This window comes from Engystomops pustulosus, chromosome 10 (genome assembly GCF_040894005.1).
Source record: "Engystomops pustulosus chromosome 10, aEngPut4.maternal, whole genome shotgun sequence".
Taxonomy (NCBI): domain Eukaryota; kingdom Metazoa; phylum Chordata; class Amphibia; order Anura; family Leptodactylidae; genus Engystomops; species Engystomops pustulosus.
This window is the reverse complement of record NC_092420.1, coordinates 63,042,510-63,330,867: the sequence shown is the minus strand read 5'-3', so window position 1 is coordinate 63,330,867 and position 288,358 is coordinate 63,042,510. Positions and strand designations below refer to the sequence as shown.

General features: G+C 43.5%; 4 protein-coding genes and 1 long non-coding RNA gene across 7 annotated transcripts; 1 reads left to right on the top strand and 4 right to left on the bottom strand.

The window, feature by feature from the left end:
* Nucleotides 1-50,113: 50,113 nt before the first annotated feature.
* Nucleotides 50,114-130,069, bottom strand: HS2ST1 (heparan sulfate 2-O-sulfotransferase 1). The gene is made up of 7 exons (XM_072127813.1): nt 129,670-130,069; nt 72,138-72,376; nt 63,320-63,405; nt 62,309-62,447; nt 59,586-59,683; nt 52,026-52,183; nt 50,114-50,957 (listed from the first exon to the last, which is right to left on the bottom strand). The coding sequence occupies exons 1-7, from the start codon at nt 129,791-129,793 to the stop codon at nt 50,731-50,733; spliced, it is 1,071 nt and encodes a 356-aa protein (XP_071983914.1). The 5' UTR covers nt 129,794-130,069; the 3' UTR covers nt 50,114-50,730.
* An 82-nt stretch (nt 130,070-130,151) lies between these two features.
* Nucleotides 130,152-144,880, top strand: SELENOF (selenoprotein F). Its single transcript, XM_072127814.1, has 6 exons — nt 130,152-130,272; nt 130,427-130,521; nt 134,370-134,537; nt 141,031-141,094; nt 142,658-142,707; nt 143,685-144,880. The coding sequence occupies exons 2-6, from the start codon at nt 130,474-130,476 to the stop codon at nt 143,814-143,816; spliced, it is 462 nt and encodes a 153-aa protein (XP_071983915.1). The 5' UTR covers nt 130,152-130,272; nt 130,427-130,473; the 3' UTR covers nt 143,817-144,880.
* Nucleotides 144,632-166,646, bottom strand: LOC140104318 (uncharacterized). The gene is made up of 2 exons (XR_011850290.1): nt 166,540-166,646; nt 144,632-145,714 (listed from the first exon to the last, which is right to left on the bottom strand). It is a non-coding gene; the product is annotated as an uncharacterized lncRNA (long non-coding RNA).
* A 322-nt stretch (nt 166,647-166,968) lies between these two features.
* On the bottom strand, nt 166,969-195,986 carry SH3GLB1 (SH3 domain containing GRB2 like, endophilin B1). 3 transcript variants are annotated; one of them, XM_072128131.1, is made up of 11 exons: nt 195,796-195,986; nt 192,366-192,507; nt 188,086-188,214; nt 186,014-186,147; nt 184,890-184,982; nt 182,458-182,547; nt 179,708-179,731; nt 178,421-178,510; nt 175,438-175,538; nt 171,776-172,001; nt 166,969-168,497 (listed from the first exon to the last, which is right to left on the bottom strand). In XM_072128131.1, exons 1-11 carry the CDS (start codon nt 195,856-195,858, stop codon nt 168,390-168,392), a joined length of 1,200 nt encoding a protein of 399 aa, XP_071984232.1. In that variant the 5' UTR covers nt 195,859-195,986; the 3' UTR covers nt 166,969-168,389. The 3 variants fall into 3 exon arrangements, with proteins under 3 accessions (XP_071984232.1, XP_071984233.1, XP_071984234.1); XM_072128132.1 differs by having other exon boundaries at nt 182,506-182,547; nt 195,796-195,985; XM_072128133.1 differs by lacking the exons at nt 179,708-179,731; nt 182,458-182,547 and having other exon boundaries at nt 195,796-195,983.
* A 36,921-nt stretch (nt 195,987-232,907) lies between these two features.
* LOC140104859 (calcium-activated chloride channel regulator 1-like) lies at nt 232,908-255,635 on the bottom strand. Its single transcript, XM_072128608.1, has 15 exons — nt 255,516-255,635; nt 250,675-250,934; nt 250,402-250,542; nt 249,058-249,205; nt 247,036-247,144; nt 245,458-245,635; nt 243,426-243,650; nt 240,934-241,158; nt 240,481-240,658; nt 239,386-239,492; nt 238,820-239,041; nt 238,166-238,436; nt 237,332-237,496; nt 237,014-237,244; nt 232,908-235,532 (listed from the first exon to the last, which is right to left on the bottom strand). Exons 2-15 carry the CDS (start codon nt 250,831-250,833, stop codon nt 235,165-235,167), a joined length of 2,727 nt encoding a protein of 908 aa, XP_071984709.1. The 5' UTR covers nt 250,834-250,934; nt 255,516-255,635; the 3' UTR covers nt 232,908-235,164.
* Nucleotides 255,636-288,358: the final 32,723 nt, after the last annotated feature.

Here is a 288,358-nt window from a genome sequence, read left to right as displayed (position 1 = left end):
TTGTTCACAAGTTCTCTCTTGCAGTAGTACACCATGAGAGTTTGCCAGCACAAAACCAACATCTGAGGCAGAGAGAGTAATGCCTAAAGCCTTCTCCTATGAAAGTGTATGTGAAATCTGGTTTATCACCCTGGGATGGAATAAAGAGAAGGTTATACACCTGGGTAGTAATAAGAGGTTTCTTTTTTGGGCATTGGAAGTGGAAAAGAAAAAGTAGATATGATGTAGGTGGGAATGGTGAAGAATGTTTGGTGTAGTGGCCACATCGTCCCAAGCTTTAGTGTGAGGAAGGCATATATATATATATATATATATATATATATATATATATATATATAGGGGTCCAGAGACCATGACTATCACTAAAATTCTGATCCATATACAGGTGGTCCCCTACTTAAAAACACCTGACTTACGGACGACCCCGAGTTACACATGGACTATTGGTAATTGGTAATCTACTGTAATTTAGTCCTAGTCAACAATAAACAGCTATAACAGTTATCACAGGTGTCTGCAATTAAACTGTATTGTTAATCCTGGTTCTGATGACAATCCAACATTTTTAAAATCCGATTGTCATAGAGACCGGAAAAAAAAAAATTGTCTGGAGTTACAATGATAAAATATACAGCTCCGCCTTACATACAAATTCAATTTAAAAACAAACCTACAGAACCTATCTTGTACGTAACCCGGGGACTACCTGTAGTAAGGGATTGTGCTAATGGGAGCTGTCACGAACCCGACTCACCGGCGTTCACACACTGGGATAACTACTCTATGGAGTCCCAGAATTTAGCCCTTAAGCTCCGCCCACTTCCACAAAAGGGCGTCCTTACGCTAAATTTACTCCACAGAATTTCCGCCCCAGCCAGTCCACTGCCACCACCCACGAGTTACTTATGCAAAGAAGGCCGTAGGCACCTCAACCACACAGACAATGCACCCTGATGATAACTCAGCACATGCACTCACTACTTACACGATATTACAATTATAAATTCACACAGAACATGCAATCGCTTACTACATGGACTATGCTAATAATGACCTCTGGTAACGGGATTCCCTTTAGAGACTCGGATTCTTTAAGGCTACAAGCAGAGGCTTATTAAAAAGTTTTAATTTACATAAAATGCAGTACACTCAAAGAATTAAATTGTCAGATAAAATGAAAAAAGGATTAAAAACAATACACATACAATACTTACAAACAGTTATGGAAGAAGAGACAAAAAAGTTCTTGCTAGTGGAATAGGAAGAAATTCTTTGGCCCGAGGACAGGGCATAAGCATCGATCCAGCCTCCTATTGTCATAGAGTCACCCAGACTGAACACTACTATGTGGCTGCTTCATTAATTTAAGCCCAGGTGATTTTTTGACCCCCACCCTTGGCTGTGATGTCACTGTGAGGGGGATTTTTCTATCCCCCTCCCATCAGTGAGCTACTTTTTGGGTCTGGGTTTTTATCAGAACCCCATAACTTTTGATTGGGAGATGGCACAATTGTGCCATGGCTTCCAACCAAACGGGCATGTTATTCCCATTAACCCCATACCAAACTCGGGGTGTCTTAGCCTAATATCAGGGGTGTTCTGCTATTGGCTGCCTTCCATTGCAGCTAATGTTCTGATTTTCGGTCCAGAAGTGTGTCTAGACCCCATAACTGTCCTGTGTAACTTGGGACCTATAATTATGAATTATGTCCCAGTTATGGACAGCTATGATATTCCCCTTTGTCTGAATTTGGAGGGGAAAACATGCAGTCTGTGGCTTCTTTTCATCCCCCACTAGCTAGACTACTCTGGCCGAAAGGTGTTAATTTTACCACTTAGAAGACCATGCTTCTCTGATCAAACATAGACACCCTGGGGTTTTATAACCACCCTGCCAGGCTCATCTTCTGGCTGGTCTTAAACAAATGGAGCCTAATGATTTATAACAGGCAGAATGAAACACAAAGAAAGAAAAAAATATATATATATATAACAAACTGTGGAGGAGTAATATTATTATCACACCTCCCTCCAGAGATATGGCATGGGATTTGGATATTCTAATCAATATCCCAAGGCATTGTCCGCCGGCTCTCCCTGACTTGACAACCCGTCCGCATTCCCATGTTCACTGCCCTTCTTGTGTTGAATGGTAAAGTCATATTGCTGTAGGCCTAGACTCCATCTCAGCAGCTTTCCGTTATCCCCAGATACCCGGTGAAGCCAACTGAGAGGGTTGTGGTCCGTTACCACGGTGAACTTTCGGCCATATAAGTAGGGCTGTAGTTTCTGTAGGGCCCACACAATGGCAAGGCATTCTTTTTCTATGGTGGCATAGGCCACCTCCCTGGGTAAGAGTTTCCTGCTTAGGTATAGGATGGGGTGCTCATCTCCCTCTGGGTTGACCTGGCTGAGTACCGCACCCAAGCCATAGGCGCTGGCGTCAGTCTGGACTACGAACTTGCGGCTGAAATCTGGACTCTGTAAGACTGGAGAGCTAGTCAGAGCCAATTTCAGAGCCGCCATGGACCGCTCACAATCGGCAGTCCAGCTGACTACCTGTGGTAGTTTCTTCTTTGTGAGGTCTGTGAGGGGCTTGGCCAGGGTACTGTAGTTAGGGACGAACTTACGGTAGTACCCAGCTGTTCCTAGAAATGACATCACCTGTTTCTTCGTTTTGGGGGTAGGCCAATTTGCACTGGCCTCTACTTTCCCTGGCTCAGGCTTAAGTGTCCCCCCACCTACCAGGTGTCCTAGGTATTGCACCTCAGACATGCCTATCTGACACTTCCCAGGCTTGATGGTGAGACCGGCTTCCCGGAGGCGCTTGAGCACCTGTGACAGGTGTGTCAAGTGCTCCTCCCAAGTCTGGCTAAACACTGCAATATCATCCAGGTATGCCACAGCAAACCCTTCAGACTTACTTAGCAGTTTGTTCAGCAAGCGCTGGAATGTGGCATGGGCATTCTTCATGCCAAAGGGCATGACTTTAAACTCATATAGTCCAAAGGGGTTGATGAAGGCGGACTTTTCCTGCGCCTCCACTGTCATGGGAATCTGCCAATACCCCCTACTTAAATCCATGATGGTGATATACTGGGCGCTGGCGAGTTGATCCAAAAGCTCATCTATGCGGGGCATTGGGTAAGCGTCAAAAACTGTGATGCTGTTCAGCTTCCTGTAGTCCACACAGAAGCATGTGGTCTTGTCCTTTTTGGGGACAAGCACCACAGGTGATGCCCACGCACTTTGAGACTCTTGGATCACCCCCAGTCCCAGCATTTCCTCCACCTGCCTCTTAATGTCAGCCCTTACTTCTGTAGAAACCCGATAGGCACCCTGTCTGACTGGTGGGTGTTCCTCCGTGTCTACATGATGAGAGGCTAGTGGGGTTTTTCCTGGTTTACCGGTGAAAATGTCAAGGTATGGGTTGAGACACCTTCTGGCCCACCTCATACACTCTCTCCCTGGTGTTCCTGTCATACCACTGTTTCTGGTCGGCCTGGGCTTGAGTCAGGTTCTCCTGCACCATCCCTGTCAATGCCTGCAGTCTGTCCCTGAACTTCAGAACATAGTCAACTACAGAGACCTCTGGTGACCCTAATTCTCCCTCCCATGACTCCTTCATGAGATCTAGTGGGCCCCGTACCTTCCTGCCATAGAGAAGCTCAAAGGGAGAGAATCCAGTCGATGCCTGCGGTACCTCTCTGTAAGCGAATAGCAGGTGTGGTAGATAACGATCCCAGTCCTTCCCATGGGTATCCGCAAACGTCCGGAGCATCTGTTTGAGGGTCCCATTAAACCACTCGCAGAGTCCATTGGTCTGCGGGTGATAAGGACTGGCTACCAAGTGCTGCACCTGTATTTTCTTACAGAGGCACTGCATAAGGTGAGACATAAACTGGGTCCCCTGATCTGTGAGCATCTCTCTGGGGAACCCTACACGAGAGAATATAGTGAGGAGCGCATCTGCCACCTTGTCAGCCCGGATGGATGACAATGCCACGGCCTCTGGGTAACGTGTGGCATAATCCACAACCATCAGGATGAAGCGTTTACCTGAGCTGCTGGTGACATTCACAGGGCCTACAATGTCAACAGCAATTCTCTGGAAAGGCTCCTCAATTATGGGTAAAGGGATGAGGGGTGCTCGCTGGACCTGGCCGGCCTTCCCCACCCTTTGACATACTATACAGGAACGGCAATATTCCACCACATCATTCCCCATATTGGGCCAATAGAAATTCAGCTTCAGTCGACTTTTGGTTTTACTTATCCCCAGATGGCCTGCTAGTGGTATCTCGTGGGCAACTCTCAAAAGCTGCTCCCGGAAAGGGTGAGGTACCACCAGTTGCCTATCAAGGGATACATCCTGCTGGGGGTCAGTGTGAAGGCTCTGTCTATATAGCCTACCCTGGTCCCATGTAATACATTCCTTGTCCCCCTCCTCAGGGGTCTGACCAGCCCTCTCACGTAGCTTGTGTAGACTCTCATCTGAGTGCAGGGCGTCCAGAAACTGGCGACGCTCTGACTCTGTACTGGTTAATAGTTTAACCCCTTGACTGGTCTCAGCCACTGGTGACAGGCTGTCAGTCTGCTCCTGTTCCTCTGTAACCCGGACAGCAGGAGGTTCAGGACTCAGGCAACGGTGAGCTTCCTGAAGACTCCGACTGCGAGTTACAGCGGACACACCACACTCCAGCTTTTGGCGCAGAGCTGTGGGTGTTAACATACTACCACTCTTAGCCACATTATTAACACAGTTAAACTCTACATCATTACTATGTTCACATTCATGGTCTATGGCATTAAAAGCTAGGTTAGAAACAGGTAAATGGTTACTACACATTTCAACAATATCACCGGATGCATCATCGTCACAGTCTACAGTAGGCATAGTCCCAACAACATCAGATGTTAACTCACGTGGGGCACCAGGGATGCCTGTGTCCTCATCGGCATCCTGGATTACATATCTAGAGACCAGACACCCCAGGTCGGTCCCCAGCAACACATTGGTGGGAATTTTATCCGTTACACCCACGTCTGTCATCCCTCTCCCCGCCCCCCAATCCAGGTACACCCGGGCCATGGGCAATGCAGGGGTGAGGCCTCCAACTCCAGCAACTGTAAGAGTCCGTCCTGGGATGAGATCCTCCGGCTTGACAAGTGCGGGGTGCACAAGGGTCATCTCTGCACCAGTGTCCCTCAACCCCATTGTGACATTGTCACCCACAGTAACCTCCTGTAGGTTGTCACCAACCCCCCGCTTACTCCCCCCACAAACAAAACAGATGGTGAAGACGATGTTGGTTTGGGCAAAGGGGTGGTCTTCCTCTTCTCTGGGCATGTAATGCTGATGTGCCCCGGTCGGTTGCAAACAAAACACCTGCGTTGGTCTCCCGCTGGCTTAAATGACGAAGAAGGGGATGCCCCAGAAGCTTTGTGGGAAACTGTAGAAGAGTTAACAGGGGGCTTACCCCCCTTCCATCCTGCAGCTGCAGGTTTCCGTGCCTCGGGCACTCTGCTGGCAGCAAACACATCTGCCAGCTGGGCAGCCTTTTCCAACGATTTTGGCTCCCGTACTCGGATGAACTGTCGCACCTCCGCTGTACAGGTGTGAATAAATTGGTCCATGGCGATCAGGTCATCCATCTCCTATAGAGTGGTCACACCCCATCCTCTGGACCATTGTTTCACCAGGTTTAGCAGTTTCCTTGCAAACTCGGCATAGCTATCCGTATCTGTCCGCCTGACAGTACGGAAACGCTCCCTGTATACCTCTGGAGTGAGGTTAAAAGGCTGTATCAGAGCCCTTTTGATAGCCTCATAATCGTGCTCCACAGATGCAGGTAAGGCTACAAACGCCTCCAGTGCTTTGCCTTTAAGTCCAGGGGTAAGGTATCGGGCCCATTCAGCAGGCGGCAGTTGAAATTGCCTGCAGACCCTCTCAAATCCTTGCAAAAAGACATCCAGGTCCCCATCATTCTCCAGGACAGGAAAACGATCCAGGCGGGGCCTAAAAGAAACACTGTCCATGGACTCACTCTGTGATGATGGTGAAGTTCTTTGCTGTTGTTGGAGCTGTATCTGGGCCATCTGCAGCTCATGCTCCCGCTCTGCTTGGCGTTCAGCAAACTCACGTCTACGTTCCTCAGCCGCCCTCTCTGCTCGGGCAGCTTCCAGCGCTGTTTGACGTTCAGCAAATTCACGCTCTGCTTGTCTCTCCCGTTCTTGCATCAACAGCTGTATCCTAAGGCTAGGATCACAGTCACCGATCTGCTGGAGAATTAGAGAAAAAGAAGTGTCCATGCCCAGCCGGTTGCGAGACCTCTCCTATCGGTTCCTCTGAGGCTGGAGGTCCCTGGTCCGGTTCCGCAGAAGGATGGGACTGCACATCAAACGCCACCAGCGTTTGAATTACCTCCGCCTTGTTCTGGCCCGTTGTTATTAGCCCTCTCTCCGCAGAGAGTCAGCAGATCAGCCTTGGATCTGTTTCTGTATACCTCTGCCATCGTAGCAGTGGTCTCACTAAGCAAACAAAAGATAGAAAAGAAAAGAGGGGGAGGGGAACTGTTTTGCACGTATGTATATTGACTGACAAGTTTTGAGTGCACTGAGTCTCTTGCTTGTGGACTGTAGTTTTAGGAATACTTCAGCCCTTAAGTGAAAGGGTTAATTGCCTAAACCAAACACTTAAAGCCTTAACAGTGTAATAAAAAATTATACACTATCCCACCAATGCCACCAATCTGTCATGAACCCGACTCACCGGCGTTCACACACTGGGATAACTACTCTATGGAGTCCCAGAATTTTGCCCTTAAGCTCCGCCCACTTCCACAAAATGGCATCCTTACGCTAAATTTACTCCACAGAATTTCCGCCCCAGCCAGTCCACTGCCACCACCCACGAGTTACTTATGCAAAGAAGGCCGTAGGCACCTCAACCACACAGACAATGCACCCTGATGATAACTCAGCACATGCACTCACTACTTACACGATATTACAATTATAAATTCACACAGAACATGCAATCGCTTACTACATGGACTATGCTAATAATGACCTCTGGTAACGGGATTCCCTTTAGAGACTCGGATTCTTTAAGGCTACAAGCAGAGGCTTATTAAAAAGTTTTAATTTACATAAAATGCAGTACACTCAAAGAATTAAATTGTCAGATAAAATGAAAAAAGGATTAAAAACAATACACATACAATACTTACAAACAGTTATGGAAGAAGAGACAAAAAAGTTCTTGCTAGTGGAATAGGAAGAAATTCTTTGGCCCGAGGACAGGGCATAAGCATCGATCCAGCCTCCTATTGTCATAGAGTCACCCAGACTGAACACTACTATGTGGCTGCTTCATTAATTTAAGCCCAGGTGATTTTTTGACCCCCACCCCTGGCTGTGATGTCACTGTGAGGGGGATTTTTCTATCCCCCTCCCATCAGTGAGCTACTTTTTGGGTCTGGGTTTTTATCAGAACCCCATAACTTTTGATTGGGAGATGGCACAATTGTGCCATGGCTTCCAACCAAACGGGCATGTTATTCCCATTAACCCCATACCAAACTCGGGGTGTCTTAGCCTAATATCTGCTATTGGCTGCCTTCCATTGCAGCTAATGTTCTGATTTTCGGTCCAGAAGTGTGTCTAGACCCCATAACTGTCCTGTGTAACTTGGGACCTATAATTATGAATTATGTCCCAGTTATGGACAGCTATGATATTCCCCTTTGTCTGAATTTGGAGGGGAAAACATGCAGTCTGTGGCTTCTTTTCATCCCCCACTAGCTAGACTACTCTGGCCGAAAGGTGTTAATTTTACCACTTAGAAGACCATGCTTCTCTGATCAAACATAGACTCCCTGGGGTTTTATAACCACCCTGCCAGGCTCATCTTCTGGCTGGTCTTAAACAAATGGAGCCTAATGATTTATAACAGGCAGAATGAAACACAAAGAAAGAAAAAAAAAATATATATATAACAAACTGTGGAGGAGTAATATTATTATCACAGGAGCCAAGGGAAAAGGGGAGACAACAAGAGTGTGTTGTACATTTAGTCATAAAATTATTGTAAAAATGAGTTTGCTAGTTAATGTTGACATTTGAGATTGGGTAGGACGGGCCTATATCTAATGTGCTTTGTCTTTGCCAAGAAGAAGGAACTCAAGCTCCTCAGTATGTTTCAGTTAGGATAGATGAACCAGTCTTATCCATCTTCTTAAGTGGATCACCTTATAGTATCTCCTGAGATCCGGAAGGCCTCATCCTCCCAGCCACCTGAAGCTGAGTTAGTTGAGCGTTGGCTAATTGGGGTGTCTGCACCTTCATATGCACTTAAAAAAAGTTTCACCAAAAAATAATCTAGGTACCATGTTGACAAGATCTATAATTAGAGGGAGGATGTAGTTTTCTTTGAATATTTACTCATCCCATCCAGGTGATTCAGTAGAGAAGTGTAATTTGGATCCCTATGTACTTTATAGCAAAGACAGACCATTGATTTTGTCTCATTAATTGAGCAGTCGGGGGTTCTGATCCTCTGCACATAGGTGGAAGCTGACCTCCTTTTCTATAAGGTCCTCATCAACTTTGCTGCCTTTATTCCTATGGACATGGAATTTTTGCCTACTTCTCTGGTATATCTTTGCTGAGTATGCATTGAGTAAATCTTTAAGTTTATTCCTCACTTTAGCCAGGCCTACACCAATAATGGTCTGAATCATATATGTATGTGTGCATATGTGGCAATGTGGTATAGGAAGGGTAACATTTTTTATTTTTCAGTCTGTGAGAGCCTAATGCTATTATAGTTTGATTCTTATGAAAGTCTTATGGGCTTCACAAACTATGGGGAATGAGGGGTGTTTTCAGAGAAAAATGTCTCAGGTTGACGGGTATAGGCTGGTAAAGTGGATTGGTTGTCAATAAGAGTTTTTCTTTCAGTCTACAAGCGGGGGTGAGGCATAGGTGGGATTATATCTCAATCTCCAGGAACAGCGGGGCATGGTCGGATAGGGTGATGGGACTGGTGGATTGAAGTAGAGGGAGAGACAGATTTTGTATGAAAAGGTAATCCAGTCTGTGGTAAGAGTTGTACACAGATGATTAAAAAGTAGTCTTTTTGGGATGAGTGGTTTAAGCATGTTGGAGTTGTAGGGCTTTTAATACAGCTTTAATCTTGCTCTTAGATCTAAAGAAATAATCAAGGTGGTTTAGTGTCACATTTATGTATCCACCTATTATGTGAAGCCCTTTGGAAAAAAAGCTTTCTAACGGATAGTGGGGCTTATTAGGGTCCCGCAGATAGCACTTTTGTCTGCTTTTAGAAATTTTAGGGATTTGCACCACTGGGACAGGTATTTAGAAGGGGATTGTGTCGCACGTGATCAGATTTTGGCACAATCGCGCTGACTTTCATGCAACAGAAATGGGGGGGGGGGCGGGCCAGCAGACGATCCGACGGATTCGGACTGAGGGCGGGATTTAACTTTAAAATTGTGTCGCAAGACAATGCACTTAAATGCATCGGCGAAGAAGAAGATGAACTCCGGGGGACCTGATCGGGCGCACGATCTTTGTGAATCGCAGCATAGAGTATTGTAACTAACAACCCACACCCCAGTGTAACACCCGCGATTAACACATTAAACGCCTCAGTCAGCTCGACCACTGAATTTAAACTGACTTTGGGGGGGTTTTTCCCCTACAATCGCCCCCTCCCGCACTGTCTCCGGAGGGCACAGATCGTTACTATTTTTATCCTTTGTAAATGTGTAAATTTTAAGGCTAAATGAACGTACAAACGGCAAAATTTGACCATTCTAAATTTCACCTCCATTTTGATTTAGTTACTATGAAGATCTCAAGGGGTTAACAATCTTCCTAAAAACTGTTTCTGATAGTTTGAGGGGTTCAAGTATGGGTTGATTATATAGGGGGGTTTTAATGCTAAATATTTAAAATTTCATTCAAAATGGTAATTATCCCCAAAATAGTCAATTCTGAAAATGATAAAGTGATAATCTATTTGTAAGCCGCATGACATCTAAATAAATTATCCAGACATTAAAAAAAATGATGAAAATGTAAAGTAGTCATATGGGAAATGTTATTCAGCAACTTATTTAGGTGGTAAATCTATCTGCCTAGAAACGCAATGACTTCGAATTTAGAAAATGGCAAATTTTTCAAAAAATTCTTTTTTTCTTTTTTTTGTAAATAAATGCAAAACTTATCAGAAAAACAATCTCAGAATCGCTTTGATAAGTAACAGTGTTCAAAAGTTATAACCATATAAAGCGATGCATGTCAGAATCCAAAAAATGGGACTGAGCCTTAAAGGACACCTGTCATCAGGTCTGTGTCACTTGTCCTGTCACTACTACCTGTTGGAGCAGCTCACAAGGATCCCATCCCAGCCTTTATCTAGTTATTTCATACATTATTCATTGTAAAATAATCTATTCTTTATTATGTAATGAGGCTGGTCACATGGTCAGAGGCAGTGATGTCACCCCTGTTCCCCCTCCCCTCTCCTCCCCCTGCTCATGTCTGCCTGTAATGTATAGTAAAGCATTGCTAGTGTGTGTGCTGCATCTGCTGACATGCTGCATCCTCCTAATATACAGGTGAGAGACACAGACATCAGCTACACAAGTACCTGACATGTTCTGCTATAACATGGCTGCATCCTGGAGCTGTTGTATCCTTCACATACACACACAGGCTGCAGGAGGCGTGGCCACCAGCAAGCACATGGAGCAGCCATTGCATGGAGCAGCTGTAAGTCATGCACTGGGGGTGTGGCTGTACCTCCCACTCATGAATAAGCTAGACAGCTTGAATATGCTAATGACTCATTGGACATCTCACAGGTCATTTGCATACAGCTTTAGGACCTCATTGCCTAGGTTTACAGCCATGTAGAGGCACTATGAAGGGATACAGGCAATGCTTTCTAATGGCAGTTTATGAAAATATATTTAGTTTAGGGGGTTATTTTGCATGCCGGGTTTTCTTTAAGCTACAAAAAAGCAACACATTAAGCCATAGCATTAATATATAATTTTTTTGGGTTTAAACATTTTGTAAAAAAACATGGCTTTGGCTCCAAATACAGAAAATCTAGATTGTAAAAAAAACATACTGTAATAAAAAACACAAGGAAGCCCCACACTGCCACAAAAATGTGCCAAATAGAAGCTACAAAGCAAACAATGTTAAAACGGCACCTGAATCCATTTCTTTCTCCTCCTCCTTTTGTTTCCAGAATTAGTCCACATTCTCTGTTGCTTGTAGGATTTGGGTTCACTTTAGTATTTGTTTATTGTAGCTGAAAATGTTGCTAGTCATGTATAGTCTTGGTACCTGATCCATCACACTTGCAGTGCAATATAATAATTGTGTGTTTGTCTTGCATCCTCACTAAATCCTGGGGTATTCACAGGGGCTGGGCCTTGGTTTGGATGCATTTCAAAAAACAACATGTATTACTCACTCCTCATCTCTTAGCCCCCACCTTTGTGCTCCTGCACAGCTCATCCTTCCCCCACTGATGTCAGTTCACCAGGCTGTGACCTCTGTGAAGGAGCAGGAGGGAGGAGCACAAAGGTGGGGACTAAGAGCTGAGGAGTGAGAAACACACAACTACACAAGTAAGTCACATGTTGATTTTTGAAATGCTTACAAACCAAAGCCCAGCCCCTGTGACTACTCCTGGATTTTTTCACAGTGCAAGGTAAGTATAACACACAATTATATTGTAATGCAAATGCTTAGAAAAGGCAGAGAGGCATATTTGCACTGCGGGTGTGATGGGCTTGACCTGTCTTTAGTGAAAATGAGGTCCCTGGTGACAGGTTTCCTTTAATATGGCAAAGCAGATGCCAACTCTCCTGATTGCCCCTCTTCGCTGTCTTCTCTAAACCCTTTGAATTGGTTGAAGGCAACTGGAGAGGTGGATTTTAGGTATTGTTAGGAAACTCATTGTTAGTAAACAGTTAGTTATTATATTAATCATACTATGGTTATTTGCTATGAGAAAAGTTACTGCTTTCTAAAAATCTTTTCTTCTCAGATTTCAGCTCTCAGAAGAGAAGATTCAAGCACGGAAAAGTCTGCGCTGAACAATTCATTCCCAGCATGGCACCATGTGCCTCCATTGTTACTAGACTCAGTAACAATGGAGGCACACATGTTTTGCTGCCTGATGCAAAAATTGAAATGAAGGGGTCATTATACGATGATGGGGTCACATGCTATCTCCCTCTTTCATAGGCTTCAAAGCTTGGAGGTATATTTTTATGAAGAACCTAAATAGGGCCAACAACACTTGACTGGTCAGGGCAACACCTGCTCAGTCTGACATAAACATTGAACATGGAGACAGGAGAACTTTACGGGAAGTTGTAAGAAGAGCTGTGGCTTCTGTTCACTTCTAGGCATCTATTGAGCAGGATGAGATGGATCTACCACCAATAGGGATAGCGCTAGGGACAGTGTCAGGAGATTAGGTAAGGTACAGTACATGGTGCAGGATGTTCCACCTTTTAGAAGCCACAGCTCTACTCACAACTTCCCGTGACATTCTCCTGCCTCCATGGTCAATGTTTTTGTCAAACTGACTAGCTGTTGGCCCGACCAGTCAGATGTTGTTGGTCTATTTAAGTCCAGCAGTATCAGGTATGCGCAACACTTCAGAAATATTGGGCAGTGTGAAAGTAGGGACATCAATCACAATGGAGGAGGTGCGCTAACATTGACTCATGAGTTCAGCTCATGTTTCCCTGACTTCCTATACCACATGGATTAAAAGTTTCTTTTTTCACTTGGCAGTAAGAAATGAGAGGGGATAGGATACTCCTTGCTGACAGGTTCACCCAATTATTTTATTTTTGTATACTGTTGCCTTTTTATTCTGGACCCCCCTTACATTTTTCATATTGAGCCCCCTGAATTTTGCAATCTCCTTCTTCCCTGCAATTATTTTATATACTAGCCCCCAAATGAAGTTTATATACTGGGCCCCCACCCATGAATTATTTTATATACTGGCCCTCACCATCTTTTTCTGCTGCTAGTTAGTTGGACTGATAATCTGGCTCTGTCTGCTGCAGTGAGATTATATCAGGCGGAGGGATGGAAAAGTGCTGACGGAAGGGAGGGAGAGACAGTGAACCCTTCAGTCTCATTAGCATAACTTTAAAAGCAAGGAGGCCATGGATATCAAATATGAGAATACTAGCTGTAGCCCCGGCATTGCACGGGATAGTAAATGACTGCTCTTAGCTATAATAAAATAGAATGGGTTAACAACATTTTTTTTAGATCTACGAGCGTATATATCTCTATAGCTGTCTATCTTCTTATCTACTCCACAAAATACAGCAGTACTTCAAGTAAGAAGCAGGGTGTTCCTTATTCCAGGATGCCACGTTTCAGTGGTTTACCACCTTTGTCAAGCAATCTTACACTTACAATATAATGGAGCTTGTTCCTAATATATATTATCCTCACAACACAACTGAACACACTATTCCCCACATAAAGCATCCTTTATATTCCACTGAATAATTTATAGTATCTACAGCTCCCACAATTTATTATGTATATTTATTTATAACAGCCCCCATATACATACTTCCAAATGAAAATATATACAGTCATCCATCTAAGACCACCAAGGTAAAATAAAATCCAGCCCCTATATACAGATTCCTCCATAGACAGTATAAACAGCTTCACCAACCCCAGTAGCAAACAGCCTCCCCCAGTATACACAGCCTGCCCCCCTAGTATACACTGCCTGCCCCCAAGTATATAAAACCTCCCCTACCCAGTATACACAGCCTCTCCTACCCAGTATACACAGCCTCTCCTACCCAATATACACAGCCTCCCCTACCCAGTATACACAGCCTCTCCTACCATGTATACACAGCCTCTCCTACCCAGTATGCACAACCTCCCCTACCCAGTATACACAGCCTCTCCTACCCAGTATACACAGCCTCCCCTACCCAGTATACACAGCCTCTCCTACCCAGTATACACAGCCTCTCCTACCCAGTATACACAGCCTGCCCCCCAGTATATACAGCCTCTCCCACCCAGTGTGCACAACCTCCCCTACCCAGTATACACAGCCTCTCCTACCCAGTATACACAGCCTCTCCTACCCAGTATACACAGCCTCTCCTACCCAGTATACACAGCCTCTCCTACCCAGTATACATAACCTCCCCTACCCAGTATACACAGCCTCTCCTACCCAGTATACACAGCCTCTCCTACCCAGTATACACAGCCTCTGCTACCCAGTATACACAGCTTCTCCTACCCAGTATACACAACCTCCCCTACCCAGTATACACAGCCTCTCCTACCCAGTATACACAGCCTCTCCTACCCAGTATACACAACCTTTCCTACCCAGTATACACAGCCTCTCCTACCCAGTATACACAACCTCTCCTACCCAGTATACACAGCCTCTCCTACCCAGTATACACAGCCTCTCCTACCCAGTATACACAGCCTCTCCTACCCAGTATACACAGCCTGCCCCCCAGTATATACAGCCTCTCCCACCCAGTGTACACAACCTCCCCTACCCAGTATACACAGCCTCTCCTACCCAGTATACACAGCCTCTCCTACCCAGTGTACACAACCTCCCCTACCCAGTATACACAGCCTCTCCTACCCAGTGTACACAGCCTTTCCCACCCAGTGTACGCAACCTCCCCTACCCAGTATACACAGCCTCTCCTACCCAGTATACACAGCCTCTCCTACCCAGTATACATAACCTCCCCTACCCAGTATACACAGCCTCTCCTACCCAGTATACACAGCCTCTCCTACCCAGTATACACAGCCTCTCCTACCCAGTATACATAACCTCCCCTACCCAGTATACACAGCCTCTCCTACCCAGTATACACAGCCTCTCCTACCCAGTATACACAACCTCTCCTACCCAGTATACACAGCCTCTCCTACCCAGTATACACAGCCTCTCCTACCCAGTATACACAGCCTCTCCTACCCAGTATACACAGCCTCTCCTACCCAGTATACACAGCCTGCCCCCCAGTATATACAGCCTCTCCTACCCAGTATACACAGCCTCTCCTACCCAGTATACACAGCCTCTCCTACCCAGTATACACAGCCTGCCCCCCAGTATATACAGCCTCTCCTACCCAGTATACACAGCCTCTCCTACCCAGTATACACAACCTCTCCTACCCAGTATACACAGCCTCTCCTACCCAGTATACACAGCCTCTCCTACCCAGTATACACAGCCTCCCCTACCCAGTATACACAGCCTCTCCTACCCAGTATACACAGCCTGCCCCCCAGTATATACAGCCTCTCCCACCCAGTGTACACAACCTCCCCTACCCAGTATACACAGCCTCTCCTACCCAGTATACACAGCCTCTCCTACCCAGTGTACACAACCTCCCCTACCCAGTATACACAGCCTCTCCTACCCAGTATACACAGCCTCTCCCACCCAGTGTACGCAACCTCCCCTACCCAGTATACACAGCCTCTCCTACCCAGTATACACAGCCTCTCCTACCCAGTATACATAACCTCCCCTACCCAGTATACACAGCCTCTCCTACCCAGTATACACAGCCTCTCCTACCCAGTATACACAGCTTCTCCTACCCAGTATACACAACCTCCCCTACCCAGTATAAACAGCCTCTCCTACCCAGTATACACAGCCTCTCCTACCCAGTATACACAACCTCTCCTACCCAGTATACACAGCCTCTCCTACCCAGTATACACAGCCTCTCCTACCCAGTATACACAACCTCTCCTACCCAGTATACACAGCCTCTCCTACCCAGTATACACAACCTCTCCTACCCAGTATACACAGCCTCTCCTACCCAGTATACACAGCCTCTCCTACCCAGTATACACAACCTCTCCTACCCAGTATACACAGCCTCTCCTACCCAGTATACACAGCCTCTCCTACCCAGTATACACAACCTCTCCTACCCAGTATACACAGCCTCTCCTACCCAGTATACACAGCCTCTCCCCCCCAATATATACAAGCCTCTCCACCCTCAGTACAAACAGCCTGCCCCCCCCCCACTATTATTATATACAGCTGACACCTTAAAGGCGCCAGTGTAGTTGATTTTTTAGGTTGTACAGACTTGCCAACATTTGGGCAACCCCCGGGTGGAAATTTAGATTCAAAACCTCATCTATGATGTTCCCTGAGTCACAGAGAGCGGCCGTGCAAAATTTAATGATTGTAAACGTGACGGTGCAGATTCCTTTAGCGGACATACACTCACCGGCCACTTTATTAGGTACACCTGTCCAACTGCTCGTTAACACTTCATTTCTAATCAGCTAATCACATGGCGGCAACTCAATGCATTTAGGCATGTAGACATGGTCAAGACAATCTCCTGCAGTTCAAACCGAGCATCAGTATGGGGAAGAAAGGTGATTTAAGTGCCTTTGAACGTGGCAGAAACTGCTGATCTACTGGGATTTTCACGCACAACCATCTCTAGGGTTTACAGAGAATGGTCCGAAAAAGAAAAAACATCCAGTGAGCGGCCGTTCTGTGGGCCGAAATGCCTTGTTGATGCCAGAGGTCAGAGGAGAATGGGCAGACTGGTTCGAGCATCTCTGAACGCACAGTACGTCGAACTTTGAGGCAGATGGGCTACAGCAGCAGAAGACCACACCGAGTGCCACTCCTTTCAGCTAAGAACAGGAAACTGAGGCTACAATTTGCACAAGCTCATCGAAATTGGACAGTAGAAGATTAGAAAAACGTTGCCTGGTCTGATGAGTCTCGATTTCTGCTGCGACATTCGGATGGTAGGGTCAGAATTTGGCGTCAACAACATGAAAGCATGGATCCATCCTGCCTTGTATGAACGGTTCAGGCTGGTGGTGGTGGAGTCATGGTGTGGGGAATATTTTCTTGGCACTCTTTGGGCCCCTTGGTACCAATTGAGCATTGTTGCAATGCCACAGCCTACCTGAGTATTGTTGCTGACCATGTCCATCCCTTTATGACCACAATGTACCCAACATCTGATGGCTACTTTCAGCAGGATAATGCGCCATGTCATAAAGCTGGAATCATCTCAGACTGGTTTCTTGAACATGACAATGAGGTCACTGGACACAAATCGCCTCCACAGTCACCAGATCTCAATCCAATAGAGCATCTTTGGGATGTGGTGGAACGGGAGATTCGCATCATGGATGTGCAGCCGACAAATCTGCGGCAACTGTGTGATGCCATCATGTCAATATGGACCAAAATCTCTGAGGAATGCTTACAGCACCTTGTTGAATCTATGCCACAAAGAATTGAGGCAGTTCTGAAGGCAAAAGGGGGTCCAACCCGTTACTAGCATGGTGTACCTAATAAAGTGGCCCGTGAGTGTACATACAAACAAATACACTCAGATGACCACAGTCACGGTGCCTGGATCTTTGAGTAAGTGTCCTTGGTTTCTCAAGGACAGCTTTGTATATCATTATAATTTTAGTTTTTTCATTTTCAGTTTTTTTATGACATAAACCCTGGCTACATAGCTGTACCTTCAAAATATGCACAGTGAACTTGAGGCTGTACTACATCGGCTTCATGGCATCACTGCACAGAGGCCAAGAGCTCCAGACAGAGGTAAATATATACATTTGGTTTTTTTGATGCAAGCCTGGAGGGAAAAGCTAATGTGACACTAGGCCACCGGTCCATAAAGAACTGTGGGTGGTTTATTGTTCCAAATTACCCTGACAGGTTCCCTTTAAACATGATTCATAAAACCAGAAATAGAAATATTCTCATTTAGCATGCGATGATTAGAGGGCAATGCTCTCACCTTGCAGAACTCTGCAGAAGGTACAACCTCATATGAAGCCCATTGGACTTCAGCTATGCCAGGGTGCCATCTGGGATCCTCAGCGCACCAGTAAGCGGTTGATAGCAAGGTACCCAGAGGTGCAATGGAGCTGATCGATTTCATCGATGGACCACAAAGAACAGTGCAATGAACAATAAGTTATTGGTGCAACACTTTTTGGATTTGTACCTAAGCTGATGATATGAAGTTCCAGTACTTTTATATCAATATAAAATTGATCTGTTGTATAAAATGTAGGGATTCATGGGTCACATTGCAGGTAACGAGCATATTCTAGGTAGCAGAAATACACAAGTTTTCCACTAGATGTCGCCCCAGCATTGCATCCATAGGTGAGCTGCTCCTATACCATACTAGATGTCATGTCTGTATTGTACATGGTAGGTTCCTTCCTGTAAGTGGCCTTTATCTGTGGTGTCGGCTGTTATAACATGTTTCACTATTGAACTTCATGGCTTCTTCATTGGTCCTTTAAAGATCAAGGTTCTCTATCAAATTGAAAGCTGGAGAACTTAGCATCAAGTCATCACCAAGAAATCTGTGTCATGTTCCTCAAAGCATTCCTGTGCCAACATCTTGTTTTTAGGATACACAGTGTATATGTTGGGAAAGCTCCCGATGTATGCACTGAGCGTTCCCATTGACATATACTAGCATAGTTAATGCCTCCGTCTGCTCATACGGTGTATCCTGTTTTCAGGATGGAAAGCCATAGCAAGATACATCTTTCCATCCTGCAGAATACGCTCAGCGAAGGTAATAAATGCCTATGTGGAGCGGATGCAACATATTGCACCCTCCTCCAGCCCCTGCTGAGCAGATATGTTGCTCAGCGTAATGCAGGATAGAGGTGATGTCACTGTCCATATGACATCACATCAGCAGCAGCCAATCACCAGTTGCTGCCAATATTTATTCCTCACGCCGCATTCAGGGGGAGGAAGAGTCCCCGGGCGATGTATCCCACAGTATAAGCATACACTGGTATACTTCTGTGCCATACAATGAAAGGACATGTCATCTGCTGGACATGTCCTTATAGCGTATAGCAAAATCGGGATGTGAACCAGCCTAACAGAAACACACCTAGCTGTCTATGTGATGTAGATGCAAACGTATCATTATATAATTTCTTCTGCTCCCTAAACTTCTATGGAAGTAATAGAAGCCTTGGCAGAGCTACCCATACTCAGTTCTTCTTTGACATTTGTTACTACCTCATTCATTAACAAAAATAAGGACAACTGTATTTTAGAGATATAAAAGGGAATCCTTCAGCACTTTTAACATACAGATTTGCAAACGGTGTTGGGTATTGACCCTGGAGATCAGTGTAATAATACCTTTGTGTGTGTGTTTGCAGCAGCAGGATTACAAAAAAAAAATACATTTGCATTCCAGGATTGTAGCTGGACTCTGAATATTCTGGTGCACTAATTTGTGAGATGTCTTCACTGAATACAGCACAGCCTCTCCACCCTGTGTAACTGCTGTAGCAGGTTCATTGTTTAAATACTACAGCAGTTGCTCAGGTGGAGACTGTGCTGTGTTCAATGAAAGGATCACACACACCACTGCACCAAACTGTTCCAAATCCAGCTACAATCCTGGAATATAAATGTATATTTTACAGTCCTACTGAAAATGACAACATATATAATGTATGGTCAAAATTAATGACAGATTCCATTTAAAACCAGTTTGTTGCAGCATTTAAAGTAAATTCACCACCAAAATCAAGAATGTTAAATCAGGGGCAGTGTGACTGTGATAAATCCGGGTACTGTGACTGTGGCAATCTTCTTATATTCGTTATCCATTACCTCATCTCTTGTAAAATGAAGCTTTAAAATTTTGCTAATGATGCAGAAAGGTTCTGGGGGGCTGTTACCAAAGCCTCTCCATGCTGCAGCTTTACCGGCTGTTACACTGTCACACTCTCCTCCTCTTCTATTCAGGCACTTCTCCCTCCCTCTGTCTGATGTAATCTCACAGCAGCAGCAGAAGTTTCAGTGAGCACTCAGTGAGAGGGTGAAGTGCTCCTGCACCGTGTAACAGCCTGTGAATCTTCAGCACGCAGGGGCTTTGGTAATGCTTCCAGAGCCCTTCTGATTTAGAGTCCTTCTAATAAGCATAATTTTAAAAGCTTTTTTTTTTTAGAAGGAAGGAGTCTATGGATAACAAATATAAGATGATTATAACAGTCACAGTGCCTGGATCCATGAGTAAGGACTCTTTCACATTGGCGTTGCTGCCGAGTTTCAGTTGTACATCAGTTGATTTTTGTCTCTGTTGTGTCTCCGTTTTTCTTCCATTTTTTACTGTCTCTGTTGTGTCTCCGTTTTTCTTCCATATTTTTCTGTTTCTGTTTTGTCTCCTTGCCTGCAAAAAAAAACTGAAGGTGTAACATTGCTTTGCAAACATCACACCATGTTTGTCAGCAGCATTGGTGAAAAAAATAGGACATCTTTAATCATTTTTTTCATGGACAACGGATCCAAGCCAATGAGAAAACTCCCCTAGAAATCAATGGCTTTGTAAGGCATCTGTGGAAATCACTGAGCCACGGATGTGAAAGACGCCAGTGTGAAAGAGACCTTAGTGTCCCTGGTTTATCCATATTTGATTTTGATATAAAGAGGACCTGTCACCCCGAAAATGACCCCCACCAAATGTGCCCCCCCCCCATGTGCTCCTCTCCCAGCCCCTTTCTCCCCATCCAGTTTTATTTTTAAATTTATGTGTGGTATGTTGATTTAAACCGATCCGATCTCTTACTAAATAAGAGGTCGGATTCTCGTATATTGTGTCTGGGCGGTTGGCCTTATTCATGAGGGGGGCCGGCCAACACACCCCCAGCACGCCCCTGTCAGCAGGTACTTGTAGGAGAAGCCGGCAGCATCGCATGTATTGCGTAATAGCTGCCGGCTCTCCACGATGCGGCCGCAGATTTTCTTCTTCACATTGCCGGCCAGCCGCGCTGCCCTAATCGCGGAGGGCCAGCAGAGATTACGCAATACATGCGATGCTGCCGGCTTCTCCTACAGGTCCCCGCCGCTGTCAGGGGCATGGTGGGGGGGTGTCGGCCGGCCCCCTTATGAATAAGGCCGACCACCCGGACACAAGATATGAGAATCCAACTTATTTAGTAAGAGGTCAGATCGGTTTAAATCAACTTACCACTCATAAATCTTTTAAAAAACTGGCTGGGGAGAAAGGGGCTGGGGAGAGGATTATGGGGGGGGGGGGCAGATTTGGTGGGGGTCATTTTCAGGGTGACAGGTCCTCTTTAATTGGTGCAGATATAATGCTGTGCCCACTGACATAGATTGATACAATTAGCAATCTTTGTATTTGCCAACATTCCTGGTCCATGAACCAGAACCCACCATCTACACAAGCTTGTACAACCCACACCCACATCCCTAGGGGATAAAATGCCCTTATTGTGCTAAAACTAAGCACCAGCCAAGATACCACATGACAAGACGCCTTCCAGCAGACACATCTGGGAGACCACATTGTGCAGTGAGTGTGTGAGGTGGAGGATGTGAATGGCGTACCACTTACATTGTATCAATTATGTTCTAATCAGAAGGTAATGAAGTAATCAGATGTAATCAGAAAATTAGTTCTGGCACAAGTGAAGGAAAATTCATTATGCAAACTCAGCGGCTGTAAATTTTTTTGTGCATATATATGATGCGGTAACAAGTTGGTAACTTATTTTGGAGTATAATAAATTAGATGATAATTATGTATATCAAATAAGAATAAGTTACCTTGTGACAAATTTACCGCTTGCAGAAATGAGCATTTCAGACATGGAAGAATGAGCGTCTTTATTATGGTTGACTGTAGGGAGGAATCCAAAATATTCTAGAACTTAGACCCTTAATAAGTACCGGCCAACAGCTTTCACTTCTGCTCCTATACCTATATATATATATATATTTATATATATATATATGCAGACACACATTTGGTTAAGAAGGATTATGTTGGTCTGGTATCGGATGGGCCGCTGAATTTTAACATCCTTCTCCCTCCTACATCATCTGTCATACACACAAGATTGGAAGATAGTTAACCACAAAAATATAGAAGTTCCAGACAACTCTGTTTTAATCTTTTCAGGAATTATATATTTCATGAAAATCTATTGCTCCAAATAGATACAAAGATTCATAGACTTCTGAGATTTGAGATGAACACTATGGGGCACATTAATCATAGGCTGGTGCTAAGGGCGTCATCGTTGGATGGTACCCCTGCCCCCCAGCACGCGCAAGATCTTACAGGAGGTTCCGGTCTCCAGACAAAATCCCAGAGTTGGGCTGCACCACCAGATATATCATTATGGGGCAGATTTACTTACCCGGTCCGTTCGCGATCCAGCGGCGCGTTCTCTGCACTGGATTCGGGTCCGGCCGGGATTCATCAAAGCAGTTCCTCCGCCCTCCACCAGGTGGCGCTGCTGCGCTGAAGTCCGCTGGAATGCCTCGAAATACACCGGCCTATCCAGGATGAAGGTGAGTGAAATTTTCGCGACACAATTTTTTTTTAAAATGCGGCGGTTTTTCCGAATCCGTCGGGTTTTCGTTCGGCCACGCCCCCCGATTTCCGTCGCGTGCATGCCGGCGCCGATGCGCCAAATTCCGATCGCGTGCGCCAAAAACCCGGGGCAATTCAGGTACAATCGGCGCAAATCGGAAATATTCGGGTAGCACGTCGGGAAAACGCGAATCGGGCCCTTAGTAAATGACCCCCTATGTCTGTGTCTGTCTTATCTTACACTTTGGGGCAGATTTATCAAGCTGTCTGAAAGTCAGAATATTTCTAGTTGCCCATGGCAACCAATCACAGCTCTCCTTTAAAATATTCATGAGCACTGGTAAAATGAAAGCTGAGCTGCAATTGGTTGCCATGGGCGACTAGAAATATTCTGACTTTCAGACACTTGATAAATCTGCCCCTTTGTGTAACACTTTAGAAAACTGTGTAGCAGTGCTTAATCAGAGTTTGTGACACATTTATCACCGTGCCGCGCCAACATTCTGTCACAACTGCATAAAGCAATGTGCTCCAAGCAAAAAAGGTGCAATTGTTTCACATCCTGAAAACAGACCGGATTTACTAAGAGCGTGGGACACTATCGGATTATCTGGCGCAAAGTGCACATTATTAAGCAAAATTGTACAAAGGCAGATTACACCAGTTTTCATACATGATGAGCAGCTCAGTGGCTCAGTGGTTAGCAGTTCTGCCTTGCAGTGCTGGGTTTTGGATTCAAGTCCCAACCAGGTCAACATCTGCAAAGAGTTTGTCTGTTCTCTCCGTATTTGTGTGGGTTTCCTCCAATTTCCTCCCACACTCCAAAAACATACTGGTAAATTGGTTAGATTGTGAGCCCCATGGGGACAGGTACCAATTTGGCAAGATCTGTGTGCCCTATATAAATAAAAAAGGAAGGAAGGAATACATCTCAGCCACTATCTTTTTTGACTCATCATCAGAAACCTATCATCTATTCATTTCAATGTGTAGGCAGCAATAATCTTAATAAAAAAGAATCAGTATCTGAAATCTTATGACCTTATTATTACCCCCGATAACAAGTGACTGGTTCCAAACTTTCTTCGAAGGGTCTTGTGTTTGATCTTTGGGGTGTCAGAACCTGGGGCCTAACTATGTCCTAAACACGGTCCATATATTCCTATAAAAAATCGGCATCATACGAGGTGTGAAATTCATACAGTACAGTACAACACAAAGCCAGCTCCAGTAACTGCAGGGAATGTGTTACATTTATCATTGTGACTCTATTCTCAACACCGAGGCTGACAATTCCCGCTGGCAGCTAATAAGAAAATCAATAACGCTCTCATTTAAGCTGCTACAATTCTTATAAAATTAAATGACACAGTTAATAACTAAGTAATTGTCCTTTCAATGCGAGAAGCTTCAAAGAGATCAACTTCACTTCCTGATTAAGTTAGGAGAGAACACGCAGACGCCGCAACCACATGGTCGTGGCATGTCACTGTACATTGTCATGAATGGGTCATTTATTGCTTGTTTGTTGTTAGTAGCCATGTCATAATTGGGTATAGTGCCCATCGAAGGTACTGCAGCTTTTAAAGAGAACCCGTCATGCAAAATAACCCCCCTAAACTAAATATATTTTCATAAACTGCCATTAGAGAGCATTGCCTCTATCCCTTCACTGTCCCTCTACATGCCTGTAAACCTAAGCAATGAGGTCCTAAAGCTGTATGCAAATGACCTGTGAAATGTCCAATGAAGCATTAGCATATTCAAGCTGTCCAGCTTATTCATAAGTGGGAGGCACAGCCACACCCCCAGTGCATGACTGACAGCCTGTATAATGATGTGAGGCTGTATAATGATGTGCTTCCTGGTGCTGGTGGCCACACCCCCTGCAGCCTGTGTGTGCATGTGTGTGTGTTTAGGAGAGATACAGCAGCTCCAGGCAGCCATGTTACAGCAGAACATGTCAGATTCATGTGTCTCTCACCTGTATATTAGGAGGATGCAGCATGTCAGCAGATGCAGCACACACTAGCAATGCTTTACTATGCATTACACACAGACATGAGCCGGGGGAGGAGAGGGGAGGGGGAACAGGGGTGACATCACTGCCTCTGACCATGTGACCAGCCTCATTTACATGATAAAAAATAAATGATTTTACAATGAATAATGTATGAAATAACTAGATAAAGGCTGGGATGGGATCCTTGTGAGCTTCTTCAACAGGTAGTAGTGACAAGACTAGTTACACAGACCTGATGACAGGTGTCCTTTAAAGGAAACTTACCATGAGGAATATACTATTAGAAGTACATCTGATGCTACATTCCTCTTGTCTGTCTCTGTCCTCAGAGCCGGACCCTCATTGGCGCTCTTGGAGCGCCAGCGCCGGGCCCCCGGATCCAGATTTATTGCTTAGGGGCCCCCGGCCTGGCACTCCAATAGCGCCAATGATTAAGCTCCTGCTGGGGCCCCCGCCGGACACATCGGCAGTCGGGCATGGGCCTCCGTCCGTCCGGACCGGAAGCTCCTGCCCGTCACTGTATAGTGCTCGATGCGGCCGTTTCCGGCCGCTCGAGCACTATAACTGGAGCAATGTGGCCGGAAGACAACCCCGGCGCACATTGCTCCATGCACTTGGATGCGCGGCCGCGTGATGACGTCATCACGCAGCCGCGCACCCTTTTCTGCCCAGACGCGGCAAGAAGAAACAAGATGCGGGACCTGAGGTGAGTATGAGGTTTTATTTTTTTAATAGAACAGCAGTAAAAGATGGTGGGGGCCCTAAATATATAAAATAATTAATTGGGGGTGGGGCTGAATATTAAATAGTTAATTGTGGGGCGGGCAGCAACATATCAACTAATTAAGGGCGGCATCAGCATATTAACCAATCAATTGGGGGGGTGGGGGCATCAGCATATAAACCAATCAATTGGAGGGGGGGCAGCAACATATTAATTAATGAATTAAGGGGGCAGCAGCATATTAACTATTTATTTGGGGGGGCAGCAGCATATTAACTATTTATTTGAGGGGCAGCCGCATATTAAATAAATAATTCTGGGAGGGACAGCATTAGAGATGAGCGAACATACTCGTCCGAGCTTGATGCTCGTTCGAGCATTAGCGTACTCGAAACTGCTCGTTGCTCGGACGAATACTTCGCCCGCTCGAGAAAATGGCAGCTCCCGCCGTTTTGCTTTTTGGCGGCCAGAAACAGAGCCAATCACAAGCCAGGAGACTCTGCACTCCACCCAGCATGACGTGGTACCCTTACACGTCGATAGCAGTGGTTGGCTGGCCAGATCAGGGACCCTGGGATAGACTAGCCGCTGCCCGCGCTGCTCGGATCATTCTGTGTCTGGATGCCGCTAGGGAGAGAGCTGCTGCTGGTCAGGGAAAGCGTTAGGGTGTTCTATTAGAATAGTGTTAGGCAGGAGTGATTCAACAAGAACCCAACAGCCCTTCTTAGGGCTACAATAACGTTATACTTTTTTTTTTTTTTGTTTGCTTGTGGCTGGGCTTGCTGGCACTAGTAGTGCAGCTAGTACCATATTGTGAGGAATTTGCAGGGGGACTTGCTACCGTTGTGTTTAGCTCTTAGTGACACACATATCCACCTCAAACACCAAAGTGGGAAAATTTATTAGGGGTTTGATTTCAATTAGGCACAGTCTGCCAGTTTCTTTTTATTTTACGTTTATTTTTTCATAACTCAGCGTCATCTCATCAGTGTGCTTTCATACTTGGCTAGAAAATAGCCAAAGGAGAATCCAAACGGCTTACTTACGCCTACAATAGCGTTATATATATTTTATTTCTGGTTGATCTGCTGGTGGCTGTCCTTGCTGCAGTGCATATACTAGCCAATTGTGAGGAATTTGGAATGAGAGTTGCGACCGCTGTGTTTAGCGCTTAGTGACGCACATATCCATCGCAAAGACCGAAGTGGGAAAATTTATTAGGGGTTGGATTTCAATTAGGCACAGTCTGCCATTTCCTTTTTATTTTACGTTTATTTTTTCATAACTCAGCGTCATCTCATCAGTGTGCTTTCATACTTGGCTAGAAAATAGCCAAAGGAGAATCCAAACAGCTTACTTACGCCTACAATAGCGTTATATATATTTTATTTCTGGTAGATCTGCTGGTGGCTGTCCTTGCTGCAGTGCATATACTAGCCAATTGTGAGGAATTTGGAGTGAGACTTGCGACCGCTGTGTTTAGCGCTTAGTGACGCACATATCCATCGCAAAGACCGAAGTGGGATAATTTATTAGGGGTTGGATTTCAATTAGGCACAGTCTGGCATTTTCTTTTTATTTTACGTTTATTTTTTCATAACTCAGCGTCATCTCATCAGTGTGCTTTCATACTTGGTTAGAAAATAGCCAAAGGAGAATCCAAACGGCTTACTTACGCCTACAATAGCGTTATATATATTTTATTTCTGGTTGATCTGCTGGTGGCTGTCCTTGCTGCAGTGCATATACTAGCCAATTGTGAGGAATTTGGAGTGAGACTTGCGACCGCTGTGTTTAGTGCTTAGTGACGCACATATCCATCGCAATGACCGAAGTGGGATAATTTATTAGGGGTTGGATTTCAATTAGGCACAGTCTGCCATTTCCTTTTTATTTGACGTTTATTTTTTCATAACTCAGCGTCATCTCATCAGTGTGCTTTCATACTTGGTTAGAAAATAGCCAAAGGAGAATCCAAACGGCTTACTTACGCCTACAATAGCGTTATATATATTTTATTTCTGGTTGATCTGCTGGTGGCTGTCCTTGCTGCAGTGCATATACTAGCCAATTGTGAGGAATTTGGAGTGAGACTTGCGACCGCTGTGTTTAGCGCTTAGTGACGCACATATCCATCGCAAAGACCGAAGTGGGATAATTTATTAGGGGTTGGATTTCAATTAGGCACAGTCTGCCATTTCCTTTTTATTTTACGTTTATTTTTTCATAACTCAGCGTCATCTCATCTGGCATAGCAGTGTGCTTTCATAATTGGCTAGAAAATAGCCATAGCAATAGGATAGCATTGTTTGGTTTTAAAAACTAAAAAACACAAAAAAAAACTAAAAAACACAAAAAAACACAAAAAGAAAAGTTAAAAAAAAAATTAAAGTTATATAACTTTCATTTTCAAAATGTTTAACCCGAGGGCTAGGGGTAGAGGACGAGGACGAGGGCGGGGACGTGGGCGTCCATCTACTGCAGGGGTCAGAGGCCGTGGTCCTGGGTGGGGTGAGACACCACCTGCTGATGAGGGAGCAGGGGAACGCCGCAGAGCTACACTCCCTAGGTTCATCATGTCTCAAGTTACTGGGACTCGTGGTAGAGCACTGTTGAGGCCAGAACAGTGCGAACAGGTGATGTCGTGGATTGCCGACAATGCTTCGAGCAATTTGTCCACCAGTCAGTCTTCCACGCAGTCCACCCATGTCACTGAAATCGGCACTCCTCCAGCTCCTGCACCTCAGCCTCCTCCCCCCCAGTCTGCCCCCTCCCAGGAAAATTTGGCATTTGAACCGGCATACTCTGAGGAACTGTTTTCTGGACCCTTCCCACAGTCACAAACCACTTGTCCGGTTGCTGCTGAGCAATTTTTTTCCGATGCCCAGGTTTTCCACCAGTCGCAGTCTGTGGGTGATGATGACCTTCTTGACGTAGTGGAAGAAGTGTGTAAAGAGGTGTCCGACGATGAGGAGACACGGTTATCAGACAGTGGTGAAGTTGTTGTCAGGGCAGGAAGTCCGAGGGGGGAGCAGACTGAGGGATCGGAGGATGATGAGGTGACAGACCCAAGCTGGGTTGAGAGGCCGGGTGAACACAGTGCTTCTGAGACGGAGGCGAGTCCTATAGCAGAACAGGTGGGAAGAGGCAGTGGTGGGGCCAGACGGAGAGGCAGGGCCAGAGCTGGTGCATCAGCGCCAAATGTGTCACGTAGTGAAGCTCCCGTGGCGAGGGCTCCCGCGGCGAGGGATAGATTTTCAGAAGTCTGGAGGTTCTTTAAGGAAACACCGGATGACCGACGGACTGTGGTGTGCAACCTTTGCCAAACCAGGATCAGCAGGGGTTCCACCACTACTAGCTTAACTACCACCAGTATGCGCAGGCATATGAATGCTAAACACCCGAATCAGTGGCACCAAGCCCGTTCACCTCCGGCCGTGCACACCACTGCTCCTTCCCCTGTGTCAGCTGATAGTCAGCCCCCTGCCCAGGACCCTGGCACAAAAACCCCATCGTCGCCTCCACGATCCTCCACAGCATCCACCAGCGTTCAGCTCTCCATACCCCAGACGCTGGAGCGGAAAAGAAAATATAGTGCAACCCACCCGCACGCCCAAGCCCTTAATGTACACATCTCCAGATTGCTTAGCCTGGAGATGCTGCCCTATAGGCTAGTAGAGACCGAGGCCTTTCGCAACCTCATGGCGGCGGCCGCCCCTCGGTATTCGGTCCCCAGCCGCCACTACTTTTCCCGATGTGCCGTCCCAGCCCTGCACCAGCACGTGTCAGACAACATCATCCGTGCCCTGACCAACGCCGTTTCTGACAAGGTCCACCTGACCACGGACACGTGGACGAGTGCTGCCGGGCAGGGCCACTATATATCGCTGACGGCACATTGGGTTAACTTGATGGAGGCTGGGACCGAGTCTGACCCTGGGGCTGGTCATATACTGCCGACGCCGAGGATTGCGGGGCCTACCTCGGTCCAGGTCTCAAAGGCCTACTATGCCTCCTCCTCCTCCCACCCCTCCTCCACCTCCTCCGAACTACCATCCGTGGGCATGGCGCCATCAGTCGCTAGCTCTAGGCACAGCAGCAGTGCCGTCGCTAAGCGACAGCAGGCGGTGCTCAAACTGCTGAGCCTAGGCGATAAAAGGCACACCGCCCAAGAACTATTACAGGGCATCACGGCGCAGACTGATCTGTGGCTGGCACCGCTGAACCTGAAGCCAGGCATGGTTGTGTGTGACAACGGCCGTAACCTGGTGGCGGCTCTGCAACTCGGCAGACTGACACATGTGCCATGCCTGGCCCATGTGTTAAATCTGATAGTTCAGCGTTTCCTCAAGACATACCCCAATCTGTCAGATTTGCTCACGAAGGTGCGCCGCATCTGTGCGCATTTCAGGAAGTCCAGCACAGATGCTGCCACTCTCAGGGCAGCGCAGCGCCGCCTCCAACTGCCCGCTCACCGACTGTTGTGTGACGTGCCCACGAGGTGGAATTCAACATTAACCATGTTATCCAGAGTTTACCAGCAGCGCAGAGCGATTGTAGACTGCCAGATGTCAACTTCCACCAGAACTGGTAGTCAGGTCAGTCAGCTTCCTCAAGTCTACAATGAGGAGTGGACGTGGATGTCTGATATCTGTCAGGTGCTGAGTAACTTTGAGGAGTCAACACAGATGGTCAGTGGCGATGCCGCCATCATCAGCCTCACCATCCCGCTGCTTGGCCTGTTGAAAAACTCTCTGATCAGCATGAAGTCGGAAGCTTTGCGCTCGTCACAAGAGACGGGGGAAGAAGATTCCCTTGTTGATACCCTCAGGTCTGTTTCTCAGCGCATATCGGAGCAGGTGGAGGAGGATGAGGAGGAAGAGGAGGAGAATGTTGGCGAGACACAAGAGGGGAGCATTGCTCAGACCTTCACTGTTCAGCGTGTATGGGCAGAAGAAGAGGAGTTGGAGGAGTTGGAGGAGGAGGAAATGGACAGTCAGGCCAGTAAGGGGAGTGAATTCTTGCGCGTTGGGACTCTGGCGCATATGGCAGATTTCATGCTAGGCTGCCTATCCCGTGACCCTCGCGTTCAAAGAATTTATTCCAGCACCGATTACTGGGTATTCACTCTCCTGGACCCACGGTACAAGCAAAATCTTTCCACTCTCATCCCTGGAGAGGAAAGGAGTGTGAGAATGCATGAATACCAGCAGGCCCTGGTGCACAAGCTGAAACAGTATTTCCCTTCTGACAGCGCTAGCGGCAGAGTGCGTAGTTCTGCGGGACAAGTAGCGAGGGAGAGTAGGCGAGCAGGCAGCTTGTCCAGCACTGGCAAGGGTACGCTTTACAAGGCTTTTGCCAGCTTTATGTCACCCCAGCAAGACACTGTCACCTGTCCCCAGTCTCGGCAGAGTAGGGCTGATCTTTACAGAAAGATGGTGAGGGAGTACGTAGCTGACCATACCATCGTCCTAAATGATCACACAGCTCCCTACAACTACTGGGTTTCAAAGCTGGACATGTGGCACGAACTGGCGCTGTACGCCTTGGAGGTTCTTGCCTGCCCTGCCGCTAGCGTCTTGTCCGAGCGGGTTTTCAGTGCAGCTGGTGGCATCATCACCGATAAGCGTACCCGCCTGTCGACTGACAGCGCTGACAGGCTGACGCTTATTAAGATGAATAAAGCCTGGATTTCTCATAATTTCCAATCTCCACCAGGTGAAGGAAGCTCAACCTGAATAATTTATGCACTCCTCCTCCTCCTCATTTTCCTCCTTCTCCTCCTCTTTGTACACTAAAGCAGAGGAAACTGGCTATTTTTTGACAGGGCCCACTGGCTCTAGCTATAGTACTTTATGCATTTAATTTTTCTGGAGGGCCACCTACCCGGTCCTCTGTTTTAAACAATTTTTGGGAGTGCCACATACAGGCACTCAATCTATTCAATTTTTCTGGAGGGCCACCTACCTGCTCCTCTGGTTTGAAAACTTTTTTGGACTGCCACATACAGGCACTCAATCTATTTCATTTTTCTGGAGGGCCACCTACCTGCTCCTCTGGTTTGAAAACTTTTTTGGACTGCCACATACAGGCACTCAATCTATTTCATTTTTCTGGAGGGCCACCTACCTGCTCCTCTGGTTTGAAAACTTTTTTGGACTGCCACATACAGGCACTCAATCTATTCCATTTTTCTGGAGGGCCACCTACCTGCTCCTCTGGTTTGAAAACTTTTTTGGACTGCCACATTCAGGCACTATCCAAATTAAATTGTCTCCATAGCAGCCTCCACACGTTGTCTCCATTGCTATCTCCAAAAGTCGTCCATATAGCTGCCTCCATACATCGTCCCCTTATCAAACGAGGTGTGTCAGGCACAAATTTGGGTTGTTTTCATGGATTCCACATCAAAGTTGTTAACTTTGTCGCCACCCTGCTGTGTTATCCACAAAATATACTGGCAAACTTTTACCATTTAGGGATATTATTTCAGCGCTTCTTGCGCATCTGTTTACATTCCCCTCATCCGCCATATCCCAAACTTATAAGAACACTACTACACTTAACTTGGTGCAGGCTGGGACCGAGTCTGACCCTGGGGCTGGTCATATACTGCCGATGCTGAGAATTGCGGGGCCTACCTCGGTCCAGGTCTCAAAGGCCTCCTCCTCCCACCCCTCCTCCACCTCCTCCTCCTCCGAAATACCATCCGTGGCCATGGCGCCATCAGTCGGTAGCTCTAGGCACAGCAGCAGTGCCGTCGCTAAGCGACAGCAGGCGGTGCTCAAACTGCTGAGCCTAGGCGATAAAAGGCACACCGCCCAAGAGCTATTACAGGGCATTTGTCGCCACCCTGCTGTGTAATCCCCAAAATATACTGGCAAACTTTTATCATTTACCGATATTATTTCAGCGCTTCTTGCGCATCTGTTTACATTCCCCTCACCCGCCATATCCCAAACTTATAAGAACGCTACTACACTTGATCTTATACAAAAGGTTCTTAGAAGTGCTGTTTGGGGAGTAGCCTAGAGACAGGGGCTTGGATTGGCGAAAGCTCGCCTGGCAGCGGAGCGCCAGCTCCATGCCAAGATCCAACTAACATAGTTTTAACTGCAGCACCTTTAATCTACTACTAGTTCACTGCCTCCATACATGGTCCCCTTATCAAACAAGCTGTGTCAGGCAGAATTTTGGGTTGTTTTCATGGCTTCCATGTTAACTTTGTCGCCACCCTGCTGTGTAATCCACTAAATATACTGGCAAACTTTTATCATGTACTGATATTATTTGAGCGCTTCTTGCTCACCTCCTTTGGTTCCTCTCTGCCACCCATTGGTTTGAAGCCTGAGTCCATTTAGGGTATGTCGCCATGACACTCTCTAGCCTGCTGCCGCTGCCTCTGCATGCCGTCCCCTATAGTGTCAGGGTCAATTATTGGATGTTTTAGATGCTATCTAGCTTCATTCTGTCACTCTGTCATGGCCATGCTGTTGCCCATAATTTTGGCATAATGGTGCGATTAAGCAGCCTCAGAGGCATCCATGCATGCTGCCCCTGCTGTTTCCTGTCCATTTCCGTGGTGTTTCCATCCTTTTCTGAGGTTCCCAGGTGTTTGGCCAAGCTTCCCTGTGCAGATCCTTGGTCCCCTTGAAAAATGCTCGAGTCTCCCATTGACTTCAATGGGGCTCGTTATTCGAGATGAGCACTCGAGCATCGGGAAAAGTTTGTCTCGAATAACGAGTACCCGAGCATTTTAGTGCTCGCTCATCTCTAGACAGCATATTAAATAATTAATTGTGTGTGGGGGGTTAGAATATTAACTATTAACTCCCTCACCCTCTTCAGCATACGTGTACGGCGTAGCGGTACGGGGGCTGTATGAAGAGGGCTCACGGGCTGAGCCCTCTTCAAACAGAGGTATGGTTTTCTGCATATTGCAGCAAAGACCCACTGCTAATAACCGTGATTGGTACTAGCACCAACCGCGGGTATTAACCGGTCTGATGCCGCCGCCAACATTTAAAGGATGGTGGCACGTTAGTGCAATCATCTTACAACGTCACCGTACGACGTCATCGGGGCAGCGATCGGTTGCCATGATAGCCTTGGGTCTTTGTCAGACCCAAGGCTGCATGGTTTCTGCAGATTCGTTACAATGTGCCAGTGGCATATACTGCAATACAGTTGTATTGCAGTAGTATTGCAGTATATGGTAGAAACGGGTCTAAAAAATAGTAAAAAAAAAAAGTTTCAAAAAATAAACCCCCCCCCCCCACTTTTCCCTAGAACTGATATTAAATTTATTAAACAGTAAAAATCACAAACACGTTAGGTATCGCCGTGTCTCAAAATGTCTGGTCTTTCAAAATATAAAAACGGTTATTGCTGATGTTGAACCACGTTGCTGAAAATAGCGCCCAAATGTCCGAGATGTGACTTTTACACCATTTTACATAACATAAATAATGTAACAAAAACTGATAAAAAGGTCTTGCAGTCCTCAAAATGGTAGCAAAGAAAACTTCAGCTCATCCCGGCAAAAAAATGACTCCTCATACATCTCAGTACCTTATATACTAAAGTATAAGCCAACCTTTATATAGCCAGCACCTGCCCCTGATATAGCTCTCCTCCTGCACCTGTATATAGCCTCCCTCCAGCCCCTATATAGCCAGCCAGTACCCATATACACCCAGGTCCTGCCCCTGATGTAGCCTGCCCCCCTATATAGCCAGCTTCTGCTGTGCTATAAAGCTTGCACCTGCCCCTGATATAGCTCTCCACCTGCCCCATATATAGCCAGCCGGTCCCCATATATACACAGCACCTGCTCCTGATATAGTCAGCCCCTGCCCCCGTATACAGCCAGCTCCTGCCCTGGTATATAGCTTGCACCTGCCCCTGATATAGCCAGCTCCTTCCCCTGATATAGCCAGCTCCTGCCCCCGTATATAGCCAGCTCCTGTCCTGGTATATAGCTTGCACCTGCCCCATATATAGCCAGCTCCTGCCCCTGATATAGCCAGCTCCTGCCCCTGTATATAGCCAGCTCCTGCCCTGGTATATAGCTTGCATCTGCCCACGATATAGCCAGCTCCTGCCCTGGTATAAAGCTTGCACCTGCCCCCGATATAGCCAAGCTCCTGCCCCTGTATATAGCCAGCTCCTGCCTTGGAATATTGCCTGCACTTGACCCCATATATAGCCAGCTCCTGCCCTCGGTAGCACTTAAAAAAAGAAAGTCAAAACTCACCTTTCCGACGCCACCTTTCCATCAGCAGCGGCAGGTCTGTATACGCTGCCGACGGAACAAGAGAAGACCTGCTCAAGTCGGAAAGGTGAGTTTTGACTTTCTTTTTTTTTTTCTTGACTCGAGTATAAGACGAAAAGTTTGGCTTATACTCAAGTACATATGGATGAAAAAGTTATTAGCGTCAGAAGATGACAAAACCCCCTTTTTTCGTGATGAGGTTTTAATTTAACTCAATAAAACCTGCATAAATTTAGTATCCCTCTGATCTTACTGACCCAAAGAGTGAAGTGTACAAAATTCATTTGGGTGCCCAGTATATTACATAATTAATGGAGGGAGCAGAATATAAAATAATTTACAGAGGAGCCCAGTGTATGAAATGTATTGGGGGTGAGGCCCAGTATGTAAAATAGTTCAAAGGGTGGGGGAGGCAGTATATTAAATAACTAAATGGGGGGGGGGGGCAGTATATTAAATAATTACTTGAGGGGGCCAGCCTCTAAAATTCATGTGGCACCACAGTATATTAGAAAGGGCCATAAATAGGGAAATTAATTCATTAAAGGGATCAATGTATAAATTAAGTCATGGGGGAACCATTTATTGTGTAATTGGGAGGTGACATATAATTAGGGGTGCAGTATTACTCCGGGTCTGTAGTATAGTAATATATGCAGGGAACACAGGTTTTATTATGGGCTATATTTGGGAGTGCATATTTCTGTTATCCAGGTGGCATTGTACTGTGAGTAACTGTGGTATTTTTAGGTGCACAGTGTGGGGCATGTGCTGTCGGGAGCTGGAGACATCTGGTGGAAGATTCTTCAGCCATAAGTTGCGCCGATTCTGGCCCTGAAGGAGAAGACATGTCACCTGTGAGGTACTAGATCCTACTTCTGCCTGTGTCAGATCAGTATTGTACTCACTGACTAACCTTCTAGTGTGAGACAGCTCTCAGCCTGTACTGTATATGTACTGTTATATTCATAGTGTCTATAGTGAGCCAGCATTGGGGTGTGGGGTTATTGTCATCAGTTATTGTTATGGTTTTATCTTATTGATAATGTTGGTGCTGTGACTTCACTGTAATACCCCCTGTTCTGTGACATCTGTGTGTGTGTATTAACCCTCTGTCCTGTGACATTACTGTGTGTGTATTAACACTGGTCAGGGGTACAGTGTGGGGGGTATATGTGTGGGTACAGTGTGAACAGTTGTGGTGTGAGGGGTATATATGATATATGTGGGTGAGCAGAATATATGTGGGGAGTACAGTGTGAACAGTTGTGGTGTTAGGAGTATATATGATATATATTGGGGTACAGTGTGAACAGTTGTGGTATGAGTATATATATATATATATATGGGAGGGACAGTGTGGTCAGTTGTGGTGTGAGGGGTATATATGATATATGTGGGCTACAGTGTGGTCAGTTGTGGTGTGAGGGGTATATATGATATATGTGGGCTAAAGTGTGGTCAGTTGTGGTGTGAGGGGTATATATGATATATGTGGAGCACAGTGTGGTCAGTTGTGGTGTGAGGGGTATATATGATATATGTGGGGCACAGTGTGAACAGTTGTGGTGTGAGTATATATATATATATATATATACATATATATATATATATATATATATATATATATATATATATATATATATGGGAGGGACAGTGCGGTCAGTTGTGGTGTGAGGGGTATATATGATATATGTGGGGTATACTGTGGTCAGTTGTGGTGTGAGGGGTATATATGATATATGTGGGCTACAGTGTGGTCAGTTGTGGTGTGAGGGGTATATATGATATATGTGGGCTACAGTGTGGTCAGTTGTGGTGTGAGGGGTATATATGATATATGTGTGGGTACAGTGTGAACAGTTTTGGTGTGAGGGGTATACATGATAAATGTGAGGAGCACAGTGTGGTCAGTTGTGGTGTGAGGGGTATATATGATATATGTGGGCTAAAGTGTGGTCAGTTGTGGTGAGAGGGGTATATATGATATATGTGTGGGTACAGTGTGAACAGTTGTGGTGTGAGGGGTATATATGATATATGTGGATGAGCAGAATATATGTGGGGAGTACAGTGTGAACAGTTGTGGTGTTAGGAGTATATATGATATATATATGGGAGGGACAGTGTGGTCAGTTGTGGTGTGAGGGGTATATATGATATATGTGGGCTACAGTGTGGTCAGTTGTGGTGTGAGGGGTATATATGATATATGTGGGCTACAGTGTGGTCAGTTGTGGTGTGAGGGGTATATATGATATATGTGGGGGGTACAGTGTGAACAGTTGTGGTATGACTATATATATATATATATATATATATATATATGGGAGGGACAGTGTGGTCAGTTGTGGTGTGAGGGGTATATATGATATATGTGGGCTACAGTGTGGTCAGTTGTGGTGTGAGGGGTATATATGATATATGTGGGCTACAGTGTGGTCAGTTGTGGTGTAAGGGGTATATATGATATATGTGGGCTAAAGTGTGGTCAGTTGTGGTGTGAGGGGTATATATGATATATGTGGGCTAAAGTGTGGTCAGTTGTGGTGTGAGGGGTATATATGATATATGTGTGGGTACAGTGTGAACAGTTTTGGTGTGAGGGGTATACATGATAAATGTGAGGAGCACAGTGTGGTCAGTTGTGGTGTGAGGGGTATATATGATATATGTGGGCTAAAGTGTGGTCAGTTGTGGTGAGAGGGGTATATATGATATATGTGTGGGTACAGTGTGAACAGTTGTGGTGTGAGGGGTATATATGATATATGTGGATGAGCAGAATATATGTGGGGAGTACAGTGTGAACAGTTGTGGTGTTAGGAGTATATATGATATATATATGGGAGGGACAGTGTGGTCAGTTGTGGTGTGAGGGGTATATATGATATATGTGGGCTACAGTGTGGTCAGTTGTGGTGTGAGGGGTATATATGATATATGTGGGCTACAGTGTGGTCAGTTGTGGTGTGAGGGGTATATATGATATATGTGGGGGGTACAGTGTGGTCAGTTGTGGTGTGAGGGGTATATATGATATATGTGGGCTACAGTGTGGTCAGTTGTGGTGTGAGGGGTATATATGATATATGTGGGCTACAGTGTGGTCAGTTGTGGTGTGAAGGGTATACATGTGGGGGCACAGTGTGGTTGTTGTGTATGTGAGGGTCAGGTGTGAGGAGAATAAAGGATGATGTCAACCATGTCTGTTTTATAAACCAGTAGAGATGAGTCATGGCTGGAAGAAGTCTCCTGGAAGATCAGAGAGAAGGGAAGAGACAGCATCAGGGACGTCACCTGTAAGTCATTGGATCACACTGCAGCCTCTGTGCAGGACTGGTATATGCTACTATATGGTCACTATATGGTGGTACATACTGGTCTGTGTGTGTAGATTATCATTTAGTATTGTAGTCATTTTGTAGTGGTGATAATCATGATGTAATGCTATTATTTGGGCCCTGTACAGCGGTATCATTAGTGATATTGTACTTTGCTCGGTGGTGTTTGTATTATAACAATACAGATCATCAGTAAATGGAGTTTATATGTAGTAAATTATTGGTAATACCGGTCATGTTGTGGTAATCCTGTGGGTCAGTTTCAAGGGATCACTTGCAAATTGTAGCGCTATTGTTTGGAATATTGGAATTATGTTAGTTCTTTTGGTAACAGTATTGTGGTATCATTATTCAGTAATAATATGTTGGTAGTATTTTTTAGTTCGGTCATGGACCAAAATTGGAAATCTTTTAGTAAAAGTAGGAATTTATCTAAAACTAAAGATATCTTTGTTTCTAATATCTCTAGAGCTTTGAAACTGTGTAACTATGTGATATCTTTTACATATATTGTTATGGGAGGGGGCCCCACATTGGCTGCTCAGCTGGGGGGGCCCCATCCTAAATGAGGTGCTCCATAACGCTGGGACACTTAATCTGGCCCTGTCTGTCCTAATCTGTAATTTAGTAATCCTGGAACCTAACATAATTTGTTAAAAACAACTTGTTCAGTAATATATGTGAATTACCTGCAGAGGCTCCTGGGGCGTGGAGTAGCCTTAGCTCCCAGTGCCTGGCCAGGCTAGTACACGCCCCAGTAGCCTCTGCGGTTAATTTACATATTACTAAAATAAAGTTTTTAACACGTTAGGTTAGGTTCCCTTATTATTATATTACAGATTAGGGCAGAGGCATACAAGAGGTAGGTGTCCTTTAAAAGCTGCAGTTCCCTTGTTGGGCACTATACCCAATTATAATATGGCTACTTACAACAAATTAACCCCTTAACGACTTGGCCTTTTTAAGTTTTTTCACTTCCATTTTTCACTCACCAACTTCAAAAATCTATAACTTTTTTATTTTTCCACATAAAGAGCTGTGTTATGGCTTATTTTCTGCGTAACAAATTGCACTTCATAGTGACAGTATTTAATATTCTATGGCGTATACTGGGAAGCGGGAAAAAAATTCCAAATGCAGTGAAAATGGTGAAAAACCACATTTGTGACGTTTTCTTGTGGGCTTGGATTTTACAGCTTTCACTCTGCGTCCCAAATGACATGTCTACTTTATTCTTTGGGTCGGTACGATCATGTGGATACCAAATTTGTATAGGTTTTATAATGTTTTCATACATTTAAAAAAATTAAAACCTCCTGTACAAAATATTTTTTTTTTATTTTGCCATCTTCTGGGGCCAATAACTTTTTCATACTTTGGTGTACGGAGCTGTGGATTTTTTGCGAATTTTGATGGCGTTTTCATTACTATAATTTTTGGGACTGTGCGACCTTTTGATCACTTTTTATAAATTTTTTTATATTTTTCAAAATGGCAAAAAAATGCCATTTTCGACTTTGGACGCTATTTTCCGTTACGGGGTTAAACGTAGTGAAAAAACATTATCATATTTTGATAGATCGGGCATTTTCAGGCGCGGCGATACCTAATGTGTTTATGATTTTTACTGTTTATTTATTTTTATATCAGTTCTAGGGAAAGGGGGGTGATTTGAATTTTTAGGTTTTTTTATTATAATTTTTTTTTTTTTTAACTTTTTTTTATTTTTACTTTTACTATTTTTCAGACTCCCTAGGGTTCTCTAACCCTAGGTAGTCTGATCGATCCTATCATATACTGCCATACTACAGTAAGGCAGTATATGGGGATTTTACTCCCCATGCATTACAATGTGCAATTAGCACATTGTAACGCATGGGTTAAAACGAAGTAGCCTCAGGTATTCGGAACACCCGAGGTTACCATGGCGACGGATCGCCGCTCCCCGTGACGTCATCGGGGAGCAGCGATCCACGACAAGATGGCGGCGCCCATGCGGCGCCATCTCTTTGAAGCCGCCGGCAGCATTGCCGGCAGCGATCGAGGTGAAAACACCCGCGATCGGTGCTAGCACCGATCGCGGGTGTTACCGGTAAGCCTTTGCTGCAATATACAGCAAAGACTTACCGGCTATGGAGAGGGCTCGGCCCGCGAGCCCTCTCCATGCGCCGGGAAGGGGTTAATAAATGACCCATTCATGACTCAAGATTCTGGCGGTAGATTCCTCATGGTAGGTTTCCTTCAACAATTTTTACAGCTAGTATAGGTAGTGACATAAAAATAATAGTAAAAACCACTAAAATATTGTTAAATGGTAACTAATGTAAAAAAAAAATTGCATATATCACTACTACACGAGAATACATGAAACTTTGTAAAATATCTTAGTGCAAAGTGCTTCCTCCTGCACTTACTTTAGCTCCTAACATCCTCCTCCTAATGTACTTTTCACACTGCTGAAGTCTATGTTGTTAGCAAAATAGACAAAACGGGGGACATTTATCATACATCGTGGTATGATAAAATTTCACGTCCTTTCAGCGGAGCTGAATACATCAGTAGGCTCCAGCATCCTGATTTGGCAGAGGGGGGGGACAGGGTTGCACCAGCGCACAATTCCTGCCTGACTCGTGAAAGTTTGCGGGCTATAGCAAGTGGGTAGGCATGGGACGAGGAAGCCCTCTACTGGCCACGCCCACTTGGCTTGGAGGGTGGGTAAAGGGAAAAATAATCTCAAAGCCCTGACAAATTTCTCTCTATAAGTTCATTTTGACGACAGATTACATATAAGGGAGTATAGTCAATATAAGTGGCTCCACCCACCTACAAAAAAAGACTGCAAATTACAGGCACAGACTGCAGAAATGAGGGAAATCAGAGTCAGATGTAGATGATGGGTCACACAATTGATCAGACATAGTTGGGCACATTTACTTCCCCGATCCATAATGTCTGACGATGATGCACTGTGCCGCGATCCACGTAGATCGTGCGCCGGATATCCTGCATGTGTCGCTCCCCGCTCAGGTCCGCCTGTGTTCACCTTCTTCTTCCTGCATGTAAGTGCTTGGCTTGCGACACAATTTTGAAGTTAAATCCTGCGCTCAGTCTGAATCAGTCAGATCGTCCGACGGCAAGCCCTCTGGAAATCGTTGGAATACCCGTCGAAGGGCGGTCCGCGGACCCTTAGTAAAAGAGCCCCAGTGTTCTCCTCCTGTACACACATTGGGCTATTAATTTTAAGAATATACAGTGATATAAAATGTTCAGAAAATATGTCTTACATTTTATAACCTAGGATTTTTTATTCCTTACAAAATTCTCATATTCAGCTGAAAACAAATCTGAAACTCTTCACAAAGACATGTTTTCTCATCTTCTGCAGTGTTCAAATTTTGTTCTGCTTCCCCGTCAGTAATTTCATGTTGTTGCCTGATTGCTATTGAGGACAATCGCTTGCGCTGTGATATTGATTAAAGGTGAAGTCTGGAGTTGTATGAGATATTGGCCTGTGCAGTACAGAAGCATGGCGGAAGGTAATTGCACATTTCAGCACAAGCTAATATTTTTCATCAATCAATATGAAGAACACAGATAACCTCAGCTTGTGGAGTTACCCATAAACTATAAGCAGAGCACAAGAACATTTTCTAAGGATTGGGTCTATAGAGACGTTCTGTATAGTCCAGCAGGAAACTTGTACTTTTTGTTCCCGTCTGGTCAACCACTCAGACCACAACCGCCCTTCACCTACTTTGTTCCAACAACCTGCTTTGACCACATCCGAAGATCATCCCCTCAACTCATTTTACTATTTCTAGGTTTGGTTTGGTTATTTGTGCATTAAGTGAGTTTGTTGAAAGAAAGCAGATTGTTGCAATGGGGGTCACTGACCCAAGGAACATTATGTGGACAAAATCTTAATTGATCTGGATACCATTGCATTTATCATCATTTTTGGGATATAGTGAGATTAAGAATATAGGGTTAAAGGGCACATGTAGCTGTGCCTTTAACCCCTTAAAGGAAATCTACCATTTGTTTTTATTGTTATTTCAGGGTTCAGTGTGGGGGCCTCTTCCAAAAAATGTACAGTGAAGTGAGAGCTAAATTAGTTGTATAAAACAAAGTTAAAGGGACTGTCCACTTTCAGCAAATAATTGCTATGGTTTGTGTAAAGAAAAGTTATTCAATTCTCCACTATACTTTCTGTATCAATTACTAAAGGTTTTCTAGAGCTCTGCTTGTTGTCCTGCTACAGAAAGCCTCTATGTTTACTTCCAGTGGATAGAGATTTGTCCATGGTGATGTGATGGATATGCATCACAAGACCATGGACAGATTTCTATCATCTGGAGTAAATATAGAAAATTTCTATTGGAGGACAGCAAGCAGAGATCTAGAGGAAATTATACAAAAAGTATAATGGGAAATTTTATAACGTTTCATTATACAAACAATATTAAATATTTGCTGAAAGTGGACAGTCCCTTTAAGCTCTCTTCTCCTTAGAATGCTCCCTTTAGTTTTTATTTGCTGCCCTGACATAAATAACCTGCTCCTCAGGATTCTGCAGGATGGTGAGGAGAGCTTTACTTAAACTTTCACCTTGACTTTATACAAACATGTTACACCTCACTTCAAAGTTGATTTTCTGTTGGATACTACTACTCTGGTGATGGTAGCATCAGACCTGAAAGGTGTTATTCTGCTCGACAAACCTAGTGGTTTATTAACCCCTTAAGGACGGAGGGTTTTTCGGCTCATTTCTCGCTCTCCAACTTCAAAAATCCATAACTTTTTCATTTTTCCGTGTACAGAGCTGTGTGAGGGCTTATTTTGTGTGTAACAAATTTTACTTTCCCGTAATGTTATTTATTTTAACACGCCATGTACTGCGAAGCTGAAAAAAAATTCCAAATGTGGAGAAATTGAAAAAAAAACGCACGTGCGTCACGTTCTTGTGGGCTCAGTTTTTACGACTTTCACTCTTCGCTCCAAATAACACGCCTACTTTATTCTTTGGTTCGGTGCGATCACGGTGATACCAAATTTATAGGTATATAGGTTTTATTGTGTTTTAATACATTTTCAAAAATTAAACGAATGTGTACAAAAAAGAAAAAAAAAATTTTGCCATCGTCTGACGCTAATAATTTTTTCATACTTTGGCGCACGGAGATGTGTGAGGGGTCATTTTTTGCAAAATGAAGCGACGTTTTCATTGCTACCATTTTGAGGTCTGTGCGACATTTTGATCATTTTTTATTTCATTTTTTATGTTATGTAAAAAGGTGTAAAAGTCGCATTTCGGACATTTGGGCGCCATTTCCCGCCTCGGAGGTCACCGCCGCCCGTAACCGTTTTTATATTTTGATAGATCGGGCATTTTGGGACGCGGCGATACCTAATATGTTTGTGATTTTTACTGTTTATTATGTTTTATATCAGTTCTAGGGAAAGGGGGGTGATTTGAATTTTTAATATTTTATAAATTTTTTTTATTTTTTAAACTTTTTTTTTTCACTATCTTTTAGACCATCTAGACCACCACTGGCTCATTGTAACGAATCTGCAGCTGCCAGATAGCCTCATGTCAAAAGAAGACACGAGGCTACCATGGCAACCGATCGCCGCCCCCCGATGACATTCGGGGGCGTGGCGATCGAAAAAAAGATGGCGGCGCACGCGCGCCGCCGTCTTTTGAATGCCGCCGGCGGCTTTGCCGGCGGCAACGGGGGGGTTAATAGCCGCGATTGGTGCTAGCACCGACCGCGGTTATTAGCGGTGGGGGTTTTATGCATTATGCCCGTGAGCCCTCTTCATACATCCCTTATACCTCTGCGGCGTAGAGCTACGGCGCAGAGCGTTAAGGGGTTAAAGGGAACCTACCACCACGATTCTACCTATAAAGGTAGATCGGGTGGTAAGTGGATGTAAGGGACGTGAGGATAGCTCTTTTTAGAGCTAATCCTCACGTCCCCGCTAACCTTTGGTACACTTTATTCCCCTGATATGTAAATTTCGTTATGCGGCTACTGGGGCGTGGAGTAGCCGGCACGAGGCTACACAGCGCGGCTACTCCATGCCCCAGTAGCCACATTACTCCTCCTACCCTGTTGCGTGCGGCGCGCAGCTCCTCGTAGCTGCGCACCCTCGTCCGTCGGCTGAGCAGTCCCAGCTCCGAGGCCGGAGCTACTGCGCATGCGCAGTAGCCGGCTTGTCAGACGAGAGCGCGCAGCTACGAGGAGCTGCGCGCCGCACGCAACAACAGAATAGGAGGAGTAATGTGGCTACTGGGGCATGGAGTAGCCGCGCTGTGTAGCCTCGTGTCGGCTACTCCACGCCCCAGTAGCCGCATAACGAAATTTACATATTAGGTCAAGAGATGAGCGAGTATACTCGTCCGAGTATACTGCTCGGTCGAGTATTAGCATACTCGGACCGGCTCGTTACTCGGACGAGTATCTCGCCGGCTCGAGATCGAGCAGTAAATTAATAAAATAAATTGAATAAAAGTACTTTTATTGTAAAAAAAAAAATATTACACATGTTTGCAGATGTTTTACTTGTAAGAACACATTGAAATAACACTATTCTTCACTTTCCAGGTGTTCGCGCGTGTCTCCCGCTAGGTTCGGAGATGTTCGGAACATCTGGAATGTGAAGAATATTGTTCTTTCAATGTGTTCTGCACTTAAATGCTCCTGTGTTCACTGTTTTTAATGTTTTAATTCTATTCTTCACTTTGCAGGTGTGCGCGCGTATCTCCGAACCTATCGGGAGACACGCGCGCACACCTGCAATGTGAAGAATAGAATTAAAACATTAAAAACAGTGAACACAGGACCATTTAAGTGCAGAACACATTGAAAGAACAATATTCTTCACATTCCAGATGTTCGTGCACATCTCCTAACTTAGCGGGAGACACGCGCGAACACCTGCAAAGTGAAGAATAGTGTTATTTCAATGTGTTCTTACAAGTAAAACATCTGCAAACATCTGGATTTTTTTTTTTTTGCACTGTTCTTTTACTGTTCAGTTTTATTAAAAAAATGCTCGGGTCTCCCATTGACTTCAATGGGGCTCGTTATTCGAGACGAGCACTCGAGCATCTGGAAAAGTTCGTCTCGAATAACGAGCACCCGAGCATTTTAGTGCTCGCTCATCTCTAATAGCGACTCAATGGGGCAGATTTAATTACTCGGTCCATTCGAGATCCAGTGGCGGGTTCTACGACGCTGATTCGTGTCTTCTGGTGATTCACTATGGTAGTGCGCCCGATGTCCACCAGGTGTCGCTGCTGTGCTGAAGTCCGCCGAGGTCCGCCGGAGTTCACCAAGCTAGGCTGGGTGCAGGTAAGTGTGTGTCAATCAATTTTTTTAAAAAAATACGGCGGTTTTTCCGAATCCGTCGGGTTTTCCAACGGCCACGCCCCCCCCAATTTCCGTACAGTGCATGCCAGCGCCGACGCGACACAATCCGATCGAGTGCGCCAATAACCGGGGCCAATTCAGGGAAAACCGGTAATATTCGGGAAACACGTCAGGCCCTTAGTAAATGACCCCTAATATGCTCCCAACTGCAGTAAATATACAAATTAGGTGTCTCCAGAATTGTACTAACCCAGAGAATACAGTTTTCATGTTATTTATACCCTATGGTAAGCACCATTACTTAAAAAGCAGAAAAGTGCTGGAGATGTGGGGTAGAAGAGGGGTTGATGCTACATATATGGTGGGCATGCCCTGTAGTTAAAGATCTATGGGAGGCGTCTTCTTCCTCCTCCACATGAAGCCCGGCCGTAGCCCTTCTCTCCATGTACACTGGCACATATAAGAAAGTCAGATCCGTGCTTCTGAGGCATTTCACTATGGCAATGAGACGTGTCATTCCCAGACTATGGAAGTCGACTACACCCCCCTCCAGGGCTGGTCTGGGGAAATGGCATTCATTTTGAGGATGGAGGAGTTGGTAGTGGTGGACGGTTTCCGGGCTGATGTAGCATACCAATTTCCCCTACGATGGTTACCGTGGGTCTCGTTCAGAGAGTCCCCACAGTTTGCTCTTTGGATTAGAGGTCTGTAATCTGCAGTTATTTGATGGGATGCTTCCCCCCTCTTCTGTCCTCCTCAGTTTGTGAGTGTTATCTTGTGTGTCAGTATGGATGTTTGGGCTGGATGTATCATGTCTCTGTATGGGTTCTTATCTAGTTTAGTTACGTGTTGTCTTTTATGGGTTTGTACATACTTCGGAGGAAGGCGGGATGAATGATTATATCTTGCTATATATTGCGGTCACCATATTATGAGATTTATCTCATACACTTCATTTGCACCGGAGTAATGTGTGATCTGGATTGTTCTCTTTTGCAGTACTCATTCAATGTATTTGTCTCATTGTGCTTGCAGTACTTAAACCCGATGTTAATAAACATTTTGTTTCAAGATTTCTTCCCCCAATTTCTCCCCCAGTTAAGGTTGAATAAAAGCTATGTATCTATTGTGGTGCCCTTAAAAAATTCAACTCCTCCTGCAAAAAACAAGCTCTGATGCAGCTATGGGGGATGGAAAGTTTAACCACTTAACGCCGAGGCCCATTTTCTATTTTTTTTATTTTTCCATGTAAAGAGCTGTGTGAGGGATTGATTCTTCATAACAAATTGCACTTCATAGTGGTGGTATTTAATATTCCATGCCATGTACTAGGAAGTGGGAAAAAATTCCAAATACAGTGAGGGTGGAAAAAAAGCAAACAAGCAAAAGTGATTGGGAATGCTGGCCAAAAACAGGCTGGTCATTAAGTGCTTGTCAGAGTTCGAATGTCCTTGCACCCATGTGCGCTCTATTAAAATGAGTCTACCACCTGCACCGAGAATTATAATCTGCTGGCAGCATGTTGTAGAGAAATGCAAATACCTTTATTTTTTTCTGTCCATGCCATTTCCAAGTTATTCCCATTTTAATCTGTATGCTAATGATGCAGTTGGTGCACCAAAAACGTGTCGTCAGTACCTGTAGCAACACTATCCCTGCCTAAATCACTTGTCTTCCAGTGTCTCCCCATGGACTGAGAGGGTAGGGTAGTGGCCCAGGTAGGGATGGCAGTCCTCTATGTGCGAAGAACATGACCTTGAGTGCACCAACTGCCTCATTAGTATACAAAATATAAAATTTTTAATATTTTGGAAGTTCACAGTTCATTTCCCTAAAACATGCTAAAAGCAGAGTAGACCCCTGTTTAGAGCTTTAATGTCTTTCCTTTATATGCTGTGGTTACACCTGTTTTTGGGTTTCCTTGCCTGTAGCTGATTTCCAAGTCCCCCCGAATACATTGTGATCAGCCCCAAGGGTTGCTTTTTTTCCACCATTTACACTGCTAGAATATAACAAAAGCCCCAAAATGAATAGGGAACAGTAGCTCTTCCCCTACAGCAATTAACAAACGTGATGCCGTTTCTAAATATTTCATATGCTCCTTTAACCCATCACATTCATGTCCATTCAATTTTCAATTGCAGATAAAATGACACTTCCCATCAGCGTCCTCAGAGTTCTGATCATGGCATTAATTCAATTAGAAGTAGTAATGAAATTGACAGTGTCAATTACAGATGAAGCTTGTCCTTGGAAGGGCTCCAGAAGAGATCAGCCGAATGTTAGTTATTAATACCCACAGGAGACAAGCCTAGATGTCAGTGTAGTCCCTGGATTATGGCTGCAGGGTTAGCACCGTGTTCACCAGTCCTTCTAGCATCACAATCCTCATAAGGCTACTCTAAAATCATAACAGTAAAAACTTACTGGACTGTGTAAATGGCGACATCTGGTTGTGTTCATGAAGTGACTACCAGCCCGTCATCGAGTGAAGCTCAAACCAGATGGAGAACCAGGAAGCAGTGAATTATGGGTCACATTCTGCACCTTCCCAGCTCTCATCCGGAAAGTAAGTGCACCTGTGATAGCATAATAAACTTTTACTGTGACCAAGGAAGACCACACAATTTAACCTAATTTGGGTGTGGAGAACTACGTGCCGCATGATGTAAGGATGGGGGAGCACTCTGACAATCGTGTAAGAGCAAATATATATTACACAAAGCTAAAAATATTCACTTTTTCATTAGATATTTTTGCTCCTTTTTTTCCAGTTTTGACTTTTGCAGCGCACAGGGGCACATGATTTGACCGAGGCAGAAGGGTCTTTTTGACTCCTTGGACACTATCGAGGCTCTGCCCAGCTGTTTGGAGGGGTTGGCAAGAGCGGTTACTCATAGGGTAAGTACATACATGGCCATTAGGCTCCGAATTTCTCAGACCATCACTGGCACAAGTTTCCCGTTTCACTGCCTCATTACATGCCAGACAATTCTCAGAAACTTAGCAGAAGGAAACATAGGGTGGAGGGGTGAATGAGTATGTGGACAGCGAGGACTGGAACCCTATAGATATTAGTGATGAAACAAGGTTTCGTTTGGGATCAACCTTGTGGAGACTTCTTGGATTCTGCCTTTGATGTGGAGAGACGCTGCACCCAGTGCTGGTGTCATGATGTGGGGGACTACTGCATATGAAAGTCGGCCACCTCTAGTAGAGATGCTAAGGAGGGTTTTTGACCATTACGGCAATGATACCAAACAAATGAACGGGAATCTCCTAGAGAGCAAGGACCAGAACATCTCCATGTTGGGCTTACCCTCCTCGTAAGCTAGAGCCAACATACACACATGACCATGGACTCTGATACAACAACTGTGCAGATACAAGACTGGTGACATAACATGCACTACATAACCCAAAATGGTCATCTGCCCTACTATAGGGCAAGGCAGGGCACAAGATGGCACCATTTATGTAGTTTCTTTGTACAGAGCATATGGAACCACCATGCCTGCATACTTTGTTACAGTAATAACCAGGTCCGTTTTTTTTTTTTTATCAACTATGTTATGAAGCTTCCTATTGAATGACTGCATAGATCCTGAAGTGGGGAGCAATGGAGGGCGAAATCACAAACTACAATATTCTAAAAAGCTTTAAAATGATAAACTGGAATCCCCCTTTAAAAGAAGTCTCTGGGGGCATTTATGAACTACCCGTGGGATAGTTTATCGATATCAGTGGTGGGAGGCTGCCGGATTGTTAGCGGACCATCACCTTGCGGTGACATGGTACAGGCACAGAAACTGCTCCCAAATAAGTGAATTGCACTGCAGCATTGCCTCCATACAAGGTAACACCCTAGCACTAGATACTGTGGTGGAAGGTGCTGTTCAGAAATTGGTGCCCTCTCACAGGGGTAGTTCAACAACATGATAGATTTTCCAGGTCACAAACATGACATTGATGATGTCCAACATCTAGCACCAACAAGATAGTGGAGTCACAGGACTGTAAGCCAAAGACCCATAGAAGTGAATAGAGAACTTGTCGCGCACTTGCACCCGTGCTTCATTCGGTTTGGTGAACTTTGTTAAATGGAAATTGAACATCAAAATCCATCATGATAAACCAGACTTATAAATCTTACTTATAGATCAAGGCACCGTGACTTGCTAATCTTCTTTTATATGTTATTCATGAGCTACTTTCTTCTAAAATCAGCTTTTAAAATGATCTGAAGGTCCCTCTGTGTTGTAGCTTCACAGGCTGTTACACTGTGCAGAAGCACTTCCTCCCTTCCACTATGAGCTGAAACTTCTTCTGCAGTAGGATTACATCAGGTGGGGGGAAGGCGAGGGAGATTTGTTCCTGCATAGTGCAACAGCCTGTGAAACTTGCAAATAAAAAGAGTTGGAACCACCACAACACGAAAGGACATCCACGGGTATTATTTGTCAAAAAAAGCGCATATCCTTTATTGTATAAAAAGCATCTTTGAACACGAGGAAACAATTTGGTTAACGTGTTTCGACGCAAAGTGTCTTAATCATAACCTGTGAAGCTACAACACAGAGGTGCCCTGGTAACACCCCAGGATCCCCCTGGCTTATTAGCAAAGTTGATTTTCAGAAGGAAGCCATTGAAAACATATACAAGATGATTAGCGCAGTCACTGTGCCTGGATCTATGAGTGTCCCTGGTTTATCATGATGGATATTGATGATATATTTCCACGGCTGAAGGATAGTGCATTAGCTTGTTAACTTTAGAATGAAAGTAAAAAAAAATTCAGCAGTTATGTTTTCCAATTCTCCAAAAAAGTATGATATCATTTATAATACTACCTGAATACAGTATCTAACAGCTTTTATTTTTCTCAATTTAACAAGAGCCATACAATACATATATTCATAAAAAATGTCCAATTCTTTAATGAAATGAATAGGGAGGGGCATAAATGACAAAACCGGAAAAAAAAAAAACAACAAAAACCTCCAATAAATACTGCCTTTTTTGAGTCGTTGCCAGTGACATGGCAGGAGCCTAATTGAGCACCAGTGTAAGGATGGACGAGGTACACGGCCGCGTGTCAGATACAGCTCTCAGATGTGTTTAAATATTCACAGGTGAAAAGTACAGAATCGATAGCAACTAGTTTAGACTGAACACAAAAACAAAGAAAATTAAGAGAAAAACTTTGTTAACACTTGAATTAAAAACCAAAAGATTCTGTCTGTACAGTGTCTATCGCAGACTGTCCATGTAGATAGTGTTAAACGCTGCGCTCCTGATGGAGGGGCAGCCGGGGATCACCTCCGGGTCTTGTTGTCTTAGTGGTGAACATTTGATGTGGCTCATTTGAGGCCAACCATACAAGTTCCCAATGAAATGTCTCCAGGGTATCATTTCGTCTGTAAGTCTTATGAACAAAGGTGTAGTCCGTGAAAGTAACAGAGCGCTTTGTCCTTAGTTTGACTTTGGGTAAATTTTTTCATAGAAAAAGTTCTGTGACAGAATGTAAAGTTCTCCGTCTTTTTCCCGTACTGCGTGCGCCCGGACAAACTGGAACTGCTCGAGCGCAAACTCGTAAAATTCATTCTCCATTTTCCAGATGTCTGACTGCTGAAGTTTAGCCGTGGTTTCCTTGGAAGGTGCCTTCTTCTCGGTTGTTTTTCTTAAGTGAGACTTTTTACCTGTGATAATGAAGAGGAAAGCTATATTACAGAATATACAATATAATATATTACAGAATATACAATATAACATATTACAGAATATACAATATAATATATATCAGAATCAGGAACACTGGGGGAGGGTTTATCAAGCTAAATGTGGCAAAAAGCCGGCTTCATTTACACTAAAAAAGTTTTATGGACTAAATATACAACCCTTACTTTTTACTGATGCTCCCATGCTGGGCCATGGAAGGTTGAAGTCGGCTTTGCAACCTACTGCTAGTGGTCATTAGATCAACTCCTAATAACAGGTCCCTTTCATTAGACTAAATCAAACCTTATGAAATCGGTGTCACACTCTGCACCTGCTTTGCACCCTCATGTAATATCTGGTCTTATAATTATTTTTTTTTTTATAGCATTTCTGAAAAATGAAGTTTTTAAAAATATGCAATTTAGCTGCAAGGGGTGTACTAATTACATTCCCTCTCTGCTGCAACCACTCAGCCTCCTGCATCACCACTAGCCTGTATTCAATTCTCACGTCCGCGTATTCAGCTCTGAGACTCCGTTGGCTTCAGGGGTGCAGCTCTGGTGACAGCTCTTGGTGCACATGTAAATGAGTTTGTGGAGGCACGGAGCTCAGAGATGAAGTCAAGTTCTCCCCGCTTCAGAATGCCATCTCCATTAGGCTTTCAATTTATGCACGCTCTCGCTGAAAGCCTCCTCCTGCTACTAGCCGGGGAACCTGGAGAGAGCACACTCCCCGGGCTCTGACATCACCGGCCGGGGAAACCAAGAGGCGCTTGGGCGCTGGCAGCCGTAGCGCCTCTGGCTGTTTTACATAGTTATTATTTCATTAATAAAGATGCCAGAAAACGCGTTAAAACAGTGTTAAAATGGTCCCCCATCCCCTGGACTAAACAAGTCTAATGAGGACACTCTACCCCCATCAAACTGGTGGTACATGTCCTTTAAGCCGCTTGATAAGATATTAGTGGTGGTTTGTTAGGTTCATTTCTGCTGACCGGTTCCCTTGAAGGGTCTGTTCATATAGCAATGACTGGATGAGTAGGTTTGTACCTGAGCGGTATAGCTCTGTGGCACCTCTAAAGAAACGAGGCAGTGCTGCTTCCAGCAACATGATAAAATCTTCCAGCTCCTCCGTCACCCCCACCAGAAAGTATTCATTGATCAGGTTGTACTTGGCTTGGTCCAGGGCCCATCTGCTTCCCACATTCCTGCAATGACAGGTCAGATATAGGCATAAGCAGCCAAAAAAACACACAGTCCAAGTAAAATATCAAAAATACAGAGAAAGCAGATACTGAAAAGTAGACTTTTTTTAATCATATTTGCATCTTCTGATTTGTTACCATAGCAACTGATGAGGACTAGGCCATTTTTTTTGTAAAATCTGAATTGCTGATCACAACTTGTAACACAAGCGGTAATATTGTGGAGCCTTGTATGGCGGTATTACCAATGAAGGCGACGAGGAACAGTTATGAGAAATACAATTATCTCTAGACACATAAGGAAAGGTGAAAGGGGTTATTATAGGTCGTTCATATCACACTGTTTGGGGACTGTCAATTATATACTGACATCTGTCCAATTGGTCAAATGGGCTTCTGGGGTTCAGTTACATTAAAATGAATAGGAAATGAAAGGACTATAATACCAAGCACAACTGCTATAGGGTACATGGTGTCAGCAGGGAACATTGAATATGCAGGACTCGCTCACTACAATTGGACTCACATCAGGTAAGTTACATATAAGTTTACAGACAGGAAAGGAACCTTTAAGAGATAAAACTATGATTAAAAAACACTGACTTTAATGAAGTATTTTATTAGAGAGGGGAGGTTCCCTTTAGGTGGTAAACCACTAGCCATAGCCGATGAAAAAAGCTGATTAGTGGCCCCAATGATAGATAATCAAGAAGGAAACCTCGAAATGATAGTGTAGTCTAATAGGCCATCACTTACTTAATGGGCACCTGATTTCTAGCACATTGATGGGACACAGTAACTCATTGTCAGCAGAGGAGGCACCTGGTGTCACAGTGACCATGGACTGTATGGATGCTATTACGTTGATTGTCCTGGAGGTAGGACGCCAACCTGCCGAAATCAGAGTCACGAATCTTGGGCACAGCCTGCTCTGCTTCCCTGTATAATGCGCACACAGTGTATGGAGCCCGTCCCTCTAATGAGACATCTACTCAGAAACTTCTCTCTCCAAAATGTATGAGGTTCAGTCTCAATGGGAGTGATTAAAATATTCCCCCATCCACAGCTGCAAGACGTCAACATTAGAATATTTTTAGCTTCACCTCTCACCATAATAAGACTTTACAGCTTTTTTCCTGAACAAATAATTTGTGAAGCGTCAACGGATACACAGAGGAGACACAAAATCTAAGCGACTCTCAGTGTATGTATGGAAAGCACTTGATAGCATTTTATCTAAAAAATTGCCCAGGAACCAAATAAATGGGAGTTAAAGGGAACGTGCCACCCCTCTACCAGCCCCCCCCCTCCCAACATTGTAAGGAGTGTTCTTTCAAGAATTTCCCTCTTGTCATGTGACAATAAGCAGAGGAGAGCCATATTTTAACTGAAAGGAGTCACTTTTAGAGGCAGCCACTATCTTGAGCTTTATAGTAGCTAGATTTCAATTTCGGCCTTGTGGTTATGGGAACTATAGACAGTTAAAGTTTGGATCTTTATCTACAGCTCATATTTCCAGCTATATTTTTAACTTCCTGCATATCTGGTTCTGTAGATCGTAAAACCACAAGCATGATGTAATCTGAAAGAGGAGACTCATTTGTTTAAAGCATAAAAAAGTGACATACCAAGTGACATTTCCCCTGTAGCTTCTATACAAGCGATAACTGAAAAAGTGACTGTTCTCTGCTTATTTTCACATGAATTTGGAGGAATTATTTTAAATAGGTAAACAAGTCAGATTTTGCATAAAAGAGGAAATGTTACAAAAGACATTCCATACCCTACCCGAGAGGGGGTTAGTAAGAGAAAAAGGTGTCTAAAGACTAAAAGTCTCCACAGCTGTAGACGGCCCTCCCACAGAATCTTACATATAAGACAGAAAAGTCTTTCAGACTTCCTGATGCTCTCCTAGTTGCTGGGGGTCTCACTCTCATCCCCTACCGAAGGCTCTTCTGTCTGTATGTAACAATTCTAAATCAAGTGGATGATTACAAGTTACGAATACTCTAGTCATGGGGTATGAACCCTATACATGTGTTGTCACTTATTGGATAGTTCTGTTTGTTAGTAAAGACCCAACAAGCAACTAGTTCAGCATTTATACATTTAATTTCTAGAACAAATAATTGACAGCTGGGCGTCACCATGGGATGTGGGTGGTGAAACACTAAGTCTGAATTCACACTGAGGTGTGCCCGCTGTACCGCAGCATGGTGGGCGCAGGTCCGCGCCGGGGAGAGGAGGGGGCGAGTGCTGCTCACCCCCAACCCTCTCCATAGAGGAACATGGTGCACGGCGCCAAATGCCGAGAAAAAAATAGGACATGTCCTATCTTTTCACAGCTACGGAACCATACGCTGCGGCACTGTACTGCGCTATACGGCACAGCGCGCCCATTGCCCGCCAATGGGGGACGTATATCCGATGTATATATGTCCCCCAACGAGGCCTAACAATGTGCAATCTGTACAGATAGTAGAGAGAAATGGAAACATATCGATTTAATCATAAATTCACATGAGGAATAACAGAGGGACACTCGGTTGTTAATTTATAAGGAATACAAATGCATATTACAAGAGATGTGGCAGGAGAAGTGACACTCAGACAGTGTGATAAAAAATGTACAGGAATGAGAAAGAATATCCCTACATATATACATATCGGGGGCAGTATAACAATGCTAGTAACCGGTGACATTATATCATACAGTATAGACAGGTTACTGGATACAAGGTGCGCCCTGCACCTCGTACTTGTCTAATGAGACCTTGATCTGCTCATAAATATTTAATGACACTTAACACTTTGACTCAATATCCCGCTGTCTGTTTACGCTGAGTTTCAGCTAATTAGTAAATTCCCAGTTTGGAAAAAAAAAAAGAAAAAATAGGAGCCGATTTCTGCAGCCGCATGCTGATTAATTGAAGTGTTATATCCAACTCTGATGTAATGATGTATCGATCCAAAGGGAATTAAAGGCTTTGACATTAGGCTCTCACTCCAGTACATGAGGCTTTATAAGGGACGTTGCGTGATTAACCCACTGATTATAATAATAATTCTTTATATGGCGCCTACAGATTGCGCAGCGCTGCAGAGCTTGCCACATAGTTTCCACTTATCTGCATTCCACCAAATATTTTTTTCGTTTTTACACACACATTCGGTTTATTAGCAGCCAATTTTTTTTTTGTACCGTTGACATTTGACTCTGGTTAAGTCCGCAGTGTCATTATGGCGACAAAAGGGACCACTACATACTGTGATATGTTTTACATTAGGTTTTAAAGGAGACGGTCTACACTCCTGCTTCCACGCAATCTGCCATGTAATATTATTTTCACCCGCCCCATCCCGGCCACCCAAGGTTTTTTTTTATACCCTCGGACAACCCCTTTTAATGACAAAGGACATAGGTACACATATCCAACATACAAGAAAATAGATTACCAAACCTTACAGAAAACAAAATTCTGCAGAATGTGGAAATGGGGCCTGTGAAGCAGGTACCGTACAGTAAATGCCAGCCTGAGCCCACACAGAGAAGCCTTTGTCCTTGTGTGAGAATAATCGTTCTCTTTTAACAACCCATTAAAATAAGCGGCATAGAGGATATTGTGCCGGCACAGCTGTGTGTACTCTCTGCAGACAATGCCGCACAAATTACCCTGATAATAGGGCGGCTTATCCGTCTCCTCATTCATCGCAGCCACTCGCCGGTACATAAAAGCGCAAAATACTGGTGTGATTTTTAGTCATTTTAACAGTGTTTTAACATTACACAAGTGGGGTTGCTTAGCAACACACAAACATTCTGTTAATCTTATTTTATTCAAATTTTGAATTTATATTTACTTTAACCAAAGTCGGAACATGACCAATAAAAATTTAGACTGGACATGTTAATACAGGGTCATGCCATGCTGTGCAACTCAAGAGATCATTATTTTAAGTGGTTTTCCACTTTGTGATACGAATAGTCTCCGCTGGAGAACCGGTTACTAAATTTTTCCCCATTAACGACTGTCACACGGCTATATACATCTTATTTGCATATGTCCCATGCGGAAAGGATGCTTATAAACGCCAACTTCAAATGGCTTCATCTCCTGAACCCTGGCACCTAGAAACACTATCTCCTCTCTCTCCTTTAATATGATGTATGGATTATGTATGCATGCTTCACAGAACCAGAGATATCCCTCCACCTATTTGATTTTTATGTACAGCTTTCTATTCAAGGATTGTAACTTTAAGAGTGGATATCTCCGGTTCTGTTGAGCATCCATACACAATCTATATCATATAAATCATATGATAAGGGTAGACTCTCCTGTTTAATATGACACCAGAACATTTTTAGGTGCAAGGGTTTCACCTGTGCCCCCCTCTAGGCTGTCAGCTGACAGCACAATATAGACAAAGCTGCAGGAAAGTCTTTCACTTTGCAGAAGTACATGCACCCTCTGCATCTGTATCTGGACCTATGAAAGGTTGATGGAATGATTCTGTACATTTATAATATATTTTGTTAAAAATATATTCAGTTTTACTACTTATGGAAAAAAAACTAATTGGAAAAATGACAAAAAAAAGCTAATTTTTTAACATTTGTGGTCGGCAATTATCGTCAAATTTGAAAAACATGTTATTAATAAAACAATTCTATCAACTTAAAGTCTCACATGGCATGAAAACAAACAAAGTAAAGTAACAAGCTAAATTGTTATGATATAAACAATTTAGCTTTTCCAAAGATAAGCGCATAGCAGATCGTCAAAAATTGACCTGAACATTCAGGCACCTATGAATCTGTCATTAAGGGGTTAAACTACTGGCCCCCTCAGACAGAATATATAATGTCCTTTCTAGAATTCCCTCTAAATCTCCCTTTTACCCATCAGAAAAAAAAAAAAAATCACCTCCAAAGTTATATGCAAATGAGTCGAGATTCATATTTTTGCCGAGGTGAGTCAAGCTTAAAGGCTGCAGTTCAGACATCCCCATCTAAAGTTCTATGGTACCAAGAAAGATGAGAATCTAACTTTACAGATCCATTGAGGTTATGTGATCTACAGAACGAGGAATACAATGTAACCTGCAGATAACATTCCAGTTCTGCTGATGGCAGAAGAAAGATTAGATTCTTATCTTTAAGATGACACCAAAGGTCTGATTCTAAGTGCTACAGAAGATGGGGGCGTTAAGTCTGAGGCCTCAGACTTAACTCGGGCTATATACGAGTCTCCCCCGCATATTTTACTTTTTTTTTTTTCTTAAGTGAAAATGGGTTAAGGAACCCTAGTTCTCCTGATCGTTCTTTTACCTGAGACGGGAGGAGATTGCAGATTCCAGCACTAAACTATCCCCAAAAGCCAAAATGCAGCATACTCAACGCCCACAGCAACCTACCAACAAGCCACAAGCTTTACCCCATCTACCCGTAGATAATGTAATATGTAACCAGAAAATTGTGGCCAAACCCCTTTACCTTCCACTGCTTATTTCTGTGCATTACCCTTCATCAAATAGAAATGCATGAGTATTATTTCAGCGAGGCGGCTATAAACCTCAGACTGTACATCACCAGCTCATGTGTCGATATACACATTACAGCGTAGTGGGGTGAACTATGGGATTTGGGGATTTAATTAAGACAGGCTGTTAATAGGAGGGCGCCCCTGGTAATGGTAGCTGTAAATTACTGCCATCTGTTCGTATTGTCTGGGCTTTTATAAATGGAGTAAATGAAAAGAGAAATTAACATAGGAAATAAATGCATAGAAGCCAAATACAGCGAAAGATTCATGAGGCTCCAGATAAAAGTTTCAATTGGAGAGAATTATACTGAGACTTCCAGCTACGAGCAAGTGCCGTGTCATTTCAAAGGGTCTTTAGCATTACAATTCCATGTTAGGATATGAGGAGAAAATTACTACTAATTGTTACTCTCAGTATTACAGGTGGTCCCCTACTTAAGGACACCAGACTTACAGATGATCCCTAGTTACAGACTGATCTCTCTGCCCCCTGTGACCTCTGGTGAAGCTCTCTGGAAGCTTTACATTAGTCCCAGGCTGTAATGATTAGTTGTAAAGTGTCTGTAATTAAGTTTTATTGATAATTCTTGTTCCCATTACAGCACAAAAATGTTTCAAAATGTTGTTTGGAGGTACAATTATAAAATATACAGGTGTGACTTACATACATATGTAAAAATACTAGCAAACGGGATGTGTATATTAAAGGCAATTCATATCCAAAAAGCTAACTTTTTGGATATAAATTTCCTTCAATATTCACATCCTATCTGCTAGAATTTTTAATTTGTTCTGTTTGGGATATGTGGCATGTTAAGTCTTGTATCAGATTTACTACACTTACATACATATTTAACTTGAGAACAAACCCGGGGACTGACTGTATTAGGAAATAAGGATTATATTTGTATGTGCTGGTTTTTGAGGAGCTTTTCTAATACAGAGAAGATATATGTAGCATTTTTGAAGAATGATGGTTCTCTAGTTTCATTCTGACTAACAAAAGAAAGATTAAAAGAAAGCTACTTAAAGAAGTATAGACCTATTAAAGAAGGCTTAAAGGAGTCTACCAAATAAGGATATAGACAGTGTTACGTATTGATGGTGGAGATCTGGGTAACCTCTGAGTGCGTTAGTACAAGAAGGCCTACAAAAACACCCATTTATATTCCAGGATTGTAGCTGGACATGGAGTGCTGTGGTTCAATGATGTGTGAGATCTCGCAGCACAACCCTTTCATCCCTCTGTTCCGAGTCACTGTTGTAGCAATCTCCTGGTCACACATTAAAGCAGAAGGGTGGGCTCAGGAAGCAGAAGGAGACACTTCCAGTGCTCAAAGTCCAGCTACAAACCAGGAATATTAATCCATTGTTTACGGTCCTGTTGCTATTAACACACAAAAAGGTTTGATTAGACAGATCTCCAGGGCCAATAGCTACACTGTATTCATGTTTACATGATTGTTAGACTCCCTTTTTACTAGTCCATCTCCCTTAGAAGAGTAACATTTTCTATACTGTGGGTACTGAACTTAAATTGTTTAACTCCAGAGGTCCACAATGCAATTTAAAGGGGAATTAGCTGATGAGAATAAACACTTATGGCATATCCAAGGAATAGACATTTTATAGGTACAGTTTTTTCTCCAGGACCCCAACCTACTGCCATAAAGTAGAGACCCTTTAGCCCATGAACACACATAGCCCTCTCCATCGGATGTTGCAGATTCTGTATGAACAGAGGTAAATAAATTTGGACAGCACCAGGCTGGCCCTGTAATGCTAATTTAGATTTGTTAACTACAGATCACAGTGCTAGGGGTCGGAATTAAGAAGTCGAGCCAGTCTTGTGTCCTTACCAGCATTCAGAGCTGTGGCCGCAGAAGAACGGGATCTGAAGCCAAAGTTTTTCTGGAGCGCAGTCAGATCCTCCAGCTGCTACACATTCATCAAAGGTCTGAAGATAGATAAAGATGTAATGTGAGATGGAAATTACAGCCAAATGCATTACATACACGTTATCCATAAATTCAGAGAGGTCATACACGTAAATATCAATTCATCAAGCGGGGGAAAAAAAAGAAAATCCTGAGAAGATCATATAATGTTGTTGTCACTTTGAGGCCAAATAACTCGAATAAAAACTTCCATTAGAATATAAGTATAGGTATGGAACGCGCTGCCTGATAGGGTGTTCTCATGCAGGAGTGTAAGGAGTATACAAAAAACTGTGAGAAAGCACTTAAGACGAAAGTCAATGCTATAGATTGTAAACAACTGGTTAACAAAAAGTCGCAAAACGGCCCTGATGCACGATCAAGCGCACCCAAATACATCTTAGGGTGCCGTCACACGGTGAATTCTTGGACCAATTTTAAACGGACTGAAAATGTACGCTTTTTGCTATGTTTACCATCCGTTACACAGATGCCTACAATTCGAGAAATGAAGATAAACCGATTCAAAACAGCCAAACACATCGCAAACATCCAAAAGCGCACGCAATTTCAGTCCGTTTTAAAACGGTCCAAGAAGGCTCCGTGTGACAGCACCCTTACTGTTTTCTCAGCACAGACTAATAACAATAGTGATTAAACAATTTGCCAAAAAATTAGATCTAAGGCCGGCGCCACACAGGGCGCTTTGTCTGCGCTTGCAAACGCAAACAAAGTCACGCCCACCGGGGCGGGCCTCGGCCCGATCGCATCGGCGTTTCTATGGAAACGCCTGCGATCGGGAACGAGCCGCCGGTGTTTCGCGTTAAATTAACGCAAAACACCGGCGGCTCGTTCCCGATCGCAGGCGTTTCCATAGAAACGCCGATGCGATCGGGCCGAGGCCCGCCCCGGTGGGCGTGACTTTGTTTGCGTTTGCAAGCGCAGACAAAGCGCCCTGTGTGGCGCCGGCCTAAGAGAAATGGAAAGGCAATGCCGGGCATGAACTGAAGAACTCTTCCTGTCAGGAATTAACAAAGTGGATTTTAGGGTATGAATGGATGATCGCACAAATTTGCAGAAGTTCTGAAAGCCAAAGGGGATCGAAAAAGCTACTGGATTGGTGCATCTAACAAAGACACCATTTGGTTAATGTAAGGGACAGTTCATTTCTCTCAGGGTGCGGTCACACGTTGCAGTTATAACTGCATTGCAACCAGTTTTGAGGTGGTTTTAGGTGCAGTTTTGTCAATTTCACCGGTGAAAGACATGAACTGAATGGCTGAATTTGATTTTGAAGGAGAAAGCTGTTCCACAAATGTCATTCACCTGTTGATGTGAGGTCTTTCACTTGTTAAAAAGGTAATACCACCTAAAACCAACCCAAAACTAATTGCGATGCAGTTTTAACTGCAACGTGTGACCGCACCCTCATTCTCATCAGGTTTTATTAACATCAGCTAGGCCGCTTGCACACGGACACGGAGAGCCTTATGTATTCCGGTAGGTCCATGGTTTCCAGCAGGTGTGTGAGGGAACTGAACAGCTCCTATTCCTGCACATGTCTGTGACCTGGGTGGTGTGGCCGATGACACACGAGACGCAAATAACCTACCTCAGGCCCATTTGTGGTCCATGAATACATAAGTTCGTTTGTATGAGGAATTACTGTGAGAAATTCTTCCATTTTCCCTCAGCTCTTATCTGTGTGTAGTCTCCACACCTGGTTTGAGCTCAAAATAACATCTGCTGGAAAACAGAGTCGTGAACTCACTTGCTATTAGATGATATGAGAAGGGGAAGACTAGAGAGCAAAAATAGGATCAAGGAGACATGAAAAGGCAACGCCTGGCAAAAGAGCACGAATTGTGGATCTTCCCATTTTCCCCTCACCTCATATCTCTGTGTAGTCTTGGCACCTGGTGTGAGGTGAAAATAACAGCTGCTAATAAACGTGAAGATAAAACGTAAGAGTTGTGAAATCACTTGATAATTTCCCTCTGCCTCGGTAGGCCTCCGCAATGCCTTCTTTATGTGTACCAGGTGTGAATATGGAGGACGTTAGATGTTATGCATAGCTTTATACACTATGTTCTCCCCCTTTTAGGTTGATGCCACACATGGGTGATGTCACACATGGCGTTTTGAACCCTTTTTTTTTTTTTTAAAACGCATCCGTTTTTGACAGGTTTTACCAATTATCTTAATTAAAACTGGTCAAAAACTGATGCATTTTCAAAAAAATGCATGCATTTTTTCAAAAACACGTGCGTTTCTTTAACGCATGCGTTTTTGGACGGACTGCTTAAAAACGGACCAAAAACGGGTTCAAAACGCCATGTGTGGCATCACCCTTAGGAGTCAAATGTGCTTTGGGATCAAACTCTTCACCAGACAAAAAAAATCCCTTAAGATCAGTCGACAAACAAGCCGGACGATTTTCAGATCACGTTTCATCCATTTTCCTGGATTAGTTCCGTGTATGTACGTCTAAGTTATTAATAAGGTCTCGTAAATGTTTTCCAATGTTTCCTGACATACGCTGGGGTACGGAAGCACAAACTGCAATACATAGCATCCATAATAATCTGACTACATCCAAAAATCCTCTACTCAGTTACTATCCGTGTCTCAATCACATCTTATACCTTCTTATCTCCCTGCTTCCTCCGGCGGAGGCCTGGCCTGTAGTCATCGCCAAATCGAAGGAAGTAGTAATAGGAGACCAGTCTCTCTATAGGATCCCTGATGACATTTATATAAATGGGCTTCTTCTTTACTCCAAATCTGAAATGAAAAACATTGAGATGAAAAAATATAATTTGCAGTTATCACCAAACTTTCCATAGACTCTGAACGGCACATTGTTACAAATAGATCCAGTCTATCCACAAATACTCCCTCCTTTGCATGGCTCAGGGCTTGTGTCAGTCTTTACTGTAGTTTGGCATTAAATTCACTATAAATTGACTCAATTGTGTTGTGACAAAAGACCATTGAAATGTGTTAAACACATACATACACATAATATAACACACAGGCAGTCTCCGGGTTATGTACAAGAAAGTTCTGTTGAATTTGTATGCAAGTCGGAACTGTATACTTTATAATTGTAACCCCAACGAAAATTTTTTTGATCTCTGTGACAATTTGATTTTAAAACTTTTGGGTTGTCATCAGAACCAGAATTAACAATAAAGCTTAATTGTAGACATCTTTGAGAACTTTTACAGCAGATCGTTGTAACCTGGAACTAAAGTAGAGTAAATTACCAACATCCAGAGGTCCGTTTGTAACTAGGGGTCGTCTGTAAGTCGGGTGTTCTTAAGAAGGGGACTGCCTGTACTGTATCTAGATATTCATCAATAATGTCAACCTTATAAAATATAACAAGTGCAAACTTTTGTAGAAAAATGTTGTCATGCAGTGTGGTTTCATTTTGGCTGTAACCTTCCTTCACCTATGTGCACACTAGAGGGCACTGCTCCATAACGTCACGGAGCGGCCATCATGAATTAGCCTGCAATGCGTTGCAGCCCCCATGAAGTAACAAAAGATTAGCTTACGACTGCACAATTGTAATTCTCCGATGTGGTAGGAATCCACCATGCTGGGATAAGAAGGGTGAGAAAAAAGGAGAAGGAAAATCAAACACCTACTTTGCAAAATCCAAATAGGAAATATGGCCGTGGTAGAAGCCGGGCTTCATTTCTCTCCATGAACTCACATTTCTGACAAAACGCATCTAGGAAAATAAAAGTATACAGAATATTAATACAGCAATCTGTGGTGTACAAGGGATTGTAACCTCTGAGGAACACGCGAACAACAATCAGCCGAGGAAGAGCCAAAACGCGTGACACGCTTCTTCCCAACACCCAGCTGGAGGCAAAGATATGGCGCGTCAACCATCACCGCTCTGGTGGACAACAGCTGAGGACGGAGACACACTCCTCGTATATTGGAAATACAAATCCTACACCTAAAGCATGAAAAATAATGTGTAATATGGGTGTGTAACGTTATTGTAACATAGGAGAGGGCACCGATGTCCCCACGGACCAGGAAATGTCACTTCCCCTGGATAACATCTTTGATTTCTGTTTGATAAAGTTTACTCTGAATCGATTTGTTCATTTTACATACAATTCACAAATCTAAAATATGTGTGTGTTATAAGTAGCCGTAGGACTGTGAAAAATGAAAATACTGTATTTTCCAAGGATTGTAGCTAGACTTGGAGCACTCAGATGCACTGGTGTTTAAGAGCTCTTCACGGTGGTACTCTACGGATGTAATTTATAACCACTGACTCATAGAAGGGATCTTACACATTAAGGAGATCAAAGTCCAGCTACAATCCTGGAATATGAAACACATTTTTCACAGTCCTGCTGCTTCGAACAACAACACACAGAAAAGTATTTTTCCCCAGATCTCCAGGACCAATTCCGATTACTGTGTACAACTAGATATGGTCAAAAACTGCTGACAGATACTCTTTAAAATCTAGTTATGTCCCCCAATGGTAAGGCTAGTGGTTTATTTTTTTTCCCCCAGTTAATGTGTTACGCTTCATCATAACATAAGGATATCCAGTGATTTAAGGTAAACATACAAATATGGCACTTTTGGATGTTTACAAGTTGTGCAGCAAACAACGTATAATGTGAATTGGGTATGAAGGACTGCTGGGTGTGGAGGCCCCTGGCAGTGGTGGATTATAATACAGGCGGTAGCCCATGGCCACCCAATCCACCAAATTTCATAAGGAGAAGGACCTGCACCCATGAAATGAAATCCTCATACATCTTTTCTTGCTCTCATTACACTTGTACACAAGAGCCATTTCAGGACCTTTCATGCCTGATGAAGGTCATTTACTGAGCTGAAACAGGTTGTTTTTTTACTATTTTTTATTTTTACAATAAACTCCATGAGTTGGACACCCCTTTGTTTCCCTGAACATTCTTCCGAGTGTCAGAAGTCCTCTGTATCTCCATTTCATTACCTTTGAAGGTCCTCCAAAGATTCCGAAACTGCAGATTGACAATAGGCAGAAGGGACACATCCTCTATTCCCCAACCAGCTTTATTCCAGTAGCATGTTTGTGGGAAGTGATTCCAAACTTGTAGGGACTATAACATTCGTACAGCCCAGAGTCCATGCCAGTTTTAATCAGACCCAGGCCTTTGGCCAGACTTCTACACCGCCCGCCGCCTCCCCTCAGTGCTCCACCCATCAGTGCAACATTCCGGAAAGATAAAATTACTACCAAATATTTTCTGCCGCAAATACATTGTTACCAAAGGTGAAAAAAACCTGCAAAATCATGTCCAGCACAATCTCTACTCCCTCAGTACAGAACATAGAAAAACAAAAATCTTTGCTGCTACTGTATTAAGCTGCAGTGTGAACACATCCCAGCCTCTGCCCGTCTTGATCCATATGGTACAAGTTCTAACGGGTGTAGTTTTGCATAAAGAGAGATTTTTAAAAAGTATGCAGGCACAAGGCAGGATCGTTGAGTGCCTGCACAGTCCACTGGTGGCCACGCCCCCTCTATGTCCCCTCCACACCCACAAAGCGTGGAGGTGTCGCCCTTATAGCTGCAAATTTTTGAAGTGTGCAACGATTTCCGATGAGATCAGCACAAGAAATCTCCCCCTACTATACCGAACCATAAAAATTTTCAATTTTCTGTGTATGAGATTTTTCCATCAAAAGTTGTTGCTCAAAAATAGGAGCCTCCCGATTCAATTACATTTTTTCCCAGAAGAATATAAAATTGCAACTATTAATTAAAATAAATATTTTATGTTTGCAGGGAAATGATTGTGTGAAGCGTTAAAGCACCTTCTTTATGGTTGTTAGTAAACTCGGTTTTCATCAAATTTCTTTTCTCTGCAGTTTCTTTTAGTTTTTTTGGTAGGTGTTAATGAGATTACCATGAAAGGATGACAGACATCTTACAGCACAGGGCTACCATGTCATATCTGCTGCAAATATACACAGAGAACCCCCACTAAACTTACTAGCCCCCTCAAGTAGGGAATGAAACATCCTTTCTACCTTTCCCATCATATGTGAAATGTCACCCGTCTACCTATAAAACCTCTCTCCAAAAATCAGGAAATTTGACTCTTCTCACCTCATGTTCACATGAAAAAAAGACAAGTTTAGTGGTTGCAGGGGGAGTATATCTTGAAAAGCCGCATGTTTGCTTCTGATGTCTTATTAAAGATAAGGATTTTATCTTTCAGATGACAGGAGGCATATGGCTTTGTGACCTACAGAACCAGAGATATAGGCAGTTATTATCCTTGGCTTAGTGGTTAGCATTACAGCCTTGCAGCGCTGGAGTCTTGGGTTCAAGTACCAGGGTCAACATGTGCAAAGAGTTTGTATGCTCTCTCTGTGTTTGTGTGGGTTTCCTCAGGGTCCTCCAGTTTCCTCCCACACTTAAATCAACCTACCAGTATGTTTTTGGATTGTGAGCACCATTGGGGACAGGGACCGATTTGGAAAGCTCTGTGCAGCGCCGCAGAATCTGTGTGTGCTATACAAGTATTATCATCATCCTTTTTCGTTTTTGCGGTTTCATTTTTCACTCCCCACCTTCAAAAGTCTAACTTATTTTTCCATGAAAAGTGCTTTATGACGGCTTGTTTTCTGCATAACAAATTGGACTTCATAGTGACGGCATTTAATATTCCATGCCATGTACTGGGAAGAGGGAAAAAGAATTCAAAATGCAGTGAAATTGGTGGTGGTGGTGGGGGGGATTTGCGCCATTTTCTTGAGGGCTTGTTTTTTTATGGCCTTTACTGTGCACCCAAAATGACCTGTTTATTCTTTGTGTCGGTAAGAAAAAAAACCTCATGTACAAAAACAAAAATCTACATTCTGTCATCTCCTGGCACTAATAACTTTTTCATACTTCAGTGTGTGGAATGAGTGTGGTCATTTTTTGTGACTTTTGATGCATTCTCATCGCTACCATTTTAAGCACCTTTACCTTTTTAAGTACGACCTTCTGATCACTTTTTATTGCATTTTTATATTTTGGAAAATGACAAAAAATTTTTGACTTTGTCGCCATTTTCCATTACAGGGTTAAATGCCAGAAATAACCATTATTATATTTTGATAGATCAGATGTTTTGGGACGCGGCGATACCTTTACACGTTTAGGATTCTTCGGTTTATTTATATCATTTCTAGGGAAAGGATTTAAATTTTTAAGTTTAATAATTTTTATAATTTATTTTTTACCATTTCTCAGATTCCCTAGGGTATTTTAAACCTAGATTGTCGGATTGATACTGCCATACCACCCCACACCCACAATCCTGTAATATAAATGCATTTGTCACCATAGAAATGCACTCCTCAAAAGAACTGAGTAATGTTACCTTCAAACAGCACAACTCTTGAGTACATATTTACCTTTAGAAATTTATATTCCAGTATTGTAACTGGACTTGGTGCATTGTAGCAGGAAATCTTTTCACTGTACTGCTTCACAGCCCCTTCATTTTAGTGAGTAGAAAAAACGTGTCCAGTATATGTGCAGGGAGCACTTCCCAATTAACTCACCGGACTACTAAATGTGATAAGAGCACAGAATTCCTTGAATTCCTTGCTACAATTCCAGCTACAATCCTGGTATAATTACAGTCCTGCTGCTTCTAAGAACACACACAAAGATAGGTATAGTTCCTGGAGAGCTATGTAGCCCCATCACGGTCTGTGGCTTTATAGGGCTAAACTACTAACAGCATTCTTTTAATATCCAAATATAAACCACCCACTGTCTGTATTTTTTAGGGGTCCTGATCTTAGCATTGTATTTTTTTTCTAGAATGCCTTACCACTGCCTTTTATATTTTTTTGGGAGGGCTTGGTATTGGCTCTCCATTTATTTGGGGGCCTGGCCTCGTAGGTGTGTGGTATAGAGTTTGCATAAATAGATGGGGGGGGGGGCTAGGCTCAGTCTGATTTCTGCCTGTATTTGGCGCAGGCGCCTACTTTGTTTGTGGGGGGTCAATGTTTTGTTTAGGGAGTGTGTACTTAGTAGATCTAGTATGGGGTCAGTGTCTTTTGGCCTGGTCTGGGGTCAGTATTAATATTTTTAAGGTCTATTTTTTTTATTCAAGCAATCCATAGTCTGGTGCCGGATGTTAAGGCGTTAGGTCCGCATTAGCTGTGACCTGGGCCATCCGTACCATACAGGATGCTACAAGAGAAGGATTAGAGGAGTTGCCATGTAAGCAATTCTCCACAGCAGTCGCAATAGTATTCCAGAGCAAAATGTAAAAAATGAACAAGTCCTACTCACAGCTAGAAATACCCATGTAATAATATACATCCAGTAAGAGTGTTACACAAGCAATTACTTCCAGATTCTAAATCCTATCTGGATTAGGCCGCATATTAAAATCTGCAGCAGATCAGACGGCCCCTATGGAGACTGAAACGTGGAAAATATCTTCTTTTATACATTGTGCCCACATAATACAGCAATATCCGCTCCCCTGTCTATTTGTCACATGAAATGATGAGGTACAAGGCACAGTGTGTGCGCTACAGGAAAATATACTTCTCACAATATTCCCTACCACAAGGATGAAAAACAATACAGAAAGGAATAAATGGGAATCAAAACAAATGACTCCGTCTGTGGAGCCAGAATTTTTATGAGAGAAAATTTCTAGCACAAAAATAATTGTGGCCCAGACATCAGACTTGGAACGTACTATACAAAGTAACATATTATATGCAGTGTGGAAGGGGAACAATAAGGTTCAGACTCCATATAATACAGGGCCACGCAGAGAACAAATATGTCCTTAAAAGGAAACTAGCAAAATACATCATAATAAAGAGTCGTACACAAAGGGATATTACAGTATAACTGCTAGACTGGAGGCGCCAGCCGTACCCCGCCAACACATCCACCGTGCCCAGGGAATATGCATCTACTCCATACAGGGCTATGAGAAGGATGGAAAAAGGGTTAAATCTCCCCGACAATCTCCACCTGGTCAGAAGAGCCACAGGGCATGTGTCCTGCTTCAGCCAATCAACGGCCAATACAACCCACCGGAGGTCATAGCACTTCCAGCCAGGCGTAGGTACCAAACAATAGAAGTAATGTAGCATTTTTTTGAGAATTCCTAGGAAATCAAGCATGGTAAACAAACGAGACTTTGACTGTGATAATCTTCTTATATTTGTTATACATGGCCTCTTTCCTTTAAAATCAACATAAAATTATGCCAATGAGTCTGAAGGGATCCTGGAGTGTTACCAGAACCACTCTGTGCTGTACCTTCACAGGCTGTTAGGCTGTGCAAGAGCACTTCCCCCTCAGACTGCTTCTGAAATTTCCTCCACTGCAGTGAGGAATACAGTGTAGCAGTATGTGAAGCTACAGCACACAGGGGCTCTGGTAACACCCCCCAGAAGCGTGTCAGGCTCATTAGCATAATAGTAAAAGTTGATTTTAGAGGATAGGAGATCATGGATAACAAAGAAGATTAACACAGTCACGCGTTTGGTTTATCCATGCTGGATTTTGATGGTAGATTTCCTTTAAAGCTGGGGAAAATCATATGTAACAAGTGTTGCATTTATATACAGGATTTTTTTTTTTTTACTTTAAACCCTTTATTGTAAAGCTTTCCCTTCCTTAAAAACATGTTCTAGCATTCAGTAGCCTTTGCTCCGACTGAAGTTGGACTGGAAGTAACTTCCCCAGACAAAAATTAAGAAAAAAAAAGGAATATTTTATGTAATCTTTATAGCAAATCCTCATGTACAGGCTGCATCTACTCATGTGTATATATATTCGGTTCCCCCTTCCCCCTGTCAACTAACTAACTGGACCTGATGGGGTAGAGAAAAAAAACCACCCACCTCTCCCCGGTGCTCGGGTCCAGTGCTGTGCAGCCAGTCTCCGCCGGCTACTTGTATACAGGGCTTCGGCTGTGACCGGACTATGCTTGACGCATTTTGCGGCTTTTAAATCACCATAACGTAGCTGCTGCCATTCTGCACTGCTTAACCCGGAGTGATTAAGCCCATAAAAATAAAAAAATATTGGCGAGTACATTACTGTCCACAGCTGTGGGGAAGAGCCCCCTATCAGGAGATATTAGATATCAGTTATGAATACACATCTCCTCTAGCAATCATCCGAGAGAAAAACAGGAAGAGAATATCTGTAAGTGGGGCCCGATGTGCTGCGGACCCGCTGGTACCGACGCACTACCTGACACAATGATGTATTGCGATTGTGTTCTACGCATAAACCACTGACAGTTTGATTCATTTTATAATAATAAGATTGCATATTTTGGCATATCAATTGTGGAGATATTGAGAATAACCGCAGCCAGGAGAAATGTGCAGAGAATCCGACACCTTTCCATTCCAGCCGCTACAATTAACAATTAATATCCTGCTGCTCCCAGAATCCTAACAAAAAGTGTTAATTAACCAATTCCACCAGAGGGTCTTCATTCCTCCGTCACAATGCGGAATAGAGGCGATTGATATAGACGGCGGGATAGAAGTGGTGTTCAGGTAATGTATTTTACCTCCGGATTCAGTCTCCTGATTACAGAGGGACAGAGTTACACATAATCCTGCACAATGACACACGCCGCTTCATGTTCTAGCCGCTGCTGATTGCTCCGAAAGCTCCTGGAGAGGTTTGATAACAATCTGATTGGATGATGTATTCGCATTCAAGTGATCATGAGTCTCAGGAGTCACAGCGCTCCCGGGGTACTGACAATTTATTTTTATAGACAGTATAGCTAGGTTATGGCTGCAGGAGGCGGAGGTATTTACAGTACTTAAAGGGAACCAATCACATTAATAATGTGATCCCATCTTCAGGTAGCATGTTATAGAGCAGGAGGAGCGGTGCATATTATGTTAAAGACCAAGGGGAGATGTGCACATTATACAGTGTCCCATTTGCAGGAAGCATGTCATAGAGCAGGAGGAGCTGAACACATTCACAATGTCCTCTCAGACGGCAGCATATTGAAGCACAAAACGTGCTGAACAGATTGATCTCTGGGTCTTGTCTGCAGGCATCATGTTATAGAGCAGGAGGAGGTTTGAAGATTGACATATAATTTGTGGAATAAGGTTCAATATAACAGGTAATTTATTCATGTAGGTCTCTGCTCATTGAGCCCTTAAAAAGGACCATGCATCAGTTATGCAATCCCATCGGCAGGCAGCATGTGTTAGACCATGAAAAGCTGAGTAGATTGTACATAGTGTCTCAAAAAAAGACAGCATACAATAGAGCATAATCAGCTGAGAGGATTAAACAGCGTCATATCTGTAGGCAGCATGTTATAGAGCAGGAGGAACTGGGGAGATTGTACATGAGGCCTATCTGCAGGCAGAATGTTTGAGAGCAGGCCTGGGTCTGTAGAGCGATTGTCATTCTTTTCTACGAGAATATAGTTAGATAGTCCTCTCTACTATCTGTAAACCGCATATGGGAGCATCTAGTTGCCTTGAGCTCTCCGGAGGAAAAATAATTGATAAAAAGTCATAACACCCACAAATACAGTTATTCCTCGTGTACATAAACTTTACTTTTGTAGCATGTAAAAATGCTCGGCATGTTTTAGAAGAATAAAGGCCGTCATTATGCATCCCCTTTATCTCCATACATACATAGCAAACAATTGGTAGAAGCAGAACCTAACTATTCCCACCAAGCAAGTCTGCTCTTGTCCTCTCGTATGTAGCGGTTTATACTGCTTTACGTATTCCCCCGGGTACTAAATATTATTTCTGTACGCCGTTTGCCCGGTTTCTGTACAGAGAGGACGGTGACATTCTTACAACTTGCTTTTAATTTGTAAATGTACTGAAAATGACAAGCAGAAGCTGGTTGCTCTGGCAATACCTACATATAACAGCTATATATAGAGCAGTGTTCTCAAATGTCCCCTGTAGTGGAGAACGAAAAACAAAAATTCTCCAAAATGGTTTTACACGGCGAAGGATATTGTGATGCTGCTGTGTGCAGAGCAGCAATGCTGAGCACCAGCAATGATCACCGTAATCAATGGTACGAGGACATCATCATGAAGTGAGAGCGATGGGGGAAAAAGAGCAAGACAGCGCCCTCTAAGGTAGACACTTACCACTTTTCACCCCCAAGCTGACATCCGCTTCCCCAATAGGATCTGATGAAGGGGCAGTCCACCTCCAACACAGTCACTTGTATAAATTATGTTAATTTTACTTGGATTACGGGTTTCGTCCTTTTTAACGACATCTACTATCCCCTGGCGCTCTCCCCGTCTATACTCACTGGCATTTCCAATAGCGCTGGGGTTAGTCTTTCCAAGGTTACACACAATCCCAACAACACAACAAACATGCACAAAAAGTTCAGACAAAACCTTCAATGTCATGGCCAGAGAATAAGCGTACCTGGTCTTGCAGTGACATCACAGGGTTATTTTTGGTGGTGTTGATGTGAAGCACGTGATATTTGTTCTTTGCGCACAAGTCGTAGGCAATGTTTGTGAAGGATGTGCTGGCAGTCTTCGGAACTCTATTATAAATAATCAAAATGTCCTCATCTTCATCAAGCGGGATGTCTTGTCGGGTACCGTCCAGAGAATGGCGTTGTTCAATTTCCCGGACTTCATGACGTGCAATCGCCCTCTCTGAAAGATTAACAGATGGTGGAAAATCATTAACATTGCATAGATGTACAAGTAGACAATCCTCCTAATAAAAGCAGCTACTTTCTCATTTGTAGTAGTCTGCCCACCTATGTGCCACCATATTGGGGGAACGCCTTTGGATCTTTACAAAGCAGCAAGGGTGCCAATGCTGAGCTTTAACTTCTAAACTTCTACAATACTCATAGATTACAGGTGCCCACAAGCCTCACACTGTTCTCATGCCTCCTGCTGGTAAGAGCAGGACCAGAAGAAACCTATCGCTAGTAGAAGGAAGAGGAAACAGGCTGATGTGGCATCAAACATGACCCATAGAGATTGCAGTGTAATCTATGGGATGCAGCCTCAGCCTGGTCTCCTCTGCCTCCTGCTTGTAATGGGTTACGCTACCCAGCTCTTACCAGCAGGAGGCTGCATCCCAAAAGCAATATGAGATGCTGACACAGGGAAAAATGATGCATATGGTAAAGTATAAGGACAATCCTCCTTGTCATAAGGATATAAAATACAGAGGAGAGGAGAAGTTGCTTACAGAGGTCTGACTCTTGTTATCGATGCCATTCTTAGCTGAAATGAATGGCCTCTTATAATGCCTTCTAATTACACCATATACCCAGGCACATAACAAGGTTTACCGTTAACAAGAGATCAACAAAGCTATTACCCCGCCACTATCCAGAACGTCTAACGAAATTCCCCTCCAGGGATTCAACGCCACACTTCAACAAGTGAAAAACTATCCACTGGGAGATGCTGAGTGTGTGCTACTCATAGACAAGTATCTTTACCAATGTGCAATAGCCATCTAGATAACAGATATTGTGTTGTCCCTCCCGGACCCTCAGTCTTTTTAGGAAGATATGCATGCGATTGTGAAGGATCCATAGAACCTCATGATGCTTCATCTATCAGTATAGATAGAGGGACCCCCAGCCCTTAAATCATCATGCATGTATTCCAGCTCTTGCCACACATTTATAGAAATCATTAAAAGGACCTTTACAATGTCCTCCAAATGGTCCTCAAACTGCAGAACTGAAAGCCAGTAGGCCAGAACACTCCTTTCCCAGCTTGGTTCTGGTACCACTTGTAAACAGTAAATGCCAATCCATTAAACATAGAGACTAGCTGCACACAATGCAAATTTTTGTGTGATAAATCAATGTTATAAGGCCTCACGGACAATAATGTGTGCTTTGGCCTAGAGCTAGTGATGCAAACTGCAGCTAACCTGTGGCCCCATTTCATTGTACTGGGCAGGTTCATGACCCTGGGAACGTGCCGGCACCACAAAATCTAGGGCAGGTCCTCTTCCTGCCAGTCTTTGTGGTGGGCACATCTGTGGGGCGAGCAGTGCTCACCTGCCGAATCATAAACAGAATTGGGATTTGTGCTTATTAATTATACCCAATATAGGGCTACACACATGCAAACAAATCTGTACAAGAAGGACAAAAAAAGCATGTGTAGAGTAGCAAAATGCAAAATCACTTTATTAAACGAGATGGACAGAAGACAACATCAGCAAGACAATACAAAAATAAAACCATTTAAAAAGGAATGCACCCCAGTGCACCCATCAAATACATGATCAAACGGAGCCCGACACCTGATAATGTCGGGTGATCCGAACCCGAATCTCACAACACCAACTCACAGCTCAAATGAAATGAAATAATCATGTAATAATCATGTAATAACTCCAATAGGGCGTAGGTACGCGGGAGATAGCTGAAAAACTCAGCCTGCATGTAATCCAGCCATGAAATGAGTGGGATAAAGCACGATTGTGCAGAATGATCCCCTAATGCTGGATAAGCAAAATGTGAAAAACAAGTACCCACGAGGCGCTGCGCCCAACAAATAATTACCGTGAGGTGTGAGATGGGAGTGAGAACTCGGGACTGGTGCCCCCCACCTGCCGAATCATACGCGCCACAAGCAGCAGCACACATCCCATTACTTATGGCTTTCAAAGTGCACACAATTATAGCATTTCTGGTCCTGCTGGTTTGCACTCCTAATTTTGGGCTTTTCAGCTCCCTAAAATCTCCATCAAGTCTTGAAGTGAAAGACTACCAATGCATATTATCAGTTTAGTCTAAATATAGAAATATTTTTCACAGTATCTATTATCGAGGATTTCAAGTGTCATCTCTAATCGTTGGAACAAATTTTTTATTACCCAATAATCAAAACATTCCATATTTAATTAACACCATGTGTCATAACAAACGATTTTAATGTAAAAATGCATTAATAAAATGTCAGATTGGGAAAGATGAAGAAAAACGTAAACAACGTCTTGAACTTTACAAAGCCCTTTTTCACCAGGCAAGTACATTGTGACATTTCACTCAGTAATTTCTAACCCACAGGAGAGCAGATTGTCGTTTATTATGTACAGCTTGGCGCCCAATTACAAATCCGCTTGGCATATATTTTCTTTTCATTATGTTCTGTAGCCTTTACATTATGAACATCACCAAAACGGGGGAAACATTAAAAATAGATTCTACGTAAGAACTACAAAAGTCACTTATAAGCGTCAACCTAGATTCATGTCATCTTTAACTATTATGAGGCAAGTTGAGTCTTTTGCCTTAGACAGCACCACCTGCAGCTACATGGGGGGCAGAATCAGTCACCTGCTACAAAAGGTTTCTGCACATGTCAGCAGGGGAGACACTGTAGGGAGAACCCCATACTAAAAAAGTAACATGATATATTACTACTGGATGGGATGGAGGGGGTGCCGTTCTGTAGCTTGCTTCAGGTTCAGGTACACCTGTGCTTGATATTTTCCCAATTTTATAACAAATCTGAAAAAAAAAAAAATACTAGGAAAAAAAAAAAAAAAAAAGTTGAAAAAGTTCTTCACCCAATCAAGATGCCAGTGTTGGAGTAACTTTAGTTTGAAATTTCTCTCCTTTGACATCCAACAATTGACCATGGATGGTGTTATTGTAAAGTGGAAATATATTGAGGAACTATTCAACTCACTGAGGTACATGGTGCTCAGGATGAGGATGAAAGGGAATGGAGATTGCATTGAGGCACTCTTGTCCTATAACTCAAAAATTATCTTCTGGATAAATGGGCAAAACTTCTCCAAAAAACCCCACACTTCAAAATCTCTAGTGGATGAAAACAATGGTGATCAGTCCTCTTTACAGTGGACCGATCCTTGGTTCCAGCTCAATACACAGAGGTCATGATATGGTGTCAGACCTTTAATGATGAGTATGGACCTTTAATGATCAGTAGGAAAAACAAGACCAGACAATTCCGTTTAAGCAAATTAAAAAGAGCTCTGTCAATCAAGGCTGAGTGGGAGGAGCTGAGTGTGGTGGTTAAACTGTTGATGTAGGATATATTCCCAGGGAACATAGTTTTCGTTTGTGTGGCCATTTTTGTTGATGGTACATGGACACATTGGGGGAACTCATCATGCCATGTACAACAGCTTTCTGGCTTCAAGGCACGAAAAAGTTACAAATCTGGAATGACTAAGGCTTGATGCAAATAGCGTTTTTTGGCAGCCATTGACTTCCATTATATATGGTGACCGTGTGATGAGTAGACTGAGAGTCACTGCACCATGACTGACCAAGACGAGGCAGATCCCATTCCTGCCTGTATTGCACGTGGCCGCTCAGCTCCCTATGGAGATGGGAGGGGTGAGAATTTCCCCTGGTTTGCGGCACATTTTAAACAAGCGCCCCTATCCTTAGTAAATCCAGCATGTTGTGCACCATTGATTTCAACAGACCCAGGTACATGAACATGTTTTTCACAGATCTGTGAGGAAACTCAGATCAGATCATATTCCTGTCCGTATTTGCGGTTCATGCCTTGCACACAGGTGTTGTCAACACGCCGTCCGTATTTGTGGATCAGTTGCCATTAAAATACAATCCCGTGACCCTTCAGGGCGTTGGGACAAGCTAGTGACATTTTTTGAGGATCCGCAAGAACAGATAACACGTGGATCCGTTATTGCAAACACGAGGCTAAGTAACAGATTATATTCTGATGATAAACGGACCACAAAGAATAACCACAGGTCCGTTGTTTGTGGCTTGAGAACAGCTCATGTGCAGGGAGCCAAATAGTTATGCACATGGTGCTCCGAAACTTGAACATTACAAATGAGATTTCTCTGCATTCAGACCACAGGTTTCTTAAGATTCAGGGCATTTCACAGACAAGAGGAGCCATCAAGATTAAGATTCACAGACCCATTCGTATCCCTCTCTCGGCTTCATAGCGAGACTGTTGTTATTTTCACCTTAGAGGAATAAGGGCTTGGACGGTACGTGCAGGGCCATTACTTCTAGGCCTCATTAGATTATACATAGGGTGATTAATACACAGTATTTCCTCTGCATCATAATGTCTAAGGTTTTTCTTTTTCCAAGCTCACATTAATCAATAGCAACTTCACCGGAAAATAAAAATAGTCGCACTCCAGGGCCCATCTCCGGCTAATTAGCCACCTCCTGGTGCTGAAAGGTTAAGCCATAAAGCAGGACATAAACATTATTTTTAGTCAGCCATGTCCTGAAGATCAGCTTATTTCGCACTATAAATAGGTGATAAGAGCACAAAGAAACATATTGGTGGTTATAAATGTCAACATATACAAATGGATAGAACAATTATGGTAATAATCTCATCCTCTAATATCATAAATATGTGCACAAGCCAACAATAGGTGTATAAAGTATATGCATCCACCATCTCTCCTGTGCTACGAAAGATACTTCTAGCCTAATACTGGCCATTTACTTTATATAGTTATCCAATCCCAATGCCCCAATACACACGTATGTTTGAAATTTATGCCCAATTCCTTATTATTGCCAGGAGGAAGCAGGAAAGAGCAGTCACAGAAGCTATGTTTTCTTTCCGCAGCTCTAAGTGGACAGCACACATACTAACTATACAGTAGGCAAGGAAAAAGCACAGTCACAGCAGCTAGATAAGTGGGGAAGGCCCAAGTCACGGCAGCTAGATAAGTGGGGAAGGCCCGAGTCAAGGCAGCTAGATAAGTGGGGAAGGCCCGAGTCAAGGCAGCTAGATAAGTGGGGAAGGCCCGAGTCAAGGCAGCTAGATAAGTGGGGAAGGCCCGAGTCAAGGCAGCTAGATAAGTGGGGAAGGCCCGAGTCACGGCAGCTAGATAAGTGGGGAAAGGCCCGAGTCACATGAGCTAGGTCTCCTTCCATCATATCTAAGGGGGCAACAATGTTAGGCCTTATGGACACACATGTCCTCGCTTGTGGCTTGCATCATCGCTGTGTGAGCACTTTGAAAACAGAAAAAAAGACTGCCACAGCTGCAAAAACTGGCACAAATAGGACCTGCTCCATGTTTTGCAGGCTGGGCTGTCATATCACGTAGGGAGAGATTAAATCCAACCAAACAAATTAATGGGGATATGCGCTCACCACCAAAAAAACATCCAGCACACTGCCCTGAAACAGGTTTGGGTGCATGAGGTCTAAATCCTCAAATACACACTAGAAGATTCCTGGAAGGCGAGGGACACTTTTCATCCAACAGCCAATCATACAATGGCATTGGCAGACACACTGAATATCAGCTAGTCCTGCAGCATGAATCATTGTTTTGGCCCTAAACTATACCACCAATACTACTAGGTTCTAAGATATTACATGCATACATAGGTCACGTCTGCAAGTTTGGCTGCTATGGGAACGCAACAAGAAGTCTTCTCAATTACGTAAATTTGGCAGAATATCCCTAGCAACAAGACCCCAAAATTTCTCAGGCTTTCATTTATACAACAATTATTCATATTACTGAGAAGGTACAGCAATGGGAAGACTTGCTGACAATAAAAGATGTAGTAATGTGTCAGTCTTTAGATTAGTGCAGAGTAGAACTAGACAGATCTCTGCTGCTCCAGATTAATCCGTGCCGGATGCTGGATGATTAATCTGGTGCAGTACAAGACTGGGGAGTTGTACTCTGCACCTCCTATTAGTTGGTAAAACGGAGTGGTGGCCTTGGTAAAACAGAGTGGTGGCCAAAAAAATCAATATTGTGGTGCTGCAAACTAGACCAAGGCCACCGCTCCTTTTCGGACAAGTCTGAAAACCGTCTAAAACCCTCAAATGTGGAGCAGAGTATTTCAGGTGCAATTTACTCCAGAATTCTGGCGTAGACAGACAAACCCCTTTACGGGTGCCATAAGGTGCCAACAAAAGGTGTCCAAAGCCACCTGTTCGGCTTTATTGAGCCCAGGCAGTGCCAGTCCATGGAACCGATAGAGAAAGTTGTATACATTGCATGGTGGTTGTCCTTCACATGCAGGGGTAGGGTGCAAGCTTGATTGCCGCTCCATTGAAAAGTCAGTAACAAAAGAGTAGACTTAAAGGACACCGGTCATCAGGTCTGTGTCACTTGTCCTGTCGCCTCTACCTGTTGGAGCAGCTCACAAGGATCCATCACAGCCTTTATCTAGTCAATTCATACAGTAATCATTGTAAAATCATCTTTTCTTTATTATGTAAATGAGGCTGGTCACATGGTCAGAGGCAGTGATGTCACACCTGTTCCCCCTCCCCTCTCCCTGCTCATGTCTGTGTGTAATGTATAGTAAAGCTTTGCTAGTGTGTGTGCTGTATCTGCTGACATGCTGCATCCTCCTAATACACAGAGACACAGACATCAGCTACACAAGTACCTGACATGCTCTGCTATAACATGGCTGCCTGGAGCGGTTGTATCTCTCATTGCTTAGGTTTACAAGCATGTAGAGGGACAATGCAGGGATAGAGGCAATGCTCTCTTATGGCAGTTTATGAAAATATATTTAGTTTAGGGGGGTTATTTTGCCTGACGGGTTCTCTTTAAAACCCTACACATAAAATATACATTCAATCTGCTGACTATTAAACCAATGATCAACATCAAGAACATAACTAAGGATCTGATCCCATTAGCAAACAGGCAGCAGTGTCAGGACGAGGAGGTAGTGAAGTGATGAGCGGGACGTCTTCAGGATTCAGTTCAATGTCAATGATCTAATGGAGCAATTGTTTACCCGGTGAATGAGTTTCTCTAATGTCCTGAGTCCTGTAGACTAGTAACATAAAATCAATCACAACAACGATGGAAACACAATTTCCACTAGAGCAATAACAGACGACTATAGATGAGCCACCCAGGTACACTGCGACCGGGCACAAAAAGTAAACAGGAAAACTAAATTGTGCCACAGCAGTAACATATTACCCTCATGACTAATAGTCACCAAGAACAGGGCTAAAGCAGTCCCAGCCGCTCCCTAGTAACCGGCCATCCAAAGTGGAAGAGGAGAGTTGGTGGATAATTTGCATCGTTTTTGAGATTATTCTTCCTTTTATAAATCCTTAGTATCCATAACAATTTAATACGTCTACCAAGACAAGTTGTAGGACAAGTAATATTATGTAATGGCACCATTAATCTAAAGAATGTATTGCAGCCATGAAAACACAAGTGGCTTTTTTGTTGTTGTTTTTATCAAACCTATTTTTTTTAAGACATAACTTTTCAGATTTTTTTTCTTATAGTTCTGTCTATGGAGCTTTTTTGAGGGGCTCCATTTGTGCGGGACAAGCAGTTTTTATTGAGAATACCTTTGTGGCCAGGTTGTCACACAGAGTGCTCAGGGATATGGCGTCACATATTCTGACTTGCAAAGGTGTACTTGTAACATAGCTCACCCTCCGAGGCATTGCTGATAACTTCCCGCAGATATAAAAACATCCAAAAAAATACACAATGCTGCCAGTCTCTCTGTGCTGCAGGATTAAGACAAGATGTGTGGATCAGGTCTGTAGAAATCTCATACACAATGCTATAAATTGCAATGGGTTAGCTGCGTACAGTTTTGAAGCGGCTATCCTGCATGCAATTACTGCCCGCATGACTCTGGCCCAGCCAGTCCCCTAGTTAAGAACACTTGACTTACAGACGACCACTAGTTACATATGCATCTCTAGATGTTGGTAATGTATTGTACTTTAGCCCTAGGCTTAAATAATCAGCTGTAGGAGTTATAAAAGGCGTCTGCAAATAAGCTTTATTGTTAATCCTGGTACGGAACCCGGGGACCTCCTGTATAGGCCAAAAAATCCAAATCCACTTTCCAATAGGACAGACCTCTGCAGATCGGTCTTCGATGCTTCATAAGCTTGGAACCAGGCTACGTATGTGACGGCCTCCGGACAGAAAGCTGCGGCTGTTAGCAGTAACAAGTGTAACGCGGAGTGTCAAACACCGATTAGATTACTTTTGAAGTAACTACCTGAGGTTTAAGGAGGAATCAATATTTCCCCTGCCACGCTCTTCTGAAAAATAAACCGGCTAAATAAAACAAATCTGACAACATTCTCCGGCCTCACGCTCACGTCATGATTTAATGCCAATTACTCAGGCCCCCTACAGAATGACTGGGAGCTCGCCGAAACGACCAGCCGCACCACATGTCCCGCGCACAATCAGAAGCCGCTGCCGCAGAATGAATGGTGACAGAAAGTCAAAACATGCCAGGCGGTTGCAGGACAATGAATGATGTTCAGGTGAAGCAGCCCCTCAGGACCCATAAATTATACTGCGCCCGGCATGAGAAGTTTGGCATTGGAAAGGTCTTGGCAATATCTGCTGTGGGTGTTATGCCCAAAGTGCGCTCTATTTTTATATCCCGTATTAACAAATGTCAAATCCAACTAGAGATCAGGTTATTCACAGCAGGGGAAGGACAGATGCACAATATCCGACTGATAATCTGTTAAAGATATTAGAATACTGTTACATCCGACATACTATGGTGACATCCATCTACCCCCCGTCTGCCAAATAACCTTCTAATGTTATAGCACCAACATACACCGCAGCAAAGTACATCACATGAGTGTCTTTTCCTTCCTAATGCGTCTATAATGGATGCTAGGATTTCAAGCAATTTTTAGAATAAACTTGGCCAGATTGGTCACCTGACTGCAGCGGATCGAGTTGTAGAGGCCTGTGGGAAAAGTAAGATATTTAAGAGACTGTCCCAACCAAGGGTAGAGTCTTAAATCGGTGAAGGTACCCATCGATCAAGAGAACCGAACTCAGACAGAAATTGGGAGAACAGGGAACCAGAACTCACTCATTGGGTGGAGAGGTAGGCCGAGCATGCGTCCAGCAACTCCATTCAAGTCTATGGAATTGACCAAAGCAAGTTGTGTGTTGTACTTGACAATCTTTGGCCACCCTCATACAACTGATGCTCCGATCTGCTCATTTTTGGTGGTCCCAGTTGTCAGACAATCACTTTTTCACTTTTAATTGTCCTGATAGGTTCCCCTTAAAGGAAATCTGTCATCAGCAATTGGCCTGATAAACCACTACCACTATATTGTCAAACAGCGTAATCCCTTCTAGTTTTTGTTTCTTTCATGGACCAGGTTGGTGCCATCATCAAGAAAATCAACTTTGAAGTGACCTGTAAATTGGTTGTATAAAGTCAAGGAGGCGGAGAGTTTAACACTGAAGTCAAGGTCGGGAGCTCTGAATGCCTCCTCCTCCGTGATTGACACAATGCAGGTTGCCTTAAGTCCTCAAAATTGCCACCAACCTGTTATCCCGGAAGGTAACCAGTTGACATGTGCTGTATCATACAGATTACACATGCGCATCAACAACTCCTCCAGCATTAGACACCAGGAGATGGGTTGGATGTGTTTTTATGCAGCAATTTTGCTGCAACAGGAGGCCGAGCGTCACCTCTACATTGCATAGGTTGAATGCTGCACAGCCAATAACATACTGCGGATCATAAAACCACAGCAGAAAGATGTTTACTCTGCAGGTATAATCTGCAATGTGTGAAGGGGATTTGGATGAATCCTATACACTACACTAATACCATAGGAAAATCCACATGCTATACACTACAAGTGGGGGGGTGGGCGCTCAAAGTAAAATAAATGTCATGTGACCAGGGCGATGTCATCTATGTCGATGTCAGAATCGATTACATACATGGGGTAGACTGTGCAAATGTATCTGATCACATAAAATCACAGAAGCCTTGAAGGGGCGTATTTAATGCGCATGATGTTGGGGTGCCGGAAACTGGGTGCTTATTGGAAGCAAGTTTTAGCTCTGGTTCTTAAGATACAAGGTGTAAACCTATGGCTTCTCAAATAGTGTTCTAGAGGATTTGATGGATGCAGTCTCTTGAAGCATAGGTAAAATGTTTGGGTTTGGGAAGGGGAGGGGGGTGTTTATATGTTTGTAAAATTAAAAAATTAAAAAATTTTTAGAAAAAATACAGTATCCGCCATGGAGGCATGGGGACATGCAGAAGGCCATGTTGGCATGGGGATATGCAGAAGTCTATGGAGGCATGGGGATATGCAGTAGTCTATGGAGGCATGGGGATATGCAGAAGGCCATGGAGGCATGATGTGATCATTCCATAATGCCTTAGATGGCATCTACCGGGTCACATGACGTGCTGAGAATAGGCATGAGACATGGGGAGGTGTAGATGGGAGGGGCTAGCAGAGCACGCCCCCTTGGATGACAGGTAATAAAAGATAAAAGTTGATTTATGGGTATGTAAGGGAAACCATTTTTAGCTAAATGAAGGCTGTCAGTTAATAGGTCATTATGGGAACCTGTCACTGGCTGTGTTTGTGAAATTGTGGTGACAGGTTCCCTTTAAATTACTGGCAAAAAACTTAGTACCAAAAAATAATACTAAGCAAATATGTTACAGAGAAAACAGAAGCTTAAGTAACATCAAGCAGCAAACGTTAAACAATCTTCACACACCGTAGGACGCACCTGGTGCTCTGTGTTACTGGTGTGCGAGCGGAAAAAAACGGAGAGTGGTCAGGATTGAATTCCAGCCGGACCTCGAGATCATTAACCAAAATCTAGTGCAGCAGCTGTCTGGAATATATACCCTCTGGTGCTGAGAAGTCGCTACCGTTTCATATTCCGGCTGTAATTGGAGATCTGCTAAACCAAGTGCAATGTGCAGCTCCCCAAACCGCAGAACAGCAGGTGCCCGAGAGAGTCCTCAGCTCCACTAGTCGCCACTAAGCAGGCAAGGAAAATAGGGATTATATTTACACCTTCACAATAAGCTGCAAAAAGATCCAGACCTGCTGACCAGTGACCAGTGAATGTGCCCATCAATCCCACCTCCTAGAAAAAGGCCAAAACAGAAAATGCCAACAATTCACACTTAGATATATGCTATATACATTTACAGGCGGTCCCCTACTTAAAAATACTCGACTTACATACGACCCCTAGTTACAAACGGACCTCTGTATATTGGTAATTTACTGTACTTTAGCCCTAGGCTACAATAATCAGCTGTAACAGTTATCACAGGCGTCTGCAATGAAGCTTTAGTGTTAATCCTGATTCTTATGACAACCCAACATTTTTAAAATCCAATTGTCACAGAGACCAAAAAAGTTCTGGCTGGGATTACAATGATAAAATATACAGTTCCGACTTACATACAAATTCAACTTAGGTTCTTTAGGTTTGTTCTTATCTTGTACGTAACCCGGGGACTGTCTGTATTTTTGCAAACGGTAATTATGTTTGTAAAGGTGTGTGAGACAAGACACTTGTATATATGATGTATATATAGATGTATATTGGTAAATTACCTAATATCCTGACCCCCATACTTACACAAACGTTACAAAACACATGAGGTAAAGTGGCCAACCCCTTTAATATGCCGGTAATATTCATATATGTACATGATTTCATTGCTAGCCATACATATTAGGTATCAATTTATTTTAGCGGAACCAAATTTAAGCTTCAGGGTGGTATATGGTGCACTCTGGTTTACATATCAAGTTATACAGTTTGACATGTACCACAAAAAAAAAAAAAATATTTAAAGGGACAGTAGCCCTCTCCTTAAAGTAATCAAGCACAATAAACCTGATATTCTTACTCAGATACAGGTAAGGATACTGTGAATCTTCTTATACTTCAAATTATGCTAATGAGCGATAAGGGCTCTGGGGGGCATTACCAGAGTCCTTCTGAGCTGCAACGTCAGCAACTTCCCTGGTTTAGCATCTTTGATTTTCATGGTCGCTCTCCTAGCATCAGTGCAGAAGTAGGGGGATTGGATCTATATTTTCGTATAACGGCTACACTACAGGATTGCATTGCAATTGGCAATTTTTCCAAGATTTCTTGAAATCCTCTCATCTTAAAACTTACTTATTTGGGATCAACACAAGCGGGTGATATAGCTAACCAAGATTAAAAACATGTACTCAACTAAATACACTCTTTATTACAGTAAAAGCTACCACAGCTGAAGCAACTCAATTTCTATCCATGTCAAGAGCACCAGTGGGTGCGGACTGGAGCTACGCCAGCGGGACAGTGGAAATGTTAGTTTTGTCCATACATTTATTTGAATTATTTTGATGTATTGGCCCACCTCCTATATCCACTTCAAGCAATATTCATAAGGTTGTTTAACAAGAATTTCTAAGGTAACCATCCCCCTCCCCCAGTCTGGTGACAGCATAGATGTATTACACCCTCCCTCCATCTATTTTCTATCCATGTCTATCAAATTCACATGAGATGTAACTGGCAACCAGGATAGACTCCAGGAAAGGAAGAATAATATATTAGAATAATCAGACACAAATTAAAGCAACAAATAGCAGCAATTGGTATAAGACTTTCATCTGGAAAATCTCTACAAAGAAACCAAAGAAGCAAATGGACTTAACCAAGACAATCTGCTTTTTAACTAGGCTTTTAGTAGAGCATCAAGTCGGGTTATTGTAGACACATATGTGCTTAGAAACAAAAAGCCTGTCATTTGTATCCAAGAAGAAAAGGCAAGCAGATCAATACCGCGTCTCCTGCCTCCCATTTATACAGTGTAGACAGTGCGGCACTTTATATCTAAAGACACTGTATATGGTCTTCAAGCAAGTCTCCCTGCCAAGAAGCAAGTGACCCACAAAGACCATTAATAAATAATACTGTACGTGACATCTGACGGCACCAATTCAAGGAATTACCGGATCTAAGCAATGAAACGCCCCTAACCCCTTCCTCATTCATATTATAAATTGTATTGGGGATAAGCAGTCTGCATTAAAATTCAGGCTCTGCAGCAAATATATAATGTATTAAAATAAGGACAACCTAATCTTACCATATAATAATAATAAAAATAGTCTTTATTTATACAGCGCCATCAAATTTTTGCATCAGATAATTTGCCAATTACTACCAAATCTCATTTTATAACTAGAAATGTTATAGCAAATTTACTTTCTGTGCAATATTAATCCCATGATGCCTCAACTGTCAGGCTCCAGGGGTAGTGGACCCACTGGACCACCTCAAACGATGACGTAAGCCGACACCTGGGACCGGAATGTAAGTGTCACCCGGGTTTTCACAAGAGCCCAAAGTAAAGTGGGTTGGACTTGCAGTGGCGTGGTACCACCAGGTCGTTTCATAGGTGCGATTTTGTCTGCGGTGGCAGCCAAGGCGAGGTACACAGACGTTAGACATAATCAGAGTTGGGAACAGGCAGGTGGCCAGGACGGGCAGCACCGGATCAGAGTCAGGAATGGGGCAACAGGTCAGGGCAGGCAGAACAGGACCAGAGTAAAATACAGAACCGGGGTCACAACAGGAAATCACACTAAGAACACAGGGCATCAGGAAACAAGCTTTTTCAATGGCACGGAGATCCGGCAGGGTGTGGGGGGAGGGCTGGGTTAAATAGGATTCTGGGTAAGGCCAGCACCAATTAACAGCGTGCAGGCTTGTTAAATCTTCTGAAGCCGGGACCCAGGAGACCGGGACACGCGTGCAAAGTCGTGTACCCGAAAGCAGGAGCGAGGACGGGTGAGTAGCTGTCGTGGGAGGACTCGTGACATCAGCAAAGCATTTTTTTTTTTCGCTCTTTTTTTTTAACCATGTTAAATAATATTAAAATGCAGTCCAATCCACAGGCAGTGTATTACCGTGCTGGAGGAGCTAAACAAATTAATATATGGAATGGTTTTACAAATTTAGGAAAAAAAAAAAAAAATATTAAAAATGTATTCCTCCGATTATTCAGGGAATATTAGTCATATAATTAGAATATATATTAGAATATAATCCTCTGCATGACTTTGAGTGAAGAAAATAATTAAGATATCCATTAGGTGGTCTCACTAGATTTTAGTTATCTAAACCCAGAATGAGCCTTCTTACTAGTTATAGTCTTAAAAGGGTTGACCACTTGTAGCAAACATCTGATTGATTGTGTAATTAAAAGTTGTACAATTTTACATTATACTGTCAGAATCCATTCCTCACCCTTTTCTCTGGTTGCACAATGAGGCTTCCATTGAATGTCAGCAAGCAGAGATCTAGTAAACAGTGAGGATGTGATAGAGAAAATATATTGGAAAATTGTATAACCTTTAAGAGAACAAATAATTGGTATTTGCAGAAAGTGAACAATATCTTTACATAGGTAATATTGTTGAGAAAAGATATATTTCCATCAAGTTCAAACAAGGTAGGGAAGGGATAGGATGAGGAAGGGATTTAAGGGAAACAATTCTATATTATAACATAACTAATATTATTTTGATGTAAAAAGGTCCCTGTCGTGGGAAGAGCCTGAGACAGGCTATTCCACAATTTAACAGTTCTTACAGTAAAGAAGCCCCTTCGCCTCTGGTGATTAAAGATCGTTTTCTCCAGATTTGATTTAACATGAAACCACTTTCCACCATATTTTTTGTATAGACCATTCATAAATTTATATAAATTAACCATGTCCCCCTTAGTTGTCTCTTTACCAGAATAAATTACTGTATTTTTCGGACTATAAAGGTGCTCAAAAAATCCTTTGATTTTCTCATTAATCAAAAGGTGCGCCTTATAGTCCAGTGTGCCTTAAATATGAACTGTACTTATAGACAACAGCTGCCTTAAACTGTGCACAGGTCTGCCACCTGCTGGTCATCCTTATAATCAGGAGCGCCTTATAATCCGGTGCGCCTTATATATGAACCTAGACGTTTTAGCAGACATTTATTGATGGTGCTCCTTATAATCCGGTGCACTTTATAGTCCCAAAAATACGGTAATCTAATGTTTTTAATCTTTCCTCATAACTGAGACCCTCCATACCACTTATTTCTGCAGCTCTTCGTAGTACCCTCTTCAGCTCCAGGACATCCTTTTTATGGACTCGTGCTCAGAACTGGACAGCATATTTCAGGTGAAGCTTTTTCCCCCAAAATCTACTCTGCCTCCTCTGCCTGGAAGTCAGAGTAGATTTTTATGGAGGAGGCTCCTGCTCCATATGAGAGAATGGCAGTGTATGTCATCCCCCATCAGTCATGGACCAGGATGACCAAAGCTGAACTTACACTTAAAATTCATAGGTAGAGATTGATCTGGCCGAATAAGTCCACTTTAATATTTAGCAGAGAGGTGTATAATCCAATAACCTTGCATTGCTTACTTTGTTTAACTGCAATCTAATTAATGGCTCTTTCCCCCCGGGGAGTCCTTTTTTATGGTTAACAGCGGGAAATGATTTGAGGCAATCCATATCGGCTGACAGGTATTGATAAAGTAAGTCTGTTGGATTTTCCGCTCACATGGAAAAAAAACATCATAAAGAATTTACTACATGTTTGTCTCATGCTCGACAGGGGACATTACTAATGTTCAGGAATTCTTATTCTTTGCCCTGCTGCAGAATTTTGGCATGAAAAAAAGGGGCCGAGCCGGTTGAATCCCTTATGGAATTTATGTGCGAGGCCATTGATGTCTGGTGGTTTATGGAGACTGGGTATTAGGAGCTACATTTATCACAGTTACTGTAACTGAGAATTAATAATGCAGCAGTACTATGGCAGTGTGATAGTAATCCAGGAAATGAAAGGAATACGTAATCCGCTTTATCACCATGGCGGAACAATACCAGCGCCACTGCAATATATGGGAAGAAGGCTTTTATTTCCCATACACGCCTACAGAATGGCCATGTAGATGGCTTTCATATACGGTTCCATAATAAGCCATATATTCCTACACATCATTCATGGTGGCCTATAGTAGGATGACCACAATCCTCTACGACAATAGGCACAATTCATCTCTTGCCCGAAAAGTGATCAGACAGATAGACAACCCGTTATCTATTGTTCTTGGACCTTCTGGCTACAATAGAGCAAGTAAAGACTGGCCGCAAGTGGCGGGGTCCTGACTGATGGAGGGTCGGAGAATTTAGACTGCTTGGTCATGTTCAGACAGATGTATAGCCTTAGGTAACATGCACGTAGTTAAAGAAATATAGCAACAAAGCAGTACTCCATAAAAAGTATCTTTCTACTATTCTAGCAGGACAAAAAGCGACGTGTCGCCCTCTCTATAAAGGCATTATCAAGCTTGCACAATAAGGGCGCTGAGTATCTTTGGTGGGACAGAAGCTTACCCCCAAGATCAGATAGAGAATAAATGATGCAATGCGTATATTAAAATGAAAAAAATTAAATAAAAAGGAGGGGGCTCATAGAAGCAATTCTTAATCTTGCAGGACCTTTCAAAACACACGTATGCTACACCCCTGGCATAGCAATAGTTTGGGAAGAGGAGGGATAAGCACTGTCCTCCCCTCTCCATAGGGAGCCGTGCCGTAGGTACAGCGAAAGATAGAGCGCGCTCAATGCACTTCTGTGGCGTACGTATGCTGGCTGCGTCCATACAACTAAGCATGAAACCGCCATATACGTTTGTGCAAAAGGGACTATAGTGTTTGCCCATATAATAAGCAGTATATCAGTGAACACAAAGGATCACAAAAAATAGATGAAGGCGTAGCAGTACAGAAATGCTTAACTCTTTCTCTTAATTTAAAAACATCGCATGGAGGATGAACGCACTTCAGGATCTGCATTACCAGAGGCCTCGCTTCCAGAAATGAAATATTAAAAAGCTGTAAATTGTCCCCCGGTGACATCGCTCACAAGTGGCTGGAAGGTTTTATATGTCCAATCAGATTTTTATAATGCATATGTAGTGCACTTGAGAAATCACAGTTATAACACTTCTCCACAGGGCGGTATTACAGCAGGTACAACGATTTAGACTTCTAACACCAACTTAAACCATCCCTTGTATTGTGAACCTTAAAATGGGTCTTAATGCAAACTACAAACTGCTAAAATAGGAAAAACCCCCATGTCTGTCTTTAGGCTCCTACAAATGGCTGTAGTTCCCATGGCCTCATGCATGAGCTGACTGCCCGAGCATCAAATCTATAAATCTGGTCCTATTTGTGCTGTATCTGCAGCTCGGTCGCCTTTTTCTCATCATCGGGTGTGAATGGACCTCACATGTAGATTACACAGGCGATGCTACAGACCACAGGCGGTATGCAGGGTATCCAGACAAGGATGATCATCTTCTGGGCTTGGGCCGGACACAGCTTTTGGGTTTGCTCCAACAATGGTTCACCAGCTTAGCGCCTTCGTCACCCAACTTTCTCTCATGTCCATGCCAGGGGCTGTGATAAATAAAGAGCATCCGCTTAGATGTGGTTGGGAGGCGAATCCGTTCTAACGTAATCCAAATTTCGTTGCAGGAACTGGCCTGGAAGTTGTGGTCCTCTTGCTCCTATTAATCTTCTTGCAGAAGTTCCTTTAAAGAATTTGTGTAGGATCTACCATATCATCTTTGAGATTTCTTATGGTCCACAGCAGATATACAAGGCAGTGCCTGGGTTACAGATTATTTTGTAATGGTAGCTCCAGACAAAAGTATTTTTTGTCTGTGTGACTATTGGATTGTCAAAATTTTGTGCTGTAATGGAACCAAGGATTATCAATAAAACTTCATTACAGACACCTTATAGCTGAGCATTGCAGTCTGGGGCTAAAGCAACATCCAGAGAGCTTCCCCAGTGACGACAGTGGGCAGAGGGGTCCGTCTGTAACTAGGGGTTGTCTGTAAATCAGGTGTCCTTAAAGGGCATCTACCACCAGGATGATGGCTTATATGCAAATGAGCCCAAGGGGCTCCATAGGTGTTTATGGAGCCTGGAGCACCTCAGGCTCATTTGAATATAGCCCATCATCCTGGTGGTAGATGGCCTTTAAGTCAGGGACTGCCTGTATAGATTCTCCACCGTAGATAATGAACAGTGGTACCGTCCATATAATGTGTTCATTTTCTAACCATCTAGGGTAGGGAAGACTGTGCAGAAGGATGTGAACATGCCCCATCTTGGTTGAGCGCAAAGCTGAAAAGCAGCTATCGGGGAGGTGTATTTTACTCATCAGGATTTGTACCATAAACTTCTAGGGATGAAACGTTATTTGCACATCTATTATTGGAAGCATCTCCATAGAAGGAATCTTGGGTAAGAAACCTCCTGCACTTGGCGGCCATTGCACCAGCAGCAATTGTCTGTATGATCATAGAATCACTCTCTCTTGACAAATCTATCTTCCTACTATATACATTTAAGGCAAAAGCAAAGCTTTAAAAAATACACATTCAATTTGTCCAAAATTGTGATTACCTGAAAAAAAAAAATCGCATTTGATAAATACAATAAAAACCAAATTAAATGGAATAAATTGTGTAAGGACATTTCACAAGATAAAACCTTTGAGGGCTCACGGCTCCAATTGAGGAACGAAGAAAAAAAAAATTTATCTTTCCCGTTCGCCGATTTGCTGTGTGACCATTTTCCATTTCACAGAGGAGGTAATAAGAATTGGCTGAAATTGAAATGACATCATTCTTTAAATGAAGATTGCTTCTTACTGATGGAGGAAAAACTGCAAACATAGATGACACACTTAACAGGATGACAAATCGCTCCGCTGCTATGTTAAATGAATGAGCCGGCCGACTTGATGGGACCGGCACACGTATGCTTCAGAAAAAAAAAAAATTTCATAGCTTCTGTCTAAAAAGAGAAAATAATTGACTGAAATATTGGTCAGATTGTGAAGAGAGGGAACAATACGTCTCCGAACATGGCGAAAAGAAGAAAACAAAAAGGATAAAAGACTGCAAAAAATAATGGTCACATTGTCACAATGCTGTAGGGCCGGTAAAAAAAATTTTTTTTAAATAAAAAGTATTAAATCAATATTTGTATATGTACTTTTCCTCCTTTGAGAGCTTTAGCCTTTCCCTGTTCTCACCATTTACACAATGTCCCATTCTCACTCCTGCAGTCCAACCTAATGGCGTCACCCACCGTGTCCCTCTCTCACAGTCCCATCTCACTGACACAGGAAGAGGGGAGGGGAGAAAGCAGGATGAGTCAATCTCCTGCTGCAGCCACTCCTATTCATCAGGGCTCAAACATGTAATCAGAGAATCAGAGATTGCAGACAGCACAAATGTAAGTATCAGGAACGTGGAATCACTTGAAGAACATTCAGGAATTATTATTAAAGCAGTAAAGGCACATGGGTAACTTATGTAAAAGACTGGCCGACTCCTGGTCAATAACACATTACATTCATAAGATTAAAAGGCACTAGTACTAGGCCCGAGGGGGTGGTGTATAGCAGGCAGATTCAAAGAGCAAAGAGCTGAACACAAATCAAAAGCAAAGTGGAAGATTCTACAAATCGCCAATGCATTTAGACCTAAACCCTTGTGATGGGAAACAATCACTATTTATTTAATCAGGCATACAACATACAATGCAGAACATCTGGTGCTCGTTCCCAATCACAAGAATTTAGGTCGAAATACACCCGCAATTGGAAGAAACTCCACTCTGTGGTGCCTGAATTACGTTTCTAAACACAATTCAACCATAGCATGTGTATGCGGCATGAAGGTTTAAAACATTTTTTTTACATGTTGCTTCTACTCCAAATAACGCTACATACAGGCGGTCCCCTACTTAAGAAGACCCGACTTACATACGACCCCTAGTTACAAACGGACAACTGGATATTAGTAATTTACTATACTTTAGCCCTAGGCTACAATAAACAGCTATAACAGTTATCAAAGGTGTCTGTATTTAAGCTTTATTGTTCATTCTGGTTCTTATGACAACCCAACATTTTTAAAATCCAATTGTCAGAGACCAAAAAAATTCTGGCTGGGATTACAATTATCAAATATACAGTTCCGACTTACATACAAATTCAAATATACATACACGCACATATTACACACACACACACACACACATACATGTAACTGAATGGCTGCCGAGTTCACCCCAATGGTAGTTCTGAAGCCATTCAGCGAGCATCAGAAACCTTGTAAAAATTGTGTGGTTTCTGATGAGTCTTTAGCACCCAATTTTGCTGTGGTGGGGTAAGAAGTCAAAGCATTGGGGCCCGCTGAAGCAGTTTCCAGTGAAGATTTGTTTTTGTTTTTTTTTTTTAAACAGTGAATTTATGGGATTTGGATGAATTTCCCTACACTACTACTGTAGGAAAATTTGCATGTAATATGCAACATGCATAGACGCCCTAAGTTGTGCTGTAAGAATGTCCATGGAAGAGACAAACCAAGAGGAGCTCTGGTCTAGGAACAGCTTATTTTTCTTCGGTACACTTACACTTATCAATTGACAAGAATCAGCTGTGTCCGTATGCATTGATCATTTACAGGCGAAACCAGGGAAGACTACACAGAGATAAGATAGAATAGACAGAGCCGCACCTGTCCTGTGAATACAACCTTCAGAGCCGCACACTGATGTGTGAATGAAGCCCTAATAAGCGCACACAGTCCTGCAGCACTGAGCATCTCCTCACACAGCAAACAGCTGCTTCTTCTTCACGTCATCTCCAAGACTGACAACATGTACTTATTTCCAGACTGTTCCTAATAGCGAGTCGTGCACATTCCTCTAATTAATGCAATTAAGACACCACAAGTGCGGAACGTAATATTTCCTGTGCTGGGGCCAATATAAGAGAACAGACCGTGCATGTCAACATTGCTAGATTACATATTACCCCAGAACATCCTAGATCCAGCGTCCCTTTAGCTGCTCACAAGCAGTTACCACCATCGTAGAAGAAAGAAGCAAATAAACTGGATACTAATAGTAATAAATAGTACTAGGCGATAGTAGTAGGAGTATGAACGAGGCATAATGGTATTATATCAAGGGTTAATACCATATACAGCGTGTGTATATAATGCAAGTATATACACGTCCAGGGCAAATTTAAAAGGAAAAACGCCATCAAAATCCATCATGATAAACCAGGGACCCTTACTGATAGATCCAGGGGCAGGTGATGGACAGTGTAACAGCCCGTAAAGCCAGATCACAGAGCGGCTATGGCTCATGAGTATAATTTTAAAAGTTGATTTTAGAAGAAAGGAGGGCATGGATAACATATATAAAAGAAGATCACAGTCACAGTGCCGAGATCTATGAGAAGGTTTGTCATGATGGATTTTGATGGTAGATTTTCTTTAAAATGACACATAGAACTCTCAGCACATTGCATAAGGAGGACATTTCTAGGAATAAACCACAGGAGAACGAATTAAAAAGATAACTTTCATGTCTGCGGAATTATAAATTCAGATGTGGACTGTAATAGGACTGTAAATAAAATATTAAAACTTAATTTTATTTAAAAACAGGAGATGAAAGGATCAGGATAACATTTTGATTTTTAATTTCCTTTTGAGGGGTTTAGCAGAAAAAATGGGGGGGGGGGGCACAGGAGGAGCCCAAAATCCCCCTTTAAAGAATTTGCAACTCATATTTTTGAAGTCTGTAAGTACCATATTAAAATCCATGCTCAGCTTCTTTTCTAGTGCGCTCCCATCAACACAAACAATGGAGTAACACATCAGTACAAACTCATTAGTACAAGTAACTACAAAAACTTAATATCTTCTACAAGGAAAATGCTTCCTGCTCCACTTACATGGGCTTGTATTTATCTTCCTCCTTAAATCGCTGTTTACTCTGAAATTCCCCCTGCATTTCCTCTTGCCAGCAACAAGACAGAAGTTCTCCTCATATACACTGGTCTACAGATTTCTGCAAAGTTTGTTGAAAGGTTTGATACCCTTTAATGTGGTCGACCACTTTCAGTAACTAATTGATATTGTTTGTGTAATAAAAAGTTATACATGTATTTTATCAATTGCTCAATGTTTTTTTTTTTTTTTTTTAATTTAGATCTCTGCTTGCTGACAACAGAAAGCTACATTGTCATGAGCATGTGAGGACACACGGCTTGTTCTATCACATACGGTAACAAGACGTGTTTTATAACGAGCCGTGCACCACTGTGACATCACATGATCAGGGACAGGAAGTGAAACAATGAAGCTTCCTGTTGACTTACAGCAAGCAGAGATCTAGAAAACCAGGAGGAATTTTTTCCATAGAAAGTATATTGGAACACTGTAGAACTTCCGATTACTCAAACAATGTCAATTATTTTCTAAAAAGGACAACCCCCTACAAGACTAAGATCAGACGCCGTTATAGTCATGTGACCAATGATTGTGTTATTTGCTCCTATAATAGGAGAGATTTGTGAATGGGAGCAATGGGACTATACGACTGTCAATCCTCCATACATCTTATATAAATTAGTATTCCAGTATTAGAAATTTCCAACAAAAATGCATGGGGAAAACTGCACTGTGCGTATAAAGGTCTATATAGTGTGCCATAAAAATTTTTCTTTAATGCCTCTGCACCAATTTCACCAACCAGTTGCATAATTTTTCACTTTGTATACATGGACACGGATGCGCACAATGTAAACTCCACCATTACGCATCATTTCCCTTAATGATCCGGGGCAGTAATGGCGCAGTAAATCACAACACACTATACCTTTCAATGCTGTTGTAGTTGCATATTTTTACACCAGAGAGCTTTTTAGCGAGCAGTAAAAGTGCTAAAATCTTCACATTATTCCCGACATTCCCTAGAGATGCCGAATGTTATGACTAAACCGCCGCTACAAGCGTACGAGTAATAGATGTTGGAGAATGCAAGTAGTAACACATCAAACCTTATTTAGAAATTAGGGCACCTGTCATAACTTAATTACCGGCGCCATCACGCAGGCCGCGCTCCTCCCGTCAATCCGCACCGTGATGGAGATCTACATATAAAATACTCGGCCCACACAGATCACACTTCAGGTGGTTTCCAGGCCCGGAGGCAAAACTCCGTTATTAGCGATGGCGGTCATGCACATATTGCACTTTTTCATCTTGCTGTTTTTTCTTTCTTATTATTGTAACAAGTCTTGTTCCAAGAATGAATTCAGATAATGAGGTCAGTGTAATTCTATTTTACCCGAGATGGAACGTGCACATTTATAGGGAACAAGCAACTCGCAATATAGTTTCTCGCAGCAATTGCGGCTGCGGCGCTGGTGCCTGATAGCTGCGAATTACCGATGCTACATCTACATAAATTATTACTGTCAGGATAAAATCGAAACTGTGAATGAATGGCCCCATACAGGTTATTTTACAGCCAGCAAAATATCTGACAGTTTTTGCGGTTATTCTCAGGTAGCCTTATTTTCTGATTATTATCAGAGAGTTGTGTATGGTCACGAGTTGCCATTTCCTAGCAAATTCTGCAGGTTTGACAGATTTTTAACTTGCTTTATTATTTCTTCTGTTGAATAAGAGGAAAATTACGAAAATTGTCAAATTTATGATCAGAGGAAATAGCTTCTTTCTCCACTTAAGCTTTTTTTTCTTATCCTCACTACTTCCCTTTGCATCTGCTTTTCAATGGACTAAATACCATCTTGCTAGCAGCAAGACAAAAATGCATTGGAGGTAACAAAAGGGAAAAGCAGCAGTGAATCAATGCAGCTAGGTCTCCACCGCACAGCAGAGAGGACAGATTCTCTGCGGGGAAAAAAAAAAAAATTATCAAGTCACATAATGCCCAGAAAAAGTATTATTTAAACATTTGTTGGATAAAATTTGCCTAAGCATTAATGACTTACCAGTATTTGTAACGCAAAACCAGAAGAAGAAATTACATCTTCTGCGTTTTGGATCCAGTCACAGTTTTGTCTTCTAAATAGTGACTAAAATATCCATAATTATATATAAAACACACACTTAAAAGAAAACTCGTCACCGTGTACAAAATTATAATTGGTGCAAATCATAGGAAGTCTCGCCATTTTAACCCCTTAACAATTGTGCCTTTCTATGGCGCAGCATTAGAAGATGATTTCAGGACTATAGTCCTGCTGATGTCGCGCTGGGACTGGGATGTGGGAGAAAAAAAAAAAAAAAAAAAAAAGAGAAAAAAGTCCCTAATATACCACATTTACATACAAAAATCAAATACAGGGAGTCCCTGGGTTACGTACAAGATAGGTTCTGCAGGTTTGTTCTTAAGTTCAATTTGTATGTAAGTCGGAACTGTATACTTTATAATTGTAACCCCATACAAATTTTTTTGCCTCCATGACTACTGGGTTTTAAAAATGTTGGGTTGCCATAAGAACCAGGATTAACAATGAAGCTTAATTGCAGGGACCTGTGATAAATGTTATAGCTGATTATTTTAACCTGGGACTAAAAGTACAGTAAATTACCAACATCCAGAGGTCCGTTTGTAACTAGGGGTCATCTGCAAGTCGGGTGTTCTTAATTAGGGGACCGTCTGCAAAGTTGTGGGCTTTAAAAAAAAAAGAAAAAAAAACCTACATATTTGGTATCACCGCATCCGTAACCTGCACAATAAATCTAAACCGATCAGCAATTTTTTTGTGTAAGGCGATAGAATAGGGCACCTCAAATTTGAACATGTCTGACCGATTTTCCTCATGAGAGATATCTGGCAGAGTTTTACACCCCTCACCACATAAATGGGAGAAAAAAAAAAAAAAAAAAAAAGAATTCTTAGCCACTTAACATGTAAATTTATAGAAGTTTATATTCAGACAACTGATCTGAAGCTGAATGGACATATATACAGGCTGGAACCGGTGTTACATAACAACATTCCGCTATAGAGAGCGCATACACCCCAGCATGCGGAGATCGAGATAAAAAACGTTATGTAATATTTACAGCACAAACATACTCCACGCTGTGCTGCAGCAGCCAAAATCTGCAAGATCCCCTTGAAGTTCATCTAGGGCAAAATATTTCACTCTACTATATGGCTCCATTAGAAAAAAGTTGATATGAATAGACTTCCATCCAAACCGAGACACTAATTATTGTGACAGGGGATACAATACCCCTCCCCCACTCCGGGACATAATAATGCCCCTCGGAAGACATTTATTTTTATATTTCTTGTGCCGCTACGGTTTGAAGCTCATAAAAGGAAAAGCCTTAAGGTCTGTGGCGTTGGATTACCTAAAATCACTCTGTTCAATCAGCTCCTTTGTACTTTGCATCTCATAATAGCGAGTAGAAAGCACAATAAAGATCCCCTTCCAGTGATACATACATTAAATACACGGCTCGCTTGGGTTTATTCAATAATAGTTAGTAGCCCACATATATCAGTAGTCACGAGCAGCGAGTGCTCAGCAGGTCAATGCCTTTTCTATTGAGCCATTCCCGAGATCCTCTATAAAAGTACCTTCACAAAGACTCTTGTCCGAGCCAATATGTCCGCCACCGAGGAAGGAGAAGTAAAGAACAGCTTTGTAACGGGGCCAGCCGTTTGTTTTCAACAAGGTTTACACAATTTCTTTTCATGTTCTGATCCGGTTTACCACCGCATCTGGATTCTACTCAACTACAAAGGATTTACCCTTGAAGTAGAGACAATCGCCGGCTCTCAGTGTTCTGTCCACCATGTCGAATACAACTTTTGCTTTCTAAGAGATAAGTACGTCTGGCTGCTTTTCCACGGTTCTTTTTCCATCCTGTAATTAGCAGTGATTAACCTCTTCTAATTTTGCTTTTGTACTCTTGTTTGGCAGACTCACTATAGACTACACAATTTAGGTCTTCTGTGCAACCGTTCCTGCCACCCTCTAGTATGAGAAGAGGGTGGCAGGAAAGGCTGCCCAGAAGACCTACATTGTGTAGTCTATTGCGAGTCTTGAAGACCTAGAAAAAGTGCTCCAAACTCATGGCTAATAAGTTGAAACATAGACTTCTAGTGTAAAGGTCCGTCTCAACTTGTACCAAACTGCTGGGGTGAAGATTAAGCTCAACATACACTGAACTTCTAGCACAAAGGACCAGCTCAACGGGTACCATATCTTTATGGAGAGGTCCAGCTCCAAACTCATGGCCAATAAGTTGCAACATGCATCTCATGACTCAACATGTACCAGACGCCTAGTGTAAGGTTCTAACTCGACATGTACCAGACGCCCAATGCAAGGGTGCGCCTCGACATGTACCAAACACCTAGTGCAAGGGTGCGCCTCAACATGTACCAGTGTGAAAGTCAGACTCAACATGTACTGAACCTCTAGAACAGTGGTTCTCAACCTTTGTAATGCTGTGACCCCGCAATACAGTTACTCATGTTGCGGTGACCCCAAACCATGCGATTTGCAGTAAAAACACAATAAAATCATGGCTCCAAAGGCTTTAGGCGACCCCTGTGTTTTGGTCGTTCGACCCCTACTGGGGTCACGACCCACAGGTTGAGAACCACTGCTCTAGAATGATGGCCCAGCACAATGTGTAGCAAATCTCTATGTTCAAGGTCGCGCTCAACATGTACAGAACCTCTGATGTGAAGGTCTGGCTCTACCATTATGGTCTCAGAGCAAACCTTCTGTCAGGATATTACACATTTATTGCTTATATACTCTCCATGTCCACTAATAACCCTTCATAATTTATATCTATCCGGGACTGAGGATTTAGTTTTGTTTTACTCGCCCTCTGGAGAGGAGTTTACTATTTTTTTCACTTTGAGTTATGTTTTAAATGTTCAAAAGCAGTCTCCTACAGCATTAGCACATGAATGAAAAAGAATAGGAAAAGCTTCAGAATGTGCAAACACGACATACACAGCTTTCCTTTGTTGTAGCCTCCACAACTTTGGAATTCTCTTCTGCAGGCTATATATACTTTCCTACCCTTAGAGTCATTAAACAAGCCCCTTCATGTCATTTTTGTAAAGTAAATCATACACGTGGGTGAAAGACATCAGGTCTCTGAATGGGCTATCAACGGGTCTACTAGTTAAAGGGTTTGTCGGATCAATTTTTTTCCTGCTAATTGCTCCAGGTAGTAAAAAAATTATAATAATAAAAGTTATATACTTACCTTATCGTCTTCAAATTTGAAGCTGCACCTCCCCTCATCAAAACCTCTGTAACCCCCATTCACATTATTTTTACCTTCACTGGGGAAACTATGGAGAAAAGTTTATAGACTACTACTGGTTACTACTTTTCGGCTTCTTCTCGATACACAGGAATTGTCAGCAGCGTAAGGCCCCATGCACGTGCCCGTCCTCCATAGACCGCTATGGAGCATGGGCTTGGTAAGGTGAGCGCTCACCAAGCCGTAGCCGTGAAAAGATAGAGCATGCTCCATCTTTGGCCGTATCTAAAGCCGTGCGGCTAGTATTTTCTATGGAGAGGGGCCGGGGCAAGCAAAACTTACCCCCTCCTCCTCTCCCGTGCGTTGATGTGTGCCCGCCAGGCACTAGTTTGTGTGCATTAATCTTAAGAATGGGAGCCAGAAAACTTTAGGGTTTTTTTTAAATATATGTCACCCAACTTACAGATGGACCTCTCTGCCCATTGTGGCCTCTTTAGTCCCAGGCTGCAATGATTAGCTGTAAAGTGTCTGTAATGAAGCTTTATTGATAATCCTTGGTCCAATTACAGCAAAAAAAAAAATTGAAAATCCAATTGTCACTGGGACAAAAAAAAAAAAAATTATAAAATATATAGTTCCAACTTACATACAAATTCGACTTGGGTCCCTTGGGTTTGTACTTATCTTGCTTGTAATATACGTATATATACACACACACACACACACACACACACACTCACTCATGTACACATGCATACATCAAAAGTCAAAAAATATCAAAAAAAATGTATGCAGCCTTATATGACTGATACTAAAATAGTCAATTTACTCTACTATCAGATCAGCAGCAAATGAAAGTAACACCGTATCAAGACTAATGAAAGATTTAATAGTTTAGCCGAGAAGTGTCATGATGTGCGAATCTTGTAAAAATGAAATGATTATCTTATAGACTCTCGGCTTTGCTCGGCAGCGAAAGATATCAAGTTACTAATTAAAGGGATCAGCGCAATAAACCACTAAACTGGTGTAAAAATAAGAACAGATCTGAGACACAAAATCCCCATTAGATCATAACAGAACGCAACAATCTAAAAGACTGAACAAAAAGCAAAGTTCAAAATTCACCACAACACTCACTGAAAGGCAAGGAAAACCTTTAAAAGGCTAACAATGATAGACTACTTATGCTTAGTCTTTGACCCTCATGTCAATTGAATTCCTCACTTGAGACCAGCTAAATCAATGGATGTATTAGGTGAAGGGTTTAATCTCAAAGACTGACACTTCCTATCCCCATTGGATAAAAAAAAATCCTTGTCTCCAAAACCCTACATAAAAATGTGTTAGAAAGCTTAAAAGATACCTACCACCAGGAACTACCTAATATGCAAGATCCAATGGTAGATTTCCACTGAATTTCCCGATCGCTATACTGTCCCTGTCTACATTCAGTAGACGATAAGAAAAATGTTATCTTTTATTTACACAAATGCTTGGCAAAGGCGGTTTGGTCGTGAAGTAGCCTCTCCCGGGGGCCACAGCCACTCCACGCCCCTGTAGCCTCAAGCTGATCCCAGCTACCGGCGCTTCCTCGGCACGGTGCGGCTTCCTTTGGCAATCTCCTGCCGGAGGCTTCCTTTAAAGGCGCATTGACAGTGCACCAGAAACCTAAGGGTTATTCAGTGATTTACTACAGATATTCCTTTTATTATACAATAACTCCTCTTACTAGAGACTTGTACTTTAGTATTTGCTACAAAGGGGCTTGTCCCATAATTACATTGCTAGTAGATCATTTGAAAGCATTGCCATTTATTAGAGTTTATGCGCAATTTGCAACACAGTTCTAATAAACTTATCACAGAAATGTGAAAACTTCTCTTTTACCCATCGACCTGATGGCAGGTTCCTTTAGCAAGAAACCCAAACATGTTTTTCCAAGATGTTCTCTGTGGCCAAGAATAAAATTTGAAAGTAAACCCGACTCAGCAGGCCAAGTTATGGAGTCATCTTGGGAATTATTCCTCTCTTCCCCTCTAGTCACGTAGTTAAAATCCGGCTCTACATCTGGGGACACACGCATAGAGATGGTGATACATGGATGTAGGCCCATATATTATTTGCACAAAAACTATGGTAAAAAGGTGAATATACAACAAAACTAAAAACAGAAATAAAATGTGTGTCAACGTGTATATCCAGAAAAAAAAAAAAAAAAAAAAAAAAAAAAAACAAACACACACACACACACACACACACACACACACACACACCATCTGTGCCACTTACATAACAATTAATATTCACAATTCACGGCTCTGAGCCATCAAATTTATTAGTACTATTATTATTACCAGTTCTACCAGGGCCCGTGTCCCCAAGGAACCACCCGGGAGAAGATACACACAGTAAAGACGAGCGCAGTGGTAATGTCCTATAAAACCACACAACTGAGGAAAGAATTAATGACCTCAACCCCGGAGGAAACATACTGCATATCTCTACTAAGTGATCCAGAAAGTACAACCCAAGGTCATGTAATTGTGTGATGGATACAATACCTGTCAATATAGCTGCACTGATACACTGAAGGGTAATTCCACAACCAGATCAGTCCTTGGAAGAAGTGGACACAGGCAACACCCCCCACAAGCCACAATCCTATATGCTTTGTGTAGCAATTAACATTAGTTAATTAAATTAAATTTAATTAAAACTCTAGTATAAGCAGAGTTTTTCAGCACAATTGTTGTGCTAAAAAAGCCCCATTGGGCTTATGCTCAAGTAAGAAATTAAAAATGTACTTAGTACTTACCCTCCTATGGTCCCTGCAGCTACTCCTTCTCAGCTTCCTGTGTCTGCACAAACAGTCATGAGACCATAGTGTGTACGCAGGCAGAGTGCATGGACCCATCTCTGCTACACAGGAAACCAAGTGAGGAGTGCAACTGTGGGAAGTACGGAGCATATACATATAACAAGGGGCGGCTGGGCAGTTTTATTAGTGGGGTATACGGTAATCAAATCTCAAATCAGGAGCTCAGAAATTATATGCAGTCGGTGGCCATTGGGGGCAGAGCTGTAATAAGTGACTGCAACCGTGTGTGCAGGGAGCCCATAGTAGTCAGACACCCTCCGTCCCTCCAACACAGCTTGGTCTTTGTCCGATTTGCTGGTGTTTAAAGGGGGGATTCAAGATCCAAATTAACACCACAAGTAAGAAGCACATTGTGCAGGAAACTTTTTATACAGAGATAAATTGTTGGCAAATAGAAAAAACTATTATGTTGGAGAAAATTATTATCTTTCTTTATGGAAATCAGCTTCTTGATGCCCCGGGGGCAGGGTCTACTTGGGAGCTGGTATGCCCACCCAAAATAATTGTATAGGGCACTGCTTTCGAGAAAAGGTAAAAGAAAATGATCAGTCTCCAACCCCAAACATTCCATGTCCTACCAGGAACTGTTACCAGAACATATTCAAGGGTCTAATCCAAAGATTGGAATTTATTAAAATTGTGATAAAAAAAAAATGAAATGATCTGAGCAATTCAGACACAGCGCTTACTTCTGCAAGTTCAAGTAAAGGTACATGCATAGACTTTCTGTCCAAAATCAAATAAGACTTGACTAAAGGTGGCCAGAAAGCCTAAAGCATCTTAGTGATGTAACCGTTTCTGCCACGTGCGAAAAAAAAATAAAAATACGAGAATGAAATAACATCATCTCACATACAAGATGCTCCATGTGTCCCAATACTGCCTACAGCATCCACAGGGCACATGTACCGCGCAGTTTCTGTATTCCCACATCAAGGCCACTTTCTCATAGTTTCCAAGAATTATTATTTTATTTTTAATTTTAAACAAACATCAACTTAAAAGAGGACCTGTCCCCCCCCCCAAAAAAAAAGACCCCCACCAAATATGTCCCCCATAAGCCTCTCCCTGGCCCATTTCTAGCGATGACATTTTTGTAAAAAATTTAGTTTGGCAAAGTCCGTTTTAATCGTATCCTGTCCCCTGCCAGTCGGGTTTATTCATGAGGGGGCCGGCCGACACTCCTCCTCCACGCCCCTGTCAGCGGGGACCTGTAACAATAGTAGCGCATATATTACGCAATTCCTGCAGGCTCTCTGAGATGCAGCTGCACTGACAGCGACCATGACGTGCTTTTTGACAGTGCCGGCTCAAAATTATATACATCTGTAAACTGTGAGATTTTATATAAAAGAAGGAATCACAGGAAGGACATTACATCCCCCACCTGAGGGTGTTCGTATTTGAGTGCCCCCCCCCCCTCCCCAAGTCAGACAAATATATAACTCCTCACCCGAAGAGTCAAGTTTAGGGATTGCAGGAGGAGTGTTATTCTTGGGTTCTATAGTACTTATAAACTAGGTTTTTGTGTGATATTAATCTCATCTTTCACATCACACCAAGCTTATGGTTCTGTGAGCTACAGAACTGGAAATACAAGCAATAAAAATAGGGTAGTTTTATCTGTAGTTTGCATTTCCAACTATATCTTTAGATGACCATCTATCTCGCATCCTGCAGCTCACAGAACCATAAGCCTGATGTTATCTACAATATGACATTCTTATCTTTAATATGACACAAAAAGCATGTTTCTAGGTACTACAGAACCAAACATAATAGGCTTCCTAATGGACACTCCTCCTGCAACCACTAAACTTGCCTCATCTCATGTGAAGATGAGACAGAGTCATATTAATTTGGAGGCAGGATTTTCTTTTTATAGGTAAAAGGATGACAATTCACATGGGGGAATTCTAAAACAAAAAAAACAAAAAAAAACAAACAAAAAAAAAAAATATTTAACCCCCCCCCCCCCCCCCAAAAAAAAAAAAACACAAACCAACAGTCTACTTACTACCCTCTAGCTCCCGGTCTGAAGTTTAGATGTCACCAGACCTGCTTCAGCCAACAAACCAGGGGACAACAAAGGAAGCAATATTCAATGATAAAAGGAAATGATATCACTTAGCATGAGAAGGTCCCTCATTGGATGAGCTTCCCATTATAGGAATTTCCAGCTGGGTTCATGCTTAACAACCTAAAGTACTGGGGATTCCAGGAAAGCCACTTTAATAAAAGTTGGGAAAAGTAAAGATGAAAGTAGTACTTGGGTGCATACCCCTCATAGACCCTCCACCCTGGTCAGGAGGCTACCAGTTACATGCGGTTCCTCTCTTCCAAAAAAAAAAACCTGCCTTGAACAGTGATTGGATAGCCATGATTTCCTGTGTGTACTGAATGTATATATATTGGTATACCTCGAGCAGCCTTGGAAACCAAAGTAGTGGTAAATTGGTCCGATTTTCAACAAATACAGTCAATTTTGAAGCAAATAAAAATTTGGAAAATGGCACCACCCAGTTACACAGATGTACAAAACCGTCACGTCGTCTGTAATGTAAGAGTTAACAGCAGAGAACCTTTAATGGACTGAGAAGGCAGTCTCTTGATGGTGATAGAAGAGTGTGAACATCCTACAGTACAAGATGTAGATATTCAGCAGCTAGACGGATGATCCTGGCAGATAAGGCGCACACAATCATCCATCATATGTACCTTACACGCACAATTCAGGTTAAGCTCTTTGCAAGTTTTAGTCACCGGGGACACAAGACCTTGAGACAAGAATATTACAGGGTAATCTACAAGCCGAGAAATAAAAGCTTTCCGCAAGCCCAGCAACTGGCGGAGGGGTTGTTTTTTTTTACCTACCCAGTGGAAATTTCAAAAAGTTGTCCACCTCGCCAGTAAATTTAAAAATTTGACGTAGATGGCGGGTTGGATTAGAGGATAAACATGGGACGGTATTGCTGGCTCAATGATTGACAAGCGCTCAGTCCAAAGCTATTACAGAGCGATGATGAAGATGACATACTGGATGATGCCATCAGCTGTCAGAGAGAAGGTTCAGCTCAGAAGGTGGAAGGCCAGAAAAAATTCTGCACATTCATTTCTTTATGTTACTACAGGTCATGTGCAAATGATAAAGACAAAATATATTATTAAGGTTATGGGCAATGCACTCATGAAAGACGAGGTCGTAAGTGACCTAGAAGAAAAAGGATGTAGGTGGTGTCCTAAAACTACATACTTACTGCCAAGTTCAGTGGGAAAAAACATGAGTGCCATATGTATATATACATCCTATTTATGCCCTAGACAGCACGATCATATCCCCGAAAAGTGGAACCTGAAAAGTCAATTTCCCCTTGATTTATAGAATATCCTATGTTTCTAGATTAGTCATCATAGTTAAAGCAAAAAATACAGATCTCAAAATCCCGACTAATTTTAATCCTGATATTATATTTAAAGGAAACTCATCACCACATTTTCACAAATACAGCTTGTGACAGAATCCCATAGATCCCTATTAATCCTTTTAGCTAAAAGTTGTTTCTATTACATTCCGGTAAATTAACCTTATCTTATATTACTTGGCATCAGAGGGGGTGTCCTGCTCGTCTGGTCCCTTCCATCTACTCCTCCCCATGTCCAACGTCTCTTCTCAGCATGCAATATGACCAAGGCGATTTCAACTAGTCCTTTACCCAGTTACGTTTGCAATTTTTTTTTCACATTTGCTTCACGGTGCTTCAAAATTCATAAAACATACCGTATATACTTGAGTATAGGCCGACCCGAGTATAAGCCGAGACCCCTAATTTTACCACCAAAACTGGGAAAAACTACTATACAGCCAGCCAGCCTGCCCCAAGAAGTACAAAGCCTGCCCCAAGAAGTACAAAGCCTGCCCCAAGAAGTACAAAGCCTGCCCCAAGAAGTACAAAGCCTGCCCCAAGAAGTACAAAGCCTGCCCCAAGAAGTACAAAGCCTGCCCTCAGTATGCTTAGCGAATAATAAAAAAAATAAACTTAATACTCACCCTCCGACGATACTCACCTTTGATGCCCAGTGGCGGCTCCCGGTCCTCGGCGGCGACTTCTCTTTTCTTTCTTCACTAGCCGGCAATCACATCCATGCGATCTGCCAGCGGGCGCACACTATGATGCGGCATCATATTGCATGGATGCATGGACGCGACTGCCGGCTAGTGAAGAAAGAAGAGAGAAGCGGGGCCGCCGCTGAGGATCGGGAGCCGCCGCAGAGGACCAGGAGCCGTCGCCAAGGATCGGGAGCCGCCGCTGAGGTTCCGGGTGCCGGAGGGTGAGTATTAATTTTTTTTTATTATTATTATTGACTCGTGTACAAGCCGAGGTGAGTTTTTTTCAGCACATTTTTTGTGCTGAAAAACTCAGCTTATACACGAGTATATACGGTAACTTTTAATAAGGAGTTCCTAAAATCATTCAGAACAACAAGAGAGTAAACTATCTGACCAGTGGCATAATCAACCCGATGCTGCATCAGCGAATCACCAGTAAGAACACATGGCTGGTGGGCTATGTTCAACGATGACCATGAAGGTTCAGAAGTGCAGGTGTATGGAAATACTCTAGGTTGAGGTGTGATGGAGACAAAGGTCAGGTGAAAAGAGGGTAGGAGAGACAGGATGGTGGGGTGCATAACATGTAAGCTCCAGAGTGCATAGTTACAGATAATGTTGGGCGGAAACCTGAACAGACCCTAAAGTAGTGGCTTGGGCCTAAATCGCCCTAAAAGTCCTAATCTTGGAGCCCCAGCCCTAAACAGCTGCCACCACGACCACAACCTGTTCCTCGAGTTTGCCCTTCGGGAAAACTATCCCTAGACTATAGCATCAAGAGAGACGGAGATAATAGTGTGCCCACATAGGGATCAGAGATTCTAAAATTCAGGGTCAGATATGCCAAGAAGTGATAGCACGAGGTCAATATGTACCATATATGCCTTGTTTCGGCTACAAAGGCTCATCAGGGTGATCGATGAGTGGCATAATCGCTCTGTGTGCGTTGCCTATTGGTAAGTGGTCATTTATGAAGCACCGTTTGGATTTTGGCACTTACATCTAGTGGTGTTGACGGGGCTGGGAGGTCTACTCCACCCTCCCTTTTTGTATTTACTAGAAGTTAAGGCAGAATTGTGTAGAACACTTCATAAGGCTTCAAGACACCTCCATCCTTGTTTCTCAACAATAGATCACTTAAGAATAAATTCACCTTTTAACTTTATGCAAATGAGCTTCTCAGTGCAGCAGGGGCGTGGTCATTCCTGCCGATGCACGTAATTTCTTCCATTCACAGATTTTTTTCTGCAGGAAAGTCAACATAACGAAAGTATTGCATGATGGCAAAAAGTAGGAAACTTGCAGACATTACCCCGTTCCTGCGCATGAAATACTCATTTAAATAACGATAAATTTTCTCTAAAAAGGCCAGATCACTGGGAAGCAGGAAGAATATATCTGAAGAATTAATAAAAGAGCCATATACACTACTGGTTTTACATGTGGGGTGACGTGGGAGCTGTTGGGACTCCCTTTAAATGACTGTCTGCCTCTTTGCAAAGCATTCTTCTCCAGTGAAGAGGGACCTCAAAAGGAGAGACCAGCTGAAGTCACATGGAGAAATGATTGCTCCGAAAACCACCCAAAAATTCTATATTTTGCCGAAATTTTAACTTTTCATTTTTAAAAAGGGGCATTTCCATTTCAGCAAATACAAGTTGTTTGTGTAATAAAGTTATACAATTTTCCAATATACCCTCTGTATTAATCCCTCGCGGTTTCTCTGCTTGCTGTCATTCTATAGGAAGCTTCTAAGTTTACTTCCAAAGGATAGAAATCTGTTCATGGTCACACAGATGCACATCTCCGATTACTCTCCATAATACTAGTGAGCTGTGCAGCTGTGTGACATCACACGACCAGAGATAGATCTCCATCCACTGGAGGTAAACAGAGCGGCATATAATCGCAAATGCCAACTTATTGCTAGCACTTCCGATTATTTTTCCCAATCCGCCACCTTCACGCCAGTGGGCAGGCCGGGAGTGGGCTGGTGCAGGGCGTTACAGTCCCCACACCTGCGCACTCACTGCAGCTGGTGACATTTTACATGCGCCATCATAAATATCCCCCAGAAGCTTCCTATACAATGAAAGCAAGCAGAGATCTAGAAAATTGCGAGGAATTGATACAGAAAGTATATTGGAAAATGGTATAACTTTTCATTATACAAACACAATATATAACTATAATATGCATTTGCAGAAATTGGAAAACCCCGTTAACCAATGCATTGCAGCTTAAGAATCTGCAGCATAAATTGACAAGCGCAGGACTTGTTCTACAGCGTGTGAATGGGATACGTATAACCGCTGCAGATGATGGGGGTCGGCCACTGGAGAATTGGACACGGGTGTAAAGGAATTTAAAAACGGTTTGGGATTTCTGTGATAAAAAGCAAAGCAAAAATCCAGCAGCAGCAAAAATGTATCCAAGGAGAATCCTCATTACGGGAGCCATAGTGCACGCTCCAGGTACGTTTATGAATATGGACGAGCAGTGACAGCGATTATCAGAGCGTGCGCTACATAAAGTGCTTCTACATTTGCGGTTACAGAATCAATACAAGACCAGGAGACTGATGTTTGAAAGAAAAAAACCCTCATCTCTGTAGACACACACAAAACAGCTGGATCAATAGGCAAAGTCTCTCTGCCCGACGTATGAAATGTGGTCATCTAAACAAGCTCCAGTACATGCGTCTCCCCATCGCAGGCCCGGGCTGTGCCGCAGTCAGAGCTGGGATGTAAATGCTGAGTAAGGGTTATGTAAGCCGCTTCCAAGATGAAACCACAGAAAGTTATCCATCTCACTACGGAAATAGCTCCTGCCCCATCCCTGCTGTCTGGCTGCTCTATTAGAGATCTTCAATGGAGCAGGTGGTTCCAGTACATGTATAATTGGACTGTGCCGGTAATTTAGATGTACTTTACATAATATATTAAGGAATAGGAATGTCATGTTACAATAGTCAGAAGATAGAGAATGCAGCTCACAGATAGAAATACATTGTAACGAATGCTCACTAATACAAAAAAATAAACACTAAATGTTATGACACAATCCCTTGTCATACATTCTACAAATAAACGTGTTGGATTAGGCATACAAAGAGTTTTCTATTAAAGATAAATGGATTCTGGTAAGGGTTATAATTTTTTTTTTTTTTTTAAAAAGCCCTCCCCAGCACAACTATCGTATTCTTCGGACTAGAAGGCGAACAAAAAGTACTTTGATTTTCTCAGAAACCAAAAGGTGCGCCTTCTAGTCCAGTGCACCTTATATAAAAGAGCCGTACTTACAGACAACAGCTGCCTTAAACTGTGCACAGGTCTGCCACCTGCTGGTCATTCATCCCTATAAGCAGGTGCGCCTTATATATGAACCTAGAAGTTTTAGCAGGCATTTATTGATGGTGCGCCTTATAATGCGAAAAATTTGGTAATACATTTTAATAATAGCCTTTAAAAGGCTGATAGACTGTATGCAAATGAGGCCGAGGGTAAGGCTCTGTAGGGGACGGGTCAGCAATGCTACAGCAGCTCTTATTCAACACTCGATTTGAGTCCTCATGCAAAATTGCCTGTAAAGAACTTCACGTCTGCTGGCTGGACTGTAACGCAAGTTCTACAGTGCTTGAAACTGGCAGGCAGTTACAATTTTTTCAATATATTTTCGTATAATGAATGGCCTCCCATGTGTAGTAGTAGTGCATGGAATTGTGTTTATGTACGGACCCGTGTGCACCTGTTCCAGCACTGCCCATCCGTTTACAGAAGGCACACCCATCCATCCTCTGCCATGCGTCAGGTGCAGGTACCCAAAACTTTTCAAGCTTTCCAATTAAACCTTTGAGAAAAAAAAAAAAAACACACATCCTTTTTATGCTAATGAGCCTTCTTGTGCACTGGGGGTGGAGCGGCGCAGGCCCACCTATATTCTTCTATGTATACTTTGAATATGTATGTCAATCATTGTGCCTGGAGACTCGTTGTGCGAAAGTGATAGAAAGCGTAGAAAGAATAAAAAATGAGCGCACAAACTAACAGCGCCCTGCCCCCTGTGCACCTACAAGCTCATTTGCATAATGGGTAAATATCGAATTCTCTGAAACGACAGACTGCAGGGTAACAGTATAACTGCAGGGGCACAATGTGGTTTTACTTGAGAGGTGATTTGGAGGTTGTTAGAAGTAGGGAGTGAGATCAGGAAAAGATAAAAGAAATAATAGTCTGTAAATACTTTCATCTCCTTTGCATTAAAACAAATGTGCTCCACAGACTGTACTCAAAAACCTCATACGTTAGTGAAATTTATATTGGTGTATTCAAATCTCCTCCATATTTCTCCTGGAGACGACCTGCTACTCAGCGTCTGCTTACCTCATTATGTAAATGAGCCTCCAAATCTCAGCAGCAGAAGGTCCGCGTGAGAAGATCAATAACTGTAAATCACGACTTTTCTGCGATGCTTTGGAGATTTGCTGCCGTGAAAATGTAAGTCATTGTAATTCTTTTATTACAGGAGTAACTTTTTTGGAGAGCTCGCTCAAAGGACAGAAACATTCACGTCCGTCTGCTTCTCGTTTACCGGATTACAGTAATCATTACTGTAATGTGTGAAGGGGAGGGCCGCCTTTCTGCCATACATAAGGGGATTTATGGCACTCGGCTTGCCAAGATTGGAAAGAACATTTCGTTGGATTTGAAAATGGACTCCAAATTAGCAGGAACAGTCATTTCGAGAAGGCGGCAACATGGACGCCAATGACATGGTTGTCCAATTCTGATTTACATTCCAAGACGTTATACTATATGAGCTCTGTGCCTCGCCTAGAAAACTAGTTTCTGTAAGACAATATTCCCAAATCCATGGGTCCAAGTATATATAGGATAAAACACAACCGGTCTGCCTACACAGCACCATACCGGAAGGCCATGATTATAATCCCATCAAATTTACAGGAATTGTCCAGAGAATAAAAAACATGTCTGTCTTTCAGAAACTGCTCTACACCTGACCATGGCTAGTGTATGGTATTGTGGCTAAGCTCCGTTCATTTCTATACCATGTTCAGGTTAGTTGCTGTTTTCGGAGCCCCCAAATACAATTTAAGAATGGTTTGGAATAATACCTAAAGAACAGACTTAAGTATTTTATACCCCACCTAACAATTCGGGATATCCTATCTTAGAACCAATGACATGGGCGTTGCCTTTTACACTGGATTTATCCCTCGAGAAGAGGGGGTCAGGAACTATGGCTCACGAGCCAGATGTGGCTCTCTTTTGATCCAGGTCCAAGACCCACACAGCGCTGATCACTGGACATCCTTTGTGTGACCCAAGCGCCGTAGTTGCTTAGGTGAAGGCACCTGGGTCAGAGAGGAGTGGACAACCCAGGTGCGGTCTCCTAAGCAACAAGGTGGCGGCTGCAGGGAGCTCAGGTAGGAGTTTTTTCTTTTTTTGCTGTGGCTACCCATCTACGGGCAGGCTTATGTTGTTGGGGCTACCCATCTACTCGAGGGCATGTGCATATTGTATGGCTCTCATGGAATTACATTTTAAAATAAGTGCCATTAATAGCCCTTTCATCCAAAAAGGTTACCAACCCCTGACCCAACTTATCAGATGGTAAAGATGAGCGATGCTAGGGAGGAAAGCCTAACATCTTGGGCCAAGGGGAAAATATACAGAATGAAGAGGCAACCACAGATCTGCTTAGTGAAATTGATCTGAAAGCACGGTAAGTGGTTGGGCCGATTTTCCCTGCACATGGCAGATTTTAAGAATTTTACCTAAAACACAAACTAAGCAGTACTTGGCTCAAGTATAGTGCAGCTGAGCTACAGTATCCGGGGTCATCCACTACATAGAAGGCTAAAGCAGCGCCAGCACCTGCCACTCATTCCTATTCGCTAACCATGACCTTACCTAAGGTTACGCCATTAATCGGGGTTGAGCCGAGACAAATTGTAACAAAACACAATCTAACTATTCTTAACAATTCTGGTCCCCACTGCACAGCACTTATGTACCATGACACCACCACAGAAAACACTAGTGGCTGAGAAAACACTAATCACTGACTGAGGCGGGTCACTACTAGAGACAGTGATTGGCTGAGCCGCCTATTCCCTTAGCGGTTCCGGAGACGCACAAAAAGTGTAGTACAACGGGGACCAGAATTGTTATGCACAATTTTATGTTACTGTCCCCCCGCAGACCTTTTCTTGGCATTTCTTCTGTAATGGTCTGAATAAATTGGCAAAAAGTGGCAAATAATCCCAAATACAAATTGCCAGCCATGAATTTTAAGACCATTTAAGGGCACGCACAACTGACACAGGGAAGGGTAAAATGAAACTTTCAATTTATTCACATCCTCTTCTACAAAAAAAAAAAAGATGATACTCAGACACACCTCAGGAAAGTTGACAGGTTCTATTTTAAAGGGAAACAGTCATCAGGATTTTATACTTCAAATGGTATTTTTAAATCGCAAATCCCAATCTGATTAATAATTAACATTACTAGTACCACTCAATTTTAAAAGTAGATTAAAGCGTATCTGGCTGCAAACTGTATTGAGTCAGAGGGTTGTCCAAGACATCATTATCAATGCTCTCCCTGGGACGTGAGCTGACAGAGATTGGCTTGCAGCACTGGGTCAAGCACAAGTTTGTGTTGAGGGAAGGGGTGGGGGGGAGCAGTGAGGAGATAATGATGACGACACAGGGAATCACAGCCGTCTAACAGACAACCCACCCCACCCGATGCAGTTTGCTGCCAGGGACCCTGGTATACTTTATTTACTATAAGGTGGGTGGAGCCATTAAGGTTTATAATTAAAAAGCAGATTGGGAATTACTATTAAAAAGGCTATGGGAACCTGTCACAAGGAGAAATGCAAAATCCTGATGACAGATTTCCATTAAGGATTTATTCTATCAATATATTCTTCCATGCTATAGAGTTATTGCCGTAATACTCTCTGGAAGAGGTCACCCCATGTTACAGGGAGGCTTTGAAGCCTGATAGAAAAATAATATAACAAGTTATAAGAATTTAAATGGCAAAAGATGCCGCAATTTCTCGGGGACCTTCTCCCGGAGGATTCTTCTATTCATGGCAGAGGGCAGTTATCATCGTTCATGATTTCCCATATAGTAGCCCCTGTCCCCGAGGCTTTCCTGCTATCATGTAAACTGGCAGATAACCGCCGATTCCTGGCAATGTGCTGCGCTATTCATTACAGGGAAATATTTCCATTTAGAAGATGTTAGAGAGAATTTCATGAAAACACATTCAGACATTAGCCAGCTCGTAACACTGATCAAACAGCTTGACAGATATAATCAGATTTGGGAAACAAATTGACAATATCATTGAGATATTCAGCTATATATCGGAATATCATTCCATGAGGGACTATGTCTAGTCTTAAAATTTTCAGTAAATAATTCACTAAAATTCCTTTATTTGACAAAGTTGAGAAATTCTAATACCGATGTTATCTAAAACTTCAGTAAACTAGAAGCCCATGTAACATGTAAGTGAGACACCCAGCCCCAGCCTAGAACATTCATCGTAGCCCCAAATTCTAACCCATCTGCTATGCAAGACCACACGGCTGGAAAGTGACAAAATATAAGCACCTTGTTTGTCCATCGTCTCTATCAAACACTCAGACTAAACTCATATTTGTGCTCCAATGTCACCTGAATAAAGCAAACTGAATAAACTTTAAATTTACATTATGTACCCAATTAATGCCTAAAAAATGAGATTTTCTGTAAAGTATTTCTTCCCGTATCTGTTGGGAGTCCGCTCCCATCTACTCCTCAAATCAAAGTGCGTGGTTGATACTTTTAAGGCCACCAGACCCAATACCAAAGGGGAAAACATCCAAAAGTCCTTAAAAAAAAAAAAAAATTCCAAACCAAACAAGGTTAAGGATAATGCACTAAGTTAAGATTGGACGTCACCTTGAAATTCAGAATTTCCTCTGTGCACTTGGCTCTTAAAAGGGAAGACAGAAGAAGAAGAAGACAGAAGTTGGTGTTTAAAAGATTAAAATTTCAAAAACACCATATAAACAGACATTTAAAAGAAAAAATATTCGCATATACAGCAACCTTGACACCTGATAAAAAAATAGCACTCTGGGTGACAGGTTCCCTTCAGTCTCATGATGTCTCATCACAAAATTAAATGGTCAGTCAGTAACATCTCTGCCTGCTGTGAGGACAGTAGAGATTTGAGTAGCGAGGGAAAAAAAAGAAGGGTGAGCAAATCTAAATATGCCAAGTTATATGGAGGAGACATCCCAAAAAAGGTGCTGCCTTCCTTCCATTGTGGAGCTACAATAAAGTAACAAACCTACAAGACCTATCCTGTATGTAACCCGAGGACTGCATGCTATATATATTACAGGCAGTCCCTGGGTTACGTACAAGATAGGTTCCATAGGTCTGTTCTTAAGTTGAATTTGTACGCAAGTCGGAACTGTATATTTTATAATTGTAGTTCCAGACAAAATTTTGCCCCAGTGGCAATTGGAGTTTCAACATTTTTTGCTGTAATGGGACCAAGGATTATCAATAATTCTTTATTTATATAGCGCAAACAGATTACGCAGTGCTGCACAGAGAATGTCAAATCGGTCCCTGTCCCCATGGGGCTCACAATCTAAACAACCTGGGAAACCCACGCAAACACGGAGAGAACATACAAACTCTTTGCAGATGTTGACCTGGGTGGGATTTGAACCCAGGACCCCAGTGCTGCAAGGCAGAAGTGCTACTCACTCAGCCACCGTGCTGGCCTAATCAATAAATCAACATTACAGACACTTTACAGCTGATCATCATTTAGACTGGGACTAAAATAACACATCCAGAGAGCTTCACCAGAGGTCATAGTGGGCAGAGGGGTCCGTCTGTAAGTCGGGTGTCCTTGGGAACCGCCGGTATTTAGATATAGGTAGAAAGTCACCTCAATTATTTGCACCTAATCAAAACTATTCGGGTAAAATATATGTATAGATATTGTCCTGATACATATGAACAAGACATTCTCTAAGCAGTGGCTGAACTGGCCAGACATCCAGATCTAAGCGGAGTCTATGGCCGGGTGACATCTCACTCCCCCACTCGTAATTTTCATAAGCAGTTCAACCACGAGTAAGAAAACGCTTGCAATCTTTATTGGCATTTCCTCTAAGAGCCGATATTCAATAAGCCATATCTGACAAGTCCTCCAGCGATGGCGTCTAACAAGGCAGAGCTATTTTTTCAGGAACGACAGACTTAAATCAACCTTCTCTCAATACTCCGGCAGGAAGTCTTCATGGGAATCAATCTATTTAATCAACTTTTCTCGTTGTGCAATTTTCTTTGGCGGAGATTTATATCTGTCGGTGGATGGTTACATCAAAATAGAGATTTACAACCGTAAGTAAACCTTTATGCAGAGTGTAGTGCAGCGAGCGCTCTATTATACACTGATTCATGCACCACATTAACTACACTATGACATCTAATAAAGGAAATGTCTGCTTTAGTGCACTTCTTCTTTAATAGTTACGATACAGGATAGATCATAAAATGTAATGCTCAGACTCTGCAACAAAGTTACATGTCTCATGCAGTACCAGTTTTCACCACTGCCAGTGCAGATAAATACTATAGGTGACAATGAAACAGCGCCCCCACCCTAGGCCGAACCTCATTAAGAACAACACAATGTACACTGCATAAAAGGAAGGGAACAGTAAAATACCACATCCAAGATGTCAATAAATGAAATATTCCAATTCTTTATTTATTACATAGTGGAACGGGTCGAGAACAATAAAACATAATAATAATTAATGAAAAACAATATGAATATCCCATGTAGCTCTGGTTTTGGAATGATACTCAAAATCTATGTAAAAATCAAGTTTCAGGCTGATCCAACTTCTGTGAAAATGTCTCAAGAAAACGAAACAAGGTGCGTAGTGTGTTTAGCCTGTATGACCTCAGAACAAAGCCTGGGCATTCTCCTGATGAGGTTCAGTAGTGTCTGTAGCCTCCACGTGCCTGTATGACCTCAGAACAAAGCCTGGGCATACTCCTAATGAGGTTCAGTAGTGTATGTAGCCTCCACGTGCCTCTATGACCTCAGAACAAAGCCTGGGCATGCTCCTAATGAGGTTCAGTAGTGTATGTAGCCTCCACGTGCCTCTATGACCTCAGAACAAAGCCTGGGCATTCTCCTGATGAGGTTCAGTAGTGTCTGTAGCCTCCACGTGCCTGTATGACCTCAGAACAAAGCCTGGGCATTCTCCTGATGAGGTTCAGTAGTGTCTGTAGCCTCCACGTGCCTGTATGACCTCAGAACAAAGCTTGGGCATGCTCCTAATGAGGTTCAGTAGCGTGTGTAGCCTCCATGTGCCTGTATGACCTCAGAACAAAGCCTGGGTATGCTCCCGATGAGGTTCAGTATTGTTTGTGGCTTTCACTTGCGGTTTCACCCTCCCTACAGACCTACAATGCCTGAACATGCTCCAGATGGGGCCCACTAGAGTGTGTGGCCTCCACATGCCTGTTAAACCTCCCTACAGCTCCCAGGCATACTCCGGATGCTCTCCTGAGGGCCAGGATGAATGAATTAGTGAACACATGGACAGTGTGTGGTGCAAGATGGCATTTGTGGATGGAAGAAAACTTAATGTTCCCGATATGCTTGATTGGACTTCAGTTTGGGGAACAGGCAGGCCTGTCCACAGCATCAATGCCTTTACCATGGAGGAAATGCTGAGACACTACAGCTACATGAGGCCTAGCATTGTCAAGCATCACAAGAAAACCAGGGCCCAGTGCACCTGCAAATGGTCCCACAACGGGTCTTTAGATACCATCCCGGTAATCAATGGCAGTCACACTAAAAGTAAAAATGACCATGACAGCCAAAAAGGAGAACTGAGAAATTGTCAGTGGTCACCACATACAGAACCACTCCTTTAAAGTTGTTGCCTTGTCAATACCACCAGTTGTCTATTCCATTTGCACATTAGCAGTAGATTTACAATCAGTGTTGATTCATAACTGGGCAAGTTAAATTCACAGCTGCGTCATAGTCTTGGAGTTGCATTGTGTTTATAGAACGTCTACAACCAGTTTTGCTAATGGCAAACACATCCTACTAAGACTTCTTTTTATTGTAACCGTAGACTCTACGGAAATATAGAGTTATAAAAATTATACTAATCGGCCTGGGGAGCTCCGCCTGTCAGCTGTTCTATACACGGTAGATGGGCAGGAGCAGACGGGACTACTAGCAGAACAAGGGAGTAAATAAATCAGAATACAAGACGCTATGGTGATGTAGCCGGAGCGCCCCAGACCGATTGGTATAATTTTTATAGCTCTATGTTGCCATATTCACTTTTTCCGAGCATTGTATATATTACTGAATAATGAAATACCTCACAACTTTTTAAACAGACTTTAAGACTCAGCACCTTAAAATGTCAACTTACTGTCAGTGAAGGTGGAAGCTTTTGGCATCAAACCCACGATGCAATAGACCTGGGCTGCAACAAAATAGTGTGATCAAAAAGGTAAAAGTAAAATGTATAAAAATAGCATGAACGAGGGACTGGGGGCACAGTGAAAACACACCCCGATCCATGGATCAGCCCATATTTTCTTTTGATTTATATAAGCAAGCACATTTTATTTAAAAAAAATATTCTTTTAAGTTAAGTTAAAGCCTCACATGTCACGAAAAAAAAATAAAAAAAATGTTTTTAATTAAAGCAACTCCAAAGATATATTTATTTAAATGAAGAGCAGGAAGGCAAAAACTGACCTTGACATTCAGGCACCAATGACCCCTTGTCACAAAAAAGCGGTGGGAAAAAAAAATAATAATAATAAAAATAAATAATATTATTATTATTATTATTATTATTACAATAAAACCTGTAGCCTGTGAGCCAGATAATTATCATCCTTTACATGTCGCATGGCCTGTAAAAGGGTAGGATGAGAGCAAATTTGTAAAGATAAATAAAAATTATAATCTTTATAATTCTAGATAATTCTAAATACACAAAATGGTTTTAAATATAAACATTTTAAATAAATTGACCATTTTATTAAAATTACTACTTATTACATCATATATTTGTCCATATTAATGCATTGCACACATGTAATTTCCATAACCTTGAGGTGCGCACTATACGATTTCTTGGAACCATCTTGTTACGTGTAATTTACTGCCCTTGCAGATTGCATAATACAAATGACACCTCTATATTGACACTTTAATTCCTATTGGGTGATGATCTTTCAGAGATAATTAGACCCTTGATTAAAGAAGAGGTGATAAATAATAGGGTGTGAAGCCTACGAAAACAAACACGTGCTGACCAAGCAAAGAGGTTAAAGAAAAAAACCTGAGAACATGTCCATGATCTCCCATAACGATCCTAATCATCAGCCATTGTCTCACGCTCTCACGAACCATTAACTTGCCGTTTCTCTCCACGAAGGAACAAATTACAAAATACGGAAAGCTTGTCGTGTCATTTCAGGTGACCACGTTCTCACAGACCTAATCACTGACAAACTTACCAGATCAATATGGAAATGAAGCCGCTTTCATGGGACTTAATTGGTGGCGTATTGAATAAAAGAACCAGGGAACCATTGCGGGCGGTAAACCTTTGCTTCCTTGCGTCTAAACATTTTGTATTTATTGTGAAGCAAAAACGCAAGAAAAAGAATTATGAAGTCAACAATAGCCTCCAAATCACACTTGGAGCAGCCTCGCACTGCTGACATGTTCACATCATCCTATAGGTACAGCACCTGGACCCGATGTGTAACCTAGAAATCCAATCACATGGGGCCCAACTGCACTACTATGGGAAATATGCAGACCACAACTTTCCATATCACTTGTTAGTCACCAATCAGAAAACTTACATTCACCAACACCGGCAAAATCCCCTCCAAAGTGTACTTATCCATTTTACAAAATTTTGATCAGTGTCACATTCTCCAAAATTGGCCTTAGTAAAGGGACAATCAATCTTCATATTTCTTGAAGTGCTAGAACCCAAGATTTATGCCTTCCTTCGAAAACGGCACATTACTACAGATCAGCATTCCCAAATCTTACAGAACCAAAAAAGTAAGAAAAAAAACCTGAGCTCAAGTCAAGTTTGCCCTTAACTGTCCAAATAATGATTACCCATTGAAGTCTTGCCAAGGAGCAATCAAGTGTCCTATTACAGAACCTCGATTCTTCCAAGGTCCTCTACTCGGACAAATGACAGAGTTATCCAATGTAAAGTCTTTGTAGACCACCATCGAAATCTCAGATTTACACACAAAGTGCCTTTCTTGAAAAGTGGAATGCCTGCATCTCTGCCCAAGTGCGTCTCATCCAGCCGGTGACATCCTTCCCAGAACGTTTCCCGCTTATGTCCAAGTCCCGCCAACGACTGGCCACGAGACACTGAGGCGTCAGTCAAAAGGAAGAGGCCTGTTTCACTGGCAGCCCAGGAGAAAACTTGACTCTTCTATTCAGAAGTTGACTCATGCCCACTCATTTTCATTAAAAGAAAAACGTTTGTAATTGAGGTACAGTACAATTTTAGGCAATATGGGGAGGACTTTTAACTCTTTACCAGCAGGCATGGCAGGTGTGAAGGCTTAAATTCTTTAATTGAAAAACCTTTGTACAGATCTACATATTTAAGAACGCCATGGCAAATTTCATAAAAATTAAAGAAAGCCAAGCCAGAAACCCAAAAGACCTCACCATAGAAAATAGGAACCATGGGGTGTTTTTATCACCAAATGGGGCACCTTCTTCATTGTTTACGGTAGATCCTTTGATATAGAATGAAAGCAGAATTGAACAATGCAAGTGTTAACATAGCCAAAAGGGATAGGCTACTGTGCATCAAGAATATTAAAGGGAAGAGAATACAAGAAAAAGTTGCCACTACTAACAAAGAACATTACATGACAAATAATTATGTCCCCCACCTCACAACAACAAGAGGTTGAGCCACATCACCGGTACCTGTTTTTCTATTTTTGCAGCAAATTGTGCTGGAAATTTAATTAAACCATTATTCTGTGCCCTTCCTGCAGTGACATTATATCTGACACTCCCCAATTATCCATAAGCTTTGGCTGCCTGACTAATGATAGGCTTATAATTACTTCCCTGGGGGGGAGAACTTACGAGACCCCACAAATAGTCTCATCTCGTAAGGGAAAAATGAAAAAAGTTCCTGTAAGCAAGGTTAACGCGCACGTTGTAGCAAAACAAGTAAGGAGTAGTATGCAGCGTAACACAGCACTGCAAAAGTGTAAGACTGGACGTGTGATGTTTTATTTATGAAGCAAAAGCGGATTCTGCACCGCTAAGCGCTTCTACAAGGTGCTGGAGTTTAACTCATTCCAACTCCACACAACCCCAAAATACCTCTCTGTGAGTAATAAATGAATTGCTCAAGTTCGAAACGCGTAGGTCCGCAGCACTATGCATTACTCTACCATTTTAATGAAGATCTAAATAAAAGTATTTTAATTCAGATTGGAGTGCCGGATACAACTCTTTCTCCCATTACAATTTGTCAACAGAACACCTAAGTATGAAAGATATATCCACCGAATCCGAGTGAGCGAGCCGCATGCTCAAACCTTTTTCTATTTTCCCAAAATACCTCTCACCTTTACACCTGGGACAACCTGGTAAAATAAATAAATAAATAAATAATATATATATATATATATATATATATATATATATATATATATATATATATATATATATTATAGTAAGTACAGACCTAAAGAACCTTCTACGTAACCCGGGGATTGTCCATTTCATTAGAAATACAAATATTCCCTACACTAGACATATCAGGAGGAGGGATGAGTTCTCTGTAATCCCAAGAACCTTGAGGTTGAATTCTTTAAGAAGCCCATTTCCTATTCACACAGTAATGAATCAAGTTATGTTAATTTATGTGGGGTCAGGACCCTGTAACCTGAAAAGCTACTCCAGAAATGTGCAGCTTCTGCATGCAGCACAGCCAGGTGCCAGTAGAGGAGAATGACACAGCTGTGATCCACAAGGCGCTGTACAGAGAGACATGGAAATCATAGACCAGCCGTACAAGCGTGTAATCAGCGCAGGCATAGACATTTTTTTTAGACATTTGCATACTTTTAAAAAGCCAATATGTTAAGCTGTACACTTAGCACAAGTACCCGCGTCCAAATTATACTGAACGCCATTCCAGCTTCTATTCAGCAAGCGTTAAACAGGGACTTTAGCAGCAATAAGACTGATGGAAGTGAAAAAAGTACGTCATCAATTCATTCACAAAAACATACAAAAATAAAATGGATTTTAAATAGACTGGCCGAAGCAATCCATTTCAGATATTAAGTATGTCCCATTCATGTATGGAAAGACTCCAACTACGTAGCTCAAGACTTTCCTGAGATCGCATTCATGTCCTTCTCTTGTGTTCACATTCACAAAAGGGGTCAGACACTTCAGAGAAATATTCGGAAAGTAGGTTTTACCACAAGGCCTTCTTAGGTTTGTTGAAAACTGGTGCAGAAGACTAATGGGACCTCCTAAAACAATTATCTGTCCCAATGGAGGATACGGATTCAGACTATTGTTCCCTCCTCGGGGGGGGGGGTTAATAAATGAAATGCCGGGGAAGCCGCAAGGCGCTCTGGTGCCGTCAGCCTGAGCACCTCCGGCACTTTCACAAAGTTAATATTTCGTTATTAAAGATGCCAGAAAACTTGTAAAAAACAAGCCCCCCCATCCCCTACATCAGTGATGGCAAACCTTTTAGAGGCCGAGTGCGCAAACTACAACAAAGACCCGCTTATTTATCGGAAGGTGCCAATAGGGAAATTTAATTTGTGATTTATACTCCCTTCTCTGTCACAGTTTTCATTGATACCAGCACCCTGAGGACACCAATAAAGCAGAAAATAATCCCAGGTACAGCTGTCACTTTAAAGTACCTCTGCACAGCAAGTCCTGGGCTGTCTGGGACTGCAGGAAGATACCTGGAGTCATCTCTGGTGATGGCCTGAGTGCCCATAGAAAGGGCTCTGAGTGCCACCTCTGGCACCAGTGCCATAGGTTAGCCATCACTGCCCTACATGGACCGAGAAGCCTTTTAAGATGGACACTTATAAGCCTAAAGTTTTTTTAAAAGAAAATTTGAAAACATTAAATAGGATCAAAGCTGCAGCAGCCCCATTAGGTCACTTTACAGCAGTTGTCCATCCAATGTACAGATCCTCAGATTGAGATGCTGAACCCCGAGAGATATTATTGAGCTGTCCTGATGATAAGAGAACAATAGCCACCACTGCTCAGGGCAGACATTAGGGCTGACCAATAAGTTTATCATAGGAAGAGAAAATATATCCCCTTAAACTGTTGCAAACATTTGGATACTTTATTCGCAAGGCGGGAGGTTGTATTTTTGGGACCACCTTTTGGGTGCATATAATTTGGGGTCACATGAGGCAAAATAAGCCAAGAACAAATTTATTTAAACGTCATACCCTACCTAAGGGGGCTGGTAATGTCCTTTCAAGAATTCCCTCATTTGTTTACCTATAAAAAACATCATCAAAAGTCATATGCAAATGAGGTGAGAAGAGTAACTTTAGGAGGATAGAGAGGGAGGTTCACATCAGACACCTACCACACTTCCGGTGTCCTATTAAAGAACCTTATCAGGCTTGTGATGCTGTGACCTACAGGCGGGTAAAGAAAAAGGTGAGAACTGGATCTTTACCTTCAGCTCACATCCCTGTACTCTCCAATGGTTTTAGAAAAAGTCTTAAATTAAATAGAACACCAAAAGCATTGTTGTAGGTACTAAAGAACCCAAGATAGGGGCATCTGAAGTGACACGCCCTCCTTTCCGTGACTCATCTGAGGAAGAAAAGTGACTCTTCTAAGCTCATTTTCATACAACTTGCTTTTTTTTTCTATTATTATTTTTTATTCACACCCTCCATGAGGTGTAAGTAGTCTGATCAGGTAAAATTGCTGACAGGTTCCCTTAAAGGTAAATGAGAGGGCGTCCCCGAGCTCAGTGTGACTTGTGCATCCGTGTAAGTACTATCCCTGTGCAAACTATAGGTTCCAGCCTCCACCTATACCCCATTTCTCAGCCCGTTGTGCTGATTGTGATGAAGAGGGCTGATATTTTGCTGTGAACATATACACTTTGCTATTCTGACCTTTTTGCATAATAATAAAAAGTTAATATTTTTCACAGCGGTTCCCTAAATTAGTTTCCATTTTTATCATTTCGCAGTACAACATATTAATTTATGGCGAGAACGTGGCTCTGGGTCACACATCATCGTCTCAGAGACAGAACAATGCGCCTTTCCACTTGCATGAATGTGGATAGAGATAGAGGCTGGATGTCCTTGCACTGTACACCGCTCTTTATTGCCTCTGGGAATCCGACCATTTCCCACATTACATATAATAATTCGGTTAGGAGTCTTGTGGCCGCTAATACACTGGTTTAACAATCCTCTCGGAGCTGGCCGCCGGCCGCCATGGTTTCGCCCTAGGACCACATAAAAGGTTCCAATCCCGAGTAGAAAGTGAATTTCCCCGGACACAATTATTAGGTATCACTACAAGAGCTGCCATTTCAGTAGCTTTTAACAAAAATGAGACAAAGCCGAGGAGAAGTATGAAAATTCCAGACGCAGCGGATTAAACGCATTAATCAATACAGGGCTTGTACAAGTGGATAGCTCTCCTGTCCAATTCCTTGTCTTTGTACAGTACCATCGCCTATTATAGCACGCGATTTCTAATGCCGCGGACTGGGAATCAATACTGAAGTTAATTGAGCACAAGTTTATCAATCTGTAACCCTTTCTACGCAGAACCACATTCATCAGGGTGATGGCTTTTAATAAGTCCTGGGCCGGTGTACATGTACCACAATGCCATCTCATCCTCTGATGGTGGCACGATGCCAACACAGCAATGACTCCAACAGCTGTATCACCACCGACTGGCCGGGCGCCCAATGACGGGTCTCTGCCATGGTAGTGACTTACTAGCAACTGGTTATGGACAGGCGAGGTGGCTGAAGGGGAAGGAGACTTGGCAGAAAAAAAAAAAAAAAAATAGATATTTCTTATCAGCGGCTTAAAGGGGTTGTCCACTCTAAATAAAAAATATCAATTATGTGATTAATAAAAAGTTATACAATTTTCCAATACACTTTCTGTATCAATTCCGCATGGTTTTTTAGATCTCGACTTGTTGTCATTCTATTGGAAGTTTCATTGTTTACTTCCTGTGGATATAAACCAGTCCATGGTCATGTGATGTCACACAGGTGCACAGCTCGTTAGTTCTCCATGGTCATGTAATGTCACACAGGAGCACGGCTCGCTATATATCCATGATCATGTGATGTTACACTGGTTCACTGCTCGTTATAGCTCACAGCTCTGATTACTCTGTGATATAATGAGCCGTGCACCTGGGTGACATCACATTTTTCTATTAGATGGATGTAAACAATGAAGACTCCTTTAGAATCACAGCAAGTAGAGATCTAAAGAACCATTAGGAATTGAGAAATAATACTGTATTGGAAGTTCTTTAAGTTTTCATGATACAAACAATAACATTTATTTGCTGAAACCGGACAAGCCCTTTAAGAGAAGTTCACAGTCACACAGACGTAAACAATCAACATCAAAGAAAGGGGGTTCACATCAGCCCAACCCTGCAATGTGATTAAGGGGTGCCAAGGAGCTGGCATGGCATACTGTAATTCAATGTGTTATATAGGTGCTCAAGGTACAGCATGTTGATGTCCCATAGTTGAACATTACAATGATAATAAAGTGATAAAAAAAAATTATATATTTGCTACATTTCCCCTCATTTATTGTATAAAAAAAAAAACCACAAAATGGTTATCAAATATTAATAAATTAATGGCAAAATTAATAATGCAGAAAATTTACATTTTTGAGGAGTCAGAGGGTAAAATGAAAAAAAATAAAACTTTCAAATCATTTCCAGACAAGAACATTTTTTCTAATAAGAGATGCATAATCAATCACGTATTGATATACAGAAGAACTTAGAACACATGGCAGAGAACCAGACCATTACCGGGATAGAAAAAGAAACGGTTAAATATTATTTCAAACTGTTTTATAACATAATGGGCTTAGATTTAGAAATAAAAAATATTTTAAAATCCATCCATTCAAAGGGTTCATAATGGTCTTAAACGTGTTATCCCGTCAATACAAGCCATGTTACTCCATGATCAGTAGTAGTATACATACAGAGGCAGCTGCCAATCTAACCACTGGACTCCCAAACATAGATAAATCAAGGATGCAAATCAAGAGATAGATTTTTTTTTTTTTTTTTGGGGGGGGGGGGGGGGGATTAGTATCAACATGCACCACTTCTCCTGATCTATGACAATCTACCACTAGATAGGAGACTATGCACACACTACTCTTCTACAGCTCTATAACATGCTGCCTACTCAGCTCCTTCTGTTCTATAACATTCTGCCTGCAGATATCACACTATGTACAATGTGCTCAGCTCCTTCTTTTCTATAACATGCTGCCTGTAGATAGAAGATGTACAATGTGCACACCTCCCCCTGCCATATACCATGCTGCTTTCAGACAGGACAGTGTATATAATCCGCTCAGCTCCTCCCTCCATATACCATGCTGCCTGCAGACAGTACACTGTATATAATCCGTTCAGCTCCTCCCCCCATAACACATGCTGTCTGCAGACAGGACATTGCATATAATCTGCTTAGCTCCTCCTGCCATATACCATGCTGCTTGCAGACAGGACATTGCATATAATCTGCTTAGCTCCTCATGCCATATAACATGCTGCCTGCAGACAGGACATTGTATATAATCTGTTTAGCTCCTCCCTCCATATACCATGCTGCCTGCAGACAGTGCACTGTAAATAATCCGCCCAGCTCCTCCCTCCATATACCATGCTGCCTGCAGATAGGACACTGTAAATAATCCGCCCAGCTCCTCCCTCCATATACCATGCTGCCTGCAGACAGGACATTGCATATAATCTGCTTAGCTCCCCCTGCCATATACCATGCTGCCTGCAGACAGGACACGGTATATAATCCGTTCAGCTCCTCCCTCCATATAACATGCTGCCTGCAGACAGGACATTGCATATAATCCGCTCAGCTCCTCCCTCCATATACCATGCTGCCTGCAGACAGGACATTGCATATAATCTGCTTAGCTCCCCCTGCCATATACCATGCTACATGCAGACAGGACACGGTATATAATCCGTTCAGCTGCTCCCTCCATATAACATGCTGCCTGCAGACAGGACATTGTAAATAATCCGCTCAGCTTCTTCTACTCGGGCAAATAAGAAATGTTCGATATATCAGGTTTGCATTAAAGAGAGAAATTGTGTCTAATGATATAAATATATCTTTTCATGAAAAACCTACATGAAGTTATTTTTTTACTGAGGTGTCTAAAAATAAGATGAATGTTTGTGTGATCACTGGGGTTCAATCTAAAATTGAATTTGCTCTGAATCAAAAGCTTTTTTTTTTTTTTTAATCAGATTTCACAAGATGATGGAAAGTGCTGTACAACATGGACAATACAGATCTCTGTGGGTGAACGCTCTGACAGCACATCAAGTATTATTGGAGACTTGTGCAATAAACCCAGATCCATCTCCTGGGGCCGGAGACAAAGATTCCTGGCCCACATACCGGGCGCCAACAGAAGCCGCCATGAAAGAAAGTGCAAGATACAACTTTATGATGTATAGAGGCTAGACATCTGAGAGAACATCAACTTCCCTGGTAGAACATGCCACCGCAGACATAAAAGAGCGGCAAATGATGAATTGTCCACTTTTGTCTGGTTTACAAAACCCAATTTCAATTACTGTATTACCCAATTCGGAGTTAATGCAGGGGGTCTCTGAATGAAGACCTTCTAATGCAAGATGAAGTAAGAAGAGAGGCTACAAATATCTCTTGCACTGGAGGATTTTTATTTAGTTCATGATCAGAACAAACGTGTGATATTTGCTTTATCCTGTGGAGGCGCTATAGAGGAGTAGACTGGTTCCCTGACAAATAACAGATGTGACCAGGACCCATGTAACAAAATGGACAGTTCCATGTAGTCATCCGGTACATACATCATATTCTAGGAAAGCTGAGGGGCAATTAGAGGGGAATTCACATGGCAACAGAGCCAGCGGCGATAAAACTTGAGGCTCAGCCTTGGATTATCAGTATACGGTTACTATGTGAACAAACCCCAATACATCCCCAACTACAGGACAGTGCCCAGCTTTCCAAGAATTCTGAATGACAAACTGGTTACATAACCCTACAATACATCCAGGCCATTGAACATCTAGAAACAAAAGCTGGGAAAGCTGCAGCTTTAAGGGGTATTCTCGCCTGGGCATTCACATTCAGTTTGATAAATCTGCCATATATAAACATTTCTTCAATTAGATGTTATTAAAAAAAATGTTCCTGTGTGAAGATAATTTCTCATAAATGTAGTCATTCTGTCCATTAGAAACGAGATGGCTTCCTCGGATACGGCCACGTCTGCTGGAGGGATTGCACAAAGAAACAAATTGTTTTTGTATATGAAATGTCCGGGATTTACTACATGACCCACAGCTGTCCTGTGGTAATGATTGCTGAATTTAGGAGGTCAGACAAGACTCAATAGCTCATGTCTGGCCACCACTGCCAGAGTGTGACGTGGTCGTAACCGAGGAAGCCATCTCGTTTCTAAGGGACAGAATGACTACATTTATGAGAAATTATCTTCACACAGGAACATTTTTTTTAATAACATCCAATTGAAGGAATGTTTATATAAATGGCAGAATAGTGAAACTGAATGTGAATGCCCAGGCGAGAATACCCCTTTAAGTCTCATCAGCCAAATTTTCTTGTTATAGAATTGTTAGCTGGGTGACATAAGGAATGACGAGGTAACACAGACTAATTATTAGATAACATGGCACCCGGGGATTTTAATGACAGTAAGTCAACCAATCTGATAGTGACCAATACATCAGATAGACATGCATCAATCCTGGGAACCTGTGACATCACACCGTAGAGATGAGATCATCATATAAAAATGTATATAAATCATATCCATCACATTAAGGTGACAGTTATAAAAATCATAGTACAATCTGTACAGAGCACATCCATCAATACTGACTAGTGACATCACACCATGATGACATGTTGATCGATGACATCAGAGTACAATTTATACAGAGCAAATCCATCAACCCTGAGAAATTGTGACAAGAGATGAAATTGCTGACATTACTAATTATATAGAGCAGATCATCATAGTCCGATTTATATACAGATCACATAGGCGCCAGTCACTTCTCATATACACACACACAATAAGATATATTTCAGTTACCAGTCCAAAAACAGACGTCTTTGTGGACACTGCTCTAAAGCAAGAGAATGCTTCCCTTCAGAAGACCCTGAGTGCTCTGCACTGGAATGCAGTCTACTGTCCTCTGTTATCAGCCTGGCTGAGTAATGATTTTGAGTGGAGTGGCAGAATAACACATACATGCTCCCATAGCACCTCTAACCCATGCCCCCCAACCCACTCTCACCAATGCATGCACCCCCCACATCAATGGCTCTCTCACCCCCGTGCCCCCTGCCCCCCTCACCCATGTACCCCCAGCCCGTGTATGGGCCAGCAGCAGCAGCAGCTGTCAGGCAGGCAGAGGCGCGGATGCCCGGCTGTACACGGAGGTGTCTGGGATGACATTAGCAGGCGGCGGCGGCGGCTCATCCCCTCCCCCTTACCGAGCTTTCCTCGGGAATCCTCCAGCTTCTGGATCTGGTTCTCCAGAAAGAGCATCGCGACCCCGAAGGTCAGCACCGCCAGCAGCTGCAACTTGGGCGGCATCATAATCCGTAGTAGCCCCATCAACCCAATCTATGGCGACATAACGTGGGCATCGGGGGTAGTGGCGAGAGGCGCTGCCCCCGGCGTACAGAAACACCCGTTCCGCGGAGGAGGAGGCGGGCGCCACAACAGTCTGCGGCTCCAGCGTGATCCGCTCACACTGTCTGTACACTCCGCCGCTCCTCCAGCTCTAGCCGCAGCACCAGCAGCACTAGCGCCGGCCCATTGCGTCTTACGTCACGTCGCCACGCCTCCTACGCATGACGTCGCTTGCCTTCCTCCGTTTTGACGGGTTGCTTGGCAACCAAGCACGGCCATTTAATCCCTTCCTATTGGCTGCAGCGTTTCTCCCGTGATGTGCTGCCTCGTATACCCCGGGGACCTAACCTATAGCTGTCTATGTCACTGCCTGACGGATAAACCGCGACGTTCAAAAGACCCAAATTGTGCATTTGAATACACTGATGCATCCTACTGATACTACATCTCATATTAGATAGGTATTTACATTCACAGCACAAAACTGTATATTCCGCAGAAAATATTTCGAGTCATAATAACTTTAGACAGAAGCTAAAGCTGCGCTCACTTCTATTCATCTCTACGTATCTTGTATCTATGACGCGGCGCTCACAGCTATTCTTCTTCCGGCAGTTATAAGGACAGCACAGGGGTCCTCACACTCAGTACCGGCTCGCAAGATGGTGGCGGACAGGTTGCTCCTGTGGATTGTCGCCGCTCTCCAGGCGGTAAGTGTGACGGTACCCGGTGCTGGGTGTCACCCCCGCCCCTGCATGCTATAACACTGGCACACGGCGTGCCCGGAGGATGCCGGGGGTGAGCGCTGGGAGCATAGCTCGGGTGACGTGGCTCCCGGCCGCTTCCTGTTGGCTCCGGCTTGTATCCTGCTCTGTGCATGAAGCCGGAGCTATGGCTCTCACCGTCCCCGGTGTCAGCTTGTGTGTGATCGGTCACTGCTCACACTGCAGTATACAATATCCATAGCTATAAGCAGCCTGTCCATTCCAAAGGACATGTCTTCAATTATTATTCGTTTTTGAAAAACTAAAATATTCTTTGTTAAACCGATGTTAAAGGGGTTATCCGGGTTTAAATTTTTTTTTATGTCCGGGCTGGGGAGGGCTAGTTAAACATAATAAACATGTACTTACCTCCTCCGGTGCTGCCGATGTCCCGCGCCGCGGCCCGTCTTCTCTGTGCGCCGGTTTCATTACACCGGCGCACAGGGAGCTTCCGGCCGGCCGGAAGCTCCCATGCGCACCATCTCTCAGCGCTTACAACGCTGAGAGATAGGGACGCATGGGAGGAGCCGTCCACATCGTGGACCGGAAGCTCCCTGTGCGCGGCTTCCGTGCCCCTGTAAACAAACAGGGGCACGGATCGAAGGGACCGCGGCGCGGGACATCGGCGCCGCCGGAGGGGGTAAGTACATGTTTATTATGTTTAACTAGCCCTCCCCAGCCCGGACATAAAAAAAAATTTAAACCCGGATAACCCCTTTAATGAAAGGTTTGTTTTTATTTATTTTGTCCACTGATTCTTATTATTCTTAAAGGAAAACTTCCACCATGGATCTACCTATTAAGGTAGATCGGGTGGTAGGTGCATCTGACGGATGTAAGGATAAACTCCTTTTAGGGCTAATCCTTTAGTCCCCACAATCGTTTAGAAAGTTTAATGGCCTTGATATGCACATTTTCTTAGGAGGAGGCTACTGGGGCGTGGAGTAGCCGGAGCGGAGGCTACACATTGCGGTTACTCCACACCCCAGTAGCCTCTTTGATCCTACTACCAGACATCTTCTGGTCCACTCGTCCATGATGCCAGAGTTCTGCGCAGTAGCTCCAGATTTGGAGCCGAGATCGTGCAGCTGCTGCCCTATGTTCTGCGCATACGCGAGATCGCGCAGCTGTGCGCTCAAGATATCTGGTAGGAGCATCAAAGAGGCCACTGGGGCGTGGAGTAGCCGCGCAGCATAGCCTCCGCTCTGGCTACTCAACGCCCCAGTAGCCTCTTTAGAAAACTTGCATTTCAAGGCCATTAAACTTTCTAAAAGATTGTGAGGACTAAAGGATTAGCCCTAAAAATGGCATTACATTCATTACATGCACCTACCTTGTAGGTAGGTTTGCTTTAAAGAAAACCTACCACTTGACCCCGTCCGAAATGACCTCCTCACACCACCCTCTGGGCTCTTTACCACTGACCCCAGGACATACTTTGTTTAGGGACAAAAAAAAAACGATAGTTTAGGCAAAAAAGTATTTTATAATCTATAGAAATGTGGCTTTGGCGCTTTACTTATGTCACCACGGCAATTCTGCACAACCCAGATATTTAATTATGCCCGCCCCATGTTCATTGTGTTCCTCCTCCTTGGACTGAGAGTCGGTGACGGCACTCGGCACTTCTCGCGCATGTGCAGTCAGTGAATCTTGCACAGCTGCAACATTCACTGTCTGCACATGCGTGAGATGAGACGAGTGATGTTACCGGCTCTCGGTCCGAGGAGGAGGAACACAATGAACATGGGGCAGGCATCATTTTTGCTGGGATCAAGTGGTAGGTTTCCTTTAAAGAAAATCCACCATCAAAATCCATCATGATAAACCAGGGACACTTCCTCGTAGATCCAGACGCTGTGACTGTAGTAATCCTATTATATTTGTTATCCAGACATCCTTCTAAAATCAACTGTTAAAATTATGTTAATAAATCTGATGGGCTACCATAGCCCCTCTGATCTGGCTTTACAGGCTGTTATATGGTCTTGCACTCCCTCAGCATTGTGCAGTGAAGACTTCCTGCCCGGGGGGAGGGTGTAGCAGCCTATAAAACCAGATCAGAGGTGCTATTAGTATACATTTGGAGCAAAGGAGGCAGTGGATAACTAATATTAAGTAGATTTGCTTTTGTGTTTGTCTCGGGGTTTGGCTTTAGCTTTGTGGCTTTAAAAGTAGAAAGAGGAAATCTCTTTCTGGAACTTGTGCACATTTATGCAACCATGCAAAACGACGTAGGGTCAGCTCCACCTTGTCGTTGCCTTTGTTTTAGAATTGAGGTTGAAGAGGCTGCATTCAGATACACATCTTTTAACCTTTTATCTCCAGCTTCTTGCACCCTTTGGTTGGTCTCACTCCACTCTTTCTGCTGTAATAATAATAATTTGTCCCCGAAAAGGGGGAAAAGAAGATGTCGCAACCAGTTTGACAAACAGACTGTACATACAATAAAATAAAGACATAAAAATATAAAACCCGAGACATAAAACTGCTAATCACTCCAACCTGTACAATACCGTATACTCATATCCGAAACCTACACTCCTATGCAAATACAAACAGCCATATCCATGACCACTGATTTACAACTCTTGTAGTAGACCACCTTTTTAATATTTGACAAATGGATAGTACATGTCATAAATGATTTTTTTGTATCTATCTGTCCTACATCTAATTTCTTTCAGTCTGCCATTAAAACTGCTTCGCTGCGATTGTAGTTGATTGTACAATGGAGGAGACTGGTCAGTCATCATGCAGGCAAATTTTTTAAGTACACGTCAGTGGAGCATACAATCCTACTGTTCCATTTTTACGCCAATCATGTTCTCCGCTTTTTTTTTTTTTAATAATCTTTCTACATTTGCATTGCATTTGCATAGATCTTGAGCAGACAAACTGTACTGAGACTTCTCTCTTTTACCCCTACTGTTCCTGATTAATTAGTGTCATTAGATTTGGCTCTCTAGTGTCAAATAGGTGGAGCCAGGTTTACTGCTACAGCGCAGGACCACCCATTTGACATAAGTCAATTATCATATTGGGTATTCACAATAATTAGGTGATATCCTGTCAGATGGTTGATACCGGGCTGCAGAAGGCATCCTGGCTTTGTCTGACGGTAGAGATCAGAAAATATTAACATTGGTTAATCAGAAATGGAGGTGGCTGGAGAGAAAATTCTAACCGGAATCATTGGACAACACAAGTAGAAGGCGCTGGAATGTTAATAAAGAAGTAACTGTTTACACTATAAGGCTACATTCATACGAACATATACCTGCCGGGCCGTAGCCGCGCAGCTATATGTCCAGTGCCATGGAGAGGCGAAAGCTCCCTCCCCCGTGTAGGGAGTGGTGCGTATCGCTCCGTGCGCCCGTCGCTGGCCTGCGGGGCACTTATTTACGGCTGCAAGCCTACGGCCTTGTGAATGTAGCCTAAGAGTGTGGCCTAATAAAAAGTAATGCTTTGTGATTTTGATAAATTTTTCTGGTGCAAAGAACTAGACAATCTTATATTATGCCTGATAGTCACTACCGTGTGCCCGCCCGGCCGTTGTTATGGACAAAGATAGAGCACTTTCTATCTTTTTTGCGGACTGTGAGCACTATCGAGCCTGGCGCCATAGACAACTATGGGGGACATATATGCACCCGTAAATTTGCGGCCGTATATACGTTGTGCATTAATGTGATATCTTTAAAGGTGTCTTCTATTAAAATATTTAATAGGCTTCTTCACACCCAACTATTTTGTCTTTCTGTGTATTATATTAATGATTTCATCTCTTTCAGATATCCACATATGGAGCTGAGCTGTCCTCAGAAGCATGCAGGGATGTCGGCTTTTCCAGTAACTTATTGTGCAGTTCGTGTGACCAGCTTGGACAGTTTGGGCTGAATCCAATTGAGCCCTTCTGCAGACAGTGCTGCCAGGAAGAGGCACACTTGGAATCAAGAAAAGTAAGTTATAACCCACGGTTTCATCAACTTCAGAAAAATACAGCTCAAAATCTGTTTACTATCTGCTCCCAGATTCCAGGGACTGAACTCCTTGAAATATGATGCAAGAACTCTTTGCATCAGATTTCATTATGATTCAAGGAGTCCAGCCCTTAGCACTGGGCTCATTCTGTATAACCTGACCAGGGTTTCCAGTAGCAATTGGATAAGCTCTCACTAGTCCAACGGAATTCTTTCTGTCCCACTCTCCCCATTTATTCATACTCTATTTTCCCAAGCAGCCAAGTGCTGCCAATGCATGGAGGGGAATGAGCCACTTAGATTCAGGGCATGATAAAAGTCAATGTGCTCAATCCAAAAGACCCCCTGTCACGTGTGTATATGGGAGGTTTTAGACCTTCTTGTAAATTTTCGGTGACTTTGTGCGTCTTGCTCTCGTATAACGATTTTGTTGGTAGTGGTTACACGTGGCGTTTGCGTTGTGTTTACAAACGCAACACAAGCATCCGGAGGTGGCATTCATTTCCATGGCTACATGTATGCAATCAGGCCGAGGTCCATCACCAGGGGCATGCATTGCATTTGTATACACAATTGCCATGTGTGACCAGACCCTCTTGCTATTTCTTTCACAGCCCCAATCCAAATGCACTTCAGCTTAAATACTTCATTAAAAAAAAATAATTTAAAACCATTGCCCTTATCCCTAAGGGTACAGTCACACGGTGCGTTCTTGGTGCCTTTTTAAACACACTTAAAATGCATGTGTTTTGCCATGTTCTCCTTGCGTTTGGCTGGTTTGAATCTGTTTTTCTTTACTTCTGGAAGTGTAAGCAGCTGTACTAACATTTTCAGAGCTGCTTAAACCAGCCAGAAGCATGGTAAACATGCAAAAATCCATGCGTCTTTAAAAGCGCACCAAGAACGCACCGTGTGACTGCACCCCAAATGATTCCTTTCCATGGCTGCAATGTTAAAAAAAAAAAAATCAATTTGTAAACTTGTGCAACTTTCCTGAGGTGAGTCTTGCATATTTATTCTCTGCACTGCCCTCCCTCTCTGTTCTTGATTGACAGGTCTTACTGCTATGGCTAGGCTGCAGCTATGAAACTAGTACTTGGGGACAGTCTGCCAATATTCAACTACAAACATATACAGCTCTATTTACTTATTACCAGGGGTAGGAAATGCTGCAGTGACTTTCTGGAACCTAGAGAGAGGTTGTCTGTGACTTGGCTCTTCTGTATCATTAACCACTCCCCCAGAAAGTAGATGGTGAAAGTGACATCGGCTGTGTGAAGAGGAATCGAAGTTGCTCCTCACCCCTCCCTCAGAAATTCTCTTCAGCCTGGTTAGCAGTGTCAGCTAGGAGGGCAGGATATCTTGACTGTGTACTGCAGCTCCCTCCTACATGACTGTCTTCAATAAGTCTTTTTTTATAAGAATGGTAGCGTCAGTGAAACCTGTATAAATACATCTAAAAGGTACTGTGTGAGGTTTGTATGCGAAGGGCCACACATATTTAAAAGCTTTTGCAGAATGACAAAACTGGGCACAATAGACTAAATGTACGTTCAGTATGAATGAGATGGCACGAAAACTTGATCAAGAAAAAAAGCTTATAAATCACAAGGTATAGAACCATGTAAATCTTTATTGATGCACAGATAAAAACTAATTCATACAGAACAGTTGATGGACCACAATCAATTAAAAATGTGTGTATCCATAGTACTGCACATATAAGCCAGGAAGTAGGAGCTATATTAGTACTCCGATATTCAATTATAAATCATAAACCTGGAGGGTAATAGAAAAATCACATGTAAAACATTCAGTAGAGAACTGTATGGTCATAACGGAAAGGAGACTAAAATACCATAGCAAAGAAGGGATCACACACCGTATGCCCCGACACGTGTTTCGCTATGGCGCTTTATCAAGGGGAGTGTCAAACTCCTGAAGGGGCAGCATTTGGATCTGAATAGAAGAAACTCTGTACTGGAGGGTGTTCCTGGTTCTGTTCACTTCCGTTTTGGGCAGTGATAGGTGATGTTTGGACCTTTATGTCCTGCTCTGGGAACAACTGGCGGTTCGTATCTCGTGGACTATAAATACTGTTGATAAAAACCGCTAAATGTGCAGATTCCTGCCATAAATTTTGTTAAAGAAATGTCCTACGAGTGCCACATGTGTTATATGCCATAGAGATGTGGTAGACCACCTTCCCATCGATAGGCCTTGACTTTACAGAGAAGGGATGTGGCTTACAATGTGATGGTGTACTATAAACTGATGGCAGGATTCTGGTGCAAGCCAAGTATGATACGTCTGAAGCAGATCTGCTGTTCCCATTTTACTTAGATTGAACGTTCTCCATTGAGCTTGAGGTCCAGATATCTATAATAGTTTATATAAATGTATGCCGTATATACTCGTGTATAAGCCGAGTTTTTCAGCACAAAAAAATGTGCTGAAAATGTCCCCTCGGCTTATACACAAGTCAATGCAATACACGAGTCAAGTAAAAAATAATAAACTTATATACTCACCCTCTGGTGGCCCCGATGTCCGCGCGGCTCGTCTTCTGGCTTCTGCGCCCGTCTACTTTCTTCTGCTGGGCGCCGCCATGTTTCTCCCCCAGGCGGCGCCTAGTATGACATCAGCAGCGGTGCGTCTTACTATCCGCCTGCCGGGGGGGGGGGGGGGGGTGTCTGTGACCAATGCATTTCCCATCCTTGGCTTATACTCGAGTCAATAGGTTTTCCCAGGTTTTGTGCTAACATTAGGGGTCTCGGCTTATACTCGAGTATATACGGTATATCAGTGGTTTCTATAGACGGTAGAGGTTGCACTAACATTTTTACAGAAGGTTTATAATGCCCCTCTTACTAATTTTGAGTATTTTTAGCAGAGAAGGAGTGTGAAATTTTCAGCAATTAAATAACTCATAGCCGTATATAATGCTATTAGACGCTATGAAGCCCCACTATCCCCCAAACTAGACTGTGGCTGACGCCGGCGACCCCAGCCTCCTTGGTGCTTTGTTAGTTAAAGACCTTTTTTAAAAAATGTTTTTATTAATTTTTATTAATAACCTCCACACTCCACCTGCCATAGAGATACAGGACAGAGCCTCTATCCACTAGCTAGGCTATGGGGTTAGTGGTTGTCTATAGGAGCCTTTTATGTAACTAAGGGCTTCACTGTTACACTGTGACACAGGCTCCATGCACTGCTATATAGAGAGGGATCTTATTATTGAGATGATTATTATTATGGAGATGATTATTATGATTATTGAAATGATTATTAGTATTGGGATTATTAATAATAATTATTATGGGGATGATTATTTTTACTATGGAGGTTTATTATTATTATTATTATTATTATTATTTTGAATTAAAATGTACAAGACAAAAAATATGGGCTCTTTGAGACGGCGTTTCCTCTGCTCATCTGCAAAAAATGCGGATGTGATGTCTGTGATGAGTCCATATTGTATCCGTACACAATCACATATGCAAATAAATGCTGATGGGTTTCTTACCTACTTCTTGCCCTGCCCAACTGGTTGCAACATTTGAGGAAAAACACTCTGTATATGGATGTCATGCATGTGCTGCCCAAATTTTTTTGCGGATCCATTGACTTCTATGGATGTACGTTGTCCATATGCGAGGCAAAATGAGGCATGCTGAAATTTTTTTTTCTCACGGTCTGCACAACCGTGAAAAAATGGACAGATGAACAGACTCCTAGGAAACAGTGGGTCAGTTTGCCACCCGCAAAAAAAAAAAAATGGCACACAGACATCAAAAACGCCCGTCTACATGAGGCCTAAATTATACTGTTTAGTTTAGTATTTTATATTAACATTAACAGGACAACCTTTACAACACATACCATATAAGCTGAGTTTTTCAACCCAAAAAGTGTACTGAAAAACTCAAACTCAGCTTATACTGGAGTCAAAAAACATCAAAACTCACCTTTCCGGCGTTCCCCGCAGGTCTTCTGTGCGATCCATCTGCTGCAATGGTATTGTGTGTGTGTCGGCCGTCAGCTGGCTGCACAACGAGACGGGGAGCCGACTGTATGATGGGGCGGGAGCCGGCTGCACAACCGGACGGGAGGTCGACTGCATAATGGGGCATGGGCTGCTGGCTATATACTGTGGGGTAGGGGCTGTGACCAATGCATTTTCCACCCTCGGCTTATACTCAAGTAAATAGGTTTTCCCAGTTTTTTGTGGTAAACTAAGGGGCCTCGGCTTATACTCGGGTTGGCTTATACTCGAGTATATAAAGTATGCAGTTATATATAGTTTGCATTGCATCTCTAAATGCAATGTAGACGCCCCATGTGACCGCACCCTAAACATTCGGATAATACCGTACTTTTTTTTTTCTTGAAAGTATCGTATTGAGTATTGCAATACTTTTCTGGGTATCGCATCACTCTCAAAATTCTGGTATTGATGCAACCCTAGTGGCTTCCATTGCACAGATGCCTCCCAAATTACAGGAATTGGATGCAGTGGAGATGCATTGTATGAGGAGGCGTTTGTGGGTGCAGTGCATGGGTTACCAAAATAAGGATCTGGGGTAGGACACATTAGCATTTCATGTGTGTAAGTTGCTTCCTATATTGTGCAGGTAGATTTCTTGGCTGGTACAATGCTGTGGTGTGACGACTGACTACACATTACAACATCGGCTCGGATAAGTATTTGTGCGACTTGCTGCCAATTTCGGTGACTGTGATTGACTTGTTTCCCAGTCTGATACTGCAGCTGCCGGCCTCATGAATATCCTTCTTTCATGGAGTCCACAGATCCATCCCATGTGCAGAATATGGGATTCCTCTGGATCTCGTGCATGCACAATGGAGACAGAGCTGTCCTGTGTCTGGCCCTGTGACCTGGCCGGCTGTTGTGTATAATGCATCCGCTTGACATTGGGTCTCACTAGATTTCCGTGTTTTGGTTCCAGCTTTTCCGTAGTGTTGTTCTCCTCACTCTGGGTGATGGGTTTTTGTGTACGCAGCGAGCTCTATACAGCGCAAGTGTCTTCCTGTCTGCACAATACTACAGGACTGGACCGAAGAAATCCAATGGCATATGTATGGCCGGAGATAATCCACTTAGCCAGCGATGGGCAATTAATTTTCCCATGGGGCCACATGAGTATTTGGAATGGTTTAAAGGGCCAGATTAATATACTTGGGTCTACCCAATACCTACTGTATATACCTGAAGTACCCAATTTTATCCAAAAAACTAAGCAACAATATTGACTCGAGTATAAGCTTAGAGTGCAAAATGCATTGGTCTCAGACTATCGACGCATGAAATGCCCCTGGGGAAAAAACTAGCCCTTCGGCGCTCCTCTACTCTTATATATTCATGTGTGTCCGGGCAGCAGAGACGCGTCACCTTTTAGACCTGACTTAAAGGGACTATTTCTAGAATTACTTCTTTTATGTGAAATCTTGGCTTTCCTACACATGTTTACCTATAAAAACATTTAGTGGCTGCAGGAGGAGCGTCCCTTCAGGAGCCCCTAGAAACATGCTTTTGGTATCCTATAAAATATAAGAATCTCACAGCACCACAATCCTGAGATTCTTGTAAATAGTATGAATATTATAAACGTGTCTATGTGCTTTACAACCTAATCTAGGGGAGTCTGAAGTGACCCTCCCCTGCAGCCTCTAAACTTGACTCCTCTCAGGAAAATATGCAATGGAAATTTCACAAGAGTATTCCTGGTACTCTGCTCCTGTGATATACCATGTTCCATCAGGGCACCTCCATAAGGTCAGGCTGTGTGGACAGCAGCCTAGAGCAGTGGTGGCGAACCTATGGCACGGGTGCCAGAGGCGGCACTCGGAGCCCTTTCTGTGGGCACCCGGCCATCGCCCCAGCACACCCGACAGGACTCAAAAATTCTTCCTCCGGTTCCAAGCAACTTAAAAGATTCTGCTTTCAGTCATATATTAAAGTGATACTTACAGTACTTCACTACTTGGGACTGTAGGAAGAGGGAGAAGGTGTTGACAGGATCTAATGATCTTTGGAGGACCTTCTGCTGGCCCCTACAGATCTACAGAGGGACACTGGAAAGAAGCTAAAATAATGCAAATCCATCTTGTCCTCAGGAGGCCAATATGATTGAAAGTTGTTGAAGAACAGGGAACAATAAGTTACTGCTTTAATTTTTGGTCGGCACCTCACAATAAATATGGGGGTTTTGGGTTGCAGTTTGGGCACTTGGCCGCTAAAAGGTTCGCCATCACTGGCCTAGAGCCTCTTTTAGAAGCCTTCAAAAAGTTAAAATATGGACATAAAGCTTTGCTATTGTAGTGGAAGGACAGATGGCTGTACTGGGAATGTTGGTAGAGTTTATTAACTATGTAACGTCTTACATAATTTACAAGTAGGTGCTTTACATATTACAGCATTAACCCTTTCCTTCCGTGTCTGTAGATGTACGCAGGGGCCATTCTTGAGGTCTGTGGATGAAAATTGGGGAGGTTCCCTCAAGTCCAGGGTAAGTCTCCGCTACTATTTATGTACTGGCAGCCTCTGCAGTGTTTGCTGCCAGGCTTCTAGCTCTTTCTAATATCGGGTAGTAAATATCTGCCTGATGAGGTACATTAAGATTTAGTGTCCTCGGAAGCCAAAACCTTATATTTTCCAGAAATGTCAGTGCACAGAACGTCTGTAGCTCATATTTTGGCTGCCTGTTGCCTGGCAGCAGGGAAGGATTCGGAGGTTGTAGTATTTATCAGGGCCTTCCTAAATTTTGTGAGTGAGCTCAGCTCTGTCACATCTGCCCGCCCCCCTTTCGTCCCATTATCAATTATCGGAGCCGCCGTATGCGGAGTTGGAGAGATGTATTATTTTGTGGATTTCCATATTGTAAATTTTGAGGATGTCGTCTATTGCTGGGAGGACTTGGCGCAGTCTCTTTTGCCGCCTCCCTGCGCCATCATTCTCCTGCTTCTCACATTAGATGGAAGGGACGCCTCAGCTGTCCTCATGTTCCTCGGATGATCACAAAGAGTTAAATCCATCACAAAGAGGCTGCAAATGGTAGTAAAATCTCTGCTGCGTGTAGACCCTAAAACAAAGGAGCCCTGGCTTCTGTGGGGAGGGATGCAGGGTGCAGCATTATGGGTAATTGCTGGATATTGTCACTCATCTGGATTTCTAAAATAAGGACTTAGATGGGTCTATAATATATATATTTTTTAACCCTTTTGCAAATGTAATTCCCTTGCCTATCCACGGCCAAAAAGGGTTTACACCCATTTATGTAGGTAATGAGCTGAAAATAATTTTAATAAATCCAAGAGTGCACTTTTTTTTTATTGGACTGAATGGTAATGAAAGGGAGACCACAGTAACCCCACAGATGCCAAAATAGTAGACAGTTTGATAATTGTTAGCGATGTGCTATAAAAGGATTACAGGTTTTTGATGTGAACTACTCCGTCAGATCCATTGATGGGATATTCAGCCTTAAAGCAAACCTAACCCTTCAGATAACTTTGCATGAATCAATAGAACCGTGTGTGTATGAGGATTGACCGAAATTTCTCTTATCTACAGCATTTTTAGCAGGTCCAGTACAGTCTCCGTCTCAGAGATGGTAACTGGAGATTAGATGCCCCCTATACATGGTACTATGCACACAGGATAGTATAGGACATTGCACAGGCCCACTGAGCAGCACTGATGTGAATGAAGCACTTGGGGTGAGATGGAAGCTGGCTGTTTAGCTCCTGCACCTTCTTAACACAGCAGCCGTTCCCTCACTGTTCACTTATATTTCTGATGCAAAGTTTTTCTGAACAATCGCTTGATATCTAATATAGAGACCTTGAGCTACAGATCTGTAACCACATCCCTGAGCACAGAATCTCTTCCTCTATATAAGACTTGTGTGCATCAGACAGACCTTCATATTAACATGGTCCCCAGACTTCTTGATAGACGTGCCAAAAAACGAAGCATATTAGGTGTAATGGTTGTCATCCATTTGTTATACACTGGAATAACACCCTGGACTGTGTGATGTCTTCTAACTCTGCACATGTTATGTTCCCAGCTTTCGTCAGGAGTGACAAGCCCAAGCTTTTCCGGGGCCTGCAGATCAAGGTAGGAATCTGTGCAGACTGTCAGCTCTTCATGGGTTAACTCCTCTAAAATCCTAAACACAACTAGTCGTTGCGCTGGTCACACATGTGCATTCAGCTTTATGGAACCACTGTACACAGCCAAGCATTGCCACAAGACTCCTCCGCTCCATTCAAGTAGGGGGGGACATCCGTCCCTTGTTGTGAAAGGTGGTTATACCAGAAGTAACCCCCTCCCCCCCTTTTAAGTGTCATCTGCACTTTTCTTGTCTTCTTGGGACCTCATTTCCTCCTTATTTAAGCAGTTGGTGTAAATGTCCTTTCTGTCCTGTATCCACTGACATCTGAGAGATAAAACGGCCTAATAAATCATCTTGGACGCTTTACAGTCCCGAGAGTGTCATCTCCTCATGGGAAATATTCTCTTGGCATGGAGAGAGTTCATCATTGTTCTCCTTACGTCTCTGAAGTAGATACTTTATTCTGCTCTCTCCTGCAGTGAGTAGTGTAACACTAGTGCACAGGAACATGCCCTGGACCAATTGCATAGATACATTTTTAGTGAAACTCATCTGATTGGTTACCTACCGCATGTGTTTCACTGGTAAGGAATATGCAGCCGGGGCCTGCCCCCTGCACTAGTGTGGTGTTTGTAAACCCAGAGCTAGTGGCACGTGTGACAGCAACCTACCTACCTTAATGAAGGATGTTACAGAATTTACTATTAATAGATAATAAATAATACAGGGTCTATGTAAAGTCTGTGCCTCCAAAAATCCCGTTACATTTGGCTTTTGTGTAAAGGGGTTAGAGTAGTCCTGACTGTTTCTGCCAGTTTGATCATGCTGAAGCCAGTGACTGCCATGTGCAGGTAGTATCGGTCGTTTGGTTTCTATCATGTGCTCCTATATCGGGGAGGGGGGGGGGGGGGGGGGGAGTACTTCTATGCCTCGCTGCATTGTATGATGTGTAACCTGCGATGCTCTGCTCCTCTTCCAGTATGTGCGCGGCTCCGATCCTATACTGAAGCTTCTGGACGACAATGGGAACATCTGTGAAGAACTGAGCATCACCAGATGGAACACAGACAGCGTAGAAGAGTTCCTGGGCGAAAAACTGCACCGATTATAATCCACTCTACATATCTATATCTCTATCCAAATCACGCTCCCCACCCCCCAGTGTCATAGCTTCTGGCTGGGTGTCTTCCATAATGAGCACTGCTCAGCCCCGCTTCACTTTTTATACTGGAAGGATGATTTGTACCGATATCATAAGTTACTGTGTGTTCTGTCTCGTCTCATTTAGAAACCTTTTGTATCTGGAGCTGTATTCACACAGCATTGTAGGGAGGAGGGTCTGCTGTATCTTTTATGTACCACCTTATACCAGAAGGCAACTAAAAGCGTCCATTAGAATGGTGTACCTGGGGGACCTGCTGGTGACCATGTCACTGTATGCGTTGTACAATACTATGACTGTGTGAATACACCCCAAGAAAGCAGCTCATGTGATTGTGGCTTATGGAATAGAAATGACCCCACTCTTGCCAAGGGTTGTATAGCTCTGCTCTATTTACATGAATGCAGCAAAGTTGTAATAACACAAACAACCTGCAAACAAGAGGGGCGCTGTATATGTAAAGAGACGGATCTGTTTTTGGCTTCTGTCATACCATTTTAACCCTGAGCACATGCAGATCCATATTTGGTGAAGAGCACACATCTTCTAACCACAAAAATGAGGCTGAGGCATTGCCAGACCCCATCCCTGAGGCTGAATCACTGGGATTATGAACCAGGGCATTATAGGGTCATGGATTACAGCATCTCGGAGCTTTCTAATGGTCGCTGTATGACGGATGTCACCACTGCCCTTATGTTTTTTTGGGGTTTTTTTTTCCTTCTGTCTGCATTTTGTATCTCTGCCTTTTTTTGTAGCTTTTATTTTCAGATGCTGAAAGGACGTGTTGTTTAGTGATGATGAAAGGGCTCCGTTCACTGCATTAGATGTGACACATCGGGGTCGTGCACTTTAGTGAAGACTACACAGAAAACCTTCATGAGGCTTGTGGATGTCTGATGTGCCGCGCATTGTACCCTCATGTTGACCTCTGCTGCTTTAAATAGGAGCCGAAAGAATTGACTCGCTGATGATGATGGAAACATTTCAATAAAAAAAAATCTGAAAAACAACCAGAAGTTTTCCTGTTTTTGTTATTTGCACGTGGTCCTCTGGTGACACTATACACTGGACTTGGCCAAGCATGCGTGTGTTCTCAATGGGAACAGAGGAATATCTCTGGTAGAAGCTTATCTCCTAAAGAACGTGGAAATCCCTCACATTCTTGGTCTTTAGAGGATAGACTGGAGACCCCCTATGGAACGGCTAAGCCGAAATGAGGGGTTCGGTCTACAAACATTTAGTGTTTAGTTGATGATGCAGTTCTAAAACCAAACTGTCAAAGGCTCTTGGCAACTGTTCAGACATCATCGCCTCCTACTTGTGGTGTGTTCCCTGTATGGATATTTCCTAACAGCTGACCACTTGATGTATGGATATTTCCATCTTGGAGACATTTTTGGGTCATGATTTCAGTTCCAGGACCATGTGTCAGCAGATGATGATCTGAGAGGCTCCAGCACATTAAATAGTTGGTGACAGCAGTAACCTGCCAGCTCCCCTAGTACTCAATTGCAGGATACTTATTGTCCTTCATAGCGCCTAAAGGTCAGGGTCATTACACATTCTTAGTGTAATTGAACATTTCACCTTCCAAACCTCCTCCTCCTGTGTTTTATAGGGAAACATAATGCAGTATCCTACAGAATTTTTTCCACTGTAAATATTGGAAACTGAAGGGAGTTGGCTGTACATGGAACCCAATGGGGAACGGAAGAGCATTAAACTGTATTTAAAGGGAACCTATCAGCAAAAATTAACCCAATAAACCACTTCTAGTGTGTTGTGAAGCAGATTCATGCCTTCCAGACCATCTTTGTTTCCTAGCCCAGCGTGGTGGCATCAGCCTGAAAATAAACGTAAGAAAAATTGGTTGTTTTAAGTCACTGAGGCGGGGAGCTCAGCACTGAAGTCAATCTCTCCTGGCCTCAGGATGTCATCTCCACTGTAATTAACATAATGCACAAGACTTTAGGAAATTTGTGGCTTCCCTGGATGTAGGACCATCAATTACAGTGAAGGCGGGTTTCTAAGGCAAAGAGAGCTTGACTTCAGTTTTAAACTCTCCAATGGGGGAGATTTATCAGAAGTTTCTGAGGTACAACTGTTTTAGTAGCCCATGAAAACCAACAAGCTTTAATTTTATTTTGGAAAATGAAAACTGAGTTCTGCTCTCAGACACTTCAGATAAATCTCCCCTCCATTTATACCACCATCTCGTATCTCATTTTCTCAGCTTAGCATGGGCAACATCCCCCACCGGAGCCCAGAATACTGGAGTGGCTGGCTATTGAGGCCTTGGGCATACTGTGGTCACGGTGCTTGGTATGGGGACCGGAGGGCTGACCTAGCAGGTCTTCAGCAGGTGGTGTGTGCAAGAAAGATGGAGGGACAGGCTGTGGTACTGATTCTCCCTGGCACAATACCTGAGTGTCTGTAATATAGCAGTATCCAGGGATCAGGCAGAGGCAACATTGTGCAAATAAACTTACAGTTCTTTATTGAACAGCTGACAACGGCCCAACGATAGCAGCAGATTTGGCAAGCTGGAAGAGTCATGTAGAGCTGGACCACAGGAAGGGTAAAAGCAGCCTGGTAGTAAGTTCAGGCTGGCCTGGTAGAGAGGGAGTCCGGGTGGTGGATCTCGGCTCTGGCTTAAGTCTCCTGACTTGCCCCAGGTGCTAGGCACGGGCCTTAAGCACCTGTGGTTGCTGGTAATGGACACTGGCTGTAGCAGCAATGACAGACATGTGCTACTCACTCTGGTTAGACTGAAGCAGACTTAGGCCGGCGGCACAAGTGGCGTTTTGAACCCGTTTTTGCGCCTTTTTTGGTGTTTATTGATGGACTGCTTTAAAACAGCCCAAAACTCGTTCAAAACGCCACATGTGCCACCGGCCTGAGCCCTGATACCTAAGACCATGTGCTCCCGCCCACCAGGGGTTTATATATTCCCTTGGTCAGGTGGTAGCACATCTCCAATCGACTTCCAGCTTGCTCTACAAGAACATTATTGGACATCAACATATCACAGTGTTAACTGTTGCCTTACCAGGCAGTGGCTACAGCTGCATTTCCTAAGTTTACCTAGCAGTAGCTTCTGGATGAGTTGTGCAGGCTCACCAGATAGATCCTGACAAAGAGAGGGTGCTATTTGCAACAACCATCTTGCCTCTGCATTGGCAGGGGTGTTGCACATGATTGTGTATAGGGGGGTAGAATATGTCAGCTGAGCATGCATGTGCTTAGGGAGTAGAATTGTACAACTTATTGATGTCTGAAGATGCAGAAGCTGTAAGAAAGAAGGTTCACTGAGCAAGAAAATCTTTCATTACATGTTTTTGGCCCATATAGAATCTATATTGAGTTGCTATAGCCCTCAGGTAAACTAAAGGGCTCCTGTTGTAACCTCAAGCAATGACGACCTCCACACAAAGTCATGAAAACAAGTCCAGCTACCAGAGAATATTCAGCAATATAAAAGATTAAATTTTTAAAACCTACAAGGCCTAGGTGCATGTCACGAGCCGAATTTTGTCTGGTAACATATCCAAAATGTCATTTTCCATATACAATAATGGGAGATAGTTTTTATAGCTTCCACCACCTTCACATATTGTAATCTAAAAGTCCGTTTTTAGTCATGCGTTCAGTCAGTTAAGAACGCATTAGTTTTTTACCGCTTAATTAGAGATTAATTAAGACTCCGACTAACACTAACACGCCCCTATAGGTGCACATTATTTCTCTTGTTGGACACAGTGCAGCCGCAGAACTTTATAAATACATGTACAAGAAGTTTGCACTGGCGCAAATGCTTTAATAAATGTGGCCCAATATGCGAAACCTAATGGATCTTCACCCTCTGCACTAGGACCTCTGCAATTCTTTGATGATTTTGTCATGTGACAATCTTGGACGTGTAAAAATGAGCGTTGGGAACAGTTTAGACCTGCCATGATTTAGGAATTTATTTTACATGAGGGTGATGCCAAACATGGCGTTTTAAACCCGTTTTTGTCCATTTTTTAAAAACCCATTCGTTTTTTGAAAACCTCCATTTTTGACCAGTTTTAATTAAGATAATTGGTAAAACCTGTCAAAAAAACGCATGCGTTTTTTAATGGACTGCTTAAAAAAGGACCAAAAACGGGTTCAAAACGCCATGTGTACCATCACCCTTAATCCTTTATACTTCGTTGGATTTTTCTCTTTGCACTATGCACACTGTATCACATATCTTCCGAATGTTTTTGGCCGCCTCATGTTCTGTGGTTTCTAATGTTTTTGTTTTATATTTTTAAAAATTGCAACAATAAATATAACATTTTTTTAAAATTCTGTTTCCTTGAGAGGAGATCCATAAAAAGCAATGAAGAGCCTTACCGATTGTCAGATCTGATCCCCGGACCTGGGATAGTTTCTGTTCAAACATTTAACTTCCAGGATTTTTTTTTTTTTGCCCTTAGTGCAATTGTCCTTTAAAACAAATGTCAGGTCACACTTAATAATACTAATCTGCTGTAATGAGGAGGTACACATTTGGGTCAATTGGGAGGCACATAACCAACCCTTCATTATACAGACTTTTGAAGGGGCACTGTACTGCCATCTGCTGTTCAGAAAGGGGAACAGCAGCCGATCCTGGCTAAAAAACAGAATATATAACACATATTAAATGGTCCTTTACAATAAGTTAATACAAACGATGATATTTATTAGTAAATGAATGCAAAAAGACCCTCTGCAAACTAGAAGGCAGAGGGAAGGGCTCACAAACGTCATGCTGTAGATTATAGATGTGATGTAGTATCTGCAGAAGTGCACAGAAAGAAGAGTAGACACAGGACTGTTGGTTTGGTTGAAAGGGACATTGATTCAGTCTCTATATCCTATTGGAAGTGGGTTTTATTATTTAAAGAAATTAAATGTAATGTTGATGCTGCACTGAAGTCTGGGCAGCAGATGGGAGTCCTTGCATCATATTTTGGTATACAAGGATCCCCCCATCTGTACAAGGTGTAGTCCATGGGATTGTGTGCAGGAGACCTAACTGCACATATTGCTTATTATTAGCACTTTTTATAGTGTAGAAAGAGTAGAAATACAGTAGTATTAACTGTTTCAGGACCACAATTTGTCAGTTTTGTGCATGTGTTGGTTTAATGGTTAAATAACTTACTTTTTTGGCTGCCGACATTATTTTTGTGGTATTTATTATTTATTTGTTAACTTTTTTTTAACTTTTAAACAAAATTTAAAGCTTAAAAGCAGAAAAAATAGTACAAAAATTTTTTTTTTTGTCTGATTGGAATACAGCATTTCCCTAAGAATATTTAAATAGCATTTGGAACTTTATGCTGCAAATTTTGATACATTACATGTCTGTTTTAGGGTGTCTGTGTCATATGAGGTGACGTTAGCGACTGCAGGGGAGTAAACATTTTTTGGGTATCCATTTTTATAAAGAAATTCTAACATCAAAATCCATCGCAATAAAAAAGGGACACATACTCATAGATCCAGGCCCTGTGCCTGTGGTAATCTACTTATATTTGTTAACCATTGCCTCCTTCTTTCAAAAATAAATTTTTAAAATTATACTAATGAGCCAGAAGGGCCTTTGGGTTGTTACCAGAGCCCCTCTGCGCTTCCTCCCTCCCACTGTGTGAAATTACATGAGGCAGAGGGAAGTGCAGAAGGAGCAAGGGGGTGAAACAGTATAACAGCCTGTGAAGCTGCAGCAAGGAGGAGGGGCTTACAGCCCTTCAAACTTGTAAGCATAATGTTAAAAGTTGATTTTAGAAGGATGGGGACCATGAATAACAAATATAAGATTATCACAGCCTGGATCTATGAGTAAGTGTCCATGGATGCATGATTTTTACGGTAGATTTCCTTTAAATGTTCTTTTTTGAATTATTTATTCATGTTTTTTTTTTACTTTTTTTTTTTTACTTTATGTCCTTCAAAGATCCAAATAGACCTTTGGGAACTTTGCTTTAGAAATGTTTTCATTTCAGTGGACTAGCTGCAGCCTGTGTATGAGAGAAGTATAAGTGGATACTCATACTGCTGATCATGAAGCAGAGGTGGAGACAGGCAGGATGGCTGGGGCTCCCTCCTCCTGCTCACTGGTGGGGCCCTGTTCATCTTTGTTCCCATTACATCCAGAAATTATGAAAATCCTATTTTCACAGGTGACGAAAAAAAGAATTTGGAGTTATACTAACTAAATATACTAGTTCAACTTACATACAAATTCTATTTAAGAACAAAGCTACAGAACCTATCCTGGATGTAGTCCGGGTCCTGCCTGTACTTATAATTTGTCGTGACTGTAGAGATGTGCAGGTCTGCTGTAAGTACACAGAATGTGAAATGATAAACTATAAATTCCTACAAGCGCTTCCTTCAGCACTGCTGCCTTCCTGCTGTGCCCTTTAAGTCTTTAGAAATAGGAAGCTATTATATAATGAAAACTAGAAAGGTCAGGTATATAACTGTATCCAGAAAGGTCAGGGATTTAGTGTGAATGCAAGGCTTTTCAACAAAAACTGTAATTTTTCTGTCTGATTTTTGAATGGTGATTTGGGGATTTGTGCCAATTTAGTCAAATTTCATCTATTTTCCTAAACCCAGAATAACATTATAATCGCTGCATCATTTATCCGTTCTCGTCAAATAAATATAGAAAGTCTGCTGTTCTGAAGTGGCATAGAAAAATGACTCCATTTTGGGGAAAAAAAATTAAAAATACAGCTTAATCTACACCAGGATGAAGGATTGTATACCAAGCACACTGACATGCTGTTGTGTGCCCCCTCTGGCTGGATACGTTCTTCTTTTAGCTTCTTATGCCCTTCTTTGTAAGAAATAAAGGTTTTAAAAATGATGCAAATGAGCCTGAGGGGCTCCAGGCTCCATTGACAACTTTGGAACCAGAGCCCCTCAAGTTCATTTGCATAACTTTTAAAGCCATTTTTATTCGTAAAAACAAGGTCCTAAGAAGTTAAAAAAGAGCAGATCTTTCCAGGGTAGACACAGTGGGGGTCATTTACTAAGGGCCCGATTCACGTTTTTGCAACGTGATACCCGATTTTTCCCGTTTTGCGCCGATTTTCCCTTTATTTCCCCGGGATTTCGGCGCACGCAATCGGATTGTGGTGTGCCGTGACGGAAATCGGGGGCGTGGCCGTAAAAAAAACCTGACGGATTCGGAGAAACCGCCGCATTTAAAAAAAAAAGTGTGGCTCGACACGCGCTTACCTTCATCCAGGATGGCTCGGTGAACTCCAGTGCGTTCCGATGCTCTTCAGCGCAGCAGCGACACCTGGTGGACTTCGGAGGAACTGCCTTAGTGAATCCCGGCCAGACCCGAATCCACCGCAGAGAACTCGCCGCTGGATCGCGAATGGACCAGGTAAGTAAATCTGCCCCAGTGTGTCAGTGTGTTTGATTTGCAATCCTTTATCCTGGTAATACATGTCCTTTAATTCCGGAATACTCTTATTATTTCCCTTGATGTCACCTCACTTTCATTCCTCAGAGGGGATACATCACTCACATAATTCATGACATCACTGTAACTCAGACACCAACATTGGCTAGTTGCTCTTCAGATGGTCGTTACTATAATACCGTCATTATTGTAGGTGAAGCTTTCTGGTGAAGGTTTCTGAGCCCCCAATTTAGCAATATGTGGGACATAAACATATGTCTATATACACTCACCGGCCACTTTATTAGGTACACCATGCTAGTAACGGGTTGGACCCCCTTTTGCCTTCAGAACTGCCTCAATTCTTTGTGGCATAGATTCAACAAGGTGCTGGAAGCATTCCTCAGAGATTTTGGTCCATATTGACATGATAGCATCACACAGTTGCCGCAGATTTGTCGGCTGCACATCCATGATGCGAATCTCCCGTTCCACCACATCCCAAAGATGCTCTATTGGATTGAGATCTGGTGACTGTGGAGGCCATTTGAGTACAGTGACCTCATTGTCATGTTCAAGAAACCAGTCTGAGATGATTCCAGCTTTATGACATGGCGCATTATCCTGCTGAAAGTAGCCATCAGATGTTGGGTACATTGTGGTCATAAAGGGATGGACATGGTCAGCAACAATACTCAGGTAGGCTGTGGCGTTGCAAAGATGCTCAATTGGTACCAAGGGGCCCAAAGAGTGCCAAGAAAATATTCCCCACACCATGACACCACCACCACCAGCCTGAACCGTTGATACAAGGCAGGATGGATCCATACTTTCATGTTGTTGACGCCAAATTCTGACCCTACCATCCGAATGTCGCAGCAGAAATCGAGACTCATCAGACCAGGCAACGTTTTTCCAATCTTCTACTGTCCAATTTCGATGAGCTTGTGCAAATTGTAGCCTCAGTTTCCTGTTCTTAGCTGAAAGGAGTGGCACCCGGTGTGGTCTTCTGCTGCTGTAGCCCATCTGCCTCAAAGTTCAACGTACTGTGCGTTCAGAGATGCTCTTCTGCCTACCTTGGTTGTAACGGGTGGCGATTTGAGTCACTGTTGCCTTTCTATCAGCTCAAACCAGTATGCCCATTCTCCTCTGACCTCTGGCACCAACAAGGCATTTCCGCCCACAGAACTGCCGCTCACTGGATGTTTTTTCTTTTTCGGACCATTCTCTGTAAACCCTAGAGATGGTTATGTGTGAAAATCCCAGTAGATCAGCAGTTTCTAAAATACTCAGACCAGCCCTTCTGGCACCAACAACCATGCCACGTTCAAAGGAACTCAAATCACCTTTCTTCCCCATACTGATGCTCGGTTTGAACTGCAGGAGATTGTCTTGACCATGTCTACATGCCTAAATGCCGCCATATGATTGGCTGATTGGAAATTAAGTGTTAACGAGCAGTTGGACAGGTGTACCTAATAAAGTGGCCGGTGAGTGTATATAATAGTGTTTTCTTGTATATAGGTCATATATAGGGCACTGTTTTTACAATTATTTTCTTTTCTCTCAAAGTACAACCTCTTCTCTACAATCCCTGTTTAAAGTCCTGGTCTGAGAGGTAGGCCAGGGTCAGGGCTCACTTTTCCTTCTCCACTCCTGCCCTGCCAGTCCTGGTGTGAGAGGTAGGCCAGGGTCAGGGCTCACTCTTCCTTCCCCACTCCTGCCCTGCCAGTGCTGGTGTCAGTAGTAGGTCTTGGTAAGGGCCCACTCTTCCTTCTCCACTCCTGCCTTGCCAGTCCTGGTCTGAGAGGTAGGCCAGGATCAGGACTCACTTTTCCTTCTCCACTCCCGCCCTGCCAGTGCTGGTCTGAGAGGTAGGCCACGGTCAGGGCTCACTCTTCCTTCTCCACTCCTGCCCTGCCAGTGCTGGTGTGAGAGGTAGGCCATGGTCAGGGCTCACTATTCCTTCTCCACTCCTGCCCTGCCAGTGCTGGTGTGAGAGGTAGGCCAGGGTCAGGGCTCACTCTTCCTTCCCCAATTCTAACCTGCCAGTACTGATGTGATAGGTAGGTCTTCCTAAGGGCTCACTCCTCCTTCCTCACTTCTGCCCTGCCAATGCTGGTGTGAGAGGTAGGCCAGGGTCAGGGCTCACTCTTCCTTCCCCACTCTTGCCCTGCCAGTGCTGGTGTGAGAGGTAGGTCTTCCTAAGGGATCACTCTTCCTTCCCTACTCCTGCCCTGCCAGTGCTGGTGTGAGAGGTAGGCCAGGGTCAGGACTCACTCTTCCTTCCCCACTCCTGCCCTGTCAGTGCTGGTGTCAGAGGTAGGTCTTGGTAAGGGCCCACTCTTCCTTCTCCACTCCTGCCTTGCCAGTCCTGGTCTGAGAGGTAGGCTAGGGTCAGGACTCACTTTTCCTTCTCCACTCCCGCCCTGCCAGTGCTGGTCTGAGAGGTAGGCCATGGTCAGGGCTCACTCTTCCTTCTCCACTCCTGCCCTGCCAGTGCTGGTGTGAGAGGTAGGCCAGGGTCAGGGCTCACTCTTCCTTCCCCACTTCTATCCTGCCAGTACTGATGTGATAGGTAGGCCTTCCTAAGGGCTCACTCCTCCTTCCTCACTTCTGCCCTGCCAATGCTGGTGTGAGAGGTAGGCCAGGGTCAGCGCTTACTCTTCCTTTCTTACTCCTGCCCTGCCAGTGCCTTGTGTGAGAGGTAGGTCTTCCTAAGGGCTCACTCTTCCTTCCCCACTCCTGCCCTGCCAGTGCTGGTGTGAGAGGTAGGCCAGGGTCAGGACTCACTCTTCCTTCCCCACTCCTGCCCTGCCAGTGCTGATGTCAGAGGTAGGTCTTGGTAAGGGCTCACTCTTCCTTCCCCATCTCTGCCTAGCCAGTCCTGGACTGAGAGGTAGGCCAGGGTCAGGACTCACTTTTCCTTCCCCACTCCTGCCCTGCCAGTGCTGGTCTGAGAGGTAGGCCACGGTCAGGGCTCACTCTTCCTTCTCCATTCCATTCCTGTCCTGCCAGTGCTGGTGTGAGAAGTAGGCCAGGGTCAGGGCTCACTCTTCCTTCTCCACTCCTGCCCTGCCAGTGCTGGTGTGAGAGGTAGGCCAGGGTCAGGGCTCACTCTTCCTTCCCCACTCCCGCCCTGCCAGTGCTGGGGTCAGACGTAGGCCAGGGACAGGGCTCACTCTTCCTTCTCCACTCCTGCCCTGCCAGTGCTGGTGTGAGAGGTAGGACAGGGTCATGGCTCACTCTTCCTTCCCCACTTCTATCCCGCCAGTACTGATGTGATAGGTAGGTCTTCCTAAGGGCTCACTCCTCCTTCCTCACTTCTGCCCTGCCAATGCTGGTGTGAGAGGTAGGCCAGGGTCAGCGCTTACTTTTCCTTTCTTACTCCTGCCCTGCCAGTGCTGGTGTGAGAGGTAGGCCAGGGTCAGGGCTCACTCTTCCTTCCCCACTGCTGCCCTGCCAGTCCTGGTGTGAGAGGTGGGTCTTCCTAAGGGCTTACTCTTCCTTCCCCACTCCTCCCCTGCCAGTGCCTTGTGTGAGAGGTAGGTCTTGGTAAGGGCCCACTCTTCCTTCCCTACTCCTGCCTTGCCAGTCCTGTTCTGAGAGGTAGGCCAGGGTCAGGACTCACTTTTCCTTCCCTTCTCCCGCCCTGCCAGTGCTGTTCTGAGAGTTAGGCCACAGTCAGGGCTCACTCTTCCTTCTCCACTCCTGCCCTGCCAGTGCTGGTCTGAGAGGTAGGCCAGGGTCAAGGCTCACTCTTTCTTCCCCAATCCTATCCTGCCAGTGCTGGTGTGAGAGGTAGGCCATGGTCAGGGCTCACTCTTCCTTCTCCACTCCTGCCCTGCCAGTGCTGGTGTGAGAGGTAGGCCAGGGTCAAGGCTCACTCTTCCTTCCCCAATCCTATCCTGCCAGTGCTGGTGTGAGAGGTAGGCCAGGGTCAGGGCTCACTCTTCCTTCCCCACTTCTATCCTGCCAGTACTGATGTGATAGGTAGGTCTTCCTAAGGGCTCACTCCTCCTTCCTCACTTCTGCCCTGCCAATGCTGGTGTGAGAGGTAGGCCAGGGTCAGCGCTTACTCTTCCTTTCTTACTCCTGCCCTGCCAGTGCTGGTGTGAGAGGTAGGCCAGGGTCAGGGATTACTCTTCCTTTCTTACTCCTGCCCTGCCAGTGCTGGGGTCAGAGGTAGGCTAGGGTCAGGGGTCACTCTTCCTTCGCCACTCCGGCCCTGCCAGTGCTGGTGTGAGAGGTAGGCCAGGGTCAGGGCTCCCTGCATTTTAAAGATTTGCATAGGTTGCTGAGAATCCTAAACTCTTCCTGTTACAATAATAACATTTACAGTAGCTCTAAGGAAGATATGACTTGTTGCAGTGGTGGTAGCCCACTACAATACCTTGCATACAGATTAGAGATGAGCGAGTATACTCGTCCGAGTATACTGCTCGGTCGAGTATTAGCATACTCGGACCGGCTCGTTACTCGGACGAGTATCTCGCCGGTTCGAGATCGAGCAGTAAATTAATAAAATAAATTGAATAAAAGTATTTTTATTGTAAAAAAAAAATATTACACATGTTTGCAGATGTTTTACTTGTAAGAACACATTGAAATAACACTATTCTTCACTTTCCAGGTGTTCGCGCGTGTCTCCCGCTAGGTTCGGAGATGTTCGGAACATCTGGAATGTGAAGAATATTGTTCTTTCAATGTGTTCTGCACTTAAATGGTCCTGTATTCACTGTTTTTAATGTTTTAATTCTATTCTTCACTTTGCAGCTGTGCGCGCGTATCTCCGAACCTATCGGGAGATACGCGCGCACACCTGCAAAGTGAAGAATAGAATTAAAACATTAAAAACAGTGAACACAAGAGCATTTAAGTGCAGAACACATTGAAAGAACACTATTCTTCACATTCCAGATGTTCGTGCACATCTCCTAACTTAGCGGGAGACACACGCGAACACCTGCAAAGTGAAGAATAGTGTTATTTCAATGTGTTCTTACAAGTAAAACATCTGCAAACATCTGGATTTTTTTTTTTGCACTGTTCTTTTACTGTTCAGTTTTATTAAAAAAATGCTCGGGTCAATGGGGCTCGTTATTCGAGACGAGCACTCGAGCATCAGGAAAAGTTTGTCTCGAATAACGAGCACCCGAGCATTTTAGTGCTCGTTTATCTCTAATACAGATCCCAAGAAGTTAAAGTTACACTGGACAATAAAAGATCCCTGGACAATAAACTAATCACATATTGTCCTGCAACATGTAGCTTAAATTTGCGAGTTACCATCACAAACACAATATATACACACCATACAGTACCATATACATACGTGCATAATATACAAACATACAACATATACAAACACATACAGCAAATACACACATACATGCATACATACATACAGCATATACACACACCACACATATACTGCATACACACACCTAACACCCCAGATGGGGAGGCCCCCTGATACTGCGACCCCCGTAGCAGCTTCTATGGTTGCTACCACTGTAGTTACAGCCCTGCCTACAGAAATGTGGCAGAACTATGGCTTGTAGGATGACATATTAAAATTCTGCATGAGGACAACATATCAGAGTTTTAGATTTTCTATTGACTTCCTGAAGTCACCGCTAAGAGTTAAATAACAGTGCAAATACTCTATTTTCTGCATTTCCTCCCTCTCTGGCAGTTGTACATCATAATCTGTAATCCCGATAACCTTTGAAAATAACACTGAACACTGCAGCACATAGATCTTCTCACCAAGAAGTCGATAGCTCAATGCATCACAATGACTTTTCCTACAATTGATTCACTAGTTCATGGATACTTAAATACTCCAATGACTTTGCCAAGCTCCGATCCATCTTATTGATCATTTGGCACAATGAATCACAACAATTTGGTGAATTCCGAAGGTGTAAATTGTGGATCATTAGCTTCAATCAACGCAGGGAATATTAGGTGTAAAAATCCTTCTAGATCCATTATCCACAAACATATATTATAGTTTGTTACTATGGACATAATATTGCTGTACAATACATCCACATAAAGGACCCAGGAGAAATTCCCAATTATTGATTCAGCATCAATAGGAATGATAACCATGGCAGTAACTCAATAATATGGGGCCGATCATAAATCACTAAATGGTATAAACACAGTATATAACATTACAGTATACAGGGATACAGAGAGCAAAGTTCCCCGATGTAACAATGCCCCTATATATAGTTCCCCTATAAAAACTATAATAAGTTATAATTTAATAGTGCATTACATATACAGGTATGCAGAATAATCCCCCTACACACAATTTATTATCATATATTGTGCCCTCATAATGAACTGAAACTCTCCCATATTGAATTATAATATATACAGCCTCCACCCCATTAATAAATTATAATAAATCATAATAAAGTACATAAAACCCCACATAATTAGTATATACTTAAAGGAGCCTGTCAGCAAATGTAACCTCCCCCCCAAATAAACATATTTTTTAAAAATTAGTATTAGAAAGCAATGAACTCTCACTTTCTGTGTCTTCCTCAGTGTTGAATCTGGCATATTCATAATTCTCCTCCACAGCCGCAAGTACAGAATGAGGGAAGGGGGAATGAGGGACAGGGCCGGCTCCAGGTTTTAGTGGGCCCCTGGGTGATAGAGCCTCAGTGGGGCCCTTCATGGGCCACCCTCCAGCAGCCACACTGCCGCCCCTACCACGTGTAGCCACGCTGCCCCCTTCGCCCTTGAGCTACACTGCCCCCCCTCCGGGAAAGGAAACAATCTCACCTTTCCTTGTTCCCCCGAAGCAGCGCAGGAACAGCTTCCTTCTTCCTACGGCATGTGCCCCCTGCCCCCTCCAGAGCCGGCACACGAGATCTTCAGAGCCGTTGCATACCGTGCGGAGCACCGCTTTGGGGGAACCAGGACAGGTGAGTTTCGGACAGGTGAGAGGCATAAAACTACACTAGCTGGAAGGGGATCACTTGTACCAGTGTCGCTTTAAGACGCCGGGCCTGATGAGGGAGATGATTTTTCTTCCGGGTCACACACAGCCAGCGTTGGTCTCAACTCCCTCATTCCCCCCTCCATCAGGTATTTCATCAAGTCTAACACAACCAGTGTTGATCTAAACTCCCTCATTCCCCCTCCCTCAGTCATTCTCTTCAGCCAGTCACACAGAGCCAACATACCTTCCTCAAGGGATATTTTTGGCAAGTAGTTGGAGAGTGCAGGGTAAAATTTCCATTCAAAACATAGTCTATGACGTTCCACACACACACATACAGACTCTCAACTTTATGTAATTTAAGTGTTGTGATCGGGCCCCTAACAGCAGTATCGACAGTACAGCCCTGATGATGGCCTTGGATTCTCTGTATATCAGCTGGGAGGGGCTGTGAGAAAATGGTATCTGATCTCTCACATCCCCCACTACCAAGGGCAACTGATAATAAATACATGTAGGTTAAAGGGGCTGTCCGAGAGTTCTGAAAATTAACTAAAGGTGTCCGGAGGGGGCTGCTTAAAAAAATAAAGAACTACTTACCTTCCGGTGCCCTCCGGTGTCATGAGTATCATTTATTAGAAGATGCAGATTATTGCCGGGGCAGCGCTGGACTCAGCTTCCGGCCGGACCCGACAACCTTCCGGCCCGCATTCACAATGCGAATAGGGACGGATAGGCGTGCCCGGCGACGGCCGGCCAGAAGCTGAGTCCAGCGCTGCCCCGGCAATAATCTGCATCTTCTAATAAATGATACTCATCAAGCAAGAAGATCATTAGGAACATTATAGGGCAGATTTACTTACCCGGTCCTGTAGCGATCCCCGAGGTGCGTTCTCCAACGAGGATGAAGTCCGGCGTGATTCTTCAAGATCGTGCGCCCAATATCCTGCATGTGTCGCTTCCCCACTGAGGTCCGCCGGAGTTCACCTTCTTCTTCTCGGTGTATGTGAGTGCATTGTCTTGCGACACAATTTGAATTGTAAATCCCACGCGTAGTCTGAATCAGTCGGGTTGTCCGTCAGCCACGCCCCCTGATTTGTGTCGCATGCTAGTAGGTGTGCGCCAAAAACCCCATATAAATGCGGCGCAAATTGGAAATAGTCGGGAAACGAATGTGGATGCAACCGCAGTAAGACTTGACCCAGTTTCCCCGACCTGTGCTAAGGCCTTGGGTACCTTCCTCTGTGTTTTGTGGTCCTGTAGTGTCAATAAGGGATTTTGGAAGCAGGTCTCAGATGACCTCAAGGTGTGCCTGCTCCTGGTGGATCCAGAACAGTTCAAATCCGCTGTGGAAAGGACCTTCCTTATTGAGACCTTGTACTGCGCCAAGAAAACTGTGCCAAAATTCTGGATGTCCACCCACTCACCAACTCTCCATGACTGGATTAAGATGGCCAATGCTACCCTCCCCCTCAAAAAATGGGTCTTTATTTACAAAAACAAAGGGCGGAGGATTCATGTGATATGGGACAGGTGCCTTAAGTCACTGTTTACTGCCGTTCCTCAACATCCTACATGATTACACGTCTTTCTTTAGGATCCCTGGTCTCTGAATAGACCTGTAGTCCATCTTGTAATGGTGGACCCTGGGTGCTGGTTTAGCGAAGATACATTGTTTTAGTTCTGTTTTGTCTTGATTTTTTAATGAAATGTTGATTATACTACTGTCAAATTTATCAGAATCTGTCTCAAATGTTTTTGTGTTGTCTAACTAATTCTATTCTACGGAGTTGACACCACTCATATTTGGAATATGCTCCTTTACCTGATTTGACCCTTCTTTAATAATTTGCTGTGCTACGTCCTCTGTGACCTGTATGTTCCCCTCTTGTAGTACATTCTGTCCCTCAATGATCCCTTTAATAAAGTTTATTGTTAGAAAAACAATCTGAATCCCTACTGAAACCCACATTTACTTCAACTTGCACACAGCTGTCCTTGGGGTTAGATGTCTACGGCTGTGATCCTCGGCAGGTGAGCGTGGCTCATGTGCCAATGACAATAGAAGAAGACTACCCGGGCCACAAACACAGGAAGGAATAGGACCAGCTCTATAATTTGCATTCACATGCATGTAGCCTGCGGCAATAGACCATGGTCAGTCAGTGGGGCACATGTATTATCGTATCAGCGCCCAAAAAATGCCGGGATTTTACCTTTATTTGGGCGCAGAATTGTTGCGGATCATTTATAATGAGTTTACGCCAGAAAGAATAGATGTTTCCGACTATCCCGACACCTCCGGGTTTTTTTTTTTTGCACAAGTGGGCGTGGCCTAACTTTTCCACATTATCCGTCACATTTATGTGTATTTCGTAATTGGTGTGAGAGCAGATTTGGGTGCACACTTCATTACTGTCTGCATTTTCCACTTCTCTACTTCTGATCTCCGATGCCGAAAGTAGTCCTTGCGGCACAAGTAGTAAATCCCCCCCAGTGAGTCACAGACCGTGCAATGTTCTGTTGCACAGTCCTAGGAGTCCCTGCTTACCCCCAAAACTGCAGCACCAAACTGTTATAATGATCCCTGTGGTTGGTCTGTATAACAGGACACTGCATGGTCTATGATTCACGGGTCGCCCACACTCGTCTGTTTTAGGCCCAATGTCCATGTATTCCAGATTGAACAATACCCCATTATCTTTAATCCTAGGAATCTCTGCCTTTTCAGAAAGATTACAATCCTGCAATGTCATCATTTTCCAATACGGCGAGTCAGGGACTTTTAGCTTTGTGTATTAGATGTGACAGTGTTTGGACTGGAAAATCTGACCGTCATATGGTTTCTGGACTGAATATGTTGGTGTGAATAGGACTTAATAGAAAAACACAGCTGGTGCGTCCACTGATAACACGCTTAGCTCTTCTACATACACTGGGGCTAGCGCAGTTCTAGGCATCAGTATTTGTCACTATAAAATGAACATGACTGTAACTTGTCTTCTACCCAGCAGCGGCAGCCGGGCGTGATCCCCGTCCTTCCTAATGAATCTTCTTTACATCCTGCTCTATTAGAAGTTCTTAAAGGACAGAAATACAGCCATGAATATATTGTTTATAGCGCTGTGCGGCCTGAAATTCAGTAATAAAATATTGTAGCCGTCCCGGGAAGAACAGCGTGCTGTAATGACAGGGACATAACTTCATTTGTCCACATAAGGAGATTAGGAGTGCGGCGTATAGCATCGGATCTGGTACCTGCCGCTCTGCGCCGGGGAGCTGCTCAATGTTATAAAATCTGATTTGCTAAACATTATCATAAGCGCAGAATGCAGGTTTTATGGGGTTTCTTTTTCCTGAGATTTGTGATTTATCTCGGTGAAGTCATACTGAGCCGGTAATCTGATAAACAATACAGAAATAAGTAGGGGGTGAGCGACAATAGAGAGAAGCATTAATCACAGGGGATCTTCAGCAATATGAGCTGGGAGGTATATAATGTCTATATGCGCCAGCAACGGGGACCACATGTTGTCTTAATTCTGTCCTTTATGGGCAATCAGTCCATAATATACTCCCTTTTCTCTCTGTCCTTTATGGGTACATTTATTACTAGGGTTGTACAAAGGACACTTTATATAGGAAAAACAGGCTGAAAAAACTAAAAAGTACAGTTTAAAACTACCGTAAATCTTCAATTTACAGAGATTTACCAGATTTCTAGAGTGTTACACATCACAAACTCATTCAAGTCCCCCCAGAAGGCTGGTCACCTTTAAAAGAGAGTACAGGATAATGTGGAGAATCCTCATGGGTAATCATTATAACAATGCAGCCAGTTGTCCAGCTTGTCAGTTCAGCACTGAACAGGGTATTTGTCATGTCATAAAGTGCCTCATCGTATAAGAACATTTGGACTGAAAGCCCTCTGCAGTGACCAAACCTCTCATTAGTAGAAAGTATCAAAAGGATAGACTAACATTTGCTGAGAAGCATGTTATGTGGACAGAGCAGAAGGGATCCACAGTTCATTTTAGTGTTAAAAACAAGTTTAATTTATTTGGATCTGATGACAAACATTATGTTCGTCGACAAACTGGGTAAAGTCAACCCAAAGGGTTTAAAGAAGTCAGTGAAAGGTCACGGAGAAAGTGCCATGCTTTGGGGAATGTTTTCTGCAGCAAAAGTTGAACCTATCATACGCTACATGACAGAATTAATGCAAGCGTGTATCAGAACTTTCTTCAACAACACGTGGTTCCTTCTCTGTGTTCTTCACTCAATCAGCCAGAAATTTTCATGCAGGACAATGCCCCCTGACCCCCTGGATAAATCAGTTCTTTGAAACAAGGAACTGCCCAAGTCACAGAACTGTGGAAGAGACTGGAGGAAGAGTGGACCAAAAAAGTACATTCATAAAACGTAATTATAATCTTTCTCTGCGTTACAGTTATTACTGTTTTCTTCTAATCATTATCAAATTCTTTTCAAAATGAAGGTTTCGTGTTGATATGTAATTTGGGTATTTTGTAAAACACTGTTGTAGTGGCGTGGTGTGTGTTGAGCCATGGAGATTCATAATTTTGATCTCCTGAGTACACTCACAACCAGGCCTGTGAGGAATGGTGGCTGGTTCTCTATCAATGTCTATAGGAAAATTGTATGAAAATATGCTATTTTGACCATTATACAAAAAAAGATATCTTAAGAAATGTAAAGCTTAACTGCAAAGTTACTTGACAAAAAATAGAGAGAGCTCTCATTTTTTGGTATTTCAGTACTTTGTATAGGTGGGCAGATTGAACTAGGGAGGGCTGGGTCGCTCCTTGACCCGTGGGAGCCAGGTACATACACCTGTTGTACCTTTTTAGTGTTTTTATTGTACCTTTTTAGTGTTTTTATTGTATTGAGGTCTTGTCTTGTCTTTTTCTATTGATTATTATAAAATAAAATTTGCTTTTGTACATTGGCCCAATATAGGCATCCATCTTTTCTGGTGTTTATTATATGTATTGTACAGGATACGTGGGCAATTTTTGATTCTAGCAGTACCTGTCCTTCTTGTGAATAATTGATAGCTGGAGAGAGTCGGAGACAACAATTCCAATAATACCTATATAATGCTGCTGGACTTCCTGGTTGTGACATCAGCTAAGGGCAGTGAGGCCAGAGCACTGAGGGCATTCACATGAACTTGGACAAACCCAGGCAATCAGGACACAGAATCAGTGTTACTGGCTGTACAGAGATCTAGTGCAGAACAAGACAGGGAAGACACAGAGCACTAGATCTCTGCATCATGGTCAGAAAGGATCATCTAGTAATCTACTACACCACAAAGAAAAATATATATTACAACCTGTCCACCTACATAGGAATAAAAAGACGAACACATGGTAACATCACAGTATGAGCACAATAATGTATAATATATACATATATATATATATATATATATATATATACACACACACAGTGAAACCTCTACGAAAGACCACCTCTCTGAGATGACCCCCTCCCTAAAAGACTATTTTTTTTTTATTCAATCACTGATTGTTTTGGTCATTATACACTATGGAAGCTGCCCCATATCTGCAGACCACCACTTTCCTATGCAAGGAGGTGTTGTGCTTGGCTACACTGTGCTGTGTGTGCAGGATCTGATGCCATTCATTAGAACTGATAGGGAGCCTAGGCTTTGAATAAACTAATAAAGGCAAACTTTCCGAAATGTCTGAAAGACACTTCTGCTACATTCAAACAGGTCAACTACATACCATTCCTGGTATGTAATTGGATGACCTGAAGCATGTGATCAGTCACATGAATGTGATATCACTCAAGGTCCTAGAGTTTTTTTACATGCAGCCAGGACTGATATTCTTCTGCACCCAGCAGCTACTGATCCATGCACATCTCCTAGTAGCTCCTCCAAAAAATCCAGCCATCCTCTTCTCCTCTCCTCCTCCTAGATACGGATTCTCATGGCAATCAACCAAAGACGGCCAGAGGGACAAGGTACAACCCTTGCTAGCAGGAAAACGGCTCTAGATTAGCTTAGTGCAGAGTTAGCAAAAAGTTTTTGTACTTTACAGTTGATCTCTAAAGCACAATTTCCAAAGAGTTTGGCCAGTAGTTTATATGGCTGGTCTATCCAGTAGAAAGGTCATAAATAGTTGATAGGTGGACACCAAGCCCTTCAACCGATCAATATAAATTCCTGGTCATCCCCTTTAAGCTTTAATGGATTTATATTACTAAAGATGATATTTAAAGATGTTTATTAGCTCTAACCATTATGGATACTAAATTCTTCATCTCACCAGCTACGATGAGAAAACAAGTAAAAACAATGGTGTCAGACAGTGTTATTCTTCCGAATCCGACAGATACTGAACTATTATTCAGGAAAAGCTTTCCGTGCACATTCCAATAAACTATAGTATGTCATGCTTCAAAGTCTACCAACTAGAGAGGACCAAGGTTCATTTCTGAAAATACATTTTTCTGCCGTTTTGGTTATGTTGAAACGATGACCGGGTAGAAAGGTTAACACAACGTGAACTTTGTTGCCGTAATGGAATCAGAAGTTTTCTTTCTGTACAAGTGATGGAGAGATCCTGCCCTATATTTATCTAGTGAAATGACCTGTGAGGCAGTCTGCAGGTAGTGATCTATTATCCTGCCTATAGATGACAAGCCTGAAAGTGCACGACTTAAACTATTTCATACTGAAAACAATCCTTTTACTGATCACAGAAAAGTCATCAGAACGTTAGAGACTTGAGTATATTTGTCCTATTCGGTAATATCTTAATGGGGTTTTTCTAACCCAGTGATTTCCAGTATAATAACAGATTGTCATAAATATCTGATAGATGGGTTTATAGAAACAGAGGTCCTCCCAACCCCATTAACAGCAGCAGTGAGGTAGATGGATGACCTCTGAAAATCCCATTGGTAGTTGGCTTATCTATTGGACCTTTATGGCGTAAACTGTGGATATAATCTGACAGCTATTTCCTCAGAAGGCAACAAAGCAGGATTTTGGAGGGGCATCTCCTTTGCATTAGAAGACACCAGGAAGTAGACTTCTGCTGCAATCCAGGCAGTATCTAGAGCGGAGCAGAATGGGATGGAGGAGGGATGATAAAATAATTTTGATTCTTATGCCTTTGTCAAGCTCTTTGTAGCACAGTGGTTTTCATGCTCCCTGTGAGGGAGACTACCAGTGTAAGCACTTCTCAGCACAGTGGTGTTAATGGTGCTAGGGCTTGCTGTGAGGGGGACTACCAATGTAAGCACTTCTCAGCACAGTGGTGTTCATGCTCCCGGGGCTTGCTGTGAGTGGGACTACCAATGTAAGCACTTCTCAGCACAGTGGTGTTCATGGTGCCGGGGCTTGCTGTGAGGGGGAATACCAATGTAAGCACCGTGCAGCACAGTTGTTTTAATACTGCTAGGGCTTTCTGTGAGTGGGTTTACAATAATACTGGATACCTGCATCATGTGCGGTCAATGACACTGCTCCATAAGCATTCAGAAATAAAAGGCAGTGAACTGTGTGATATCTTATATATTACACAACTAGAGATATACATTATAAGCATGGCAATATGACTAATATAAAATAATGTTCATTCCATGCAATATGAACCTTTGTCAGACTAAACAATTACTTCTGCAGCTGAAAAAGACTTGGGGGTATTGGTGGATGATTAATAAATTCTTGTGATAGACATAGTTTTCCTTTTATACAAATCACTGGTCAGAGCCTCTTTCACAGTCGTTATTTTAGATTGGCATTTGCATGCCAAAACAAAGAATTCTTTAAAAAAAAAACAAAAAAACAAACAAAAAAAAAAACAGAAGTGGTACAAATCTTTGCATGATACTATTTTTAAGAATACCGTAGCTTTCACTTCTGACTTTTGCTAACAAATACTTACTGTGCGAAATTGGACATAAAACAGAGTCTTATAAGTCACCATATAAAAATCAAAGCATCAAAAAATGACATCCCTTTGGTGCAACACAGATTTAGTTTATTTCTGGAAACAAAATTGTGTTTTCTCTTTTTCTAGGATATCAGTACGCAGTGCTTATTCACGTGCCAAGACTACATTTCCCATGAAGACGTGAACAGCGGGCTGGGTGTAGTACCCTCTTCTCTACTAGCTATAGCAGTGCACCCCAGGATAAAAAGAAACTCCAGCACAGGCAGCAAGTCTGAGAATTAAATAAACACGTTTTCCACTTACCTCCTGTGTGGTTTCCCTCTCCATCTGTTAACACAGGGTCACTACAGTGCTCCCCTGTACACCCCTCTCCATTAGGGAAAACAATACAGAATTGACACAGAAGACACAATAGATTGTATTTTGCTAGAAAAGCCCCTTTGAAGTGTGTATATTTTTCACTGTAAGTGCTTTTTCATATGTATTGCATTTTGGAGAAGAAAATCAGGGAAGTAAATTGATATCTGTGTAAAAAAAATGTGAATTTCCTCCGTATTCACTAGTTTTGCACTTCCCAAATATTTATTCATATCATTAATCTATGCAAATCTACATTTCTTCTTTTTCTCCAAATCCTGCATATAGTTCTGCCAATTATTAAAATAAAAAAGTTCTTTTCTCAGCCTCAGCGGTCAGAAAAAATGACACACAAAAATAATAACCAAACTGGTGTGAAGACAGCAAAAAGGTTTCTCTTTATTGTACAATCCAATCATTTATACATGTTCCAATTGTGCTAGTTTATCTGTTGCTTTTCTTTTACAACGCGTTCTCAATCTCTACATTTACATGTCATCTAAAGAGGTTTTAAATATATTTATAAAACATTACAAAATAAAGTGGAGTGTAGAGTTTAGTTTTTGCCCCCCACATACATTCACTAGATAAAAAGTACATTAACATTGGGTTAATAATAAGGCTTCCTATGTCACAATCCGAGGAATGAAAGAAACAAATGAACGGAAAAACAGAAATAAAGACAGAAACTTCTGTATGAGACCGTAAAAAGAACCAAAGCCCCTGACTGCAGTAACCTCCATGAACCCAAAACGCCCATTATGTAACTTAGAGGGACGTCCTCCTGCAACACGGACAACCCTGCAGAACCAAGAGAAGGGCTGCAAAAACCTGTAAAATTTCAGCAATGCGCCACCTTTCATTTTTAGGTCCAGTATATAATATAAAAGGACATTCAAGCCAAAACCTGAGAATTAAGTTGTGTCTACCCATCAATGAAGTTGTTCTCTAGAAGGTGGAGGTCCGAGGACTCTACACAAAGGAAAGCATTTTAGTAATCCCCAGAACTGGCGTAGAGTGAACGAGTAAACAACTAACATAGAAAAATACTGGTTTTGCAATATAAATAAAAAAAATTTTGACCCCTCAAATTAAATGGAGTCACCCCCGCCAGTTCTACAGCTAAAACAGTGACCAGTGTGAGGAATCCATCGAAGAGCACCTCAGATTACAGGGATCAATGCACTGGACCCCACTTCTGGATCGGATATTTAAGGGGAGTATTCTCGGAGTCCATTCCCTCCAGTGGGACTATATTGGGCACCTATGCTGCTCCATCTTCTATTTCCCCCTAGCATATAATTGATTGTCCCCCATGAACGTGTCAGAAGAGGCTTCGTGGTCCTGTGGTGGGGTCACTCACCAAGCTGCTATTTCTCAGGGACGTTACAGCACTACAAGTTAGACATTCCCTAAATCACTCTCTGGAAGAGTTCTGACTACATTGTGCTCCTACAAGGGGAGGTCACATCTCATGTAAGCAAACACAGCATTTGGCACACAATGACATTTACTTTACAGAAGCAAAAGGGTTAAAAATGTATTGGCTGCTACATAGACATTTACTGAATGACGGTGGAGGCTTCTCCATACCGGGCAGTAGTCCATAATACAATGTCATGTGACCAGGTTGTATGACATGCAGGAGGTGGCAGTACAGTGAAGGCTCAAGTTCACAGAAGATTTATACATGGAAGACCCTCACATCTACTAGATAGCAAGTTAATTGCATATAAATATGTTTTATTTGCTGAAATTCGGCACTTTAGGCGAGAACAGAGGGAAAAAAAAGTCAATTAGTTAAGGAGCTCTAGGTAGGTAATAGGCACTTTGCCCTTCTGGTTGCCCCTCTCTCCCATCAACCAGTCGGAATCCATTCCAGGAACGCTGAATACGGTGATCACCTGAAAGTGAAGAATAAAAAGGGACCAATAATTATCACATGTTAAATAAGCAATGAGCCAATCAACTCCAACAACTCAGCAATGTCAGCAGATCTGGCACTTGGGGCTCAAAGTAAAAGTATATTATGTAATCCAGGGTCTAGGATCTACCCTTTATTAGGACCTGTGCAAGCTCCTGCCGATACTAGCACTAAAATTGCCCCCTCAATGTCCCCTGCCCATTGCTGGTTACATAACAATATAAACCTGAACACATTCACATAGGATTTACTTTTTTCCAATTGTGAGGCTGAACACAACTGGAGTGTACAGAGCTTCATACTATGTATGGCCTCATTTTTTGGTTAGGTGTAACCAAGTTTTTAACTATAATATAATATTTCTGTCTTGTGTCCACAGACATCGGCGAGATAAAGGAATCACATAAAACATCTAATGACCCATGTCAGGCAGTCCCTGGATAGGCTAATCTCAGGGAGCTGAATCATCAAAGGAAGTATTCTCTAAATATGGAAAGAGTTAAAGGGTTTGTCCACTTCCAGGAAATAATTGGCATTGTTTGTGTATTGAAAAGTTATACAATTTTCCAATACAGGCAGTCCCCGGGTTACATACAAGATAGGGTCTGTAGGTTTGTTCTTAAGTTGAGTTTGTATGCAAGTCGAAATTGTATATTTTATCATTGTAACCCCGGACAGAATAATATTGGTCTCTGTTACAATTGGATTTTAAAAATGTTGGGTTGTCATAAGAATCAGGATTAATAATAAAAGCTTCATTACAGACACATTTGATAACTGTTAGAGCTGATTATTGTAGCCTAGGACTAAAGTACAATAAATTACCAATATCCAGTGGTCCGTTTGTAACTAGGGGTCGTATGCAAGTTGTTCTTAAGTAGGGGACCGCCTGTATACTTTTTGTATCAGGTTCTCCAGATCTCTGCTTGCTGTCATGCTATAGAAAACTTCTATGTTTACTTTCAGTGGATAGAAATCAGTCCATGGGCTGATGGACAGGCAGGTGCACAGCTCATATTTAACACAGTATCATATGACTGATTACTCTCTAACAGCTCATGCAACTGCCTCTCCATCACAAGACCAGGGACTGATTTCTATCCACTGGAAGTAAACATAGAAGATTTTTTAAGCGGCAAGCAGAAGGACGGCAAGCAGAAGGACGGCAAGCAGAAGGACGGCAAGCAGAAGGACGGCAAGCAGAAGGACGGCAAGCAGAAGGACGGCAAGCATGCTTCACTTAAAAGGGTTTGGCCATGAAAGAAGGTTCTCAAAAATTTAAGCAGACACCTAATGATCCCTCTGTGCTACGAGATGCTGTGTGCTGACAATGTGCTTAGATTATCAGTGTGCAGGGTTTATCTATACTTTTATTTAGCTTCTGAACATTATACTAGTATCTGACGCAGAGAAAGAGAGATGAAACAGAAAATAGATTAGAGATAATGAGATGCATATAACAAACTATATCTAAGCTATAAAAACAATGTCTGCTATATGCCTCCCTCCCCTGCTATAAAAAAAAACCTTATCTGTCTGTAGCTTGTAGATTTAATCTCCTCACAACTCTGCTTGCCGACAGAAAGTGCTCATTTGAGTGCGAGTGAGTGTGTGTGGCAGAGACACTGCATGGAGCAGGCAGGAGAAACTATTCATAAGAAAAATCTGTCTGCCCCAAAGTCAGAAAATTAATGTCCGATACCCAAAATTGTGTACATCAGGACTGATAGAGACAGGTTGGACTCTGTGAAACGCTGTAGTTTTTTAATAACAGTGAATTAGAGAAGGTGTTAATTTTGTTATCCCGAGTATATTTAAGAATCTTGTCTTCGTGGGAATACCCCTTTAATGAGCACATAGCAAATATAAAAACGGCTTCAAAGAGGTTTCTACTAAGGGAGTTTCCAATCTGATTTATCAATTGAAACATTCTCTAGCAATGGAAAAATAATTAGCCTCCTTTCCTTATCTCTGTTCTAATCTATGTGCAGGAGTTCAAATACACTGCTCACTACAGGACAAAGAAGAAGCAGCATAAAGGAAGAAAGAGGTTTTACTTAATAAAAAGTATATTACAATGTTTACTAATATCACTCTTTATTCATTTCTGAAAAAAATAAAAAGCCCTTATCCCCTTCAGTCCAATGGTCTTTGCATTGAGCCGCACAGCATGTGATATGGCTGCTCCTTTCAATCAGGGGACACAGAACCCCTGTTCTTATATTTCGTTCAGCGACAAGAGATAGAACCGCCGGCAATCAAACACCTTCTGCCAGACACTACCTACAGGATAGGTGATTGGGGAGCTGCAATAATAACACAACAAATGAGTTCTTAAAGGAAACCTACAACTTTAAAATGGTAGTTATAACCCTCAAATACCAGGGTGAGCTGGTGACGGAGCATATTTTCACTATTTGCAGAAACTGCTGTGTTGCTTGTTAAACCGTTTTATTCTTTATATTTAAAGCACGCTTCAGCGCACCACTCTATGTGCTTGGCGCACCATGCACACTGATTAAGAAGTGCCGGAGAGCCAGTGATGTCGCCGAGCTCTCGGGCACACTCGCGCATGCTCAACTTCAAATTTTTATCTTGGCCGGCTTCGCACGCGAAGTTGCGCAGGAGCGATTGCCCGAGAGCTGGGTGACGTCAACGGCTCTCCGCCACTTCCTAATCAGGCGCACACACGGTCGTGCACATGGTGCGCCGAGCACATATCATGGTGCACCGAAGCGTGCTTTAAATCTAAAGAATAAAACAGTTGTACAAGCAATGCAGTGGTTTCTGCAAATAATGAAGATATGCTCCGGCACCAGATCACCCTGAGCTGGTGCAAGGTATTTGAGGGTTATAACTAACATTTTAAAGTGGTAGGTTTCCTTTAATGGGTACAGACCAAGACAGAACTTGATCACTTCTGGAGGAATTGTGAATCTACTGAGCCATACTGAAAAGTAAGCTATTCAACAAGAAGATGCAGACAGGAATGAGCAAGGCCTACACCTCCATATAACTGTATGTTATCCCTTTGTCATTATCTATAACAGAGGTGTCAGACATTATAACGTGGGTCCGACAAGGGACAGACAGGGAAAACAAGTGAGTCTGTGTGCACCGCTGCAGAATAAGTTGCCGTTATATAAACAACTTGTACATTGCCTTCATTGGTACAAGCAGATTATATGACGGAGGTTTAGAGGGATGATGGATTACATAGGTGTCAGTGTGACCCGTCTTCTCATCAGACATAATTACCTCATCTGCGAGGAGCGATAGTTCGCTGCTGTTGGCGGCGTCATAATCATACAGCACTCTGGCCTTTCTATTGCCACTCGCAGCTTTCAGCTCACTGAAGCCTGATGTAACGACAGAATTGCTTGCAGCAGGTAATGGACCGGAGGCAGAGATTGACGGGAGAGAAACACTTTGCATAGTCGTTAGGGACGACTGATTATTGTTTGATGCGAAAGTCGATGGAAAGCTGAAAAAAAAAAAAACGGAACACAGAGAGCGGCCGATGAACCCAATGTTACTTCACATACACATCTCCATTGTTTCACTTGTTGAGGTTTAACGTGTAACCATCAAGAACCTCTATTGTTCTCTCCCCACATGGAGCACGGATTACTCGAATGGCCTCAGCCAAGGAGTTATGAAGACATTTTTGGGCATAAACATTATAAATCCAGCATGAATAACCAGGGGCACTTAGGTTTCACATTGCTGGGTTTTTTTCACATTAGCGATTTTTCATTGAACCCATTTTGGCTTATGGACATATGTACAGATTGGTTTTCTCTTCTTGGCTATAGGGATTTTTCACAGAACCATATTTTTTACAATGGACTTTTTCACAGTTTTATTCCCCACTGATCCAATGTTGTCAGTGAACACTAACACAACAGGTTCTAGATTGATCAGTGAAAAAAAAACGAAGTGTGAAAAGGTCCATTGAAAGAAATGGTTCAGTAAAACAACACACAAAAAAAAAAAAAAAAATCACTGAAGCCAGGAAGAGAAACCCAATCTGTATGCGTCCATAAGCCAAAATGGGTTCAATAAAACTTCACAGATGTGGGGAAAAAAAAAAAAAAAAAGAGCCAATGTGAATCAAACCTTACTCATAGATCCAAGGAACCGTGATTGTGGTTATCTTACATTTGTAATGCATGGCCTCCTTGCTTCTAAAAACACTTTTTAAATTATGCTAATGAGACAGACAGGCAGAACCAGAGCTCCTCCTCCCCGTCTCCACAGGCTGTTACACTCGCACCCTCCCCCTGCTCCCTCAGCAATTTTCCCCTCCCTTTGTGTTATGCTCAGATTACAGTAGACAGAGTGAGGGGGCTCATTAGCATAATTGATAACTTGATTTAGAAACAAGGAGGCCGTGGATAACAAATCTAAAGTTACCAGTGTCTGGATGTAGTGAGAGTCACTAGTTTATCATGCTGGACTTATTTTATCATGGTACATTTCCTTTAAAGTTACCTTTATTCTACAGGGAGGCAGTAATAGTGGCACAATACATGGAAATGTGAGTGTCAGGAGATGTTTGATGCCCTATCTGAGAGCAGGATATGATAGAGGGGAAAGAACATGGACTACTTATGTCATACATAGGCTTATATTACATGGGGCAGGGTGTCGAAGTAACTTCAGATAGGACTCCTAGGAGAAATAATAAGAGTCCTGGTTGCTCTGCCAACACACAACGGACTGATGGCTTTCTACATGCACTGACACCGGGAAAGTGTCAATGTGTATGGTGGGATAAGCAGGACTTTTACCATCTCCCATAGGAGCATGTGATGTTTTCGGGTCACAAACAACGGATCCATGGTCTGTTTTGCAGCCCATACGTCAGTGTGTGACAACATAGGGATGACAAATGGATGGTTTTGAAGAGGGCTGCCAAAATGCTTTCCGAAACCCTTGGGGGAGGGGTCATGACATGACTGCGTTACCTATAAAGTGATCCACAAATACAAGTGGAACTCAGTTGACATCCGTGTGGCATCCATATAGCTTTGCAAAATCACCAAACAGGTTCATTATCAAATAAAACCCAAATATGTCAAAGTTTTAGCAAATTGCAGGTATAACCCTTTTTCTATGTTTGCCCAGAAGAAAAATGAAAGGAGTATTCCCATTTCGGCAAATTAATGTTATTGTTTAATAATAATTATACAATTTTCCTATATACTTTCTGTATCTATTCTTCACTGTTTTCTAGATCTCTGCCTCATGATACACTTCCAGAAATCTGACCATGGTCACACGGCTCGTTAGTATCAGAGAGTAATCAGAGCTGTGTGATAACGAGCCGGGCACCTGTGTGACCATGGTCAGATTTCTGTCCACAATGTAGTTTCCTATAGAAGGACAGCAAGCAGAGATCTAGAAAACTGTGAGGATCTGATACACAAAGTATAAGGGAAAACTGTACAACTTTTCATTATATAAACAATAAGATTTATTTGCTGAAATGGGAGCACCCCTTTAAGCCACCGTAGACCTGTAATAGTGCGTTTTTAGGACTGTGACCGATGCTGCCTTCTTTTAAAAAAAATAGAATTATTTTAAGAAATATATTAATGAAATGGAGCCCTAATAATAAGGTAACACTAGGAGCTGTAGTGCAGCAGCACAGTCCTGTAAGGCGTCAGATTGCTGCTCTAGTATAGGATTATGTGCGATTATATAGACGGCATCTGGAGCATTCACGCTTTTTTTTTTTACATTTACATGACATTTCAGACTGCATTATGGTAATTACAACCCGACTCACATTATGCAGACACCTCAGCGACATCCGAGCCTGTAAAACAGGGTGACCTTCACAAACCGCCGCAATTTGCCCTTAAATAGTCAACTGCTATTATTACCCAATGGCTGAACCGGTGTCAGGAGGGAACAGACCCGACGTGAGAGATGGAAATGAGGTTACAATCCGCTTTTATCCATTTTTGTAGTTTACTTTATTACTTGTTACAAGTATTTGACATTGTAGACTGTCCATCTACTTTGGTTTACATATCTGAGTTTTAAAGGGGTTTTCTAAGCTTAGTAGAGGCAAGTCAATAGCAGCTTAGTGCGGGTTCTGATACCTGGTACCGTACCAGTATTCTCAATTTTGCAGTGGCCAAATTGGGTATTGCAGCTCAGCTCTCATTAAAAAAAAGTCTCATGTTCCATTCTACATATAACAGTATCTATGAACATCTGATCGGTGGGGGTACCTTATGGGTAGCCACCAATATTTAAAGCTTTGAAAACCTCTAACTTAATTTAGTCTTTTAGCATCAAACCGCAAGTGATAAGACTTTTACTCACCAAAAACAGCGCTAGCATTATCCACGAGATGCTCCAAGGCTACATTCAGACGATGTATGCCTGCGGGCATACATCGGCGCTGCGGAGAGGAGCAGGGGATGAGCGCAGCTCACCTCCGCCCCTCTCCATAGGCATGTACAGCGCAGGGCTGTCCCTATCTACGGACTACTGAGCGGTACGGTGCCGTGAGCCCATAGAAGTGTATGGGGGACGTATATATGCCATATATACGTCGGCCGTATATACGTCCCCATACATGTGTGTGAATGTAGCCTTAAAATTACACATCAGTGCCAAAAGGTAGCAATACCAGACACAACCTGATGGCAAGAGTGGCACTGTCCTGACAATGTGTGGCTGCCCCAAGTATATTGAGGCAAAGGAGACCCCAAAGGCAATAGCTTGTTTCTCTTAGGGCATGTATGAGAAGGGCACCTATATAAGGGATGCATACATATTGGAAAGGCATCTGTGACAAGTAAAATAGGTAGATATTTCAGCATATACTGAATGGGTCCAGGGGCCAAATAGAAATACATCAAATTAAAGGTTTAAGCTGGAGCCAAGCCTCTAGCACTTACCTGCCAAGCTGTTTCTGAAGATCCAGCATATACTGATAACACTGGGCATAGTAGGTCATCTGAGCTTCCACAAAGTCATTCAGGCAGCGCAAATGATGTGCCTTTATGGGAAGACAAGGATTAGAAAATCTTATTATACCACATAAACAAGTGTAACTGCAATACAGTCACATACATAATAGATAGGAGGATAGACAAGCTCCCCTGCAGGAAGAGGTGGTGGATTTCCTAGAGTTAGTATCCCCTAGTGCAGTGATGGCAAACCTTTTAGAGACAGGGTGCCCAAGCAACAACCAAAATCCACTTATTTACCGTAAAGTGCTAACATGGCATTTTAACAGTAACTTACTGCTACCTGTTTTTCAACTTCTTTCAATCAGATCAGTCCCCCTGAGGCCACCAATACGGTTGAAAGAAAGAGGGTAAATTCAGCCTATCATTGTGGTTCTTTCCAGTGTCTCTCTGTAAAGGAAGAATTGTGGGTCCAGCAGGAGGACCTTCAAAGTCCTTCTGTCAAAACCTGCTCATTTTTACTGCAGTTCCCAACAGTCAATGAAATTTTGCTTTAAAATAGCGCTGAGGGGAGCATTTCTTAAGTTGCCTGGGACCGCAGGAAGAATCTGTGGGTTTTGTCCTGTTTGGTGAACTCTGTCCTGGGGTGATGGTCTGAGTGCCCACAGAAAGGGCTCTGAGTGCCACCCGTGCCATAGGTTCGCCACCACTGCACTAGTAGATCTGCAGGCTGCTCAGTGCATAGTCACATAATAGTCTATGCACAGGGGCCATTAACCCTATGGGGAGCTATCAAATATGCCAGCACTGGTTTACATTGGAATATGCAAACGTTACTTAAAAGGTTACTGAACTTGTAATAGTATAAATGAGTGAAGCAGATGATAATAACTTTGTAATACACTGTATTAGAGAAATATGTTCCTGGGTCTTTTCCTCTGCCTTTCCTCATTATTTAAGCAGTGAGATAAAAAAAAAACAAAACTGGTAACGTGCCTAATGACTTAAAGGGAACCTGTCACCACATTTTCAGAAACACAGCTAGTGATAGGTTCTCATAGAGCCCTATTAACCAACTGACCTTTTAGCTAAAAAAGGTTTCCTTCAGATTAGAATAAATCAACTATCTGTCCTGCTTGACCGCCCGCCAATCTACAGCTACCCCTTTCCCATGCTTCTTTTCAGCATATCATGTGGCCTAGGGTGATATCATCACAGGTCCTTAAGCCTCCTGAGATTAGCAAACTGTACACTATTCATATATCTGATCACATGGCAGTATCATGGCATGGAAAAAGGAGTAGTGAGGCAGCAATCCAAATCCTGCATGGTTAATTTGTAAGGGCGGTGCTCGCAGCTAGAGGTTCTGGTGCTCAAAAGCTAAAGTCAGGCATTGTCAATGGAAGAACGCAGTTTTTTATGCCTGGATGATATGTAAATAAAGTATTTTGGAATTTAAACTCCTCTGTTAAGTGGCATGATCACAGCAGCCACTGTGGATTTATACTCCTCCCTATCCTCCATGGAGGCTGCTGTGATTTCATGTGATCAGATGCATACATCGGGTAGACTGCAAATGTAACAGGACCCTAGATCAGTGATGGTGAACCTTTTAGAGGCTGAGTGCCCACACTTTAACCAAAAGCCACTTATTTATTGTAAAGTGCCAGCACAGCAATTTAAGCAGTGACTTATTTCTCCTTGTTCTTTGACAACTTTCAATCATTCAGCCTCCTAGCGACACCAACGCAGTTGAAAGGAGGAGGGCAAATTCCCCTATCATTGAAGGAAGATTCTGCAGGAAGATTCTTTGAGTCCTGTCTGGTGAACTTCATGCTGGGGTGATGGCCTGGGTGCCCACAGAGAGGGCTCCGAGTGCCGCCTCTGGCACCAGTGCCATAGGTTCGCCACCACTGCCCTAGATGATGTCACCCTGGTCACATGACATGAAGTGGCCAATGATGTAACAGAGCTCTAACTATTCCACATAGCAGCAGTTCTATAAACACCAAGACTTGTCAATCAGGAACTATGAGGCCGAGCATCGCAAGTAACTAGTGAATATTCAGGCCTGCATTGGACTCAAGTAGTGACATTGGACTCAGATCAGGTGATCCGCATACAAGTTCACAAACTGATTTTTTTTTACACTGCAGCCAAGGTAAGGAACCATTTAAAGGATAAGGGAAATGCTTTTTAATTATAATTTTAATGAAGTACTTATTTTACCTGGGTTATTTGCACGACAGGTTCTCTAAATCTTTATAGACAGTCCCAGGATAGTCTAATTTGCAGTGATCTTTTAAGGTGGTCTCTGCAGCGGTGTAGAGACCTACAGCCATTGATGCTCCAATGATGAATTCTTGCATGCAAATCCATTCTTTTTTAGGATGGCATGAGGAAAACATTGCCTCTTAACAACCTTGAAAGGCAGCAATCAAGAGGTAATGTTTTCATTGTCCTAACCTCTAAAATATATTCACATACTTCTCAGAATCCCCAGTGGTGCATCAAATGGATTAATGTCACCACACGCCGGCCTTAAAAAAGACCTGTCAGGTCAATTTGGGATACTAAACCACTTTTTGATGTCTTTAGGCTTAATATAAAACTTATATATTCACTTAGATGAGAGTCCGTTGAGGTACATCGGACTCGCATATTTAGATGCAGCGCCTGGGTGATGCTGGAAGTGAAGCTGGGGCGTTTTCTTTGTCCCATACTGGAAATCTATGTGCATAGACAGTACACAGCTAAAGCGCCCTCTAGTGTCCAACATTAGAAAATACAGCATTTCAAGTACCAATTTTAATACAGAAATGAAATAAAATGTCTCCCTTAAAAGACTTGCATGTTCTTCTTTAATCAAGGGGGTGTGTATTAGAGTACACTGGTGAGACATGCGTTGGTCTCCCCGGGGGCTGCAGCTAGTCAGGCGTCCATCGCTCCTCCCCTACCAGGGAACACTTACATGTGTACTGCTTACGCCCTCTAGCAGCAGACGTGTAATCTCAGCTTGTCGATCAAATTCACTTTGCGTTATTCTGACTTCCTGTTCAGCCTAGAGAGAGAAAACAGCCATTACTAACATGTCCTCGTGTGTATCTTTCCACACACCCAGTAACACATAGCGTCCCATTATCTTATGCTCCTTGCCCATTCACCTACACAAGATGCAATGACCCGCATTCTGCTCCTTGTATCACATAGTTTTTTAAAGGAACAACAAACACGGACCCTCCCTGTCATTTTTATTTCTTTTCCATATACTTATGCGCCTCAGGTGAGAGGGGTGGGGGATCCACCACAAAGGCATAAATCCCGTCTCTGGAAATACCTCATGTAACCAGCACTGCAGAGCATCGAGCAAGAACACATTTCTATGGATGTTATGTAATGTATCCAAGCCGCAGCATATTACATGGCCTCTTGTCACTCACATAGGGCACGTGTCTGTAAGCGTCACCAGCCCTATACTTGTCATATATTACCCTGGTTGTATAAGGGAGTATAGCAGTCCTGTACACTGATGCTTAGGCCTGCTTTTCATTACAGATGTAGTCCTGCTCCAGTCTGGCTATAAAAAAGGTACAAATACCCAAAATTGTGCAATTGTGTCGAGGCCTAGAAAATTGGCGATGCTACAGAAATTACTTGCAATAAGAAATCAATGCGGCTGTGCTATGGTACTTCCATGATTTTAGCACATATTACATGCTATCACATCACTACAATCGTATGTAGAGGGTTGGGGTTTCCCCCATTTATATAAAATAGCTGCTTTCTCCAAAATTTAGGCAGTTTGACAAACCTTTCTTAAAAGGGGTTTCCCACTTTGAACAAATAATTCATATTATTTGTATAATGAAGAGTTATTCAAACTTCCAATATGCTTTCTTTATCAATTCCCTTGTGGTGATCTAGATCTCTGCTTGCTGTCAACTAACAGTAAGCTTCACGGTTTACTTCCTGTAGATAATAACAGGTCCAAAATCATGAGATGTCAGACAGGCGCACGGCTCGTTATACCACAGAAAGTAATCAGAGCTTGTGACATCACATGACCATGGACAGATTTCTATCCACTGGAAGTAAACATAGTAGCTTCCTATAGAAGGACAGCAAGCAGAGATCTAGAAAACTGCAAGGAATTGATAAATAAAACCAGCAGATGTGCAAAATGATGTTCTTATGATAGACTGAATCAATGCCTGGGAACAACCTTCAGTAGTGCAGATGAGGCACAGAATATACTCACCTTTGTCACTTCATCAGTCCACACCTGAGCAGCAGTAAAAGCGACACAGACACAAAAGGAAATTACATATGTAACACATAACATATTCTCCTATCCTATACCTTTACATGCTATTATTCTAGAAGTCTTAGTCAATAAAAGAAATTGAAAAAAAGAGTAATTTATTAATCAGTGTCAGAAAAAAACTTCTGATTTATTTTGTACAGTGGATCCTGTTTTACCTTTATATCGACATTGCAGGCAATTTACACTAATAACAATGAGATAATTGCAGACAAGTAATATATACAAAACTGTCATGAGGTCCAATGTTAAAGCTGCAGGACTTCAATTTTTTATTAAAAATTTAAAGTTAACCCTTCACTACAAAACTGTAAAATCTGCTCAGTTCCTCCTGCTCTAAAACTTGCTTGCTACAGATAGAATACTATGAACAATCTACTCTACTCCTCCTGCTCTATAACATTCCGCCTATAGATAGGACCTGCTCTGCTTCTCCCGCTCTATAACACACTACCTGCAAAATTATTTTCATTTTTATGGCGACAGGTTAAAAGGTGACAGAGTAAAAGCAACAGTAATAAACTTACTGTTACCGTACATCATGTATCATTTTTATTGAATAAATAAATGATCCCCTCAGAATAAAAGCTTCACTTTTTGAACAAGGTACATTCAGTAATTTACCTTCAAGCCCCCAATGTGATGGAAAAACAGACAATGAGAGGAGACTGAAATGATTCAGGATTATATAAAAACCCAGGTAGTGAATGAACATTGAAGGACACAGTGACCTGGACGATGGGAGATGATGGAAATGTCTCAAGAAGAAATATGTGAATTACTGTACAAACCCTTATAATGGTCATATCCATCTTATGAGACCACTGATATACACATATATAGCAAGATGTTCTGTGACCACTATAAGCCTTGTGGCTGACAGGCATGATGTCCCCCGGCTATAGACATGGTGACAGGAGGAGCAGATGACACAGGTAGCCTGCAGAACATCACTAAGGCCTAGCAGGCAGGCAATATACAGGCTCACAAATTATGGGATTGTCCCTGCGCTGTAAATAATGCAGCATGGGGACACATCCAGAGCGAGTGTTGTACAGGAGGAATGGGGGCTTAGGCTCCTCTTATCTTTTAGGGTCACATCAATCAGGCCCTTATCATTTATGCATTTTGTGAGGCTGTGGATCACGGTGTTCATTGCAGCTAAGGAAAGCGACTGCGGTCGTGTTACTACTTGCAAACTGCTGCGACTTGTGAAATCCAAGTTTGGTCTCACATTACAGATGAGACAAGGTACATGAGCTGTCAGTGCATTTACTGCAGCTAAATCCTATGTCCTATGTTGGTAACATTTTCTTTCCATTTCTGGCATCAATGTTCTTGGTATACAGTTTCTGTGACTTGTCATAAGTGACATCAGTCCATGCAGAAGGCATAGATTTTCTTTAGGACATTCTTACTTGCTGGCCAATGTATGAATGAGAGGGCTGGTGCACCCCATTACATGTATAGATTATACTGTATATACTGTTTTCTACTAAATGTATTTGTAAAACACTTAAATACAAAATCTGTGCTGTAAAATACACATGTAAGAAAAAATTTACTACCATGCTAGTGTTTTAAAAAAAAAAAAAAAATGAAAGATATAATTCAGGATAAAATATACAAATCAGGATCGATTTACTGAAAAGGATTAGGGAATGAGATGATACAGGGTACCCCCAAAAAATGGCCAAATAAAGTGGATGTAAAATGGAGGCTTGACTACATGGACGTCACTTCATGTAAACCATTCAAACCCTTTTAATCGAGGTCCACAAAAATAAGAAATAAAAACACTACATTGTTATATAACGTTGTGTGTCTACAGCATTGTGTCTCCATGGTTACAGACTACAAACAAACCCTCTGTAGTCATGGATTACTCTACTCTCTCAACAGGGATGAAATGGAATAACCCAGGATAGAAGACGGATTCTGAATGACCAGATAAATGTTCTAGCTGTTGCAAGGGGGTATTCAGATGGTAGAGATATAACTGTGAATACACATCATGGAGGTAGGCTGCTTTCTTTAGAAGATTAATGAAATTATATAAAAAGTACTTGTCTCGCTCAGCAGGCCCCTCCAGATTGGCAGCGTGAAGACGTTCCTATAGAAGTGTGGAGAGGGATGCTGCACATTATAAAGGGGAGTGAGAAAAGAAAATTGCACATATGGTGAACAACTTAACATAACATCGAGGTGACAGTATAACTCCCAACATGTAAGCTGGAAGTTATAGAGTCCTAAAAGCTAAGGGGTGCACACAACTGGTTTAAAGGGAATGATGTCCTGGCCTGCAGACATGAGAGGGTTGATCTATATAACAGAGGGACAGTGCACGTACTATGAAATACACATTGTATATTGTACAACAGACCTAGGCGGATAATTCTCTTATCTATAGGTAGGACAATGCATGTGTGTTCTCTTGCAGAGCACTGAGATAATGGCGAGAATACATTGTGCATAAATCACAGTACTGATTGTCGCTTTTGATGGCCGATACAATAGTAACATACATACAGCCGTCTACAATGATCTCAGATTAAAGAAAAAAAAGAACAAGAACTGGTTTTCCAACTTTGTCGTCATCTTCCATGAGACTGAACTAGGCCCAATCCATTACAGTGCAAGAGAAAGCACAAGAAGTCTGATGAAGTGGTGATGGGAGGCCAACAAACCTGCAGCCACTTTACATGCAACACGCTCAGCATGTAAGACAAATTTACCATAAAGCCGGCATCCCGCTCAGGCTCAGGGGGGTGTAATTGCTTAAGTGCACATGTACAAAGACAAAAAAAGAATAAAGTAAGGATCTGATCAAAGAAAGTCAATATAATCAGTGCATAGGACACAACGCCACATCAAATACCTGGATCCTGGCAAAAAAAATAGACAAATCTTCAGAACATATTCATTTCTGCACAGTAAATTAAGTGGAGACACATCCACAAGAACAGGATTCAGTCTGCTCCTAGGAGGGGGAATATCTTAAAGAGGTTTTCCCACAAAGCAAGTTAGGTCCTGTCAACATGATAGGGCCCAATTTGCTGATCAGTGGGGGTCACAGTGATGATCACGAGAAAGGGGGTGTGATTATACTACCCGTTGCTGGAGCAGCCAGTCACACATGCGCGGGCCGCCCCGTTTGTCTCTATTGAGCTATAGAGATTCCATAGTGATTACTCAGCAATCTATGGTGCGCGGCCATGCACAACCAGCTGCTCCGGCAATCTCTGTGGTAATATGAGAGGTGCGATGGGGGTACATAGGATGCCCTCACAAACCTCTTTAATGTATGTCCATTCATGAACCCTGTACTAAGGTTCTTATTGTATTGTGGATTTGGAAGAAAACAAAAGATGGCTGCTATCAGATTCCTTACAAATCCAACAGAAAAAAAAAAACCTACAAAAGACAGATCTTTATAGTTATCAAACTGATGGACATTTGCTGTACCGGCTTGTGGATTAAACCCCACAACTTGCTGTAAAGCCGCTCACAATGACTTTGCACATGGTAACACGTGTCCCAGTCACACTGAAGTCTCTATATCAGAGCTCGTCCCTATGACACAACATGTCACTCATCACTGGGACATCCAAATGAGAATCTGCAAGTCAAATGCAGATGACTGGTGTACAACTATTGTATGAGTAGTCGCAGCACTTCAAGGAGATTTATCCTACTTAAACCTACACCTAGCAAGATGTTTTGACAGCCTGTCATTCAATTTACTGACTACCTGAGGAAAAAATGCTATATGACACAGCGGTATGAGTGGGTTACCATTTAGGAGATTCATTCAATCCCACATCTCTGTATATACTGAATGCGTTTTCAGGAAAAAAACTAAATATGCACAATTAGGCTGACATGCTTTAGCACGGGGCCTTGGGTTCCACATCTCAATGGACCCTGGAGGGACAGCTGTAGGGAGAAGGATGAGGGAAAGTGCTGGAAGAGGGAATTGTTATTACCATGTCTGAGGCTACAGAGCTTTAGGGGCGTTTCCATTTCCATATGTCTAACCTTAACTTCTAGCAGCTGGAAATTAAAAACAGGTATGGGGTGCCATTACATAGAAGTTTGCTCAGGAAGGTAAATCATGGTGACAGATTCCTTTTAAAGAGATATTCCAGTAAAAAAAACAAGTTATTCCCAATCCAGAGGAATGGGAACAACCACTGATTGGTGGGGTTCCAGCGCCTGCTGTTCTATTCATTTGGGGGTATAACAGACCCCAGTACTCATGATCCATGGGGGGGGTTCAGTAAGTTATCCCCTAACCGGACGTGAAATGATTTTTTTTCTGCGACACTCTGACAAGTGGTACTGTAGTACTACAGTTCAGAACCATTGAAGAAAATGGAACTAAACTGCAAAACCCAGCACAACCCAGAAAAAACTGTGATGTGCAATTTTTGAAAGAACCCTTTTGAGGTGTGTTTCTAACTCAAACATATAAGGGGTGCCATCATTTCAGACATTTATTCTCTTTCCACAAACCTGTCCTACACTCCACTGGTTTCTTTTGGACTTAGTGTAGTGACTACAGGATGATCAACTCAGGAATTATTAGCCATCCCAGCGCGGCTCATGGGGTCTTGTTGGGGCTCGTTTCTCCAAATAATGAGGGGTTCAGTGGTCAGACCACCAGCGATCATTCATTTATCTTCTATATGGGAAGAACGTCTTAAATGTGAAAACTCCTTTAACATCTAGAATAGTCCAAATGCTGAAGATGAATCGCTCCATTTATTGTACAATGTCTGATCGTAGAGGGAAGTCCTGTGAGTCCTAAGACTGAGAGGACACAGATTTCCGCTTTTACTTTTGTTAATTATTAGCAGAGGAGATAAATGGTGCGGATGACTACAGACAGAGAAGATAGTGTTCTCACTAGATCCTCTGTGCAACGTTCGCTCTGCTATACACCGTCACCCCAGGCCGGAGCCTTTCACACAGGATTGAGTCTATACAACAGGAATCTGGGACGTTCCGATTGTGCACCACAAAGAGCACATGTTGTCAGGTCAGCTATTCAGCCCGGCTAACCACAGGGAGTATGTGTGAGGTTTTTTTCCACTCATTTGTCATAGCATCTACTTACTGAAGCTCTGGCTTCTGCAACTTTGGCTTTTTTCAATCGGGTCTTTGCAGCGTCCAAATCCAACCTCTTATTCTGCAAGAGTTTCCGTTCTCTCTGAGGGAAGGAGAAAGTCGGAGGAGAAGAGTTACTACATCTGTTGCATAATAGCTCAAAAAGTGATACGTGAAATAAAACCTGAGACATAGACAACAGTTCATAGCAAAGTTTTCTTCATCGTGCGGAAGAACCGATTCCAGGGTTTTACTAGAAAACTTCACAGAAAAAGGCAAAGTATGAATGACAGCTAGCAGAGGGGAAAACAATGTGTGAGCTCATGACATTTCTATATGTGCCAAGCAATACATTCATACAACAGCCGTGATCAAAGGTCACTACTCCCATTTTTTTTTTTTTTTTGGTGCACTGGGGTTCCTTGCTTCTTATATCATCTTGATGTTTGGAGTCCCTTCTAGAGAACATTGTTCGCTATGTGAACTGCAGATAAACATGCTATTCCTGTCTTTTTAACTGTCCAAGTCTGGTTCTGTAGATCACAGAATCACAAGTCATGTTTCTAGGTACTATAGAACTAAAGACGCGAGCCGTCTCCATGTAGCCCTATACTCATATCAGGTAACGGTAAATATGACTCTTCTCTGTTCATTTTCACATGACTTAGGTGATTATTTTTTATTTCACAGTAGTTTAATGGGGTATAATCTGGTGACAGGATCCCCTTAAGGCTACGCATGGTTTGAAATTACGTCCACGTACAGACCAGCAAATAGCGGTAATCTGCCGCCGAACCCATGGCTTATTTTAGGCTTATAAGGGAGAGAGGATTACAGCTACTATTTTGTGCAACATTTTAACTATTACCGTACACTGATTACATTTGGAAAGAAACAAAATTCTCTCTATCCCATGGTAAAATATAGATCATGGAACAAAATGGCACAAATATGACTTTATAATAAACCTTGTACAAATGATGGACAGTCATTCTCCACAAGAGCCTAATAGTTTTCCTTACTATATACTTCAAAAACTTGTTAAACAGGAATAGGATTGTTCAATGAGTCACTGGATGACTTGTGCACCATCATCATCATCACAGAGGTCTGTCTGGCCTGCGCTATACTTACAGATATGGTTTTATAATCTCCTTCTATAAAATTCCTCAAGGGAGTGAGAAAGTTAATGGCTCCAGTCTGTACAAGCTCCCGGTGAGCTCCTCCTATTCGCCTCTGTGTTTCCCCACATTTGATGAGAGCATTTCCTGAAATGGTAAGAAGAAGTTATGTTACCCTCCGCACATAACCAGTAAGAGGATCAGATTGAAAGTGAATGTAATCCCAGTACATGGGGGCTGTGTATAAACACGTAGCGTATTACATAACCCAGTGCGATACATAGCAAGGGATTCACTTTCAGTTCTATAGGAAGAAGGATAGAGATCTGGAGAGAAGTCCTGGTATCCAGAGACCAGGATAAACGATGAAGAAATAAGAAGTAGAAAACGGAATTGAACGTATATGTTTTTAAAGTGAAAAAAAAACGGACAGAACATATACCGTATATACTCGTGTATAAGCCGACCCGAGTATAAGCCGAAACCCCTAATTTCAACACAAAAAAACTGGGAAAACCTATTGACTCAAGTATAAGCCGAGGGTGGGAAATGCATTGGTTACGGCCTCCCAGTATATAGTCTGCCAGCCCCTGTAGCATACAGCCTGCCCAGCCCCTGTAGCATACAGCCTGCCCAGCCCCTGTAGCATACAGCCTGCCCAGCCCCTGTAGCAGGAAAAAAAATAACACTGTACTCATCTTTCTGACGTCTCCCATAGGTCCTCTTCTGTCTCAGACTGTCTCAGACAGAAGAGGACCTACAGGTGATGTCAGAAAAGTGAGTTTTGACTTTATGGTTTTAGTTGACTCGAGTATAAGCCGAGTTAGGGTTTTTGAGCACAAATTTTGTGTTGAAAGACTAGGCTTATACTCGAGTATATAAGGTATATGACATATTAGACGTATATGTCAAATAAATGTAGACGGATGACACAAAAGCCTTCAGTTTTTGTCAATTTTTAAATGTATATGTTTCAGCATATGTCAGGAAGATGCAAAAAACGTCATGTGAAAATTTCCCAAAGGTTTCAATGAATATTGGAAACCCCCTTTAACAATCTCATCTTAGGGTATATCAATATCACATTCGCAACAGTCTCCGTAAGCAAATTGCTTCCAATTCTAGTTTCAAAATTCAACAAAAACACTGTAATTGACACATTTTGGGCTCAAATCTGCAAACATTTTGAAATAACTTTTGAACTATTGGTTGTGGAAATTGTCATAGGGAGATTGCTGCAGGGATGGTAGTTTACACGCTGCCGGCGGATATGTACTGTGCACATACTTGTTTAACCCTTTTGAACAATTCACTGTACATTGAGCACATTAGCAGACAAATAGCTCTTAGGGCTTGTTCACACATGCCGTTTTCTGAACTGGAAATAAGAAGCTTTTGATTTTTTTTTTTTACTGTCCAACACTATGTATTAGCCTTTTCACATCCCCACAAAGAAGCCTCCTCATGGTAGGTTTCAGAAATTATTGGGTCTAGTTAGAATTACACAAATCCCCTGCCGCTCCCTGGTCTCTGGGGAGGGGTGCGGACTCATTCACTTCCAAGGAACTATAGTAATTGATGACACTTCTTCTCTACACCACTTGCAATCTTTTCATCTAAAGAAAGGACTGCCTTTCTGCACTTCTCCATTTATCAGCAGTACAACCTGCAGTCCATGATATAATCCCATATAAGACCAGCCACGCTATCAGTGACAAAACTGCTGAGTTTGCAGAATTTCCATGTGAGAAATAGATGTGTGCGACATAGCCAAGGAGAAGCAATGGACCCTGTGCTGTATGTACAACTGACAGAGAATGGGTTCATTAATAGTATGGCGGGTATATGTCCGATTGCTACAGTACCATAAATATGAACACTGGTGTAACAAAAACAAAACGCAGCTACGAGCAAAATAGAAGCCTCCTAATAAAGATAACCATAAAGGGGAGTGTCATAAAGGTCTCTTGATGGACAGGTCACATTGTAGATGAAGCATCTTGCTCCAAAGAATCAGAACAGAATGATAAGGAGTGAATACTGTTAGCTATGTAACCCTCAGTCACCGCCATGACACATACTCACCGTATGCTGTTCCTGGACCAAATTCACTCCCAGCATCAATCATGTACTGGGAAAGCTGCTCCTGGTTATTCAGACGACTTGGAGCTTTTCTGTCGAGTTTCTCATAGACGAGTTCTTCTATCCTGGCATCTAACATAGCAAAAATAGAAAAAGAAAAGTGTATAAGGATGGAAGGAGAGAGACAATCATCTGCATGGCTGTACTGTCACATCAAACAGCGATGGCAAAACAAGAATTATAAAATACCCAAAGTGTGGGTACTAGAAATCAAGTATGGTCATGACAAGATAACAACTTTCTCTCATATTAGGAACCTCAGATCTGTAGATACCAGATTCTCAGACGGACATTTGTTGGAACTATTCCAACTCTCCTACACCCGCTTTATGAGGGGGCACCACCTTCCTGGTATGATGGTTTCCCCTATATCTTACAAATATAAGGGAAAAGACCCTGGTGCTTTCTGTTGAATGGGTTGTCCCATGTGTGTAAATTAACCCCTAGCCACAGGATTGGGAAGATTATGCAAATCAGTGGAGGTCCCAATATTGGTCCCAAAAGTGGTCCTGTTCTCACTAGTAGGGGGAGGGATGGGTCGAGAACGTTCGTTAGTATAATGGGGGCGTTGGACATTTCTGAGTACAGGTGTATCCAGAACCCACTTAGGACAGTGGATGGACCCCCGTTCACCAGATAGGCGAGCCAACCAATCACAATAACAGGACCCCACCAGCAATCAGCTTATTTTGCACTATCCTATGCAGAGGTAGGAACTTGCAAACTTGGTATAACCCCTTTTAATATGTTATATAAGATTTTTTAGCTGTATAGCACTGCACAGTAAAACAGACAAGAAAAAAAAAGATTTTGGTTGGATAATTACAGAGGGGAGAGGAGAAGAGAAGGAAGCTCTTCCACCCCAAAATCTCACTTTTCACAGTGCTGCAGGTACTTACACACAAAGGTATCATTACACTGTTCTCCAGGGCCTATACCTATCACCTGTCTGCAGTTTATCCCCTTTAATAATTAAACTTTATTCCCTTTAACACTACATCAATGGCACAATCTGCATTTTTTACTTAACTTCCTGGCATAAATCTAGGACAGTAAAAACCAAGTATGCTGTAACAACTACCTGTTTATTGAGTATGCCCTAGCAACTGCAAACATAGTCAGGCAGATCTGGAGTCCTTCAATGCAGCCGAGCTGTCAGCCCATACTGGGAATAGTCCTAAATCACACAGTAGAAATTGTCTTGGACGTGACCAATCTCCCCCGGCAGAGACTGGAGCTTATGTGTTGGCTTATCTAGTGAAGTGATATACTGTACTCAGAAATGTAGCAGATTCTGTACAGAAAAAACAAGAATCCACTCAACTAAACTACATGTGGATAGAGAGGCCGTCTAGGTACCAGGAGAGGATTGATATAAAGGCTTCATCCACTTTTTAGGTCTCCCCAGCGCAGCAGTTCTGGACGGTCCATCCCTCCGTTCAGCTATTTGATAACCGGTATCATCAGCCAAGGAAATACCATCAATCCCGGTTACATCTGGTCTTATTTTTATGGCAAAACACATAAATAGGAAGACTATTTCTCAATCAGAATATGTTCCAAGTAGTCACAGTCTTTCCAAGATATTATATTAAATTCCCAGTAGAGTCTAGCTGGTGAAACAGAGGAAGGAAAAGGGGGATTGGGTCACAGGAAGACGGCCATTATCAGATAAACACAAAGACGATTCCTTAAAGTCCCTGTATAAAAACAAGCCTAGGGGAGTCGTAAGAAACAAAGGCAACATGTCAGAGGAAATCCCCGGCAAAATGAACTAATAAATTAACCTGTGTCAACATATCAAAGCTAAAATGCTAAGATGATGAGAGAGATTTTCAAAAGTGTGGAGGCCATGACAACAAAGTGTTAAATCCAAAATTATCATTCAGTAGGAGAACGCATCTGGCGCATCCATCATATAGTAATGAATTAGAGCGATAAATATATATGCTCTTATCCAACCTGTCTGGAGAGATGAGACAAACTTATAAAAGGCCAGTTCACACTTGTTACTACGGTCTTCAATCATTATGATCCAAAACCAGGAGAGGTCCAATATCAAGAACTCCAATCAATCTGCTAGAAAACTAAACAAAAGATGTAAGGCAATGATTATCAATGGCCACCGGTCTGTGCAGCCGGGTCCTGCATGGGGCTGTGGAAACCATAGCCATGTGCATGAGTCTATAGTAAGCTATGGGACCATGTGCATGGTCGTTCAACACAAGGAACAAATGATGTTTTTGGGTGTGAGGGTAGATACTATGTGGCCAACGAAACCCTTTAAATCTTGCCTTATATCGTATGTTGTGAAATTGTACATTTCTTTATATCTGGCTTTCTCAGCACCCCACGTCCCAATCTTTCTATTATTTTGTCCCTCAGTAATAGTTACCGCCTTTGCTGCAATGTGACAATGATGGATCAATACTGTGCTTATTACAATGAGTACAGCTGGGCCCTATAGATTGGGCATAGATGAGGCTACACAGTATCAGGCCACCCCTGGGCCGTGCATAGTAGCCCCACCGTTTCATTATTGTCAACAGCAAATCAAGGGGTCACAGCATGGGACAATGGTTCTGTCAGACAGATAGTAGGAAGATTATATCAGGTCAAGTCGTACCACAGGCGGTCCCCGACTTAAGGACACTGCACTTATAGACGACCCCTGGTTACAGACGGACCTCTCTGCCCACTGTGACCTCTGGTGAAGCTCTCTGGATGTTACTTTACTTCAATTGTTACAGGGACAAAAAAAATTTTCTGGATCTGCCTGTATTTGTTTTAATTTTTATCAAAGAATTTATCTGAGCCAAAAAATAAAAATGACTGGCTGAGCTGGTAACAAGCTTCTTTTTAAACAAGTGCAGTACATATTTTGCAGAATCTCTTTGTATTGAATCATAGGTTACTGGGGTATAATAATCTTTAGTTGTAATCTTTATAGAATACTTTATGGTAAATTATAGACATATACCAACAATACAGTTATGGAACAATCAAATCTTCAGAAGACTAAGGGTACAATTGTTCTTAATTTGCGTGAATAACTCCAGCACATGAGATGGACCAAACAATTCCTGGTGACCAACATAAAATAGACCAAAGATATTAGGGATAAAAGAGTTTCAGATCCCATAACTGAAATGGCCGAGGTCTAACGTCTTTGACCCCAATCGATCCTGTATAAGTTCTGTAGCCCCTTATCTGCATTTCCTTGCACAGTGGGGCTCCTAGCCACTATGCTTTGCAAAGACTACAGGTCCTAGTGATACATCATCACAAAATAATATAGGCATGGTCCCTTAAAGGAAACCTACCATTTAGAATGGCCGGGGTAAGCTATAAGCACCGAGCACCAGCTCAGGGTGAGCTGGTGCCGGTACTTACTTTCGTTAGTGTTATAAACCGCGGTATCGCGGTTTTAACACTTTTTAAACTTTAGAGCAGAAGGGGCTTCGGAGCTGCGCGCGACCGTGCAACATCTCCGCTATTTCCTATGTAGGCGCGATCGTGCGCACGCAGCTCCAAAGCCTCTTCTGCTCCAAAGTTTAAAAAGTGTTAAAACCGCGATACCGTGGTTTATAACACTAACGAAAGTAAGTACCGGCACCAGCTCACCCTGAGCTGGTGCTCGGTACTTACAGCTTATCCCTGCCACTCTAAATGGTAGGTTTCCTTTAACTCTAATCACCAAGGACCTATCTCATACATCCTCACTGGGTGGCACCTTTATGGACAGGAGCATATGAGATACGTCCTGGATTATAGGAGCCAAAACTTTGGATCCCTGGCATCAAGAATCTTGGATATTGAGATTTAACATTTAAAAAGTGACAGTCTTGGGCACAAGATAAATAAATACTGACCTTATCAGCAGCTAAACTTTGGAAAGGCATAAGGTTAGGGGCGAATTAACTTTTTAATGTGTTTAATCACTATATTTTGCAGGTTGTGGCCATCTTAAGGTTTACAGCTGAAAAGCAGATTTTTGGTTATTTCCGTTTTAGAGATTTTATGATGATTTAGTCAAGTAAACATCTGACTAATAGGCAGCTATGAACTCTAAACATGTTCATCTATTACATTTAGGAGGTAGTCAGCAAATTTCTGTTTTTTTAACCCTTTCCAAGTTGTCCTTTGAGAACTTTCATCAAGATCTCTCTGCATAAATGTAGAGCAGCCGATGCACAAGGCTTTAGTGCAGGGTGAAGACTTACTTGGGTTTGGCTGTAATAACACTTCTGTTTGCTTCATGATCTTTTCAGTCCATAGTTTGGTGGTTTCAGCCTTGCCAAGCAGGTTCTCAAGGTGGGCATCGAGCTCTGTCTTTTCTGCCTGGCCAAGCTTCTCCTCTGTAAACTGTGGGAGGGAAGAGGAAAATATGATTAAAGTACCTCTTCTGGTTTCATTGCCCTGAGCCGATGTCACAACCTGGAAGTGGCCACCTACATCAGGAATAGCCGAATCTAATGTAATATATACCAGATATATCTGAGGCTAGGAAGAAGCCAGCAGCATGATACAGGTCTCATTGGAATCGTTATCAAAGGCTCTCTCCGGCTGTGCTAAAAAAAAAGGAATGAAAATAGATTTCCATGCAATAAGAAACATGGATGGAAAAAAAGTTTTATGCACATATTTTTTAACCCCTACCAAGCAATGGGACACATTTGACAGAAACTGCATATACTTTAGTACAAGCCAAGTTTTTCAGGGGGCTGTATGGGGAATTTCACTAAGGATGGAAGGGCAGCAACCAATGCATGTCCCACTCTAGGTTTATACTCAATAATTTTTTTTCTGGTAAAATGAGGTGCTTTGGCTCGTCACCTTACATACTGCATTTTGTACACTATCCCCCATGAACAGAACAGGGGATAAACTTCAGATTTTTCAGTGTCCTGTACAGGAACAGGAGGGCTGTTCCCCCATGTGAATGGAGCATCAAATCGTACAAATGCATTATTACACCATTTTCTATTCATCAGATGTAGATATTACCGATCTCCATCATCCCCAGCCGTCCCATGGATAGTAAACAGAGCCCCCCACCACTCCAAGCAGAACGGGATCCTTAAAAGTGAGACACCTGTTCTCATGATCGATGCAGGACCCAGCAGTCAAATCTCATAAATAACCAGGACAAGCCCTGCAAGACGGTGACTCCATTACTCAGTGGCTCCACGCTGCAATGTGACTGTGTAATCCGGAGGATTATAGGAGAAGATATACAGTAGCTCAGAGGTAGAGAATTTGGCATTTTTGCAGTAAGTAAACTTGAAGCTCCCGTATAAATCCATCTTCAGGCTTTATTACAGAACATCAGATGGGTAATATCTTAGGCTGAATGGCTGCACTTGTTCTTATCCATTAACCACTTAGGACCACATGACAGACGATCATATGATGTAGAAAACGACATGTATACGTCAGCTCTCACATCCACAAAACTTGGTTTATTGGATTCCCGTGTCCCCTTACATTTAGCACTGCACACAATGTGAAGGATGGTGACACACTCGGCTAGTATTCCAGCAATCTGATAACTATGGGTCAGAGTGTTGTCCAGCCAGATCTAAACAGCACCCAGAGGCTAGGGCGGTGCACTGTCAACACCTCCCGGGGCCCAACCTAGATAGAGAAAAGGGGCCCATTCACACAGCTATATTCAGGATGTGATGTGGCTGTGCATTTCCTGGCCCGACTGTGGATCATCTGAACCATATTCACACTATTATGGTTATTTCTGATGGTGTGAGTTGCAGAAGTGATGTGGGTCTACTATCCTTAGGCTGCCGGTGCACAATTGTGGTGGTCCTTTTCATGGACGAACCACATAATAGGGGACTCCTTGCATCAGTTATTTATTATGCAAATCCCTTATTCCCCACAAAACAGTTGGTAGTCTGTACTGGCCCTAAATGGACAGAAATATACAACCCCCATGTTTGGAGGATGTAAGTAAAGTGTAACCATACCCTGCTTGGCTTAAAGGGCATCTACCACCAGGATGAAGGACTGTATAAAAATGAGCCTGAGGGGCTCTAGGCTCCTTAGGTGTTAATGGAGCTTGGAGCTCCTCAGGGTAATTAGCATACAGTCCTTCATCCTGGTGGTAGATGCCCTTCAAGTATGATTTTTCCCACAGATCTTCGCACATTGGGGTCCTAGGGTGCTGGTCTAGTTTTTTTCTTCATGACACTGGTTGAGGATCATGTGAAGCAGAAATACCATACAGTGCTACTCTGCACTCTGATTTATTGGGGGAATGTGGTGACTGGGGTTGTTTTGCTAGATTCCTACCCTTACTTATTAGAGGGGTTGTCTAGAGGTGGAAGAACATGGCTGCTTTCTTCCAAAAACAGCTCCACAACAGGCCATGGTTGTGCTGGTATTGCAGCTCAGCTGCACAGAGATGAATGGAGCTTAGTTGCAATATTACCCATGGACGGGAGGAGAGATGTTTTTGAAAGGAAACAGCCATGTTTTTCCACTTCGAGGCAGCTCCTTTAAACTAGCCGATAACATGTCTACCCCAAAAAACAAAAATCAAAGTAATAAGTTTATTCTCCAACACAATCCAATGCATCTAAAAGTGAGATGGCCGGCAGCAGTCACTATATGCCTCCATGTAATGTGAAAGTTACCTCACGAAAAAAGTACCTAATAATTCTGGGCAGTGTACACTCCCTCACTCTCTGTGATGGGCAGCTATACCTGGTACTAGATCCTTGTCTACACTATGTAAGGTCTGGAGATTTCTAGCAAAAAGAAAAAGCAAGTGGAAAAAGCTATAAGGCGTTTGCAAACAAAACTTAGTCAATTACCCGAATCTCTACATCCTGCTTGTAAAGGAAGTGGTTTCTTTATGGGATTAAAGCGCTACGGAATATGCTGGCGATTTATAGAGATTAGTATCATTGGTGGTGGGTAACAACCCCTGTTATCAGCTGATGGTGGAGGACGTCTATATGAGGGCTGGGTGGGCTTACTGAAGCTTGGCTCCATAGATGGGGAACCTGCAGTGAACCTAAACTGCCACTACTAATAGACGGAGCTGTCTGCTTCTGACTGCCATCAACTGGAGTCCCCAATGTCATATTAGTGACATGTCCTAGGGAGAGTCAATGAATTATAACACAATTACATGGGAATGAATGTAGGAGATTGTCACATATTCCTGTCATCTTTCTGGCGTTAGAAATACTGGGTGTCCCAAAAAGTGCAGGCCACATATATGTACAAGGCATGTGTGCTGTGACATCAGTGTGCGACCAGTTACTGACAAATGATGTCACTGCCTTCCGCCAACATCTTGAGGGGTCACAATATTGTTCTGAAAATACAGAGCACACTCGGGTGACACCTGGGTGTCAACCGCTAAAAAGATGGGTAGTACATGGCCAAAAACAACGTTCAAATGAATTTGGCCTTCGGGTGTATTCACACACAAAGATTTTCTTCCTTTTTTTCAGTTTTTAAACCAAAACCGAGTGTAGACGTCTCCTCTGTTCTGTATCTGATCACTGATGCCTTGTACGCTATACTTGTGCCCCTACACCGATATCACACAGCCGCCCCCTGCCGTGTCACTGGAGACCACCCAGCTCTCACCCCCGACCTCCTACCATGGCGGCCCCCAAGTACCTGCACTGCTCTGCTGAGGAAGGTCCCGGCATCGGCCGCCAGTTTCTTGACGTTGAAGTCCATGTTGATGTTGGCACCGGGAGCTGAGGAGATAAGGGAGGTGCACGCTCCGCCCGGAGCTCAGGGCTGTCACACACTGGGCGGCTCCGGCAGCTGCGAGGACATGTGACCGGAAGTCCGCACCATAGAGATGACAGCGCGCCCTGATCTGGAGAGACAAGACAGGGGTGGCTGCGCAGGCGCGGCCAGGCACATCTGTTCTGTAGATTTTCGTCTGTGAATTCTTTGTCCTTTTTTGCTGTGAATTTTCACTCTTACCGTATTACATTACTAATCTTCAGCTGCAATAAACATGAATATACATTGGTCATGTAATGTGTTTCTTGTTACCTGAGTTATCTAGCATGCTGCTTGTGGGGATGCAACTAAAGAGCTCAGGAGACTCCCACAGTGACTAGTGGTATATAGTATCAAATCCTAGGGGCTGCTAGTTCAGAGCTCAGGAGACGTCCTCAGTGACTAGTGGTATATAGTATCACATCCTAGGGGCTGCTAGTTCAGAGCTCAGGAGACGTCCACAGAGACTAGTGGTATATAGTATCGCATCCTAGGGGCTGCTAGTTCAGAGCTCAGGAGACGTCCTCAGTGACTAGTGGTATATAGTATCACATCCTAGGGGCTGCTAGTTCAGAGCTCAGGAGACGTCCACAGAGACTAGTGGTATATAGTATCGCATCCTAGGGGCTGCTAGTTCAGAGCTCAGGAGACGTCCACAGAGACTAGTGGTATATAGTATCGCATCCTAGGGGCTGCTAGTTCAGAGCTCAGGAGACGTCCACAGAGACTAGTGGTATATAGCAGTGATGGCTAACCTGTGGCACTGGTGCCAGAGGTGGCACTCGGAGCCCTTTCTGTGGGCACTCAGGCCGTCACCAGAGATGACTCCAGGTATCTTCCTGCAGTCCCAGACAGCCCAGGACTTGCTGTGCACAGAGATATTTTAAAGTGACAGCTGTACCTGGGACTATTTTCTGCTTTATTGGTGTCCTCAGGGTGCTGGTATCAATGAAAACTGTGACAGAGAAGGGAGTATAAATCACAAATTAAATTTCTATGTTTGCACTTTGCGATAAATAAGCGGGTCATTGTTGTAGTTTGGGCACTCGGTCTCTAAAAGGTTAGCCATCACTGGTATATAGTATTACATCCTAGAGGCTGCTAGTTCAGAGCTCAGGAGACGTCCACAGTTACTAGTGGTATATAGTATCACATCCTAGGGGCTGCTAGTTCAGAGCTCAGGAGACGTTCAGAGCTCAGTGACTAGTGGTATATAGTATCACTTCTTGGGGGCTGCTAGTTCAGCGCTAAAGGGACGTCCCCTGTTACTATTGGTAAATAGTATGATTTCATAGGGGGCTACTAGTTCAGAGCTCAAGGGACGTCTTAAAGAGGACCTTTCGCTAATTCACTTATATGGAGATTATCATACCATTCTGTAGGAGCTGCTACAGAGATTCACAGGGAACTTTGAATTTTTTTTCTAGCAGACTTATTAGTCACGAGATGTGACCATTATAATGAGTGTTTGGTCAGAGAGGAGGAACTGGGGCAGGAGCTGGGGGCGTGTTTTATGCTAATCTTTTCTCATACTGTCAGTGGTGAGATGTCATTTCTCTATCTGCATCTAAAGGCTATGTTCACACACATTGTAATATTCTGTTGACATTTCATTTACACAATGTTTACAAGCATTGGTAATCACGCATGCAATGTAAACGGAAACGCAAACGCTGTGTAAACGTAAGTGCAAACGAGACATCAACTCATATAATAAGCGTAAAGATGATGCTAACAAGACATAAATGCAAATGGCATGTTAATGTAAGTGTAAATGTGCCGTAAACGCAAGCGCCGTTTACATAAGCAAAAACACAAGTCACACTCGACATAAAGGCGAATGAAGCGCATAAAGCACAAATGTGACGTAAACGCTGTTAATTTGACGCAAACACAAAGTAAGCGTAAATGGGACACAAACAGAGAGTGAGCGTAAATGGGACGCAAATACAGCGTAAGCGTAACCCTGTCACAAATACGGAATAAGTGTAGACGTGCAGCAAACGCTGCATAACCGTGATGCAAACACTGTGTAAGCATAACCGTGATGCACTCGCTGCATAACCGTAACCGTGGAGCAAACGCTGCGTAATCGCGACTGTCGCAAATGCCACGTAATCGCAACTGGCGCAAACACCAAGTAATCGCAACTGGTGCAAACGCTGCAAAATCGCAACTGGTGCAAACGCCGCATAATCGTAACTAATCGCAACTGGTGCAAATGCTGCGTAACGCAAATGCAGCATAAGCGTAAACATGACATAATTGCAGCAGAAATGTAATTGCAGCGTAAGCATAAATGTGACGCAAACGAGACGTAAACATAAACATGGGGCAACTGTTGCATAAGTGTTAATGTGCTACAAATGCTCATAAGCGCAAATGTGACGCAAAGGGCGCTTAAGTGTTAACTTGACGCAAACGCAGAGTAAACGTAAATCGGACGCAAACACAGAGTAAGCGTAAATGGGAAGCAAACACAGAGTAAGCGTAAATGGGGCGCAAATACCGCGTAAGGGTAAGGGTGAAGACACACTTGGCGTTTTTAGGCCGTTTTTGGGCCGTTTTTAGTTAGTGCGTTTTCATATAGTTAAAAACGCATGCGTTAAAAAACGCATGCGTTTTTGACAGGTTTGACCAATTATCTTAATCCAAACTGGTCAAAAACGTTTTTTAACGCATGAGTTTTTAACGATCTGAAAACGCACTAACTAAAAACGGCCCAAAAACGGCCTAAAAACGCCAAGGGTGTTTTCACCCTAAGCCTGTCACAGCGTAGACGTGCCGCAAAGTAACCATGATGCAAACGCCATGTAAGCGTAACCGTGGCGCAAAAGCCGCATAATCGCAACTGGCGCAAACTCTGCATAATTGCAACTGGTGCAAACGCCGCGTAATCACAACTGGCGCAAACACCGTGTAATTGTAACTGGCGCAAACGCTGTGTAATCGTAACAGCCAGAAACACAGCGTTATCATAACTGGCGCAAACACGTGTAATCGTAGCTGGCGCAAACACTGCATAATCGTAACTGGCGCAAATGCGCCGTAAATGCAACCACAAGCAAAACTGACGAAACATCGTAAACATGTCAACAGTATATTAGCGGAATTTGTGTAAACACAACCATTAGATGAACATAGAAAAAACTCACAGCTCAATATTCATAACCGTTTCTCTGCCTCTGATTGGACAGTATGAGAGAAGATTAGCATAACGCACGCCTCCAGCTCCAGCCCCAGCTTCTCCTCTCTGACCAAACACAGATTACAATGGTCAAACACTGGGAATGATATCTCCGCAACTGCGGGGGCTAGAAGGAAAATTCCAAGTGCCCCTGAATCTGATGGTATGATAATCTTCACATGTGTGAGGTGTTGAAAGGTCCTCTTTAAGTGATTAGTGGTATATGGTAGCAGTAGGGGGATGGCCCTAGTGACTGGTGGTAAATACTTTCACTTCTTATGGGATGCTAGTTCAGAGCCCAGGGGGTGTCTGAAGTATCATTGTATATAAGGCTGGAAAAAGACGCAAGTAACAAATGTTTTATCCCCATAACCCGTGATATTTTTTCTCTCCAGAAAGTCATCCAGGCCTCTCCTGAACATGTACATAGAGTCGGCCATAACAACCTCCTGCGGCAGAAAGTTCCATAGTCTCACTGCTCTTACAGTAAAGCGACTAGTGGTATCACATAATAGGTGCTGCTAGTTAAGAGCTCAGGGGACATCCACAGTGACCAGTGGTATATAATATTAATCCATAGAGGCTGCTATTTCAGAGCTCAGTGGGATGTCCCCAGTATCACATCAATGGGGCTGCTCGTTCAGAGCTCAGGAGACTTTCAGAGTGACTGGTGGTAAATAGTATCACTTTGTAGGGGCTGCTAGTTCATAACTCAGGGGAGATCCACAGTGACTAGTGGTATATAGCAGCACTTCATATGGATTGCCGGTTCAGAGCTCAGGGGATGTCCCCAGTGACAAGTTGTATATAGTATCACATCGTAGGGGCTGCTAGTTCAGAGATCTGGAGATGTCCCCAGTGACTAGTGGTATACAGTATCACATCCTAGGGGCTGCTAGTTCACAGCTTAGATGGGCGCCCCCACTGACTAGTGGCATACAGTATCACTTTAAAGGGGGTATATAGTATTACATCAACAGGGCTGCTCGTTCAGAGCTCAGAGGTGCACCCCCAGTGACTAGTGGTATATAATATCACATCAACAGAGCTGCTAATTCAGAGCTCAGGGGAACGTCCCCAGGTGACACGTGGTAAATAGTATCACTTGATAGGGACTGCTAGTTCAGAGCTTAGAAGGGCGCCCACCAGTGACTACTGGTATATAGTATGACATCATAGGGGCTGCTAGTTCAGAGTTTAGGGGATTTCCCCAGTAGATGATGAGAAGGATGTCTATTCTGATATCACGCGGCCTAACTGTATAATTTCATCACTGTATAGCGATAAAGGGAAAAAGAATTGATAAATGCTGCCCTCTTGTGGGCAGACTTATAAAGAGCAAGAGTGAAAGCTTCACCACATCTACTATATATAGCTTCACCACATCTACTATACATGTTCACCAACCTATAGGGCTATGATCTATTACATTTTTGTTTTCAATAATTAAAATACATAAAGTCTGCATGGTAATATAGGGGCTGAGCCTTAATGAACAGGACACCCAGCTTGCTACACTCTGGAATTACTAGGAGGGTAGTAGCACTTGTGTGCAGAACTGAAATATTGAAATATTTTGTAGGTCCTGACCTGGTATAGATTTGAGCTGTAACCTTTTCTTTTATCACAGGTTATATTAACCCCTTAAGGACGCAGGGTTTTTTCGCTCATTTCTCGCTCTCCATCTTCAAAAATCCATAACTTTTTCATTTTTACGTGTACAGACCTATGTGAGGGCTTATTTTGTGCGTAACAAATTTATTTATTTTAACATGCCGTGTACTGCGAAGCTGAAAAAAAAAATTCCAAATGTGGAAAAATTGAAAAAAACCAGTACGTGCGTCACGTTCTTGTGGGCTCAGTTTTTACAACTTTGACTGTGCACTCCAAATAACACATCAGCTTTATTCTTTGGTTCGGTGCGATCGCGGTGATACCAAATTTATACAGGTTTTATTGTGTTTTAATACATTTTCAAAAATTAAACGAATGTGTACAAAAAAGAAACAAATTTTTTTGTCATCTTCTGAAGCTAATAACTTTTTTATACATTGCACGGAGATGTGTGAGGGGTCATTTTTTGCAAAATGAGCCGACGTTTTCATTGCTACCATTTTGAAGTCTGTGCGACATTTTGATCATTTTTTATTCCATTTTTTATGTGATGTAAAAAGGTGTAAAAGTCGCATTTCGGACATTTGGGCGCCATTCCCCATCTCGGAGGTCACCGCCGGCCGTAACCGTTTTGATATTTTGATAGATTGGGCATTTTGGGACGCGGCGATACCTAATGTGTCTGTGATTTTTACTGTTTATTATGTTTTATATCAGTTCTAGCGAAAGGGGGGTGATTTTAATTTTTAATATTTTATTAATTTTTTTTATTTTTTAAACTTTTTTTAAACTTTTTTTTTTTTCACTATATCTTAGACCATATAGGGTACATTAACCCTAGATAGTCAGATCGTTCCTACCATATACTGCAATACTTCTGTATTGCAATATATGGCACTGGCTCATTGTAACGAATCTGCAGAAGCCATTAAGCCTTGGGTCAAACGAAGACCCGAGGCTACCATGGCAACTGGTCGCCGCCCCCCGATGACGTTCGGGGGCGCGGCGATCGGAATAAAGATGGCGGTGCCCGCACGCCGCCGTCTTTTAAATGCCGCCGGCGAGTTTGCCGGTGGCAATCAAAGGGTTAATAGCCGCGATCGCTGCAAGCACCGACCGCGGTTATTAACGGTGGGGGCTAGCTGCAATATGCAACAACCCCAACCTTTGTATGAAGAGGACTTAGCCCGTGAGCCCTCTTCATACATTACCTATACCTCTGCGCCGTAGAGCTACGGCGCAGAGCGTTAAGGGGTTAAATGTCAGGACCCACTGGACCACCGCTGACGATGATGTAAGCCGACACCTGGGTGTAGAGTTTAAGTGGCACCCAGTTTTCACCAGAGCCAGAGCAGGTTGGACTTGCTGCAGCGTGGTGGCTGCCAAGGCATAGTACAAAGTCATGATGCAGAAGCATGGTCGGGGATAGGCAGATGGTCGTAGTGGTAGGTCAGGACGGGCAACACACGAGCGAAGTCAGGAACGGAATCGAGATCAAATGGGAAATCAGTCTAAATGCACAGGGCAAGGAATACAGCTTTCTCTCAGTTATAGAGCACAGGAAGGGGCTGGACATTTAACAGAAAAGGCTGCCGGCCAGAGCCAATTATCGGCATGCTGGCGCTTTGAATCTCCGGGCCGTAGGAGCCAGCGCTGGAACACAGCAAGGTAAGGAGGACAGCGGGGGTCCCGGATAGTGGGACGTGGGTCACAGGAGCACCCGTGATGGTAAATTTGGTTGGCCGGTAGTCAGGGCCGGATTAAGGGTATTGGGGGCCCCTGGGCGCAAAATCTGGTGGAGGGCCCCACTGAGTGCAGCGTGCATACTCGTCCTCCTGCTCACTATCCACTATCCCCGCAGTAACACCGCTACATACAGCCGCCTCATCCCTAGTAACACAGCTACATACAGCTGCCTCATCCCCAGTAACATAGCTACGTACAGCCACCTTGTCCCCAGTAACACAGCTACATACAGCCGCCTCGCCCCCTGTAACACAGCTACATACAGCTCCTTTGCCCCCAGTAACACAGCTACATACAGCCGCCTCATCCCTAGTAACACAGCTACATACAGCTGCCTCATCCCCAGTAACATAGCTACATACAGCCACCTTGTCCCCAGTAACACAGCTACATACAGCCGCCTCGCCCCCTGTAACACAGCTACATACAGCGCCTTTGCCCCCAGTAACACCGCTACATACAGCCGCCTCATCCCTAGTAACACAGCTACATACAGCTGCCTCATCCCCAGTAACATAGCTACGTACAGCCACCTTGTCCCCAGTAACACAGCTACATACAGCTGCCTCATTCCCAGTAACATAGCTACGTAGAGCCACCTTGTCCCCAGTAACACAGCTACATACAGCCGCCTCGCCCCCTGTAACACAGCTACATACAGCTCCTTTGCCCCCAGTAACACAGCTACATACAGCCGCCTCATCCCCAGTAACACAGCTACATACAGCTGCCTCATCCCCAGTAACACAGCTACATACAGCCGCCTCATCCCTAGTAACACATCTACATACAGCCACCTCGCCCCCAGTAATACAACTACATACAGCCAGCTTATCCCCAGTAACACAGCTACATACAGCAGCCTCATCCCCAGTAACACAGCTACATACAGCCGCCTCGCCCCAGTAACACAGCTACATACAGCTGGCTCATCCCCAGTAACACGGCTACATACAGCCGCCTCACCCCCAGTAACACAGCTACATACAGTCGCCTCACCCCCAGTAACACCGCTACATACAGCCACCTCATCCCAAGTAACACAGCTACATACAGCCGCCTCGCCCCCAGTAACACCGCTACATACAGCCGCCTCGTCCCCAGTAACACAGCTACGTACAGTCACCTCGCCCCCAGTAACACAGCTACATACAGCCGCCTCACCCCCAGTAACACCGCTACATACCGCCGGCTCGCCCCCAGTAACACCTCTACATACAACCGCCTTGGCCCCAGTAACAGAGCTACATACAGCTGCCTCATCCTCAGTAACACAGCTACATACAGCCGCCTCATCCTTAGTAACACAGCTAGATACAGCCGCCTCACCCCCAGTAACACCGCTACATACCGCCGCGTCGCCCCCAGTAACAACTCTACATACAACCGCCTTGGCCCCAGTAACAGAGCTACATACAGCTGCCTCATCCTCAGTAACACAGCTACATACAGCCGCCTCATCCTTAGTAACACAGCTAGATACAGCCGCCTCACCCCCAGTAACACAGCTACACACAGCCGCCTCAACCCCAGTAACACATCTTTGTATCTACCTTCACCCCTACCAGATATGCAGTCCCATTTAACATACACCTCAGCCCACACCAGCACACCCGCACAATTACACACATTTATACACTGATATATACACACCGTTATATACACACATAAAGTTCTACACTGGTATGCTTGCACCCATATATATACAAGTATACACACACATTTATGTATCCATATACATTTATACACTAATACACCGAGTATGCACCTACTTCATACACATTTTATATATATATATATATATATATATATATATACACATACAGTATACACTGACCATATATATACATACATGCAGTATAAAAACACCATATACACACATGCTGCATATACATACAGAATATACACACATACAGCAAATACACACACATCCAGTATATACAGCATTTTCACACACATACGGGAAATACACACACACACATTCAGTACACAGAGCATATACATACATACATACATACCTCATACACAGCTGCTTCTTCGGGCCGAGGACAGCTGCTTCTTTGCTTCTTAGGGAGGGGGGGGCTTGGGGAGCGGAGGGCGGCTGCTTGTGCCGGCGGGTGGGGGGAGCGGAGGACGGCTGCTTCTTCCTGCGGGGGGGGGGGGGGGGTTGGTGGTTCTGCGGAGGTCGGCTGCTTCTTCGGGTGGGGGGAGCGGCGACGGCTGTTTCTTCGGGCGGGGGTAGCGGGGGCTGCTTGTTCGGGCGGCGAGGGGGATGGAGCGGAGGATGGCTTCTTGTTCGGCGTGGGCGGGGGTAGCGGAGAACGGCTGCTTGTTCAGGTGGCGAGGGGGATGGAGTGGAGGGCAGCATCTTGTTCGGGCGTGGGGGGGGGGGGGGCAGCGGAGGAAGGCTGCTTGTTCGGGCGGGGGAGGAGGGAGCGCGAACGGGGTTTGAGCGGGCGGGGAGGCCGGGCCATGCAGCAGGATGGGCGGGCGGGGAGGCGGGTACCTGTGCCAGCGGGCGGACGGCTCGGCCATGCAGCTGAAGGGCGGTCGGGGAGGCGTTAACTTGTGCCGGGGTCGGGCGGACGGCTCAGGCAGGTGGCGGCTGAGGAGGAAGGGCCCGGGGGGCGCGATCTGGTGGGGGCCCCCTGGGGGGGCAAGACGGTGGGGGCCCCGGGGCCCGAGCCCCGGGAGCCCCGCCTATAATCCGGCCCTGCCAGTAGTACCTGCCCTGGTCCTCCTTGTACCCCGTCTCATCACCAGTTCCTTAAAATCAGACCCTGAAATAAAAATTAGGGAGAATTATTTATCCATGGAAGATTACTGTAACGGGTCACACAGGAAGGTACTTGGGAGTACCCGGGAGGAAAGTCTCAATGGGAAGAGTCCGGCGGGAGGAGTCTGTGGACCAGTGGACCCTCTGGACCACCACGGGAGATGGTATGAGGCCCGCTGGTACAGGGTATGCAGGAAACAGTCCAAGCCTGGGATGACAGCAGGAGCATGGAGGAACACTGGTAATGCAGACAGGGACTGAAGACACCGCTGGACTGGAACCCTGGAAGGCACAGCAGGAAGCGTATGGGAATGCTGGAGCCAGGAGACATGAAGGCGTCTGGAAACGCTGGAGGAACACAGAGGCGTCTGATGGGCAATCAATTCAACAGGAGCCGCTGTGGGAAGCGAGGTGTGGAAACCTTGGAAGTTCCATAGAATGCTGTAGATCCAGCCAGGAAGGAAGGGAGGTGGCGGATTATAAAGGCTGAGCCGGATTAGCCAGCGCCAATCAGGAGGACGCTGGCCCCTTAAATCCTGAGATGTCGGCGCACGCACTCCCTAGCAGGGGGAGTGCGTAGCCCGAAGGGAAGGAGGCGTGCGGCATACACACCGGGAACCGAAGCACAGCCAGGAGAGGCAAGTCCGGCAGGGGGACGAAGACAGGCACACAGCGGAGCACGGGTGTACCCGCAATATGGATCTGGAAACACCCGTGACTAGTACTATTGATAATTTCAAAATTTTTCAGAATTGCAAAATGGATTTTATCTTTGTTCTTCACAAATATCAGGAAATCAGGAGACTCGTGGTAGCCCAAAGATAGGGAAACACAAAGAGGAGCATTTAATTAGATGGGGACAAAAAAATTGAGATGGGAGTGCAACACCCTCGCCGATGCAATGGCGAGGTAGTGTTTGCGAATACGTCCCACCTGCATATACCCACATTACACTACATGGTCCTGATAGGACATAGGGGATATTGCAGTGGTGAATCCTGCCTGGCACGGCAGGAGTTAAGTATTTTGTATGATGCAAGATGCTGTTGTCCAATGATTTGTGTTGCATCCTGTCCTCTGTAAGCTGAGATGTGATTGGAGGAGCAGCCACCACCTGACCAAAGGGAGGTAATAAAACCCCTGGCCAGGAATGTTCTGGAGGAATTGGGGATTCTAGTTGAGAGACTATTCTAGTATATCTATTTAGTGAGTGAGTGAGTAATCTCAGTCTAGCCCATACCAGAGCAGGAAGAGCCTAGCCCCTGCCTCTGAAGAGTGGAGCAAGAAGACTAGAGTTAGTGTAGTGAGGAAAAGGGGTATCATCTTACCTTTAAAGGTGATACCTGAAGCCCTACAGGACAAGCTGAAGCTTCCTACCAGGACACAGCTGCCTCCCAGCCTGCCCTCTACATCCAGGCTGGTGAACTATCTCCTGAGGCTCCCTCCAACTCACATCTCAGCACTCCATCTACCTGTTAAAGGCACGTTGCTGCGGTTCCTGCCGGTTCAAATAAAGAACTGTAAGTTGTTTTCTTCAACTTCTGTCTCCGTCTGGTCCCTGCTAATACGGCTGCCTTCATCACCGGCACCCTGTCCATCACCCAGAGACTCACAGTCGGGACATTGAGGGGTTGCCCCAGGGAGATCCGCTATAGCAGCCTCTCCCGCATCATTTCTTGCCAACACCACCCTGCTGGAGACCTGCCAGGCTGTAGGACAGCCCTCCGGTTCCCCCGTACCAAGCACCGTGACAATAGTGTGCTTAGGCCGCAACCGCCAGCCACTCCGGTACCGCGGGCCCCGGCTGTCTCCAGGCCTCACCTCAAGGGCTAGGCCCCGGTGGGGGATGTTGCAAGTGGCGTCACGAACAGGATTGATACTTCTGTGCCTTATCACAGCATTAAAGACTTTCCTTTATTAAAAAGACTGTGCTGCCTAACCCTGCTGCCATCCGGGTTTAGGCCCAAGTGATTGTGTGTTTCACATTGAACTGTTATACTGCTGCCACGTGCTGTCGAGCGCCGCTCCAGCACTCAAGAGGTTAATTCCTGCAAGAACTGTGTCAGCTCTGCTACATCCGGCGCTGCTGCGCCTGAAGCATTTACCTCAGAGGCGTGTGGCGCAGCAAGTATTTCAAGCCCGCCAAATCTTCACCGGCGGGAACTCCAGTGGCGTCATTAGGCTCCGTTCCCTGCGCGAGTGGCGCGAAGCACCGTGGAGGAGGAGCTGGAGTGTGTGCGGCCGGCAACGAAGAGGGTTAATCGGCCATCTTGGATTTCGGCGCATCTCAGCACTCCATCTACCTGTTAAAGGCACGTTGCTGCGGTTCCTGCCGGTTCAAATAAAGAACTGTAAGTTGTTTTCTTCAACTTCTGTCTCCGTCTGGTCCCTGCTAATACGGCTGCCTTCATCACCGGCACCCTGTCCATCACCCAGAGACTCACACTCGGGACATTGAGGGGTTGCCCCAGGGAGATCCGCTATAGCAGCCTCTCCTGCATCATTTCTTGCCAACACCACCCTGCTGGAGACCTGCCAGGCTGTAGGACAGCCCTCCGGTTCCCCCGTACCAAGCACCGTGACAATAGCGTGCTTAGGCCGCAACCGCCAGCCACTCCGGTACCGCGGGCCCCGGCTGTATCCAGGCCTCACCTCAAGGGCTAGGCCCCGGTGGGGGATGTTGCAAGTGGCGTCACGAACAGGATTGATACTTCTGTGCCTTATCACGGCATTAAAGACTTTCCTTTATTAAAAAGACTGTGCTGCCTAACCCTGCTGCCATCCGGGTTTAGGCCCAAGTGATTGTGTGTTTCACATTGAACTGTTATACTGCTGCCACGTGCTGTCGAGCGCCGCTCCAGCACTCAAGAGGTTAATTCCTGCAAGAACTGTGTCAGCTCTGCTACATCCGGCGCTGCTGCGCCTGAAGCATTTACCTCAGAGGCGTGTGGCGCAGCAAGTATTTCAAGCCCGCCAAATCTTCACCGGCGGGAACTCCAGAGGCGTCATTAGGCTCCGCCCCCTGCGCGAGTGGCGCGAAGCACCGTGGAGGAGGAGCTGGAGTGTGTGCGGCCGGCAACGAAGAGGGTTAATCGGCCATCTTGGATTTCGGCGCAGGCCGCGCCTGAAGCCTGCCAGCAGTGTGCGCCTCATCCGGAGTTCCGGCGCACGTGTCCTGCGACTGGAGAACACCGCGGAGCATCACTGAGCCCTGCTGCCTGCCGGACATCGGGAACGGAGACCTTTGTGTACCGGAGCTGTCCTGTCACCGCGGCTGATCCTGAGTGAGTACCGCTGGGGAAGTTAAAGGGGGGTAGAGATTGTTTCCGACGCTAGGTTATTGGCTCACCTCCCAGGGAATAGTGACTGTGTCTTAAAGTGTCCACGTCCCATTCTAGCCATCGCCCATAGCAACGGACTTTGTGTGACCCTACAGGTTTCCCTCAGCTAGGCCAGTCATGTCCACCCAGGACGAAGATACGGGACTGGAGCAAGTCCCGTCCCCTGGTCCCTCCTCAGGGTACCGGAGCATGTTAAGTCCTCCAGAGAGTCCCTTCAGCCCTGCTACAGCTAGTGTTCCTGGGACTCCCACCATGATGCCTCTGACTATGCCCTACTATCTGGGGGCCCCCTGGTTACCCTACTACGAGGGAGAATCACATACTCTCCCTGAATTCAGGGACAAGTTGTTAGCCACCTTCGCCTTGCTCCCATTCACCGAGGAACAGAAAGTGGGCATCCTCATCGGGCAGTTGAAAGGACCCGCTCTCCGGGAAGTCAAGTCTTGGCCCCGAGAACAGTGTCAGAATGTGGTCCAAATTCTTGATAGGCTACGCAACACCTTTGACAAGTGTACTGTCTCCGAGTTGAAGCAGAAATTCTTCGGGAAAAGACAGAAGCCCCAAGAGTCCCTCCGAGACTTTGCCCTCTCCCTACAGGAGACATGGAAGGCCATCACCTGCCTTGAGCCCAAAGACGCTGAAACCTCTGATCAAACCTTAAGGGAACAATTTATTAATGGACTTGTTGATAGAAATCAAAGGTGTCAACTAAAGATCATCTCTTCTCAGCATGCCCAGGCCTCTTTCCTTGAGTTTAAGGAAATTGCCATTGACATATTAGGAGACCGACCACCTACTGGACCGCAGAAAGAGCCTGAATCCGTGTAAATGGAAGAATCTGCTCTCGCTTGCCATCCCACGCAGTCAGCATCACCTACTCCTGCGGATATGGAAGTTACTGGCATATCAGGACCGGTCCCTAATCTGGCGGACACCCTGCATCAAATCCTCGATCGGTTGACCCAGTTGGAAGTAACTGTCTCCGCTATGAGGAGGAAACCTCCAGAGAACCCGGTACGGTCAGCTACTCCTCGTGAATCTCCGACTAAACAGCGCCCAAAAGAAGCGAAGTCGTTAAGCACCTGGAGTCAGAAGAAACCCCGCCAGCGGTGCAGCTACTGCCATAAATATGGGCATGAAGAGAATGATTGTCGTCAGTTAAACAACAAACCCTTGGAGCTAAGGGACGACCTCCAAGGGAAGAACTTGTAAGTCCCCGAGATGCTAACTGGATGCCCAGGTTCGTGGGGACTCGCCCCATGGTTCATGTAACCATCAATGGAGTTACCCTACCGGCCTTAATTGATACTGGCTCTCAAGTGACCACCCTCCGGAGTGCTGCCTTCGAGAAATGCCGAGGAAAAGCATCCTTAGTCCAGCCTCCCAAGGCTTACTTGAACATTATTGCTACGAACGGAAAACCCGTTCCCATCCGCGGCTACTGGGAACCCACACTAACCATTGGAGACACTGAGTTAACCAGACAGGGCGTAGTGGTGACACGAGTGCCCGAAAACGGTAACTTCTCCCTGGTACTGGGTACCAATGTCCTCCGCAACTGCTACCCTGAAGTGCTGAAGGCTCTCCACGACTCCCTGCCAACAGTGCCCAACGGTTCCCGGAAGGTAATTCAGGAGACTATGCAGGTTCTAGCGGCGCAACAGAAGTTTGCTGGCCCTAATGGTGAAATCTGCAGAGCCCGGATCAAGGATCCCCAACCTGTCCGCCTTCAACCTGGGACTTAGATGTTAGTATGGTGTCGAGCCTGCATGGGCGTCCAAGGTCAAGACTACCAGGCGATAGTAGAACCTCTACCAGCTGATGAAGACCTGCCCATTCTAGCCGCCAGGAGCCTAGTCACTGTATCCCGAGGACAAGTACCCATTCGACTACTAAATGTGGGAGACTCCCCAGTGGATCTGAGAAAGTACCAAGCCGTAGCCACTCTCTTCAGTGTCCATCCTGAAGACTTGGTGGAAACCTCTCTGTCTGCCTCCCAACAGTTGGAAGTGAAGCAAGGTGCTGAAGATGAGCCTGCCGAGCAATCCTGGTGGCTTGAGCTCAATATTGGGGATGACGATTTTACTCCTGCGGACCAAGTACAAGGTGTCCTGGATGTCGTTATGAAGCACCACCGGGCCTTCAGCAAACACCCATTGGATTTTGGGCAGACTACTCTGATCCAACACACCATCCCTACTGGCTCTCATCCTCCTATCAAGGAACGATACAGGCCCATACCTCCAGCCCGCTACCAAGAGGTGAAAAAGCTGGTACAAGAGATGAAGACAGCCAACGTTATCCGGGAGAGTCACAGCCCATGGGCTGCCCCGCTGGTCCTTGTGAAGAAGAAGGATGGAACCCTTCGATTCTGTGTTGACTATAGGAAAATCAACAATATCACCCACAAGGACGCCTATCCTCTGCCTCGAATCGAGGAATCCCTCGCAGCCCTAGGGTCAGCTGCCTACTTCTCTACCCTGGACCTGACCAGTGGCTACTGGCAAGTGGCCATGGCGCCAGAAGACAGAGAGAAGACGGCTTTCACCACCCCAATGGGCCTGTTCGAGTTCAACAACATGCCGTTCGGGCTATGCCACGCCCCAGGCACATTTCAACGGCTGATGGAGAGATGTTTGGGTCATCGCAACTTCGAGACCGTCCTGCTATATTTGGACGACATCATCATCTACTCCAAGACTTATGAAGACCACCTCCAACATCTGGCTGAAGTCTTCCAAATCCTGACCCAACATGGGTTGAAGGTCAAGCCAGCCAAGTGCCACCTGCTACAACCTAGTGTCAAGTACCTGGGACATGTGGTGAGCGCTCATGGAATTGAGCCAGATCCAGAGAAGATTGCAGCTGTCCACGACTGGCCTACCCCATCAACCGTACGGGACATCAAAAGCTTCCTGGGATTTGCCAGTTATTACAGGCGTTTCATCCCGAAGTTTGCCCAGCTGGCGGCTCCCCTGCAAGAGCTTCTAAGGGGCCTGCCAAAAGAGAGCCAACGTTCCCGAGTAGCCATTGAGTGGACGGCCGAACGAGAAGCTGCCTTCCAGATGCTCAAGCAACAGTTGACTGAGCCCCCGGTGTTGGGATATCCAGACTATAGTCTGCCTTTCACCCTATACACTGATGCCAGCAAGCAAGGTCTAGGGGCGGTATTATCCCAGCTCCAAAACGGAACTGAAAGGGTCATAGCCTATGCCAGCCGTTCCCTCCGAGAACCGGAGCAAAACGACCAGAACTGCAGTTCCTTCAAGTTGGAGTTTCTGGCGTTAGTCTGGGCTGTGACCGAAAAGTTCAAGGACTACCTAGCTGCATCATCTTTCACTGTCTTTACAGACAATAATCCTTTGGCGCATCTGAACACCGCACGTCTTGGAGCACTGGAACAACGGTGGGCCTCCAGACTTGCCAATTTCAGCTTTACCATCAAGTACCGGGCTGGTAAGACCAATGACAACGCCGATGCTCTGTCCCGTCTCCCTGACCAGTGGGAGGGACCCTCCACGGATGCTCAGTGGGAGGATGTCGAGATGCCAGCGTTCTATGCCCGGTTTGTGCGTCAAGATGCCCAGAGAGTTTACTCCCTACCGACAGAGGCAGCGCCAGCTACTCCTCAAGAAGAGTCAGAGCCCCCTGCGGAAAAGGACCTCTGGATGAGTCTTCAGGCTGATAGCCGTGCCATAGGAGAAGTAATGGACTATCTCTCTAGTGGGCGAGTGCCTGAAAGAATCCGGCGCAGAAGAGCTGATGGAGAACTGTCTCAATTGTGGCGCCAGAGAAAGACTCTGAGCATGCACCAGGGTCTGCTAAAAAGAAGAACTCTGGACCCTATCACTTATGACCGGCTGTACCAGATTGTGATTCCCAGGAGGGATGCCAAAATAGTGCTGGAAATGTACCATGACCAGTCCGGACACTTTGGCGCTCAGAAGACTGAAGCCACCCTCCGAAGGCGATTCTTCTGGGTCAACATGAAGTCCGACATTGAAGCCTGGTGTCGAGGATGCCCAGCCTGCGCCATCGCTCGATGAGAGCGACACAATCAAAGGGCCCCTCTACGTCCCATTGTGAGCCAACGGCCTTTGGAGATCCTGGCATTGGACCACGTGAAGTTGGAGCCCAGCAGATCCGGTCACGGTTATGCCCTTACTATCATCGACCACTATACCAAATTTGTGGTTGCAGTACCTGTCAGAGACCTGTCTGCAAGGACCACCGCAGCGGCCCTGTGGAAGAGCTTCATCCTCCCCTATGGCTGTCCGGACCAGATCCTTACAGACCAAGGAACAGCATTTGAGTCCCAAGTCTTCCAGGAGCTGTGCACTCTATATGGCTGCAAGAAGCTGAGGACCACAGCCTATCATCCCCAAGGCAACGGGCTTTGTGAAAAGATGAATCAGACTCTAATCAATATGCTGAGGACTCTGACCCCTGCAAAAAGGGCTGACTGGCCAAAACTGTTGCCCGAATTAGTGTACCTGTACAACAATACCACTCATTGCTCCACAGGGTACACTCCGTATTATCTGATGTTCGGGAGGCACGGCCATCTCCCTGCGGATATGACCTGGGACATGGAGTCCCCTGATTCCCAGTCTTTACTCCCCCAGACTGACTGGGTTCACGAACACCAGAGGCACCTGGCGGATGCCAGAGAAGTTGTGGATCTGCGGTTGGAAGAGGCCAGAGAGAAACAAAAACGAGACTTTGATCGTAATGCCTGTGCTGAGCCTTTTTCCCCAGGAGATCGAGTGTGGCTGCGCAACAACCATCCCACCAGAAAGCTAGATGGGCGTTGGGAGCGTGAGCCATACCTAGTTAGGGACAGTCTCTCCCCTAAAGTCTACGAGATTTCAAGAGGAGACCGTCCACTACTCCGGGTACATAGGAACCGGCTGAAGAGATGTCTTCGTCCTTTTGCCCCTGTGCCCACACCTCTCACCTCGACCCCCAACTTACAGACCTCCTTGTGTTCACCTACCCCCAGTTTCTTGGAACTTGTGACTGTGCCTCAATTCTGTTTTGTTTCCACTCCAGTAAGAGGTACCTCAGAGAGACCATCATCCCCACCGCAGTCTCCAATACGGCTGCCTGTGGAGGATGATCCGGCTCCACTGTCTGCAACCCCTGAAGCATCAGAGCCAGCTGAGACTCCGACTCCAGCGCCTGAATCAGAGGAGGACGATGAGGAGATTGTTATCTTCTCCCAGCCGGAATTGCGAAGGTCTCAAAGGGAGACAAAAGGTAAAGCTCCTGCGTACCTGCAGGAGTACCAGCTGGTGTCACACAGAAGGAGGAGGCAGGTATGTTTTTCTGACACCGAAGTACTTACCACTGAAGAAGATACTGAGTAACCCCTGAAGGGCTGTAGCCCACTGCAGGTACTGCACTGTGTACATATTGTATATTTCTGTCCTTTCCCCAAAGAGCCAGAAACTGTCCTGAGACTCTTACCCTTATTTATCTCAGTCAAGAGATTATACATTGTCCTGTGCTATGATAGCACCCCTTCCTCTGCCACAGCAGAGAATTTCTTCAAAGGACTCTGTCCCTCTACACATAGAGGAGGCCCTTTGCTTCTAAGTGCACTTTTCCCCACCTCAAGGGCTGTACCCAGAAGATGGACTTTGCCATTAAAGACCTTCTGTGAGACTTTTGCCAGATACTCCAGGGAAAAGTTGCTATTACTATTGACTACTATATTGCACTTAATGCCTTCCTTCTAGGTATGGACGTTATGCTTGCACTTTTTATGCCTTTTCTTTGCAGGAAAAGAGACATTTACTATTCTGCTACCCTGAGTAGCCTACCTCTGTAACGTTTGTAATGTTATAAGATGTGTACCCATTGGGCTCCTAAGCCAATGTGAATTTATCACCTGTTTGCACACTGTCATATATGCCAGTAGTCTGCACTAACACTTCCATAGGCTTTTCAGGTTGTAGTGTGGCTGTGTCGGACCGTCTTTTTGTAAAACACTGACCACTACCTGGTCCCTCAAACTGAGGTTTGCACATGGGGGTAGTCCGTAAACTGCGGGTCCTACGGGGACCGGGGGTGTTACACAGTTAGCACCTGGATGCCACTCATACATGGGTAAGGATGCCAGTCAGGAGGTACTCGTGTCACATATGCCAATGTCATGCATATACACACACTATATAATTGCCGCCAGGGAAGAAGTGTTGATATAACAAATATACAGGCCTTGGTGCAAGGAGTGGATTACAGGACATGACACCACACCTTTCCTACTGTACAGTTCGGTTTAATGGCGTCAGCGACCAACTGTCATACAGCTACATGTTTTGTCTTAGTCCGACACCAACTCAGGTGCCTGTCTCCAGGACCATGGGCGGTTTGTCCCTACAGCTCACATAGCCTGCACTTCCCAGAAGTGCCCTTAGCCCCCTCTGTGCCCCAAAACATCTATAGTCGAGCCGAGGGTGGCTCTTTCAATTGCCCCCGGGGTATGCAACACCCTCGCCGATGCAATGGCGAGGTAGTGTTTGCGAATACGTCCCACCTGCATATACCCACATTACACTACATGGTCCTGATAGGACATAGGGGATATTGCAGTGGTGAATCCTGCCTGGCACGGCAGGAGTTAAGTATTTTGTATGATGCAAGATGCTGTTGTCCAATGATTTGTGTTACATCCTGTCCTCTGTAAGCTGAGATGTGATTGGAGGAGCAGCCACCACCTGACCAAAGGGAGGTAATAAAACCCCTGGCCAGGAATGTTCTGGAGGAATTGGGGATTCTAGTTGAGAGACTATTCTAGTATATCTATTTAGTGAGTGAGTGAGTAATCTCAGTCTAGCCCATACCAGAGCAGGAAGAGCCTAGCCCCTGCCTCTGAAGAGTGGAGCAAGAAGACTAGAGTTAGTGTAGTGAGGAAAAGGGGTATCATCTTACCTTTAAAGGTGATACCTGAAGCCCTACAGGACAAGCTGAAGCTTCCTACCAGGACACAGCTGCCTCCCAGCCTGCCCTCTACATCCAGGCTGGTGAACTATCTCCTGAGGCTCCCTCCAACTCACATCTCAGCACTCCATCTACCTGTTAAAGGCACGTTGCTGCGGTTCCTGCCGGTTCAAATAAAGAACTGTAAGTTGTTTTCTTCAACTTCTGTCTCCGTCTGGTCCCTGCTAATACGGCTGCCTTCATCACCGGCACCCTGTCCATCACCCAGAGACTCACACTCGGGACATTGAGGGGTTGCCCCAGGGAGATCCGCTATAGCAGCCTCTCCCGCATCATTTCTTGCCAACACCACCCTGCTGGAGACCTGCCAGGCTGTAGGACAGCCCTCCGGTTCCCCCGTACCAAGCACCGTGACAATAGCGTGCTTAGGCCGCAACCGCCAGCCACTCCGGTACCGCGGGCCCCGGCTGTCTCCAGGCCTCACCTCAAGGGCTAGGCCCCGGTGGGGGATGTTGCAGGAGCATTGAGGACAATGAAGGGGGGGTGTTTATCTGCAATAAAGGAGAAACAGAGAGATGGGATATAGAGAGAACTATGAGATTCTTATCTTTAGTATAACACCAGCAGCATGTTTCTAAGTACTAAAGAACCAAAGATAGGGACATATGAAGAGAAATTTTCTCTGTAGCCTCTAAAGATGATTCATCTATGGCAAAATATGACTCCTCCGTACTCATTTGAATATAACTTTTGTGGAAAAGTTAAAGATTTAACATAAAAGAGGGAATTCCAGATGCACTCACTCCTATTGTTCCATATGACTGTTCATACTCTGTAATTATTAATAGCACAGACCATATACTCTAGAGTAGACCCCTAATTCATCCAGACCCTAAATTTAAAACCAAATGCACTACTGTAAAGCTCACTGTCAACTCAAACAGATATATAAAAAAAATGTGTAATCACAGTCAGAGACATACACTCAACATAAACACTCATATACACTAGAACAGTGATGGTGAACCTTTTAGAGGCCCCAAACTAGTGCCATAGGTTCACCACCACTGCACTAGTAAGGGTTGACTTTGACTTTGTGAACAACAATATAAAGTACACTATTATCAAACACTGACAACAGTACAGAAACCTGTCATTCCATACTTTATCAGTCACTAGCAGTAGACCCACTCTTTAGCTTACACAAGTGGTGCCCTTAAATTACTTCTGGCAGGGGCTGGGCCTCACAACAGACTTCCCCTTAAAAAAATATACTTATTTGTACAATCACACAATACACTTGTATATACATTTATACACTCATGCACTGATATACATTCATACATACAATATATACACATATATAGTATATATTAATCATATTATTGCACATTTAGTACATACACCCCATACGCAGCTTATAAAAAGCATGCACATACATACAATACTATATTCAGATTTAAAGAATACACTGGCACTTTGTAACAAATCTGCAGAAGCCCTACAGCTTTGTGTATTACATAGACCTAAGGCTGTCATGTCAATCGATCGCTGCTCTTAGATTACATCACGTGGAACGACAATCTCTTCTCAATGCTGGCGGCAGCAATTGAGGTGTTGATACCCATAATCAGTGGTAGCACCAATCAGGGGTTTTAGTGGTGGTGTTTGCTGCACTATGCAGCAAACCCCACCTCTGTATGACAAGTGCTCACCTCTTCATACAGTGTTTGCAGCTGTGCACCGTACATGTACAGCACAGAGCACTAAGAGGTTAAAGGAAATATACCACCAGGATCAAAGGTTGTAAACCGAGCACACTGACATACTGGTGTGTGTCCCCTCTGGTAGGATCTGCTCTTCTTTTAGCTTCTTATGCCCAGGTTTTTACAAAAAAAAGGCTTTTAAAATAATGCAAATGAGCCTGGAGGGCTTCTGACCCCATAGGTGTTAACGGAGCCTGAAGCCCCTCAAGCTCATTTGCATAATTTTAAAGCATTTTTTGATTAAAAACAAGGGTATAAGTAGCTAAAAGAACAGATATTGTCAGAGGGGACACACCCCAGTATGTCAGTGTGCTTGGTTTACAACCTTTGATCCTGGTGGTACATGTCCTTTAAATGGAAGAAGTTTGGGACAACCACAACTCTTCCTTGACTAGGCTGTCAAGCCAAAGTAAGCAATTGTGAGAGAAGAGCCTTGGTGTGCCACAGAGCAAATTTTGATGGGCAGTGAGAGTTCTGGGCTTGTAAACCACATTCAAAGCTGCTCTAGTCGAGGCTGCGATTGACAGCTTTCTCTGCAGAGTTAGTTCATTGGCTGAGCTGGGTGTATGTTCTATGGAAAGCTGGGTATTGTCCTGAGCTGGGGGTGTGTCATAGATGTTAGTTGGATTGATGGATGGCCAAAGCAGTCAGCAGTTTGGGCGGTGTCCAGGAACTCCACTTACTCCTCTCTATTTTGTGCTAGTTATAATGGTCTCCTGTTACATGTTGTACTAATTGCTTCTGTTGTGATGTACTCTGACTCTTGCTATATTTTTGAATATTCTTTGCCTGATGATTCTGTACCTCGCTGCCATGTTGGTTTTCACCTAGTTATCCTAACTACGCTTGTCTCTCTTTGTTTGTCATGATTTTGAGCACATACCCAGAGTAGGGAAAGTCAATCAGTTTCCACCTGAGGTCAGTGCCGGGCCTTGTAATTAAGCAGGGACAGTTGGGGTGGGTGAGCTCAGGGTCTGCACCTCTTCCTTTTCTGAGCTATTACATTGTCTTCCATGTAATACTAGACAAGGATGTGTATGCCATCGAAGATAAATTATTTATGGTCTCTCTGCTGACCAGACATTCATCTTTCCTGAAATGTATTATATAATTTTAAAATGGTAAGAAAATCAATATGTTAGTTCATGTTCAACTACTGTTCAAAAGTTAAGTTCAAAAGTTTATGTATCAGAATTCCACCCTGGCATTCATCATTGAGCTGTCTGATTTTTATCATCACATTTCTTTGTAATGGAAATTTGCCATTTGGTGGGGCTTTTTACATTTCTTTAGAAGTTTAAGTAGATATTGCAGGGCTTCCTGTTTACAACTGCTCCTTCCACTGTTCCCAGAATTACCGATGTGATAGGACCCAAAGAAAATATTCAGTGAAAATAACATTTACTAGTGATTGTCTTAGAGCGTGGTTAGCTAGTTGTTGGTCCTGAAAGGGTGGTAGAAGTAATAACTATTTTATTGTATTTTTATGCAGGACCTAGTCCAGAAGTCATGGTTGAGTCAGATCATGGACCAAGCATTGTGGACATCTGGAACCATGGCAGAGCTGTGCCATAAAAGGTAGAGAACCCAGGAGCAGAACAGTACAGCTGACACATCCCCCTTGACCAATCATAGCTGGCTAATTGCTAGGGGCGTCAGTTTGCCGGACTGGCTGTTCGGCCCCCAATCGGGCAATATGTCCGGGTCAGGTGGCCAAACCCGAATGTCAAACCTGATCATATGTAGTAATTAGTGTCTTTTGTCTGAAGTGTCCCAATCTAGAGAGGCCGTCTAATCCTCCTTCTCCTTTAGCAGACTGTATCTGAACTTCTGGGGTTTGTATTTCTATACTCTTACCTCTATGTGGTTGTGTTACTGTAGATCAAGCAGTAGCCAGTCACCACAAAAACTTCGGCTTTTCTCACACTCAAAAGTGGCAGAGCTGTGTCACTGTGATCTGCTCACCTCATTGCCTCAGGCAGAACTCTCTAGGTAAACCTTTCTACACTGAATTGTACGCACTCCCCTTTGACAAGTTGTCAGGACAGGAGGTGTGAGGTGTATTATCAGGTGTTTAACACATGTTGCTGAAATATATGAAAGTATTCTTATGTGGACAGTTAATTTAATTCATCTGACATATTAAAACAAGTCTTCAAAGGGAACCTGTCACCAGGGACCTCATTTTCACTAACGACAGGTTGCAGAAGCTTATCACACCAGCAGTGCAAATATGTCTTTCTGCCTTCTCTAAGCATTTGCATTATGATATAATTGTGTGTTTAGACTTATCATGCACCCTGACAGAATCCTCTGTTTAGTCCCAGGGTTTGTGCTGTTCAGCTCCTCCCACCCCCAATGATGTCAGCTCACCAATCTCTGATGGGGACTGAGAGCTGAAGAGTGAGCAGCACAAACATTCATGTGTTGTTTATTGAAATGCATCCAAACCAAAGCCAATCACTGGGACTAAACAGAGGATTTTGTCAGGGTGCAAGGTAAGTTATAACACAAAATTATATTGTAATCCAAATGCTTAGAGAAGGCAGAAAGGGATATTTGCAATGTAGGTGTAATAAGCTTCTGCAACCTGTCTTTAGTGAAAAATGAGGTCCCTGGTGACAGGTCCCCTCTAAGGAAAATACCTGTGTGAAGATAATTTCCCATATATGTAGCTGTGTTGTCATTTAGAAAGCATAAAATGGTTGGAATCTGTCAAAAATATACCAAAACTAACATTGATCCTTATATGTTACAGACATTTTTTTTCTCTGCGATACAAAATAAGTTTGTGTCCGGCTCACCTTCTCAATGGCCATGGATTTCTGGATACTCTAGGAATACACTAGGAGAGCACTTTTGCTCTTTGTTTAACTCAGAATTAAAAAGATGGTAGATCAGAAAAACATACCCCCTATGCGTTTCGAGGTGCTTGAAACGCATAGGCAGTATGTTTTTCTGAATTTTTCCCCTTTGTTCAAATTTTTTTTCACCGTCGGCATTGGCTGTTCAATCAGTTCAACCAACCCTCCTTGTACCTATACTCACCAGGAAAGGCACATAATATCCTGAAGTTTTTCACTTGCCACTTACCTTAACGTTCTTCTTGTCTATATACTTATAACCTGGGTTGTCGCTGCATGTTAGAGGTGACCACACACAGTGGAGTGAGTGACCGCTCACATACAAATTTGTTCATTTTTTAAAAATTTGCCTACGCCAATTGGCCCCCACTGCAATGTTTGCACTTTTTACACGGTAACCCTTAGAAATTAGATTGTCCTTGGATTCGGCCACCACCACACCCTAGGCATGAGCTACCTAGGCATGCGCTATTAAAATGTCCGACCACCTGGATACAGCGTTCATTGCCGCAGGATGACTGTGGGACATGCAGTAACTATTTGTTTCTTTGCGCAATCCCTCCAGCAGCAGTGGTTGTATCAAAGGGACAACATGGCAACATTTATGGTAAATTATCTTCACACATGTACATATTATTTTATTAACTTCCAGTTGAAGGAATATTTGTATATGACAGATTAATTAAATTAAATGTGAATGTTCATTTGAGAATACCTCTTTAAATATGTTAGTGTAATGCCATATAAATAAGATTTGTAAAGTTGTGAGGAATTTGAGGGGGGCATATAAATAAACATTGTTACTAAATAAGTTGTGTACTGTGACAGGAATGCATCCCTGACTCAGCCTAAGGGTACATTCACACAGGGCATTCCACTGTGTATGCTGGAGAGGAGGAGGAGGTGACCCCTCCCCCCCCTTCCATAGATAACAGCAGTGCCCGGCCGAACACACGGGGAAAGATAGAGCATGCTCTATCTTTTCCCTGTATACAGCACAGAACGTTGGCACCGTACTGCTGCTGGGCCGCCATTGCCGTCTATGGGGATGTATACGTGGATGCAGATTTGCGTCCACATATACATCCCCCCAGACGGCCGTGTGAATGTACCCTTACTAAAATCAGTACCCAGCACTGGGGTATTACAGGCTCATTGCACTCTGACTGTCAGCAGTGCACGTAACTCAACTCGTGGCTTGATAGGCCGCATTGGATCTGTGGACGCGGGTTGTGCCTCCTCTTCTGGGCTATTAGTTGGGATAATTGTGCTAAACTTTATGTGGTGATGCTGCCCTACCATAGATCAGAGGAATAAGGCGCCAATAAGGAATACACACATTTATCTCAGCACTGCTACAGAGTTGGAGTCAGTAACCATTTTAGTGGAGCTGAAGTCAGATTCCAAGTTAGGGAAGTTGAGAAGTCGGAAGTTTGGCTTACCGACTCCACAGCCCTGTTTATCACGTTACTGTGGACTTTTGTTGTTAGTATTTCAGTGAAGTAGTTCCTAGTTGTCTAGTATACGTTGTGACCGTGGCTTTCAATGCCAGTTGTTATGTCACCTGCTCCATCTTCCTCTTTGATGAGCTGTACGTTGTATGTTGTCCGCTGCTGCTGGACAGTGGCTTCTCGGTCCTAAGGCACGTACACACCAACTGTGTCCACTGCTAATGTGTCACTGGCCAATCTGTGCATACGCTCCCCCAATAAGAGGGGCCTAAGCGTTATGGTTCTTCTGTTCTTAGCAAAGTTGTGCTTATCTGTTATGTTTTGGATCCTCTGTGTTTCCCTAGGCACGGGTGCTAGAGGCGGCACTCAGAGCCTGGGCTAGGCCAGAGTATACCCCCCCTGCCCAGGATATACCCCCTTCCCAGACCTGAATATATTCCCCTGGGGATATATATCCATCCTAATCTTAACCCCTTCCTGCCGCAGCCCTTTTTAGTTTTTCCACTTCCATTTTTCACTCCTCACCTTCAAAAATCTAAAACTTTTTTATTTTTCCACGTTAAGAGCTCTGTGATGGCTTGTTTTCTGCGTAACAAATTGCACTTCATAGTGATGGTATTTAATTTTCCATGTCATGTACTGGGAAGCGGGAAAAAATTCCAAATACAGTCAAAATGGTAAAAAAAAAAGTATTTTCTTGAGGGCTTGGTTTTTACGGCTTTCAGTGTTCGCCCCAAATGACATGTATACTTTATTCTATGAGTCGGTGTAATCACGGGAATAACAAATTTGTATAGGATTGATAATGTTTTCATACATTTACAAAAATTAAAACCTCCTGTACAATTTTTTTTTTTTTTGATTTTGCCATCTTCTGGCGCTAATAACTTTTTCATAATTCAGTGTACGGAGCTGTCGGTGGTGTTTGATGACGTTTTCAATGTTACCATTTTTAGGACTGTTTACCCTTTTGATCAATTTTTATAGAATTAAAAGGAATGTAAAAGGAATGTTTAGACCACATTTATGTAAGCCCTACATGAATCAATATTAGCCTGCATTCACATACTGTATATACTCGAGTATAAGCCGACCCGAGAACAAGCCGAGACCCCTAATTTTACCACCAAAAACTGTGAAACCCTATTGACACGAGTATAGGCCGAGGGTGTAGTATACAGCCAGTCAGCCCCATGTAGTATACAGCCAGCCCCATGTAGTATACAGCCAGCACCATGTAGTATACAGCCAGCCAGCCCCCTTTAGTATACACCCAGCCAGCCCCCTGTACTATACAGCCAGCCAGCCAGCCCCCATGTAGTATACAGCCATCCCCCTGTAGTATACAGCCAGCCCCCAGTAGTATAAAGCCAGCCCCCTGTAGTATACAGCCAGCCCCAAGTAATATACAGCCAGCCCAATGTAGTATACAGAAAGCCAGTGCCCTGTAGTATACAGCCAGCCCCATATAGTATGCAGCCAGCCAGACCCTGTATGCCAAGCACATAAAAAAATAAACTTAATACTCACGTTTATGTTAATGCTAGTTGAACATTTTTATGCCGCATTTATGTAAACACAATGTCAGTATGATGTTTGCATTGCGTCTACATTAGGCGATAAATACACAGCGTCTATGAAAATGCAATTTGAACATTTTGTTAACACTGTGTTTGCCTTAAGGCAATGTAAATGGAGTGTTAAGCTAAGTGTTGTATTTACATAGTGTTAACACTGCACTGATTTAAACAGTGTTTACACCACATGTCCAAAAACAACTATCTTGTTTCTCAGGGACAAAATGGGAACATTTATAAGAAAATATCCTCACATAGGGACATTTTTTAAGTAAATAAAGAAATGTCAATATATGATAATTAGAGATGAGCGAACATACTCGTCCGAGCTTGATGCTCGATCGAGCATTAGCGTACTCGTAACTGCTCGTTGCTCGGACGAGTATTTCGCCCGCTCGAGAAAATGGCAGCTCCCGCCGTTTTGCTTTTTGGCGGCCAGAAACAGAGCCAATCACAAGCCAGGAGACTCTGCACTCCACCCAGCATGACGTGGTACCCTTACACGTCGATAGCAGTGGTTGGCTGGCCAGATCAGGTGACCCTGGGATAGACTAGCCGCTGCCCGCGCTGCTCGGATCATTCTCTGTCTGGATGCCGCTAGGGAGAGAGCTGCTGCTGGTCAGGGAAAGCGTTAGGGTGTTCTATTAGCTTACTGTTAGGCAGGAGTGATTCTACAACAGCCCTTCTTAGGGCTACAATAACGTTATCCTTTTTTTTTTATTTGCTTGTGGCTGGGCTTGCTGGCACTAGTAGTGCAGCTAGTACCATATTGTGAGGAATTAGCAGGGGGACTTGCTACCGTTGTGTTTAGCTCTTAGTGACACACATATCCACCTCAAACACCAAAGTGGGAAAATTTATTAGGGGTTTGATTTCAATTAGGCACAGTCTGCCAGTTTCTTTTTATTTTACGTTTATTTTTTTCATAACTCAGCGTCATCTCATCTTGCATAGTAGTGTGCTTTAATACTTGGCTAGAAAATAGCCATAGGAGAATCCAAACGGCTTACTTACGCCTACAGTAGCGTTATATATATTTGATTTCTGGTTGATCTGCTGGTGGCTGTAGTTGTTGCAGTGCATCTACTAGCAAATTGTGAGCAATTTGGAGTGAGACTTGCGACCACTGTGTTTTGCGCTTAGTGACGCACATATCCATCGCAAAGACCGAAGTGGGAAAATTTATTAGGGCCCGGGGTTGGATTTCAATTAGGCACAGTCTGCCATTTCCTTTTTTATTTTACGTTTATTTTTTTCATAACTCAGCGTCATCTCATCTGGCATAGTAGTGTGCTTTAATACTTGGCTAGAAAATAGCCATAGGAGAATCCAAACGGCTTACTTACGCCTACAGTAGCGTTATATATATTTGATTTCTGGTTGATCTGCTGGTGGCTGTAGTTGTTGCAGTGCATCTACTAGCAAATTGTGAGCAATTTGGAGTGAGACTTGCGACCACTGTGTTTTGCGCTTAGTGACGCACATATCCATCGCAAAGACCGAAGTGGGAAAATTTATTAGGGCCCGGGGTTGGATTTCAATTAGGCACAGTCTGCCATTTCCTTTTTTATTTTACGTTTATTTTTTTCATAACTCAGCGTCATCTCATCTGGCATAGTAGTGTGCTTTAATACTTGGCTAGAAAATAGCCATAGGAGAATCCAAACGGCTTACTTACGCCTACAGTAGCGTTATATATATTTGATTTCTGGTTGATCTGCTGGTGGCTGTAGTTGTTGCAGTGCATCTACTAGCAAATTGTGAGCAATTTGGAGTGAGACTTGCGACCACTGTGTTTTGCGCTTAGTGGCGCACATATCCATCGCAAAGACCGAAGTGGGAAAATTTATTAGGGCCCGGGGTTGGATTTCAATAAGGCACAGTCTGCCATTTCCTTTTTTATTTTACGTTTATTTTTTTCATAACTCAGCGTCATCTCATCTGGCATAGTAGTGTGCTTTAATACTTGGCTAGAAAATAGCCATAGGAGAATCCAAACGGCTTACTTATGCCTACAGTAGCGTTATATATATTTGATTTCTGGTTGATCTGCTGGTGGCTGTAGTTGTTACAGTGCATCTACTAGCAAATTGTGAGCAATTTGGAGTGAGACTTGCGACCACTGTGTTTTGCGCTTAGTGACGCACATATCCATCGCAAAGACCGAAGTGGGAAAATTTATTAGGGCCCGGGGTTGGATTTCAATTAGGCACAGTCTGCCATTTCCTTTTTTATTTTACGTTTATTTTTTTCATAACTCAGCGTCATCTCATCTGGCATAGCAGTGTGCTTTCATACTTGGCTAGAAAATAGCCATAGCAATAGGATAGCATCGTTTGGTTTTAAAAACTAAAAAACACACAAAAAAAAAAAAAAACACAAAAAAAAGGTAAAAAAAAAATTAAAGTTATAACTCTCATTTTCAAAATGTTTAACCCGAGGGCTAGGGGTAGAGGACGAGGGCGGGGACGTGGGCGTCCAACTACTGCAGGGGTCAGAGGCCGTGGTCCTGGGCGGGGTGAGACACCACCTGCTGATGAGGGAGCAGGGGAACGCCGCAGAGCTACACTCCCTAGGTTCATGTCTGAAGTTACTGGGACTCGTGGTAGAGCACTGTTGAGGCCAGAACAGTGCGAACAGGTGATGTCGTGGATTGCCGACAATGCTTCGAGCAATTTGTCCACCAGTCAGTCTTCCACGCAGTCCACCCATGTCACCGAAATCGGCACTCCTCCAGCTCCTGCACCTCAGCCTCCTCCCCCCCAGTCTGCCCCCTCCCAGGAAAATTTGCCATTTGAACCGGCATACTCTGAGGAACTGTTTTCTGGACCCTTCCCACAGTCACAAACCACTTGTCCGGTTGCTGCTGAGCAATTTTCCGATGCCCAGGTTTTCCACCAGTCGCAGTCTGTGGGTGATGATGACCTTGTTGACGTAGTGGAAGAAGTGTGTAAAGAGGTGTCCGACGATGAGGAGACACGGTTGTCAGACAGTGGGGAAGTTGTTGTCAGGGCAGGAAGTCCGAGGGGGGAGCAGACTGAGGGATCGGAGGATGATGAGGTGACAGACCCAAGCTGGGTTGAGAGGCCGGGTGAACACAGTGCTTCTGAGACGGAGGAGAGTCCTCGACCAGAACAGGTTGGAAGAGGCAGTGGTGGGGCCAGACGGAGAGGCAGGGCCAGAGCTGGTGCATCAGCGCCAAATGTGTCAACTAGTGAAGCTCCCGTGGCGAGGGCTCCTGCGGCGAGGGCTAGATTTTCAGAAGTCTGGAGGTTCTTTAAGGAAACACCGGATGACCGACGGACTGTGGTGTGCCACATTTGCCAAACCAGGATCAGCAGGGGTTCCACCACTACTAGCTTAACTACCACCAGTATGCGCAGGCATATGAATGCTAAACACCCCACTCAGTGGCAACATGCGCGTTCACCTCCGGCCGTGCACACCACTGCTCCTTCCCCTGTGTCAGCTGATAGTCAGCCCCCTGCCCAGGACCCTGCCACAAAAACCCCATCGTCGCCTCCACGATCCTCCACAGCATCCACCAGCGTTCAGCTCTCCATACCCCAGACGCTGGAGCGGAAACGCAAATATAGTGCAACCCACCCGCACGCCCAAGCCCTTAATGTGCACATCTCCAGATTGCTAAGCCTGGAGATGCTGCCCTATAGGCTAGTAGAGACCGAGGCCTTTCGCAGCCTCATGGCGGCGGCCGCCCCTCGGTATTCGGTCCCCAGCCGCCACTACTTTTCCCGATGTGCCGTCCCAGCCCTGCACCAGCACGTGTCAGACAACATAATCCGTGCCCTGACCAACGCCGTTTCTGACAAGGTCCACCTGACCACGGACACGTGGACGAGTGCTGCCGGGCAGGGCCACTATATATTGCTGACGGCACATTGGGTTAACTTGGTGGAGGCTGGGACCGAGTCTGACCCTGCGGCTGGTCATATACTGCCGACGCCGAGGATTGCGGGGCCTACCTCGGTCCAGGTGTTTCAGGCCTACTATGCCTCCTCCTCCTCCCACCCCTCCTCCACCTCCTCCTCCGAACGACCATCCGTGGGCATGGCGCCATCAGTCGGTAGCTCTAGGCACAGCAGCAGTGCCGTCGCTAAGCGACAGCAGGCGGTGCTCAAACTGCTGAGCCTAGGCGATAAAAGGCACACCGCCCAAGAACTATTACAGGGCATCACGGCGCAGACTGATCTGTGGCTGGCACCGCTGAACCTGAAGCCAGGCATGGTTGTGTGTGACAACGGCCGTAACCTGGTGGCGGCTCTGCAACTCGGCAGACTGACACATGTGCCATGCCTGGCCCATGTGTTAAATCTGATAGTTCAGCGTTTCCTCAAGACATACCCCAATCTGTCTGATTTGCTCACGAAGGTGCGCCGCATCTGTGCGCATTTCAGGAAGTCCAGCACAGATGCTGCTACTCTCAGGGCAGCGCAGCGCCGCCTCCAACTGCCCGCTCACCGACTGTTGTGCGACGTGCCCACGAGGTGGAATTCAACACTGACCATGTTATCCAGAGTTTACCAGCAGCGCCGAGCGATTGTAGACTGCCAGATGTCAACTTCCACCAGAACTGGTAGTCAGGTCAGTCAGCTTCCTCAAGTCTACAATGAGGAGTGGACGTGGATGTCTGATATCTGTCAGGTGCTGAGTAACTTTGAGGAGTCAACACAGATGGTCAGTGGCGATGCCGCCATCATCAGCCTCACCATCCCGCTGCTTGGCCTGTTGAAAAACTCTCTGGTCAGCATGAAGTCGGAAGCTTTGCGCTCCTCACAAGAGACGGGGGAAGAAGATTCCCTTGTTGATAGCCAAAGCACCCTTAGGTCTGTTTCTCAGCGCATATCGGAGGAGGTGGAGGAGGATGAGGAGGAAGAGGAGGAGAATGTTGGCGAGACACAAGAGGGGACCATTGTTGAGTCCTTCACTGTTGAGCGTGTATGGGCAGAAGAAGAGGAGTTGGAGGAGTTGGAGGAGGAGGAAATGGACAGTCAGGCCAGTGAGGGGAGTGAATTCTTACGCGTTGGTACTCTGGCGCATATGGCAGATTTCATGCTAGGCTGCCTATCCCGTGACCCTCGCGTTCAAAGAATTTATTCCAGCACCGATTACTGGGTGTTCACTCTCCTGGACCCACGGTACAAGCAAAATCTTTCCACTCTCATCCCTGGAGAGGAAAGGAGTGTGAGAATGCATGAATACCAGCAGGCCCTGGTGCACAAGCTGAAACAGTATTTCCCTTCTGACAGCGCTAGCGGCAGAGTGCGTAGTTCTGCGGGACAAGTAGCGAGGGAGAGTAGGCGAGCAGGCAGCTTGTCCAGCACTGGCAAGGGTACGCTTTACAAGGCTTTTGCCAGCTTTATGTCACCCCAGCAAGACACTGTCACCTGTCCCCAGTCTCGGCAGAGTAGGGCTGATCTTTACAGAAAGATGGTGAGGGAGTACGTAGCTGACCATACCATCGTCCTAAATGATCACACAGCTCCCTACAACTACTGGGTTTCAAAGCTGGACATGTGGCACGAACTGGCGCTGTACGCCTTGGAGGTTCTTGCCTGCCCTGCCGCTAGCGTCTTGTCCGAGCGGGTTTTCAGTGCAGCTGGTGGCATCATCACCGATAAGCGTACACGCCTGTCGACTGACAGCGCTGACAGGCTGACGCTTATCAAGATGAATAAAGCCTGGATTTCTCCTAATTTCCAATCTCCACCAGGTGAAGGAAGCTCAACCTGAATAATTTATCCGCTCCTCCTCCTCCTCATTTTCCTCCTTCTCCTCCTCTTTGTACAGTAAAGCAGAGGAAACTGGCTATTTTTTTACAGGGCCCACTGGCTCTAGCTATAGTACTTTATGCATTTAATTTTTATGGAGGGCCACCAACCCGGTCCTCTGTTTTAAACAATTTTTGGGAGTGCCACATACAGGCACTCAATCTATTCAATTTTTCTGGAGGGCCACCTACCTGCTCCTCTGGTTTGAAAACTTTTTTGGACTGCCACATACAGGCACTCAATCTATTCAATTTTTATGGAGGGCCACCTACCTGCTCCTCTGGTTTGAAAACTTTTTTGGACTGCCACATACAGGCACTCAATCTATTCAATTTTTATGGAGGGCCACCTACCTGCTCCTCTGGTTTGAAAACTTTTTTGGACTGCCACATACAGGCACTCAATCTATTCCATTTTTATGGAGGGCCACCTACCTGCTCCTCTGGTCTGAAAACTTTTTTGGACTGCCACATACAGGCACTCAATCTATTCCATTTTTATGGAGGGCCACCTACCTGCTCCTCTGGTTTGAAAACTTTTTTGGACTGCCACATACAGGCACTCAATCTATTCCATTTTTATGGAGGGCCACCTACCTGCTCCTCTGGTTTGAAAACTTTTTTGGACTGCCACATACAGGCACTCAATCTATTCCATTTTTATGGAGGGCCACCTACCTGCTCCTCTGGTTTGAAAACTTTTTTGGACTGCCACATACAGGCACTATCCAAATTGAATTGTCTCCATAGCAGCCTCCACACGTTGTCTCCATTGCTACCTCCAAAAGTCATCCATATAGCTGCCTCCATACATCGTCCCTTTATCAAACGAGGTGTGTCAGGCCGAAATTTGGGTTGTTTTCATGGATTCCACATCAAAGTTGTTAATTTTGTCGCCACCCTGCTGTGTTATCCACAAAATACACTGGCAAACTTTTACCATTTACGGATATTATTTCAGCGCTTCTTGCGCATCTGTTTACATTCCCCTCACCCGCCATATCCTAAACTTATAAGAACGCTACTACACTTGATCTTATACAAAAGGTTCTTAGAAGTGCTGTTTGGGGAGTAGCCTAGAGACAGGGGCTTGGATTGGCGAAAGCTCGCCTGGCAGCGGAGCGCCAGCTCCATGCCAAGAACCAACTAACATAGTTTTAACTGCAGCACCTTTAATCTACTACTAGTTCACTGCCTCCATACATGGCCGCCTTATCAAACGTGCTGTGTCAGGCAGAATTTTGGGTTGTTTTCATGGATTCCACAACAAACTTGTTAACTTTGTCGCCACCCTGCTGTGTAATCCTCAAAATATACTGGCAAACTTTTACCATTTACGGATATTATTTCAGCACTTCTTGCGCATCTGTTTACATTCCCCTCACCCGCCATATCCTAAACTTATAAGAACGCTACTACACTTGATCTTATACAAAAGGTTCTTAGAAGTGCTGTTTGGGGAGTAGCCTAGAGACAGGGGCTTGGATTGGCGAAAGCTCGTCTGGCAGCGGAGCGCCAGCTCCATGCCAAGAACCAACTAACATAGTTTTAACTGCAGCACCTTTAATCTACTACTAGTTCACTGCCTCCATACATGGCCGCCTTATCAAACGTGCTGTGTCAGGCAGAATTTTGGGTTGTTTTCATGGCTTCCACAACAAACTTGTTAACTTTGTCGCCACCCTGCTGTGTAATCCTCAAAATATACTGGCAAACTTTTACCATTTACGGATATTATTTCAGCGCTTCTTGCGCATCTGTTTACATTCCCCTCACCCGCCATATCCTAAACTTATAAGAACGCTACTACACTTGATCTTATACAAAAGGTTCTTAGAAGTGCTGTTTGGGGAGTAGCCTAGAGACAGGGGCTTGGATTGGCGAAAGCTCGTCTGGCAGCGGAGCGCCAGCTCCATGCCAAGGACCAACTAACATAGTTTTAACTGCAGCACCTTTAATCTACTACTAGTTCACTGCCTCCATACATGGCCGCCTTATCAAACGTGCTGTGTCAGGCAGAATTTTGGGTTGTTTTCATGGCTTCCACAACAAACTTGTTAACTTTGTCGCCACCCTGCTGTGTAATCCTCAAAATATACTGGCAAACTTTTACCATTTACGGATATTATTTCAGCGCTTCTTGCGCATCTGTTTACATTCCCCTCACCCGCCATATCCTAAACTTATAAGAACGCTACTACACTTGATCTTATACAAAAGGTTCTTAGAAGTGCTGTTTGGGGAGTAGCCTAGAGACAGGGGCTTGGATTGGCAAAAGCTCGTCTGGCAGCGGAGCGCCAGCTCCATGCCAAGAACCAACTAACATAGTTTTAACTGCAGCACCTTTAATCTACTACTAGTTCACTGCCTCCATACATGGTCCCCTTATCAAACGAGCTGTGTCAGGCAGAATTTTGGATTGTTTTCATGGCTTCCATGTTAACTTTGTCGCCACCCTGCTGTGTAATCCACAAAATATACTGGCAAACTTTTATCATGTACCGATATTATTTGAGCGCTTCTTGCTCACCTCCTTTGGTTCCTCTCTGCCACCCATTGGTTTGAAGCCTGAGTCCATTTAGGGTATGTTGCCATGCCACTCTCTAGCCTGCCGCTGCTGCCGCTGCCTCTGCATGCCGTCCCCTATAGTGTCAGGGTCAATTATTGGATGTTTTAAATGCTATCTAGCCTCATTCGGTCACTCTGTCATGGCCATGCTGTTGCCCATAATTTTGGCATAATGGTGCGATTAAGCAGCCTCAGAGGCATCCATGCATGCTGCCCCTGCTGTTTCCTGTCCATTTCCGTGGTGTTTCCATCCTTTTCTGAGGTTCCCAGGTGTTTGGCCAAGCTTCCCTGTGCAGAGCCTTGGTCCCCTTGAAAAATGCTCGAGTCTCCCATTGACTTCAATGGGGCTCGTTACTCGAAACGAGCACTCGAGCATCGGGAAAAGTTCGTCTTGAATAACGAGTAACCGAGCATTTTAGTGCTCGCTCATCTCTAATGATAATGTAAATGCCGAGATAAAAATGAGGTTTTTGGAAAGAAAACATTTTTTCATGTCCATACCAGGAGTGGAGAAAAAATAATAGGAGCAGCACCTCCATTATATGTTCTCACCCATTCAGATCCGCACATGCTACAAAACTGCATCAAAAAACCTCAATGTGTGAATGAAGCCTGACAGTGATGTTATGTGTGTGGAAACATTTAGAATTCTTACTTAACTTCCCAGATCTGAATCCCCCCAAAAATGTAGATAAAAGTAATTCTATATCTCACTATTACAGATGGGGGTATACTCTGGCCTAGGCCACATTATACCCTGGGGAATAATCTGGGCTAAGCCACTTTAACCCCGGGTATAGTCCTGGCTGGGGTATACTCTGGACTGTTACACCGGTTTCAGCTGACTCTCATCCTTATTTGCTGCCTGAATTATGGCATGTACTCGGAATGTGCCTCTGACCTTTGGGCTGCTGCCGGATTGCCACCTGCCCAGAAACTGGATTGTCTCTGACTACACTATGCCTTATCCCCTGGAGCTTTGCAAAAGCTTCCCCTGAGCAGATGCTATCCCCACAAGATGTAGCGGACTTGCAGTGAGGAGGGAAGGAACCTGGATAAATCCAACAAGCCATTTTCTGCTACCCCAGATCTTGTTGGATTTATCCATGATTGTTCTTCCAAGTGGCTTTCCTCCAATAAGAACCATCTCCTTTTCTACTTCAGTTAACCCCTCCAATTCTGAGGGGGTTGCAAAATGCACCAGATTGTGTGTTCTTGTATATAAGCTGCCTATGGTGCATTTAGGGAACACATTCATGATTTGGCAGGAGATATGGGTAGTAGCTGTATGGACAAGGGTCTCCGGACCTTGAGATTTCAAACCAGAAGTCGACCATAACAGTTTTAGATTGTGAACATCAATAACATTAGAAAAATCAGCAACTTTTTATTTATTCACATTTATTTGAGGTATTTTACAGATATAAAAAATAAACCACATTCCAAAAATATGAATCTTTGTAATAAAAATATATATTTTATCTGTGTTTTTTTATCCTAGAAATGATGTATTCATTGACTGTTCTAAACGTATGTATCTTCCTTTGATACCCTTTGTCATTTACTTGTCATTTACTATAGAAGTATAAGCTGAATACACATTATAAAAGCTGCTGTATTGGATGATTCTGGATCTATACAATTATGGATTTCTTCCCATTCCCCTACATAAGGTTTTTCAATACATCTTTTTTACAGAAAACTGTAGAATCCTTTATACATGCCGTGTCAGGCGTAAAATTGTACTACAAGAAGTGGTGCAGGCTATAGCTAATGTACCACCATGGGGTGTCCCCTTTCTGGCAATGCCCACCTTGTGCCCATACCTGACCACATGGTGTGGGAGGTGGCATAAGGAGCGGAAAAGTTTCAATTTCTGGCTGTGTACTTTTTCATGGCTTGTACACTATGTACACATGTAGTTAGTTGAAAAGTGAATTTCACTTATTGCCAATTTATACTTTCTCCATGTGCCAGGAGATTATGTCCTGCCTATGAAGCGCAGACTCCAGAGCAATAACACACTTTAAAATTGCACAAATAAAATGACAACACAACAACTATAAAGCCTCTCTATATGTAACAAAAAGTTCCATGTGACTTTGTTAAAACTGTAAATTGTACATACTCTCATTGATATACCTCATGTGAACAATACTACATCTATACATGATAAAATTTTACATCAAAGCTTTGTACCCTAAATCTTTAATCATTTCATGATATGATACTGACTTCCAGTGCTCTTTGTACAGTGTGATAAACCAGTATAAATAATAGTAATATTATGCTTAAATGGATTGTACCAACAGATTCTACACTTTAAACAGAAAACCCCCTCATGTTGGGTATGAAAATCTCTAGAACTCCCTCTTTTATCTGAGATCTTGCCCCTATTACCCATAAAAGCTCTTGTCTAAAATCAAATGGAAATGAGCAGACGAGTCAATTTTCGCCTCAGATGAGTAGCTTTTAAAAGCTGCATTGGGAGTTTCATTTCAGATACCCTTGCCTTATGTTTTAGCTACTAAAGCATCTAAGAATCTCATCTTTCAGATTACACAAGGCTTGTGGCTTTTGTAGTTCCCAGAATCACAAGCCTTCTAAGTATTATAAAACTGAAGATACTGAAGGGGTGTCTTAAATGAAACGCCCCCCTGCAACCTCTTAAAGAGATTAACCTCCGGCAATATATGACTCTTCTCAGCTCATTTGGACATGATTTGGAGGTGATTTGTTTTTATGGGTAAATAAAGAGAGAGATTTCACTTAAAAGAGGGAATTAAAAAAGGTTTCATACCCAACCTGGGGGGGCAAGTAGTTTGATGGGGTAAATTCTGGCGACAGAGTCCATTTACATGTATATCTGTACCTTAATAGGCACAGAAAACTGTCCAGTGGATCACTACTCTAATAGACACTACAGAAACTGAGAAAGAAAATATTACATTTTTCTAAAACAATTTGAAACTTGATTCTCCAAATTTTGGAAACTGATCTAATTGTTATTTCAAAATATTGTTTGCTACTGTCAGTTTTCTAATTATGGCTAAGACAATGTTCACCTAAACATGGAGAGGCAATATAACATCTAAAACGTCTTACATATCCAAGTGTTTCTTAATTTTTTTCCTCTCATTTTTTAAGTCTTATTTCCTGAATCCCAGAGACCAATTCCCATGTGTCGCTGAATTACAATGGTAAGAACAACATGGCTGCATGTGGACGCAGGTTACTGCAGACTATTTTGTGGATGCTTCTTAGTGAGGATCTGCAAGGACTCCATACAGTCTACATGCACGTAGTTCTGCAGGACATAGGGTCTTCTATATTATAGACCTATTAAAAAAATTTTTTAAAAGTTGTATTGGCATGGGGTCGCTGTCTAAGTTGTGCCAAAAATATGAATATGTGCCAAAAGTTATTGCTTTTTTTCAAAAAATAAGTCAACTAGTAGACGGTGTAACGTCTCTTTTTTCATTCAGCATTTGACACTGTGATAAATGTGCCCCATTGTCTTTGCACTGGTTGTCATTTCTAACCAGTATATCTAAATCACATTTTTATAAACAGGCCCATTGTACGTGGCTTCAGTCCAAAATCTTGTTTTAATATATTCACATTGTGCTTCAGAGATGATAAGCGAGTATTGTCAGCACAAGAGTCAAAATGAAAGTGTTCCCAGATCCCAATATGCTGTTGGCCGAATTTCCTGGTTTGACCGTTGGTGCTGGTTTGGCCGCTGGTGTTGGTATGAACAGAGCCGCCCTCGCCACATTTGATGGCTCTGACTTTTGTCCTGCCTCGTCTATAGCAACTAAGCCAAAATAAATTACAGTGCCATTTTTAAGAGCGATGTCTTGAGGAGTGAAACTGAATTCCTCTGCTGATCCTGCGATCGCTGGTGCAAGACTGGAAATATTGACTGCTGTCCCATTGTCAAAGTTCTCCACAAGCGCCTCGCTGTTCAGACTCATTCGTAAATCGTATCTGGAAGCTAAGAAATGAAAAATGCACAGCATGATCAAACGGATCATTTTCAAAGTGTATTTCATACATTTCTTCAAGATAAATTTTATTTGCATATTTCCCAGAATCCTCTAGTGGAGCATCAATGGCTATAAGTCTCCACACACCTGCAAGGCGGTCTAAACTGGCAAAGTCTTCATAAGGAGAACTCCCTGACCAATATATTTCTTAACTCCTTTATACATTTTGTGTTATATTATTACTACACGTTACTTAAAAGACTGTTCATACTTAATATTATATAATTAACCATTAGTTTATCAGATCTGTACTGAGAACATGAGGGCAACCATCCCTTTAAAATATCCCACAGGTGTATGTGGAAACGGCTGCACCCCAAATTAAAATCATTAAAGGGAACCTGTCAGCAGAAATTTACCCAATAAACCATTATCAGTATGTTGTGAAGGAGATTAACACCTTCCAGATCCTGTTTCTTTCAAGGCCCAATGTGATGGCATTATCCAGAAAATCAAATGTGAACTAAGATGTAAAATGTCTGTATACCCCCTCTACTGTGTTTCACATCATCCACCAGACTTTAGGACTTTTATGATGTCCCTGGATGCAGAACGGTCAGCAGTTAGGGAGAGCTTGACTTCAGTGCCGAGTTCTCCGTTTCCACGAGTTTATATAACAAATTAAAATCTCGTTTCAAAGTTGGGGCTGGGAAGAAATGTGATCTGCAAGGGGTTATTCTGCATGATAACATACTGGTAGTTATTAATTATATTATTTCTGCTGACATGTCAACCAATTTCAACAGAAATTGTCAACCTATTAAGTGCCCAGTATCTTATTTTAGGAAAGACAGGCTTTTTTTTTATCTGTTCCTGTGCCAAGACACTGGTGGGACATTTTCTTCTCTACCCATATAACAGTGCATGTTATGTTTGGGGTATCAGTACTGACCAAAAGATGTCCAAAAATCAGTTATAGTCTATGAAAAAATGTGTGGTTATTTTTTATACACAAATTATACCACCTGTAAGACACATACAAATATGCAATGTTTGCCTATAAAGGCCCCCGCATTAATATTTATTAGGGTCATAGGTTATATCATTTTTGATTTCAAGGGAACAAAACTGTTTACAGCCATATGAGTAATTTTCTAATCTACATTTGGTGTCCTGCTCCAAGTCTATTTAACAGATCTTCAACTGGATTTACAAGTAGTACATGGTAGGTAGGTACACCTTTGTATGCTATTTTGAATCCAGATACAAGAACAGATACTACAGTGGGTTGTTATGTGAAAGCATCAGAAGTTTGTTAGAGAACATTAGTGAACATACAGCATCATGAAAACCTAGGAACACACCAGGCAGCTGAGAGATAATGTCGTAGCAAAGGGGTTTGCAGCGATAGGTACATAGTTGGTAAAATATGCACATCATAAATCAGATGACAATAACTTGCTTCTATGTCATGACAATTGTGACGTACCATTTCCTTTATCCGCATCATCACCAGTTGCTGTCCACGTCAATCTTACTTTTAGATCCTGAATGAATGCTTTTAAATCCATGATTCTACTAGGCTTAAAGAGATCTGGTAAAGGTCCTGATGGCACATTTGACACTACAAAAGCACCGCCTGAAGATGTACGGCTAAAATTTCCCAAATTCAGATCATCGATTGTAACTTTTGGTTTTGGTGGGTTCTCAACCAAGGTACCTGTTAAAAGAGAGGATTTATTTAACGGTCTCAACAGGTTATTTAATAATAATAATTCCAGTAATAGTCACATAAAGATCATTGTACCGTTTTCTACATAACCAGGGAGGTATAATGCCCGGCTTTTTGGAATGTTGGCTTTGCCGTCACTATCTTGACTCTGTACATGTACTTTTAGGTTGTATCTGCCATTTCCATTAAAGTCAGTAAAGAATCTGGTATATATGCCATCATTCTTGATAATATCAGCACCTTTAAAAAAAAAATAGTTTATTTAAATGTATGAAAGTAAAATGTAAAACTGCATCATAACTTTTATTATTAAATTAATAATTTAAGTTCAAATTTAAATTGTAAAACAATATATTTTTTTATATTAAAAAAATAAAATATTCCTGTACTACTACACATAACCAGTAGATGGTAAAATGCTACTATTTTTGGAAAACCATATTGTCAGCAGGGAAAAGCAAATAAAAAAAATATCTGAGCTCTATGAATGTGAAGAAGAGTGCATTTTGTAATAAATTTTAGTTTAATTTATGGTTCAGCAATGACCAACTAGGATTTAAATTTCTTTTGGTGGTGGAACCTGTTACAAAGTTTGACTTAGGGCTTTGGATCTTCATGTTAAACTACTACCAGTGGTGAATGACTTTAGGTAGTTTCACTCACACTTACATTTTTATTTTAAAGAAACTGTTTTTGTGGCAATTTTTTTATGCAACTTAAACCAAAACGAAATGCGATTTCCACAAGAATTCAAAAATATAAAAGAAGAACATGACATTTTCCTTTATGTTGGATGCCTTTTCATCTTTAGCAAAAAAAATATTAGCATCAAATATTAAGAAAATTTATGACCTGTCAAATATTTTATAATAGGCATTAGTGGAAAGATACTGCATTACGACAACTTACCTGCACCATTGTCCAGTAGCGGCAGTGTTATCACTTTGCCATTCTGTGGCTCAATAAATGCAGTAACTTTCACTCCCAAAACTGGAGCAAGTCCTTGAGTGACTGTTGCATATACAATCATCGGAGAAGGGAAGATGTTCGTGTCAGCGTTCATATATGTTTCGGCCACGATAGGGGGCACATCCGGATTGGCTGCTCGCGAATTTACTGTCAGACCAAGAACTTGTTCTACTGATTGAGTATTACACAGATTGTATTCCCAATCTCCAACCTATGATAAAATTTACAAACATTGTTAGATGTCTGGACTATTATAAGATAAAGCATTTACATACTGCTGATTGGTTGATTCACATGGGACTCTTGGGGGTCCTCATTTTCATGATCGGTAGGAATCCCAGCAGATGGCTCCTTATTGGCCAGGTGCTTATACCTAGTTTTATACCTTAGTTATTGTTTCTATAAGAAGAATCCTTTCTGGGATTTGCAAGAATTGAACAGAACAGTTGCAAATCTTTCCATTATATCTTATCTCTACATGTCCATTTCTTTAGGTAGGTCTAGTAGGTGTACGTGCTAATGTAGAGTCTTAAACACTCAAGGACAAGTTACATCTAAAAACAAGATAAAAAAATAAAAATTACAAATAGTTACCTCTGCTGTGCCTGGGATTGTAAGACGAGAAGATTTTGAGACAATATCACTGACAAATTGGGCGTTCTTATATTCTTTCCCTTTTGGATCTTTTAATTCAATACTTGGTATTATATAACTCCAAGTCACTAAGAAGAACGTGTCATTGCCCACTGTACTATCGATGGTGACTTTTCCAGCCAGACATTTGTTTGGTTGGATTGTGGTTGCTGTACTTTCAATCTGTTTAGGAGAAAAAATATTTAAAATACAACATTAAATTCTGTTGGAGTCCTGTAAAATCTACTTGTCATCTATGTACAGACGTTTTCTACAACCAACCAAGCCCTATAATTACAAACAACCCTTGCAGTAGCACCACGGTTGTGGTGGTTGACCAGAGATCCATAAGATCCTCTAGTGGACATAGGTCTCTGAAGCTAAAACTTTTTATATCAAGTATCAAATCGGGATCACATCCGTCTTGGATGTCACTGGTGACAGTCATGCCATGGATAGGGCATTGCCATTATTTTTTATGTGCACCTAACCTTATATTGACATGGAAGCTGACCATTTTTGCTTACCTGAATAGATTGCTGTAAAACATCTCCACTCCCTGATTGTATCCCACTGAATGAGTCAATCAAACCATTTGCATCAACTTTATCAGATGCAAAAAGTTTTAAGCCACCTGTGGACAAATTACATTTAATTAGGCATCATTAGATGATTTTAGAATGATTAATGTATGAATTGACATAGATAAAGGCTGGGATGGAATCCTTGCGAGCTGCTCCAACAGGTAGTATCGACAGAATTAGTTACAGAGACCTGATGACAGGTGTCCTTTAAAGAGGACCTGTCACCAAAAATAATCAATCTAAGAGCACTTACTAAAATAAACAGCTCCCTAGCCCTATGCCAGTTATAGGAGTGTTATATTGCTAGCTTTATTGGAACATACCGATAAAGCTAGCAAACTGCAGTACATAGCCATTTGAACAACGGTCCAAGTTTACAGTGGTCCAGCGTATTCATGAGGAGGCGGTCCGAGGAGGCGAAGACTGCAGCATGAAGCCTGGCAGTCACCGCCGACATATGGTGTGAGAGAGGTCCGGGGAGAAGATGTGGAGAGGGGAGCACCTCGGACTGCCCCCTCATGAATACGACAAACTGCTGTAAGTTTGGTCTAGGGTTCAGGCGGCTATGTAGTGCAGTGTTTCCTAACTTATTGGTATGTTCCAATAAAGCTAGCAGTTTATTATTGCTATTAGTGGGGTAGGGATAGGGAGCTGCTTACTTTAGTAAGTGCTCCTAGAGAGATTTTTTTCAGGTGACAGGTCCTCTTTAGGTAGCCTAATAAGGGCTTTTGGAAAACTACGAGCCACATTTATAAGGGTTTGTACCCTGAAGGATTTATCAGGAGGCTCAGAGAGGGGCACCATTATACGCTGGCACACTTAGAGCCAATGTATGATAAATGTGCCACAATGGCTTATTTAGGTCACAAACCCTTTACTGTTGAAGCTATACCCCTTTTTATAAAAACTAGCCCCAAATGAAATATTTTGTCTTAAAATTGATGCACACAAAAATACAAATTACAAGATTTTGCTGCACTTCAGGCCAATTTCTGTAGCCACACTTCTAGCCTCGTTGTATAAGATGTTGTAAAATACCTGTTAAATCAGCTAATTGCTCTAATCCTTTATCCGCTTTGTCTCCCAGAGCAATGGTATGAATAATGGCACCGCTCGCCTTAACTTCTTCAAAGCAACTGCTGATGGCGGTGTCCTCACCATCAGTTAGCAGTACTATTTCTGTGCCATATGTACTGCTATCAGTTTTTTTGTTTACCTAAATCAGGAGCAAAAAGAAAATGTTTGTGACCACAACTTTGACCACAAAGGCAGATAATTGTAGATGGTGTCAGACCCTACTGATCTCCTACAGTTGCGTCATCACGTTTCTGGAAAATCCCTTGTTATTACATGGCAATAAAATGACTACTATGTGGTTCATACAATTTATAGGTTATTGACTGATGCTAAGGGCAGATTAGTATCTTTGTATTTTAATATTTTTGAATATCCCTTATTTGACATCAGGACAACTACATGAATACACTGTACCTCAAATCCTTTGCGAACACCAGCACAGATGTTTGTGCCACCATTAGCTACTTTTGGCAGAAGCTGCTTCAGTTTTTCACGCTGGAAGGTGTCAACAATTTTAACTAATTCAGACTCAATTTTTGCATCACTGGAAAAAGTGACAATTCCAACAGAAGATCCTGATTCAACAATTTGCATGATGTAGACCTCAGACGCTTGGTAGAGACGGGTAATGCGGTCAAACTGCAGGATGTGGAAAGAGAATATGATAAGAATGTGGGTTATCAGTGAACTGCACATTTGTATTGTATTTGGTAAAATAATACTTTTAATATTTAGTTTAACCACATTTCAAGAATTGGAACAAAAGATGCTCCAGAAAGGATCCATACCAGCCGGCAGCCCAGTATTGGAACACTCCAACTTGATATCTGCACTACTAGCCCACCCGAATACCATCTATGATCCAAAAGTAAAATCCTCTGGCTAGTTACAAAGTGGATTGTTTGGATATGGGACAGACAAATGATGTACTTTTTCAGTACTGCATTGTTTTGGGGGGGATAATAAAATTGAATAATAAAATTGGAGTTTTGATTAATTTTACGTGTGTAACGTCCATGCCAAGATGTTCCTCTGTCCGTGGATGGCAGATCAGGTGGTGTTAATTTTGATGTGTTTCCTGTGCATGGACTGTGGTATAGGTTTCTTCTGTGTTCGGATTGATTGAGGGTTTCTGGTGTGATGGTCAGCTCCTCCAGTATGCTGCTGGAGGCATGTCCAGGAGTTCCTTTAAATATCTGCCCAGTCCCATCAGATGCGGCTGGTTATAGGTTATATCTCAGCTGCCAATCTTTCCGTGTGTTATTGCTACTCTATCATTTATTCTAGTTATTGATCTCTGCTTTTATACCCTTAACTATCCCTTTTGGACTCCAATTCTGTTTGGTTGTCTTGATTTGTGTCTCCACATTGACATACGGAGGGACTGCCTTGGTTGTTGTCCAGTATCGACTTAGGATACGTTAGTCAAGTAGGCAGGTGACAGCTTTAGAGGGCTGAGCTTAGGGCACACTGTCCTGTCTGTCTTCCTTGCTTCCTTGCCACCCTCCTTAAAATGTGTGGAACTTTTTATATGGGGACTTACTACATGTTTTACTGGTTGCTGCTTTTCTAAACTATAAAGGGGACCATTTTTAAAATGTATGAGTTTTATTATGCTAATCATTTTCAGTATTCCATTTTCCCATTATTCTTATGCTACTCGTCTTGTAAACTTATTTTCATATTCCATTTTTTCCACTCACATCTATACTTACATATAGGTTCCTGCGTTGTCTCTCTTCCTCTCCGTCCCAGCTGGGGTGCTTTCCTATAGCAACGAAGCAAACCAGAAGTGCTTCATAATTGGTGCGACCGGGCAAGTGGTTGGTGTGGCCAGCTGCATGCTGCTTTCTCCTCCGGTCTGCCCTTTCTCTTTTTTATTTAAAGCTAGCCCGCTTGTACTAAACAAGGCTGATCCTCTGAGCGGTCATTGCACTGTGGCTCCACAACGCTGCTATATAGGGCCATCGGCCTATTTCTTTTTTACTCCTTACCCTCCAGTAATCTGGTGCGTTGTACACATATCTTGTCAGTTCAGATTTATTCATATCTTGCTACCTTATGCATGATGGCATTCATTATGTATACTTTTGCGCAGGATAGCATTGACTGTGCATGCTTCTCACAGGACCATATTTCCATGGGCATTATGATTCATTATGAATATGAATATTGTGTTTAATTATGCCATTGGCCCCCAAAAGTCCTTTCACGTCCGTTTTCACTTTTGTGGCCGGTACATATGTTCAACACTTTTAGTATCTTTTCTACCCATCAGGAGATACTAGTTTTATTTAGGACTTTGGTACATTTGGTACATGAGTATTCAATTACTCTATCTATTAGTTAAGTTTCGGTCACAAATGTCTCAACAAACTTGCCCCTGAGAGGTAGCAAGGGAGAACAAAGGCTACTGGCTATTCCATCCTTCCACTTACGGTATATATTGATTCTATAGCTGTATATGTCTTTGTTGTGATAAAAATGGGACATTATATAAATTATAAATTCTGTAAGTGATCCATCACATTTTTGATTTGTGAGACACCTCACTGTATGAATAGGATCCTTTTTACGTATAGCTGTGATGAAAACAAACCATTTTTGGCTGTGAATTGTACATTATCATGATGTAGCCACCTTCAAAACTAGTTGAACAGATAAACCATCATACATAGAGACAATGGAGGGGTTTACAAGAGCTTCTGTGCAAGAAAAGTGACGTGGAGGAGCGTGAAGGGGGCCTTGCACAGTGGTGGAATGTGAGTTACGGTCCCTGGCACAGCTGCCAGCCAGATATTTCAGGAGGCTGGAGCCTTTCAATATATCCAGCTCATCCGGTGGGACTGTGCCAGTACATGATAAATCCCCCCCCCCATAATAAATTGATAAAAATATGAACTTACCTGACTCATACTTCCAGAAACATCAAGAACCAATGTGACTACTCTGTCCTTGTACTGCAATAGGGCGAAAGTAGGGCCGGGAATGTTAGTGTCGGTTAATGGAACAGATGCCTTTATATCAGGAGAGTCCATTATCACTTCCCATGTGCTTTTCTGGTTACATAATCTATTCTGTTGATTTGGAGCTTCTTTATTATGAGATTTTGCATTGCAGAATGCATGCACCTGAAAAAATATAAATTAAGAGAGATGAATGCATTCATGCCAAATAGTCGTGAAAAGTTTACTACAGGATAAAAAAAAAACTATGGATATTTATTTCCTCAAAACTGAGCAGGTTTTGTGTCATTTAATGCTGTTTTTCTTCAAAAATGCCTAAAAAATGTATTGTTTTTCAAATTCAAGCAAATCTTTATATGTTTTTCCTAAAACATGTTACTTTAAAACGTGTAATCTGTAGGTATCAAGTTATAGAGTGAAGGAGCTAAACAGATTGCTCAGCTCCTACTGCTTTGTACAATGGTACCTGCAGATATCACAATATCTATCATCCTCTCAGCCCCTTCTGCTCTATAACATCCTGCTTGCATACAGAACACTATGGGGCACATTTACTTACCCGGTCCATTCGCGGTCCAGCGCTTCTCGGACGAGCGTTCGGGTCTTCCGGCGATTCATGAAGGTCCTACGCCCGATGTCCACCAGGTGTCGCTGCTGCGCCGAGGTCCGCCGAGTTGCGTCGGAGTTCACTGATCTCTTCCTGGTGCATATGAGTATGGCCCGTGCAACCAATTTTTTGTTTTAAATGCAGCGGTTTTTCCGAATCCGTCGGGTTTTCGTTCGGCCACGCCCCCCAATTTCCGTTGCGTGCATGCCAGCACCGATGCGCCACAATCCGATCGTGTGCGCCAAAAACCCAGGGCAATTCATGGAAAATCGGCGCAACTCGGAAATATTCGGGTAACACGTTGGGAAAACGCGAATCGGGCCCTTAGTAAATGACCCCCTATGTACAATAGTGATAGGTCATTCACAAAGGAGCCGGCACAAAGAGGCGGCTCTTTCCGGTGAATGAGCTGAGTCTTCCCTGAGAGGCAACGGCTCACTTAGCCCCGCTCCTATTATGTGACCACATCCCCTTTTAACCCGAAAAGTTTGGGTTCCAAGTGGAGCAAATATGGGTGGTGGCTGCCTGAAAACAATTTATTACATAGGGAGGTGTTTAGGAGCCAGAAGAGTGGGCTTTTTATAGAGAGTGTTGCTCATTATAAAGAGCCAGACTTCCCATAACTAATGTACAATCTGCTCAGCTCCTTATGTTCTATAACATGCTGCCTGCAGATTAGACAATGGGCCACATTTATTAAAGCCTTTTTCGCCATTTTTCTGTCATAACAAGAAAGAACATGCAAACTGCTTGCACATGTATTGAAGAAGTGTCTGCACCAGTTTTGTGTTGCAGCTACACTGTGTCCAGCAAGACAGAAAGAATGTGCACCAAAAGGGGCGTTCCAGTGCAGAGTCGGACCGTGAACCAAAATTCTGTCTCCATCACTATTCTACAGCATGAACAAAATGCACCAGAAAAAAATCGGTGCATTCTGTCGGAGCAGTGCAGGGGGCGCCAGATACATGAAGATCATACGACACATTTCATGAATCTGGCGCACAATGCACACTCTGCATTTTGCACTATTTTCTATAAACGTCGGCCACTGTGTACAAACTGTTCAGATCTTCTTTTTCTACATACTATACTGTCTACAGATTACCCATAAAATCTACAGTTTACTTTAATGATTTTGTTAAAATATTGTAACGCCTACATATAAATATTATTTTGGGTGGAGTTTCTATGAGCTTAGCAAAAAGTCATATTTTTTCTTTTTTAAACAGTATCGCCCTTGTCTGCTATACTAGCTAAGTCCATTCACTTAATAACTGAATAAAAAGGTACATTTCCATACTTGGCTTCCTAACCCTGGCATTAAGTCAGAGAGTAACAATAAAGCAATTTAGTTTGAGTGCTTACAGGTTCCAGTGCTTGTCCATACATAACAGATTCATGGACTTCTCGGTCCACATTCGGATAAAATGCACAATCCGATTCAAAGAGCCCAGTTGTTAGGTCTACTTGACAGTCTACTTTTTTACATCCTCTTGCACCGCAAATGTCCACTTTATTTAGTCCTCCCAAGGCCAAGGGACACCTGAAATATAAAAAAATAATAACCTGTTAGTTGTTTGAGACGGTAATTCAATACAGTGACATAACAAGAGTCCTAAGGCAGAGTCCCCCCTCCCAGAATGTAAGCTTATGGGATGTTATCTTCGGGTTCATAAATTACACCAATGTGTGTTAAAGGGGTTTTCCTCAGCACACATGTTAGGCCCTATCCACAGGATAAGGCCTAACTTACTGAACAGTTGGGGAGATTTATTGATGAGACACCACAGATCACAAGAATGGGGGGCTTTGATGGGGTACGAGGTAACGAGGTAGATGAATGGAGCAGATGGCCGCGGATGTCCGTTCTGCTCCAATGATCTCTAAGGAGCTGTTGGAGATTGCCGAGTATGTGCTCTGCTCCACTCATCTCGGGAAGTGACGAGGGGTGAGATCGAGGGGTCAGAACCCACTGGACACCCTGTTCTTGTGATCTGTGGTTGTCTCATCACTGAAACCCCCACCGATCAGCAGGATAGCCCAATCCTGTTGGTGAGAAAACCTCTTTAAAAACAAAATATGTAATAAAATACAATGTTCCCTAATTTAAAATGGAGCAAATACACACTGTGGGATATGTGAAAAAATCAAATGGGGAACAAAACCTGACATAAGGTATAAAGGTACTAAAGACAGAGTAGACCTTAAGACACTTTATAAAAACAAAGTCTATATGTTTTGGAATAAATATTTGCTGAGTAAAGATTTATTGAAATATGTACGCTTTGTCTGCATTGTCGTTTTCTCCATACTTGGATACTTGGATTTCCTTGGAGCTGGACAAAGAAGTTCTTTGTGCTCTGAAGTTCCAGGTTGTGAACCTTATGGAGCTGATTCTTCCTACGTTTGTTTGTTTCAATAAAGTCTTTTTTGGAGACCTGAGTGAAACCTACATGTGGCCATATGTTTGGTTTGATATGGTTGTAATGTTATGGATAATAAAAATGGATGTGCCCTATGTAAGGATATTGAGAAATTATATTGTACATGGAAATAGCTGTTATGTTTACTGTGAGATTACATTTTATACACCAAACTATAAATCAAGGAAGTTACTGATATGTATACGTATTTCCCCTACCTGGGATTGGCAGAGATTTCTTATCTTCTCACTTCACCTCAGATGAACTGAGACAATGTTTGTAGCAACATTAACCTCCCAAGAACAGTCACGTACAGGACTGCATAACAGGGACATCCAGACAAAATAATATGATGTATAAAAGATCACTTTGATGATGTCTGAGAGCCCAATCCCCAAAACCTGAGTCTGTACATAAATTCTGATAACATACCCCTTTATGTTTTGGGGCGTTTTTTTTTTTTTTTTATCATATAAAAAGTATTCACTTCAACGTTTACATCTATGTTCCATCTTATTACCTTGTTGCTTCAACCTTGCCCAGTTTGCTGATATAGAAGGGAATATCATCATTGTATTCATCAAAAACTCCCCATCTAAGGTGAGCCCATTCATGAACAAACACTCTCCCTATGAAAAGAAAAGATACATTAAAGGGGATCTGCACCAAGCAACCCTGCCCCTCAGCTTGTGGGTTTGAAGTGGGAGAGTAAAAACACTCAAGGATTCAGGTGTGCTTCCATAATAGGTCATAACACTCCACCAAATTCATTGAATGTTGAGTGTTTTATCCTGCATTTGATCCTTCAAATTATTTGTTCCACTCTGGCATCGAAACTATTAGCAGGCCAGAGCACGGGGACAAGATGTCCGGCGCTTCGGGCTGCTAATTATGCACGCCCCATGCATATTTAGCAGCCTGGAGCACTGGACATCTTTTCCCACCTGCTAATTATAAGTTTTTTTTTCTTGGTGATCCTAACGTGTCAAGCTTAACGAAGAACACCAACTTAAAGAGGAGCAAAAGTGAGTATTTCTAGTTGTTTTTTCAAATGATTGATTTCCTTTAATTTTTTGACTAATTGCTATATGACCAAGACCCTCCAAAACCCCAAAACCACGCCCTTTCACAAAGCCACACCCCTTTGGAAAACAGCCATAAAATGGTCTGAAAGCTTAAATGTGTCGGAAGGTGGTTTTTTTTTTTTGCGCAAATCTGCCTTTTTCGGGCACAGGAGCAATAATGAATTCCTTCCTACGTATTTACATCACTTGATTAAATAAATCACTTATTTCCTATAAATATAGTGGATCTCACTTCTATTTCCTGATGACTGCTATGACCTATTATGGAACCACATCGGAAACTGTAGAATCCTGAGGTCCAATTAAAAAAGGCACTACTTTTATCTCTTTCATTAATAAAAAATACCAAAAAAAACTTTTAAAAATGATATTGCTGTAACCTGTCATATGAATTCCCAGTAATTTCCAGCCCACGAATCCTGTCACTTTCCGTAATTTATCTATTGTCATCTATTTCAAGGTCATAGACATTTTGTTAATATGTAACATTTTAATTTCCAGTGTTTTTCTACTTATAGCGCATGCAGCCAATATTCTGGTTAAGACTGATAACAGTGGAAGGGAATAGATAAAGAAGTGAAAGTACATTTTCACACACTCCCATGACGGGACAACATGCAGTACTCACACAGGGGTAACCACAAGGGACTATTCTAAGTTATTTACTGCATTACCAAAAACCATGAGAGCTTATCCACCCACACATATTCTGCACATACATACACATTATAATCCATACAAGTCCACATAATATTAGTTTTGATACAAATATTAGTAGCATTTTTTTTTGGCATAAGCCTCATTACCATCAGCAATTTTGACTTATTGGAAGCTTTCTTATATATGTGGATGAGGCTTAGAAGCGTGCAGAAGTTTACTGGTGTAACCTCTAGTGCACATCTACACTAATGCACATGGACATCTCATAGAGATCTTAATCAATGTGGTTTATCTCACCCCATCACTCTTAAAGTGGTCTTCCACGCTACAAATATTGATAATGTAATCCAAACATAGGTTTTCAATATCAGATTGGTGTATGCAAAAGCCAAACACCCCCACAGATCAGTTGTTCTCAGCAGCTGCTAAACAGAGAATGATAGAGGAAGCAGACGGCTCTGTTCTCTGTGTAGTGGTCAGATCTGGTTACTGCAGATCAGTTATTTTTTATCCAAAAGGTAGGAACCTTCAGTCACTCGGTCCACCACATGTTCCTTGTGCTGTGTATCATCTAAGAACAGCTGATCTGTAGGGGTGCTGGGTGATGCACCCCCACCAATCTGAAATTTTAGACCTACCCATGGGATAGATCAGTAAACCCCTTTGGTAACCATCTAACATGCAGTTTTTCACATACAAAGTGTAAATGGAACCTTATAGTTCTCATTTTCCCTTTATCCTAGAGGAGCATAAAAAGCCTGAGATTTCAGCTTTGATATAATATTTTGTTTCTTTACCTCTGGGTCCATATATCCGTAGTACTTTGTCATTCAGCATAAAATTTGGTGTAAGATGTATGTATTTTCCTCTCTCTCCACAGCCACCATATTGCAGTGTGTAAGGAAAATCTCCATAAATGAAAGGGTCGGCTATGATAATATCAGCCTTTGATAAAAGAAGAACAAGCAAAAGATTAGCATGGAGCTTAGAAAAATATCATTTATTGCATCAAAGACCCAACACATTGGTCCATATAAATGAAAACTGGTGCAATCTGCCTAAGGCTACATTCACACGATGTATGTCTGCCATACCGTAGGCGGGCATACATTGGCACCGGGGAGAGGAGGAGGTTGAGAAAGATAGTACATGTCCTATCTTTCTACGGGCTATGGAACAGTATGGTACCGCATGTGTGCTGCACTGCACTGGTCACATACGGCGCCGTGAGGCCATTGCGGTGTATGGGGGACGTATATATGCCATATATACATCCCCCATACATTTATGTGAATGTAGCCTTAGTGCATTTTGCCTCACTAATGTGTACTTTGCGCTACATTATTTAATAATGTTGCCTGCTCTTAAAGGAAACCTACCATTTCAAATTGTCGGTGTAAGCTGTAAACACCGAGCACCAGCTCAGGGTGAGCTGGTGCCGGTGCTTAGTTTCGTTAGTGTTATAAACCGCGGTATCGCGGTTTTAACACTTTTTAAACTTTATAGCAGAAGCTGCTTCGGCGCTGCACGCGACCGTGCGCGCGCAACGCCTGCGGCATTTCTGCGGCATTTCTGCGGCAGTTTCTGCTATAAAGTTTAAAAAGTGTTAAAACCGCGATACCGCGGTTTATAACACTAACGAAACTAAGCACCGGCACCAGCTCACCGTGAGCTGGTGCTCAGTGTTTACAGCTTACACTGACAATTTGAAATGGTAGGTTTCCTTTAATAAGTCTGTTGGCCACTGTTAATTGGTCTGTTTTCAAGATGTGACACTTTTTGTTTTATTTTAGTGCACTTTGGTTCATGCAGTTGCGACACAATTGTGAATTTGGCGCAAACTAGGAACATACAGTTTTCAAAAGTGTTGGACAAAATGCAATCACGAAACAATAGTGGCACAAACACATAATAAATACATGTTCAAGCTCCAAACACCTTTTCTTTAGTGCAAACTGGTGCCAAGACAATAATATATCTGGACCAATGTCCTTTACTACATGCAGGACTTCATTATATGGACCAGGTTTCCTATACCTCTGCTTGCTGACAAAGTGTTACATATTCCGTGATACTACTGGGGATTCCAGCAAATTTTCTGATACATTTGATCACCTGATATTCCTCTGTATGTGACTTACCTTATCATAAGACTCTGTTTTTGGTCTTCCGTATATACTGTTACTGGACCAGGTATTGGGGATTAGAATTTTTGCACTTCTAATATAGAGTCTGTTTTCTGTAGCTTGCAACATATAGGATGAAGCATCTGTTACCATTTTCTATAAATAGAAAGAAAATGCTATTATTATAACCATAGACCATTCCGAATTGATGTATAAATGCAAAATATGTGCACAAATATGTGATGTATACTGTATATTCTATGTATAAAAGGAAAATTGATGACTTACTTTTATATTGTCAATGATATTGCTGTTTTCAGGAATCTTTGGGTTTATTGCAATGATAATATCCTCGTATCCATTGTTTATAAGCTTTACTAGAGAGTCTCTAGATGAATGTGTGACTTGTAGGACACATAGTAAAACAAGTATCCCGACTTTCTTCATTGTTGCCTCTGTAGCTCTGCCAGCCTCCGATGTATAGCCAGGCTCAATGGAGATCTGTACACTGTGACAATGTTATCCCTTGTAGTTCTCTCCGAAATGACCTACAATAAGTCAGTAATTTCACATTATTGCACAGCTTCTTCTGTGAAAGGGATTTCCCGCTTTATGTAATTAAGGCTTAATCCTTGTATTATAGAGAGTTGTGCAACTCTTTCACTATTTGTTTCAGTTTTCAACAACTACATAGAGGAACTTTCACAAGTGAAACTCATCTGCTATTATGGCAGAGATAACATGTAGGATAACATAAATTAAGATATATTATATTTTTCCTTATATACTGTGAGTACTATTGGGCTGATGTATTAGGACTGGCATATCGTGCGCCACTCCTAATCATTGGCACATACGGTAACTCATAGTAATTCCAGGGCAGAACTTCTGTGTCAAAATCTAAATCTACATCCGACCTTGCAGAGATCTCAGCTATCACCTTTTATTGAAAGTGACATGTGTGGGGCCAGAGCTGCATTGCCATCATGTTGGCTCGAGTTTGCATGTAAATCGTGGATATACCTATTGCTCAATATCAGTACATAAAAACCAGCTGCAGGCAGGAGCACAGCTATAATAGGGCTATTACTACTTCTGGTATGCAGATAAATTCTCTGCCCCTAAGGCATATTTTAGAAGCATTCTCCCAACCACTCCTCTAGTAAAATATTCTACAGTACATTAAAGGTTTTTGATATAACATCAGTTTTTCCTTATCTGTATATGTATGTATAGGAATTGTTTCTTGTAGTCACAAGTCCTCCTCAGAAACAACTTTAATTACAGAATACACTTCAAGATTCCTGAATGTAAAGATCAGAGGGTTATAAGTAGCCTCAACCATCTAAAATCCCACATCACCTCAAAAATTGGACTATCTTAGGCTGGAAATCTGTACTAAGAATTGTCAAGATGCAATGTAAACCATTTAGTCAATTTTTTATGCAACTTGTCGATATGATATTTATTGAAATTCCATTTATTATGCTGAAACTCTCAATTGCTGTGGGTTAGCCAATTGTGATTTAGATGCAGCTAACTTGTTCCCTACCCGTGACGCTGTATGGTAGCACACTGATTCACGTGCCAATGACATATGACTGCCCGTAAACACAGGCTCCAAAAGGTGTCACAGGTGTTCCTGCGACCCATGACTTGGGTCGCGGGCTCACCCGTGCCCCTCTCTGTGCTCCAGGCTCCTGGCAGTCCGACTCACCTGTCCCCGTTCCGACTCCGGCAGTCGTGCACATCCGTCCCCGCCTCCTAGGGTACGCACATGTCGGCTCTCGAAGATTTAAAGGGCCAGTGCACCATTGATTGGTGCTGGCCATTCACAAAATCCTTGATAAGCCGGTCTTTCCCTGCACACCCCACCGGATCTATGTGCCTCATAGCCAGTGAGAAAGCTTGTTACCTATGCCCTGTGTTTAATCTGCGATTTCCTGTTGTAACCCCGTTTCCGTTATTGACTCCGATTCCGTGCTGCCTGTTCTGACCTATTGCTTCGTTCCGGACTCTGATCCTATGCTTCCTGTCTCGACCTCCTGCCTGTCCCTGACCATGATCTTACTTTACATGGCTCAAAAATTGGGCACACTAATTTTTGACTTTCAGATGGAAAACTGGCAAATTTTTTTCCCCTTGCTGCACCTGTTGCACCACATTTATTACATTTTGGCGCCACAATATTGGTGCTTTTCCAATTTTTTCGACAGGAATCGGACACTTCCTATTCCACCATCATTAACATCATAATTATGGAGTTAGTGCAGATAATTTTCGACTGTGCACCAAATCATTAATCCTTGAGCCACAAACGTCCATCCCTGTGCAAACTACAGCAAGATTTGTGCGATAGAAAAAAGGACCCAATGCACGATAGATGTATGCCTGCCTATATGTATGTGTACATGTAGCATAACAGTGTGTCTAGGTAGAAAAGCACAGACACACTTAAAGAGACCCTAAACGAACTACAGGCACATATGGACCTGTGGTTTAGGGTCCCATATTGTCCTGTATCGGGTCTCTGCATGGGCCCCATGTAAAAAAAAGAAACATTTATACTTACCTAGATGAAAGTTCGATGAGATACATCAGATTGACATCTATAGCTGTGCCCAGCATGCACCTTTCCTTGGGATGCTGTGAAGCCAACATAATACTCCATCTTCATTGTGTATGCGCTTTACCCTCCATGCATGCCCAGGGAAGTCGGAGGGAAGGTAAGTATAAAAGATTTTTTTTCATTGCGCCCATGTAAGAACCTCATGCAGTTCGATTTGGGGCACTAAATCACTGGTCTATAATGTGACTGCTTTAGTGTCAGGTTTAGTGAGTGGTTTAGTGTCACGAATTGCCCTGACAGGTTGTCTTTAAGTGCAGTATGGTCCCACAGAGGCTGTGGACAGACCCCCTTTCATGGATCTATAGAACAACCTGTAAGCTTGTTAGCTTTAGTTTGACAGGAATGAAGTCAGAAAGCTCAGGTAATTAAAACTGTTTCCAGTGTAGACAACTATAAGGTGTTGTAAAATCCTTGAAGGAGTTGTACTAAGTATTTTTGTTATTGTTACCCCTATTTGCAGGATATGTTTGTCAGGGTCTGGCTGCTGGGACGTGCCCAGATCAACCTAATGGACTATATGAATTAAGTGACCAGTTCAACATTTACCTTGCCATGCCATTGAATATTGTGGGAGTGCTTGGCTATTTTTAGCACTCTCATAGACAGTGACTGGGAGAGCTGGAGAGAGCAATATCTGGTGCTCCCATAGTATTGGATGGAACGGGGATGTTCCTGGCCCTGCTGCTTAGTTAGAATGGACAATGATTCTAGGGGTCTGTTCACCTGATGGGTCGGATTCCAGTAGGAGAACCACCACAGTCAAATTGTCATCCATATCATGTCGATAGGGGATAAAGTTACTACTTGGTGCATCCCCTTTAAATCCCACCTGGGAAAGCTCAGGACACTTGCATTCTGTTTCGGTAATAAATATTATTTTGCTGTAATGATCAGTATAGTATTTATGCTATTTATACACTTAGACTTATCCATAGGATTCCTTGTTACTTCATGGAGGTGGGGAAAGGAACTGGTAGCAATTGGTTTCTGTAAAGGTGGGGTGGTGGGTGGGCACAGCTCTAACTTTACAATGCATATAGAACCTGCATCATGTCAACTATTCTGAACCCGCAGCATAAATCATATATGATAGGTATTGTTTTGTAACATATGTATTAGATCTGTATAATTACCATCTACTTTACTGCTTATTAAAAATATCTCCTTTTACCCTCCTTTTTTCAACAGCAGACTGCACTTTACTATACTGCAGACCCCCACCTTCTCTGTTTTCTTACTTTCGTACTTAAAAACTGAACAAAAAAACCTATTTAAACAGGAAGGCTTTGATGCACCATGCATATAGCCATCGCCTTTCTATAGCCTGAAATACAAGAAGCGGCTCAGGAAAAGACAAGGGTGTTTAAAAACACAGTCACACTCCGAAAAAGAAGCCACAGCAGGTCACATGACTCAGCGGTAGGAAATTCCATCCGCTATCTAAGCATGGACATGAAGGAATTTTGTTTAACTGTCCATCATGATGAATAACCCAAAACATGAAAAATCCTTAATGTACTGCTCTAGTGGATTTTACATTTCTAGGCACGATATTCTTCTCCCTTGCCTGTGAGTGTCCCAGTGATGTCTAAGGTGCAAGAGAGTTGCAGGTTCATACAAGATTCCCCAGACTACTGGAACACATCCTGTATTGTGCAAATACTAAAATGTAACATAATGTGACGTAAGGATAATAAAAGTACATTAAGGATCTACTCAATAGATCATTATCTAGGAAATATATGATAATTGGGACTTCTACCATTAAAGACATAGGTGGTTGTCCCAGTACACTAGAAAAAGTACAGCAACTAAGAGGGGCAATCATAGCATGTACCCTGGGTGCAGGTGCAGATTACCAAGTGGGGCACCAACAAGTTACCTTGACCAGGGTATTTACATACAGGGCGACATTAGTAAACTGAATATTTGCCATGGCAAACAATGTGTAGCTATAGCTTTGCTCTCAGTTTCACTTCTATGTCTAAGTGCAAGGTGATTTTTAACGTCTTGGGACTCTACTATATATTAAGCTGGTGGTGGGAGGAGGGACGAGGTGTTTGAAAACTTATTTGCATAAAGATCGCAGTTACACACATTGGCTCCCTACAAGACTGGACTTTTTTTAACATTCCTGTTTGTACATGAACTAATAAAAATGCAGGAAAACTAATTGGAATGAATAGACTATTTGTACAGAAAAAAGTATTAGCTCCGTTATGTGGCCATGAATAATAATCACAATTACTGCAACAATAACAATATAAAGAAGCAGAAAATAGTTTATAATTTCAGTCTAACACATCTGCTTTTTAGTAGACAATCTAAACTCTTTAAACAAAATTGGCTCATTGTTTATACTATTAAAGCTGCTCCAGAAAATCTAATTTAACATAGTATTAGACAATTATCAAATATAGCAAACTTCTTGTCGCCTCAAGTTTAAAAAGCAGTAGAACTATAAAGTGAGAAGAAATCCTGACAATAAAGAAGCACTCACCTGGAGGTTCAGTGTGGAGCAGAGAGCAGCTCCTGGTCCTACACTAAAAGCGAGTAGCTGGAAGGCGTCTATATAGCTCCAGCAGGCGGCTGCATTCCTCCAGTACACTCCCCTTTCTGTAGCTCATCCTGTCTATGGGGTGAGGGCAACTCCCTCTGGACATCTAAACAACTTCTAGTGAAAAGATAATCTGTACTTAGGGAAAATACCTTTGCACTCCTGGAAGAGACATGTTGCCAAGCATGAATAATGTACAAGATTTTATACAACTGCAAATACAAATTTTGAGTAACAAAGTTTCCAGAGAAGAATGTTTTAACATATTCATATCTAGATCAAGGAGGAACATAATCTAGTGGTCTCTGAGCTGTGGCACTTCTAGGTATCATACAACAACAACTTCCTGAATGGTCTGAGGTTCTCGAAACTACAGGTGGATGCTGTGGATTGTAGTCCTTCAGCAGCTGGAGAATTGTTGAATTTGTTGAAGGCATAAATCTGTATGAACTGTGTAACAATAGTAATATTGTTATTGGATAATAAATGTTAGTAGAATAATAATAATAATAATAACAATAATAATAATAATAATAATAATAATAATAATAATCACATAATTAAAATAAAAAACACCAACACATAAAATATAATACACTAAATACTACACATTGAGGCAGATTTACCTATAAGGCAACCAATGCAATTGTTGGGGGTCCTAGAGATAAGGGAATGGAGGAAGGAGCACATCGATGTCCTCAGGATGCCAATCCAATTAATCTAGGGCAGATTTGGAGGCAATAGGCTATTTGTGCTGCCATTTGGAACCATTAAGGGGACCCCTAGACATACCTTTGATTGGGACCTTATAAAAATCAAATCTGCCCCTGATTAGAGATGAGCAGATCCAATGTTGTGGTTCGGTTTCGGAAGCCCGACCAAGATGTATTGCTGGATTGGCTCTTTGGCCACCAATCTGGCAATACATCCAGATCGGAACTCCGGCTAAGCTCATCTTTACCCCTGACTGCATGAGACAAGTCACCAATCAGGGACCAAGGTTAGAACAATTAGGTTTGGGAATAATGGGGTCCGAATCGTGCACTTTCGTCAGGTTTCCTGACGATTTCCGATTTGCGGTAGATTGCCCCATCGGCGCATCGGCGCCGGCTTTCAAGCAACGGAAATCGGAGGCGTGGCCATCGGAAAACCTGAAGGATTCGGAAAAACCACAGTATTTTAAAAAAAATGTTGTCGCTTGACACGCACTTACATACACCAGGAAGAAGATGGTGAACTCTGGTGGACCTCGGCAGACCTCGGCGCAGCAGCGACACCTGGGGGATATTGGGCGCACGACCTTAGTGAATTCTGACAGGACGCGGATCCACGTCGGACAACGCGCCGCAGGATTCAAAAATGGACCGGTAAGTAAATGTGCCCCAATGTGTTTTTAGATTAGTTAAATACTTCATATAATCAGAATAAGCCTGATTTAGAGTAGTGCATTCTAGAGAACTGGTGCAGCTTAAGTCTTGGAGATAAGCAATTAATTGTTGGTTTTTAGACCATGTTAGTCTTAGTCCATTGGCCCAAGTAGGCCTGTATAAAGCAAGGAGAGTGGTGAGATTAATGTAACTGTACATTGTATTCTATTGAGAATGGACAACCAGCACATTTTATTCTAGTTTTATTGTAGAATTAGAGGGGGTCCAACACCATTATGAAAAACATCATACAATATATTATTTATATTCATGTAGGAGAAAAAATCTACACAATTTATATTGTAATTTCAGATTGAAACTATACAATCAACAACATGTTCATATTATGACTTGAATATTAATGCTGCAGAAATATTACAAAACAAACTGGATTAACTGCAGTTTCACATTGGAATGACCTTTGTCGATGCACAACTTCCAGGATGTCCTGGCTCATCTTAAGTAAATGTTGAAGTTTTGGCAACATATAACTGTTATTTCATAAGAAGGGAGACATAGATATTGCCATGTACAGGTTTGTTACAACATATTTAGTTTATGTTAGACCAATGATTACTAGGCATAAAAATAGTGCAGCAATAAACAATGGTGTGAGGGTCAATAAGGCAAGAAGCTAAAACAATGCATGTAAAAGGTTGTTATAGTTACTTTACATCAAGAGATAAAATGACAGCTGCAGGGAAATGGGAATATGACTAATAAATTATGGAGAATAGGAATAAATCTACTGATATCCGGTCACATGTGATGTTGACATTTCATTATAATAAATGACTCATAACTTGTCAATGTTATTTTTAATTTTAAGATCTTAGGGGGTTTTCCATTTTTTATTTTAATGAACTATTTTTAAGATCAGTATCAGATCAGCTCGGGCCACTTACTACACCGTGCATGGAGCCAAAAGCGGGTGTCTTCATCCACAGTACGGTGGGTCTTGCAAGGAACTGTAGACTTATCTGCAATCCTCTTCTGTCCAATGACCTGATCATTTTACTATGTTCTGGAACTAGAAGTGAAAAAAGAAAGAAAGGGAAGTTACCTGCTTTCAGCAATCACAGCTCAGAAAGTTATCGGGGACATAAGAACCTGCTTCGGTAAACCAGTGGTGTCCTCAAACCACAGTACATTAATTATTTCATATCCTGAAATCAGAGCCCCCCACTGGACATACAAGAGCAAGTGGTGGGGCTCAGGGCTGCTGTGTGTGTGCGTGTGGGGGGGGGGGGCACATAAGACCGTACATAAGAAATCTTTGGGGTGAGGGAGGCTGCATCTACTAAATTCATAGGGGGGTGAGGGTGGCTTTATATAACATGACGACTAGGGGGTTGTTATGTATGATAAATTAGGGCATATCTTAGAGAACAAGAAACTGTTTTAGATTCTGCATTTTTAATGCTGCCACATGAGTTCACTGGAAAGGGGTCTACTGATGCTCTGTTGCCCAGGGGCCTACTGATACCTGGTGCTGACCCTGCCTGAAATATAGACATAACAGAGTAATTCAATACACCAGCAGCAACTCTAACACTGTCATTACTGAGCTCCTACTGTCAGCCGCATCGCTAGTGATAATGCATTTTGTTATAATATACACAAGAATTACTCATGAAAAATATATGACTCACAACTTGTGAATGTTATTTTTGAACTTAAGGATCTAAGGGATTTTTCCAGTAATTTCTTTCATGACCTATTGTCAGGATAGACCATTAGTATCTTATTAGTGTCGACTGCTTAGTACACAGCGAATAGAGACAAAAGCAGAAGTCTCCACCCATTAGGAGTCATTTACTAAGGGCCCGATTCCCGTTTTCCTGACGTGTTACCCGAATATTTCCGATTTGCGCCGATTTCCCCTGAATTGCCCTGGGATTTTGGCACACGCGATCGGATTGTGGCGCATCGGCGCCGGCATGCACGCGACGGAAATCGGGGGGCGTGGCCGAACAAAAACCCGACGGATTCGGAAAAACCGCCGCATTTAAAAAAAAAAAATGTGTCGCGAAAATTGCACTTACCTTCACTCAGCTAGGCTCGGTGTATTCCAGTGCGTTCCGATGCACTTCAGCGCAGCAGCGCCACCTGGTGGACAGCGGAGGAACTGCCTTAATAAATCCCGGCCGGACCAGAATACAGCGCAGAGAACGCGCCGCTGGATCGCGAATGGACCGGGTAAGTAAATCTGCCCCATTGTGTAGTGGATGATCTAAGGCAGGGCTTTAGCAGTCACAGCTCAGTATGAAGTCCTGGGGCTCGCTTTGACCAAGCAGCGGCCTCCTCCAACCACATTTTATTAATTAATTCATATCCTAAAATATAGCCATGGAACACACTGTAGCACATTTACTGACAAAGTCGGACAGTTCACTAAAAGTGCATTGTCCGTGTATAATGCTGCGTGCGGAGATTCACTAAGATCGTGCGCCAGAAATCATGGATGTGTTGCTTCCCTGCACAGATCCGACCACCTTTTTTGTGGTGCACCTTTAACATAGGGAATGCAGCACAATTTGAAAGTTAAATACGGCGCTAGGTCTGAATCAGCACAGCAGCACCACAAAAGTATTGCGTGCACCAAAATCCCACAGCAGACACTTCTTAAATACTTGTGCAAGCCGTTTTGGAAATGAAGAACATAAACAGTCTGACAAAAGTGCAGCGCTCGACCCTTAGTAAATGTGCCCCACTCACTGTAATTGACTTTATGTGACGCCATCAGTAATATCGCTGAGCTCCTATTTTGCATTGATAAAAATGACTGAAAATTCATTTACCTGGCATTTACCTGATAGCCTAATAATAGTATATCTAGTTCATAAAAACCAATGTGGTACTAATATGTACACTTGGATAGGGAGCTGTCTCATCATAAGATATTGCTGGAGGAATAGGTTTCCTTTTCCCAGCCAGGAAAACTTATTAGCATATTCCTTAATTAGACGTAAAAAGGATTTAAAACCCCTAATATACAGAAACCAGAGAAGCCTTAACACAGCTCCTAACTACTCGAGCTTTTTACACAAGCCTCTAAATTCCTATCCTGTGAATCTGTACAGAAGCCAATAAAGCATTAGCTTTGCCTAAAGTATTTGTGTCCTGGAAATTCCATATGATGTAATTCTCTGTTGAGCCCGGATTTTGCCATGTCAGATAACAATGTAGAGACTGGACAAGCCCCTGTAGTGGGGAATTCTGCTTGCTGTTTTTCATAGACTGCTAACTGCATAGTATTTATAGGGCTATTCCTATCTGTAGCAACTATGACGAATCTACAGGATACGTCATACATGTCCGAAACCTCAAGGGCCCACTAATATCTCAAGGCCTGGAGGTCTATGGACTGTGTTAATTGCATAAATTCTTTGTAGATATACTATGGTATATTCTCTTTAATGTTTTACTAAATTATATATTACTTATGCTATGTTTTACTCTATGGCAGCACTTAGTGGTTAGCACTACAGCCTTGCAGCACTGAGCACCTGGGTCAACATCTGCAAAGAGTGTGTATATTCTCTCTGTGTTTGCGTGGGTTTCCTCCGGGTCCTCCGGTTTCGTCCCACACTCCAAAACATACTGGTAGGTTGATTAGATTGTGAGCCCCATTGGGGACAGGGACTGATGTGACAAGCTCTGTGTAGCACTGCGTGATCTGTGTGCGCTATATAAAAAACGGAAACATATGTATGTATATTAATGTATACACTCAAATATATATATATATATATATATATATATATATATACTGTATATACTTGAGTATAAGCCGACCCAAATATAAGCCGAGGCCCCTAATTTTACCACAAAAACCTGGTAAAACCTATATTTTTTTACTCGAGTATAAGCCAAGTTTGGGTTTTCTGCACATTTTTTCTGCTGAAAAACTAGGCTTATACTCGAGTATATATGGTATATATATTTATATATATATATTGTGAGAAAGTGAGAGGTGTTGTGTTGGAAAACCGCTATCTGCTATACCAAAATATCAATCTTTATTAAATGTAAGCAACAAATAAATGATATACACCAAACCAAAAACCAATAAAAACATTTAAAAAGGAAATGAATCCTCTATATTTAAACCCAGGGGGGGGGGGGGTCGGGCACATGATAAGGCCCCCAGAAAAGCACCTCCCTACCCAGCCCCAAACCCTAAGCCTGTCCAGCACACAATGATGAGAGTGGCGTATCGCCTCTCACAGTTGCTTCCTCAGGGGTCTGGCCTGCTTGGTAATTATCATGATCACCCATACTGCATTATTTTTTGTTGCAGGGTTTCACAATTGTTGGTACTCTTTTTTACTCTCTTCATTGTGTGCTGGACAGGCTTAGGGTTTGGGGCTGGGTAGGGAGGTGCTTTTCTGGGGGCCTTATCATGTGCCCGACCCTCCACTGGGTTTAAGTATAGAGGATTAATTTCCTTTTTAAATGTTTTTATTGGTTTTTGGTTTGGTGTATATAATTTATTTGTTGCTTACATTTAATAAAGATTGATATTTTGGTATAGTACATGGTTGTTTTGTATCTTTGCTCAGCTTGTTTTTTCCATGTGCTCAGCTCTTTACTTGTATGTGCAGCTCTCCCTTGCATTTCTGGAAAACCGCTATCTGTCCTACAGGCAGATAAAATGCAGGTGATAAAAGCCCTGGATATGACTGCAGTAACACAAGGGTTAATGCGGACATATGTTAAGCAGGAATAGTCTGTTTGGTCCATGTTGGCCTAGCTAACATGGACACATTGCAAATGTCCGTACTGGGCCTGCTTATTATGGAGTAGGGGTAGGCTGGTAGTGGGACTCCTACTCCACCCGGGCTTCGGTCCTGGGCTTTTGTATAGCCCACAGGTGTGGTTCCCAGGCCTTGAGGGGGCCTGATATAATCTGCAGGCCAGAAGCAGTAGGAGAGGCACTACCTGGAGAGCTGAAGGCTGGACCGTGTTCACACAGCAAAGGTAACTGAGTGCCTTCTGTACTACTGCTGGCCAAGAGCGTGTGCCAGGCAGCCTGTTACCCGTATAGCTAGGACCTGATATGGTATTAGGCAGTGCCTAGCCGGGCAGGATTTATTTTTGTGTTGCTTTATATGTGCCGAAACCAAGGCTGAATTTATGCACTACTACTACCAGGCATCTACCTGAGCAAAACCAGTGCCAACATTGATCAAAAATGGCGCAATCACTGGCCAGCACCATTTTGTCTCTAACAACACATCTCAGAGTTGTGATAAGTCCGCTCATAGTGTACCAAATTACTGAATACATTCCTCCCAAATTCAAGGAACTACAATGTAACTTTAGGCCCTTCAGGACCAAGCCTGTTTTTATTAAAATCTGCCCTGTGTCATTATAAGTGGTTTTAAAGGAAATCTATTATTTGTTTTTATGCATTGTGAAACAAACATACCTTGAGAATGCTGTAGCTACACTGATGCAGAAACATATCTTGTTAATCCTTGATCTGAGTGGTTTTGCTCAAAAAACAATTATAAAATTCAGGGCCTTGGAAAAACTGGGTGCATACTGGCTGCTATGTTTCACAGAGCTTCCTGAACTGTCCAGACAGGACTAATCAACCTGATCTGGATGACTAATGCACAGCAGCTGGGGGATGGTGCAGTGATTGATTACTTCTGCCTGTCAGGGATAAAACATTCATTACAGCGTTATCTGGAGCAGTGCATAATTAAGGTAAGAGGAAAAGTGTTGGATCAAGCACAGGGGTGCCAGAGCCTCATTATCATAATTTTTTTAATAGTTTTTCAGAAAAACACCTCAGTTCAGGGATTCTACAGAATTCTCAAAGTATGTTTGGTTCATAATGAATAAAAGCAAATGTTAGATTTCCTTAACTTTGCTACGCATATTCAACAGCAAAGAACAGAAAAAGAGGGGCACTATCCAAAAGACTTCACATGGGTGTTAAATACAATTGTGTGATGTCCTGAGATGACATGTACAGTATATAGAAGCATATAGGTGGTGCTCAGCGTATAGCACAAGACGAGTCCAGTAAATAGTAGAAAAACAGAAACCGCAGCCACTCACCATTAAAACATCTTCTTTATTTCGTCATCGAGTAAAAACAAGTCCAGTGACACAGACCAGTTAGGATAGAGGTAGGAGCAGGGGGTTAGACAAGGCAACAGCCTCTTTCTCTAGAGGCTAGAGAAAGCGCTGAGCGGCGGGAAATGGCTGCACTTTCGGTGAACTCCAGCGGACAGGTAATTAAATGTGCCCCATTATTTGTAGACTTATTAAAGTATTCATTGGGGATGGATGTGTTAACACACTTGCCCCACAATTCTGGAAGTTTTGCGCCTAAAATACTGGGGAGGGGTGGGGATTTATTAATTCTGTCTCAACCTCGACAGCTGGCATCTGAGATCCGACGACGGAAAGCATAGCCCGATGCATTAAGGTAGCACACAGCTGTAAGAGGTTATGGTTAATGTGCAGACGTAACTAATCAGTTGGGCATCATAAAAATGGCGACACAAATGAGATGTGCGCCAAAAACTTACATGGGCTGCGCGTGTTTTTCTTTTGATTTAAGACCTTTTTTTTCTGGTCTGTTTTGTGCCAAAAATTGCGCCTAAAACCCCAACAGACTCAACATAAATGTGGCGGATGATGTGGAAAATATAGGCCACGCCCATTTGCACCAAAAAAAAAGACGGAAGAGTTGGGATAGTCGGAGCTTCTTTCTGGAGCAAATGCATTATAAATGATCCGCAACACTTTTGCGCCCAAAAATATGTGATTTTCCGACACTTTTTTGGCGCATATATGCGATAATACATCTGATAATCCAGTTATCAAGGCTTTCCAATTTTTAGCAGCTTTCCAACCTGTCAGAATACGGGGTGTGGCCTTCAGGGAAACGGGCGTGACCTTGCGTGAAAGGGGCGTGGCTTATGGGAAATCATCCATGCGCCCAAAATTCTGGCGCACAGTTTAGACCAACTAAAAGGAGGTCTAAAGTAGAAACCTACAGTCTTAGGCTACATGCACACTACCGTTGCCCACCGCACCGTAGCACGGCGGGCATACGGTAGCGCGCGGGGAGAGGAGGAGGAGGTGAGCGCAGCTCACCCCCGCCCCTCTCCATAGGAACATATAGGCCACGGCGCTGTAATACGGGAAAAGATAGTACATGTCCTATCTTTTCCCGGGCTACGGAGCGATACGGTGCCGCACGTGTGCGGCACCGTACCGGTCCCCTTACGATGCCGTGAGCCCATAGAAGTGTATGGGTGATGTACACTCACCGGCCACTTTATTAGGTACACCATGCTAGTAACGGGTTGGACCCCCTTTTGCCTTTTGGATTTTGGTCCATATTGACATGATGGCATCACACAGTTGCCGCAGATTTGTCGGCTGCACATCCATGATGCGAATCTCCCGTTCCACCACATCCCAAAGATGCTCTATTGGATTGAGATCTGGTGACTGTGGAGGCCATTTGAGTACAGTGAACTCATTGTCATGTTCAATAAACCAGTCTGAGATGATTCCAGCTTTATGACATGGCGCATTATCCTGCTGAAAGTAGCCATCAGATGTTGGGTACATTGTGGTCATAAAGGGATGGACATGGTCAGCAACAATACTCAGGTAGGCTGTGGCGTTGCAACGCTGCTCAATTGGTACCAAGGGGCCCAAAGAGTGCCAAGAAAATATTCCCCACACCATGACACCACCACCACCAGCCTGAACCGTTTCATGTTGTTGACGCCAAATTCTGACCCTACCATCCGAATGTCGCAGCAGAAATCAAGACTCATCAGACCAGGCAACGTTTTTCCAATCTTCTACTGTCCAATTTCGATGAGCTTGTGCAAATTGTAGCCTCAGTTTTCTGTTCTTAGCTGAAAGGAGTGGCACCCGGTGTCGTCTTCTGCTGCTGTAGCCCATCTGCCTCAAAGTTCGACGTACTGTGCGTTCAGAGATGCTCTTCTGCCTACCTTGGTTGTAACGGGTGGCAATTTGAGTCACTGTTGCCTTTCTATCAACTCGAACAAGTCTGCCCATTCTCCTCTGACCTCTGGCATCAACAAGGCATTTCCGCCCACAGAACTGCCGCTCACTGGATGTTTTTTCTTTTTCGGACCACTCTCTGTAAACCCTAGAGATGGTTGTGCGTGAAAATCCCAGTAGATCAGCAGTTTCTGAAATACTCAGACCAGCCCTTCTGGCACCAACAACCATGCCACGTTCAAAGGCACTCAAATCACCTTTCTTCCCCATACTGATGCTCGGTTTGAACTGCAGGAGATTGTCTTGACCATGTCTACATGCCTAAATGCACTGAGTTGCCGCCATGTGATTGGCTGATTAGAAATTAAGTGTTAACGAGCAGTTGGACAGGTGTACCTAATAAAGTGGCCGGTGAGTGTATATCGACTGTATATACGTCGGCTGTATATACGTCCCCCATGCATGTGTGGGAATGCAGCCTTATACTGCACCAGAATTCATCATCAGAGTGATAAATCTGGTGCAGCAGAAGACAAGTGTTTTCCAGCTAGAAACTGGCGGAAAATGAGACACATTGTTAAATCCCCCCCATTGTCTTTATAGGAAATGGTGGATCTTCATATAGGCGGTATGGGTGCCTTAGTAAATGAGCCATAGTGTTGCACACAGGCCTTTTTTCAAGGGGGCTCTGCTGTGGACATTTCTGTAAAGGGGGGGGGGCTCTGCAGTGGCCATTTTATTAAAGGGCAGCTCTGCTGTGGCTATTTCCTTCCTGTCGCTCTTCTGTGGCAATTTCATTAAAGGATGGCTTGGTTGTGGCCATTTCATTAAAAGGAGACTTTCCTGTGCAAATTTCATTAAAGGGGGGCTCTGCATTGGGCATGTCATTAAAGGGGATCTCTACAGTGCACAGTTCTTTAAAGGGGGGTTCTGCAGTGGACATTTCATTAAAGGGGGCTCTTCAGTGGACATTTCATTAAAGGAGGCCCCGTTGAAGCCATTTCATTAAAGGGAGGACTTTTGTTCTGGCCATTTCATTAAAGGTGGGCTCTGATGTGGACATTTCATTTATGATGGAGGGCTCTGCTGTGGCCAATTCATTAAAGGGGAACCAGTAAGGGCTGTGGTAGTGTCGTTGCCCGGAGATTAGGCCTCGGGGGACAAGGTTAGTTTGGACTCTAGGGGGCTCTACTTGTGTAAACAGCCCAGGGCCCATGGGAGACTTAATCCACCACTGTTCACAGGCTGCACTATATGTTTTACGTAATGATGTGTCCTTATAGTGACTTCTGTGTTTGATCACATTATAGCTAGAAGCAATAGGAAATGTTGCAACTGGGATTGAGTCATTTTAGCAAGATACCTATTAGACACAAAAGCTGCAGGTGATTCGAAGAAGAAATGTAAATGACAGTAAATAGCCTGTGGAAACTGACAGGACATGGCATGTTTCTGTAAAATACTTATAAGTAGCAACAGTGTTATAAGGCCCCTTCCACACTTGCGTTGCAGATCACGTCAGGGTTTGATCAGGGTGCGATCAGGGTTTGGTCAGTAAAAAACTGACATTTTGCATCAGAGTGCAATCAGTTTTCAGTCAGAGTTTGTTCAGTGTCTCAGTTTTTCATGCGCGTTTTCAATGCAATTTTTAATGCAATTTCAATGTGTTTTTCACGCACAGATAACACGCATGAAAAGGACTCAGGACTGAGCTCTATCTTTTCTATGGCAATTGATGCATGAAATACGCATTGCACTTGCATTGGACTTGCATGTGTCTCAGAGTGCAATGCGTTTTTGATGCATCTCCATAGGCCCCTTCTACACTTGTGTTTTTCACGCACGAGCTCTGCGTGTGCTTGTGACGTGCAGAACTTGCATTGCACTCTGACACATTGGGGCTCATTTACTAATGGCTACGCGGCCGCATTTTCGGCGGGTTTCCCGAATTTTTCGGTTTTGCGCCGAATTCCGCCAGGATTTTGGCGCACGCGATCAGATTTTTACGCAATCGTGACGGCTTCCACGTGACAGAAATCGGGGGCATGGCCTTCGGACAACCCGACGGATTCGGAAAAAACGCGAGATCAAGCACTTACATGCACCAAGAAAAAGCAGGTGAACTCCCCCCCGCTCGGCCGGCCGCGCCCCCCCTTCACGCCCCTTCACACCCCTTCACGCCCCACTGGCGTGAAGGTGGCGGATTGTGAAAATAAGCTAGCATTTGCGATTATTTCAGGGCCTCTGCGCCACTGGCGGTGCGCAGAGGTCCTGATAAATATCCCCCTCTGAGTCCAATGCAAGTGCAATGTGTTTTTCACGCATCGATTGCCATAGAAAAGATAGAGCTCAGTCCTGAGTCCATTTCACGTGCATTATCTGCGTGTGAAAAACGCATTGAAATTGCATTGAAAATGCGCATGAAAAACTGAGACACTGAACAAACTCTGACTGAAAACTGATTGCACTCTGATCAGTTTTTCACTGACCAAACCCTGATCGCACCCTGATCAGACTCTGACATGATCTGCAACGCAAGTGTGGAAAGGGCCTAACAGGTGGAGATGGAAGTGGATGTGTAGAGAGACAATTGTATAAGACGGCTGTGTCAAATTCTTCATTCTGGTCGGGGCTTTGGAATGGGGTGGGGGCAAATGTAATCTTAGGGGTATATGTGTAACTGTCCTTATATGTGCAGCTGTCGCACCTCCTGCTTGGCCAGTATTACTGTATGATACTGCATGTGCTTGTACAATGATGTGCTTTCACTACGAAGCAGCAGGGATTCGGGGGTATGACTGTGCATACCTCATGCCTGTTGTCCTGAATGATGCAGAGACGATATTGACCAAGTATTTGACAGATTTTTTTGCCAGAGATCACTGTGTCCACATGTACACACTGGGGGTCATTTGCTAAGGGCCCGAATCACGTTTTTCCGATGTGTTTTCCGAATATTACCGTGTTTCCCTGAATTGCCCCGGGTTTTTGGCACATGTGATCGGATTGTGGCGCGCCGGCATGCACACGACGGAAATCAGGGGGCGTGGCAGACGGAAAACCCGGCAGATTCGGAAAAACCGCCATGTTTAAAAAAAAAAAATGTGTCGCTTGACACGCACTTACCTGCACCCAGCCTAGCTTGGTGAACTCCGGCGTACCTCGGCGGACTTCAGCGCAGCAGCGACACCTGGTGGACATCGGGCGCACTACCTTAGTGAATCGCTGGAAGACACGAATCAGCGTCGGAGAACCTGCCGCTGGATCGCGAATAGTCCGGGTAAGTAAATCTGCCCCACTGGGTCCATTTGTGGTCCATTCGCGATCCAGCGGCGAGTTCTCCGACACTGATTCGTGTCTTCCGGCAATTCACTATGGTAGTGTGTCCGATGTCCACCAGGTGTCGCTGCTGCGCTGAAGTCCGCCGGAGTTCACCAAGCTAGGCTGGGTGCAGGTAAGTCCGTGTCAAGCGACACATTTTTAAAAAAAATTACGGCGGTTTTTCCGAATCAGTCGGGTTTTCCGATGGCCACGCCCCCCCCGATTTCCGTCGCGTGCATGCCGGCGCAGATGCGCCACAATCCGATCGCGTGCACCAAAAACCCGGGGCAATACAGGGAAAAACTGTAATATTCGGGAAACACGTCGGAAAAACGTGATTCGGGCCCTTAGTAAACCCCCACTGTATCATAGTTTTTTCCTTTGGTGTATAATTGAGACATCAGGAAGATCTTATTTGCACCTTATGTATGACGCTATATAAATAAAGAATTATTATTATCCTGGCAGGCGCAAATTTTGGCTTTATTTTGAGACTTTTTGTTGCAAATGTCTCAAATCCACATGGACACAAGCCACGTGAAGGGGGTTATATACGGGAGTGGACACAAGCCATGTGAGGGGGTTTTATGCAGGAGTGGACACAAGCCATGTGAGGGGGTTATATACAGGAGAGGACACAAGCCATGTGAGGGGGTTATATACAGGAGAGGATACAAGCCATGTGAGGGGGTTATATACAGGAGAGGATACATGCCATGTGAGGAGGCTATATGCAGGAGTGGACACAAGCCATGTGAGGGGGTTATATACAGGAGAGGATACAAGCCATGTGAGGGGGTTATATACAGGAGAGGATACAAGCCATGTGAGGGGGTTATATACAGGAGAGGATACAAGCCATGTGAGGGGGTTATATACAGGAGCGGACACAAGCCATGTGAGGGGGTTTTATGCAGGAGTGGACACAAGCCATGTGAGGGGGTTATATACAGGAGAGGACACAAGCCATGTGAGGGGGTTATATACAGGAGAGGATACAAGCCATGTGAGGGGGTTATATACAGGAGAGGATACATGCCATGTGAGGAGGCTATATGCAGGAGTGGACACAAGCCATGTGAGGGGGTTATATACAGGAGAGGATACAAGCCATGTGAGGGGGTTATATACAGGAGAGGATACAAGCCATGTGAGGGGGTTATATACAGGAGTGGACACAAGCCATGTGAGGGGGTTATATACAGGAGTGGACACAAGCCATGTGAGGGGTTATATACAGGAGTGGACACAAGCCATGTGAGGGGTTATATACAGGAGTGGACACAAGCCATGTGAGGGGGTTATATACAGGAGAGGATACAAGCCATGTGAGGGGGTTATATACAGGAGAGGACACAAGCCATGTGAGGGGGTTATATACAGGAGAGGATACAAGCCATGTGAGGGGGTTATATACAGGAGAGGATACAAGCCATGTGAGGGGGTTATATACAGGAGCGGACACAAGCCATGTGAGGGGTTATATACAGGAGTGGACACAAGCCATGTGAGGGGGTTATATACAGGAGTGGGCACTACTGTAAATTTTGGATTTGAAGCCGTGTCCTGCATTTTTAAGCCCTCTACTCACACCCTGGGGAGATGACAACTGTGACTGTGGTCACTCGTGGTGTTACGGGCGCAGTCACATTTTGCATTTTGGTAGCATTTTCATTGGGTTTTGAAAGACATTACAACAGCTGAGGAGAGGTGATTTGTCTAATTACAAGCTCTGTGTAGCGCTGCATAATCTGTGTGCGCTATATTAATACAGGAATTATTATTATTATATTGACATTATAATATATCACTAGTCATAGAGGTTAGTTAAAGAAATGATTCAGGCCAAATACTGTTGATATATTTTTGTGTGTACAGAAACGTGGTGGTCAACAATGCATGAAGTGGTAATGCTTAGTCTTTTAGTATTCACTACGTTCACTTAGGAATTTCCAAACACCAGAAAGGAAGTGTTGTCACAGGGGTCACAGATGCCGAACTCTCATGGGAGACAAAATGTCTAATTGTCTTGACAATGTCCTGTTGTTTGCTGACAGTAATAATCTCAGCATTTCTTTACTGGAAGGATTTCGGTTAAAGGTGTTGAATGTTCTTGTGAATGGATCAGTTCATTATTAGCTAGGGTGTGACTGGGCCATTTTACAATTTCTTTTAACACATGTTCACAGTAAAAAGGGATGTGTTTGTGATGTTTTTGTGATGACTATAAAGGGTCAACCTATTGGCTACTGTGTAGCCACAATGAAAATGATAAACTTCACTGGTAAATCAAAAGTATGAGCAAAAATAGATCAAATCGAGGAAATGTCTCCTCTGGTTCACTGTAAATTAAAAGTAGCGGCTTGTTAGAATGTGAAAGTTATATTTGGTGATCTGCTGTCAATGTTTTCTTAATTTCACGCTAACCTTGCAGGTGAAATAGATATGGTGGCACACTCTCTGCAGGCTACATACTGAAAGCTCAACTAAACTAAATATGATGTGACCCAATTTCTCAGTATGCAATGTTTTTATCCACTTTTAATTAAATTAATCCATATTTATAAATATAAAAAATGAAAGTCATATCTATCAAGAACGTACCTAGAGAAAAATGAACTGACACATTGGGGAACATTTACTTACCCGTCCGGAGGAGTATCCCAAAAGTGCATTGTCCGACTATCATGCACTCTGCCGCGATTCACTAAGATCGTGTGCCCGATATCCTGCATGTGTTGCTTCCCCGATCAGGTCCAATGGCGTTCCCCTTGATCTTCCTGGTAGCATATAAGTGCTTGCTCATGGGACACAATTTGAAAGTTAAATCCCACGCTCAGTTCGAAAACCCGAAAACGTAGCAAAGAAAGACGAAAGTGCATCCGCGGACCCTTAGTAAATAAGCCCCATAGGAGCATATTTATCAGGGCCTCTGAGTCACGTCAGTGGCGTAGAAGCCCTTACATAATTGCAAATGCTAGCTTATTGCGAGCTCTTGCGATTATTTAGCTCTCTCCGCCACCTTCCTTCCAGTGGGGCCTGAAAGGGGGCATGGCCGGCCCCTGTGATAAGTCGCCAGTTGAATTTATTTCTACGCCAGGCAGGGCCCTTTCTGGCAAAGAATAAACACTGCAAAGCACCCGGACGGATATTTCAAGAGGCTTCAGCCTCCTGATGTAACGCAGTGCACGAGTGCCCTCGTATATTAAATATCCCCCATAGCCCTTATCAGATAAGGTCGTAAAAATTTAAACAATTATACATAACAATTAATACATAGCTTGCTTATGGTTCTCACAAGGGTCCAAGGCAGTATTGTAATCAGTGTAATCAGTGTCAGATCTTTTTCACATGATCGCATGAACACGGCGGTATTCTACCTGTACAGTATTGTATTCATGCTGGTAGCGTACACCCACATTTATTTCAATGGGCAATAAGGCCATCGAATTACAGGGCATATTATCTACCGTACCATACTGTACCGTGAGCAATACATAAAAATATATATATATATATTCTCTCCAGTATTTACATTCCTTACACCCTATAGAAGTCTTTGAGAATGTTAACAATATATATTGCAAACGTGCTGCGTGCAGTTGTGCACCGTATATTGCCGTATATATGTGAAGTATCCAGGGAGACCAGAACCAGTGAGAGGTGCATTCTGTCAGCCGGACAATAGTCAGCTATCCATCTTTTGCCAGTACACCGTATTTTATATGAATACAATACAGAAAGAGTACGGATACAGAGACATATATGCAGATACGGATGAAAAACGCCACTTATATATGGGTTCATACATCACAGATAAATAATATGTTCAGGTGAAAGGGGCATATGGGGTATTGTCCTGGGAAAAGGAAGTGGGTACCTTTCAGAAATGTTCATGCTCCCTGTTTCATCAGGAGGTTTCATTCTCTTTTCCTGAATCTGATAATGCACAGATCCTTGGTCACATCGACATTTCAAGAGACATTTCAGAAACATCATGCTCGAATTCACCTTGAACAATAGTAGAACAATACAAAATAGTAGCAAGATATAGCATTTTAATTGTCTTTGTATTTGAAAGAAACTTTGGGGGATCCAAATGTCTCAGTATTATGCAAGATAAGCTCATAAGAACTATCCAACAATTGTAATAGATTTAAATGCTGTAAAATAACATGGGATCCCAAAATGTCATACAGAACAGCAAAGAAATAAGAACTTAAGACAAGACACTGGACAGGTAGAAACATAGGTATTGTCATGGGTGCTCCCGTGACCCATATCTCGGGTAGCGGGCTCAGCCATGCCCCTCTTTGCTCGCAAGCGCCTCTTTCCTCTCCCTGTTCCCGGTCCTCCGGCCGCGGGTGTCCCCATCTCCTAGGGCGCGCACGCACCGGCTTCAGAATATTTTCTCAGAATATTTCCCAGAATTCCATATAAACCAGTCTCTCCGTGCACACCAAGCCTGATCTTTGTGCCTTGTGCCCTCGAAAAAGCTCTGTTCCTATGCCCTTTGCTGTTATTGTGATTTCCCGTTCTAACCCTGGTTCTGTTCCTGAGTATGCTCCTCTGCTGCCTGCCTTGACCTGTTGCTACATCCCCGTTTCTGATCCCGTGCTGCCCATCCTGATCTCCTGCCTGTTCCCGACTACAATTCTGCTCTACGTCTGTGTATCTTGCCTTGGCTGCAACAGCAGACAAGTCACACCTATGGAACGACCTGGTGGTACTGCGCCGCAACAAGTCCAACCCGCTTTGCGGCGGGCTCTGGTGAAAACCGGGTACCACTTAAATTCTGGTCCCAGATGTCGGCTTACGTCATCGTCCACGATGGTCCAGTGGGTCCACTATCCCTGGAACCTGACAGGTATAGGTGAAATCAAGAGTTATTGGTGCTAATAAAGAAAGTGGGTGCTAGAACATTATGAGCTTATATTGGTTGCCTATTTATATCACATGCATTATAATCTTAGCTGCCTTCGCCATAAAAGTTGCCAAGTAACTACAGTTAAAAGTTTCCACATTTCTTATTCATCATGAATTGTAGGAATAAGAAATTACGGCATAGTAGTATGTCGAAAAAACTAGACGTGTTATCTCCATAATACTTTTATAGCTCTTCATTGTTGTGGACAGGGCCACCATCATGGCAGGAATAGTGGTTCTGTCGTGAAGGGCCAGTCACAAGCTTCCCTTAGTGGTGATAGCATTTGCTTTAGTACTGGATTTGGTCAGAACAGGCCACTCAATTACTAAGAAGTAGTGACACATGAGGGAGATTTTTCATACGCTGCCTTTATGTGCACTATTGTATGATGATATACTTGCCCTTCCAGAATGCAATGGATTTATCTGATGGTGCCAGCCTCCCCATAACTTCTGGCCTGGAGTACAAGTGTGCTATAATTTGCGTCTGAACTAGCGCAGATATAACTACGGTAACACACCTTCAGACCCACTTGGCCTTTAGGTGGCACAAGTGGGGAAATTGTGCCTATTGTAGGGCTTGTGTAAAAGATTTCAGTTGCGCAAACCCTTTGTTGGAATTTATTAACCGTAAAAACTAACCTCAGTCTATTTCTGAATTGTATGACCTGCAGGCTTGTTACACAACCCCATAATTCGGCCAGTTATCAGGAGCAAGAATTTATAGGAAGGTTCATCCTAGTAATTGGCCTGTGTAATTATCCTACCGATCAGAAGTCAAGCCATCGGCAGCACATCCATGTATACACATCCATGTGTGACAGCAGCAATCACACAGACTATGTCCTTCTGTATTCTTGGTGACAGGTCTTCTTTCACGATGCATTCACCAAAGTCAATCTTCAGACCTCTCTGACGAAATGTTTTGTTTTGATGATGATGAATGACGCATAACCCAATACGAGACCCATAACACATAAATAAGGGGTGAGTTTTAGGGGAAAAGACAAATGGAATTGCAAATACTCTTGCCTGTACCTTGTAAAAACGACTTAACATAAAACGTGTGTACACACAAGGAATTGAATAGAAAGACCGTGATAATTTATGCGCTGATAAAGCTTATCTGATCTTTAAATGTAACCAATCTAATCACACGGAAAAAAATTCTGCAAATTCATGTCTAGACTTGTCAAATAACTTTAACATCTCTCAATAAACTTCTCTTCTAACCTATAAAACTACTCAGTATTTCATTCTTTTTATTTACATTTTGTCCAAAACCTTTGAATATTCTCTTCCCCCTAATCCCAAATCTCTGCACCAATATTTGCCCTTTAATGTATGCTTTTTTTTATTCTCTGCTGTTAATAAATAGCACATTCCAGAGAACTGGTTCTACCTGGGAGAATTCCTGGAGATGGGAGGTGGCGGGTTGGATTATATAGGGGGATAGAAACATGGTCTAGAAAGTGTTCAGATGCTTGCCAACATACTGGTAGTGGTTTATTAGGTCAATTTGTGATGACAGCTTTAAGTTGAATTTGTATGCAAGTCGGAACAGGTATATTTTATAATTGTAGCTCCAGGCAAAAAAAAATTCTTATCCCTGTGATAATTGAATTTTCAAAGTTTTTTGTTGTCATGGGAACAAGGATTATCAATCAAACTTCACAAGAGCTTCACCAGAGGTTACAGGGGGAAGAGAGGTCTAATTGTAAGTTGGGTGTCCTTAAGTCGGGGACTGTCTTTAAACAGTGTCATATCTGCAGAAGTGGATTGTAGAGAAGGAGATGGTGAACAGATTGTACACAGTGCCATATCTGCAGTCAGCATGACATATAGCAAGAAGAGCAGAGCAGAAGGAATTGAGAATATTGTAGATGGTGAGGCACATTTACTTTCCCAGTCCCGCGGAGTTCACAGAAAGTTCATTGTCCGACGATCATGCAGTGTGCCCCGATTAACTAAGATCGTGCACCCGACATCCTGCATGTGTCACTTCCCCGCTCAGGTCCGACAGAGTTCACCTTCTTCTTCCTGGTGCATGTAAGTGCTTGGGCTTGTGACACAATTTTAAAGTTAAATCCCGCGCTCAGTCCGAGTCATGCCCTTGTTTTTAAGAAAAAAAAGCTTTACAAATTATGCAAATTAGCCTGAGAGGCTCCAGGCTTTAAGAGCAGGATTTGCTGAGCAGGTTGTACATACTGCTTTGTCCGTATACAGCATGTTATAGAGTAGGAGAAGCTGAGCTGATTATATATTGTGCCCTGTTTGTGGATGGCATGTTATAGAGCAGGATTTCTAAGCAGATTATACATACTTTGTCTGCAGCATTATAGAGCTATGGTGGTGAACCTATGGCACAGGTGCCAGAGGTGGCACTCAGGTGGCACTCTGCGCCAGGACAGAGTTCGCCAGACAGAAACAAATCCACTAAATCTTCCTGCAGTCCCAGGCAGCTTAAGGGAAGCCGCTATTTTAAAGCGACACTTCATTGGCTGTGGAACTGCGGGAAAAGTGAGGACGTGTGGACAGGGCTGCATTATCTTTTGATGTCATCCTGCTGGACCCTTCATTCTTCCTGTGCAGAGAGACCCTGGAGAGAAGCTACAATTATAGTCTGAATTTGCTCTCCTGCTTTCAACTGTATTGGTGGCCTAAGAGGCTGATACGATTGAAAGATATGGAAGAACAGATAGCAATACGTTAATGCTGAAAATGCCATGTTGGTACTTCACGGCAAAAAAGTGGATTTTAGTTGTAGCTTGGGCACTCGGTCTGTAAAAGGTTCATCAATGGTATAGAGCAATGTTTCAAGTTTTCTTCATTTCCCACACAGTCAGAACAGAACTCCCAGAAATAATTTCTTCTGTCTATTAAAAGCGCAGTGGGTTGACAACTTGAATATAATCTGGGTCTTAGTGCCTGCAAATAAGGATTATCAATACTTATTTTGTTCTAAGTTTTCGTGTATTCATATTTATAATGAATTTTGTATATTGTTACCAAATATCAATGTGCCAATGTCACAGTTCGGAGGGGCGAACTTTTAGAGAGTCTCTGTAGAAAGAGTCTGTGGACCCTCTGGACCACCGCGGGGGTTGGTATCAGAGCCGTGGTGGCAGCCAAGGTAACCGATGCAAAAAACAGTCCGAGTCTGGAATGATAGCAGGAACACAGGGAAATACTGGTAACGTTGATACAGGCTGAAGACACCACCAGGCAGGAACGGACCACAGAAACGGACCACAGGAACGAACCACAGGGCACACAGAGATGGCAGGACCTCAGAATGGCAGGACCTCAGGAAGGCAGGACCTCAGGAAGGCGGGACGACAACTGAGACCGCCACAGGAATACAGGACCGCCACAGGAATACAGGACCGCCAAAGGAATACAGGGAACACAGGAAACCCAGGAACATAGAGGAAGACTGGAGTACAGACAGACAGAGGATTCCTGGAAACACTGGAACACAAAAGAACAATTGGAAACACAGGAGGGCTTTCACTTCATGGATAATGACTTGTGGAACCGGCAGGGGATGCTGGGAGCCGCCGGATTATATAGCAGAGCAGGAAATGCCAGCGCCAATCAGAAGGACGCTGGCCCTTTAAATCCAGAAGAGGCGGCGCCTAGTCAGGCAACAGTAGCGTGGGCTCGTTGGGACCTGGAGAGGTGAGTATGGGCGGGGGGGACACCGCGCCACAGGGAAGGGCACGGGTGTACCCGCGATCCATACCGAGGATCGCTGGTTCGCCCATGACAACTAAGTTCCTGATTTTGATGTCCACCGCCCATTTATTGTAACACATCTCCCAGCATATACACTTACATGGCTGTTCTTGTGACTCTTATAGTAGTTGTAATGACACAACATCTGAAGGGCTGAAGGGTTGCTGACTCCCGCTAAGAGACTGGTTGCTCCTGAGCTATCTTGTATAGACATTTAACACTTTATCAGTGATGTATACAATGGATTTCTTCTCTTTATCTGGTTCATGACCGATAAACCTTATTTACAAATGCTATCTGTTATATGCTCTCTGTTCTCAATGCTGTGTTAATATTAGAACAGGGTGAGTAATACATTTGAAGTATTGTCTCCATGTTGAGAATAGGATAGGTAGTACGCCCTGATATGTAGCATTTAGTTCCTACTATGTACTCAGTCCTGTACTAGTAATAATTCCTAGTAATTATAATAATATAACTGGCACACCAGAGGTTTCTGCCAGGGCTCAATACAACCACAAGGTCATTTGCTTAAGATCAGAATGGATTTCAGCAATTACGACACTATTTAACTTCTCTTCCTCCTTGTTCTCAATTTTCTAAAAATCAAACCTCATTCGAAAGCCTTTGTTCCAGCACTGGGACTGTACGACATACGCTCTCCTCCTCCTATTCATGTCTCCTATCCGTACCCGATGACCCTGGTCCTCAGTTTTTAAAGCAATGGAAAACAGACCTACATGTCACACTTACACCTGAACAGAAGGAGCGCATTTGCCACTGCACCTCAGTCAGCTCGAGATACCAGGAAGCGGGGTATAAACTCATGGCTAGGTAGTATAGGGTACCTACTCGATTACACATGATCTTCCCGCTGGTGCCCCCCGCATGCTGGAGATGCGGAGAAGAGGAAGGATCCTTCCTTCATGTGTTCTGGTCTTGTCGGGCTCTTGCCCCATTTTGGCAGAACTTGCAACACTACATATCCTTGATCTGTGGAGACTCTGTGAGACTGGATCCTCCTCTCTTACTTCTCCATCACTGTGATGTTTTGACGCAAACATACAAGAGATCAGTGCTGCGCTTTCTAATAATGGCTGCTCGTTCCTGCATTCCAGCACTGTGGAAACAAACCAATCCTCCAACAATAACTATGTGGGTTAACAAAGTAAATGACATCATGCGTATGGAAGACCTCACATCTTCCTTGCACGGCACCCATGCGAAATTCAGTAAAACCTGGCAACCATGGATCCTCTTCCAGCAATCTGCTGAGTACAGACAACTTTTACAAGGACCTGAGGTGATCCCCTCTCCGGACTGCTTCAGTTGTCCTCCTGCCACCCGGCCTGGGAGCCTCCTCCTATCCACCTACTTGGCTACCCCTCTCGCCCTATCCCTTTCCCTCACTCCCCTCATCCTATTACTCCTTCTTGCTCCCCTCCCTATGTTTCTTTGGGGAGTTCCTTACGGGCACTTAATTGAGTCTAAGGACTCCCTAATGGTTCTGTTTATGTTTCTAAATTACATAAAAATGGTGAGATTGTAAAGGGAGCTGGAGCGTATACACGAAGAGATACACCAAAGGTTACATGCTGGTATATTTTGTCACTTATTACGGTTTATGTTTGATTGTTTGTACGCAATGTTACAAGGACTGCGCTCCTGCTCTTTATTTGTACTCTTACTGCCAATAAAAACAAATTAAAAAAAAAAAAAAAAAGATCAGAATGGATTTTCTTTAAAATGTGACTTTTGGTATGACTTGGGGGGTTGTAAACTCCCTTGATGTAAATGTCAGTAGCTGCAATACACATGTGCAAGACAAGACAAGACAAGAAATTAGTGAAGTCCATCACTTTGTTGCACAGGGAAATATAACCCAGAAGATTTTCTTAAGCCATGTCCTGGACTATGTGGTAACTGAACTGTCAGGACCGGTCAGAACAGGCAAGTACTAGCTTTTACTCCATATGGAACACAGCAAACAATGGAGAAGAATCATGTTGTGTTAAGGTGTGGAGGGAAAGACTGTAGCAATTGGCCAGCACTGGAAATGACCTCACAAACACAGGCTTATACAAGGGGAACACAATGTCAAAGCCCACAACTTCGCCCAAATGCCTGAGCAGGTGTTGAAATATTGGGTGGACCTTTTGTTGTACCTGTCACCACCACAGACTCATTTTGAACGTCTTAATGACCCACCTGTTTTAGCCCTTGATGACCAAGACATTTTTTGTGTTTTCTCCCATCATATAACAAGAGCACATGTCAAGGTCATTGTAAATATATCAGGGCTTGTTATAAATATGGAAACACCCAAGGTCTAGGACTGGGATAACAAAAAATACGTACAAACCCGTTTCCCTTGTTGTTCTAGTTCTTTTTGAAGCCACTTTTTACCTTCCGGACAGAACTTTGGAAAATTTTAACATATTCCAGCGATTTTGAGAATATTTTCTCATGACAAATTTTACTTCACGTTAATTGAAAAATTTGGGTGATAGGACTTTATTTATGAACCTGAAATTTGGCAAAACATTTGTGTTGAGAGGATCCCAATTATTTATATATTTCCAATTTGGACAATTACATCACTTGACACCCACTGTATTGATGCCATACAATTACATGTGTCCCCCATAGTCTACATTGGCATCCCCTGAGTGTATACTGAGCTTTATAGCGAAAGAAGGATGGTGCGACTTGTGGAATCGCCGCTTTTTTACACTATGGGGCTCATTTACTAAGGGTTGCACTGCTCACTTTTGTCGGACTGTGCACCTTGTTTGGGTATTACACGATTTTCACAGTTATTTAACAAGTGTCTGGGCTGGGATTTTAGCGCTCTTGATCATTTTTTGGCGCAGCCGCGCTGGCTTCTATGCGACACAATTAGCCGGCAGGTCGTCTGATTCAGACTGAGCGCGGGATTTAACTTTCAAATAGTGTCGCAAGCCAAGGCACTTAGATGTACCACTAAAAAGATGGTGAACTCTGTCGGACCTGAGCAGGGATGCGACACATTCATGATATCGGGCGCACAGTGAATTGCGGAACAGTTTATTATCGTCGGACAATGCACTTTCAGTGAACTCCAGCGGGAACGTAAGCAAATGTGCCCCTATGAATGGAGCTGGAAGCAAACAACTTTGTCCATAGAGTAGGAACAACTATGACGTACTACAAGCAGTAGAGTTTGTAGTGAACTGGGAGCTGTCATTATTTAACATGTGTACTCAGGTATGATGTAAATAGGATTGAACCTGAAGCAATAAGTAACCTATGAAAAGGTATAATGTATTATATCCCGCAGAAAGACTATGAGTGTGTAAACTGAGAAAACTTTTTAACAGTTTTACATTTTAGAGGAATGTGTAAGCAGGTTCACAACTAAAGTGCTGTGGGATGATGTTACAAGTGCATTACATGAACTGCTATCTAAACATTATTAAATATATATATAGAGAACTGAGCTGTTAGAAAATTATGAGTTTTACCCCTAATTTTTAAGACCTTAGCCGTGAACTTGTAAGTTGCACACAGTACAAAAGCCAAGCTTTTCTTCCAGGGTCTGTACACCTCCAAACCTTAAAAATTTATAGCACATAGAAATTAGGTCAAAGCTAAACTTCTTAATTTTGCAGATCAATAGGTTTTATCCAAACCCAATCCAGTAGTTGGATTAAGAAAAATATTAAAACATACTCACAAACATGATAAAATCAAACACAGAATAAAATAATGTTCCTTTCCTGCATTATGATGTGTGCTGTCCTTGTTTCTTGGGAGGTAATATTGTACTTCCGCACATTTTTCATGGCTGATCCGTCCTCCCATCCCAAAGATTAATCTCATTCCTTCCATAAATACCCAGATCTATATCAGCATTTTCTCAAAATGTCATCATGTAACTTATATTGTGGCTATTTTAGTCTATAGTTATGTTAAATTTACAAGCACAAATAACAGCAGTTTTCCATCATTTATAAACCTAATCTTCTGTCAAATACAGGAACATGGTAACAATGAGATATGATCCTCTTACAGATGTCACTAGAGATGAGCGAACATACTCGTCCGAGCTTGATGCTCGATCGAGCATTAGCGTACTCGTAACTGCTCGTTGCTCGGACGAATACTTCGCCCGCTCGAGAAAATGGCAGCTCCCGCCATTTTGCTTTTTGGCGGCCAGAAACAGAGCCAATCACAAGCCAGGAGACTCTGCACTCCACCCAGCATGACGTGGTACCCTTACACGTCGATAGCAGTGGTTGGCTGGCCAGATCAGGTGACCCTGGGATAGACTAGCCACTGCCCGCGCTGCTCGGATCATTCTGTGTCTGGATGCCGCTAGGGAGAGAGCTGCTGCTGGTCAGGGAAAGCGTTAGGGTGTTCTATTAGAATAGTGTTAGGCAGGAGTGATTCAACAAGAACCCAACAGCCCTTCTTAGGGCTACAATAACGTTATACTTTTTTTTTTATTTGCTTGTGGCTGGGCTTGCTGGCACTAGTAGTGCAGCTAGTACCATATTGTGAGGAATTAGCAGGGGGACTTGCTACCGTTGTGTTTAGCTCTTAGTGACACACATATCCACCTCAAACACCAAAGTGTGAAAATTTATTAGGGGTTTGATTTCAATTAGGCACAGTCTGCCAGTTTCTTTTTATTTTACGTTTATTTTTTTAATAACTCAGTGTCATCTCATCTTGCATAGTAGTGTGCTTTCATACTTGGCTAGAAAATAGCCATAGGAGAATCCAAACGGCTTACTTACGCCTACAGTAGCGTTATATATATTTGATTTCTGGTTGATCTGCTGGTGGCTGTCCTTGCTGCAGTGCATCTACTAGCAAATTGTGAGCAATTTGGAGTGAGACTTGCGACCGCTGTGTTTTGCGCTTAGTGACGCACATATCCATCGCAAAGACCGAAGTGGGAAAATTTATTAGGGCCCGGGGTTGTATTTCAATTAGGCACAGTCTGCCATTTCCTTTTTTATTTTACGTTTATTTTTTTCATAACTCAGCGTCATCTCATCTGGCATAGTAGTGTGCTTTCATACTTGGCTAGAAAATAGCCATAGGAGAATCCAAACGGCTTACTTACGCCTACAGTAGCGTTATATATATTTGATTTCTGGTTGATCTGCTGGTGGCTGTACTTGCTGCAGTGCATCTACTAGCAAATTGTGAGCAATTTGTAGTGAGACTTGCGACCGCTGTGTTTTACGCTTAGTGACGCACATATCCATCGCAAAGACCGAAGTGGGAAAATTTATTAGGGCCCGGGGTTGTATTTCAATTAGGCACAGTCTGCCATTTCCTTTTTTATTTTACGTTTATTTTTTCATAACTCAGCGTCATCTCATCTGGCATAGCAGTGTGCTTTCATACTTGGCTAGAAAATAGCCATAGGAGAATCCAAACGGCTTACTTACGCCTACAGTAGCGTTATATATATTTGATTTCTGGTTGATCTGCTGGTGGCTGTACTTGCTGCAGTGCATCTACTAGCAAATTGTGAGCAATTTGTAGTGAGACTTGCGACCGCTGTGTTTAGTGCTTAGTGACGCACATATCCATCGCAAAGACCGAAGTGGGAAAATTTATTAGGGGTTGGATTTCAATTAGGCACAGTCTGGCAGTTTCTTTTTATTTTACGTTTATTTTTTCATAACTCAGCGTCATCTCATCTGGCATAGCAGTGTGCTTTCATACTTGGCTAGAAAATAGCCATAGCAATAGGATAGCATTGTTTGGTTTTAAAAACTAAAAAACACAAAAAAAAACAAAAAACACAAAAAAAAGTTAAAAAAAAATTAAAGTTAAGTTATCTCATTTTCAAAATGTTTTATCCGAGGGCTAGGGGTAGAGGACGAGGGCGGGGACGTGGGCGTCCAACTACTGCAGGGGTCAGAGGCCGTGGTCCTGGGCGGGGTGAGACACCACCTGCTTATGAGGGAGCAGGGGAACGCCGCAGAGCTACACTCCCTAGGTTCATGTCTGAAGTTACTGGGACTCGTGGTAGAGCACTGTTGAGGCCAGAACAGTGCGAACAGGTGATGTCGTGGATTGCCGACAATGCTTCGAGCAATTTGTCCACCAGTCAGTCTTCCACGCAGTCCACCCATGTCACCGAAATCGGCACTCCTCCAGCTCCTGCACCTCAGCCTCCTCCCCCCCAGTCTGCCCCCTCCCAGGAAAATTTGGCATTTGAACCGGCATACTCTGAGGAACTGTTTTCTGGACCCTTCCCACAGTCACAAACCACTTGTCCGGTTGCTGCTGAGCAATTTTACGATGCCCAGGTTTTCCACCAGTTGCAGTCTGTGGGTGATGATGACCTTCTTAACGTAGTGGAAGAAGTGTGTAAAGAGGTGTCCGACGATGAGGAGACACGGTTGTCAGACAGTGGGGAAGTTGTTGTCAGGGCAGGAAGTCCGAGGGGGGAGCAGACTGAGGGATCGGAGGATGATGAGGTGACAGACCCAAGCTGGGTTGAGAGGCCGGGTGAACACAGTGCTTCTGAGACGGAGGAGAGTCCTCGACCAGAACAGGTTGGAAGAGGCAGTGGTGGGGCCAGACGGAGAGGCAGGGCCAGACCTGGTGCATCAGCGCCAAATGTGTCAACTAGTGAAGCTCCCGTGGCGAGGGCTCCTGCGGCGAGGGCTAGATTTTCAGAAGTCTGGAGGTTCTTTAAGGAAACACCGGATGACCGACGGACTGTGGTGTGCAACATTTGCCAAACCAGGATCAGCAGGGGTTCCACCACTAATAGCTTAACTACCACCAGTATGCGCAGGCATATGAATGCTAAACACCCCACTCAGTGGCAACAAGCCCGTTCACCTCCGGCCGTGCACACCACTGCTCCTTCCCCTGTGTCAGCTGATAGTCAGCCCCCTGCCCAGGACCCTGCCACAAAAACCCCATCGTCGCCTCCACGATCCCCCACAGCATCCACCAGCGTTCAGCTCTCCATACCCCAGACGCTGGAGCAGAAACGCAAATATAGTGCAACCCACCCGCACGCCCAAGCCCTTAATGTCCACATCTCCAGATTGCTCAGCCTGGAGATGCTGCCCTATAGGCTAGTAGAGACCGAGGCCTTTCGCAACCTCATGGCGGCGGCCGCCCCTCGGTATTCGGTCCCCAGCCGCTACTACTTTTCCCAATGTGCCGTCCCAGCCCTGCACCAGCACGTGTCAGACAACATCATCCGTGCCCTGACCAACGCCGTTTCTGACAAGGTCCACCAGACCACGGACATGTGGACGAGTGCTGCCGGGCAGGGCCACTTTATATCGCTGACGGCACATTGGGTTAACTTGGTGGAGGCTGGGACCGAGTCTGACCCTGCGGCTGGTCATATACTGCCGACGCCAAGGATTGCGGGGCCTACCTCGGTCCAGGTGTTTCAGGCCTACTATGCCTCCTCCTCCTCCCACCCCTCCTCCACCTCCTCCTCCGAACTACCATCCGTGGGCATGGTGCCATCAGTCGGTAGCTCTAGGCACAGCAGCAGTGCCGTCGCTAAGCGACAGCAGGCGGTGCTCAAACTGCTGAGCCTAGGCGATAAAAGGCACACCGCCCAAGAACTATTACAGGGCATCACGCCGCAGACTGATCTGTGGCTGGCACCGCTGAACCTGAAGCCAGGCATGGTTGTGTGTGACAACGGCCGTAACCTGGTGGCGGCTCTGCAACTCGGCAGACTGACACATGTGCCATGCCTGGCCCATGTGTTAAATCTGATAGTTCAGCGTTTCCTCAAGACATACCCCAATCTGTCTGATTTGCTCACGAAGGTGCGCCGCATCTGTGCGCATTTCAGGAAGTCCAGCACAGATGCTGCCACTCTCAGGGCAGCGCAGCGCCGCCTCCAACTGCCCGCTCACCGACTGTTGTGCGACGTGCCCACGAGGTGGAATTCAACACTGACCATGTTATCCAGAGTTTACCAGCAGCGCCGAGCGATTGTAGACTGCCAGATGTCAACTTCCACCAGAACTGGTAGTCAGGTCAGTCAGCTTCCTCAAGTCTACAATGAGGAGTGGACGTGGATGTCTGATATCTGTCAGGTGCTGAGTAACTTTGAGGAGTCAACACAGATGGTCAGTGGCGATGCCGCCATCATCAGCCTCACCATCCCGCTGCTTGGCCTGTTGAAAAAAATCTCTGATCAGCATGAAGTCGGAAGCTTTGCGCTCGTCACAAGAGACGGGGGAAGAAGATTCCCTTGTTGATAGCCAAAGCACCCTTAGGTCTTTTTCTCAGCGCATATCGGAGGAGGTGGAGGAGGATGAGGAGGAAGAGGAGGAGAATGTTGGCGAGACACAAGAGGGGACCATTGTTGAGTCCTTCACTGTTCAGCGTGTATGGGCAGAAGAAGAGGAGTTGGAGGAGTTGGAGGAGGAGGAAATGGACAGTCAGGCCAGTGAGGGGAGTGAATTCTTACGCGTTGGTACTCTGGCGCATATGGCAGATTTCATGCTAGGCTGCCTATCCCGTGACCCTCGCGTTCAAAGAATTTATTCCAGCACCGATTACTGGGTGTTCACTCTCCTGGACCCACGGTACAAGCAAAATCTTTCCACTCTCATCCCTGGAGAGGAAAGGAGTGTGAGAATGCATGAATACCAGCAGGCCCTGGTGCACAAGCTGAAACAGTATTTCCCTTCTGACAGCGCTAGCGGCAGAGTGCGTAGTTCTGCGGGACAAGTAGCGAGGGAGAGTAGGCGAGCAGGCAGCTTGTCCAGCACTGGCAAGGGTACGCTTTACAAGGCTTTTGCCAGCTTTATGTCACCCCAGCAAGACACTGTCACCTGTCCCCAGTCTCGGCAGAGTAGGGCTGATCTTTACAGAAAGATGGTGAGGGAGTACGTAGCTGACCATACCATCGTCCTAAATGATCACACAGCTCCCTACAACTACTGGGTTTCAAAGTTGGACATGTGGCACGAACTGGTGCTGTACGCCTTGGAGGTTCTTTCCTGCCCTGCCGCTAGCGTCTTGTCCGAGCGGGTTTTCAGTGCAGCTGGTGGCATCATCACCGATAAGCGTACACGCCTGTCGACTGACAGCGCTGACAGGCTGACGCTTATTAAGATGAATAAAGCCTGGATTTCTCATAATTTCCAATCTCCACCAGGTGAAGGAAGCTCAACCTGAATAATTTATCCACTCCTCCTCCTCCTCCTCATTTTCCTCCTTCTCCTCCTCTTTGTAGAGTAAAGCAGAGGAAACTGGCTATTTTTTGACAGGGCCCACTGGCTCTAGCTATAGTACTTTATGCATTTAATTTTTCTGGAGGGCCACCGACCCGGTCCTCTGTTTTAAACAATTTTTGGGACTGCCACATACAGGCACTCAATCTATTCCATTTTTCTGGAGGGCCACCTACCTGCTCCTCTGGTTTGAAAACTTTTTTGGACTGCCACATACAGGCACTCAATCTATTCCATTTTTCTGGAGGGCCACCTAACAGGTAGGTGGAAGGTCCTTAAAAATGATTTCAGAGATTTAGGCCATAAGCTCAGGGCAAGGACCTCAAAGGTAATTTTCTCCGAAATACTGCCTGTACCACGTGCCACACCAGAAAGGCAGCGGGAGATCAAGGAGGTAAATAAGTGGCTCAAAAGTTGGTGTAGGAAGGAGGGGTTTGGGTTCATGGAGAACTGGGATGACTTTTCTGTGGGCTACAGGCTCTACAGTAGGGATGGGCTGCACCTCAATGGGGAGGGGGCCGCTGTTTTAGGGGAAAAATGGCTAGAAGGTTGGAGGAGTGTTTAAACTAGAGACCTGGGGGGAGGGCAATTACACTTGTGCAGGGCAAATAGACGGTGTACATAGAGAGCTGGGAAGGGTCATAGTCCATGGGGGAGGAAGGGGGGCTGGAATGAGATTGGGGAATAAGGACAAAAGGAATAGGGACAGGGAAAACCATATAAAGTGTATGTACACAAATGCCAGAAGCCTCACAAACAAAATGGAGGAACTGGAACTCTTGATGTTGGAACGGAAATATGATATAGTGGGTATCAGCGAGACATGGCTGGACAGTAGCTATGACTGGGCTGTTACTATAGATGGTTATAGTCTTTTTAGAAAGGATCGTATAAATAAAAAAGGGGGAGGGGTTTGTTTATATGTGAATTCTTGCCTCAAGCCCGTCCTGCGAGATGACATCAGTAACGCAAATGTGGAGTCCCTATGGGTGGAGATAAGAGGAGGGAAAAAGAATAATAAAATATTACTAGGGGTCTGTTATAAGGCTCCAAATATAATGGAGGCAGCAGAGGAAATGCTGATAAGTGAAATGGATGCGGCTTCAAAGCATGGTGAAGTACTTATCATGGGGGACTTCAATTACCCAGATATTGACTGGGGGGCAGAAACCTGCAGGTCCTTCAAAGGTAGCAGGTTCTTGTCAACAACAAAAGACAATTACCTGTCGCAGCTAGTCCTGGAGCCAACAAGAGGGGGGGCACTGCTGGACCTTATCCTTACCAACAGACCTGATAGGATATCAAAACTACAGGTTGGGGGGAACCTGGGGAATAGTGATCATAATATCATTGATTTTGTATTGCGCTTTACTAAGAGCGTTAGTGAAGGGGCAACCAACACTCTAAACTTCAGGAGGGCAAATTTTCAGCAACTAAGGGAAGACCTTAAAGGCATAGACTGGGATAATGCTCTCAAGGACAAAAGCCCCCCCCAAAAATGGGACTTTTTCTCATATATTCTGAAAAAGTCCTGTGAGAAACACATACCTTATGGGAAAAAGCATAAAAGGAACAAGAAAAACCCTATGTGGCTAACTAGTCTTGTAAGGAAAGCAATAAGCGAGAAAGATAAAGCATTTAAGGTGCTAAAACGTGAAGGTAGTGATGAGGCATTACAGGATTATAGAGAGAAAAATAAATCCTGTAAAAAGCAGATAAAGGCCGCAAAAATAGAGACTGAGCGAAATATTGCCAGGGAGAGCAAAAATAATCCCAAATTATTTTTCAAGTATATAAATGATAAGAAACTAAAAACAGAGAGTGTGGGTCCCCTTAGAAATAACATGGGGGTCATGGTGGAAGGAGATGAGGAAAGGGCCAATCTACTGAATGTCGCCTTCTCAACTGTCTTTACCCAGGAAAATCCCCTGGTGGAAGACACAATGAGGAATAATGTTAATTCTTTTTATAATGTCAACAGTTTAACCCAGGAAGAGGTACGGCGCCGCCTCGCAACCACTAAGATAGATAAATCACCGGGGCCAGATGGCATACACCCCCGGGTTCTGCATGAATTATGTACCGTGATAGACAGACCGTTATTTTTAATATTTGAAGATTCACTGAGGAC

Excerpts from the sequence above, each read along its gene's own strand:
- HS2ST1 (XM_072127813.1), bottom strand. The coding sequence starts at position 129,793 with ATGGGGCTACTACGGATTATGATGCCGCCCAAGTTGCAGCTGCTGGCG. Across the intron at positions 63,406-72,137 it reads TGATGTCACTGCAAGACCAG|ATGCGTTTTGTCAGAAATGT; the intron begins GTACGCTTATTC and ends TTATTTTCCTAG. Across the intron at positions 52,184-59,585 it reads GGCCACAGCTCTGAATGCTG|GAATGTGGGAAGCAGATGGG; the intron begins GTAAGGACACAA and ends CTGTCATTGCAG.
- SH3GLB1 (XM_072128131.1), bottom strand. The coding sequence starts at position 195,858 with ATGGACTTCAACGTCAAGAAACTGGCGGCCGATGCCGGGACCTTCCTC. Across the intron at positions 184,983-186,013 it reads GAGATTATAAAACCATATCT|AGAGAACGGAAACTCTTGCA; the intron begins GTAAGTATAGCG and ends TCCTTCCCTCAG. Across the intron at positions 179,732-182,457 it reads TGCATGTAAAGTGGCTGCAG|GTGTGGACTGATGAAGTGAC; the intron begins GTTTGTTGGCCT and ends ACTGCTGCTCAG.
- LOC140104859 (XM_072128608.1), bottom strand. The coding sequence starts at position 250,833 with ATGAAGAAAGTCGGGATACTTGTTTTACTATGTGTCCTACAAGTCACA. Across the intron at positions 241,159-243,425 it reads TTTCTGGAAGTATGAGTCAG|TTTGACCGCATTACCCGTCT; the intron begins GTAAGTTCATAT and ends CACATCCTGCAG. Across the intron at positions 239,042-239,385 it reads TTTTACAGCAATCTATTCAG|ATTGAAAGTACAGCAACCAC; the intron begins GTAAGCAAAAAT and ends TCTCCTAAACAG.